The sequence below is a fragment of the Sorex araneus genome, chromosome 5, assembly GCF_027595985.1.
Source record: "Sorex araneus isolate mSorAra2 chromosome 5, mSorAra2.pri, whole genome shotgun sequence".
NCBI classification, from domain to species: domain Eukaryota; kingdom Metazoa; phylum Chordata; class Mammalia; order Eulipotyphla; family Soricidae; genus Sorex; species Sorex araneus.
In genome coordinates, this window is record NC_073306.1 from 129,794,552 (window position 1) to 130,039,116 (window position 244,565).

At 62.8% G+C, this 244,565-nt stretch overlaps 3 protein-coding genes across 6 annotated transcripts; all 3 read right to left on the minus strand.

Moving 5' to 3' along the window:
• Positions 1-27,701: 27,701 nt before the first annotated feature.
• On the minus strand, positions 27,702-159,855 carry CDH22 (cadherin 22). The gene is made up of 12 exons (XM_055138800.1): positions 159,581-159,855; positions 104,165-104,703; positions 92,634-92,928; positions 77,836-77,955; positions 67,020-67,187; positions 61,293-61,486; positions 58,952-59,205; positions 52,081-52,217; positions 39,913-40,034; positions 39,710-39,827; positions 31,737-31,988; positions 27,702-29,008 (listed from the first exon to the last, which is right to left on the minus strand). Exons 2-12 carry the CDS (start codon positions 104,366-104,368, stop codon positions 28,488-28,490), a joined length of 2,385 nt encoding a protein of 794 aa, XP_054994775.1. The 5' UTR covers positions 104,369-104,703; positions 159,581-159,855; the 3' UTR covers positions 27,702-28,487.
• A 34,575-nt stretch (positions 159,856-194,430) lies between these two features.
• On the minus strand, positions 194,431-206,511 carry SLC35C2 (solute carrier family 35 member C2). 3 transcript variants are annotated; one of them, XM_055137694.1, is made up of 10 exons: positions 206,434-206,511; positions 201,206-201,479; positions 200,809-200,959; positions 200,455-200,518; positions 199,857-199,929; positions 198,445-198,613; positions 198,270-198,353; positions 196,182-196,357; positions 195,798-195,927; positions 194,431-194,656 (listed from the first exon to the last, which is right to left on the minus strand). In XM_055137694.1, exons 2-10 carry the CDS (start codon positions 201,323-201,325, stop codon positions 194,517-194,519), a joined length of 1,107 nt encoding a protein of 368 aa, XP_054993669.1. In that variant the 5' UTR covers positions 201,326-201,479; positions 206,434-206,511; the 3' UTR covers positions 194,431-194,516. The 3 variants fall into 3 exon arrangements, with proteins under 3 accessions (XP_054993669.1, XP_054993671.1, XP_054993670.1); XM_055137696.1 differs by lacking the exon at positions 206,434-206,511 and adding an exon at positions 205,749-206,004; XM_055137695.1 differs by lacking the exon at positions 206,434-206,511 and adding an exon at positions 204,384-205,122.
• A 921-nt stretch (positions 206,512-207,432) lies between these two features.
• On the minus strand, positions 207,433-240,036 carry ELMO2 (engulfment and cell motility 2). 2 transcript variants are annotated; one of them, XM_055137692.1, is made up of 22 exons: positions 239,885-240,036; positions 228,617-228,740; positions 228,382-228,422; positions 227,725-227,797; positions 227,254-227,304; positions 223,651-223,832; positions 222,159-222,258; positions 221,101-221,252; positions 220,170-220,248; positions 219,195-219,230; positions 217,382-217,432; positions 214,649-214,771; positions 214,156-214,290; positions 213,574-213,678; positions 213,374-213,482; positions 213,124-213,260; positions 212,647-212,810; positions 212,414-212,526; positions 212,214-212,321; positions 211,429-211,511; positions 209,741-209,818; positions 207,433-208,582 (listed from the first exon to the last, which is right to left on the minus strand). In XM_055137692.1, exons 2-22 carry the CDS (start codon positions 228,692-228,694, stop codon positions 208,382-208,384), a joined length of 2,199 nt encoding a protein of 732 aa, XP_054993667.1. In that variant the 5' UTR covers positions 228,695-228,740; positions 239,885-240,036; the 3' UTR covers positions 207,433-208,381. The 2 variants fall into 2 exon arrangements, with proteins under 2 accessions (XP_054993667.1, XP_054993668.1); XM_055137693.1 differs by lacking the exon at positions 219,195-219,230.
• Between the last annotated feature and the right edge of the window lie 4,529 nt (positions 240,037-244,565).

Here is a 244,565-nt window from a genome sequence, read left to right on the forward strand (position 1 = left end):
GGGGGGGGAGTCGGGACAGATGGTGGGAGCCGGGGAAACCCCCATGTCCTCCTCCATCTGCTGGGTTTAATTGACTTCCTGCAGAAATTAAAAAAGAGAAAAAAAAAACAGTTGCGGGGATGCGATTGCTAGTTAAAAGGCCCTCTGATTAGATAGACAAATATTTACCAATTATGCCTGACCCCGTCCCTCTTATGTCTGCAAACTCCCGTCACCATGACACCCAGCTGGTGGCTCTGCCACTGAGCGCTGTCCTGGACTCAGACCCCGCGAGGCGGCCGGGAGAGGAGCAAGCACAGCCGCTGGGCAGACGCTCACCTGAGCGGGCGGTTCAGGCTCAGCTCCGGAGCCGGGGCAGGGCTTCCCAGGGCGGGCTGTGGGGGGGCTGCGGGCTGACCAAGCTTCTCTCCCAGGACGGGGACGCGCCTGTCCTCTGGCCCCTGGGGGCGGGCGCACAGGGCGTGTCGGCTGGTGAGGCCCGTGGCCCGAGACTGGCGCCTGTAAGGGGGTGCCCCCCCCATCCACGCGGGTGGACTAGTGACCACTCTGTAGACATGAACAGGATTTTGTTCTGAGCTTTTGGACGCGGGGGGAGAGAAATAGATCTCTGACGAGAAAACAGTTCCTCGGAAACATTTACTGGGCACTCAGTGTTTGCCCAGCCCCCGAGCTAAGTGCCGGGGAGGGAGAGGCAAGGAACATCCATTTCCGCCCTCCAGGAGCCCGTCTGCTTGGGAGAGACGGACATGTGCTTCCCCCTCTCTCTTCCTCCCCCGCCCCCCCTCCGCCCCCCTCCTCTGCTCAGAGCTCTCCTGTGCGGCACCCGCCTGGGAGGGAAGAGCCAAGGCTGCATCCCCGTCCTGGCTGTGTGACCTCGAGCCAGTCACCTCACCCTCTCTGTGCCTGGGGTTTCCTTCTGTGAACCGGAGCAAGGGATGCACCTCAAAGGTATGATAATCAAGTGAGTTTATGCAGTGCCCTCAGGCCTGGCAGGAGTGTTTGTTTTTAACGTTTTTTTGGGGGTGATTCCAAGGAGTGGGACTGCTGGAGATTCTCTGTGCAGCTTTTGTTTTTATTTGGGGGCCACACCTGGTGATGCTCAGCAGGGCTGCTTCTTCTTCTTCTTCTTCTTCTTCTTCTTCTTCTTCTTCTTCTTCTTCTTCTTCTTCTTCTTCTTCTTCTTCTTCTTCTACTTCTCCTTCCTCCTTCTCTTCTCCTTCTCCTTCTCTCTTCTCCTTCTCCTTCTCCTTCTCCTTCCTCCTTCTCCTTCTCCTTCTCCTTCTCCTTCTCCTTCCTCCTTCTCCTTCTCCTTCTCCTTCTCCTTCTCCTTCTCTTCTCCTTTCTCCTTCTCCTTCCCCCTTCCCCTTCCCCCTTCCCCTTCCCCTTCCCCTTCCTTCCCTTCCCCTTCCCCTTCCCCTTCCCTTCCCCCTTCCCCTTCCCCTTCCCCTTCCCCTTCCCCCTTCCCCCCTTCCCCTTCCCCTTCCCCTTCCCCTTCCCCTTCCCCTTCCCCTTCCCCTTCCCCTTCCCCTTCCCCTTCCCCCTTCCCCTTCCCCTTCCCCCTTCCCCCTTCCCCTTCCCCTTCCCCTTCCCCTTCGCCTCCCCCTTCCCCTCCCCCTCCCCTCCCCCTTCGCCTCCCCCTTCCCCTCCCCCTCCCCTCCCCCTTCCCCTCCCCCTCCCCCCTCCCCCCTTCCCCTCCCCCTTCCCCTCCCCCTCCCCTCCCCCTCTCCCCTCCCCCTCCCCCTCCCCTCCCCCCCCTCCCCCTCCCCCTCCCCCTCCTCCTCCTCCTCCTCCTTCTTCTCTCCTTCTTCTTCTCTTCTTCTTCTTCTTCTTCTTCTTCTTCTTCTTCTTCTTCTTCTTCTTCTTCTTCTTCTTCTTCTTCTTCTTCTTCTTCTTCTTCTTCTTCTTCTTCTTCTTCTCCTTCTTCTTCTTCTTCTTCTTCTTCTTCTTCTTCTTCTTCTTCTTCTTCTTCTTCTCCTCCTCCTTCTTCTCCTCCTTTTCTCCTCCTCCTCCTCCTCCTTCTCCTTCTCCTTCTCCTTCTCCTTCTCCTTCTCCTTCTCCTTCTCCTTCTCCTTCTTCTCCTTCTCCTTCTTTTTTTTATTTCTTTTTGGGTCACCACCTGGCGATGTTCAGGGGTTCCTCCTGGCTCTGCACTCAGGAATTACTCCTGGCGGTGCTCGGGGGACTGGGAATCGAACTCAGGTTGGCCGTGTGCAAGGCAAACGCCCTCCCTGCTGTGCTCTCGCTCCAGCCCCTCAGCAGGGCTTCTTGAGTTCGGTGCTCAGGGATGACTCTTGGCAGTGCTCAGGAGCCCCTCTGCGTTGCCAGGGCTCCAACCCAGGGTGGCCACGTACCAGGCGAGCGCCTGACTTCCTGTTCTCTCCCCCCAGCCCCTGGCCTCAGTGTTCCGGGAAGTCTCCGTGCTGGCTCCACCCAGCCGGGGCCGACTCACAGTCCCCGCACCAGGGGACGGACGAGTCCAGTGAGTGAGTCTGGGCTGGGCTGGGCCTCATTTTAGCTCCATTTTACTTGACCAACAACTTCACTGAGAACCCCGGCTCCGCCCCTCCTGGGGCCCTGGCCGTGAGGTCTCAGGCTGGGGGTGAAGGGGGTAACCCCCCTCGGCGGGATGGGCCTGAGGAAGACAGGCTGGCCATCGCAGCACTGGGGGTCAGGACCACCGGGGACAGAGGAGGCACCCCCCTCCCCCCGCCTAGAGCCCCTGACAGGCCCCAACTCCAGCTTGGGGGGTGCTTGAGGAGGTCCGTCCCTTCCTGTGCGGGTGACTTGGGAACCCCCTTTGCAGGGGCCCACACCCCGGTCTACACTCCCAACCTGTAAGATGGGGAGAGGTTGGACCTTCTCTCACCCCAGCCTGCTCTTGGGCTTCCTGCTCATGCTGCATCTCATTTAAACCTTCCAGCAGGGCCCCAGGAGGCGATGCAAGAGGCCTGAGGCTGAGTGCATCCCCCGGCACCCCGCATGCCCGCGGTGTTCCCCGACAGCACCCTCCTGGGTGGTCTCCGAGTCACGCCAGAGCATACACGGGCCCACCATGCCTGGTTCCTGCCGCGCACCAACTGTGAAGGGAGAGAGGGATCTCGTGAGCACTGTGGCTGGCTGCCACGCCCCCCTTTGCAGATGAGGAAACTGAGGCTTTCGGGAGCCGAGTCAATCCTGTCGGTGGGCAAGAAGGGGCAGAGCTGGCGCTCGAAAGTCCAGCCCGGCCTGGCGGGCAGGGGAGCCCCAGCTACCCCGGGCAGGCACTGGGCTGGACGGTCCAGCAAGGGCCCAGCCTGTGGCCCTCCCAAGCACCCCCCTCCCCGCCGTACCCCCTCGCCCCCTCTGGGCTCATGCACGAAGGCCCCCGTGCGGGCTCTCCTCTCCAGGGGGATATATATTATCTAAATTTGATAAGACAACTTAATTTCACTCCGTGTCTGTTACCGGCGATAAAACCAGGAGACCTTTTATGACCCAGCGTCCCCGGCAAGCCTGTCAGGAACTTATTATACAAGGGTCTAACTGGATTTCTCTCTGCAGATGGCTGGGAGCCACAGACTGGAACGTAATTCGGCAACACATTTGGGGGAATAAATGCAAAAGCGTTTGTCCCCGCGACTCAGATAAGGCGGCAGGCCTCGGGCGCCCGCGTGGACAGATCCCTTTCCCCCGGCTGGATCCGCCTTTCCCCGGCCCCCGAAAGGCGCGTGGGGAGGAGAGATGAAGGGGCCCCTCGCCCTCGCTCTCTCCCTCATCCCTTGATCCTCTTTTGCCCCCCAGAGGGGCCTGAGCCAGGAATTCAGGCCAGAGGCAGGGGTGGGGGCAGGGGTGGCAGAGGCCGGGGGTACCGAGGCCTGTGTGTGTCGGAAGAGGGCCAGCAAAGGGTGGGGTGCCGTGTGGGTCTGCCCGGGAATCCAACCGGGTCTCATTAAAAAATAATTTTTTTTCCTGCCACAGAGGCGGGGGGCGGGGGAAGGGGCGGGGGTGGTGGGAGGGATGCTGGGAACGTTGGTGGTGGAGAATGGGCACCGGGGGAGGGATGGACACTCGATCATTGTATGACTGAAACATAATCATGAAAGCTTGTAAATCTGTAGCTGTATCTCACGGTGATTCATTGAAGTAAAATTTTAAAAAATATTAATTTTATTTTATTTTTGCTTTTTGGGTCACACCCGGCAATGCACAGGGGTTACTCCTGGCTCTGCACTCAGGAATTACCCCTGGCGGTGCTTAGGGGACCATATGGGATGCTGGGAATCGAACCCGGGTCGGCCGCGTGCAAGGCAAACGCCCTACCCACTGTGCTTTCGCTCTAGCCCCCCAAAAAAATAATAATTTTTTTTGGAGTCCCCACCGGACAGTGCTCAGGGGTTTCTCCAGGCTCTGCACTCAGGAATTACTCCTGGCAGTGTTTGGGGGACCTTATGGGATGCCAGGGATCGAACCCGGGTCAGCTGCAATCAAGACAAAAACGCCCTACTGGTTTAGCTGTATCTCCGGCTCCAAATAAGAATTTTTATTTTGTTTCGTGTTTGGGTCACACCGGGCCAGGCTCAGGGCTGACGCCTGACTCTGCACGCAGGGGTCACTCCTGGCGGGCTCCGGGGACCGTGTGGGGTGTCAGGATTCAGGCCGGGGTTGGTTGTGAGGGAGGCAAGTGCCCTCCCCACTGTATTATTATTCCAGCTCCAAAAAAAAAAAAAGAATTTTTTTCATAATAAGGAATACAAAATAAATTATTTCGGTTCTGCTTTGGGGGCAGGGTTTGGGGTTCGGGATGAAAATACGGGGGTGGGAAGGCGTCATGGGGTTGGGCTTGGTGTTCGAATATTAAATGTAATCAAATATTGTGAACAACTTTATAAAAATGAAATAGAAAAAAAAGAATTTTTTCTTTTATTTTTTGCTTTTTGGGTCACACCCGGTGATGCACAGGGGTTACTCCTGGCTCTGCACTCAGGAATCACTCCTGGCGGTGCTCAGGGGACCCTATGGGATGCTGGGAATCGAACCCAGGTCGGCCACGTGCAAGGCAAACGCCCTACCTGCTGTGCTATAGCTCCAGCCCCCCAAAAAGAATTTTTAGGGGGGCCCCCACACTGCACCCTCAACTGATGGGGGTGGGGGGCAGGCAGCTCAGTGCTTAGATCCAGCCCTGCGATGTTGGGGTCCACTGTGGTTACCCCCGATGGAGCTGGGGGCCCTGTGGGGACGGGCCCTGCACTCAGGCCCCCACGTTACTCCCCGAACCTGGCTGGCTGCGTCAGTGCTGGGATCACACACGGCAGCGCTGGGGGGGGGGGCTGTGTGTTCTGGGGGTTGAACTCGGCCCCCTCCCCTGCTCCAGGCCTGGCTCTGCCCTGGGCTCCCCTCCAGCGAGGGGCCTGGGCGCCTCAGAATGGCGCCCACGGACCCGGGCCCGAGTCTCTGGTTCACGGCCACCCCTGGGGGTTTCGGTTTTACCCTGTCTGGGCCCCTTAGCAGCACCCGGGGCTGTGCTCGAGAGGCTGCTCGGGCCGTGCCCGGGTGGGAACCAGGCTCAGGGCGCCTCCGCCTCTCCCGAGGGCCCCAGCCCAGGGGGCGTCCGGCCACGGGCAGCTCCAGATTCCGCCTCTAGGCCCGACCCCCACGCCTGGCCGGCATATGGATGCAGGCGTGTCCCCAGACTCGCTGGGTCTCCCGCTGGGACCTGAGGGTGGCCTGAGGATTGGGCGTCACGGTGGCCCACTGGCCCCACTGGGAACCTTCTGGTCTGGCCTGGTCCTTCCTTTGGGGCCTTTCCTGGGGCTTCCAGGAGGCCGGGCCTCTTCCCGCCTCTGTCCCCCCCCCTCCTGCAGGGGGGGCTCTGCCGGGCCGGTCCTCCCCTCCGGGGGCTGGAAGGAAGAGAGCGGCATGTGGAGGACCTCCCCAAAGAGCCCATTCTGTGGAGGGACAGGCAGGCACAGAGAGGCTGAGCCAACAGTCTGAGGGCACACAGCACAGGAGTGGGGAGCCTGTTTTCCTGCCGGATTCTGCCCTGGGTTTGTATGTGGGGGTGCCCCAGGCCTGGGTGGTGGATTTCGCTCCCACCCTTGCGGAGAGGGAATGGCTCCAGCAGACGGAAGTGGGGGTGTGCAGTGGGCTGGGGGGAGAGGGGCCAGACCAAGGGCACTGAAGGCCGGGCTGGTCGGGGGGCTGGCGGGCAGCAGGGCTGGCCTTGGCCAGGAGACAGTGATGGATGGCCCGGCCTCGGGCCTGGGGTGCCGCAGGGCAAGTGCAGATTCAGTTCCTGGTGTGTGTGCACGGTGTGTGTGTGTGTCTGTGTATGAGTCTATGTGTGTGTGTGCACGTGCGTGTGTCTGTATGTGTGTCTGTGTGTGCATGTATGTTTGTGTGTCTGTGTGTGTCTATGTGTGTCTATGAGTGTGTGCATGTGTGTGTCTGTGTGTGTATTTGTGTGTGTCTCTGTGTGTGTTTGTGTGTGTATCTATGTGTGTGCGTGTGTGTCTGAGTGTGTGTGCATGTATGTGCATGTGTGTCTGAGTGTGTGTGCATGTGTCTATGAGTGTGTGTGCGTGTGTGTGTCTATGAGTGTGTGTGTCTGTGTGTGCCTGTGTGTATGTCTGTGTGTGTCTATGTGTCTGTGTGTCTATGAGTGTGTGTGTCTGAGTGTGTGTCTATAAGTGTGTGTGCGTGTGTCTGTGTGTATATCTGTGTGTGTGTCTCTGTGTGTGTCTGTGTGTATATCTGTGTGCGTGTGTGTGTCTATGAGTGTGTGCATGTGTGTGTCTGTATGTGTATCTGTGTGTGTCTGTGTCTATGTGTGTGTGTGCGTGTGTGTCTGTGTGTGTGTATCTGTGTGTATCTCTGTGTGTGTCTGTGTGTGTCTGTGTGTATATCTGTGTGTGTGTCTGTGTCTGTGTGTGTCTGTGTCTATGTGGCTTCTCCTGGAAAAGCCAGCAGAGGGGTCTACTTGGGCAAAGGCTGGGAGTTCCGGGACCCTCTGGAATATCCCTGACCCCTGGCAGGCCCCTCCGGACGTGGACCCCCGCCCGCCTGCTTTCCAGTGAGTCCTGGGTGGGGCGGGAGCCGACTGCGGGCACAGGGGTGGAAAGGGGCACAGGTCCCAGCCGTGTCGCTGCTCTCCGAGTGGCCGGGGCTGAGACGCCGCCGGGGCGGGAGCTGGCGGTGCCCGGCCTGCCCAGCAGCGACCAGCCGCCTCCTGGGTGTGGCGCTGGAACCTGGGTCCCAGGGCTGGGAGGGATTTTACTCAGTTTTTTAAACAGAACCGAGTAAGATAATCCTCAAAGGAGTTTCCCTCTTGGCACTGGGAAAAAAAAACACCACAACGAATCTCTTCATTTCCACCCTCCCCCCCCAAGCTAATTTGTGGAAAATTAAAACGGGGAGCTCGCCGAGGCTGGCGTTTTAATTGGATCCTGTCTGGCGGCCTCTCCCGGACTCCTGATTAGCCGCCTCCATTAAGCCTCCGCGCTCTGCTCAGCCAGGCTCTGCGCGGGGCAGGGCCAGGGGTGGCCGGGGCGCCCCGAGCGCCTCGCACAGGGGTGGGGGCACCCGGGCAGGGGTGACCCCGGGGCGTGGGGGCGCTTGGCTCTGCCCCCTGCGGTGTTCGTGCCCAGCAGCCGGTGGCCCGCTGAGCCAGGCGTCCCCGGGAACGGACTGTGTCTGCTCCATCTCCCGGGCACTCACGACCCATCAATACTCGGCTTTCTTCCTCGATTCCCTCCCACTCTGGGGTGGGGGGGGCTTCTGTCTGTTTTCCCAGGGGAGAAGGAGGGGCGCCCTCTGCTGCCCCGGGGTCCCCCCTGGCCCCTAGAAAGAGCTTCCTCCTCGTTCTGCCCACCCCCAGTCTCGGGGGTCGTGGACCCAGGCCCCCGTGTTCTCCGCCTGAGTGCCCCTGGGAAGGGCGGCCCGCTGCACCCCAGCTCTGCTTCCCGACAGCCCTTTTCACGGATGGAGAAACTGAGGCTCAGAGACATACCGTGCCACGTAGCCGGCAGAATTAGAGTTCAGAGGGATTGAGCCCTGGGTCCCAGCACCCAGCACCCAGCACCCTGCCTCAGTTTGGGGTGCCAGGGTGCTTCTCACAGGCGCGGGGCTCAGACCGGAGAGCGGGCTGCCAGCCAGCAGCAGCCAAGGTAGGTGGGCAGAGCAGGGGGCCGGTGAGAGGCACCCACCAGCACCCCCAGGGCCCCACCGGCCCCCCCAGCCCTCGGGCCCTGCTCCAGGCTGGGCCGTGGGGGGGCGCCCGCCTCTGCCCTGCAGGGGGCCGCAATCAGCGCTAATCAGCCCCGGCTAATTACTCAGCCCGTGGGGAGGGAAGCGCCCTGCCTTGCCAGGAGGGTTCCAGCCCGCCCGCTCAGTGGGACGTTGGCACCGAGCGCTTCCTCTCGGGGTCCGGCTGCTCCGAGTGTGCTAAGACGTGGGTGAAGGCAACAAATCTCTAGCTGAGCACAAAGGGAAGGTGGGGTGCAGGCTCCCCGCCCAGCTGCCGGCTGGCACCTCTCACTCTCCCCATCCATAAACACCCTTTTCAACAGGTTGGGTGGGACGGGGCTTCAACTCGTACCCGAGCCAGTCCTGGCATCTGGCGAGCATCCCCCAGCAGCCTCTGTGTTTAGACTTTTTTTTTTTTTTTGCTTTTTGGGTCACACCCAGCGATGCTCAGGGGTTATTCCTGGCTCTGCACTCAGGAATCACTCCTGGCGGTGCTCGGGGGGACCCTATGGGATGCTGGGAATCGAACCCGGGTCGGCCGCGTGCAAGGCAAACGCCCTCCCTCTCCGCTGTGCCCTGGTTTAGGCTTTTGCTCTCTTTGTTGCTTTTAATCCTCAGAGCACTTGGCGAGGGAGGCGTGATCGCATAGGCCGACTGTAAGGCTTCCTTGAGGACACGGAGGCTCCTCGAGGCCTGGTGGCATGGGGTGGGCGTTTGCGTCTCCGGCCAGCCTTGCACTGTCTGGACACCCACCAGGCCAGCCCTCTGCTGAAACGCTGTCTGTCCTTTGGGGTGCATGGCCCAGCACTCAGAACCTCCCTCCCTCTGCCCCCGACTCTCCCAGGATAGGGGGGGTCCCTCTCCACTCCGCTGGTGCGAGTTGGGGCGGCAATCCGGGGAGAGACCCCAAGTCATGGCTATCCTGGGGGTCCGGATACCTAATGGCCCTCAGACTCCTGCTCATAAACATCGCATGTAAATTTCCTTCATAATCACACTGAAATCTATCAAACGATCTAACTTAATTTCTTTGCAAAAATAAATAGCGCTAAAGTGGCCCTAGGTGCGCGCATAAATACTTCAGGCGCAATGGCCCCGGGGCTTGCAGCCTGCGGCCACAGTGAGCACTTAATAAGCGCGTGGCCGGTGGGCCCGGCCCCTCCGAGGACCCCAGCTGCTGAGTCAGCCCGAGGAGCCCGAGTGACTGAGGCCGTGGTAGCGCGGGGAGGAGGCGGGGAGTGGAGGGAGAGATGCCGGGTAATTAATTACCCGTCTTTGTACATCCATAACTTTTTATTAAACAAATATGCAAATGCCACCGCACCGGCTGTGGTCGGCCGTGGGGAGGATGTTAATCGGCGCCTGTCCCCCCGGGAGGAGGCAAAGTGGGCTGGAGCGGGGCGGGCCCTCATCTCCCCCGCTTGCCGTGGCCCCCCTGGTCCACGGGAGCCGCGTCACACCGTGGGCCTGGCCTCAGCCGGTTGTTCTTCCTTCACCTCGAGTCTCCCCCCCGGGGGCCGGGGCTTAGCGGCCCGGCTGCTCCCGCTTGTTCTGTTCACAGCCGCGCCGAGGATAACATCATTGTCACGGAACCCGGATCAGAGAGTCAAGCCTCCTGCCGGGGTGGGACGCGCAGCTTCCCAGCACGGGGACCCCTTCCTCCCACATCCCAAGCACGTGCACGAGGTTGGCGGGCGTGTCCCCATTGTCCCCATCTGTGTGAATGTGTAAATAGGTCCAAGTGTGTACATGTGATCGTGGGCACATGTGTAAGTGCACATGCAAACGTGCAATACACGTATATTCACGTATGTGTACCTATGTGCAAATGCACGCTCCTGCACACATGTGCATATGTGTAGGTGCATATGCATGTAAGCATGCAAAGCTGTGTGCATGTATGTAAGTGTGTGTGTGCATGTGAATATGTATGTGCCTGTGTGAATGATTGTGTAGATATGCGAGTGCATGCACAGGAGCCCTTGTACACATGTGAGTGTATATATGTGCGTATGTGAGTGTGCATGCACATGTGCCTTGTGAGTGTGTATATGTGTATATGTGAGGGGGCGCATGTTTCCCTGTGTGCACGCGTGTGTGTGTGTGCATGCGTGTGTGTGTGCACATGTTGTTCCCGTGATGGAAGGATGTCTTCTCCAGGGCGGGTATTGCCTTGTACCTTGAGCTGCTTGGATGAGCTCCAGCCCCCTGTGGCACTGCCTGGACCGCAACAGGCCAGGACACAGAGGAGCAAATGCCTGGAGCATCATCTGGAGCAGCCCTGAGCACAGAGCCAGGAGTCCTTCCTGAGCACCATTGAGTGTGACCCCCCCAATTGAAACCAACAGAAGCATTCTGGGTGTTTGTCTCTAAACTGTGACTTAGTGATTCAGAGTGTCTAAACTGTGACCAGACAAGCGCTGCTGAAACAGGATGCTGCTTCTGACGCAGGAGACCCTGGTAAGTCTGGTTTTGTTCCACAGCTTCCCTCAGGTCCGTTTCCAAGAATCTCGGGCCAAAGTTCGGTTAGGAACGAGGGTGCTGCTGCAGCTCTCTTCCGGTCCTCCTTCCTCTCGGCCAGGATGTGTCTGCTGTTGGGGCCTCCTTCCAGATCAACTGACCACAGGACCTTTGCACCAGCTGTCTCTGCCTGTGTCTCCAGGGCCAATTCTTTTTCATCATCCTGATTTCAGCTCGGTGCTCCCTTCCCTGGCCCTTGGTCAATCACGTTGTCTTTCCATGACTCTGCTTCATTAGGAGGACAGAAGCTTCATACTTTGATGATCCTCCTGATTCTTTTGGACATTTGCTTTGGTCTCTGCTAGCAGGCATCTTCCAAGAGAGCAGCCTTTGTTCCTGTTGCCACATCCTCAGGGCTGGCATGACGCCTTGGTGGGTCCCGGGAATGGGACGGGAAGAGCCGCCTCTGTGCTCCTCGTCCTCTGCCACCCTCGGCCAGTCACCGTGTGTTTCTGCGCATCTTTTATTTATTTTTGGGTCAGTGCTTAGGGGTTGCTCCTGGCTCTGTGCTCAGAAATCACTTCTGGTGATGCTCATGGGACCCTATGGGATGCTCAGGGGACCCTATGGGATGCTCAGGGGACCCTATGGGATGCTCAGGGGATCCTATGGGATGCTCAGGGGACACTATGGGATGCTCAGGGGGCCCTTTGGGATGCTGGGGATCAAACCCAGGTGGGCTGCATGCAAGGCAAGTGCCTTACCCACTGCACTATCATTCTGGCCCTTTATGTACCTTGTTTTTTTTTGGGGGGGGTGGGGTGGGGTGAGACTCTCAGGGGATCCTCCTGACCCTGCACTCAAGAATTACTCCTGGCAGTGCTCAGGGACCATATGGGATGCCGAGTATCGAACGGGGCCCAGAGGCCCTTCCCACTCTCCTATCGCGCCACGATATCTCCATGTATGTTGTAAAAGATTCACTCTGTCCGTGGGCCATACTCTGCAGCGGAGAACTAGGCCAAGAATCTGGATGAAGGGGCCGGAGCAATAGCACAGCGGGGAGGGCGTTTGCCTTGCACGCGGCCGACCCGGGTTCAATTCCCAGCATCCCATATGGTCCCCTGAGCACTGCCAGGAGTGATTCCTGAGTGCAGAGCCAGGAGTGACCCCTGTGCATCGCCAGGTGTGACCCAAAAAGAAAAAAAAAAATCTGGATGAAGGGGCCGGAGCGATAGCTCAGTGGGTAGGGTGTTTGCCTTGCACCCGGCCGATCTGGGTTCAATCCCCAGCATCCCATAAGGTTCCCCGAGCACCGCCAGGAGTAATTCCTGAGTGCAGAGCCAGGAGTAACCCCTGAGCATCGCCGGGTGTGACCCAAAACGCAAAAAAAAAAAAAAAGAATCTGGATGAAGATCTGGATTCTGCATCCGGCCTACCTGGGCTCATGCTTCAGCAGCCCCGCCCGTGGCCAGGACGGACACCCACGGACCGACCCTCCCGGGGGTGGCCGCATCTGACGTTCCTGCTTTTGGACGGCACTGTCTCCTGAGGGGCGGCTGCAGCCAGTCCCTCGCTGCCAGCAAACACAGCCCTGCTAGCTGACGGGGTGTCACCGCAGAGCTCCGAGCTGGACCTGGAGCCTCGGCCCTTCAGTGGGCCCCTCCCGAGGGGCACGGGGCGGGGGGGGCTGTGGGCGCTGACCGGGCTGTCACCTTCCCTGGGAGCACCGGCGATCCTGGGTTTGGATTTTGGGTCACACCCAACAGCTGCTCAGGGGTCACGCCTGGCGGTGCTTGGGGACCCCAGGAGATACCAGGGGTCTCACCTGGGCCGGCCTCGTGCAAAGCCATCCCTCGGCTGTACTCTCTCTCCTGCCCTGGGCTTGGAGCCACGATCCGCAAAACGTGTGAGGTCACAACCGTTTGTTTCTAATTACATTTCTTCGTTGCGTCACAAGCATTCCAGCGTTTCTCCTGACTGAGTTTCAGGCGTGAGTGTCCCAACACGACCCCCCTCGCCAGGGCCCACCTCCTTCCACCGGTGTCTGAGTCTCCCGCCGTGCTCGCGGGCTCTGCGGTTTCCAAGGCGGCAGGATCGCGCAGTGTCTCCTCCCGTTTCAGCTCCCGGCCGGGCCCAGAGTGGGAGAGCGTTTCCTCTCTGGCCGGCTGCGTGGTTTGGGGTCCTTAGGTTTGGGGACCCCTTAGGTTTGACCCCAAACCGGCCCTAAGGTTTGGGGTCATTTGCTGCATAGCCGTAGATAAGGAACCCCGGTGAGGGCTGGGGGTCAGGGACAGTTGCCTGATCTTTCTGAGTCTGTGAAATGGGCTGAGACCTTGGGGTGGGGGCCAATCAGCGCCTAGAGCGGTGCTCACAGTGGGTGCTCACTGTGGGTGCTCGGCATGCAGTAAGCGCTGTGTAAGTGCAGCCATTATCGTATTCACAGCACTTTGCAGGTGCTTAGAGAGCGGCCGAACGTGGGGAGAATGACAGTTCCTGTTTATTGTGCTCTTGGCAGGAAGTTTAGGCTTCTCGAGATGGATCTCAATCACTTTATGGTCCTGCTGGCTCCTGCCAGCTTCCTGGCCGGGCTGCTGGCCACTGGGCTCAGCCACCCTCGTCTCAGTTTGTCCTCATGACATCCTCGGGCGGGCGGGGGGCGGGCGGGGGGCGGGCAGGGGCTGCTTCATCAACGTGGAGTCCTGGGCTCAGAGAGGGTCAGTGACTTCCCCAGCGTCACAGAGCCAGGGCAAGGTTAAAGGATCGGACATCCAGGAGCTTCCGGTTCCTGCTGGAGCTTCCCTGCGTGTCCTTGGTGGTCCCCACAGGCCTGGCGCCAAGTCAGGTGTGGGTCCCCTGTGTCACGGAACCCATATCGGCTGGCTGGATGAAAGTGGTTCCTTCCTCCCAAGAGCTTCCTCCCATTTCCGGGTGAGGAAGAAACAAAAATCTCTCGTTGGCCAAGAGACTCGAAGGACAGTGCTCCACCAGAGACCCGACTGGCCCGTGGGGGCACCGGGGATGCTTCAAGTGAGCCTGTTCTCACGGCGGCGGCGGCGGCGGGGAGCCAGCAGGGAGAGCTGCCCATTAGCCCTAATTAGCAGCCCGTCTGGAAAAGGGCTTGTGCTGAGATGAAGATGTTGTCAGTGGGTCCCAGCTGGGTCGTAGCCGAGTGGCAGCTGCACCGTTTCCAGCTCCGGAGCTGGCCGCACTCGGGAGCCAGCAGCCCGAGCCACGGGCATGCAGGGGCATCGCAGGGCCCCCGAGAAGCCCCCTCGCCACAGTCAGCAGCCCTGCCCCGGGCCGGGAGGCAGAACCGGGCCTGGAAGAGCCAGAGCCATCGTCCAGCGGGGAGGGCACTTGCCTTGCACACGGCTGACCCGGGTTGGATCCCCGGCACCCCCTGGGGTCCCCGGAGCAACGCCAGGAGTGATTCCTGAGTGCAGAGCCAGGAGGGAGCCCTGAGCCCCGCTGGAGGGGCCCCAAAGTCCCTTCCACAGAGAGAAAGGGAGAAAGAGAGAAAGAGAGAGAAAAATAAGGAGAAAAAGAGAGAAAGAAAGAAAAGAAAGAAAAAAAGAAAGAAAGAAAGAAAGAAAGAAAGAAAGAAAGAAAGAAAGAAAGAAAGAAAGAAAGAAAGAAGAAAGAGAAAGAAAGGAAGAAAGAGAAAGAAAGAAAGAAAGAAAGAAAGAAAGAAAGAAAGAAAGAAAGAAAGAAAGAAAGAAAGAAAGAAAGAAAGAAAGAAAGAAAGAGAGAAAGAAAGAAAGAGAGAGAGAGGGAGGGAGGAAGAGAGAGAGGGAGGAAGAGAGAGAGGGAGGAAGGAGGGAGGGAGAGGGTGTGGGAGGAAAGGAAAGAAAGAAGGAAGGAAAGAAAGATAGAAAGAAGGAAGGAAGAAAAAGAAAGGAGGAAGGAGAGAAAGAAGGAAAGAAGGACGGCTGGGCGGAGGCAGTGGAGGGAAGGAGACGCAGGCTTGCAGGCTGTTCCGGGCGCTGCAGTCGGGAGGGCTGACAGGGCTGGGTGGGGGAGGCCCAGGGGGGTCCTGTTTGGGACTTGGGCCAGAGGAGTCTGGGGGACAGGGGACGTCGCCGGGGGTCCAAGCCCCTTGTTGACCCCGGCCCCTTCTCCCAGCTCCGGCAGAGCAGGGGTCCTGGTGCCGACAGCTTTGGGCCAAGGGGCAGGTCACGCCAGGCCTCCGAAGTGGGCTGGGACGGAGGGGCGAGGGCTGGAGAGCAGGAAGGGAAGTGCTGAGAAGGACCAGGACCCCTCCTCCCCCACCCCTGCACCTCGCCTCGCCTCCCTCTCTGCTCCTCTGTGCCGAGTGAACCCAAATCACAGGGAACTAATGGGCCAGGCAGATGGACGGCTCCTGGCGGGGGCTGAGACAGCCTTGCACGCAGGTAGCCCGGGTTCAAGCCTTCCCTGGCCCTGCAGGGTCCCCCAGCACCCCGGGGAGCAGCCCCTCGGCACCAAGCTGGGAGGAAGCCCCCAAACAAAGGAAAAAACATGCAACTAAACAAACAAATCACCCCCTTCTCCACCTTAAGTGGCCTCCCAGAGACCGAGGGCCGTGACTGGGCAGCGGGAAGGGGACCCGGAGTGGAGGGACAAGGGCGCCCCCCTGAGCCGTCCCTGCTGTCCTTCAGGCTCCTGGCTGCAAGGGGGGGGAGTGCCTGGGGCTGGTCATCCTGCTGGAAGGTCGAGGAGCAAAGCCTTATTTCTTAGCACACGGGCAGCTGAGGGGTACGTGCCGGTGTGGGGGCGGTGTGTGCTCCCCCAGACGCGGGAGCACGTCCCCGCCTGCAGCCTGCTGGGCGCCACCCAGAGCAGCCCAGATGGGTCTGGGCACTGCCAGGGGGAAGAATCCTATTACTTACCCTGAAATCTGCCTTCTCTCTTTTTTCTATTTTCTTTTTGGGTCACACCCGGAGATGCACAGGGGTTACTCCTGGCTCTGCACTCAGGAATCACTCCTGGCGGTGCTTGGAGGACCCTATGGGATGCTGGGAATCGAACCCGGGTCGGCCGCATGCAAGGCAAACACCCTCCCCGCTATGCTATGGCTCCGGCCCCTGAAATCTGCCTTCTTAAAGCGAACATCAGAACACGCCCCACAGTTGCTCCGGTGGCTGGTCCTGCCTTGTGGGGGGCCGTGTGCGTGGGGGAAGGTCAGTGGCGGCCCCAGTGTCCAGCCAGCTCTGCGGGAGGCCGGATGTTCATCCCCGAAACACTTGGATATTTTTCTCCGCTTCGTCTTGGGAAGTGGGGTTCCATCCTGGGGGATGCCAGGGCCTCCCGGGAGACCAAGGCAGGCCCCTGGAGGTGTCTCCCGCCTGGAGCCTCCTCTAGGACAGGCCAGGGCCCGGGCTGACTCAGCTCTGGGGTGGGGGGAACCTGGTCATTGCGGTCCATCACCCTTCCAGGACACACCCGCCCTCTGGGTCCCGTGTATCTGCCCTGGCCCCGGGCCTGGAGGGTGTGTGACTCTCAGCGCTGCCCAAACAACTCTCTGGACCTTCCCTGGAAGAGTTGGCACAGTCTCATAAGCTCCCCGCTTGAGATCTCAGAATATCCACACCGAGAGGGTCTGCAGACTGCATGGTGTCCACGGAGGCTCAGAGAGGTGAGGGGAGTGGCCCAAGGACACACAGCAAGCACGAACTCGCCTCCGCGTGGGTCCAGGTGGATGCGGAGAGCGGGGCCCGCCAGCTCCGACTCAGCGCTGGCCTGGACGCCCCCCCCACACCTCACAGAACCCCCGCACAGGCTATGGTCAGCTCCCTGTCTGTCCCCCGCCACTCCCCGTCCTGCAGAACTCCAGGCTGACCCCAGCCTCGTCCCTCCAGACCCAGCCACCGGCCGTCGCGGTGCCCAGAAGCCCGTGGCGTTGGCGGCTCCTGGGAGCGGGGAGGCGGCCGCCCCCGGTTCCCTTGACTGGCCGCTGTGTTTTTTTCCCAGGGCCGCTCCGTCCGGGGTGACTGTTTTTCCACTTAAGGTATCGATGTAACATTCGCTTTCAAAATAAAATTAAGTACAAAAAGGCGGCGGCTGGGAGAAAATCATTTGGTAAATAAGAGTCTGGGAGGCACGGGGGCCGGCAGGAAGCTGGAAGATGCTTTTCGGATGGTGGCGCGGGGGTGGGGGGAGGGGCAGGCACGCATCGATCCCCACGCAGCCCGAGCTGAGGCTCCCAGGTGCTCCCTGCGACATCACTTCCCGGGGGGCATGAGGGGCTGCGGAGAGGGTGGTGCTGGCTGGCCGGAGCCCGAGCTGGCCGGCTCCCCCTGCTCTGCAGGGCCACACCTATTTTTTTTTTTTTTTGCATCACACCCAGCGATGCTCAGGGGTTACTCCTGGCTCTGCACTCAGGAATCATTCCTGGCGGTGCTCAGGGGACCCTATGGGATGCTGGGAATCGAACCCGGGTCAGCCGAGTGCAAGGCAAACGCCCTCCCCGCTGTGCTATCGCTCCAGCCCATGGCCACACTTTCTAAGTCACACGGGGCTGGCTCCCCATCACCATCCTCTCGAGAGGTCAGTCCACAGACGGGCCGGTCATCCTGGACACGGCCGGGTGATGGCGGGTGGCCAGACTGGTCATGGCCGGGTAGGTGTTCATCCTGGCCTGCCGGAGGCTAGCCTTACAGTGGTGCAGTGGTCACGGCTGACCCCAGTGCTGTGGTGATCTGGTTCTGGCCGCTGACCGTCCACGTCCTCGCAGGTGACTGTCACTCACCACTGTCACTCCCCAGCTCTCAGACTGGGCTCTGAAGTCCTGGGCCTGGCACGGGCTGGGTGAGGTGGGGCAGGAGGCACACGGAGGGTGGGATCGAGGGCAGGTGGACGCCTTCCTTGTCTCGGGACCTCTGGGAGTCCCTGGAGAGTCATCGTGGCGGGAAGTCATCTACCTGTCCATCGGCCATCCATCCATCCATCCATCCGTCTGTCCCTCTACCTGTCCATCAGCCATCCATCAATCCATCCATCCATCCATCTGTCCCTCTACCTGTCCATCAGCCATTCATCCATCCATCCATCCATCCATCCATCCGTCTGTCCATCTACCTGTCGATCATCCATCCATCCACACATCCATCCATCTATCAATCCATCTGTCCATCTACCTGTCCATCAGCCATCCATCCATACATTTGTCTGTCCATCTACCTGTCCATCGGCCATCCATCCATCCATCTGTCCATCTGTTCATCTACCTGTCCATCAGCCATTCATCCATCCATCCATTTATCCGTCTGTCCGTCTACCTGTCCATCAGCCATTCATCAACCCATCTGCCCATCCACACATCACCCATCTGTCCATCATGCATCCATCCACATATCCACCCACCCATCCATCCCTGTTTCCACTCATCTGTCCCTTCACCCATCCATCCACGTCACCACTCACCCCTCTGTCCACCGTCTATCCATCCATCATCGATCCCTCCCCTGTCCAGCCAACCATGCATCTATCCACCATCCGTCCGTCCGTCCGTCCGTCCATCCATCATCTCTCATCTAACCACCCACCCACGCATCCACTCATCCGTCCGACAGCTGTGCCGGGGGCGTTCTCCTGGGCCAGGCGCTGGGCCGTTCCCTGCGGACAGGGTGGTAGGGTGGCCAACAGCACCGAGACCGTCCTGCTCTCCCCAGAACACTCACTCACTCACCCACTCACTCACTCACTCACTCACCCACTCACCCACTCACTCACCCACTCACCCACTCACTCACTCACCCACTCACCCACTCACCCACTCACCCACTCACTCACCCACTCACTCACTCACTCACTCACTCACTCACTCACCCACTCACCCACTCACTCACTCACTCACTCACTCACTCACCCACTCACTCACTCACCCACTCACTCACCCACTCCCTCGATGAGTCAGGTGTCCACACTCTCCCGTCACGTGCCAGGCACCGTGGCAAGTGGGGACAGAGCGGCCATCAGCCAGGACACAGTCCCCGTGCCTGGGGCAGCAGGGAGGGCTTCGTGCTGGGCTTTGGGCTGGACACTGGATGGTTGGCCTGCTGGGGACTGGAAGGGGGGGGTCTGGATGGCGCCACCCCCGGGGAGCACTGTCCAAGCCCTCAAGGCCCCGGGGCTCGATACGTGTGTGCTCCCAGGACGCCGGTGATGACGTGGCTGGTGCTCCCGTGGCGTCAGCTTGGTGCCTTGCCGCGTGTCTGATGACATCAGAGACGGCGCAGGGAAGGCCCCGGCTTGCCTCAGCCAGAGACCTCGGCTCATCTCCGCCCTGCTTGCAGTTAATTAAAGCTCCCGTAGGCAGACAGGCTCCGGCTGACCCCGGGGGCTGCCGCCTGGTGTGCCGTGGCTGCGCCCCCGCCCCCGCCCTCCGGCAGGGCTGACTCCCAACTGGTGGCCCATTGATCCGGTGCCTGGGCTTCTCTCAGGGCTACAATTTCATCACACACACACACACACACACACACACACTCACACACGCACACACGCACACACGCACACGCACACACACTCCTCTTTCTGGCAATTACTTGCGAGGCGAGCGAGCGTGTGTGTGGGTATTGATCCCCACCCCGAGAAGCCGGGAACCGTTCAGAGTAGATTAACCCAACTCTCTTTTGCCTTTTGGGAAGTGGGACTCCACGCTACTTACGGAGATTAATCAGCTCATCAGAGAACCGCAGTCTCCCGGGCTCTGCGGCCGGCCGCTCCCCGGCTTCGCTGGGACCATCTTCCAGCCGCCCGCCCACCCCCTTACCCCTCCTCCCCCTGCCCCCCCGCCCTGCCCGAGTGTCCCCACCGCCCCCACTGCCCTCACAGGGACTCCTGCGGTGACTCTCGGGGCAGCCAGTGGGCACTTCTCTGGGGGCCGTCAGTTTACCCGGGGCGGGGCGGGGTGTGTGTGTGTGTGTGTTGGGGGGGGTCTTGTCGCAGCCTCCCGAGGGCCCCCCAAGGGCGGTCGCCCGCACCCAGACCCCGCCGTCTGCAGCTGCCAGGGGAAGGCGCCAGCGCCTCTCCGCGCGTCAGAGGCGTTTCTGCGAGGCTTGCACATCCGTCCTGCAGATGTCCGTCCTGCCCACCCGCCCCCCCGGGCGCCCAGGTGCAGCCCGGCCCCTCCCTGCAGGAAGCCGGCCCAGACGGCAGCGCCGCGCCGCCCGCACGCTGGTTCTGCTTAGGGAGGCAGAGCCGGACGAAGGGGCGGGAGGGCCGGGACCAGCCCCAGCGCGACCGACTCTACGGCGCCCCCTGCAGGTCACCTTGCGCAGGTTCAGACGGGGAGGCTGACGGGCTGGGCTGAGTCGCCTTGGAGAAGCGACTTTCCTTCTCTGAGCTTCGTCACCCAGAGGAGGTGACACCAGACTCTCACTTGTCTCATAGCCCCGTCTGATTGCAGCCATGGTCACTGTTCCACATGCTTCCACATGCTCCCACACGCTTCCACACGCGTCCACACGCTCCCCACTCAGAACCTGCTCATCCTCTGGGCAGGGCCTGGCCGGGCAGCAGCGGCTCCTTTGCAGAACCTCGCCGCCCCCCCGCCCCCGCCCCCGCCCCCCCCTAGAGTCTCTCCTGTTCCAGGAAAGAGGTCGGCGCGGAATGGGTCCCGAGGTGGAGTCTTTTCCAAATGTCAGCGCAGTCTGTGCTACATTACGGCTAAATGCGATCATCTGCTGCCGGGCGCTGAATGTCAGCGTCCCGGGCTGTGATGGAGTGACAAACTGACGAACGGCGGCGGGGCAGGTGGCACGGCGCCTCTCGGCTCCAGGAGGCCCCGCCCCGGCCCCACAGGTGGGGCCCGCGGGGGGCCTGGGCGTGCAGGTGTGAGCCCCGCCTCGTCGCCATTCAGCCCTGCACACACACAGGCAGTGGCCCCGGGTGCACGGCCCAGCACGCCCGGGCGTCACTGTGTTCAGCACCCACCCGTCTCCTCAGACCCTCTCTCCTGGCGCCACATTCGCAGCCTCCATGAGGCTGTTGGTAGCTCGGCACCTCTCCACCCCTTGGAATTGTTCTCGGCCACTCCTGGCGGGGCTCAGGGCTTACTCCTGGCTCTGTGCCCAGGGGCCACTCTGGGCAGGTTCAAGGGACCATATGGGGTGTCCAGGAATCGAACCCAGGTCAGTCCCATGCAAGACAAGTGCCCGACCTCTATTCTATTGCTCCAGCCCCTCCAGTGATGCCTCTGTGGTGAGCCCCGTCTTCCCGGGCCTGCATGTAGAGTGTGTGTGCGTGTGTGTGTGTGTATGTGTGTATGTGCGTGTGTGTGTATGTTTGTGTGTGTGTGTTTCCATGTCTGTGTGATGGTGTGTGTGCATGTACAGTCTTGGGCCCCCACTCTTGTATGCTTATCTGTTTGTGAGTATGTGTGTGCATGTGTGTGCGTGTGTGTGTGTGTGTGTGTGTGCGTGTGTGTGTGTGTGCGTGTGTGTGCGTGTGTGTGCATGTGTGTGCGTGTGTGCGTGTGTGTGCGTGTGTGTGCGTGTGTGTGCGTGTGTGCGTGTGTGTGCGTGTGTGTGCGTGTGTGTGCATGTGTGTGCATGTGTGTGCATGTGTGTGCGTGTGTGCGTGTGTGCAGAGCCAATCTGCACTCCAAGGTGGACAGGGAGCCGGGCGGGAGGGGCTCTGCAGGCCGCCCACGTGTGTGCGGGGAGGGGGAGGGTGCGTTTGGATCCCCTGCTCCGTGGAGCCCGTGATTGGCCGCCACTCCGCGGGGATGAAATTGCTTCTGATTACCGGGGAGGGAGCCGTGAGCCGTGAGGCCCGAGGGCCGGTGTCTGTGCCAGGATCTGCCAGTCACGGCGGGCTGCACGGCCTGCGGACTCGGCCAGCGCCCCCATCCCCCCATTCGTGTGTGGGTGTGTGCACGTGCGGGTGTGTGCGCGTGTGCGTGCTTCTCTGTGTGCATGTGTGTGTGCATGTGTGTGTGCGTGTGCATGCATACGTGTGTGGAGCTTATGGGTCCTGGAGAGGGACACGGGCTGTGGGTCACAGAGTCCTTGTGTGGTTGGCATGTCTGTGGGTGCTGGCACGCTCCTGTCCCGGGGCCTGGGGAGCGTGGAGTTGTCTGTACCCCCGTGTGCTCCTGCGTGTGCTCACAGGAGCACGCGGGACTGTGTGTGCCTTCGTGCGTGTGTTCGTGGGTGCCTGCATGCACACGGGGGTCTCTGCGTGTGCGTGTGTAGAGGTGTGTGTGCAGAGGGGAGCGAGAGGGCAGTGGCCCCCGTGCCCCGCCCCATCCTACCCTAGCTGGGGCTCCGGCTCCCTGGCCTCCTCCCTCAGACCGGGTGAACGTCTGTGGCAGGGCTGTGACCCGAGGGAGGGGGCCAGGCCTGGGAAGGGACCCTCAGGGGCTGAATTTCTACATACTGGGGCGCCAACAACCCACAGTACTTCAGAACTTTGGTCTTTGGAGGGGGCCTTGTCAAGGGGCCCTGCACTCCCCCGCCGCCGCCCCCAGTCCAGCCCGGCCGGGTCCTGGCAGGCTGGACTCTGGCCCAGAGATAAGAGGCTCCTTGCCCGTCGAAGACCCTGGAGTGGCCCTGGCAATCCCAGAAGGCACCGCGTCCGCCCGCCCGGCCTGGCGGGTCACGGACTCCCGCTGTCTGCACCCCGCGCCTGCCGACTCGGGGACGGGAGTTGCTCTGAGGATTTCCACCAGCCCCCCTGCTCCCCCGAGGCCCGTTTCTCGGGCCCTGGGCCGTGACAGGAGGCAGCCATCTCTTCTCTCCGCATCGATTCTCCCCCTGGCTCCCGGCTCTGCCCTCCCCTCAGGCCCCCTCCTCCGGGCTGCCCGCCCACCCCTGCCCGCCCCTGCCCGCCCCGGCCCAGCTCCACTTCCTCGCATCCCTCCGCAGCTCCGGCTCTGTCTCTCCACTTTGCCCTGCGCTGGCCCAGCTCCGGGCTCTGCACACCAGCGGGTGCCCACAGGCGGCCCCAGCAAGGGAGCCCAGCACCCCGCCCCTCCCTGCCCCCCCTTCCCGAGAGAGAGAGAGAGAGAGAGAGAGAGAGAGAGAGAGAGAGAGAGAGAGAGAGAGAGAGAGAGAGAGAGAGGGAAAGAGCGTGTCTGGCCCGTCCTGCGAGTGCGACCGAGCGCCTGGCCCTTCCGACAGCTGCTGCTGGTCACCCGGGGGTTGAGCCGGGCGCCGGTCTGGGTCACTTCGTCCTCCAAACAACCCTGTGAGGTAGGAACTATTTTTAGCCCCATTTTCCGAAGAGGAAACTGAATCACGGGGAGGAGGAATAAACGCCCGTAGATCATCGCACTTCAGAGTCGGTGAGCGTTAGCAGGAAGGGTGACCAGACTGGTGACCCTTCTCCCGCACCCGAGCGGTACTGACTCCCGCCACCCCCTCCCAGCCCCCACCCCGGGCTCCTCTCCTCCCTGGGCTGCAGGACGCCCTCAGCTGCCCAGCGGGTGGGGGTGCCGCTGTGGCCAACCTGAGCTCCCCCCACCCCCCCGCATCCCCACACTTTGGGCACCAGCCCTGCGGGCGCCCCCGAGTTCAACGCGTCCCAAGCCAAGCTGACTCCCCTTGATCCCACATCCAAGGCTCCTTCTTCCGGGTGCCCCCGGCTCGCCGGGCTCCTGTCACTCAAGACGGAAGCCTCTGACCTCCTCTCGCCGCCTTCCCCGCCGCCAGCCAGGGGCTGGCTCCTGCGGGCTGTGTTCTTAAGGATTTCTCACATCGACTGTTGCTGACCCAGTTTTAAGTCTCCGTGTTCAGCTGAGAGTCTGTCAACTCCTCAAATTACGTGAGGGCGAAGTCTGTGGCCCAGAGGCAGGCGGGGGCCTGCGTGCACGAGGTCCCGGGTTCAACCCACTGGCATCGCAAGGGGAGAAAAAAAAAATCTGCCTTTGGTGAGGAAGATGCTTCAAAGGACTGTGTCTCTGGGTGCCTGGGTTTGATCCCCGGCACTGTGGGGTACCCACCGCTGCCAGCACCGCTGCTGGGTGTGTCCCCCTCCCCGAGAGGACATCTCAAACCAGACTGACTCTTCGGGGGTAAAATAAAGTAATAACCAAACCCGAACTAAACGAAATGGAACAGTGATGAATCAGCTGAAAGTTTGTTGCTCCTGCAAAATAGTCCCAAGGTGGGCGGGTTGGACCGGTGTGGTAGCTCTGTGAGACCCAACAGAACCAAGTCTCCTTCTAGTTCCCGATTTGGCACTCTATAGGGTATGGCATCGGGCCTCATGGCCCACAATGGCTGCTTGGGCTCCTGCCATCTCAGCTGCACTCAGCCAGCTAAGTGGGGACTGGAAAGGAGCAAAAGGCCTAGGTCAACAGTTATTTCAGAAGGTGTCCCCGGAGTTGTCACATAGTAGCGCTGCTGAGATCGCATTGGCTAGGAGTTATTCATGCTGGGAGGGACTGAGGTGGAGGCGAGAGAACAGGATCCTTGGAATGGATGTGTCCGTTCTGTTCTGTCCCTTCACTGGCCTCCCTCTCTCTCCTCTCACCTCTGACGTGCGCTCCACAGAGTGGACGGAGCCCCTTTCTGAAGTGCCAATCTCTGCACAGAGGTGCCAGGTTCAGTAAGTAAAAATATAGACTCCCCCATCTGATGTAAATCTCAGACAAATAACAAATATGTGTCGTGCGTGCATGTATATGTGTGTATGTGTGTGTGTGTGTGTGTGTGTGTGTAGGGGTGGGGGTATGCCCAGCTGTACAGGGCTAGCTCCTGGCTCTGTGCTCAGGGATTACTCCTAGCAGGCCTCAGGGGTTCATGTGGGTTGCTGGGGAGCTGGGGATCAAACCTGCTCAGCCTTGTGCAAGGCAAACACCTCCCCACTGAACTATAGCTCCGGCCCCAACAATACCTGCCTTAGGCTACATGTGTACAGTGTGTGCTGTGTTTAGGCTCTCATGCCGCTGAAACAATTATTCATGATTTGGGGCTGGAGCGATAGCACAGCAAGGAGGACATTTGCCTTGCACGTGGCCGACCTGGGTTCGATTCCCAGCATCCCATAGGGTCCCCTGAGCACCGCCAGGAGTCATTCCTGAGTGCAGAGCCAGGAGTAACCCCTGTGCATCGCCAGGTGTGACCCAAAAAGCAAAAACAACAACAACAACAACAACAAAACCATTATCCGTGACTCATCTGGGCTCCAAACGGGTCAGGACTCCCCCGGCTTTTACCCGTCAGCTCCATCCTTCCTGCCCAGGGAACGGTCTACACTCTTTGGAAGGGTTCCGAGGCCCCTTCACACGCGTCCTCCGTCTGATCTGGGGGTCTGTGTTTCCCAGACAAGCCCCGGGCAGCTCCTGCGTTGTCCTGCGGGCCTGGCCCGACCCTCCATCTGAGACGGCCTGTGGACACCAGCGCCCGTGGCCTCTGACTTTGTGTGCCAGAGACGGGGAGGGCCGAGAGATCTCTGGAGGTGTGAGACAACAGACCAAGCTGCACAGAAGAGGCGGGACGAGGCGGGGTGGTCACTGGGGCTCCTGACTCCCTCCACAGTGCTCTCCGCTGGGCGGGCTCACGAGAGCTGAGCCTCCCTTCTCGGGCCGCCCTAGCACACAGGGGGTTAAGCCAGACTTGGAGCTGGGCGCCGGAGTCCACGGAGTCCTTCCTGACAATAAAGCTAATGAGTCCCTCCTTGCCGTTTTCTCCCGCACAATAACATTTAATCATCATTTGCACAGCAGATGAGAACGTTGCGGCAGATGCAATTCTGCGTGAGTGGCGATTTCTGCACGCGGGCCCCGTTCCGCCGTCCCCAGCACACCTGACCATCTGGGGCGGGGCAGGCGGCACCCGGGGGCTGGGGGGGGGTGTGTGCACTCACGGGGGTGGGCCCGCATGGCTGGAAGGCGGCTTCTGGGGGAGTGGAGCTCACAGGGTGAGGGACGGTTAGCACCCCCGTCACACACGTCACCTGAACTTGCGACGCCTGTCCCCGAGCTGACTGTGCCACCTCGCGCGTGCAGACGCAGGTGTCTGTGCGTCCACGTGCCCACATCTGTGGGGCGTCTCCGGGGGCACACGAGCCCCCGAGCAAGGGCTGGGCGCAGGCCTGAGCGGGAACGCAGGTTTCCGCAGGGAACAGTCTCCGTGGGGACACAGGGATGGTCCGGGCAGAAGGACGCCGGAGCAGCCCTCCACACACGCCCTCCACACAGTGTCACACACGCGCTCACGTGTGTGAGCCCGCCCCTGGCACGTGCCGGGCACGAGCCCGCGTGGCCACAGCGGCAGAGGCCGCGTGTGTCGTGCAAGTGGCCGGCGGGGGCAGCTCGTCCGAGGGGGCGAGGGCACAGGTGTGTGTGTGGGGGCGTGCTCAGGTGGCCCCGCGCGTGCGTGCACTGGAGCGTGAGCCCCGCGTCTCGGCGCGCGGGCTGACAGGCCTGCATTATTCCACAGGCTCGCGGCCGGTGACAGAGCTGGCCCGCGCGTGCCGGCTGGCAGGAGGTAAGTGCAGCCGCTGACTCGTGACCCGGGGGTGGGCAGCACTGACGGCCGGCTGACGGCCGCGGGCGCTCAGCTGCCCTTCCTGACAGCAGCCCGCCCTCGAGTGGCCCGAGTCACGGGTGGAGGGGTAGCTCTCGGCCCCCGAGCTCGCTGCTGGCTTCCCACCCCCCCCGGGTGCCCGTGCAGAGCCACAGTCACATGTGTGCACATGCACACACGTGCATGTGTTCGCACTCACACACACACTCACGCAAGCACACATGCATGTGCACACACACACACACGTACAGCCCAGAGGCTCACCGTTCACTCAGTCCCAAGCCACCATCCTCCTTGTGACCAGCCCCTTTCCTCCTCTCCCCGGAAGCCGCAATGGAAGCTGCCCAGAATCCGAGTTGTTCTGCTTTTGTGCAGACACTGGGTGTCTGGGCCCGCCCAGGGCCTTCCACACGGCTGTGAGCCATGAGCACTGTCTCCCGCTCCCATCCTCCAGGGTCCATGAACAGACGTGCTTGGAAGGAAGGTGGAGGGGACGTGGAGACGACACAAAGGACCGGAGCCCAGACTGGGCACGCACTGGCCCTGGGTTTGAGGCCCGCAACTTCATGGACCCTCGGCACTGCCCGGAGTGACCTGGGAGCACCATGGCAGGAGTAGCCCCAGAGCACTGCCGGGCAGGGCCCATGCATGCGTGTGTGCAGTGGACACTGTCACGGTCACACGGCCGTGAGTGTGCAGTGGACACTGCCAGGGCCACGCGGTGCCCCTCAAGGTGAGGGCGAAGGCAGACAGCAGGGCGAATGGCAGAGAAGTGGGCGTGGCCGGAGACCCTCGCCAAGAGGATGGGGCCGGGCTGGGGGGGTGGGAGGCGAGGGAGACACACTCCCCAGAAGACCCCAGTTCATGAGAGGGGACGAAGGTCACCGAGTGCTTGGTCTTCACGGGCCCGGCGAAGGGGCTGGGCTTGCTCTGTGGGTTCCACTCCCCGGTGGGTGCAGGGACCCCCGGGGAGAGCCAGTGTCTCTGCCACTGGGCCGGAGCAGGGGGCACTGTGGGCGCGTGACCTCGTCCTCCTCGAACTCCTGCACTTCTCGGATAGCAGGAGGGCTGCAGCGATAGAACAGCAGGGACGGCCTTTACTTTGCACGTAGCCGACCCGGGTTCAATCCCGGGCATCCCGTGTGGTTCCCCGAGCACCGTCAGGAGTGACTCCTGAGTGCAGAGCCAGGAGCGAGCCCTGAGCACCGCCGGGTGTGGCTCAAAACAAACAATCGAATGAAAATTCTAGGGGCTGGCCAGACAGTATACAGCAGGTCAGGCGCGTGCCTGGCACGTTACTGACGAGGGTTCGATCCCGGGCATCCTCTGTGGTCCCCTGAGCACCTCCGGGAGGGATTCATGAGTGCAGAGCCAGGGGTACGCCCTGGGCATCGCCAGGTCCAGAAACAACCAACCACCCAAGAGCAGGTAGCTGGCTGGGGGGAGGGGTGGGGCGGCTGCTGGCTGTGGTTGTGGGATGGGAGGAGGAAGTCGCACTCAGGGCGCAGGGCCAACATGGGGGGGCGGGGAGAGGGCCCTGGCGGGGGCTGATAATAACGACAAGGATCCAGGGCGTATCAAAGGCCGGCATTTATTGAACATCTACTCTGCGCCAGGCACTATCCTCCAGCACTCGCTCCCACGTGAACCCTTGAATCCTCACAATGCTTCGAGGTAGCTTCTGTTATTAACCTCATTTGACAGATGAGGAAACTGAGGCCCAGAGAAGCGGCGGGGGGGGGGTGGTGTGTGACGCGTCCCCAGGCCCAGCAGCTGTGCGGGTTGGGGCCTGTGACTCCAGGCGTCCCCGGCTGCTGAGTCCTTGGGGGCGGGTGGGGGGTGGGGTGTCCCCACCGCTTCTCTGGGGACGTCTCCGTGGCTACCCACAGGGCCCACCTCGCCGTCCCTGGGACGACCAAGACCGTGGGCACGGCGTCCCCGCGCACAGTAGGTGCTTAGTAAATGAACAGCCCGTCTCTCTCCTCTGCCCTCTGCCCGGGGGGAGCCCCGGCAGTGCCCCCCGCCCCAGCCAGGAGAGAGAAACCCGCCTCTCCTCCACGCTGACCCGGCCCAGGCCGGGCTCCCCCGGGGCGGGGGGGTGACCACACACCCTGCTCGGTCCTATTTGCAGATTGCACGAGACCCGGGTGGTCCCCGCTGCCCCCTTGGGCTCCCTCTGCCCTGCACGTGCCCAGCGCACCCGGGGCCAGGCTGGGCGAGTGCCCAGTCCGCCGCCCTGCACGTGCCCAGCGCGCCCGGGGCCAGGCCGGGCGAGTGCCCAGTCCGCTGGAGGGGAAGGGGCGCGGGGCAGGGCAGGGCAGGGCAGGGGCGCGGGGGGCGAGTCCGGCCGGGCTAGGAGGCCTGTGCCGCGTCGTCGGCGCCCGGCTGCGCGGCGTAGAGCGCGGCCAGCGGGCGGAAGCGCGGGCCCCAGGCGGCCAGGCAGGCCAGGTCCAGCTCGGAGGAGGAGGCGCTGTGCAGCGAGCTGAGCGAGGCGGCGGGCGAGCCCGCGCCCTCGAAGGCGTAGGTCTGGAAGGCGTCGTAGGGCGGCACGGCGGGGTCGGCGTCCGCCAGCGCCACCTTGCGGCCGATGAAGTCCCGGAAGGCCGCGAAGTCCGGCTCGGGGCTGCGCGGCGCCCGCGGCAGCGAGTGGCCCCCCGCGCTGCCCGCGCTGCCCGCGCTGCCCGCGCCGCCGCCCTGCGGCTCGCCGAAGTCGTACAGGCTGCGCAGCGCCGACATGTCGTAGGCCTCCGTGTCCTGCTCGCCGCCGCCCTCGTCGTTGTACTTGATCACGTTGTCGCGCATGTCCTCGTCCTCGTCCGAGCTCAGGTGGCTCTTGTGGTGGCGCCGCAGCGTGAGGATCAGCAGCACCAGCACTGCGGGGGAGGGGCGTCAGGCGGGCACCCCAGGGGGGGCGTCGGGCGGGCACCCCCAGTGGGTGTAAGGGCAGGGCACCCCTAGTGGGCGTCGGGCAGGGCGCCCCGGGGTGGGCGTCAGACAGGGCACCCCGTGGTGGGTGTCGGGCAGGGCACCCCCAGTGGGCGTCAGGCGGGCACCCCAGGGTGGGCATCAGGCAGGCACCCCAGGGTGGGTGCCGGGCAGTACATCCCCAAGGGGCGTCAGACAGGGCACCCCGTGGTGGGTGTCGGGCAGGGCACCCCCAGTGGGCGTCAGGCGGGCACCCCAGGGTGGGCATCAGGCAGGCACCCCAGGGTGGGTGCCGGGCAGTACATCCCCAAGGGGCATCAGACAGGGCACCCAGTGGTGGGCGTCAGGCAGGTACCCCAGGGTGGGCGTGGGGCAGGGCACCCCCAGTGCTGGGCATCAGGCAGGGCACCCCCAGTGCTGGGCATCAGGGCAGGGCACCCCCCTAATGCTGGGCGTCAGGGCACTGGCACCCCCTCTAGTGCTGGGCATCAAACACGGCTGTTTCCAAAAGGCCCTGGGGGTCCCAGGCAGGTTGGGGGGCTGCTGTCCACCACCCAGAGGCCCTGCTTAGTTAACCTGTGTGCCCACCACACCGCAAGGCACCCACTGAGCTACACGGAGCACCTGGGAAATGCTCCCTGTCTGGCCAGGCTTGGGGCAGCCCCTAAGGCAGTCGGGTGAATGAGTGAATGAAGAGCCAGGTGGAGACCTGCACCAAAGGGGTGACTGAGAATGTATGAATGGCGAGGAATGAATGAACGGTGAGGAGTGAATGAATTGTGAGAGAATGAAGGAATGGTGAGTGAATGGTTAGAATGAACAGTGGGTGAATGAATGGTAATCGAGTGAATGAATGGTGAGTGAATGAATGAATGGTGAGAAAATGAATGGCGAGTGAACGACTGGTGAATGAATGGTAAGACAATGAGTGGTGAGTGAATGAATGGTGAGAGCATGAATGAATGGTGAACGAATAATGGAGAGCAAATGAATGAATGAATGAATGAATGGCCCACTTGGCTTTTCTCACGTGACTTTCCTCCCTCCCACCTCACTGATGACTCCCCAAATCTCCTGAGTGGACGTTGCCTCCCATCACCAACTTCCTGTTTGAGGACTTGACCTCCTGCGGTGCTCAGGAGCCTGGGGACCCCGCTCGCAACACTCAGCCAAGGGATCTATTCCCAGTATTGGGAACGGGGGCCGCGGCGGCGGTGCTGGGGTCTCGGGGGCCACACCTTGGGCCCCCAAGGCTGCACCCGGTGATGCTCAGGGCACCCCCCGTCAGGTGCACGCCAGGCACGTGACCCCTGGACTCCAGCCTCTCCTGCTCACGAGATCCCCTGCTGGCAAGGGGCTCTCCAGCCTCAGGGCCCCAAACCAGGATCTGTCCCCCGCCCTCAGCCTCCTGACGCCCAGTGAGGGGCCCCGACTCCCCGGCAGCTCCAGGCTCTCACCCCGCACATCCGCTCACGACGCCCCCGCACCCAGGGCCCCTGCTGGACGGGTGAAAAGAAACGGATGGTCAAACGGGAGACCGCCCTGGCAGGGGGGCGTGGAGGACGGACGGATGAGCGCTGGGCACCAGGCCAGGTCCTGGGCCCGCCTGGCGGCTGCAGACAACTTCCCCGGGTCAGTGGCCAGAGCCTGCTGCGAGGGCCATCAGCCAGGCTGCTGCCGGTGACCTAACAAGGTGTTGGTGACAGGGAAGCGGGTGGGGGTAGAGGCGGCCCCGGGCGGGGCGGGGGGGTGTCAGCAGAGGTGGGAAGATGGATGGATGCTTTGGGAAGGAGCCGGAGGCCCGGAGCCGCCGAGGGGGTGCCCGTGAGAGCAGATGGCGGGGACAGATGTGCCGGGCCTGATCAGCGATTCCGCCCGTCACCTTTAGAGCACTGATGTGCACTTTCTTCATTTGTGGGCAATTAGGCAGAAATTTGTTTGCACTGCCTCGGAAAATGAAACCGCTGTAAAGTGCACCCTCCGGAAAAAGGGCTTCGGAGCCACGGGCTGGGGGGGAGAGGGGGGCTGGTCTCCTCGCTCTGGGGGAGCCCCAGCCCCTGCGTCCACTCCACAGTAGGGGGCTGCCCCGGCCTGAGGGGCTCCGTGGGGAACCAGCTCGCTGCTGCACCTCCGAGTGCCCCAGCCAGGACTGGTTGTTTTCTGTTTTTTGTTGGTTTTTTTTTGCCCCTTGAGTGTAGTTGGGTTCCCAGAAACGGGCCATTTTCCTGGGGGCCCTTGGGGGTCCGACCGGCAGCTGACAGAGAGGGGAGCAGAGAGGATGTCGCCCTCCCCCCACCCTGAGGGTTTTCAGCGTCTGCCCCAGCTTGCTCCGAGGCCCTGTCCACTGTGGAGTCCTAGCAGGGCGAGGGTGAAGCTCAGGAGCCCGGGGGACCCCTCACTCAAGACCCCCAACCTCACAGAGCCGTGGCACCCTCATCCGAAACGAGCGTCTGACAGCCCAGGCTGAGGGTGTGTGTGTGTGTGTGTGTGTGTGTGTGTGTGTGTGTGTGTGTGTGTGTGTGAAGTCGGCCAGAGGAGGGACCCCTCCCGGAGTTGGCGGGGGTGGGCTGCCCTGATGTGGGCGAGCCGTGTGCAGGGAGGGGGCCGGGTCCTGGCGGTGGCGGGGGGGGGGGGTTGTCTGGGGAAGGACCCCGGGCCCGTCGCCGGGGCACTCACCGACCAGGATGAGGACGCAGACCAGCAGGGCGATGAGGGCCCCGGGGCTCAGGGAGGCGGCCACGACGAAGGCGGTGGTGTTGCAGGACAGGATGGCCCCCGCGCTGTCGCAGCCGCACACGCGGATGGTGAGGGTGCCCGTGCTGCTCAGGGAGGGCGGCCCGCGGTCCATCACCAGGATGGGCAGCAGGAACACGTCCTGCTCCTGCCGGTTGAAGCCCGGGTGCTGCGTGCGCACGGCCGCCGTGTTGTCTGGGAGGGGAGAGGGGAGAGGGGTGTCCCTACCCAGCCCCCGCCCTGTGCCCCCCGGGCACTCGCCACCCTGGCTGGTCCAGCTGTCCAGCCCCCAAGGGCGGTGGACCCCCACACCGCCCGCTCCTGCCCCCCGAGCCACCCGACAGGCCCGTTCTGTCCCCAGCTGCCCCAGCGTCACTCCCGCCCCTCAGCACTCCCGTCAGCGGCTCCGAGACTGTCCCCAGCTGGCCAAGGCCCTGTCCCTGGCTGTCATCTTCTCCTCTGCCCGACTGTCCCTTTCTCTCTCGTTTTCTTTCTTTGTCCCGACAGCCTGCTTTGCATCCATGTCCCCTTCCAGCCCCCCCAACCCCCCGACCCTGGGGTCCCGGGGCCCGAGGCTGTGGCTCCCGCTGCGTCTGACAGGAGCTGGGTGACTCCGGCTGGCACCCGCTGAGCAAAACAAGCTTCTGGCCAGGGGTCGCTGGCTGAGAGCCTGACCCTGGAGGCGGGGGGCATGGCCCCTTGGACTTGTGTGCTCAGAGAGGGCGGGAACTCACACAGGTCATCACACTGTCTCTGTCCCTCATTTTCTAGAAAAGTGTTCAAACTCGGGGCTGGGAGCAAGGACAGCATCTGCCTGACCCGGGTTCGATTCCTGGCACCACAGGGCCTGAGTAGCCCCACGTCCTGGGGGCCTTGGGCTTTGGCCAGGGCTCTAGTGCCTGAAAATCGCCAGCGGGGTCCCCAGCACCTGCACATCCCTGGGGAGGCCTGGAACACCCACTCAGAGGGAGCAGCGTGACGCTCAGAGTGGAAATGGTCACTCGGAACAGGGACCGAGTGCTGGGAGCAGGCAAATGGGTACACTGATGACCTTCAGTGGCTAGTCTGCAAACCATAAGGCCCCAAAGGGGGGAGAGAAGGAGAGACAGAGAGAGACAGAGACAGAGAGGGAGAGAGAGAGAGAGGGAGAGAAGGAGAGAGAGAGAGGAAGAGAGAGAGGGGGAGAAAGAGGGAGAGAGAGACAGAGACAGAGAGAGGAAGAAAGAGAGAGAGGGAGAGAGAGCGAGAGAAAGAGAGGGAGAGAGAGCGAGAGAGAGAGACAGAGAGAAGCAGGGGAGAGGGAAGTGGAGGGCGAGCGGGAAACGGGGGCCGTCGGTGGTGGGAAAAGCACACTGGTGAAGGGACGGGTGTTGGAACGTGATATGACTGAAACCCAATCATGAACAACTTTGCAAATGTGTTTATCACTGTGATTAAAAAAAAATTGAAATCACGCTGAGTTGGGGTCGGAGAGAGAAAGAGCAGGAAAGAAGGGACTTGCCTCCCATCAGCCACTTGGGCCGTAACCTGGGTTTAATTCCGTCAACACACATGATCCTCCACATATGACCAACACACACGATCCTCCACATGACCAACACACACGATCCTCCACACATGACCAACACACACGATCCTCCACATGACCAACACACACGATGCTGCACATATGACCAACACACACGATCCTCCACACATGACCAACACACACGATGCTGTACACATGGCCAACACACACGATCCTGCACACATGACCAACACACAAGATCCTCCACACATGACCAACACACATGATCCTCCACATATGACCAACACACACGATGCTGCACATATGACCAACACACGTGATCCTCCACATACGACTGTACGGGTCATTCCTGAGCACAGAGCCTGGAATTGATCCCCGGGGAGAACCCCGGGGTGGGCCCCCGACTCCAGAACAAACCGGAAACTGTTCCGACTGGATCTCTGACCAGCCTGGGGGGCTCACCGGGTCGGCGCCTGTCTCCTCACCTGTGACAGCTGGACAGTCTCCGGGCCTGTGGGGGTTAAACGGCAGCTTCCTCGGGGCCCCGAGAACAGTCCCGGCACTCAGACCTCTCAGTGCCCCCCAGCCGGGGCGCGAGCCTGCCCCCTCCGGCTGCCCGGCCCGGACCCACGGTGGCAGCGGCACCCCCCTTTGCTGCCGGGGCCAGCCCCTCATCCGTCATGCTCCAGCTAAATGTCACCTCCTCTCCCGGCTTCCCGGGAAGGATTTATGGCTCCCGCCCCGCTCCCTCTCACACAGGCTCCGGGCGCCGCAAGGAGCCCGTCCTGCCGCCTGGAGCCAGCCTGTACCCACTCGAGCCCCCCGGAGAACAGGGCTGGCGCTCCCCACTATTTACTGGGGGGTAATGGGTGGTCCTGGGAGAACCCCTCAAACTCAGGCTTGAGCTCCAGACCCCTGTCAAAGGATGAGATTCCTGCTGCGGAAATGCCAGCTGTGGGCCGGAGAGAGTCCAGCAGATAAAGCATTTGTCTTGCATGCGGCCGACCCGGGTTTGATCTCCGACATCCCAGACGCTCCCCTGAGCACTGCCGGGAGTGAGTCCCGAGTGCAGGGTCAGGAGCAAGCCTTGAACATTGCTGCGTGTGGCCCCAATGCCCCCCCCCAGTTTGATTTTTTGCTTTTATTTTTTAGGTCACACCTAGCGATGCTCAGGGGTTCCTCCTGGCTCTGCACTCAGGAATTACTCCTGGTGGTGCTCAGGGGACCCTATGGGATGCTGGGATTCGAACCCGGGTCGGCCGTGTGCAAGGCAAGCGCCCTCCCCGCTGTGCTATCACTCCAGCCCTCCTCCTCCTAAAATTTTTAAAAAGAAATTCTTGCCTTCCCCTGGGAAGAAGGAGGCTCTAGGGAAAGGGCCACCCACTTGTTTCTCCATCCAGCCGTCCTCCACCATCCGTCCGTCTATCGTCCGTGCGTGCGTGCGCCCATTCACCAAGGTGCCCACCAGCATACCTGCCCGTTCATGCTTCTATCCACCAGCTGCCCTTCGCCACCCACCCATCTTTTCTCCCCCATCCAACCGTCACCCCTGTCCTGTACTTACCCACGCACTGATCTAACCGTGTGTTCACCAACCATCCTCCATCCACCCACCAACCCATCTTTTCTCCCCCCACCTAACTCATCAGTCTTTACTGAGCAACTACTAGGGCCAGGCATCATGCTAGTCACTGGGGGGTAATAGCAAAGTATTCGATCAGCCACAGGACAGAGAAGCCCAGACTCCAGTCTACAGTTAGGACCGTGGTGGGTGCTGTGAAGGGAGAGATAGGAAGAGGGCCCGACGGAGGGCAGGGCCCAGGCTGGGCCATCGGGGACACCTTCTTGGGAGAAGCGCCGTAATGACAGCCCTGAACAATGAGCTCATGGAGAGCAAAGGGTTTATGCAAAGGTCCTGAGGCTGGAGCTGGCACAGACCGAAAGTCCTCTGGGATGAGAGGGATGAGGCACAAGGCTACAGCGAGTGAGGATGAGGCCGGACAGGGCAGGGGTCCGTCATGGAAGTCTTCCAGCCTCAGCAAGCACTGGGAACTGAGCTCTCCTCTCCTCTCCCCTCCCTCTCCCCTCCTGTCCTCTCTTCTCCCCACCTCCTGTCCTTCTCTCCCTCCTTTCTTCCTCCCTCCCTCCCTCCCTTCCTCCCTCCCTCCCTTCCTTCCTTCCTTCCTTCCTTCCTTCCTTCCTTCCTTCCTTCCTTCCTTCCTTCCTTCCTTCCTTCCCCCTCCCTTCCTTTCTCCCTTCCTCTCTCCCTCCCTTCCCCCTCCCTCCCTCCCTTCCTTCCTTCCTTCCTTCCTTCCTTCCTTCCTTCCTTCCTTCCTTCCTTCCTTCCTTCCTTCCCCCTCCCTTCCTTTCTCCCTTCCTCTCTCCCTCCCTTCCCCCTCCCTCCCTCCCTCCCTCCCTCCCTTCCTTCCTTCCTTCCTTCCTTCCTTCCTTCCTTCCTTCCTTCCTTCCTTCCTTCCTTCCTTCCTTCCTCCCTCCCTCCCTCCCTCCCTTCCTTCCTTCCTTCCTCCCTCCCTTCCTTCCCCCCTCCCTTCCTTCCCTCCTCCCTCCCTTCTCCCTCCCTCCTTTCATCCCTCCCTCCCTCCCTCCCTCCCTTCTTCCTTCCTTCCTTCCTTCCTTCCTTCCTTCCTTCCTTCCTTCCTTCCTTCCTTCCTTCCTTCCTTCCTTCCCTCCCTCCCTTCCCCCTCCTTCCCTCCTTTTCTTCCTTCCTCCCTTCCTTTCTCCCTTCCTCTCTCCCTCCCTTCCCCCCTTCCTCCCTTCCTCCCTTCCTCCCTTCCTCCCTCCCTCCCTCCCTTCCTTCCTTCCTTCCTTCCTTCCTTCCTTCCTTCCTTCCTTCCTCCCTTCCTTCCTTCCTTCCTTCCTTCCTTCCTTCCTTCCTTCCTTCCTTCCTTCCTTCCTTCCTTCCTCTCTCCCTCCCTTTCCCCCTCCCTCCCTCTCTCCCTCCCTCCCTCCCTCCCTCCCTCCCTCCCTTCCATCCTTTCTGGTTTTTGGTCATAACCAGCAATGCTCAGGGCTTACTCCTGTCTCTGTGCTCAGGAGTCACTCCTGGTGGCGCCCGAGGAACCCTCTGTGATGCCGGGGATCACACCCCGGTCAGCAAGTGCCCGACCTGCTGCAGTATCTCTCTAACCCCATTTCCCCTTAACCATCTTTTTTCAGGGGAGTGTGGTGGGACGCACACTTGGCAGTGCTCAGGGCTTGCTCCTGGCTCCGCGCTCGGAGACCCTGTGAGATGCCCCGTCGTCCCGTCCACCCCCTGGCCAGTCCCTGCAGCTCCGGGACTATTCCAGCCCCGGAGGGTCGGGGCAAGAAGCGGGACAGACGAGCGGCCGGAGGGCGCTCGGCCCGGGCTGGCTGGGGTGTGGGTGCGGGGAGTGGGCGTGGGGTGGCCGGGGGAGCTCTGCTGTGTCTGGGCGTGAGAGGACAGCGGGAGGGGCGAGGAGCAGACAGATTTGAAAAATGAGCGGCTGCCTCGGGCTCAGCCCAGCTCCCTGCGCAGGCGGGGGGGGGGGGTGGGGGGGCGAGGCCTGCGTCTCGAGGGCGGCCGTCTTCGGCCACAGAGCCAGATGCTCCGGCAGAGCGGCGCCCAGCCACCCCGCCCCTTCCCCGGCAAGGGGAATCCCTGGGCAGCGCCCCTGCAGCCTCCCCCCCCCCATGGCTCTGCCGGCCCCCGCGACACCCCCCCCCAGCCCACCCCGTAGGTGGGAGCTGCGCCCGGCTCTGCATCCATCCATCTGGCCTGACATCCATCAGCGTCAGTCCCTGGCTGCAGAAGCAATATTTATAAATCACATTTCCAAACTGGCTACAAATTTGTACAAAGAAACAGATGGGCTGGGGTAGCCGCCGTCGCCAGGGTATTTATACGACGAGGCGCGGAGGGGGTGCAGCGAGGGGGCCACGGAGACCTCGCGGGGCTGTGCTGACCCGGGCGGGCTGCACGCCGCCCCCTCCCACCCTGCCCTGCACCCCCGGGAAGCTCCGGAGCCCTGGGCCCTGGCCTCGGGGCCTCGAGGGTGTGGGTTCGGGGAGGTCAGGCCCTCGGGGGGCCCAGACCAGCACAGGAATTCCGAGCAGGCCCGCGCCCCTAATTAAGATACCGAAGGTGCACGACAAGGTTTGAGGGGTGAGGTCTGCGTTCCCCAAGTCTGTCCCTGTTGCCTCGACCTTCGGCCCCTCCCCCAAGCTCGCCGGGCCGCGGAGGGCGAAGGCCCGGGAGGGTCCTGCCCAGGGCCTCGCCAGGCCCTGCTCCGTCCGCCGTTCTTCCTGGCGCCCGGAACAGTCCCGGTTTTAATTATGTTCCATCAGGCTCAGAAACACCCCTGGGGGCTGGCCTCGGGGCGCCCCGTTTGGAGGGTGGACAGGTAGAGGGCTTGGTGGAGGCCCCAGACTGCCCCCGGGCCGGACCCCCGCGTGACCTGGCCCCCGGGGCTCTGAGGACGGTCCTCGTGCCAACACGCGGCTCCTGCTCTTCTGCTCTTTCATTTCTTTCTTTTTTTTTTCCAGGGGGCGCGTGGCAGGGACATACCTGGCGGTGCTCGGGGCCTACTCTGGGTTCTGTGCTCAGGGAGCACTCCTGGCGGGGCCTGGGAGACCCTGTGTGGTGCTGGGGTGGACGATGGGCCTGCCACATGCCAGGTGAGTGCCCCAGTCACTGCGCCATAGCTCCGGCCCCTTGCTGTAGGGTCACACCCGCGGTGCGGTCCTGGCAGAACTCAGCCTGGCCATTCAGTACTGGGGCCTGTGGCTGGGTGCTCAGGGCCAGCCTGGGGGTGCTCGGGGAGGCCACACGGTGCTGGGGACGAATCTCACAGGCCAGAAGCCATCGCCCCGACCCCCCCCCCCCCCCGCGCTCCTGTTCTGAGGAGTCAGGGCCTTTGGGCTTGCAGCTGCTTCCCGTGCACCGTCCTTTCCCCAGCGACCCTCCTGGCTCACTCCCTCGGTGCCCTTAGAGGCCCTGTCCACTCACTCCTGGCTCTGTGCTTGGGATCTCTCCTGGCCAGGCTGGGGGGCGGTGATGGAGGCGGGCATACGTGGTACTGGGGACTGAACCTGGGTCAGTGGCACGCAAGGCAAGTACTTGGCTTCCTGAGGCGGCCACAACAGACCCATTTTACAGGTGATGAGACTTAGGCCTAAAGTGCTATGAGTGGAGCCCGGGACCAGTTCCCTACACCTGCTGCTGGTGCAGTGAAGCAGGCATGGGCGAAATGGGTAGGAAGAGAACAGGCCCAGGGTATCTCAAACACACCCCCCCTCTTTGTTTTTGGACCTCACACAGCAATGTTCAGGGGTTACTCCTGGCTCTGCACTCAGGAATTACTCCTGGCAGTGCTCAGGGGACCCTATGGGATGCCGGGGATCGAACCCGGGTCATCTGTGTGCAAGGCAAGCGCCCTCCCCGCTGTGCCATCGCTCCAGCCCAGTCCTGCTCTCCCTGACTTTGAGGAATACAGGGGAAGGGGCCCTCATGTCCCCAGACAGTCGAGGCTGAAAGCAGGGGACCAGGGACGAGACGACTACATTCAGAAGGACCTCGTCCGAGAGAAGGACGGGAAGGCAGGAAGTGGAGGATGGGTCTCCCTAAAGTAGGACGCCCAGAAAAGGGGGGGAAACATTTTCTACCTTAACTAGGGAGAAAAGGTGAGCACTTTACACTGGGTTTAAGACAAAGGGGTGGGGAAGAGAGAGCAGGACTGGGCTGGAGCGATGGCACAGCGGGGAGGGCGCTTGCCTTGCACACAGATGACCCGGGTTCGATCCCCGGCATCCCATAGGATCCCATAGGGTCCCCCAAGCACTGCCAGGAGTGATTCCTGAGTGCAGAGCCAGGAGTGATCCCTGAGCATCGCCGGGTGTGACCCAAAAAGCAAATAAATAAATAAATAAATAAATAAATAAATAAATAAATAAATAAGGCTCTTGGGGATCCCGTGTGGGCCAGTGGGGGGCCCGAGGGTGGAGGATGCCGGAGACCGTGAGGGGACGACGCTGTCTCCCCCTGCAGGCTGGGAATTGTCCTGCGGGGGATTTCACCTTTGCTCACACCAGAGGCGCTTTTCGCCCCGGGGTCTGTTTAACCCGCTTCTGCCCGCCGGCCCTTCTCTACCATCTCTGGCCACTCAGATCAGATGCCCCCCCCCGTGCGCCCCCCAAACTCCACCCGGGGGCCGCCCTCTGTCCCTGCAACCAGCCAGCCCGGCACGGTTGGGCCAGCTCGGCGGACCGGAGCTGGGCTTGCCACGTGGTCTCGGACCCAAGATGAAATCTGCTGGTGTCCCTCTTGCTCCGTCGACCGTGCAGCAAGGGGACCCCAGAACTGTCCCTCGTTCTCGGGGACCTGGAGCCCAGAGGTTCGGAGGTGACTCACCTTGGATGTCGAGGAGGGAGAAATGCGGGCTGCTGGGGGCCTCTGGCACGAGGCGGAAGTAGAAGCGGTGTCCGCCCTGGGGCTCGTCCCTGTCCACCACGCTGATCGTCTGGATGAGCTGGACGGGTGGGCGGGGGGAGGTCAGGGGGCGAGGGGCAGGCGGAGCCGCTGTCCCCACCCCCTCGGCGCCGGCCCCTCCCTACCTGGCCTGGCTTGGCGTCCTCACACACGGCCGCCTCGTAGGGGGTGGCCAGCTCCGGGGGATTGTCGTTCACGTCCAGGATGCGGATGCGGAGGGACGCGCGGGACAGCTGGGCGTGGTTGTCTGGAACAGAGCACGGGGGCGGGGGGTGCTGAGAGGCCTCGGAGGCCAGATCTCGGCAGGTTCCCTCCCGCTCCCTGGGGCCACCCGAGAGAGCTGGCACCAGGACCAAAACTGGACAATAGAATCGGAGAGTGTCACCATCACCGTCCACATGGCCATGGCGGTGGCCGAGCGGGAGCTCGTCACCGTGACTGGCGCTGTCACCGGGGCCACCATGCCCGTCATCACGGCTCCAGCAGCAACACCACACCTGCCGCTGTCCTCACCACTGCATTGTCATCACCGCCGGGACCCCCTCTGCCACAGCCACCCCCCATCACCATTCAACCGTGACCTCTTGTACCATGAGCATTCGCACCGCCACCTTAGCCGGCACAACTCTGACTGTCGCCATCCGCGTCACTGTCACCATCACCGAGACCTTCCCCGAGGCCCTCACCACCCCCTACTCTATTCCCACCACCATCAGACCATGAGATTATTGCCAAACTCCTACCACCACCACCAAATTCCCATTGCTACCACAATACACTAGAACCACACTTCCCTCCCTGCCCCAAGCAGAGGTCCCGGCGGCCAAAGACCACTGGAACCTAGCTACAGCCATGCCCGAGGCCCCTCTCCACATATTCGGACAGGCCTCACGCATGAAGGTACCAGCAGAGGAACCCAGGTGTGTGTGATCCCATCAACGGTCAACATCCAGAGACTTAAAAGCAAGCTCCCAGAAGCGTGCGACTGCAAAGCGGCCACACAATATCTATAACCTACCTTTCCCTCTGGGAGAGACTCACAAGCTACTGAGAGCTTCCTGCCCACATGGGACAGCCTCACCAGCTTCCCATGGTGTATCCATATGCCAAAGCCAGTGACCAGCTGAATCTCATTCCCCTGACCCTGAAAGAGCCTCCAATGCATCATTGTTGGGAAGGCCGAGAAGAGAGAGGCTTCTAAAATCTCAGGGACAGGACGAATGGAGAGGTTACTGAGACCGCTTGAGCAACTCGACGATCAACGGGATTTCGTGATTGTGATTTGTGACCACACTTGCCTCCAGCACCATCCTTACACATGCTAAGACTGTCACTGTGTCACTGTCGGCACCACCAGCACCACCAATATCACCATCACCATCACCAAGGCCACTGTTGCCACCACCTCCACCACAAGCCCCACCCGTGCTGTTATGGCCCCATAGTGCCGTCCCATCACCATCCCCCCCCCCCCGTCCCAGCCCCCAGCGACCTGCCCACCTCCCGTGGCCCTCCTCATCTTAACGCCATGGCGCAGGTTGCGGGGAGCATGGTGGCACACGCTATTTCAGACACACGTGCAGAAATCCTGGGGTCTGCCCCCTCTGCTCTCCCCCTAGTCCAGAAGAGAAGCTGAAGCAAGAGGACATTTAAAGCCTTTCAATTTAAAGCTGGGAGGTCAACACGGAAATCTCTGCGTTTGCAAGGCCCAGTCCTGGGACAGCAAGATAAGCCCCTCGGACGCAGGTTTTGGTTAGAGTCCTGGGCAATTTGGCAAAGTCCCCTTCCTGCAGTTGTGGTTATCTGAATACTGTCTTGTTTCCTCCTGCATCTCTGACTGGTGTGATAGATTCAAATACACTGGGATGTACCAGAGAGAGAAGATGTGATCACATTAGTTGAGTGCATGAACGCACGGACCACAGAAGGACTAAGAGGGAAAGGAGCTTGAATTCCAAGCTTGGATCTGTCCTTGGTGCATTATTTGACCTTGAATAGGACCTTTCCCTTGGTGATACCAATTTTCACACCTGGAAAGTAAGCATTGCATCGTGATTAGGAACAAAACAAAACAAAAAAACTGGAGCTAACTAATTCTGATCTCAGTTCCTGTGTGATACGTGGCAGACTGCTCGTTCTGTTATGCCTCAGTTTTCTCACCTGCAAAATGGAGCACCCAGTGACAGGCTGGCTACAAGGAAAGACTGGGTTACTATCCACAAAGCACGGAAGAAGTCTCTCTCTCTCCAGCACGCGCCGGACAAATCCAAGATTTATAAAGCGTTCATAAAACTTAAGAGTCACGACAACAAAATAAATGACCCTGCAGAAAAGGAGGAGAGGAACTGCACAGACACTTCCTCCGAGAAGTCCTACAGTTGGTCACTCAGTGTATGAAGACGGGCTCTTTTATCATCAATCATCAGGGAAATGCAAGTCAAAACCGCAGTGACCCATAAACCTGACACCGATGAGACGGGCACACGTCAGAGTGGAAACAACCAGTGTTGATGGAGGGGGGGGGATCCTCATTCACTGCTGGAGGGAAAGTCCCCCGGCACAGCCTCCATGGAAAGCACTGTGGACGTTGCTCAAAAAAAAAAAATCACTTGGGGCTGGAGCGATAGCACAGCGGGGAGGGCGTTTGCCTTGCACGCGGCCAACCCGGGTTCAAATCCCAGCATCCTATAGCGTCCCCTGAGCACCGCCAGGAGGAATTCCTGAGTGCAGAGCCAGGAGTGACCCCTGTGCATTGTCAGGTGTGACCCAAAAAGAAAAAGAAAGTCACGAATTGAGCTTCCTGCACTCTGATTTCTTGGCACCTACCCCAAAGAGCCCACGAACAACATTTTGAAAAGATACTTGTGCCCCTGCATGCACTGTGGCCCTGTTCACAGCAGCCGAGATCTGGAAACCACCCAGGGGCTGAGAGCAGGCGAGTGGATCAAGTCTGTCGCATACACACACACACAATGGAATACTATGCAGCCAGAAGAAAGGACGGAATCCCCAGGGAATCGGAATGCTGAGTAGCAGGAGGTACTCGCTTGGAAGGATCTCTTAGCGGTGTGGCCGGTTTAGCAGACCCAGAGCTGAGTGTGCTGAGCTGGGGCGTGGGGGGAGGGGTCCTAGAGGCAGCGGGGGAGGGGCCCTGACACTGGTGGGACCCTGTGTGCTTGAAGCATTAGTGTTAGCGTCTTGGAAGTCTTGGTGCCTGAAACTAACAAACACGGCTAAAAGCCCCCAGAGTGAGCCCCACGCACAGCCAGGGGCTGGGAGCATTTGGTAGCCGAGCAAACACTTCCTGGAGTGACAGGAAGGGGGTCCCGGCTGAGGGGGGGTCTCTTCCCAGCAGGCCCTTCATGCTGACCTGGCCCTTGCAATCCCCGACCTCTTTGTCTCTGTCTCTCTCTGTCTCTGTCTTTCTCTGTCTCTGTATCTGTCTGTCTCTGTCTCTGTATCTGTCTGTCTCTGTCTCTCTCTATCTCTTTCTGTCTCTCTGTCTCTGTATCTGTCTGTCTCTGTCTGTCTCTGTCTCTCTGTCTCTGTATCTGTCTATCTCCCTGTCTGTCTCTGTCTGTCTCTGTCTCTCTGTCTCTGTCTGTCTGTGTCTCTCTCTCTGTTTCTGTCTCTGTCTGTCTCTCTCTGTTTCTGTCTGTCTCTGTCTCTCTCTGTCTCTGTCTCTCTGTCTCTCTCTGTTTTGGACCACACCTGCAATGCTCAGGCATCACTCCTGGTGGTGCTCTTGGGGGGGCATATGGGATGTGGTGAATCAAACCCGGGTCAGCTGCGTGCCAGGCAATCTCCCTCCCCGCTGTCCCATCACTCCAGCCCTGCCCCCTCGTCTCTCTTAGCCCTGACTCAGAGCCCGGTGGTCCGGTCGCTGGAGACCCTCGGGCATCCCCAGGGAGGCTGACCTCCCTCTCTGACCGGGAGCTTGTTAGCACGAGCTATTTTGGGGGTCCCTGGAGATTTTTTGGGGGGCGACAGGCTGCCTCTTCGTCTCAGCGTCCACGACACATGGGGGCTGCTGCTGGGAGGGAGGGGGACCCTCAACTTCGGGTGCAGGACCCGGAGGGGGCCGAGTCCTTCATTAACTCCGCCCCCCTCACTGGGGCCCCGGGAGCCAGGGGCTCGGAGTCTCAGCCCGCCCAGACCTGCCGGCGCGGGCTCCAGGGCCTTCCTGGGGGCGCGGAGTCGTGACTGGCTGTGGCGGGAGCTGTTATTTTTAAGAGCGTGTCGCGGGAGGAATTCCACAGACAGATGGCGTGGGCCTCCGGGGGGGGCGGGGTGGGCGGCCAGGGCCCGGGCAGGGCTGCTGCTGCCGCCGGGACCCCCTTCCTGTGCTCCTCTGCGTCCCGCCGGGCTCGGCCGGGACCACGAACACAGAACCTCGTGTGGGTTTGGGGTCCCCACTCCCGTCTGGAGACTTGCCAGTGTTGCCAGTGTGCCGTAGCACTGAGCACCCTCGGGCGAGTACCAGGCCTTGCCCCTCGTGGGTCCCACTTTCTCCCCCTCCATCCTCTAGGAAGTGGGGCAGGCACCGGACTGACCTTACACAGTCGGCCCCGGGATGCTGCCGCTGGGGGCTGCCTTGAGCGCCCCCACCCCGAGCTCGAGGGCAGGCCCTGAATCCGCACCCGGGTCATGGCATGTGGACGTGGCTGCCCGCAGAACCCCCTGGGACCCTCTGGAATGTCTAAGTGCCGAGGCTGAGCCCACCCTGCTGTGTCCCCTCCCCACCAATGGCGGCCAGCGGAGCCAGGGGCCGCTCCAGGTGACCCTGGTCAGCCGGGCTGGCGCTGCTCGGCCATGTGGGGGACGGGGGGCTCGGGGGTCTCTGAGGGTTCGCTCAGCATTGCTCAGGGGTCCCCGGGGTGGCACCTGTGGATGCTGGGGGCCCACGGATTCTGGGGACAGGACCAGGGGTCCCCGCCTGTCCCGTCCCTCTGCCCCCGGGCCCTCACGTGTGCTAACAACCACCTCAGTCGCAGGCCAGCGCCAGGCGTGCAACTCCCGGGCCCTAGACTATGGACACACGCGGGCGCGCACCTGACCGGCCTCCGCTGACCCTCTCCCAGGCACCGCTCACATCACGGGCGTTAACTGACCACCAGAGTTCACGTCCACCACCTCGGAGGTCTCGGGCACCGATCTGTGAGTTACTCCGTGTCTCTGTGCTGGACTTTCCAATTCATAACAAACCTTAATTAATTAATTAATTAATTAATTTTTTTTCTTTTTGGGTCACACCTGGTGATGCTCAGGAGTCACTCCTGGCTCTGCTCTCAGGAATTCCTCCTGGTGGTGCTCGGGGGACCCCATGGGATGCTGGAGACCGAGCCCGGGTCGCCTGCGTGCCAGGCCAACGCTCTGCCCGCTGGTCTATGGCCCTGACCCCCACGTAACATCCTTATCTTTGACTTCATTGGTGCCACCACGTAGCCCACCAGGCGACAGCATTGAGCCCGTTTTGTAGATGAGGTAACTGAGGCCCAGTGAGGGTACAAAAGGCAGGGGAGGGTCGGGGCCGCCTGCTGGTCTCCCGACTCTGCCTGAGTCCGAGTATAAGGCCGGGCAGCCCTCCTGCGGCCAGGGTACGTGTCCACCGCGTAGCACACAGCGCTCGGACCCACGCCCGGAGGACCCCCCTCACCCCAGGCCTGGCCAGCAGGTACCCCGGCTGGGGGGGGCGGGCTCCCCCAGGCCCCACTCCGTGCCTCGGCGTCTCAGTTCAGCTGACTGACATGCAAATTAGTTTAATTATTTCTTCTTCTAAAATAAATTATATTTTGCAGTAGCTGCAATATGTTGTGTCAGGCAAAATTACATTCAATATTTTTAAACTAATTGATGCAGCCTTGAGGAAGGCTGATTGACAGCCCCGGGCTGAGCAGGCCTGCAGCCTGCAGCGCTTCGGAGAGGAGAGCCGGTGCCCCTCGGCCTGTGCCCCCGCCCCGCTTGGCTGGCCCTGCACCCCTGGGGGTCCCCGGGGGGCCGGGCAGCGCAGAGGGATGGGCGCTCAGACCCTCCGTGGGGCCTCTGGGTGGGGGGGAACCTCCGAGAGACAGAGCTCGGGCTGAAGCATGAGGAACGGGCACTTCCGGTCTTGACGGATGATCCGGCCCGATTGCCTCGTCCGTGCCAAGGACACAGCAGAGCCCGTGGCCCTGCCAGGGCCATCGGTCTAGTGCTGGGACGGGGATTAATGACTCCAGCCCGTGAGGCGATTTGAGGGAAGCAAGTGCAGGAGCTGGGAGCCGTCTCCCCTGGGGGAAGCCGCCTCTGATGGGGGCGGGGAGGGGGGAGGGACCCCGGGGTGGGGGCAGGAGCCGCCTGAGCAAAGCTTCTGGGGTGAGCGGGAGGAGGGGGGGAGGCCCCTGGTGATCTGTCCCTTGGCACGGGGTCCAAACGGGGCTCGAGCCAACTTTGGGGCTCAGGGCCAGGACGGGCCACTGCAGGCCGCCCTGGGAATGTCCCCTTCTCGAAGGGCAGCGACAAGGGCTCGTTGGCACCCGGCCCAGGTGTGTGGGGGTGTGTGTGGGGGGCAGTGCTGCCCAGTTGATCCCGTTTCCCGCGGGGAGACAGGGACAGCATGACGGAGCGTCACCCCCGCAGAGGAGGACAGGAGCACAGAGACGGCAGAGAGCGTGCCCAGGTCTCCGGGGGAACAGCTCGAGCCTGGGGCTGGCTCCCAAGGCGGCATTTCTAGCCCCCATCCTGCCTTTCAGACCCTCTTTAGTGGCCAGCGTCTTCCTTCATGGCACAGCCCCTCACAAATGCCCTCACCTCCTCTGGGAAGCGTTCCTGGATTGCCCTCACGAAGGACCATGAGATTTTCCCTCTCTGGCTTCGTCCCTCCCGCTCTGTCTCTTCCGCTCAGCTCCCAGCCTGCTCGGTTCCCTCCTTCCCACCTCTGCCCAAGCGTCCTCTAAGGGGACCTCTCCCGATGACCGTCTTTAACTGGGCCCAGGGCACCCTCACAGGAAGGCAGCAGGCTGCCCCTCCCTGCCCGCGAGGCAGCCTCCGACAGACAGGGGATGCTCAGACTCTGTGGCGTCCCCGAGCCTCGGGCCCGGGGGTCGCCCCCTGCAGGAGTCGGTGTCTGGGGGGGCTCGCCTTACTCGGGACCGAGGTTCGATCATCGCTGAAGCAAACAGAGCCGGACCCGGAAGTTCTCCTCGGCTGTGGCGGAGAGAGACCGAGCAGGGGGGACCGGGGGAGCAGTGGGGGTGCGGGAACACAGCCCCGCTGGGGTGGGGGGCGCAGAGCCGAGACCCCCTTCTCCACGCGCCCTCCCCACCCCCACTGCTGCTCCCCAGGGAGTGAGGCAGCGTCCACGCCGGGCTCTGATTAGCACTGCCGGCGGGGCAGGGTGATCCATCACCGCAATTACCAGGCGCGGAGACAGGCAGCAGGACCGTGGGGGGAGGGGTGCGCAGGTGGGGGTGCTCCCGGGAGGGGCGGGCGAGGGGGGTGGGGAGGGCGCGAGGTGGCGGGCACTGACCCCCTCGGGCCTCTCCTCCTGCCCGGGGTGGGGAGAAAGTTTCCCTCCTGGGACCCGGCTGGGTCACGCAGAGCCTCTGGGGACGTCGGCCTCTCGGTGACTTGCCAGGTGCTCGGCCGGCCCGGGTGTTGCAACTGGCCAGTCCCCCGGGAGCCTGAGCTGCTGGCGCGGGTGTGACGGGCCGCCCTGCGCGCCACCCCTCTGGTCCCTACACCGCCCCGGGGGCCCCCCCAGCAGGTGTGTCCGTCTGCCCCGCCCTCGGCCAGCCCTCCCCCCTGCGAGCACACGGCTGACCGTGGCCTGGTCTGCTCGGACCCTGCAGGCCACGCGCCCTCGGGACAGGGTGGACCTTCCGCTCAGGCCAGGGGCAGCGGCACGTCCCTCACCGGGCCCAGCCCAGCCCAGACTCACCCAGTCGCGGTGCCGCCTCAGGTCCCACCCGGCCCCGGCTCAGCGGGCGCCTGGTGGCGTGAACCGCGCCCTCTCCCCACCCCTCTCCCACCCTGCCCTGCCCCCTCTCCTCGGCCTCCTCGCCTCCCTCTGTCTTGCCCCCGTGCTGCGTCCACTCTGCTGCCCGCTGCTCTCGCCCGTCTGCGTCCTGCTGGGGTTGCACCTCGCAGACCAGGTGGCGGGTGGGGGGGTGACCAGACACCGCCAGGGCACAGCGGCGCCCCCACAAGCTGGACCCCTGCAGCCACCCCGGACAGGAGCACGTCCTCGAGCTCTGCCGTGGGACCCCTCCCTCCCATGCCACAGCGGAGGGTGGGAGCTCCGGACCCAGGTGGGAGTGAGTCTCTAATGTACGAGCACACATCCGGGAGTGGGACCTGAGGAGCACTGTGAGCTCACAGTGGGTGTGGGGAGCACTGTGAGCACATAGTGGGTGTGGGACCTGAGGAGCACTGTGAGCTCACAGTGGGTGTGTGACCCGGGAGCACTGTGAGCACACAGTAGGTATGGGAACCCCAGGAGCACTGTGAGCTCACAGTAGGTGTGGGACCTGGGAGCACTGTGAGGACATGGTAGGTATGGGGCCCCAGGAGCACTGTGAGTTCACATCTAGGCGTGAAGAGCACTGTGATCTCACAGCCGGGTGTGGGGAGCACTGTGAGCTCACAGTGGGTGTGGGAGCAGGGGAGCGAGTACTAGTGTCACGGCAATCTCCAGCAAACACCACAGGCCTAAGGTCTAGCCCCAGCCCTGAGGGGCGTGAGCACCAGCATGCAAGCCGGGAGCACTGTGTGAGCACTGTGACTCGGGTGCCGGCCCCGGCCTCCGGGCCACCAGGTGAGCAGGGCCACTAAGTGTGGGTGACCCAAGTCACTGCCCCCGCCCAGTCAGAGCGGAGGGGAGGGGGCAGGAGGAGAAAACACGGGCTGCGGGCAGACCCGCGGGGTCCGGGTGGCTCCCGCTGAGTGTCGGGGTCCCCCTTCCCCACCGCGCCTCCTGCCTGCTCCTCCCCCTGCCGCCTCTCCGTGCTCCCCAGGTCCCACACTGCTGGGCGCTCACAGTGCTCCCTGTGTGGGCAGGGGTCCGGGCAACTCGACAAGCCGCCTCCCTCCCCCCCTCCGTGTGGCGGGGCGGGAGGAGGGGGCGTGGGAGCCCCCCTCTCGGCCGCGCCCTCGCCCCAGATTCTCGCTCCGCCTGGCAGGAGCCTGCGGGGTCTCGTCCAAAGCAGGCGCGGGTCGGGCCGGGGCCCGGGGCCCGGAAGCAGCCACGGGGGCGGCACCATGGCGGTTCGTCCGCTCTGTGGCCACCCCGACCCCAGCCCAGGCCACAGCCACAGCCACAGCCACAGGGAGGGGTGCGGGGTCCGAGCACTCAAACTGGGGAGCCTGCAGCGGGCCTGGCCCCTCTGGGGAGACCCCTGAGTCAAGGTCACCAGGACACATGGGGGAATCACGGAGCCTGATTGGGGGGGAGCGGGGGGGGGTCCGCTGGGGGGGCTGAGCACCTCGGGTTAACTCTTCGCGCGCCAGTCAGCCCCATGAGAGGGGGCGCTCAGGGCCTGAAGACGCTGCAGGAGGGGCCGGCCCAGCCCCGGCCCCCCTCCCCAGCCCCCCTCCCCAGCCCCCCACGCCTCCCCTCGTCTTTCAAGACTGTCCCTTTACAACTGCCCTTTCCGCCGCTGGATTCAGTCACAAATTGTACTTTAGATTCAATATTGGTCATTAATATTTCATGATTACAAAACGTTAGAGATAATGTCAGTGGCGGGCGCGCGGGCACGGGCGGGATGGATGACTCAGAAGTTCGGGCGCGGGGCGCCGGCATACTAAGTGGCGGGGGAGCCTTTGAGGTAATCCGGGCTGACAGGCGGCTCCCGGCCGGGGGGCTCCGTGCTCCGAGGGTGCCAAGCGCTGCCACTGTGTATAAATATCCCCTCTGATTCTTGTCACCTCCCATTTGTCGCACCTGGGGTGGGCGGGGCCGCCGCGGGGACCCTGGTCTTTGCGGGAGCCCAGCGGGGGTGTGTGTGTGTGTGTGTGTGTGTGTGTGTGTGTGTGTGTGTGTGTGAGGCGGGTGGCAGAGCTCCGGGCCCGGGACCTCGCCCTGGGACCTCGGGCCACGGCGTTTTCTCCCCGAGCTTCTGTCCGCTCGCCCGCAGAGTGGGGGGTGGGGGCTGGAGGCGGGGAGGGGAGGGGGCGGGAGTCAGGCTGGGGGCTCTGGACCAGGCAGAGCGGGGCGATCATTTGTGACGCACTGCTCGGACCTTGGGGACAGGGCAGAACCGACACCTGTTGGGGGGTGAAGATGCTCAGTGGGCACTGTGCGGGCCGGCAGAGAAGGCGCTGAAGTCGGCTTCAGAGTCCAGACCCGCAGGTACTCACCGAGCACTTGAGCCCTCGAGGGTTCCCCACACTCTGCCTGGGTGGGCCCAGGCGTCTGTGGACCCCGACGGGTGTAGGTGGGATGGGGGGTCTCTAGCCCCTCACGCAGCCACCCAGACACGTGTCTCCTTCGCCAAGAGCAGGGGGCGGCGGTGTCTGGACCCTCCGCCCTCCCACGTCCCACTCCGAGGGGGCGGCTCTGCTCCCGTCACCCTGCGGGGGGGTCAGTCCATGTGGACGCGCGAGGGGGCTCCCGCACCTTCTCTCTCCCTCCTCAGGGACCCCGGCAGGGACGCGCCACGCCCAGCCGGAGAGGGGAGCCGGCGGTGTGGACGTGGCGGGCGGCAGGCGGGCACGGAGGCGGCTGGAGAGGAGGCCGGTCCCCAGGCTGCAGAGAGCAGGCTCGGGCAGGCGAGGAGGGGGAGCACTCTTCCCTCGAGTCCAGCGCCACTTCCTCTCCAGCCACCTTTGTTATCTGCCTTTCATGCGGCGGGCGGAGTGGACTCAAAGGCTGGGAGCAGCGGGCCCTGCGCTCTGCGCCAGCTTTGTTTTCCCTTTAAAGCCGAGTTGAAAGAGACGAAGGAACTTCAGCCTGGGGACTTCCTCAGCCAGAGCGGCGGAGGGCGGCCGGGTGGGAGGGCGCCAGCGGGGAGGGGCGAGGGCTGGCCGCAGGGCTGAGGGTGGAGGGGCTGCGGCCGAGTGTGCAGGGGTGGGGGAGTGCGGCTGCCCGGGGCACAGACACTGTGGGCTCCTGCTGCGCCTACCGCTTCCTCTGGTGGCCGAGAGCTGCCCCCTCCTGATCCCGGACTCTGAGCTTAGTGCTCACCATGGTGTGGCCTTACTCAACTCAAGGCGCCGCTTTCTCTCTGGCTCATGTTCACAAGTGACAAACCGCCTGTCTGCACACAAATGTGCACACACGAACGCACACACACCTGCACGCATGAGAACATAGGCACTTCACACCTGCACACATGTGGGCATACATGCACACACCACACCCATCCATGTACATATGAATTCATGTACACACATACATGTGCACAACATGAGCACATATGCATCAAAGAATCTGCACACATGTGCACACACAGACACGCACGTAGACAGCACAGATGTGAACACACACGCATGTACACACCACACACATGCATACCTGAACACACATCCATACACACTTGCTCATAAGCATGCACACAAGAATGCACACATATGAATGTACACACGTGCACCACACATGCCAGCAAACATTCATGCACATGCAACACACATGCACACACACCATACACACTACACTTGCCACATACAGTGCTTGCATATACACAGCTGCATGCACATGCACCACACACACACACATGCACACCACACATACACATCTGCAGGTACACAGTTGTATGCACACACGCACACACATCTGCAGGTACATAGTTGTACACGCACACACATACACAATTTTCCAGAAACGTGGGCCAAGTCCCCCGACGTGGTCCCTGACCCTCTCTGACCCCAGCCAGTCTGTGGCCTGCTGAGTCCCTCTCGGGGCGGCAGCCCAGGGCCCCTGCCAGGTGCCGCCCCTCCTGTGACCCTCCCGGCCAGCCACCTCATCACACGTTCACCCCCAGGGCCCCAGTCAGAGCGAGGGTCCCCTCTGCTGGCCCTGAGAGGCCTTCCCTACCCTCAGGCGCCCGCTCCCCTCCCTGCTTCTCAGAGCCCGGACCGCGCGGCCCCCACACCTCACAGGTCACCCCCCGCCGCGCACGGTCACCCGACTCATCACGCGCAGCCAGGGATGCGTCCCACATGCTGCCCGCATCTCTCGGCCGCCAGTGGCCTCGCCCTCGGCTGGGGTCAGGCTCCAGGGCGCGGCTTTGCTGTGTAACAGCTGCTCAGTAAACTCGGAGGGCCGTCCCAGCCCCCGGCCACCCGCCTCCCCTCCGAGGCCCGCCCCGCCTCACCTGCCTCCATGGCCAGCACCGTGATGTTGTGCCAGCCGGCCGTCTCGCGGTCCAGCCCCTTGCCCGTCACGATGGCGCCCGTGTCCGCGTCGATATCGAAGACCTGGTCCACGTCCGAGTCTCGGTCGATGGCGTACCTGTGGGCGGCAGGGCGGGGCTGAGTGACGGGGCCCCGGGGACCAGGTGGCACTGTGTGCCCCGCTCTGCCCCGAGCCCCCCCCCGGGGACACAGCGGCCCTCCCCCAGGGGCCAGCTCACCAGCAGGGGCTGTTCCCCAGGGGCTGCTGACCCCTGTTATCCCGAGGGTGGAGGAAGGCCCCGCGCCCGGCCGAGCGTGGGCGCCCGCGGATGCCTGCTGTCCCCTGAGCAACGAGCCTGGCTGCAGGCTTGAGAAGGGGACAGGGCTGTCACCAGGGCCGGGGACACGGATGCTGCAGGGTGGGGCCCACGGCCACTTCCCCCGAGGTGATGTTCGTGTCCGTGGCACCCACTGGCTCCAACTGGGAAGTGGGTGAGTTGGAATTCAGGGCGTTGGCGTGGACTGGGGAGCTGGGCTGCAGGAGGGCGTGACGGGGGCTCCTGGGCGCCGGGGCCCCAGGCCCTGCTGAGCTCAGGCCCGGAGGGGCGGCCGCCAGCCCCTCCCGGCCCGAGCGCCCGCCCCAGCTAATCTCCCGTTTTTCAGCTGCCTCGTGAAAAAGGCCTTTGTTCCGCCCGCTTCCCGGGCCTTTGTGCGGCCGCTCCAGCCCTGAAAGGCCCGTGTCCGACACATGTCTCGGGCGGCGGCGGCCCGGAGAGGCCCCGCCAGCTCCAGCCACGGCTTCCCCTCGCTGATAACGCGGGCGGGGGGCCCGGGTGGGCCGAGGGGCCCTCGGAGCCTGGGATGCCAGGCAAGGCTCATTGTGCAAGCCGAGACAAAGGAGCCGGGAGAAGGGGCCTGGCCCCAAACCCGGGCCCTCCCCGGAGCAGAGGAGGGGCCCCTCCCCCTGCTCCCAGCGGGGGAAACTGTGGCCAGGGCGCCAGGACACCAGCAGCATCCCCCGGAGGAGCCGGGGGCTTTCCTCAGGGCTGAGGCAGCCTCGCCAGCCTCCTCGGGGCCCTGCGTCATCCCCCGTGGCCCCTGGGCCCCCTGGATGACCGGACAGGTCAGGGGCTGCAGAGGCCCCCAGGGTGGGCTTCGAGGGGAGCTTCACCCTTGGCGCTGCAGAGTTCCAGCCGCCTGGGCGAGCACGGCTCGGTCTTCCGCACTGCGGGGGGCACCAAGGTGCCAGCCTGCAGAGGGTTGCACGCGGGGGCGGGACTCCTGCTGGCCTTCCCGGGGCCCCGCCCACCCCCTCTCCTGTCCCCAGGCTCCATGCACACCCTTCGAGCCGCCCCCTGGCAGGGGAAGGTATGAGGGAGGCCGCTGATGCCAGCTGGGCGGGCACCCCTCACGCCGGTGTCTGTCGGGCATCCGGCCGGCCGGGCGGGCTGGTAGAGCCCCCTCCCCCGCCCTCCTGCTAGGGAGGATCCCGAGGGTCAGAGCAGAGACTTGCTGAGCTCAGGGTGCCAAGCGAGGCTGGGCAGGTTGCAGACTGCACAAGGGGGCTGAAGGGGGCGGCCGTGGTGGTGGTGGTGGTGGTGGTGGTTGTGGGGGGCACCCATCCCTCACCCTCTTCTCCTCTGCACCCAAATGCGTCTCAGGACCCTCGCTGACCACCTGTCTGCCCAGCACTCTTCGAACTGTCCAAGCGCCCAGCACGGCCTTGCCTGGGAGCAGGGCCCTTCACTTCCGGGGGTCCTGTCAGATGTCCGCATGGAAAAGGAGGGAGCACCGGAAGCGGGGTGCTGGCCCCCATGGAAGGGCGGGGGCGGGGGCTCTCCTGCTCCGGCCGGCGGGAGGACGGAGTCCAGCAGGGCCTCGGGGGCCCAGGCTGGCTCAGGCGGGCGCGAGGCAGGGCTGGCTGTGGGTGCGTGCCAGCCCGCCGCCCTCGCCCCCTCCTCCCCTCCCGCCTCTCTCTTCCCTCCTCCCAGGCTTTTGCTTTTGTTCCCTTCAGGAGGGGAAGTGTGGGGGGGGGGTTCTGGGGTCTAAGTGGCTGCAGCTGTCCCCAAGGCCATGGCGGGAAGGCTCCACTAGCCGCCTCAGGGCCGGGCTGCGGGTCATGGAGGCTGGCTGAGTGCAGGTGGCGTGTCCCAGCGGGCCGGTGGGCCGGTGGGGCAGGCAGGCAGGAGGGCTACGGCCCGTGACGAGGACCGAGGCCTGGCGAACACGGGGCTCCCAGGGTGCCGCGCGTGTGTCGGAGCCTGAGTTGTGTGCCAGTCAGATCTGGGTGATGGGAGGGAAGCAGGGTCTGACTTGAACACGTGTGTGGAGCGGGCAGGGGGAGGAAGGGAGGGGGAGAGGGGCGGGTGTTTTGCATATGGAAAAGCAAAGGCAGGTCCCGTCCAGCTTCACGCTGACACCCCGCCCCCAGTTGCTCGTCCCTGAGTTTTAATTTGCGGCATAATGGAGTCCCGCGCTACCTTGCGAGCTGTTGGGGAGGATTAAACGTCTAGCTGGGGGATAAGGTGCTTAGCCGAATTCTAGGAAAATTAGTTCGGAAGGAAGGAGCCTCGCTCCTCTCATTATCGTTCAGGAATGTCTGGCGCACGGCAGGGCCCCCAGCCGGGGTGCGCCCCAGCGCCAGCGGAGAGGGGGGTCGCAGGGGTTCTGGAGCAAGCGGGCCTGCCGGGTAGGAGGCAGCGGCCGGGCTGTCAGTTTGGCGGCAGCTCAGCCCGTTTCTCAGCCCCCAGCGTTTGGGAGGGGAGTGGAGAGGAGGCGAGAATGTGGAGACGAGTCATCTGGGGTGTGTGTGTGTGTGTGTGTGTGTGTGTTTGTGTGAGTACGCACATGTGTGTGAGTATGCACGTGTATGTGAGTAGGCACATGTGTGATACGCACGTGTGTGAGTAGGCACGTGTGTGTGAGCAGGCATGTGTGTGAGTATGCACATATGTGTGAGTATGCACATGTGTGAGTAGGCACGTGTGTGAGTAAGCATGTGTCTGTGAGTATGCACGTGTGTGAGTATGCACATGTGTGTGAGCAGGCATGTGTGAGTATGCACATATGTGTGAGTATGCACATGTGTGAGTAGGCACGTGTGTGTGAGTATGCATGTGTGTGAGTAGGCACGTGAGTAGGCACATGTGTGTGAGTAGGCATGTGTGTATGTGAGTACGCACGTGTGTGAGTATGCACGTGCGTGAGTAGGCACGTGTGTGTGAGTATGCATGTGTGTGAGTAGGCACGTGTGTGAGTAGGCACGTGTGTGTGAGTACGCACGTGTGTGTGTGTGTGTGTGTGTGAGCCTGGGGACGGTGGCCAGTAGGGCAGGCCCGGTGCCCAGCCGCCCAGGTCTGACATCTTGCTGTGTGACCCCGGGCAAGGCGCTCCGTGTCTCTGCTCCCCAAGTCTGGAAAGGGGCAAAGCCCCAGGACAACCAGGACGCGACCTCCCAGGGCTCGTGGGCCTGGGGAACTGACCTACAGGGCAGCCCAGAACAGTGCTGGGCACCTGCTCCTGGTCCCCGGGTCTGGGGCAGGGGTGGGGTTTAGATCACGTCTGCCCGCGGTGCCAGGGGTCTCGGGGGTCTCGGCACGCTCCTCCGGCAGCCAAGCACACCCTTGGGCACCCCTGCCCCCGGAGCCCCGCGAAATGCCGCTGCTGTCGGGCTGGGGCGGGGAGGAGCTGGCGGGCGAGCGTGAGCCCCTCCCGTGAATCTGAGCGTGATGGCTCACACAGGCACCGTAAAGCCGGCAGGCGGCGGCTCCCTGGGCACGGCTCAGCGGCACACGCCGGCAGCTGAAGGATGGCCGCCCCCGCCAGGCTGCCCGCCGGGATTCCTCTCCGCCCGCCCACTTGTCAGATCTCCCCCCCCAAGTCCCTGGACGCAAAGGCCGCCCTGGGGGAGGGGAGGAGGGGGTGCGGAGAGCACCAACCGCAGAACGGCAGAAACGGGGTTTGAGACCCCGAGAAAAACGCCAGCGCCCAGTCCCTCAGGGTCCTCTCTGGGCCCGGTACCTGACCCGCCCCCGCCCCGGGAGCACGGAGCAGGGGGGCCGCCACAGCACTGCCTCCCCCTGCCCAGTCTGGGCCAAGACCACCCCGCGGCCCCCCACCCCGCACCTCCACGCCCCTCCCGGACCGCCCGGGCACACGCACACTCGGGTCCCCCACTGCAAAGGGGGTGCTGGCTGCGCAGGATTGGGAGCCCCCGAGCCCAGAGAGGACACAGCAGGGGAGCCGGGCCGCGAGCTATCTCGGGGTTCACCGTTACTCCTCCCCCCCAACACGCCACCCCTCAGCTTCTTCCCCTGGAGAGCGAGCTCAACCCCTGTTCAGGGCAAAGAGGGAGCAGGAAGGTCACCTCCACCCGCTGACCTGTCTTTCCTCGGGGCCTGCCTGCCACACGGGGCGGGCCTCCCTCCTCCGCTCTTCCTCTCAGGACCAGCGCCCACCCCAGGACCTTTGCACTTGCTGCCACTGCTCCCTGGAATGCTTTGGGCACTGTTGACTCTCTGTATTCGGGTCTCTGCTCATTTGTCAACCCCGGACGACATCATCAGAAGAAACCCTCTGCATATTTTTTGGTTTGTTTCTGTTGTTTATTTGGGGGGGGCACACACGGAGATGCTCAGGATTTACTCCTGGCTCTGTGCTCAGGGATCTGTCCTGTCAGGGGACCCTCTGGGGTGCCGGGGATTGAGACAGGGTCAGCCACCTGCAAAGCTAGGGCTGTAACCTCAGTGCTCTGTCTCTCTGCTCGTCTCCTTCCCATTTTCCTCACGGCTCTGACAACAGTGCTCGCCTCTATCCTGTGACTGATACCAGCATTACACAGAGAGGGTCAACAGGCTGACTCAGGGGGCACTGCCCTCCCCGCCCACCCAGGGACTCAGTGGTAGGGGACGGCGGCTGCGGTCCAAGCCCCCAGCAGCTGGGATGGCGCCAGGCTCCGGGCAGTGGGGGGAGGGTTGCTGGCGGGGGAGGGGGAGGACTAGGACGCTCCTTATCTGCCTCCCACCGCCCCTGTGGGTGCCACCCAGCTGGCCGCCTTCTCCCGCTGCCCCGAGCCTGGCTTTGGGAGGCTGGGGGGGGCGGGGGGGGCATGTCTGTGCCGGCGACTTGGACCCAGCTCCAACCCAGAGCGAGGAGAGATGAAAGGAGGGGAGAAGCGGGTTTCAAAGTTGGCAGATAAAAGGCGCGGAGAGACCACGGGGGAGGGGGCTGGCGGGCGGGAGACAGGGGGTGCGGGCGGACGCGGGCACCAGACGAGAACTCCTCCAGCCCGGGGCCAGGGAGCCGCCTTCTGGCTGGGCCTCAGTTTCCTGCCCAGGCTGGGTGGGGGGCGGGGGGCAGTGAACTGAAAGAGGAGGGGCAGCCTGGCCCCAGGCCTGTCCGCTCCCCCACCTCTGTCTGCTCCTTTCAGGGCTGTGTCCCCCCTCTCCCAGAAGCCCTCTGGCTCCCCGGGGCCGCCCTGCCTGGGGCAGTCACACAGGACTGGCCCCCGGGGCCCCCACCCCAACCCACTGGGCTGGGCTCGGGAGGAGGTGACCCTGCCGGGCGGCTCAAGTCACTCCTGCTCTAGCCTCTGCTCCTTCCCCTCCAGCCGGGAGGCTCCTCGGGGACACCAACGTGGCCCCCGCCTGCGCCCGCGCTCCCCCCCCTTCGCCTCTGTCGTGCTCTCTCTGGCCCCCTCTCGCTGGGCTTTGTCTCCGCCCCTGGGCCGGGGTCTTCCCTCAGCCCCGCCCATGACTGGCCCCAAGCACGTTGGTCGGGAGGACACGGGCGAGCCCTCAGCCCCGAACCCTGTCCCCAGGGCCCCCTGGCTGGGAGGGAGTCACACAGGAAGGAGACAGAGGGTGGCAGGACAGGGCAAGGCGGGTGGGTGGAGGGAGCGAAGGGGCATCCTGGGGGGACACAGAGGTCACTCTCAGGAGGGGACACAGACACAGAGGTCACTCTCAGGAGGGGACACAGACACAGAGGTCACTCTCAGGAGGGGGCACAGGGGTCACACGGGGGCTGGGCCTTGATCTGGAGCCTGCAGGAGCCTCCGGAGGGCCTGGCCATGAGGCCATGCTCTGATTTACCCCAGATGGTGAGTGTGACTTGATTATAGATTAATTATGGATTATTGATCAATTATAGACTATAAATCATGGTCAATTATAGCCTATAGATTGATTTTATAGCCTATTGATTGATGATAAACTACCAACTGATTATTGACTATAGAATGATTATAGACTGTAGATTGATTACGGACTATAGTTATAGCCTATTGATTGATTATAGATTATCAACTGATCATTAACTATAGAATGATTATAGACTGTAGATTGATTATAGATTGATTATAGGCTATAGACTGTAGATCATAGGTTGATTATAGCCTAAAGATTGATTATAGACTATAGATGAGGTTGATTATAGCCTATCGATTGATCATGGACTATGGATTATAGATTTCAGCTGGAGGCCAGAGCAGGACACATAGCCAGGTGACGTCTGTGCCCCTCCCCCTCAGAAGAAGTGGCGGCCTGGCCAGGGTGGGGTGCAGTGAGGTGGGAGACCCCCTATTCCTGGTCTACAGCCCAGGCCACAGGCTGGCTGCCCAGTGGAGGGCTGAGGTGGGCGGGCCCCTCCCCGTCTGTCCCCTGTCCCCAGACCGGCCCAGCCCTGTCCCGAGTCTCTCATGTGAGGCCCCTCTGGCTCCGGCCTTTCTCCCCACTGAGCCCAGCCCCCTTCCCTGTGCCCCCCGCCCTCCCGCCCCCCTGCCCAGTCTGTGCGCGCGCGAGAAGGGGCAGTGGGGGGCAGCGGGCAGCAGGCGTGGCCCCGAGGGGGTCTCACCGGACGGGCCGGTTGGCGGCGTCGGGGTCCCGCGCCGTCACCACGCCGACCAGGGAGCCCACCTGCGCGTCCTCCTGCACCTCCAGGAGGCCGGAGGGCGGCCGGAACTCGGGGGGCTCGTCCACGTCGGTCACGGCCACGCGCACGATGGCCTGGTCGCGGAAGGTGCCCAGGTCGGCGAAGCGCGGCTCCACGAACTTGTTGAGCGCCTCCAGGACGACAGTGTGCACCGGCTGGGACTCGAAATCCAGGCGCTGCGGGCGGGACACACACGGCACACTGAGGCAGGCAGAGGCCCTCGGGGAAACTGAGTCCCGGGAGCCCCGCCCAGAGGCACCTCCAGCACCCCCGTCACTTTCCCGGTCACCTGCTCACTTCAGTTTATCTTTCGGCTTTGGGGCCACACTGGTTGATAGAGGCACACGCCTGGCTCTGCCCTCGGGGCTCGCGGGACCCCAGGGGGTGCCGGGGACCCTACCCCGGTGGCTCACCGACAAGCGCTGGCTTGCTGGCCCGGCTCTCTGGCCCTCACCTGGCTCTCGAGCACCCTAAGAGACTGTAGGGCCACCTCACCCCTGCCCTGGGGCCACTCAGCGGGGCCAGGGCGCAGCCTAGAGAGGAAAGAGTCGGGCCGGGCCGGCCGTGTGTCCGTGGGCGCCGCTGCGCCTCTCTGGATCTGAGAAGTTCCCTGGCCCTGAGGAGCCGGGTGGCGTGAGCCCCCTCGGAGATGAGGCTCAGCCCACCGAAGGCTGGGTGCGCCCCCCGCGCCCCCGGGTGGGCTGCTGAGTGCTAAGATTGGCCTGTGCATTGGGAGCGCCCCTTCTCCTTCTCCTAAGGACACCCCCCGGCCCGAGCCCCCTTCCCTAGTATCAGAGGCTGCAGAGCACTGGCCTGGGGCCGCAGGTGAGCTCTGGAGATGCCGATATTGGGCGGGGGCCCCCTGAACCCGGGCAGCCTCCACAGAGACCCCCGGGCACCACTGCAGAGGCGTGAGGGGCAGAGGGGCAGTGCTGGGAGCCTGAGCAGGCGGAGGGCCGGGGGCGGCGAGGAGCCCCCAACACGGCTGCTCCTCTCTCTGCAGGGTCCCCGAGCCCCGTCTGGGCAGGGAGTGGGGGGACAGATGTCCAGGGAGCCCCGAAAGCCACACTCGGCTGTAGCCGTTCGGAGGCCGGATACCCGGGCACAGGGCTTGAGTTTCTCCCGTGAAATGGGCACGCAGGCCCCGGGCACCTCGTGGGGCTGCCGAGTGATGGGGGGCTCGCACGTGGGAGCATCAGATGGGCCGTGTCCCGGGGACACGCTATGTTCTAGATGCTGGAATCTTCTGCAGGGGCTGGGAATGGGTGTGGGGGGAACCAGGATTCTTCTGTGTCCTCAGCCCCGGCGGTGCCAGGTGGAGACAGTCCTTCGGTGCCCACTGAAAGCATGGCAGCCAGCAGGAGGAGGCGTTTCTGTGGCCACAGAGGCAAAGACCCAGCAGACAGGAGAAAATGTAGGGAGACCAGTACTGACCGAGTGGGAGGAGGAAGGGATGGACAGTGCGGGCCGGGCAAAGGCAACAGACCTTGGCAGCCAGCACGGGGCACAAGAGACCCAGGGCGGACGACATGGCCGGGGGCAGCCCGAGAGCGCCAGGCTGTCAGGGTGCCCAGTGTGTGCCCAAGTCCCGGAAGAGGGAGTTCCCTCCCCGACCTGATCTCCCGGCCACTGCCCCTTAGCGCTGAGCTTCCCGGGTTGGGGTGGGGGCTGGGGGACACTCTGGTTCCAGGGAGGGTAACTTTCTTTTTTTCTTTTTCTTTTCTTTTTGGGCCACACCTGGCGATGCTCAGGGGTCACTCCTGGCTCTGCACTCAGGAATCACTCCAGGCGGTGCTCTGGTATGGGATGCTGGGGATCGAACCCGGGTCGGCTTCGTGCAAGGCAAACGCCCTCCCCTCTGTGCTATCGCTCCAGCCCCTCCAGAGAAGGTTGACAGATCTGAATTTTGGTCCCAACTTTCATGAGTCCTCACGGGACCTCGGTAAGGACAAGCTCGGTCCCCCTCCCTGCCTCTGTTCTCTCACTGCTGAAAATGGCCACGACACTGGATAGTTCATACTACAGGACTAAAGGGACCGTGAGCTGTCGGACCTGGAGGTGGCAGGAAGTGGTGGGATGGGCTCAGCAGGAATCCAGCCTCCGGCCACAAGCTCTGCAGCCTGGGGCAGGTGGTGCCCCCTCTCTGTGCCTCAATGGAAACATTTTGCAAAAGGAAACATTCTGCAAAAGGAAACAGTGGCGGGAGCCTTTCCCAGCCGGTCCGCCCCTCCCGCCCTCCCCAGAGCCCTGCGGCCGGCACCACCTTCTGGACTATGAGGACTGCCTCCTGCGTGTCGCTGTCCGTGGTGACCTTGAACACGTGCCCGCCGCTGCCGCTCTCCTCCTTGAGGTGGTAAGTCATGTCTGTGTTCTCGCCCACGTCGGAGTCCTCGGCCTTCACGCGGCCCACGGCCGTGCCGATGGGGGCCGACTCCTGGATGGTGAACTGGTACAGCTCTGCGGGGGACACGGGGGGCAGGGCTGGGGGAAGACGCAGCTGCCCGGCTTCCTGCCCTCGCTCCCTCCTGCAGTGGGGAGGAGGGAGTGGGCCTTGCACGCAGCTGACCTGGGTTCGATCCCCGGCCCCCCCTAGGGTCCCTTGGGCCCCCGCCACAGGTGGCTGCTGAGTGCAGAGCCAGAGTCAGCCCCGGGCACCAAAGCAAGCTCCGGGTGTAGCTCTGATCAGGAAGAAGCCGCAGTCCCTGCCCCTCTGCCCAGCCTCCGGCGGGGGGGTCCTCTCCCTGGGGGCCGCCTGCTCTCAGGACGGGACAGGGACGCCAGCCCCAGTCTCAGGACGTTGGCTTGGAAGAGCAGAGTGCGGGCAGCCTGGGTGTGACCCCACACGCCTCATGTCCCCTGGGCACCAGCAGGCGCGGCCACGGAATGGAACAGAATGCCGAGACAGGGGCTGTGCCGGGCAAATGGTCAGATCGATGGGCAGAACAATCGCGCGGGAGCCGCGAGGCTCTGGGCCGTCCCTCTGAAGCTGCCGGCACTCGGTATCGATTTCTCTGCCTGCCCGTCTTGACTGGGCACCTGCGCGGTCCCGGAGGGGGCGGTGAGCACCGGGCTGAGAGCAAAGAACAAAGTGCCCACCCCCCTGCCGCACAGTGCTTTCCTCCGGGTGGAGAGAGAGAGACACTGAAGCACCACATCAGCCAAACGTGCAGCTTGTCAGAAGGTGCTGGGTGCTGGGTGCTCCGGAGGAGACGTAAGCAGCAGGGGAGGGGAGAGACGCTGAGGAGGGCCTGAGCAGAGTTTGAAGCAGGGCAGTTGGGAAGGTCTCGCTGAGAGCAGGGGAGCTCTGCATGTCTGTGGGAAGGCAAGGGAGTGAGCCCAGCAGAGACCTGGGACGAGCAACGCAGACAGCGGGAGTGGCAGGTGCAAAGGCCCTGGGGTGGGTCTGTGCCTGGCATGTCTCAAGACAGGCAAGATGGTCAGTGTGGCTGGAGGGGGTGGCGGAGGCGAAAGAGGACAGAATGAGGGCAGATGGCGCACAAGCAAGGTCCTGGACTTCTTCCGAAGCCAAAGTCGTGGTGAAGGTCGTTTGCTAAATGAAGAAGCAGGGGCTGGGGAAGGTGTGTGTGTGTGTATGTATATATGTGTGTGTATGTGTGTATGCGTGTGTGTATGTGTACATGTGTGCATGTGTGTCTGTGTGCATGTATGTATGTGTGTATGTGTCTATGTGTATGCATGTGTGTATGTGCGTGCATGTGTATATGTATGTGCATGTGTGTATGCTTATATGCATGTATGTATATATGTGTGCATGTGTGTATGTGTGTGAATGTGTGGATTGTCTATATGTGTGTCTGTGTGTATGTGTGTGCATATGTATGTGAGTGTATGTGTGTGAGTGTGTATATGTATGTGTGTGCATGTGTGTGCGTGTGTATATGCATGTGCATGTGTGAGTGTATGTATGTGTATGTGTGTGAGTGTATGTGTGTATGTGTGTATATGTATGTGTGCGTGTGTATGTATGTATATGTATGTGTGTGCATGTGTGTGTGTGTGTGTGTGCGCGTGTGTGTTGTGGGGTCCCCAGTGTGTAGCAGGCCCCTGGGCTTCATCCTCACGTAGCAGCCAGCCAACCTCGGCTCTCCCCGCTTCTCTCCCTGCCGCGTCTTCTGCTGCCTCTGGGTCTGCCTTGGGACCCCCGACCCTGCAGCCTCTCCACCCCCTTCCCTCAGCCCAGCTTCGAGCTCTTGATTCCTGAAGGGGGCGCTCTGCCCCCCAAAGCATCCCCTGGTTCCTCTCCTCATTCTTTCCTGCCGCCTGCGCTCCCCGAATGCCTCCTGCTGAAGGGACCGTCCCAGGCTCCAGCTCTGCCCCCAGGTGCCGGACCCCAGGACCCCAGGGCCCCCACTTGTGAGGGTCCCACATCCTGCTGCCTGCCCCTTCGAAGCAGGGGCTGCACCTCACCGCTCATCTCCCCAGGGCCAGGCAGAGCCCGTCCCCCACGAGCAGAGTGTGAAGGGGCGGGCGGGGGGACGGGAGGCTGCCGGGGGACGTGGCGGGTCTGGCTGCCAGGTGCGGGCGCGGGGGCGGTGCCACCGTACCAGCGTCTCTTCACGGGGGACGAGTGGGGGCAGCGTTTGGGTTTTATTTAGTGAGGCTGGGGTGAGAATAGCAAGGCCCCAAATAGCACGGTGGGTTCATCATGACACTGAGCAGGAAGCACCCGGGGCCCCGGGGCCGCGAGCCGGGGCTGTTGGGGACAGGCTTGGTGACGTTACTTGGCTCACGTTCCCGAGCCCGCCCACTCCTGCTCGGAAGGCTTGGCAGAACCCAGGACCTGCCCACGCCCTGGAGCGAGGCTCCCTGGGCCTCGTGGGACCTGCCCGCCAGGGAGAGCACGCGCGGGGCAAGTACGGCCAGCCTCGGGGAGGGGCAGGCTCCCACCCGCCCACCGCAAACCGGACAGACCCTGGCCACGGGAGGGGAGCGTGAGTCGGAGCCTCGAGCAGGCCCAAGGGTCCCACAGTCGTGCGAAGAAGAGAGTCGAGGAAAGACACAAAGATGCAGCGGTTTGTGCTACAAGGTGGGAACAGGAGAGAGCAAAGGACGGGCTCGGCCGTGCACGGAGCTGAGCTGTGGACAGCCGTGGACGGCCAGGGGCTCAGACGCGGAAGAGCTTGTCTCTGGGCCCGGGGTGGAGGGGACGCTCAGGAAAGGGCCCCTGGCGGCTCCTGGAGGGCCACCGCGCTCAGTGACTTGTTGAGGGGGCTGGAGCCAGGGTAGAGAGGGGAAGGTGCTTGCCTTGCACACCGCTGACCTGGGTTCCGGTCCCGGCATCCCAGATGGTCCTCTGAGCCCCGCCAGGAGGGATTCCTGAGCACAGAGCCAGGAGTAACCCCCGAGCCCCGCTGGGTGTGGCCCCCCAGCGAAAACAAACCGACAAACCAACACCCACTTAATGACTTGTTGAGCTGGATGCTTCTGGTTGATGCCCGTGTGTGTGTGTGTGTGTGTGTGTGTGTGTGCGCGTGCGCGTGTGCATGCTACAAACATTTCCCTAAAACCATTCACACGACAGAGGAGTGCAGCGTGCAAGGGTGGACACGATGGCCATCAATAGGGCCCTTCTCTCAGCTCCGCCCTGCCCCTCCCAGCCCTGAGCTGGCACAGAGCCTGGCATCGCCGGGCAGCCGACTGGCTGGGCCCCGCCCCTCTGCCGGGGCTTCAAGGCCTCCCCGTCTGTGGTCTGTGGGCGGGGTGGGCCAGGCGGGCTTCTGTGCCGGGCTCCATGGCGACAACGTGGCACGGGGCTGGCGGGAAGGAGGGAGGGGGGAGGGAGGCACTGGCCACCCACCCGGCGCTGCAGCTGGGCCGAGCGTGTGGCCGGAACGCAGCTCCCTTATCTCGCGGGGTCAGTCCCTGGGGTGGCGCCTAATGTGGGAGCCAGTAATGACTCTCCCGATAGGGATCAGATCCCGCTCCCGCTGCATTAGTCTCTGCCAGCCCCGCCGGCTTCCTCTGGGCCCGAGCCGGGGATCAAGGGCTGGCCGAGCTGAGGGGGGCGGGGGAGGCCGGGCGGGCTTCGGGACCCCCATCCATCCTGGGGGCTGGGTCAGGAGAGGCCGAGCAAGGCAGGTGCAGACTCCCGCCGAGGGTTTGGGACCTCGCGTGCCCCCGGCCTGGCTTCCCTGGCAGGTGCCGCCAGCTCAGGGGGGTGTGCGGAACCCGCGAGGGGCAGAGGGTGCTGGCAGCACAGGGGGTATGCGGAACCCGCGAGGGGCAGAGGGTGCTGGCAGCTCAGGGGGTATGCGGAACCCGCGAGGGGCAGAGGGTGCTGGCAGCTCAGGGGGTATGCGGAACCCGCGAGGGGCAGAGGGTGCTGGCAGCTCAGGGGGTATGCGGAACCCGCGAGGGGCAGAGGGTGCTGGCAGCCGGGGGGGCAAGCAATGGGGGCAGGGGGTACCATCGTGACGGGGACTCTGAGAGATCAGGCAGCTCTGGGCTGCCCTGGGCAGGAAGCCTGGTGTGGGGGGGAGTGGGGGTCCTGGGGGAGGCAGAGGGGCTCCTTCTTTGGGTGGGAAGCCACAAGGGAAGCCTAGGAATCACGACCAGCTCAAGAGTGTGTGCACAGCACAAGAAACTCTGGTTAAAATAAAAAGAAACCCTACTGAACAATATCTGAAAATAATCTGCACGCCGTAGAACCGACAAAGAGGCCGCATCCGACATACACAGAGCACTCACGGGCCCCGGCAAGAGAAGACCAAGAGCCACACCAAGAAACGGGGAGGGGGCCCCCCGACACTTCTCCCAGGAGAACATATGGACGGCCAGTAGGCATGTGAGAAAGTGTTTCCCATCACCGATCAACAGGGAAACGCAAATCCGAGCGACGATAAGAGCATCTCACCCCAGGGAGAAAGGCGGCTCCTTTAGAAAAGACAGAAACAGGCGAGGAGAGCGAGGACAGGGGGGAGGGCACTCGCCTTGCACACGGTCGACTCAGCGCCCCCCCCCCCCGCCCACGGTCCTCCGGGACCCACCAGGAGTGAGTCCAGAGCCAGGAGTAAGCCCTGAGCACTGCTGGGAGTGTCCTGCAAAACAACAGCGACAACAACAAAACTGGAAACAGCTGGTGGTGGTGGGGACCTGGTGAGGAAAGGACCCCCCAGCCACCGCTGCTGTTGCGGGGGGTGTTGTCTGTCCCCGCCCCCACGGAGACAAGCTGGAAATGGCTCACCGGAATGAGACGAGAACTCCCACCGCACCCAACTCTCCCACCTCTTGGCGTCTGTCCCCAAACACAACCACCGCGACTCGAACTCGGAGCTCTTAGCCCCACAGCCAGGGGATGGATGGAAACAGCCTGAGGGTCCGGCAACAGAGAGGACAGGGTCATGGGACAGAGTCACAGGGCACCGCTGGGCTCTCAGCGAAGGTGGGTCACGGGACTGGCTGCACCACGGAGGAGCTGGAGGTGCCACGGCAGGGAAAGCACAGGAGGGGGCAGGGCAGACACCGGGTGACGTCCCCCCGGGAGGTGCATCGAGACAGGAGAAGGGAAATGACAGCGGTGGCCAGTGGCAGGCCCTGTGGGTCTGCGATGCTGATGACCCGCCCTGCGGGGAGAGGCGGGAGGAAGAACCACTCGACCCGGAGGGCGTCGGGCACGTGTGGCGGGGTGCATCATTCTGCACTAACGCAACCATCGAAACTAATGATGATTCTTTGAAAAGGCGGGACCTTGGGGGCTGGGGCAATAGCACAGTGGGGAGGGCGTTTGCCTTGCACGCGGCTGACCCAGGTTCGATTCCCAGCATCCCATAGGGTCCCCCGAGCACCGCCAGGAGTAATTCCTGAGTGCAGAGCCAGGAGTGACCCCTGTGCATCGCCAGGTGTGACCCAAAAAGCAAAAACAAAAAGGGGGGACCTTGGCTATAGGGGGTTTGCAGGATGATGAGGCCCCCCGTGACCCGCCCCGGGAAGGCCATGAGAGCGATGTGGGGGCCAGGGCGGGCTCACTCACTCTGCGGGAAGCGGGGCGGGTTGTCGTTCACGTCGGTGACCACGATGGTGACGGTCGTGGAGCCCGAGAGCCCGCCCAGCTGGCCGGCCATGTCTGTGGCCTGGATCACCACCTCGTAGCGCTCCTGGCTCTCCCGGTCAAGGTCGGGCACGGCTGTCCGGATCACACCTGGGGGGCGAGGGGGAGGTCAGGGCGCCCTGGCAGCCGCCAGCCGCTGGCCCTGCCCAGAATCAGGAGAGAGAAGAAAGAGCAGAAGGGACAGTGGCGGCCACACGTGTTCTTACGAACAGGCTCACATACACACACACATGTGAATATGCCCCAGCCCACTCATGCACACCTCATCATGCAGATATGTCCCCACTCAGCACCACACACATGCACACATGTCAGGATGCAGGTGCGCCCACACTCATGCACACTCGGTACCACACACATGCACACATGTCAGGATGCAGGTATGTCCACACTCATGCACACTTGGTACCACACACATGCACACATGTCATCATGCTGATATGTCCCCACTTGTTACCACACACATGCACACATGTCAGGATGCAGGTATGTCCACACTCATGCACACTCGGTACCACACACATGCACACATGTCAGGATGCAGGTGCGCCCACACTCAGCCCACTCAATGCTCTACTCCCACACTCACACACACGCTCAAGTGTGTCCATGTTCACGCATCTTCATTCCTGCACTCACATTCTCACACTCACATACATGCTTGTGCTAAAGTGCTCACTCACACCTACCGAGTGCTTCGACTGACTCGTATCTACACACACACACACACACACACACACACACACACACACACACACACACCGCGGGGAGAGCCCACGGGGCTGAGGCACATGCCCGGCAGGAGGCCCTGGGCTGAATCTTAGGCACCACAAGGCCTCCCGGGCACTGCCGGGAGGAGCTCTGAAAGTTTCCCCACCCCGATATCAACGTCTGTGTGTGAGTGTGTGCGTGGGGAGGTGGCGCGAGAAAACCTCCCAGACACACCATCACAGACACACACACACACACACAAAACTGTCACATGTCAAAGATGGCTCTTTAGGGGCTGGGGCCAGGTGTATGCTTCGCACGGGTGGGACCTTGGTGGGACCCCTGGCCCCACGGGGCCCTCCACGCATCACCAGGTGTGGCCCGTGTGGCCCCAGAACCTCAGGGCGAAAGTCCCCTCCCTGAGCCCTAGGGCGGGTGGCCCAAACTGGTGGCCGAATACTGAGCCCAGGCCCCTGAGCACTGCCAGGCACCCTGCACTCCTTTGGGACATTCTCCACACAGGTCCATGCTCACACCCCCCTTCCAAACACACACACACACACACTTTAGACACACAACAGCACACGCAGCACAGTGGGACACACCGACGCCGGCGGGAGAGACGGTCACCGCGTGGGCCCCCTGTGGGGGCGTCCATCTCCCGGCACGGGTGCGAGTGGGGGCCTGGCCTGCGCGGGCTCCTCTGCGGGTGGTGCTCAGTCCCGGGATGGGCACGGAGCCGGCAACCCGGGTGTTGGGAGGGTAACCCCGTCCGCTGGCTCCCGCTCACCCTCTGGCTCACGTGGAGTCTCGAACCCCGGCACACGCCCCGAGCTCACGCACAGCCCCGCCCCCTCAATCCACACTCGGCTCCGACTCCCTCATTCCTGCCACCCGCCTCCCAGCCGGCCGGGGGTCCGGGCACCTAATTGGCTCATCGCAGAGCGGACGACCCTTCAGGGGGGCCGGGCGCCAGGCGGCGGGAGTGTGACGGAGTCTGCGCCAGGGAACGCGGACGTCCTTGTCTCCCTGGCAGCAGGAGGCCGGGCTGGGGGGCCGGGGGAGCTCGTGAGGCGTGGAGAGCCCCCCCCCGACTCCAACCTGCCACGTACCAGGTGGTGGCAGGTGGTGCCCGCGGCCCGAGTGGCAGGTGGAGTCACGCACCAGCAGCGCAGGCTGCGCCCCATAAAACCCAGCCTCCACTCCCGAGGTCCCCAAATAGCCCCCAGACTGCACCAAGGGCAATGAGGCATGAAACGGGGAGCGAGGCGGTAAGGGGGGGCACCTGGGAGGCGCGGTGGCTTTGTTTTATTTTTTTGTTTTTGTTTCGGGGTCACACCCGACAGCACACAGGGCTTACTCCTGGCTCTGGACTCCAGAGTGACACCGGGCAGGCGTGGGGGGACCGTGTGGGGTGCCGGGAATCGAACCCAGGTCAACCGCGTGCAAGGCCAGCCCCCCATGCCACTCTGTACTTTTGTAGTTTGAACCTTGTACTGTCTCTCTGGCCCCTGAAAAACCTTATCACAAAATACAGAAAAAGACAGTGAGAATGAACTTTTGGAACAGCCACATGCATGGATGCGGTTACATCTGGGTTAACCAATATGTTGCACTCCAGTCCCAAGGTGCAGTGACTCTCCTGGCATCGCAGGGGGATATGGACTGTGTCTCTAACCACTGCCCTTAGTGACAGCCCCCCGGGCCCCAGCAGGTCCCTGCTTCTGGCCCCCGCTGCCGTGGAGGGTCTGCCTTCCCAACCCCGAGGTCTCCAGGGGGCAGGTGACCTTGGGGGTGAATCCCAGATCGGCCCTGCGGGGGTCCTGCGGCCTGAGCCAACTGCCCGCTCTGCACTTCTGCTTCCTAACCTGTGACAGGGAACGGGGCACGCACCCCAAAGAACAGCACCTCCTGCTGGCAGTTTGGACGGGCTGGCGCCTCTCGGGGTCACTGCTCCCTGCCACGCCCGGTGCCAGGAAGATCATCAGGGGCTGTCGAGTGGCCCTGGGAGGTGACATCCGTCGAGAACCTCTGGTCCAGACACGGTCTTGAGAACTGCCCTTGGAAAGGACCGTGCCAGCACCGGCCCTGCAAACTGCCTGTTCTCAGTCTCTCAAGCCCCCCTGAAGAGGCGCAGCAATGGCCCCATTTTACGGAGGAGCAGATGGAGGCGCAGAGAGCCCAGGTACCCTGAGTGAGGCTGCTCCCTGGCCAGGACAGAGACACGGGTCAGCGGGCACCTGGGCCAGAGGCCCAGCTCCGAGCGGCCGGGTGGGACTGTCACAGGCAGGAGGGTGACAGAAGGACATGACAGACATGGCCGTCCGCTCCTGGCACGGCCGAATCAGACCAGCCACGCGGCCGCCCCCGCCCGGGCCCCCTCCCGGCAACTGGACATTAATGCTGGGCGAGAGACAGAGACAGATGGAGACACAGAGACTCAAGGCAAGAAAGAGACAAGGGGAGAGACGGAGAAGCAAAGAAAGGGAGGGACACGGGGGAGAGAGGGAGAGAGGTCTAAGGGGGCAGGAAGAGAGAGAGCGAGCGAACGAGAGAGGGGGACGGGAGAGAGACAGAGACAGAGACAGACAAAGAACGAGTGAGAGAGAGACAGAGAGAGAAAGCGAGCGAGCAAGAGAGAGACAGAGAAAGAGAGAGAGAGAGGGAGAGAGGAGAGAGAGGAGAGAAAGAGGAGAGAGAGAGAAAGAGAGAGGGAGAGAGAGAGGGAGAGAGAGAGGAGGGAAGGAACAGCCAAAGCATTTCCGAGCATGGAGAACAAACATCCCCCCAGGGGGCGGCACTAGGACCCAGCCAGGACAGGACAGATTGACAGATTGTGGGGTAGGGTCACTGCTGATGGGCCTGGGGGCCCCTGCGCCTCTGAGCTCGGACCCCCGCTCTGAGCAGGGCCGGGCTGAGGCCAGTGGCCGGGAGGAGCCCGCCAACAGAGCTGGCCTTGCCGTCCCTGCCGCTCGCAGCTCTGCGGTCGGGCTCCGGGCTCTCCTCACAGGGCACAGGGCGGTGCCAAGCGAGCACGTGGAGGTGGGGCCCCCGAGGTCCGGCTGCCTTGCAGCTCAGCTCGTCCCGCCACCTCCCTCCCCCGCTGGGCACAGGCGCTGCTGACAGGCGGGAGGTCACGGGGCCGGCCGCAGCAAGGGAGGCCTTGATGAGCCCGGGTGAGCTGGGGCCGGCCTTGGGGGTCCCTGAGGCCACGGTGCTGCAGAGACGTCTGGGAGAGTGACCCGGCCCACGCAGCTGCCACGTGGGGACCCAGAGAGGGAAAGGCCCGTCCAACCCCCAGAGCCGCGCCAAGCTGGAGTCTGGGCCACAGAGAGCAGAGGGGGCAACAGCGTTCCCTGGCCCCTGCTCTGCTGGGGTCCCTCCCGCCAGGCCCAACCCCAGCCCCACGCACAGGGGCCCACCCGCTATTGATTCCGGTGCCCTCTGAGGCCTGGCGTTCCTAGGGGTGGGCAGGGGCTGGGGGGAAATTCCCCAGTCAGCTCCGGAAGCCGTGAAACCTTTCCACTCCGCAAGTCCCGACACTCGCTCCTTGAACAAACCCTTCCTGAGGGCCTCCTGCACGCTGGGGGCCACCACGCTGAATTAAAGCTGTGCAAAAGGAAGGGGCTCTCGAGAGGGGCTCCAGACTTCCTTTCTCCCACTCTCACATGCTGGTTTGGGGTGTGTGTGTGTGTGTGTGTGTGTGTGTGTGTGTGTGTGTGTGTGTGTGTGTGTGTGTGTGTGTTTTGCTTTTGGGTCACACCTGGCAATGCTCAGGGGTTACTCCTGGCTCATGCACTCAGGAATTACTCCTGGCAGTGTTCAGGGCACCATATGGGATGCTGGGAATCGAACCCGGGCTGGCCGTGTGCAAGGCAAACACCTACCCAGCTGTGCTATCGCTCCAGCCTTCCCCCACCAACATGCTGTCTGACCGTGGGCAAGTGCCGGAGTCTGCCGGAGACGCCCTGAGCACCCTCCCTCTGGAAAATGGGGGTCCCTAGGGGGGGAGAGCTGTGTGAGGACGGCCAGGCTCACTTTGGGGTGGGGCTTCACTGATGGCTCTTCTCATTATGGGGAGCACCCCAGGAGTGAGCTCTGTGGGGGAGCTCTTCGCCGGCCCTTTGCATCGAGTTATCTTGGGGTGCGGCCCAGAGAGGTCATTCAGGAAACACTCAGAGTGGCCCACTCCGACTTCCTGTCGGGGTGGGGGGGTCCGCTCCTGGCTTCTCAGCTAGAGCAAAAAGCCCCAGGGGGTAGACACGGGATCGAGCCTCATCTTGACGGGGATCAAACACTTAGAAAGGCCCATTTTGTTTCTATGTTTGTTTTGGGCTCACACCTGGGGGTGCTCAGGGCTGACTCCTGGCTCTGCTGAGGGATCCCTCCTGGGAGGGTTCAGGGGGCTCGAACCCTGGTCCGCCCATGCAGGGCACAGACCCTGCCCACTGTCCCATTGCTCCTGCGCCCTGTTTAGTTTGATTTCTTCCCTTCCAGGAGGAAGGACACGTTTGGCCCCGCCGAGCCTCGCAGCAGGTCACCCTGAACTCTGGGCGCTGCTCCCTGGAGACAGCCCAGCTCCCTGCCGCATGCCGGTGCTGACCCTTGCCTCCCCCTGCTGTCCCCATCCCGCCCCGAGATGCCGGGAACCCCCCGCCCCCAGGCCCGAGTGACGCCTCATTAGTCTGCAAATGCCATCTCTGCCGCCCCTGTGCGGGGCTCGCTGGCAGGCCTGGCCTTTAAAACACACAAGTTAATTCCTCCGCTGGCACGGGCCTCGCGGGGCCGCCCCCTCCCGCACACCTTCCTCCAGCCCCTTCCGGCTCTGCGCCCTGCTATCTGCGCAGCCAGAACAGACTGTACCTCGCAGCGGCTGCTAAATATAGACCCGCAGCAGCGGAATATTCCTGGCTGGGGAAATGGAGCCGGGGCTGGGGATGGCACCAGGGCGGCTCTGGCACAGGGGCTGGAGCGGTGCGGGGGGGACGCGGGTCCTTCCTGGGAAGTCAGTGGGGGGGGGCTTTCAGACCCCGGGAGCTGAGAAGCCCAAAAACGAGGACCCCACTGGCACCTGCCAAGTCAGAGGGCCACTTTCTGGCTTCTTAGGGCCTGTCCCTGCCCTCCCAGGCTTCATGCCTGCAATCCCCCAACACACGCACGCGCACACATACACACACATACAGACACCACACACACACACACATACACACACATACACACACATACACACACCACACACACACATACACACACATACACACACATACACACACACACACACGCACGCACACACTGGCCACTCTCCCCTGTGCCTCTGCAGGTAGGGGGCGAGGATGGGTTGTTGCTCTCAGGTCCCGGGCACCCTCCTCAGCCCGGGCCTCTCTCTGTTGCTTTATGTGGGATGGCCATGGTGGTGAGCAGTACCAAAGGGTGCTGGGTGCTAAATGCAGTGCTGGGTGCTGGGTGCTGGGATGCAGTTCTGGGTGCTGGGTACAGTGCTGGGTGCTGGGATGCAGTGCTGGGTGCTGGGTGCTGGGATGCAGTACTGGGTGCTGGGAAGCGGTGCTGGGTGCTAGGATGCAATACTAGGTGCTGGGTACAGTGCTGGGTTCTGGATGCTGGGTTGCAGTGCTGGGTGCTAGGTGCTGGGATGCAGTGCTGGGTGCTGGGATGCTGTGCCACACAGCTGACCTCTACCTGCTTCCTAGTGTTCCCCTGGGCCCCACCAGAGGTGCTGGACGGGCATGGGGTGTGTGTTGCTAAGGACAGAACAAGGTCCCACCATGCGGAGAGAGCAGGCACCTCGGCCATGCTGCTGCGCCACCCCGCCCCCGCCCTGCCCCTGCGCCTGCCCCTGTCTCTGCCTCTGTCTCTGTCTCTGTCTCTGTCTCTCTCCCCCCTCACTGCAAAGATGGGCAGCTTGTGGGGCTGGAGAGATAACACGGCCGGAGGCACTTGCCTCGCATGTGGCTGACTCTGGTTCATTCCCCAGCACCCTACGTGGTTCCCCGAGCACTGCCAGGGGTCACTCTTGAGCACAGAGTCAGGAGTAGCCCCTCGACATTGCAGGGGCGCCTGCCCCCCAGAGACGGCCAACTCTAAACGGCACCATCCCTTCGGCGGAATGACGAGGGCACTCATCACTGTCACCACAACACCGTCGCCACTGTCCCCTCGGAGCCTCCCTAGGGACCGAGTCTCACAGCTGCCTGGTCCTGCACACTCGCGTCTCGTCCCTGATTCTCAACCACAGGCACAAAAGGGCTGAAAATCCCAGCGGAGACCCCGAAAGCCCGACCCTCACGGCACTGGGGTCTCGGCCAAGGCCGCCTCCTGGAAAGGCTCCTCCCGGCTACTTCCTCCCAGTCTAACCCCTTCCTTTTTATTTTTTCATTTGTGTTTGGGCCCAACCTGACAGTGCTCATCTGACGCCTGGCTGGTGCTCAGGGAGCACTGCTGGGAGGGGCTCAGGGATCACGCCTACGGGATGCCCGGGGACTGATCCTGAGTAGGCTACCGCTGTGCTACCACTCTGCCTCTGTGCCCTGCCTGACTCCCCCTGCCAGCGTGCCGTGAGTCCCCACACGTGTATTCTGTCTTCCCGGCGAGAATCCAAGCTCCGTGTGGGCAGGGCCTGTGGGCCTGGCCTGGAGCCACATCCCTAGAGCCTCCAGCAGGACACACAGCGGGGACCCTAAGAGGAGCAGACGGGGTGGATTCTCTCCTTTCCCCCCACGACCGCCACCAGAGGTGGGGTGTCACCCTCACTCTCCCGCGCCCGGGGAAACCACAGCCCCAGGTGCCCCTGCAGCAACAGGCCCACGTGTCAGACGGTGAGAGGTTCTAGAAGTCTCTTCCCCTCCCCCCGAACCCAACTGGGCCAGGTGCTGGAGCCCGAGGCACATTCACCAGGCCTCCGCCCCTGGAACGCTTCTTCTTAACTTCTTTTTTTTTTTTCCTTTTTGGGTCACACCCGGCGATGCACAGGGGTTACTCCTGGTTCTACACTCAGGAATCACTCCTGGCAGTGCTCAGGGGACCATATGGGATGCTGGGATTTGAACCCAGGTTGGCCGCGTGCAAGGCAAACGCCCTACCTGCTGGGCTATCGCTCCAGCCCCCTCTTCTTAGCTTCTTAACCCACCTTCTTCCTTTGCATAGCCGGAGGTGGCACCCCCCTCTTTCATGGCAGCCCCCAGAGTTAGGACTTCCCCCAAGACTCTCCCTACGGTCAAGTCCTATGCACTCGCCTCAGACCTAATTTGCCTCTGCACCATCAAACCTCATTCTCCCTTCTCAGCACCTCACCTTGTTTCCTCCCGGGCCCCCCTAGCCAGATGGAGCAGGTTAGGGGGGGTCCGGGTGGGTGCAAAGAAGGGAGCCGGGCTTTGATTTTTGTCGTCCAGGGTTCCCCAATGGCCACCCTGGGTTCCTGTGTCTCCCTGAATTCAGTGCCTGCCTCCGAGCCAAGTACACAGAAGCAGCCCGAGGGAGCTTGTTAAAATGAAAACCTGAGCGTGTCACTTCCCTGCTTAAAAGTCATCAATGAACCCACATGTTGGTGAGGAGGAGGGGGAGCGGGCTGGCGCCGAGGCGTTCCCGGGAGTGTAATCAGCTGCATTTCGGCATTATCTATCCACATTCCGAATGCAAGTTCTCTTTGACCCAGAGTTTCCACTTCCTGAAAATTATCCTGCAGATCCCCTCACACAAGCACACGATGATATATGCATGAGGTTATTCACTGTAGCATTGTTCACTGTAGCCAAAGATTGGAAGCAGCATAAGTGCCCATCAAGAGGGGACTGGCGAAATAAATTTTAGTGTATCCATAACAGCTGTTAAATAAAAGAATGAGGAAGCTCTTTATGTACTGATACGGAATAATCTCCAAGATGTATTGTTAAGTGAAAAAGGCAAACAGTGTGTCTAGTGAGTGCTTATAGCTACCATTTTTGTGGGGGAAAAATAAAACAAATGCATGTACCTATTTCCTTGTACATGCATAGAATCGCTCTGGAAAGATACACAAGAAAATTACATTGGTTGCCTTGGGGACGCAGGCTGGTGGCTCTGGGACTGGAAGGGGTGAAGAATTCACACTACATATCCATTTGGACTTTCTGAATTTTGAACCTTGAAATGGATAATCTATTTTTTTTTAAACTTAATATTTTTCCAAGTCAATGAGTTCCAAGCTCTCCCCGGATATGTGCGCTGAGAGCCTCTCTCTTTGCGGCTGCAATTAGGGGGGGGGGGAGTTTAAGGGAAGCAGCTCCTCTCTTTCATGTTTCTTTAATGTCTGAATGTTTTCTAACATGCATCACATTTGCAAGGAGAAAAACAAGGAAGATGCTATGTTCAGAGAATACAATTATAACTGTGAGCATGGACGGAAATCCCCCAGCTCCCCCGCAAACAGAAAAACGAGCCAAAGCCCCCACCTCAAATCTACTGCCTGCTCCTCTCAGAACGGAGCCAAGAATGTCCAGCCTTGGCCTGGCCTCTGCCAGGCTCCCTGCAGCCCTGCACCACGCACGGGCATTTCTCGTCCCGGGTTACTTACGATTCCCCTCATGCTTCCCACTGCCTCTGCCCTCCCGTTTTTGCATGCACTGTGCCCTCTGCCTGCAATGCCCTTCCCTGGCCAGCACCTTATCCTCTGCGGATCTGAGGCTTCCGCCCTGAGCATTTTGCACCGGAAAATTCAATGTCCCCGCCCTCCCTCCTCTGTCCTCCTGCCCCCACGGGAACATGAACCCCGCGATGGCATTTGATGCACATTCTGGCTCTCTCCCTTTCCTTCCTACTCTGGGGGCACCGAGAGCAGAGCCCTAGGGACGGGCTGCCACTCCCCTTTCTGCAGCTCGGAGTGAATCGCTCACCTCCGAGCCTCAGTCTCCTTCTTTCTGCCCCCCTCCCCACCTGTGTCCCCTCCTAAGAGGCCCCTTCGTGCCCTAATCCCGTGCAGAGCTCAGAGTGAGTGAGACGGGGCTGGCGGACAGCAAGAAGCAAAGCCAGTCTTCCCCGAAGGTCTCGGTCTCTCTCTTTCCAAAAGATCTTCAGTAACTTCCCTGGGAACAAAGCGCTCACGGCTGCTGGGAAAGTGCCCTCCGCCAGCGAAGGACACGTACACACAGCGCCGGGAGGGCTGCGGACACGCCTGCCTCGCCTCAGTTTATCGCCGGGGGGATGCTTAGCTCCGAGCGCCCAAGCACTTTCAGGGTCCTTAGGCGGCCGCCTTCCGCCGGGCCCTGCAGGTGTCTTCCCACCCCGTTCTGCTCTTGGGCCTCTTCCCGCTCCCGGCCGGCCCGGCCCGTGGCCATCCTGGAAACAAGAGACTGGGCAACTACCACCTACTTTCAGGGCTGTTAGCTGGAGAGGGGCTGAGCTGAGAGGAGCAGGTGACCCGCCACCACCCCAGGCCCCGCCCCGCCCCGCCCATCCCTGCGCAGTCCCGGCCCCGCCCAGTCCAGGCCCCGCCCATTCTAGGCCTGGGCCTGCTCCATCCCGGCCCAGGTCCCGCCCCTTCCCGCCCCATCCTGGCCTGGTCCAGGCCCCGCCCTGCCCAGGCCCCGCCCTGCCCAGGCCCCGCCCTGCCCAGGCCCCGCCCACTCCAGGCCTGGCCCCGCCCTATCCTGGCCCAGGTCCCGCCCCTTCCCACCTCATCCTAGTTCAGTCCAGGCCCCGCCCTGCCCAAGTCATGCCCATTCCAGGCCTGGCCCCGCCCTATCCCGACCCAGGTCCCGCCCCTTCCCACCCCATTCTAGTCCAGTCCAGGCCCCGCCCTGCCCAGGCACCGCCCACTTCAGGTCTGGCCACGCCCCATCCTGGTCCAGTCCAGGCTCTGCCCAAGCCCCGCCCACCCGTGTCTAGGCCTCACTCCCCGTCCTCCCCACCCCCACCCCCGCAGGTGCAGCCCCACCCCACTCTGACTAGGCACAGCCACGCTCATGTCACTCATAGCCACGCCCCCATCCCAGGCCACACCCCCGTCCCACCCCTCGACCCTGGCTCCGCCCCTCACCTGTCTTGGGGTCCACGGTGAAGTGATGCTCTCCGTCCAGCACGCTGTACACCAGCCGTGCGCTGCTGCCGTATGTGGGGTCATCTGCATCTGAGGCCATCACCTGCATCACCGATGTGCCTGGGCCCGGGGGACCAAGCGACACGAGGTTATCTGGGGCCACTGCAATTGTCCTCCCCACTGGCCCTTACCCGTCTCCCCACCCCCCACTCCTGCTCTGGGAAACGCTGAGAGTGAAGCAAGCACCAGGCTGGCTGGAGGTAACTGAGGTCAGTCCACTCACCCCCACCACCACCCCCAGCCCCTGGCCCCAAACAGTCCCACCCGCTTTCCCAGGGGGGACAAGCCTGCCTCTGGATTCCACCTTCCCGTGGGCGGTCCCAGCTGCAGGACAGCACAGGGAGGTCGCCTCTGAATGTTTCCCCTTCAGCAAACAGGCGGGGAATCTCGGGCCTTAGAGGATCTCTGCGCTGAGGCAGTGACGCTCTCCACAACGGGTACAGACCCGGCCCTGCCTGGGCAGCCCGGGAAGGCCATCCTGGAGTCCGAGAAAGGAGGCCGGGCAGCGGACCCCCCAAGGCAGGGCCTCTGTGCCCACTTCAGGCTATCCTGGTTTCTCTAGAGACTTCTGCCCTTCTTGCCCATCCCGCTCCGCCCTGGTGGGCCCGGGGGTAGCCCAGAAGGCCGGGCGAGGGCACTGGTGGCCCAGAGGCCGGCTCACCTGTCCCCAGCGACCCGCTGGCCTTGCCCAGCCTCCCTGTGGGAAGAGACTGCAGCGGGCCCCGTCCCCCCACCCCGTCCCACCCCCAGACCCCTCCCCGCCTCTCCACATGCTCCGCACGTAGGCTTCTGGGGAGAGTATAAATTGGATAAAAGTCCATCAAACAGCGGCAATTAAGTTATTGATTTTCGACGCTGCCTCATTAAGCCGGGCGCCTCTCTCGGCCTGTCCCAGAGATGGTTCTAATTTGACATCATGTTCAATTTGACGAAAGCGGGGCTTGGGACGTGAGGACGGAGAGGCAGGCCCGAGCCCTTGTGTCCTTCTGAACCTTCGCAGCAAGGAGGAGGGGGGTGGCCAGATCCAGAGGCGGTCTTGGGGGTCCAGGATCTGACCTGATGGCGACGGGGCTTGCCTCTCGCTTCAGAGAGGGGATCTCTCCTGGGGGCGCCCCCGGGAGGGCGGGGGTCTGGGTGGGGGAGCCGGAGCCTGCAGGGCTGCCCGGCGGGAGGAGAGGCCAGTTCACTGCCTGGCTAATGACTGAGCTCTGAAGTGCTACTACAGCGCTTCCGCGCAGCCCAGCCTGCTGCCCGCCTCCAGCCCGGGGCCCTCCATCACTCCAGACAGACACGTGTATTTATTTTTCACTCTTTTGCATTTCTCATTTCCCTCTCAGAGCTCCTCCCCCCCGCCCCCCCCGCTCCCCGCCCGAGCTTCCTAATCCGGCCCCTGCAATGCGGCTCCTCGCAGCCCCACCTCTCTGTCAACCGTGCCCGCGTGGGGGCCAGGGGAAGGGCTGGGGCCAGTCCCACTGCCTGGAGCCCCCCAGTTCCTGCTCCCTGCCAAGGGTCTCCCTCTAAGGAACGCGGGTGGACGGGTGGAACCCCACAGAGAGATGGGAAGCCGTTCTACAGGGCAGCCAACCCAGGTGCGACTTCCCCAGCCACTCGACCCATATTCTCTACCTTCCCGAGGTCCCCGAGGGGCCAGGAGGCCCCTCGAGCACCAGGGCAGGGAACGGACAACAAGGCCCGGCTGAGAGCACAGAGCGAGGGGGTGGTGGTGGGCTCGAGCCCAGGACTCAGGGCAAAGCCTTTCCGGGGTCCGACTCAGCAGAGACCCTGCCACCCGAGGTCCCTGGGTCACGATCCCTGATGGCGTTTGGCCACCACTCAGCGCTCTGACCTTGGGCACGTCACCAGCCCCTCTGCGCCCGTGTTTGTTTTCACTTCTGACATGGCAGGGAGGTGAGGCTGGTACCCAGACTCCGGGCATCCTTTGAAGAATTCAAATCGGCTTCCACATTCAGCACAGGGCACAGTGCCTGGGCCGTGCCCAGCATCTACGAGAGGCAGGTTGTTGACGTCGGGGGAGGCGGGGGGGGGGCATGGCCAGATACAACGGTACAACCACACCTCCCTCCCAGGCAGAGACACGGCAACAGGAAAGGACGGGGGCACCGTGAAGGATGGGAGAGGGTCTCCTGGTGGGCCCCTCTGCGTGTCCCTCTCACCCGCCGCGTGAGGCACAACGCAAGATGAGTGACTCCCCAGGGACATGGCTGAATGGTAGAGCTCCTCTCTCTCCTCTCTTTCTCTCTCTCCCCTCTCTCTCTCCCTCTCTCTCGCTCTCTCCTCTCTCTCTCCCTCTTGCTCTTTCCTCTCTTTCTCTCTCTCTCCTCTCTCTCTCTCTTTCTCTCTCTCTCCTCTCTCTCTCCCCTCTCTCTCCCCTCTCTCTCCCTCTCTCTCTCTCCTCTCTCTCTCTCTGGCTGCATCCCAGGGACTCCCGAGGGGCTGATGGAATCATTTCCACAATCCTGGATTCTTTATTACAGCCATTACAGTTAATGCCGACACGTGGGGTTGGTGAAGGGTCAGTGATTCACCGCCTCCCCACATACTCCCCACGAGGGCCCTCTACATCCCCCCCAGCTCCACAAGTCAGCAGCTCCCCAGAATCAGCAGAAAAAGGGAACCCCGGGGTGACTACTATGGGACCACCTGGGGTCCAGCAGCTGCCCCTTACAGTGTACCAGCACGTTCGTCCCCTTCCTCGGTTCTCACACCAGTCTCCGAGGCAGGTGCCCGGGGTTGCCCGCTGTCCGGGCACGGAGGGGCGGGGAGGAACACCCTGTTTATGGGTTTTTCAGTTCCATGTTTCAATACTCCCTCCATGGCCGATTTCAGGTTACCAATGTGATACGAAGTGGCCCGGGACACTCCTGGAAATCAGCCTCTGGCCCTCGTGAGCTGACACCCGCCCACGTGAGCACATTCCCGCATCGCGCTGTTCCCATTTCCCAGATGAAGAAACAGACAGGCTCGCCGCAGGACGTCAGAGCAGGTTAATAATGACACTCATCAATATGTGATTATTTGTGATAACAGCAGATGCCAGGGAAGGCGCGGTGACAGATACCGCATAAGCCGGTTCTGTGTTGCCTTGTGGAATGCATACCACAAAGCTTCGAGAATAGCTTTGAAAGCTTTTCCCTTTACAGACGGGGAGGCGGAGGCCAAAGGAAGTCATGAACGTTTCTTTGCCTCGGTTTCTTCCCTTGAGAATTGGGAACAACAACACCACCAAGCCCCCCCAGGCCGTCATGCCAATCAAGTCCTGTGTTCAGGACCAAGGACAGGGCCTGGCTCCAGAGGCAGGATTCAAACCCAGAACTGTCTGAGGTCAAAACTCCACGTGTAGGGGCTGGAGCGATAGCACAGCGGGGAGGGCGTTTGCCTTGCACGCGGTCGACCCGGGTTCGATTCCCAGCATCCCATATGGTTCCCCAGCACTGCCAGGAGTAATTCCTGAGTGTAGAGCCAGGAGTAACCCCTGTGCATTGCCGGGTGTGACCCGAAAAGCAAAAAATGACAACAACAACAACAACAACAAAAACAAAAAAACTCCACATGTATCTTGCTATATAAAAGAGAAGGAGGGGGCGGAGAGAGAGAAGGAGGAGGAAGAGGAGGAGGAGGAGAAGGATGATGATGATGATGATGAGGAGGAGGAGGAGGAGGAGGAGGAGAATAGAAAGAGGAGGAGGAAATGAGAATGAGGAGGAGGAGGAGGAGGAGGAAAAAGGATAAGGAGGAGGAGGAGGAGGAAGAGGAGGAGGAGGACAAGGATGATGATGAGGAGGAGGACAAGGAGGAGGAGGAGGAGGAGGAGGACAAGGATGAGGAGGAGGAGGAGGAGGAGGAGGAGACAGGCAAGAGTGAGAGGCAGGAACCAGGGACCGGAGAGGGCGGCGAGTGGGAGAGCGGCCAGGAGCTGGCTTAGTGCTCTCTCTCCCTCCAGAGTGGTTCAGGCCCAGCCTTCCACTGGGATGAGTCACCTGCTGTCCTGGTGCTTCCTCCTGCTGGCGGCATTAGTCTCCCACCCAGGCTGGGAAGGGGAGGCTTGTCAGACGCTCCCGGGGCCCAGCGCTCCGTGTGGAACGTCGGCGGGGGGAGGCTGGTCCTCGGAGAGCCCAGCGCCAGTGGCTCCCCACCCGGCTGCCTCTCGGAGGAGCTTGCAAACCCAGCTGCCGCTCAGCCCCGGAGCAGCCCCGCTGCGGGAGTCTCTGGGGGCGCGGGGCCCACGAGGGCGTTTCTCCAAGCTCCCGCAGCAATCCGCAAGTGCGTCTCCAGCTAACGGGGAACGCTTCAGCCCCAACCCCTGCTTGAACTCGGGAGGGAACTGAGTCACAGAGCAGCACTGTGGGGACCCCAAGGCGGAGTCACGAGGAAGGGGAAGATGCAGAGGCGACATGCCACGCGGCCGGACCCCGTGCATGGACTGAGAATGACACCCCGGAGAGACCGGGCCACCGGGCCAGTCTGGCTTCTCCCGGGCAGAGCCACCAAGGAGCTGGATGCCCCCAGAGCAAGGCTGGTCTCAAGGTTGTCACCTCCTCGCTCTGTGCCGACGATCAAGCCTTTCCCCGTCCTGTCTCTTCCCTCCCCGGTAACCTTCAGTGATGTGGAGGGCCCTGCCCTGTCTCAGAGCCACGCTAGGGGGGACCAGAGACGATGGGGGTCTGCACTGGGGAAGCCAGGCACGCAGGGGGGGGGCCTCCGTATTGTTGGGAGGCCAGGTCCTTGGCCCTTAGTACCAGGCTCTCAGTACCAGTGTGTGTGTGTGTGTGTGTGTGTGTGTGTGTCTCGGGGCGGCAGGGGAAAATTGCACTGTCAACGTCTCTGTATTTTTTTTTTCTGACATGCCTGATTGATTTACTCGGGCAGTGCTGAGGTTGGAACCCAGGAGCAAACACAGGCGAGACACGTGCACTCTGGCCCAGCCCTACCCAGGGCCCCTGACACGGCACCTCAAGGGACCTGAAGTGGAAGTTCTGGAAGGCACGGCCCTCCTGTTCGAACCTGGAATGACTGGCCCGTGCCTCAGTTTCCCTCCTGGTGAGTGGAGACGGGCCCTTTCTCCTCCCTGCCTCCCCCCACCCACCCACCCCCGCCCCCGCCCTCCCCGTGAAGGAGAGGCCTTAATGAGAGGAAGGAGACTGTTGGAGAGTTCACCACCTAGGTGACCAAGTGTCATTATCATGAAGATGTTTGTAATTACCATCCTGCCTCTCCGCCTCCTCCCCTGGCTGCCCCGCTGGGCCTGGGAAAACCCTCAGCTCCCACTTGGCTTCTCAAACATTTATAAAAAAAAAAAATACCGAGTCCCACCCCCCGCTGCTGCCAGCCCTGCACAGAATGCATTCTATTAAAAATTAAAAACCACTTGTCGCGTCCCGCAAATCTTCAGATTACACCGGAAACATGTCCCTTCCCGAGCCCGCCCCGCGCCCTCCGAGACCAGCACTTAGGCCGCCGGGGGGCCTGGACCGGCCTGGACCTTGCTTCCGCCGGGCCAGCTAATGTTGATGGATGCGACACAGGAGGTGGGGGAATGTGGTTGCTCAGGGCTGGGCAGGGCCAGGGTGTGGGGGGGGGGGACAGGACAGAGGAGCAGAGCGGGGAGCGGGCAGGCCCCAAGGCAAGTGACAGAGAAGGTGGCCCCTGAGAGAGAGAGAGAGAGAGAGAGAGAGAGAGAGAGAGAGAGAGAGATGGGGCCAGGAAGTGGGTCAGAGAGACAGAGAGTCAGCAAGATAAAGTGGGGAAACAGATAGTCAGACACTCCGGGAGAAACGAGGCCAGAGATCCAGCCCAGAGGGGCCAAGAATCAAAGAGACAGGAAGTGGGGGACGGAGCGGGGGACAGGAAGAGGGACGCACAGAGAGGGCACGCCCGGAAGCTGAGTCAAACAGGCGCAGAGGGCCCGGAGAGACAGCACAGAGGGTAGGCGCTTGCCTTGGATGCAGCCCCCCGAGGGGTTCGATTCCCGGTCCCGGTGTCACATACAGTGCCCCTGGCTCGGAGTGATTCCTGAGTGCAGAGCCAGGAGTAACCAACCCCTGGGCATCTGTGGGGGGTAGTCCCCCAAAAAAATAAAAATCCAAATCAAACCCGGGAGCAGAGACCCACGGAGATACTTTGTTTTTTGTTTTGTTTTGTTTTTGCTTTTTGGGTCACACCGGGCTATGCACAGGGGTTACTCCTGGCTCTGCACTCAGGAATTACTCCTGGCGGTGCTCAGGGGACCATATGGGATGCTGGGAATCGAACCCGGGTTGGCTGCATGCAAGGCAAACGCCCTCCCCGCTGTGCTATTGCTCCAGCCCTGCTGCTGCTTCTTCTTCATCTACTTCGTCTTCCTCAACTCTTCTTCCTCCTCTTCCTCCTCCTCCTCCTCTTCTTCCAAGGCAAACGCCCTCCCTGCTGTGCTACTGCTCCAGCCCCACACGGAGATACTTTGAAAACGAGGAGAGGACGGATGGATGGACCCAGGGATGAGGGCGGAGGTGGCAGGCAGAAAGGACGCGTCTGGTCCCCTGGGCCGAGGGCCACCTTCTGTGGCAAACACGCCTGTGCAGGGTCTCCGCGGGCCCCAGAACCCCTGTCCCCCCACATCCCACGAGCCCTCGTGGGTCCGAGCTACAGACTCCCCTAGCGGGCGCCCCAATGTATGGGACCCCCTGCACACACCGACATGGGGGTCCCCGGGGACGCCTCGGGCCACCTGGTGTGTCTGGGACAGCGATACTTTTAGAATCTGCACGGCCAGCCCTCTGCCTGCCGCAGGAAGCAAAGGCAGGGATAGCGGGATGATTCAGCTCGGCCGGTCCCCAACATCTAAGGAGCACCCACCCTGCGCTACAGCCCAGGGGCGGGACGGGCCACTGTCCCCTTCGTGCCTCCCGTCAGGCGGCTGTCGGGCCCGGCTGCAGACGGTGCTCAGGTTCATTGAGTGACTTACTGACAGAGGCTGGCAGGGATGACACCTTCCGGGTCACATTCCCTGGGCCCCCGGGCCATCTCTGGGGCCAGGGGCCTCTGCCTCTCGGCCCCCCCTCCTCTTGGTGTCCTGCCCCCGCCCCCCAGTCCGGGGAGCTCCGGTGCTGGTTCCAGGCGAGGAGATATTGCACATATAGATCTTCCCGGACTTTAATTAAAAACATCTTTAGAAGTCGCCTCTGCAGAGGCCAGCAATTGATTCCTGGCCGGGTCTCGGAGGCTGCTGAGCTGCGCTCTCTCCGGCTGCAGAGGCCGGCCCCGCGCGCCCCGCGGCTCCTGCCCACCCCAAACGAGACCCTGGGGGCACGTGTGGCCTGCTTCCATCCTCCCTTCCGCTCTGTCCCCGCCAGGCCCGGACGGAGGAAGCGGACGAGCCCGTTCCCAGCTGGGGTGCCTGGCCCGGCACGAGCCTCCGTGTCCTCGGCGGTAAGACAGGGGTGAACTTAGCTCGAGCGAGTTCCGGGGGGACGAAATGACCTGAGGGGCGTGAAGTCCTGAGTGAGCTCAGGCCGGCGTGGTGACTGATCCGCACGTGCACTGAGGCAGGAGCTTGGCGCCCGGCTCCGGATTTGGGGTCTGGTGCCAGGTCCCCTCCACACTCTCTCCCTCTCTCTCTCCCTCTCTCTCTCCTTCCCTCTTTCTCTCCCTCTCTCTCCCCCTCTCTCCTTCCCTCTCTCTTTCCCTCTATCTCCTTCCCTCTCTCTCCTTCTCTCTTTCCTTCCCTCTTTCTCTCCTCTCTCTCCCTCTCTCTCTCCTTCCCTCTTTCTCTCCCTCTCTCCCTCTCTCTCTCCTTCCCTCTTTCTTTCCCTCTCTCTTCCTCTCTCTCCTTCCCTCTCTCTTTCCCTCTATCTCCTTCCCTCTCTCTCTCTCCTTCCCTCTCTCCCTCTCTCTCCTTCCCTCTCTCTCTCTCTCTCTCTCTCTCTCTCTCTCTCTCCCTCTCCCCCCCGCCCCCCCTCTCTCTCTTCCGTGGGAAAATAAGGACAGTAGTACCTGACCTGCTTGCTCTCCAGGACTGTGAGAATAAACAGCCCCGTGAGCACAGGCCAGCCCGAGAGCTATTACTTAGCGAGTCTCCCCAAAACTGCAGACTGCACGACAAAACAGCCTGGTCCATTGATCACAGATTCCTCCCACGCGGAGACGTGGCTCTGGCAGGGGTTCTGCCCACCCAGGGCTGTGGAGCCCCGATCAGCTGAGCAGTGCCAGCCCTCCCGGGCACACACACCTCCACCTTTGCTCACGGCAGACATCACTAGTCGATTGTGGAATTCTTTCCTGCTGAGGCTGAAGGAGCCCCCCCCACTCCTCAGCACGGGCCGCCAACAGTCCCTACCAGTCGGTCTGACCGCAGAGAGGAAACTGCTCCGTGTCAGGGCAGCTCTCCACACATCCGATTCGTACCCTCCTGCACATAGTAGGTGCTGGTATATGTTGCACCTTTTTTTCTTTTTTGCAAACCCAGTGGTATTCAAGACTTAGTTCTGCCTTTGCGTTCAGGGATCACTCCTGGCGGGGCTCAGGGGACCACACGGGATGGTCCCAGGGATCAAACCCAGGTCAGCTGTGTGGGCAGGCACTTTCCCCACTGCACTATCTTTCCAGCCCCCCAAATAGCTACTTGCTTTTCTAGCCCCTCGGAGGATATATATGTGTGTGTGTATATATATATACAAGCAAATATATATATACACACATATATAAAGTAGGTGCTAATATATGTTCGCTAAGCCGGTGACTCATCCCTGCAAGCCCTCCAGAGCCAAGTCCCCGGAGGCCTTGTCTATAATGGGTGCTAATAAACATTTGTGGATCTAATTCAATTACTTATCTTTACATCCCCCGTGGTGCCCAGAATAAGGCCGCGGCTAATAGATGAGCACCGGATTGAAGTTCTCATTTCTGTCCCTCGACAGTGCCAAGTCTAACGCCGTAGACACAGGCGGCATGAATAAGTAGCGGAGTTGCACCGGACGTGGGTCAGCATCTCGCCGGCTGCCGGTCAGTGTCTAGTGCCGCAGAGATGGGGACGGGCCCCCTCAGGGCACGCGGTGACGGCTTCCTTCCCTCTCCGAAGCCCAGCCCCTTGAGGGTCACCCGAGCAGAGGGGCCCCCCCAAGCTGCAGGGCGTCTCAGCCCTGACCTTCAGAGGCAGCCTGCCAGTGTGGCCTGGGCACTCCGAGGGCACCTTGGCAGATCTCTCTCCCTCCCTCCCTCCCTCTCTCTCATTCTCTCTCTCCCTTTCTTTCGCTCTCAATCATGTTCACTCACTTTTACTCTCTGTCTCTCTCTCACGGTCTCTCTCTTCCCCTCTCTCCTCCCTCTCCCTCGTTCTCACTCACTCTTACTCCTCCCACTCTCTCACTCTCAGTCTGTCTCTTTCTCTCTTACATGCGGGTTCAGGGGCCCCCGGGACAAGATTGGGCACTGGGTGTTGCAAACCGCCAGGGCCACGCCTGATGATGCCCACTGAGGGCTGTCGGGGGGTCCCTGTGGGGTCAGGCACACGCAAAGCAGGCCCGGCTCCCTGCTGCTCTGTCTCCCTGACCCCTGGACTCATTTCTTTTAGGTTTTATTTAATTAATTAATTTATTTATTTATTGCTTTTTTTGTGGGGGGTCATACCCAGGTGATGTTCAGGGGTTACTCCTGGCTCTGCACTCAGGAGTGACCCCTGGCAGTGCTCGGGACATGGGATGCCAGGGATCGAACCCGGGTCGGCCGCGTGCCAGGCCCACGCCCTCCCCGCTGTGCCATGGCTCCAGCCGCCTTCTTTAGGGCTTTAGAGCAGCTGCTCCAGCTCTGTCCAAGGGCTGGTGGGGAGGAGCCGAAACTCAGGGGGCCTCGCTGGAGCTCTCCCCGGTCTGGAATCTTACTCTTTTTTTTCGGGGGGGGGCACACGTGGCAGGGCTCTGGGGCTACCCCAGGCACAGTGGGGGGCCACCCCCAGGGTGCTCCAGACCCACTCCTGTGTGCAGGGCGCATGAGCGAACCCTCTGAGCTATGTCTCGGCCCTGACGCCCACTCTTAACACGGCCTCTGACGGGTTCTTGATTCCGTGCTGCAAACCAGCCCTTCCCGAGCATCCCGCACACCAGCAGCCGCAGCTCCGTTCACCCAGCTGCTCAGAAACATCAGCATCATCCCCGGCTTGCCTCCCTCACTCCACATCCAGACCCTCACCATTATTTTTTTTGTCCTATCTTTGACATCCGTCCCATTTCTTCTATCTTCCCACTGCCCCCACAAACCCAGGCGACTGTCCCCTCTTGCCTGCACTACAGAAAGTGCCTCCTGGGGCTGGAGAGATAGTACAGCCCCCACCAAACCCGTCCCCGGCCTTCCTCCTTGCTACTCCTCCAACACACCACACCCCAGGACCTTTGCACTGGCTGTACACCCTAGGCCAAGACCAGTCTTCCAGCTCCGTGGTTCTCAGAGGGAAGTCCTTAAGCAAGCAGCCTCAGCAGCAGCTGGAAATACGTTAGAAATGCAAATATTTCGAATAGCTGAGACCTCTGACTCAGAACCCCTGGGCAGGGACGGCCATCTGTGTTTTAACAAGCCCTCCAGGTAATTTGGAGCCGCAATTATACTTGCACACTGTGTTCCCTGGGCTGCCGGTTCTCTTCCCTCCCTGGAACCCGGCCAGCCCTGGCGGCTCGGGCCTCTCCGGGCCAGAGAGAGGCCTCCCCGCATGCCCCCTGTGGAACTCCCAACTCCCCGATTCTTCAGAGCGCGGGTCCGACAGGCAGACCGGCTCTCAGCTCTGCTTTCCGCCGGCTGCCGTCTGGGGGCTGCGTGCGCCCCTCCCTCCGTGCAGACCTCCTCGGAGCCCGGCTCACTCCCTTCCCTTTTAAGCTCCGAGTGGTTTAATTTGCCGGAGCTGCCGCCTTTCATGTTCCAAGGAGCGTCCTGCTCCCTCTGATCTCCCTAGCCGCCCAGACCCCGGCCCGCCCCCTGCCCCCAGCCCGGACCAGGAGGGGCCAGTCGCTGGGACTGATTTTCAAAGCTGCCCCGAGTCCTCCTCCAAGCCAGCGCACAGGCTCCGCTTCCCAGGGGAGTTCACTGGACACAGCGGATTCCGTTCCCGGTTCCCGTCGTTCCCGCTGCCTCCCGCCCCGGCCTGACCTCCCCGGCGTGGCCCGAGTCCTTCCCGAGTGGGATGTGGGAATGAGACTCTGGGAGGGGGAAGGAGGGGGGGCAGGGTTCCTGAAACAAGGGGGAGGGCCGCCTCTGGCCCCCACTCTCTGGGTGAGCCTGAACGAGTCCTTCCCTTCTCCTGACCTCAGGCTGCCCGGCTCTGCCGGGACGACCTCGCCACTCCAGCCTCACGGGGTGGCCGTGCCTCCTCTGCCCTCTGCCCACCAGTCCTGCAGCCCTTCAGAGAGGCAGCAGGAGGGAGGTGGCAATGGACAACCCTCCCTGGAGCCCCCCAGGCAGCCCGCCCACACTCCTCCCTGACACCAGACAACCAGAGAATGTTCTAGAATGCAAGGCACCAGGCTGTCAGACATACCCTGCTTTGTTATTTTTTTTTATTTTTGGGTCACACCTGGCATGCACAGGGGTTCCTCCTGGCTGGCTCTGCACTCAGGAATTACCCCCGGTGTTTCTCAGGGGACCCTATGGGATACCGGGGACCGAACGGGGTTGGCTGCAAGCAAGGCAAATGCCCTCCCCGCTGTGCTATCGCTCCAGCCCCGAGTCATGCCCTGTTCCTTCTCCAGCGCCACCTCTCACACTTTCCTGGCCTTTTCCTGGTGGGGACAGACAGGTTGTTTGGGGGAGGGTGGGGAACAGGCTCGAGTCAGAGATCTGGGGGCTTCTGGGCTGGGGAAGCAGGGCCCTGAGCCGCCCCGGCTTGCTCTGGGACCCTGCACTCATTCCCGCCCCTCTGCGTCCATTCCCCGTTTGCAGATCTGACTTCCGAGTGCTCCTGGGGCCTTGACGTTCAGGGGTTCCCGGCCTGTCGCTGCAGCCCCCGGGTTTCTGCGGAGCGCGGCACGGAGCTGCGGTTCCGGGGTGCCGGCGCATCTGTCTAATCGGCTCCAGCTCCGAGTCCCCTCTGGCCCCAGCCTGCTCTGCCGCCGCCGCCGGCTGCTTCCATCCCGGCAAATGGACATTCCATCTACTTAATTACCCGGGTCCACGCCGTGACGTCCTCCCCGAATCCCTCCCGCCACCCCACACCCGCCACATTAGCGGATGCTTTCAGCCTCTATTTTCAAAACATCCCCCAGAGGCGGCCTCTTTCCAGTCCCCCGCTGGTGCCACCTCATTCCAAGTTCCCGGCCTGCCCGGGGCAGAGCCAGAGACTCCCACCCGGCTTTCTGCTCCTCCCCTGCCTCCCCACCCGTCTAATTTGCACAGAACATGGCGCCCAACTACATCAAATCTGATCCCAAAATTCTTTTGATTGAATTTGATTGGGGGGGGCACTCCTGGCACTGCTCGGGGGAGCACTCCTGACAGTGCCCTGGGGAGCATTCCTGGCATCGCTCTGGGGAGCTCTCCTACAGTGTTTGGGGAGCACTCCTGGCAATGTTTGGGGAGCACTCCTGGGATTGCTCTGGGGAGCACTCCTGGAAGTGCTTGGGGAACACTCCTGGCAATGTTTGGGTAGCACTCCTGGGATTGCTCTGGGGAACACTCCTGGGATTGCTCTGGGGAGCACTCCTGGCAATGCTTGAGGAGCACTCCTGGCAGTGCTTGGGGAGCACTCCTGGCAGTGCTGGGGAGAGGGGGAAGCTCACAGCATCAGGAATTGAAGTGGGGCTCCGGTATGTGAAGCCTGTGTTCTGGGCTCTGAGTCACCGGCTCTGGCGTGCACATCTGCCCAGCACGGTCCCCCTCTCGGTTTCCCCTCTCAGCCTCCGCGCACGCACGGCCTCCCCAGGGGTCCTTCCGCCCTCAGTGTCAGGGGCTTCTCCTCTGAGAAGACCGCCCGGCACAGTCGCCTATTTATGGACCTGCTCATTTCCCCCTCAACCACGAGCCTTCCGTGAGGAGGGGCGGCCGGCCCGCCTCTCCCCGAGGTGGTCCCAGGGCGCGCACACAGCGGGGACTCACGCGTGTCTGGGAGTGAACGCAAGCGCCCGCGCGGACGGAGCGTGTTGTGTGAAGTGCCGGGCGCACGGCGAGGGTCACTGCAGGGCCGTCTCAGCCGCACCCGCTCCCCACACGCAGAGTCACCGGCTGGGAGGAAAGGCACAGTCTTGCCTTTCGCTCCCACGCGGGTGAAGCGGGAGGGGTCACGCGCAGAGAACACGCCGTAAGGAGAAAGACAAACGCGACTGACCCCACGCTGGGTGGGCGGGAGGGAGGGCTCAGCGCAGAGGGCTGGGCAGTGTCCGGAGTTAACAAGCCCTCGCACCCGGACCACAGAGCTGGGGGGGAGGAGGGAGTGGGCTGAGAGGGAGACTTCGGCGTTGGGGCCTGGGTGGGTGGCGTCTAGCGCGGCCCCCCTAAACCACAGCGACGCTCGCACCCCTGCAGACCGGGCGTCCCTCAAGAAGAGCTCAGGTCTCTAGCTTTTATTGCCTGGGTCCGAGGGCACGCCCGTCCTCGCTCACACCCTCCTGCACACGTGTGGGTGCGTGTGCCTGCCTGCTCGGTGCTTACACGCTTACCCACACTTACACACTTACACACTTGCACGCTCAGGGTTGCCATTCTGGAACCATTCCTCACCCCCCCTGTTTCTCTCTGGCCACCCCCTCCGCGCTCTTGACCCCCAACCCGCCCCACGGGGCTGGTCTGGGAAGGCTGAGCTTGACTGTGCCCCGTCCCCAGACCAGCCGAGGGGCCCTGGACCCCAGACTGCAGCTGAGAGGCCCCGAGAAGCAGCGCTGAGTCCTGGGCCAGTGTTGCAGCAGCAGGACCCTGTGTCCATCCAGCCTGGTCACAGGGGCCCGGGGCCAACACCACCGACACGGGAAGGAGGCAGCATGGATGGCCGAGGCCCTCACCCCTGGCTCCAGCTTCTACCAGCCCTGGCTACGTGGGCCCCGAGGCCTCGGGGGGGGGGTGAGAGCAGGCTCATCCCTCTGCTGGCTCCGGGGGTCCCCCGCTGCTGGGGAGGTGGTGGGCTCCGACAGCGCCGGGCCCTCCTGCAGGTATGGGTGGCAGTGGCAGACAGGTGCCCTCGCCCACGGACTCTGGGCTTTCCCCCGCAGCTTGATACAGCCGCACCTGCACCAGGGTCCACTGTCCCGGAGCTGTGTCCCAGGGGGCCGGGCCTGGGTGAACTGAGGCTTCCTCGAGGTGGGGACGAAAGTGGCCAGGACATCGCCCCCTCCCCCTGCACCATGCCTGCCTGCCTGCCTGCCCAGCCTGGCCATGTCCGTATCCTGCCGTATCCTGGCTTGCTCCTGCCGTATCCCCCCTCCCCCGGCTAGTTTGGTTGTGGCAGGGCCTGTGTCCACAGCATTGTGGGGGCCTTGTCCAGGGGCGGGGGCCGGTCAGGGGCTGCATCCGGCAGAGCCCATAGGTGGCCACGACGTCCGTGGGGAGGGGGGCGCAGCACATGGACGGAGTCAGCTGCCTGCCCACGTCGGCGGGGGGGGGGGGTGCAGCGAGCTGAGCCCGGGTCAGCATGAGACCCACGGGGACCCCTGAACTTCCACCCGGACCCCCCCCCCCCCGTGCCCAGCCTCAGCTCCTGTCGCCCCTCCCGCCGCCCCCTGCCCCGGTTCCTCCTGCCCGCAGCGCCCCCTCCCGAGGCCCCTCTCCCAGCCCACCTGTGGGGGACAGCTCGGCCACGCTGCCGATGTAGGGGCCGTGCAGGAAGCGGGGCTCGCTGTCGTTGATGTCCTGCACCTTGATGACGAACTCGGACTCGGGCTCCAGCAGGCGGTCGGTGGCGCGGTCCCGGGCCTGCGCCCGCAGCGTGTACAGCGGCTTCTGCTCCCGGTCCAGCCGCTCCATGGCGTGGATGTCGCCCGTCAGCTCATCGATGAGGAAGATGGTGCCGGCGCCCTCGCCCGAGATGGTGTATTTGATGGCCCCGTCCCCCTCGTCCGAGTCCGAGTGGATCTGGGAGGGCAGAGGGGCGGCAGGTGAGGGGCTGGGGCAGGGGGGCGGCGGGGCGAGGAGGGAGGGCGGCTGGGGCTGAGGGTGCAGGGTGAGGGGGCAGCGATAGGGCCAGGACTCCTAAGCACAGTGCTCTGATGGCCTATATTCTCCCGCAGAGACCAAGGCGGGGTCAGCCCCTCGCCCCAGCCCATGCCCGGGTCCGACCAGTCCTGTCCCTGGTCCCACCTCTCCGCCTCCCACCAGAGCTGCAGCCTCTCCCAGGCAGACGGCGACCACCTCCTACGCCCCCCAACTCTCCCCTCCCTCAGTCTGCTCAGGCAGCCAGACCCAGTCAAATGCCCACAGACCCCAAAGCTCTCCAGGACACACACACAGACACACACACACACACACACACACACACACACACACACACACACACACACACACACACACGCTCGTCCCCCCGAGATGTCAGCACAGGAAACCGTCCTTTGGCTGGGGACCTTCCACAGGCCCTTTGCACACGAGCAAGGACAGGCTTCACTGTGGACCTGGCGGGGCGGGTCCAAACCTAGCTCCAAGCTGCGGGCGGGCGGCTCTAAGAGCTCAGAGGCGGTGCTGGTCTCTCGCCTCCCGAGGGCCCAGCGCAGATGGGGGCAGAGCAAATGTATGCTGAAGACACTACCTGGTGCCAGGCACGCTGCTAAGCAACTCACAGACCCGCCTGGTTTCGGGCCTCGTGGAAAGACCTGAGGGGCCATTTGGGGATTGGGTGGGGAGGGCACTCGCTTTACACACAGCCCAGCTGGACTTGAACTCTGACACCACATATGGTTCCTGGAGCCCACAAGGAGTGACCACCAAGCTCAGGGCCGGGAGTAAGCTTCGAGCAGTGCTGGGGGAGAAAAAGAGAAAAAGAGAAAGAAAGAGGGAGAAAGAGAGAAAGGAAGAAAGGAAAGAAAGAAAGGAAGAAATGAAAGAAAGAAAGAAAGAAAGAAAGAAAGAAAGAAAGAAAGAAAGAAAGAAAGAAAGAAAGAAAGAAGGAAGGAAGGAAGGAGAGAGACAAGGAAAAGAGGGAGGAAGAGAGGAGGGAAGAGAAGAACAAAGGAAGAAAGGAAGGAAGGAAGGAAGGAAGGAAGGAAGGAAGGAAGGAAGGAAGGAAGGAAGGAAGGAAGGAAGGAAAGGAAGGAAGGAAGGATGAGAGAAGAGAGAAAAAGAAGGAAAAAAGAGAGAAGGAAGAAAGAAACGAAGGAAAGAGGGCTGGAGAGATACACAGTGGGTAGGGCACTGGCCTTGCATGTGTACCTGGGTTCGATCCCCAGCATCCCATATGGTTCTGCTAGCACTGCAAGGAGTGATTCCTGAGTGCAGATCCAGGAACAAGCCTTGGGCACCACCAGGTGTGGCAAGATAAAAGAGAGAAAGAGAGAGGGAGAGAGAGAGGGAGCAAGGAAGGAAGGAAGGAAGGAGGGAGGGAGGGAGGGAGGGAGGGAGGGAAGGATAGAAGGAAGAAAGGAAGGAAGGAAGGAAGGAAGGAAGGAAGGAAGGAAGGAAGGAAGGAAGGAAAAAAGGAAGGAAAGTAGGAAGGAAGGAAGGAAGGAAGGAAGGAAGGAAGGAAGGAAGGAAGGAAGGAAGGAAGGAAGGGAGGGAAGGAGGAAGGAAGGATGGAAGGAAGGAAGGAAGGAAAAGAGGAAGGAAGGAAGAAGGGAGGGAAGGAGGAAGGAAGGAAGGAAGGAAGGAAGGAAGGAAGGAAGGAAGGAAGGAAGGAAGGAAGGAAAAAAGGAAGAAAGGAAGAAAGGAAAAAGGAAGGAAAGTAGGAAGGAAGGAAGGAAGGAAGGAAGGAAGGAAGGAAGGAAGGAAGGAAGGGAAAAGGAAGGAAAGTAGGAAGGAAGGAAGGAAGGAAGGAAGGAAGGAAGGAAGGAAGGAAGGAAGGAAGGGAAAAGGAAGGAAAGTAGGAAGGAAGGAAGGAAGGAAGGAAGGAAGGAAGGAAGGAAGGAAGGAAGGAAGGAAGGAAGGAAAAGAGGAAGGAAGGAAGAAGGAAGAAGGAAGGAAGGAAGGAAGGAAGGAAGGAAGGAAGGAAGGAAGGAAGGAAGGAAGGAAGGAAGGAAGGAGGGAGGAAGGAAGGACGGAAGGCCCTAGAATCCTCTCTACACATCTTCCCGTTTTCTCTCTTCCATTGTCTGCTGTGGGGGGGGGCGGGTCTCCGTCAGTGCTCAGAGAAGTGCGGGGATCCCGCCCAGCAAACTCGGGTCCAGCAGTACCCGGGGCCATCCGCATGCTGCAGTGTCCTGCTCGCCCTGGAGTCTCTGTCCCCCCACCCCCCTTCCCACTGAAGATCCGACTGATGCAGTGGTTAGTTCCTGCTTGGCCGGTGCCGTTGTCCACCGGGGCCCAGCACCGCCTCCCTGGTGGTCTCTGCCGAGCCCTGGACCCTCCCCGGAGCAGCAGCCGGCTGGGAGCAGGGGGGCGTGGGGGAGGGAGCTGAACCTCACATATGGCTGCCCGGGGCCACGTGACAAGGGATGGAACCGCCAGCATCCGGGTGCACCCAGGGAGCGGTACCCGGGCTGCTGGGTGGAGGGTGTTCTGGCGAGGAGAGGAGAGGGTGCTCCCCCAGGAAGGGAGCTGCTTCTCCTTGATAGCAGGTAGCACCCCGGCGTGTGGAAAATCAGCGGGGCCGGAGAGCCATGAGCGTCTGATAAAGGTGCCCGTCCTGCCATCCTGCCAGCCCTCGAACTGCGCCCTAGCTGGGTGTGGGCGGGGCCAAAGCCAGGCTTGGGAGGCGCCGGGTCCCCCGTTCTCTGCCCTGCACCCAGGGCTCTGGGCAGGAGCCCAGCCAATGGCCGTTCCCGCAGACAGAAACCCCGAGTGTTGCTGTCCCGGCAAAGAGGGGCGTCTGGGCGGAGGATGGGGCTTGGGAAGGAGCCTGGGACCTTGGCCGGGTCCCCGGTCCTTCCTAAATGGCCGTCGCAGAGACAGACGATGGAGGAGACAGTCACGAGGGCTCCTTAGGGTTGGGGGCCCCCAAGCACCCCACCCCGCCGGGGGACCCTACGAAGCGTCACGTCGGGGGACACAAGCCCACCCGAGGCCCCGCAGGAGCAGCCCGGGTATAAATTCTGCGGGTGGAACTCGGTGTCTGAAAGGTGGATTATAGAAGTGCCATTCGGAAGATTGAATGGCCCATAAACATTTTCATATTTCATTAGCCGATTAATGGGCATCTCTCTCTTTTTGGCGAGTCTGCTGATTCTCAGCAGAAATCGCGGGGAGTAAATGGAGGCGTCTGCTGGAACCTTTCTGGGTCCCCGTCCTGTTATAGATTGCCCCAATTAATGCCCGTCCGGGCTCCACCGAGAAGCCTCCTTCCTGTCCAGTTACTGTTAATAGATTTCTCATAAGTGGCTGGATTGTAAAAACCTCATAACTCAGTTTAATGCCCCCAATAAAATTATCTCAAGACGTCGGCCCTGAATCACAGGCAGTGCGGGACGAGGCGACGGGTCTCCAGGTCGCTGTCAGAGCCTCGCCTCCACCTCTGCCCAGTGGGCAGGGGAGAGGAGAGGAGAGGAGAGAGCCAGCGGGCTTCTCTCGGGGTCCCTCTGCCGGCTCGTCCCCGGAGTCCTGGACCTTCATGGGCAAGTGCTTCTGAACCACGGGGACAGCACAGACACCATTCCCAGCTGGACGCTGGTGGCCGCCAGCACTGCTTCATGAAACACCTGCAATTCCCATTTCCCAGACAAGAACATCGAGGCACTCACCAGTGTGCAAGTGTGGTGGAGGAGCTTGTTCAGCTCTCTCTGTGTCTCTCTCTGTTTCTGTCTGTCTCTTTCTCTCTCTGTGTCTCTGTCTCTCTCTTTGTCTCTGTTTTTGTCTCTGTCTCTCTGTTTCTCTGTCTCTGTCTCTCTGTCTCTCTCTGTCTCTCTCTCTTTCTCTCGTTTTGGGGCCCCACTCACCAGTGCTCAGGGCTTACCCCTAGCTCTGCACTCAGAGATCGCTCCTAGCAGTGTGCAGGGGACCCAACAGGATGCTGTGATCGAACCCCAGCTGGCTGCGTGCAAGGCAAACGCCCTCCCCACTGTCCTATCGCGCCAGCCCCACCCTGCACCTGGCCTCTGTGAATCTGTTTTCCCACCTAAGGCATCAGGCCGAGTCCCCCAACCCACCCCGGCTCCCAGGGCCCAGACATGCCCGGCTCAGCAGCTTAGACCCACTGCAGGGAGGCTTAGCTCAGACCCGGGCAGGGATGGTTGACGAGGGAGGCGCCCGCAGGAGGGAGCAGAGCCCGGCAGTGACGTCACCGCTGTCCCTTCGAGTGCACAGGTGGGGGGTCCTGGGGGATGCAGCCGAGGGGAGGCGGGAACTGGAGGTTTATTGCAGGCGGGGGGGGGGGGGGGAGCGGAGTGCGACATACCTGGGGCTCCACCCAGAAGAGGTTTCTCTAGACTCTGCTAGGAAGGAGGCCGGAGGGAGGGGCTGTCCCGGAGGCCTCCTCGGGCCCACCTGGGCGGTGCCCCTTTCTCAGGCAGACAGATGAGCCGGGGGAGGGGCCCACAGCGCCAGGGGGTCCCTCGCAGCCTCTGGGACTCAGGGGCTCGTGCGGAGGGGAGACGGGGGTGGGGGTGGGGGGGGGGCCCTGGCCAGCTGCGGTCCTGGCTTCCAGCCATGAGCCAGGGCCTCGGGCGGGCGCAGGGCCCTCGGGTGCGGCTGCAGCTCTGCGGGGACCGTGGCTCAGCCCTGCCCTCCCCGGCCTCAGTGCTCGTGTCCACAACTGCGCTGAGGATGCTGAAGGTTCTCAGTCACCGGCCAAGAGGGGCTGGCTGCTGCCTGGACTCAGGAGGAGGGGGACCAGGCCTCCTTGCCCAGCCCCCCCTTCTCCAGGGAAACAGACAGGCTCAGATCCTGACCCTCTGGAGCGACTGGGGTCTCCGCCATCTCTCAAGCGCCCATGCTTCCTCCTCCAGGCAGTCCTCTCGGATGCCCTCCCATTGGAATGAAGAGTCCTCCCCCTGTTCTGTGTCCCTGCCCCAGGAGCCCACCTCTCTGCACCACACACACCGCTCAGAGTCCCCCCCCCGGTCTCCCCAGCTGTCGTGGGCCTGGGGGCAGGGCCGGACAAAGACTCTTCTGTCTGATCTCCCCAGGCCTGGCACGTTCTCGGTCCCCTGAAAATGCCTGCATGGAAAAGACAGAGGAAATGAGATGCATGTGAGCGTGTGCAAGCGCATGTCTGTGCCCATGTGCATGCATGTATATGCACGTGTATAATCGTGTGTGTGTGTGAAGTGCATGCGTGTATGTGCACACATATGTGTGCATACACGTGTGCGCACATGTGCGTGTGTAAAGTGTGTGTGCACGCATGTGTGCAAATGTGTGCGTACACGTGTGTGAAGTACATGTGTGCATGCGTGTGTACATGTATGTATGTGCACTCACATGTGTGCATGTGTGCGTGCATGTGTATGCATGCACGGTTGAGCATGTGGGTGCATATAAGTGTGTGTGCGTGTGTCCGTGGGCACGTTGTGCGCACACATATGACTGGGAGATTATGCGCTCCTTGAGGACCAAGCATATGGCTGTCGGCTCTCATCTCCCCAGCCGGCAGCACAGGGCACAGCACCAAACATCTTGCATAAATGAATAATAAAAAATACAATAGTCATTAGGATTCCTGGGCTGTCCATGGGGATTTCTGACAGATCCGGCCGCTCTGTGAAGCCTCAGGTACAGCGACATCGCAAGGGGAGACAGACACGGGGCCCCTCTAGGACGGACACCTTCTACTCCACTCTCCAACCCGAGATCATCCTCTCCCCAGTGTGCAGACTGGCACACTGAGGCTCAGGGTGGGACCCCCCACCCCCGCCTAACGTCACATGGTCACACGAAGCTCTCCGGGGATTCAGAACCGCATCCATCGAGGTGGTCGGAACACCGGCCCCTCCCTGCGCTCAGCCTTTGATTCTAAACAACACGGAAAACACAAGAATGATGGATCCCCATCCCAGGGGGCTGAAAAACGGGATTTACGAGGCCATTAATTACTTCCTCCTAATTAAATCAAAATTAAATGCGAGCAGAGGTACGTTTTCCTTATTAAAGACAATTAAACGGACAGTGGTACTACACAAATAAAACGAGTCCAGGATTTAAACAGAAAGCAAATCAAACCAAGAACCTCCCCGAAATGGGGGCGGGGGGGTGTCGGCTCACGCCCGTGCTCCTCATAAACTGGGAGTTCATCAATTTTCTTTAAATATTAGCAACTTAATTAAATCTGCTCTCCTCCCTGCTTTAAGCCTGCCGTATATCTAAAATAGATCTCACCGCCCACAGGAGCTGGCCATAGTGCTGACCCCATAATTCTATCTTTTAAGAAAAAATTAAAAATCCTACAAAATCCACAGCAGCTGACAGCAGCCTCGGGGGAAATTACAGTTTGGAAAAGGGATTAGCCCAAGTACCCAGATTGTATGGAAATGCCGGAGCCGGGCAGGGGGAGCCGGGCAGGGCAGGGCGGTGAGGAGGGGCCGGCCGCCTGCCGGGGGGAGGCCGGGCTGCCCAGGGAGTAGTGCCCACCACGGAGGGACACGGCGGGTCTCCGAGTACCAACTGGAGGCCGGTGGTGAGCGATAAAGGAGGTGGTGGTGAAGGAAGTGACCGCTGGGCGCCGGGTTCACCCGGCGACGGTGCCGTTGCTAAGCTACCTTTGGAATTCGACAAGGACGGATGCTCCCAGTGGCTCCCTGGGGCAGGGGACCGGGAAGCGACGGCTTAGCTGAAACCGTGAAGTCTTCCCTAACGTCCAGAGAGAGTGTGGTGTGGGGGTGTGTCTGCACACGTGGGTTGTGCGTCTGCATGCCGGGGATGTGCACGCACCCCTTGTACACACAGGGGAGCAGACGGGTGGGTTTGCACAAGCCCGAACTTGGTTTGGAGAGCCAGCACAGGGCCTGTATCCTCCCCCCGGCTCGGGTTCAAACCCCCGAGTCACAGGTGCCACCCCCACAAAACGAAAAAGCCCAAACTCTTAAGCCCCGGCTTTGGCTGGAGAAATGAGGTCGCCGGTTTGCCCAGCAGAGTTGTGCGGGGAGACAGGGGTGCGTAGGTGTGAGGGCGGTGAGAGCATCAGGCAGCGCCAAGCAGGAGCCAGGAGCCAGACGTCTTCCGGCTTCCTCGCATCTGCTAACAGGGAGAGTGCCCGTTCCCGCCTGGCTCCACGGGCCGAGAAACTGAGGCACGGAGCACCTGAGGTCAGAAGGAGAGCCTGCTGCTCGCGGCATCGAAGCACAGGCCGTTTCTCCCCCTGCCACCCCTCCCTCCCTCCCCCCAAACACAGGCTCCGGGTCCTTCCGCAAGAAAGGATGCGTCAGGGAAATGTTTGCAGAGATGCGAAGTTCTTCCCTCCTGCATGGAGGCTCTGGCGGTGGGCCCCGAGAGAGAGAAAAAGAGAGAGTGAGTGAGAGACAGAGAGACAGAGACAGACAGAGACAGAGAGAGCGAGAGAGCCAGGGACCCGGGGACGGTGGGGACAGGCCAGGGTGCTCAGAGGTCGCTGTGAAGACAAGACAAGCCCCTGGGCTGGTACCAGGCCGGGAGCCCAGTGGGGCCGCACTGCAAGGATCCTGCCACCCCACAGGGCCAGCACTGCCCCTCGGGCTGCGACTGTCCCCCCTCTGCTGGGAGCCCTGCCTCAGTTTCCTTATGCATGCAGGGACATACTAGGGCCCTCCTGCTGCCGACAGTGGCCCAGGGACTTGGGGCAGAGTTGGGCTCCGGCTGGGGAGATGCTCAGGGCTGGGCAGGCACACGTGGGCCCTGGGGTGGTCCCAGCGGCAGAGCCCCCCGGCCCAGACATCGATTCTGCCCTCCCGTGCTGGTGCTCAGGGCTTTCCGGGAACCCAGCCCTTCTCTCAGACCCAGAAGCCCAGAGACGTCCGGGGAACCAGGCTAGGGCTGGCAGCCGGCACACCCGGGTTCGAATCCTGACCGAGCCCCCTTGCCCGCGCCCGCCTGCTGCAGCTGAGGGTCTCAGGGGGGGCCTCTGGTGGAACCGAGGCAGAAGCAGCCATCACCCCTCGCCGGCCCCCAGCGCACACTTACTCTGCCCACACCTGCTCCCCAACACTCCACAGCCGCACGGAGCAGCACCCTGACCCCGTTTCCAGAAAGCCAGGGCCACTCGCTGCCGTGCTGGGGGTGCCACAGCATCGCTCCCGGGGGGCAGCCAAGGCCCTGCGGTGTGGGGGGGACCACGTGGTGCTGGGAGAGGGGGCCTGCGACACCGGGGCCACTCGGGGCCGCTCACAGGCGAGGGCCGTGCAGCCCCATGCCAGCTTCCGGGTCCTGCTCTGTGCCCCCCCAACCCATGCCAGCCCCCAGCCCCGCCCGGCCTCGCTCCCCAGCGTGGGGACTCTGAGGCCTCAGAAGGGGAAGCCGCTGTTTGGGGGTCAGCTGGTGACTGGGGCGGGGGAACCAGGCCTCGAACCTCCCATCCCGTGCACCTGGCCCCCAAGCTGTGTTCTCAGTGTCTCTGCCCTTCGCGACGGCCCAGCCCAGCTGCACTGGTCATCCCCGCCCCCACCCCCTCCCCTCCATCCACGCCCTCCCGGCGCCATGGGAGTGTGAAGCCTTTGGCTCTGCCGCCAGCCTGCTGGGTGACCTTGAGCACGAACGGGAACCTCTCTGAGCTCCGGTGAGCCCATGCTCCAACCAGCTCCAGGGACAGTTGTGTGGCCAGGAACTCAGGAGGCGTCTATCGGGCCCAGGGAAATGCTGGCGAACCCAAAAGAGATTTTTTTGGGGGGGGGGTAAGGGAGCTGGGATTGAGATCTGTATCCTCAGCAGTGCTCAGGATACAGTGCTCAGGATACTGCTCTACTCTGTGCTCAGGAGTCACACCTTGGCAGGGCTGGGGTAACCATACGGGGTGTCGGGATCAAGACCAGAGGGCTGCACGGAAGCCTTGGCCCTGGCTCTCGCCCACGCCCGGAGCAGCGGTCGGCCCTGCTCTCCCCCACTCCTTCAGCCATCCTTGTTCTGACCCTCCCCGGGGTAGTTTGCTCTGACTTCCCGAAGCGCCCAGGGGTGCAGAGTCTGTCTCCCCGTCCCTGTTCTCCAACACCTCCTGGGAAGTCAGGGGGCTTCCGGAGAAGCCAGAGCGCTGGCCCTGGGCTCGGCCCTGCACCCCCGCTGCCTCCTTTCGTCTCTGAGCTCACCAGCCTCCTCCGGCCTGAGGCCCTCTTCTCACCAGCCCCGGTGACTCCTACAGATACGTCAAAACCCAGCTCAGAAGTTCCTTCTCCTAGGGAGCCAGCAGGGCCTGGCGCTGACATGGGAAGCATTTCAGCTCTGGGTCCCACCACTCTGGGGAGCCCCGGGAGGACAAAGACCAAAGACTCTCCCTCTCCCTCTTCCTCTCCCTCTTCCTCTCCCTCTCCCTCTCCCTTTACCTCTCCCTCTCTCCCTCTCCCTTCCCTCTCCCTCTCCCTCTCCCTCTCCCTTTCCCTTTTTCTCTCTTCCTCTCCCTCTCTTTCTCTCTCTCCCTCTCTCTTTCTTTTCTTTTTTTTTTTTTGGTTTTTGGTTTTTGGGTCACACCCGGCAATGCACAGGGGTTACTCCTGGCTCTGCACTCAGGAATTACCCTTGGCGGTGCTCAGGGGACCATATGGGATGCTGGGATTTGAACCCGGGTCGGCCGAGTGCAAGGCAAACGCCCTACCCGCTGTGCTATCTCTCCAGCCCCTCTCCCTCTCTCTTTCTCTCTCTCCTCTCTCTTTCTCTTTCTCTCCTCTCTTTCTCTCACCTCATCTCTTTCTCCTCTCTCTCTCCTCTCTCTCCTCTCTCTTTCCTCTCTTTCTTTCCTCTCTCTCTTTCTCTCTCCCCCATCTCTCTCCCCCTCTCTCTTCTCTCTCTCCTCTTTTTCTCTTTCCTCTCTTTCTCTCTCTCCCTCTCTCTCTCTTCTCTCTCTGTTCTCTCTCTCTTCTCTCTCTTTCCTCTCTCTTCTCTCTCTTTCCTCTCTCCTCTCTCTCCTCTCTCTTTCCTCTCTCTTTCTCTCTTTCTCTCTCCTCTCTCTCCACTCTCTCCTCTCTTTCCTCTCTCTCTTCTCTCTTTCTCTCTTTCCTCTCTCTCTTTCTCCTCTCTTTCTCTTTCCTCTCTCTCCTCTCTCTTTCTCTCTTTCCTCTCTCTCTCCCTCTCGCTCTCTCTCTCTCTCTCTCTCTCTCTCTCTCTCTCTCTCTCTCTCTCTCTCTCTCTCTCTCTCTCTCTCTCTCTTCCCCCGCCCCAGTCTGGAGCTACCTGGGCCCCACATGGAGCTCAGGGCTTGCCCAGGTGAATAAACACCCCCGTCCCTAACACCCTCGGGCACAGACTGTGGTGAGACAGTCCACGCCCTTCCTCGGAGTCTGAGCCAGCGGCTCCGTTCATTCCTCCATCCACCCGGTGACTCATTAATGACCGGACAGTTTGTGAGCCATGTCTGTGCCCGCCCGGCTCCACGGCAAGCCGCACAGACACGGTCTACCAGGAAAGACCCGGACGGACGGCATACGGAACACTCGGGATCAGGCGTGGGCGGGGGAGCCGGTCGGGGTCAGGGGACTCGGGGAGACCGTCGAGGGGCATGTCCCGGTGTGTGGCCGGCTCGGCTTCCCCCAGCAAGGGGCCCTTTGAGACCCGAGTGTGAGTCTAACGGACTCGGTAGGAGGACGGGGAAGAAAACGTGCTGGGGCTCGGGGACGAGGCCAGCCAAGGGGCCAGGGACGCCGCGGGGAGCGTGTGGCCGAGACGAGGCTGACGGGAGGCCAGCTCGGGGCGGGGAACGGGATGGAACTTGGCCTGGACCCTCAAGGGCCCGGGGAGCCGCTGAGGAGCGGGCGGCTGGGTGGGGCCAGCAGGGCTGCACCCTGGGCGCGTCTGGCATGAAGATGGACGAGGGGGGCTGGAACGATAGCACAGCGGGGAGGGCGTTTGCCTTGCACGCAGCTGAACCGAGTTCGATTCCCAGCATCCCACAGGGTCCCCCGAGCACCACCAGGAGTAATTCCTGAGTGCAGAGCCAGAAGTCAACCCTGTGCATCGCCGGGTGCGACCCAAAAACAAACAAACAAAAAAGATGAATGAGGCTGGTCCCCAGTCGCTCCTCTCTGGCGGGGTGGGGACGCGAGAGAGGGCCCCGCAGGGCTGGTGCTTAGGCGAGGGGGGAGGCACAGGGACGGGAGTCGGGGGGCCCGGGGGGCCACGTTACCTTGCCCACGTACAGCGGCTCCGTGCCCGTGTACTCCTCCACCACGAAGAACTGGTTCCACACCCAGCCCCGCTTCACGCGCCCGGGGCCGAGCGCGCCGCCGTCCTCCGGCCGCGCCCCAGGCCCCGCCGGCGCGGGCGTGGCCGCCGTCCACAGCGGGCCCAGCAGCAGCAGCAGCGCGGCCCGGAGCCCGGGGGGCCTCATGGTGGGCCTGCGCGGGGCCGGGGCCCACCAGGAGCGCGGACCGGGGGCGCCCGGGGGCGGCGGCTCACATGGTGGCCTCAGCGCGGCCGCCGGGGCGCGGCCCCCGACGGGGCACCCGGACAGGCCCGCGGCCCCGCGCGCGCGGGGGCGCCCGGCTGGACGGGGAGGGGGCGCGGCCGCACCCGGGGCATGGACGGCCCCCCGGGGTCCCCGCCCGCGCCCCCCGCGCGCCGCCGCTCCTCGGTCACCAGGCAGCGCCTCTGCAGCCCCCAAGCCTCGGGTGCGGCGGGGGTCGGGCCGGTCCTCGGGGCGCGCGGGCAGTCCAGAGCAGGGACCTGCGGGAGAAACAAGGGCCGTCAGCGCATCAGAGGGGGGCCTGGGGCCCGCGCGCCCACCGAGTGCCCGCCCTCCCCTAGGTATTCACACCCCCTCCTGCCGCACCAGCTGCTGGGCTGAGGCCAGCGCCCACCCCCCATGGTCCTGCCTGCCCAGACCCCAATTTCCGGTTGCCCCTGGCCCCCAGGCTGACCGCTGCCTCCTCCTCCTTCTCCTCCTCGCCATCCTCTCCCTTGGGTCCTTCTCTCCCAACGGGGCTGGGCCCTTCTCAGCAGCTGTCCCCGCTAATCCTGGCTCACAAGCACCCCAGCAAGGGGCAGGGCTTTCTAGAAGGGTCTCCAAGCAGCACCCAGCCTGGCCAGCCCAGGCCTTTGTACGGGCCCCAGGAGTCCCTCTGAGGGACGGACGGGACACTCAGAGCGCTTGGCTAGGGGCTGTCCCCTGTGCTTCCCTTTGCTGTCCCTCCGTCCCCCCCACACACAGTCCCCGCACCCCGAGACCTTCCCTTCCAGGAGCCCGGGAGCTGCTCCTCCCCCCACTGCCCCCACCAGCCCCGCCCAGACCGATCCATCTCCTCTTCCTCCCTGCTTTCAGCAAGCAGGACTCGGAGGGCCTAACTCCTACTCAAGCCATAATGATGAATAATGGTTTGATGTGGGTGTTTACAGGGGACAGCAATGCCGCCTCAGCGGGGGAGTTCCGGGAGCTGGCGAGAGAAGGGAGCTGGGGGGGGGCGACACGGCCCTGCCCCCGGGGCAGCCCCCTGCCCCCCCAGCCGGCCGTGCTGAGCCCTCCTCCCCGACAGGGCCAGGTGTGTGGTGGCCATGAGGGCAGAGACCCGGGTGCCGCTGTCCAGCAGGGCACTGCAGAGCCACCAAGGAGGGAGCCGTGGCCGTGACCAAGGGGGGCTACCAAGGGGGGACGCATTAGCCCTGCAGGGCGCCCAGAGGCCTAGCGGGGGGGAACCAGGCTGCTCCCTGGAGGAGGGGGCCTCCGGGCGGCCGTGCGGGCTGAAGAGGACGTAGGCCGGCAGGCGGGGGTGACCCGGCCACTGTGGGGAGCTGGGCCAGGCACAGGGTACCCGGGGGTCTGCCCTGGCCCCGGCCACTCCTCCTGAGACCGTGCAGAAGAAGAAGAAGACCTGTGCGGGCAACTCGCAGGGAAACGCTCAGCACTTTTTGGGGGGCTCCCAAGGGGGTGTGCAGGAGGCCTGGGAGCCACTGGGGATTCCCGGCCAGCGGGCAGCGGCCTGAGGTGAGGCCCTGAGGGCCCGCTGCTGTGTGGGTCCCTGTCGGGGATTAGTCAGACCCCCCAGTGATGTTGGGGGTCCCCAGGGCTGTGCCTGCAATGCCAGGCGTTGGCGGGAGTCAAACCCGGGATGGCGCCGGGCCACCCCCTGCCACCCCCTGCCATCCCCACACAGCCGGGCCGCGGCTGGGCCGCAGGCAGTCACTGTGGCTCGGGTTCTCCTGCCGGCTGGTCTCTGACTCCCGGGGCTCCTCCCCATTCTTTTTGCTCATTCCTTTGGCTCTGGGTCCCCCCCCCGCCCCTCCCCGGCCATGCTGAGGGCTCACTCCCGGCGGTGCTCAGGGGCCTTTATGGGATGCCGGGGTTCAAACCCGGCTCAGCTGCGCGTTAGGCAAGCGTTCTCCCCTGCTGACCCATCGCTCCGGCCCCAGCTCTCGCTCGCCCGGCTCTAGCCCCAGGATCTCTTAACGTCAGAGGTTTCCGGGGAGGAAGTGACGGGGCGGAGGGCGGGGGGCGGGTGGGACAGTGAGTGGGTTGAAACTGCGTTTTGGGGGAGCAGGAAGGAGCGGCTACCCCCATCCCCAGGTCAGACCAGGGGGCGGCACCCCGTTATCCCAAAGTGGTCACCCGGGCATCTGCCCCCCTTGGGAGCCAGGGTGTGCGGGCAGACGCCCCCGCCACTCTCGGCACCCCCCTCCACCACCCCCCCGGGCCCCGTGGCCCCGCGCTGTCATCTGCCGTGCTGACGCCTCTGGGGCCCGGCTCTGATTCCCTGCATCACGGCCCGGCTGGCCGTAATGAGGCTGGAGTTACGGCGAGGACGAGGCGTCGCGCCCAAGCCTTCATTTCCTGGAGCTTATGAGATCCCCGCAGCCGCGGCGGGGACCAACAGACCCCCCGGCAGTCCCAGGCGCCCCCCCATCCCCCACCCCACCCCACCCCTGCACAGCCTGGCAGGGATGCAGCGTGGAGGGGCAGGACGGGGGAGGCCCCGGGGGTTCCCGGGATCTCCTGTGAGAGGCACCGGGACCCGGGCCCTGCCCTCTCTCCTCCCTCCCTCCCTCTCCGACCTCCTTCTTCCCCTCTGTCGCTCTTCTCGCGCTCGCTCGCCCGCCCGCCCCTCGGACGGACGAGGGGGTGTGGGGAGGCGATCACCCGCTCGGCAAACACGAGCCTTTACTACACGGAGGCCGACCGACGCCCCTTCATTCATTCCGTCAACACGCAGCCTGACAAGCCTGTCTAAGGCAGCGAGACGGAACCAGCCGCGCAGGCCCACCTCGGGAGGACCGAGATCCTTCTGGTTATTTACTCTCCCTGCCAGTGTTGACCGGCGCCTCCCCGGTGCCAGCCCCGTGCGCCGAGCACTGGGGACGAAGCAATAAACAAAATAAAGTCGGGGGCCTGGCGGAGCTGACCTTCTGGTAACAAAGGAATGAAACCGACGATGTAATTTCAGGGAGAGAGACCGGAAGGAGGAAGGCGACGTCGGGAAGGAGCGAGGAGAGAGAGGGGGCGAAGGTGGCGGCGCCGTGCCTGCGAGGGCCTCAGGGAGGGCCTCCCAGAGGAGGTGACATTTGGCAGATTGGGAGGGAGGAGGGGCGCCGGGGGGTGTGGGGGGGAGGCACCAAGGCAGGAAGCCGCCCGTGCAAAGGTCCAGAGGCTGGACCCTCGGAGCGACTGCCAAGAGCCACTGCGGATGCCACGGAGCCGGTGGGTGGTGGAGCAAGATGAAGTGGAGTCGGGGAGGGCGCGGCGGCGGGAGCCATTTCCGCTGGATTCTGCGTGTGCAGAAGAGGCGGAGGAGGCTTGAACGGGAGCCCCGGGAGACGGCTCTGCAGCAATCCGCCTCACGCGCCCTTCAGAGGGGCGGGCCGGGGCCCGGAAGGGGTGCCTGAGATTTGAGCGCAGGAGAGGCCGCCGCCGCCGGCAGGAATTCGGGGGTGCTGGGAAGAGACCGAGCCCTCCGCGGCAGCAAAGGCCTGAGGGCCGAAGCCCGCCGGAGCCGGGGTCACGCGCTGGCCTGGCTCGGGCTCCAGCCCCGCACAGGGTCCCCCAAGCACCCCGGGAACCGCACCGCCAGCCGCGGCCCAGCCACCCCCAAACCGTCTTTAGACAGACGTGGGCCCAAATAGGTCTAAGGCCGCGTGACATACCCGGGGTCCGGAGAAGTGGCAAAGCCAGGACTGGATCCCTCCCCCTGGCCGGCGGACACCCCCCCCCCCGGTGAGCAGAGGGACACGCTAGCAGGGTGGGGTGGCTGTGACCTGGGTCCCTGCCTGCGTCCTGGGCCCGGTGTGCACTCCCAGCCCAGTGCTCACAGCCCCTCCCCCTCTTGCCCTGCAGAGCCTTCAGGCCTCAGCCCACTGGGTTCCCCCACCCCCCCGGGATGTTGGCCCCGTGCCCGGGCTGCCCGCCAACGCTCCGCCGCTCTGCACAGCCCGGCCAGGGCCGCTGCGTGGACGACGGCCTCCTTCCTCCTCTCCCTCCTCCCTGAGCTGTTCCAGACGCTTCCCCTGGGCGGGAGCCATCGAGGGGTGTCCAGGCCGCGTCCGAGCCCTCCAGACGGGCAGCCGTGGCCCTCGGCTCCGCGGGGACCCGCCACGGCACGTGCCTGGCTGGTCGTGCCAACCTGCCACACACACTTGACTCATCTCGGTAAGAAGCCGGGCCTCCGCCGTGCGCGTCTGCTCCCGGTTTTACCTCCTGCAAGCCTCGCACCCCAACACACACACACACACACACACACACACACAGCACAGGCACCGTGGGCGTGGCCCCCGAGCGCAGGACGGTGTCTGGACCGTGCACATGGGCCTGTGTGCGTGCACGCATGTCCCCACGGGTCTCAGTGTGTCTCCCCTCCGTGCGGGCGCGGGTGCGAGGAGGAGACGGCCTTCGCCCTGGGAAGCCCGGGGGGGCACAGAGTGCACCAACCCCAGTGTTCAAAGGGCTGATGCACGCTTCGTAGGCAGGAGGCCTGGGTTCGATCCCTGGCATGGCAGGGCCTACCGAGCACTGCCGGGAGGGACCCCTGAGCAGAGCACGGGAGTCATCCCTAAGCGCTGCTGGGGCACTAGCAAAGCCCCAAATCGAGCATAAAAAGAGCAAGTCCAGACAGTGCAATGAAGGAAATCAAAGCCAGGGAAGGGACTCGGGAAGCACCCAGGCTATGGGGGGGGGGGCGGGGGGGCTGGCAGGGGGGAGGGAACGAGCTCCTTCTTTCTATTGTTAATAACATTTGCACAAGCTGGCCAGGGGGCCCTCCAGGTTGCAGTTTGGACAGGGATATGAAACCAGGAAAGGAGAGAGGAAGGGGTGAACACATAGTAGGAGAGACAGTATGTGCAAAGGCCCTGTGGTCAGCTCATCTCGTGTGCAGGAGAATGCTTGGCGTGGAGTCCTGCTGCAGGGGTGTGTGAGCAGGAGGCAGGGGGCAGTGTCCCCTTTGGGTCTGTGACTGTGTGAGATGCAGCCCTGAGAAGGCACGCAGAAGGAGCAGGAGCTGACTTCGGATTTAGAAGATGGCCCTGGCTGGCCCTTCTGTTCGAGTCCGAGGAGGGAGGCGGGGGCGGAGGAGGGAGGGTCCGTTTCAATAACTCAGCAAACTGCGAAGGTGGCTCGGGCCCAGTGGGCTCCGTGGAGGCGCCGGGAGGAGAGGCAGAGCGGCCGCTTCTGCTGACCGGTCAGAAGCGGGGTGCCAGGAGGGCGGAGCTCGGAGGAAACCCGCCCGAGGCCGCACCCTCGGAACCAGGGGCAGCGTCCGGAGGAGACGTGGCGGGGCCACCAAGCCCAGCTGTGCGCCTCCAAGCCGCACCTGCAGGGTGACGAGGGGGTGGGGTGGGGGGGAAGCAGGGGCGAGGCACGCAGGGGCGGGGGGGCACAGAGCGGGGTCTGATGGGGAGTCAAAGCCCCCCATGGACGGAGCAGGGCGCAGGGGCAGACAGTGAACGGGGGCAGAGCAGGAAGCAGCCAGAAGGGCCGAGGCAGGCGGGCACAGGAAGCAGAGGTGAGGCGGGAGGGCGCGTGGAGCGGGCTGGTCCTGCGGCCCTGCTGACTCGTCCCGCCCCTTCCCTCCAGGTCAGCCGGCGAACAATGCTGCCAGCCCACAGATACGCCCGCCACACGCGTCTGAACTGACAGGTGGATTTAGCCACGCGGAGCCTGTTAGCAGCGTGATGAGAGTCCTCGCCGTGGAGTGGGGGGCGTGTGGGGGCCGGCCTGGGGTGGGGGGGGCGCCCGCGGGCCGGCCTGGGGTGGCTTCCGGAGAGAGAGGGAGGCGCGTGTGTGGAGTCACGGGCCGGGAGTGACGGCACCTCCCGGGGACCCTTGATGGTTTGTTTTTCCCACCTTCCCAGCCCGCCGCCCCCGCACTCTGGCTGGGCCCGTGGCCCACGGGGGTGGCGCACACAAAAGGCTGGCAGGAGGCTCGCCACCCCTACCCTTCCTGCTTCTTCCATTTAATTTTGCTTCAATATTCACTTGCCCTCTGCCAGGTCACGTGCTCAGTCCTGCCCTGGCGAACAGTGATTAGTCTGCACCGGTAATGGGTCATTCTCTCTCCTCCAATGATTGGCCTAAGAAGTGTCCCGTGAGACAGGTCTGGGCAGTGGACTGGAAAGGGTATACCTGCTCGGAAGCTTTGGGGAAAACACGTTTGCTTTTCCTAAAGAGCCCCTAGGAGAAACTTAAAAAAAAAAAAAAAAACATGTTTGAGGATGTCCTGGCTGGAGCAACAGCAGCCATTTTGGAGCAAGGAGGAGAGACAGGCCAAGAAACCGAGGCACCTGCGGAGAAAGCTGCGTCTGTCAGCAGCCTCGGTGGGCCTTGGGGATCAAGCCCCGCTTCTTCCAGCCTCTCTCCTTTCCCTTCGGACTCCTGGGTCTGGGTCTTCCTGTTAGAGCGTGGTGTCGGCTGTGACGTCCCGTCACAGTGCAGGCGGGCAGAGGCTGGGCCAGTTCCTTCTCCCGTCCCTCCCCTGCGTCCCAGAGAGCCGAGCAGGGGTGCGGGCGGGGAGAGGGTGCCTCTGATTCGGGAGCTTACAGGGGTGACCTGTTTTCCCTCCTCGCCCGGGGGCTGCCAGCCTTGCTGGGGGGGGGGGCGGTGGCACTGGGCCTCCCTGCCAATGCCCACCTTGTGTCCTTGCGGAATCTGGGCATCTGCCTGCCGGGTTCTCCGTGCCCCAGGCCCGGGGCTGCCAAGGCGGTTGTCTGCCAGGCGCCCGCTCCAGGCTCTCTGTCACTCCTTGGCATCTCCCCGGGGCAGAGAAAGGGCTTCTTTCCTTCCTGTCCCCGTCGGTGCCCCGCTGGACGCAGGGAGCCCCCAGGAGGGACTGCCCAGAGGACAGTGCCTGGGGGGAGCTCCTCACCTGAGCTCCCGAGACCCCTTCTGGTGCTCAGCTGGGCCGGGGTTTCGCGTCCCGGGAAGCCCTAGGAACACGGAGCTCCGCGTGGGAGCTGGCCTTGAGTCTTCCTTTGTTTTACTGCTTGTCTGAGCGGGATGAGTTGCTGCCTTCTCTGACCCTCGGTTTTCTCATCGGAAAAAAATAGGGCTGGCTGCGCGTCCTTCCCAAGGCGGGGGCTAAACGAGGACGGAATAAATGTGTGTGAGGGGTCTTGGCAGAGGCCCGTGAGGGGGATGCCAGTGACCGGTGGGACTGCTACTGGCTCTGGTCACCTGGAAAGTACTCAGGGACACTTACAGGTACAGAGCAACTTGGGGCTGGAGAGATGGTTCCGGGGTGAGGGGCTTGCCTTGCACCCAGCCGACTCTGGTTTGATCCCTGGAGCTGCCTGTGGTCCCCCATGGACCGCCAGGAGGGACCCTGAGCACAAAATCAGGAGTGAGCCCTGAGCACTTCTCTTTTTTGGGGGGGAGTCACACCCGGTGATGCACAGGGGTTACTCCTGGCTCTGCACTCAGGAATTACTCCTGGCGGTGCTCGAGGGACCCTATGGGATGCTGGGAATCAAACCTGGGTCGGCCGTGTGCAAGGCAAACACCCTACCCGCTGTGCTATCACTCCATCCCCCCTGAGCACTTCTGAGTGTGTCCCCCAAATCAGCCAACCAGCCAAACAGAAGCAAGACCCCTCGGCCAGGTCAGAGGGGCTCACAGATATTGTCCATCGGTCACGTGTGCATTCACGTGTCCATGCACAGGCTGCCGTGCCCTTTCCCAGAGGCGGGAAGACGGGCAGAGAGCAGCTGTGGCTGCCCAGCGCCCGCGCCAGGCTGGTGCCTGTGTCTAGGGTGACCGCGGGAAGAAACTCCCTCTCGCTCGTCTGTTCATTCACTCCTGAATTCATTCATTCACTCCTCTAGGCCTGCACGCGCACTTGGCAGATGGGCGTCCTCACGGCCCGCCCAGCTGGCTCCGGGGCCACCCGCGGGAGCTGTGTCTGGCGGCGTGGCTCCATCTGCCCAGCCAGGTCCCCGGGGCACCGGGCCTGCTGGATCGGGAGCCCAGAGTGCTCGGTGTTGGGCTGACACAGAGCCGGAGGGCGTCCCCCTGGGGCCCAGCAGGGCGGCCTGATCTGCTCATCTCTCCCGAACGCTGAGGGGGCGGGGGCGGGGGGGGGACAGGTAGAGTCCTAAAGCAGACGGCAGCGACTGGGCTGCGGGCCCCCCCACCCGACACGCGGGAGCCTGCAGCCTGCAGCCTGAGCAGCCACACACATTTGTGTCACCGGTGCCACCACACACACACACACACACACACACACACACACACACACACACACACAGTGGCCCACACCCCACGCCCAGATCAGCCCCTGCACGTGGGCCTGCCCTGCTCCTGGACCCCGGGGTGTCACTGTGATGTCTCGGGGTTGGGGGCGGCAGAAGCCCAAGCTTCTGGGTTTGGAGCTGGGCCGTCCCCTGTGGAGGCGAAGGCGGCGGGGGGGAGGGGGGGTTAGGGGAGACGGACAAGCAGAACTAGAGCGACACATTCCACAGACATGACAGTCCCCTCCGGCCTGGCCCCTGGCTGCCCGCCCGGCCAGACTGGCCGCGGTTACCCAGAGGGGCCTTCATGCAGCTCCTTCCGGAAGCTTCTCCCTCAGCTCCCTCTCACCCCGGGGAAATCCCAGCTCGGGCCCACGCACTGCGTCTAAGGAAGCGCTTTCTCATCCCGGGACCCACAGGCCTCGAGGGGGCGGCCAGCTGCTGCCCCCACCCACGTGTGAGGAGGCCGGGTCCAAAGGGGTCACGAGCGCCGCTCAAGATCCGTCAGCGGGAAAAACGGGGGGTGAAGAGTTGCACTCTGGGCTGGTCCCCCCGACCTATGGTCTGTCCCATCCAGCAGCGCCCACCCACCTGGCCGTCACCTGAGGGTCTCTCGTCGTCCTGGGGCGGGCAGAGGGGCCTCCTTCCTTTCTGCCTTTGCACCTTGGCTGCTGGGGCCCTTCTCGGGGCAGGCCCGTGTCCCCCAGTGGGGGCACCTCTGTGGCTTCTCTCTGGTCCTTGGGGTCCCCCCTCAGCGCCCGGAGGGAGCACCTGGGTGGAGCACGGCAGATCCGGGGGTGCTGCCACCCGGCCCCCCGCACTGCTCTACGCCAGCCTCCACTCCCCGCACGGCCTGATCCCCCCATCCTGCACGTCTGCGCACGCGTGTGTACCTGTGTCAGGGCCATGATCCGTCCACGTGCCCAGGAATCTCACGAGACCCCCCCAAGGGCACGCACGGGGTCCCCTACTGAACACAGGCTGCGGCCCCGTGGGCGGGGACCCTGCGTGTCTGGGCTGAGGAGGGGGCCTCTGAGCTGAAACGGAAGCAAGTGAGAACATGCAGAGCCACGTGACGGGGCGGGTGGGTGACGGTTCTAGGTCCTGGGGTTGGGGCTGACCTACGGGGAACCACCCCCCCCCCGGGAGCTTGGCTCTGGCCTCCAGTGCAGAGGGAAGGCCTCGGAGAGCTTAGTGGGGAGCTGAAGTGGCACCCGGAGCAGGGCCTGGGGAGGGGAGGGCAGGGGGAGGGAGAGGGGGGAGAAGGGGGGAGAGGGAGGGCAAGGTGAAGGGGGAGGGCAGGGCAAGGGGGAGGGGGATGACAGGGGAGGGGGAGGGCAAGGTGAAGGGGGAGGGCAGGGCGAGGGGGAGGGGGAGAGCAAGGTGAAGGGGGAGGGCAGGGGAAGGGGGAGGGGGAGGGCAGTGCAAGGGGGAGGGGGAGGGCAAGGTGAAGGGGGAGGGCAAGGTGAAGGGGAGGGCAGGGCGAAGGGGAGGGGGAGGGCAAGGTGAAGGGGGAGGGCAGGGCGGGGAGGAGGTGGGCAGGGCGAGGGTCTGGCTTGGCGTGAGAAGAGCTGGCAGGATGCAAGCGGCTGGCTGGGCAGACTCCGGAAGCCCAACGGGTCAGCCCCGGTGAGGGCGAGACGCAGGAACCGGGGGAGGGTGCCCTGGGTTGACCCCGCGTGCAGGGGACACGCTCCCCAGCGTCCCCCCAAGAGCCAGGCCCTTCTGGCACCTTCTGCCCCTGGCCTTGCTGCTGCGGCTGTGGCTGCCTCGAGCCACTCCCTTCCCACCGGGAAACGCAGGGTCCGAGGACTCAGGCCCAGACTCGGGCCTGGCCTGCAGCTCCCATCCCCGGAGGAGAGCACCGGCGGGCGGAAGGGCGGGAGCCGGGTGGGGGGGGGCCGGGCCTGGGCGGGCCACTCTGAGTCACCGAGGTTAATGACGGAAAAGCGTTCCAGGGCCTTCTCCCGTGTGCCAGGTGGGTGCCACGCAATTAGCTAATCACAAGAGGCCCCAGTGTTTCCGCTGCGGACGGAAAGGGAGTCCTGAAGGAAACGCTCCTTCGCCTTTCTAGGACAGAGGAAAGGGCCGCGCGCAGAGAGGTTGAGGCACCTATCCAAGGTCACACAGCTGGCTCAGGTGGGTCCGTAGGCTGTGGTGGGCGGGGGAAGAGGTGCTTGGGAGCGGCTGGGTGGGACCCGACTACATTTGGCTCCAGACCTGAGCTGCGTCCCCCCAACCCCCCCTCACCACCACCCCCACCTGACGCCCCGGGCTCAAGGCCTTTGGGCTGAGCTCGTAACACACCGGACACGCGCGCGCGCGCGCGTGCACCCACCGAGGCCGTCTCCGCTTACCTGCCGGGGTGGCCCGCCCCAGGTGCCCCCCAGCCCGCACCTGGCTCCCGGCCCGCCCCCGCCCGCAGTGCCGCCGGCAGAGCTCGCTGTACATCATGTTGACAGTAGAAATTACATCTCGAGCTGCTGTTTTACACCGCGCCCTGTCAGAACTCACCGCAGCCCAGTGATCAGGACAAATTGAATACCATCCTGGCCGTGTCAATATTTATTCCATTTTACAAACGCGGCCGGGTGGGGGGCAGGGCCCCGCCGTGGTGCCAGCCAAGCAGAGCCCCCGGAGGCCGCGCCACCTCGCACGTCCGAGCCGCTCCCCCCTGCCCACCCACCCCCCACTCCCCTCCCCGCCTCCTTCTCCTCCTCCTGTTTTTCTCAACTTTCCGGGTAATCCGTTCAAATGGAGACACTTAACATGCACACCGCCGAGCGTCCGAGCCGCCAGCGCAGAGTTGGACGAATAATTGGAAAACGATGCCCCGGGTTCAGTGCAGGATCCCAGAGTCACCCTCCCTCGGGCATTCCTCTGGCCTGGAGCCCTCTGCTTCCCGGGGTCCGGACCGCAGAGTAACCCACTCCCGTGCCCGTCTTCACTCACATTGGTTCCTGGACTCGGCATGAGGCGGATAGAATCAGACTGTATGCCCCTTCCACCTCCCACTTGGAGCTGGGTTTTGTTCATTGCTGTGTAGTACTCCACCACTGGAAATGGTCTGAAAATCCGTTCTTCTTATTCTCCCCGTCCTTCTTTCACCTCCTTTCTCTTGCTCTTCCTCCCAGCCAGTCCTTCCCTCCCCTCACATCTCCTTCTCCCCCTGTTTGGCCTCACTGTCTGTCTGTCTGTCTGTCTGTCTGTCTCCCATTGCTCTGTCTGCCACCTCGATTCCCATCACACACACCTGACCCAGCTCCTCCTCCTCATGTGGCCCCCTCACCTGTCCCACCCCCCCAAATTCCGGGTGGAGGGTTCCCCCAGGTGCCAACCTGCTAACGCTTAGTGGTGGGCAGGGTCCTGGCAGGGGAGGAAACAGGGGTCGCAGCAGGTTTTTCCCGCATGCGTGCCGAGGGGAAGAGACGGTGACACGCCACCCTCCCATGTGGGGAGAACAGAGGCAGCCCCGTGGGGCCATCTGGGGGGTGACAAGGGCGGGGCCGGGAAAGGGAAGTGCCCGTGTCCCTTCTGTGCCGAGCAACAGGGACCGTGGCAGAGCAGAACCCGGGCGGAGGGTCCCACTCTGGCGGGGCCCTGCACGGAGTCCGCGAGAGCCGCTTGTCCGTGGCCGCAGCGTCCCTGGTCCCTCCCGTCACGCAGGGACTGTCTTGATGATGCCCATATTCAGGGCAGTTAATTTTTACTGCAGCCTGAGCAGCTGACATTAAGGGTCCGTCCCTCTGTGGCACGGGAAGACGCTCTCCGGGCCCCTGCGAGGTCACCTTGGGCCCCGCGCTGCCCGCTCTCCTGTGCCCAGTGCAAAGTCAAATTGCTGTTGCCAGGCCTGGCAGAGGTCCAGGGTCACACGCTGGCAATACAGCAAGAGCGGGGGTGGGGGCGGGGCATAGCTGGAAGGCGCTTGCCTTGCCCACAGCTGACTGGGGTTTGACACTCAGCACCCCGATCTCCTCCACGCTGCCAGGGGGGAGCCCTGAGCACAGAGCCAGGAGTCAGCCCTGAGCACAGAGCCAGGAGGGAGCCTTGAGCACAGAGCCAGGAGTGAGCCCTGAGCACAGACCCAGGGTCAGGAGTGAGCCCTGAGCACAGAGCCAGGAGTCAGCCCTGAGCACAGAGCTAGGAGGGAGCCCTGAGCACAGAGCCAGGAGTCAGCCCTGCGCACAGAGCCAGGAGGGAGCCCTGAGCAAAGAGCCAGGAGGGAGCCCTGAGCACAGAGCCAGGAGTCAGCCCTGAGCACAGAGCCAGGGTCAGGAGTGAGCCCTGAGCACAGAGCCAGGAGTGAGCCCTGAATACAGAGCCAGGAGTCAGTCCTGAGAACTGCTGGGTGTGACCCACCCCCCACTCCAAACCCAGCAGGGGGCTTGTTCTAAACACAGTCCCGAACCCGAGAGACAGTCCCCATGGTTAAAGCGTTTGCCTTGCGCGAGGCTGACCCCCACTAATACAGCGCCCCCGAGCACTGTCAGAGTGATCTCTGAGCTCAGAGCCAGGAGTCAGCTCCGAGAAGTGCTGCGTGTGGGCCCCAAACCTAGAGACCCAAAAATTAAAAAATGGAATATGACAAGCCTCCCGCGCAGGAAAGGCCCGAGGCTCAGATCCCGGGAAACCCGTGGAAGGAGCCTTGCCAGCAGGAGGATAATTGAGGAGAAGGGAAGGGACCCCCGTGGCAGGGCCTGCCGAGGAAGAAGATGGATTTGGCTGTAATCTCAGCAGAGCCCTGCGGGCTCCCCATGAAGTGCTCGCAGTGGGGTGGCCGGAAGGCTGTGGCTCACGGGGCAAGGGCCGTGAGTCTCGGTCTCAGCCGGGCCTCCAGGGGACACGCTCTGGGGTGGACAGAGCGGGCGGGGCCAGGGCACGCCCCCAGGGGGATTCTCTGGTGCCGCCTGGGCCTGCCCTGGTGGCCGCGCATCACTCCATCTAATCTCCTGAAGAAACCCAGGGCGCGACCTTCTCTCCGCGGCTGTCGGCCGCCGAGACACAGCCCGAGAGCCGGGGGCTCGGCCCGCCCGGCCCCAGCCCTGCTCCCGCGAGTGCCCCGGGGCCGCGCCGCCCGTGGCCGTCACGCCGGGCCCGCGCCACCCGCCTTGCGGTTCATCTCCCGCGGCTCCCCGAGGTCCCGCGATTATGCCGCTGAAAATCCCGCTTTCATCTTGTCAACCTCGCAGTAAATTACAGGCCCGGGGAGGCGTGGGCCTCCTCCTTAAACAAGATTCAATTCCACTTAGCTGCCCCTCCGCCCCCATCGCGGGTCCCCTCCTCCCGCCACCCGGCTCCGGATTTATGGCCTCTCCGCTGCGGCAGCTGGTAACCATGGCGAGCTCCAGGGGGGGAGGGGAGCACGGGCGGGGGCCCAGCGCGGGACGCGGGTGCAGTTTCCTCCCGGGGGGCGAGGGGAGAGAGGCCACAGCAGGGGCTTCCCAGCCCGGGCACCAGGGCTCCGGCGACCAGGGCTATCTCCGTGCCGGCCCTTTCTGCGCCCCCTCCCTGGGGTCGCTACACTAGCATCACCCCCGTTTCTAGGGGCCTCCCGGGTGCTGAGGAGCCTGAGGGCAGCGGCCAAGGTCACCGTCCCTCAGGGGCAGGTGCCTCTCGGGCTGGACCCTTGAGCTCTCTGGGCCCGGCCCGCTGCCCCAAACACTGCCTTTTGGGGGGCTCAGGCCCACGCCCTGCTATCCGGAGAACTCAGTGACGCCCAGGGGAGACTTCCTGGACACGGACTGGACACGGACTGGACACGGACTCTGGCTAGAAGGCCAGTCTTGGCGCCCACAGTGCTGTGAGCCCGTCCTCACTCCCCTCTGCTCCATGGTGCTCTGTGAGCCCGTCCTCACTCCCCTCTGCTCCATGGTGCTCTGTGAGCCCGTCCTCACTCCCCTCTGCTCCATGGTGCTATGTGAGCCTGTTCTCACTCCCCTCTGCCCCCCGGTGCTCTGTGAGCCTGTCCTCACTCCCCTCTGCCCCCCGGTGCTCTGTGAGCCCGTCCTCACTCCCCTCTGCTCCCTGGTGCTCTGTGAGCCCGTCCTCACTCCCCTCTGCCCCCCGGTGCTCTGTGAGTCTGTCCTCACTCCCCTCTGCCCCCCGGTGCTCTGTGAGCCCGTCCTCACTCCCCTCTGCCCCCCGGTGCTCTGTGAGTCTGTCCTCACTCCCCTCTGCCCCCCGGTGCTCTGTGAGCCCGTCCTCACTCCCCTCTGCCCCCCGGTGCTCTGTGAGCCCGTCCTCACTCCCCTCTGCCCCCCGGTGCTCTGTGAGTCTGTCCTCACTCCCCTCTGCCCCCCGGTGCTCTGTGAGCCCGTCCTCACTCCCCTCTGCTCCCCCCCCCGGTGCTCTGTGAGTCTGTCCTCACTCCCCTCTGCCCCCCGGTGCTCTGTGAGTCTGTCCTCACTCCCCTCTGCTTCCCCCCCCATGCTCTGTGAGCCCGTCCTCACTCCCCTCTGCACCACAGTGCTCCATGAGCCCGTCCTTACTCCCCTCTGCTTGCTTCCTTCCTGCACTCACCAGCCCTGCCACAGCCTGGTGCCTCCTCTGCCCCATGCCCAGCTCTCTGCTGGCTCGTTCCTCAGATGCCCCCCAGGCCCTCCTGTACCCGCCTCCTCCCTATTCCTCCACCCCCGGGGGGGCTGGGCCCCTCCTCTCAGCATCTCACGGCCTGATGCACCCCACAAAGCAGGTCTACCTGCACTGTGCGGAGGAGAGGCCCAGAGAGGCCCGGCGCCCTGTCCAAGGTCACACAGGCCCTCGCCCTGTCCATCTGCTCCTCGCCATTCTGCCCTGCTGGCTCGTGGACGGCCGAGCAGCTGGAGGAAGGCAAGAGGGCAGCACCCCGAGTGTACGGCGCTCCTGGGATGGGGGGGGGGGCTGTTGCGTGTCCTGCGACAAGCAGCAGAGCTCAGCATGTGCCGCCCCCTCCCACCACCCCACTCTGGCGGGTGCCTCCCCTCTTCCTTTTTTTTTTTGCTTTTTGGGTCACACCTGGCGATGCACAGGGGTCACTCCTAGCTCTGCACTCAGGAATTACTCCTGGCAGTGCTCAGGGGACCCTGTGGGATGCTGGGAATCGAACCTGGGTCGGCCGCGTGCAAGGCAAACGCCCTCCCCGCTGTGCTCTCGCTCCAGCCCTTCCCCTCTCCCATATCACCGACCCCCGTCTGCATCTGGGGCCTGCTGGAGGCAGGGCGAGCCCCGGGTCCACTGGAGGCCAGCGTGGAGCCGGCCCCCGAGACGGGGGAGCGGGGTTGGGGGGTCTCCTACGGGCTGAGCCTCTCGGAGGTAAAGGGGCTCATCGTCCAGAGTCAAGGGGCAGGTGCTGGCAGGCACGGGGACCTGCGGGCAGCTCAGAGGAGGAAGGAAGGTGTGAGCGTGGGCACAGCAGGGGGCCGGGAGGGGCCGGGCTGAGCCCCACATCTGAGGGGGGGCGCGGGGGGGTGGCTCAGAGAAGGCAGCCACTCGCACTGCCTCCGTCTTTCTCGCGGGGCCTTGTCCTCTGGGCTGGAGCCACGAGCCGGGCCCGGGGGCCACAGGCCCTGCCCAGACAGGAGCCGGGTAGCAGCCGCCCGCCGGGCACCAAGGCTGCAGGAGGGGGTTTGCTTTCTCGCCCGCACAGCAAGCGATGGACGGAGCAGGATGACGGGGCCCGTCTCCCGCTGTCCCGGCTCAGGCCGGACCGAGAAAGCCAGCTGGGCCTGGGGCCTGGTGCCACGCCGAATCCGTTCCCTCCTGCGCTTAAGGCCCCGGGAGCGGGCCTCGGGGGTCCCTTCCCTACCCGGGGAGAGGAGAAAACAGGCGTGAGGAGGTGCAATGCTGTCGGGGCCGGAGCGAGGGGCTTCTGCTCTAAGGAAGAGGCAGGAGCTGGGGTGGGGTTGGTGAGAGCTGCTGCTGTGTGACCTCGGGCCAGGCACCTCCCCTCTCTGGGCCTCCGCGTCTCCTCTGCAGAACAGGGAAAACAACCACCCCCGCCCCAGGCTGGGGGTGAGGCGGGAAGAGACACTCTCATCAGACCTGGAACCCTCCGGAAGAAAAGTCAAGTGCTGTAACCAGGTGAGGTTTGATGATTACTACCCACAAGTGAGAGCGGAAGGAGAGGTAATGGCAGCCGTGTGGGCGGCTTCCTGCCGGCCATTAGCACCCCGCGCAGCGTCCATTACGGCAGCCATGGCCCGGCGCCCACCCACCCTGGAGCCCGGCCCTGTCATTATCCACATTTCAGAGATGGGGGGACACACTGAGCCCAGCCCCTGGTCCCACCTGGGCAGCAGAGAAAACGTCTCCCTACCCCCCACCCCTCCCCGCCCGAGGAGGGCGCCCAGGGCAGGCCCAGGTGAGACACAGCCCACGGGGCTGCCCCCCTCCCGCCTCCCAAGGAGACACACGCCCCCACAGCCCCCAGGCCCGGCCCTGAGTGCGAAACTCCCGCCCAGCTGGCAGTACTCTGGGAAGAGGGAGCCAGCAGCCGGCCCAGTCCCGGGTTCGGCTGCCCCGTCCTACAGGCTTGGCTTCCTGCGGGTTCCTGGGCTCCTTCTGGTGAAAGCAGGAGTGAGCAACTGTCCCGTGTGAAATTCTGGCCCAGAGCTTACGTTCACCAGGAGGCTGAGATAATGGGAAATACCTCTGTACGGCGACCACAATGACCACAGTGCCTGAAAGGAGTGAGAAGAGAGGGAGGGAGGGGGGGAGGGAGGGAGGGAGGGAGGGGGACAGGGAGAGAGAGGGCGGATGGAAGGGAGGGAGGGAGGGAAGGAGAAAAAGGGGAGGGAGAGAGGGAGGGAGAGAGGGAGGGAGGGAGAGAGGGAGGGAGGGAGAGAGGGAGGGAGGGAAAGAGAGGGGAGGGAGAGAGGGAGGGAAGAAGGGAGGGAGGAAAGAAGGGAGGGAGGGAGAGAGGGAGAGGGAGGGAGGGGGACAGGCAGACAGAGAGGGAGGGTGGAAGGAAGGGAGAGAAAGGGGGGGGACAGGGGAGGGAGAGGGAGGGAGAGGGGGAGAGAGAGAGAAAGGAAAAGCATCCTCCATAGAGGCAGGACGCGGGGGGCGGGTGACAGGCGGGAAACCGGGGACACTGGTGCAGGAAAATGTGCACTGGCGGAGGGACAGGTGCTGGAACACTGTCTGACTGAAACCTAATCATGAACAGCTTTATAAGGGTCTATCTCACAGTGATTCAATTAAAAAAAATTTTTTTAAATAATAATAATGGGAAAGACCTACGGCAAATGGCCAGACCAGCACCTGTTAGACCCTGGCATCCCCTAACACCTGCCAGGGCCCAGTTTCCATTTAAAAGGATCTACAAGAAAACCCTTATCTTTAACTCTCCCACATTCTCTGTAACACAAAGACCCATTTCCTGGTCACCCCAACCCCAAAAAGAGCCCTAGTTAACTTAGTAGTTAACTTAGTCCTACACCAGTTCCTCCCCACCTAGGGCACGTCTTTTCCTTTCTCTTCTACTTTCCCATAAGCTTTCCTCCCTTCCAACTCTTGAGTCTGGGCATCTGTATTACTCGATATTTTCATTCTTTTCTTGTTTGTTTGTTTGTTTTTTCTTTGCTTTTTGGGTCACACCTGGCGGCGATGCTCAAGGGTTACTCCTAGCTCTGCACTCAGGAATCACTCCTGGTGGTGCTCGGGAGACCATATAGGATGCTGGGAATCGAACCTGGGTCGGCCGCGCACAAGGCAAACGCCCTCCCCGCTGTGCTATCGCTCCAGGCCTGATATCTTCATTCTTGAAGGTACTGAGGAAGCCGGGAGCCGTGGCTGAACAGAGAGCGGCCGTCAGGGCGCCTGTGTCTCTCTCCCGCTCCCCCGGCCCCCAGCCCTCTGGCTTCCTGCCCCAATGCTGGGGTGGGTGCCCTCCACTCTCCATTTGCCCCCCGCCCAGCTGGACCCATCACACCAGACACTGGGCTCCCAGGACGTCCGTGCCTCCTGTCCAGCTGTGTCCACTGGAAACTCCTCCCCCTCTTCCTGGACCAGCTCAGACTCACCTACAACGACAGCTCCAATAAACGGTCAACGCTTCACTGACCGCGCCCTCCCCTGACTTTGTCTCAATCCCGCTCAGACACCGCTGAGACACCCCAAACCGCATGTCCAAGGACAGGCTCCTCTCCCTCGCTCTGGCCAGCTCCCACCTCGTGCAAGAGATGGTATCTGTGTCCATCAGTGGCCTGGCCAGCAGGCCAAGGAGGAAGTTGCTTTAGACGGTCATCCCATGGACAAGCAACAAGCAAGTCTTTACTTCCTACGAAACCTGCAGGTGGGAGGGGCAGTCCAGCGGACAGGGCGCTTCCTCTGCCCACTGCCGACCTGGGTTTGATCCCCGCCATCCCATATGGTCCCCCGAGCACTGCCAGGGAGTGATCTTAAGGACAGAACTGAGTTAGCCCTGAGCGACTCTGAATGTGACCCCCAAAACCAAATTAAATAAACAATTTATTATTATTATTATTATTTTGCTTTTTGGGTCACACCTGGCGAGGCACAGGGGTTACTCCTGGCTCTGCACTCAGGAATTACCCCTGGCAGTGCTCAGGGGACCATATGGGATGCTGGGAATCGAACCCGGGTTGGCTGCATGCAAGGCAAACACCCTCCCCGCCGTGCTATTGCTCCAGCCCCAACAAAAAAAATTTTTTTAAAGAAACTCCATACACCACTTTTCATCATCCCCAGGAGCATTCTGATTTGATCCAGGGGTTCAAGATGAGCCTTTGATCTGGGGGTTCACCTAAGACTATGTGACACGTACCATATGGAGAACTCCGGGGAGAGAAGATTGGGGAAGGTACAAGAGATCTTTGTTTCGGGAGGTGGGGAGATGAACTGGGTCACACCGACAGCAGTGCTGGGACTGAGTCCTGGCTCTCGGTGCTCGGGGATCACTCCTGGCTGTGCTAAGAGGACCAGAGGGGATGCTCAGGATTTGCTGTGTGCAAGGCAAGTGATTTAACCCCGGTACCACTGCTCTGGCCCCAGAGTTCTTCCTGAAGAATGTGACACTCGGGGCCGAGTGATAGCACGGCGGGGAGGGCGTTTGCCTTGCACGCGGCGGCCGATCTGGGTTCGATCCCCGGCATCCCATAGGGTCCCCCAAGCACTGCCAGGAGTAATTCCTGAGTGCAGAGCCAGGAGTAACCCCTGAGCATCGATGCGTGTGACCCAAAAAACAAACAAACAAACAAACAAAAAACACAAGAACGTGACATTCGAGCCATGCATGGAACCCACAGAAGGAAAGGAGTGAGTGACAGGCAACTGAAGGAACGGTCTAGAAGACCCCATCAGAGAAGAAGCAGAAGAGAAGGGGGCGGAAGGAACCGGAGGGGCTGGCAGCGAGGCTGGAGGCCGGCCACGAGGCTGTGGCCACTGTGGAAACCAAGAGGTCAGCACGCTGAAAACTGCTGAGAATCCAAGGAAACTGAGGCCAGCCCGGGACTCCCGCGGAGGGCAAGGAGGACGCCCGCGTCCTGGGTGAGAATGCTGACGCCTGGCTTCCCCGCCAGGGAGGCCGCTCGAGGGCCCCCGCTGTCCTCTGGCACGTCCCTCATTAGCATTGTGTCCTGGCCCGGCTGGTTATCTCTGACTGCCGGCTATTGTGCTCAGAATGCCAAGCCCCAAATAAAGGTATTTTCTCGCAAGAGGAGATCGGCGTTTGGCTCGGGCCTTCTCCCGGGCAGGCGCTGGCTGCTCTAGGCAGGTGCAGGAGGACGTTCCAGACACACAGCAGACGGGCGACTGTCCTCCGCCAAGACAGGGAGTCCCGTGGCTCACCCCTTCCCCCCCACCCCAGAGTGAAGCATCCGGGGTCCCTCCTCTTCCAGCCAGGGTCTCCCACTTAATGGCCCCTTTCTTGCAGACCACAGGCTTTGATTTCCAAACCCCGGGACTCTGGGAGAACATAAAAAAAAAAAAAAAAAAAAATTCAAAAATTTCTAAGATCAGCGAGGACCCTCGGGACAAAAGCAGATCCGACGCGCTCTCCCTTCTCCGGCTTCTGTTTTCCCTTCAGTTTTGACCTAATAATTCCTGGTAATTCCTTACAAAGAGCTTACTTGTCAGCTCTTTGATGCTTTAATAAGATGCCTTTTCCATTTTATCTAGCCTGCTTAGCTCTTTTCAGCCAAAGGGTTGGTCTGAAAAACCGAACTTCCTGTTTCTTAGCGCAGAGTACGCTCACCCCGAGGGCTCTGCACAGGGCCCGGCTCGCTGAAACGGCTCCGGGAAGATCTGTCGGGGGCGGCGGGGGGGGGGGGGGGGAAGAAGTGAAATGATGCCAGCCTCTGCCATCCCAAGTTTGTTCCCCAATCCCGGCACTGAGAGAGCACTGTGCTTCGAGTCCAGTGAGCTGTGCGACAGGGTGAGAAGATCTCTGCGGGACGGAGAGGGGAGGCTGGGATGGGACGAGGTGCAGACCCGAGAGGGAGTCTGGTGGCCGACAGACGAGTCGTGTCGGAGAAGAGGGCACTCAGGAAGTGGCAGTGGATGTTTGGGTCTGGCAGAGGCCCAGACAGGAGGCAGACACAGGAGCAAAGGGAGGGCGGAGACTCAAGGGTGGGGGGGTGGGCGCGGGGTCCCACAGCAGCCCCGCAGCCACCCAGAGCGGGGAGGAGAAGTCGCCTGCGTGGAACCACACACAGTAATTGCTAAGAAGACCATTTCCCCTCGCCTCAAAAGCTTTTTCCTCTGCATTTTCCTTGGACCCAATTTCAAAGGAGTTTTAATTGCAATGAAAATTTTGTGCTCTCCCCGCGGGGGAGAGGGTTCCGAACTTCCAACTGGTCATGCCTGATGCGGACTCATGAAAATCTGGGGATTTTCATGCTTTGGCTGCGTGGAAGCCGGCTGGGGATTGGGCAGGGTGTGGGGGGAGGGGAGGGGAGGTGGGGCGGGGGCGGGGGGGGGCAAGTGCAGCTCTTGGAGCTGGAAAAGCCGTTTGCAGCCGGGCCTGGGGCCTCGGTGAGGTTCTTTGGTGGCGGACCTCAACTAACTCCCTTCTCCTGGGGTCCAGGGAGGTTATTTAATTGATTATGTTAATTAAACAACTGGCGTCTCCCTTTCCATCGTGGCTTCACTGGAGCCTTATTCGACACACAGCAGCCCATTTGGAAAACAATTTAGAAGTTTCCTTTGACCAAAAAAAAAAAAAAATAGAAGTTTCCTTTGAAAGTTAAAATGGGAACGAGAAAGGTGCTGGAGAGAAAGCACCAGAGTTAAGGCACGTGGCCGACCCTAGGTCAGTCCCTGGAACTGCACCTGGTCCTCTGAGCACTGCGAGGAGTGACCCCTAAGCACGGAGTCAGGTGTGTGCCGCACCCCACCCCGACAAATAAAAGCTAAACGGGGTCTGGAGGGATAGCACAGGAGGTAAGGCTCGTGCCTTGCATGTGGTCATTTCAGCTGCAAACCTGGTTCAATCCCTGACACCCCATAGGGTCCCTCCAACACTGCCAGGAGTGATCCCCGAGCACAGAGCCAGGAGGAGGCCTTGAGCTCACCCCACAAAAAAAAAAGAAGTGGAGCAAGGACTGGAGAAATAGACACTTGCCTTGCGTGTGGCAGCCTCAGCCACAGCCCTGAGCCCAGTTACAACCAATTTCTATGCCCAGCACCGGCAGAGGGTACCCAGCATCACTTAGGAGGGCCCTGAGCACTGGAACCAGGAGTAAGACCTGAGCACCAGCGGGTATGGTCTCACACCCAAAGCAAGCAAAAATGCTAAACTCGGGGCTAGAGAAATCGTTCGATAGGCTGAACCCTCTGCATGCAGGAGTCTCAACATCTGGTCCCCAGAGCATTGCCGGGAGTGACCCCCAAGCACCAAGCCCAGCGCAGTCCCAAGCACTGTTTGGTACGAGCCCTAAGCAAAACAAAGCAAACATTAAACCTGTAGATACCACATGATCCAGTCATTCCACTTGCAGGCATCTACCGAGTGAAATGAAAATACAAGGTCCAGGGAAAGACGCATAAGCAAATGTTCCCAGCAGCTTGACTCAAGGCTGGCCCGGAGTGGAAGCCAGCGGGGAAGTGGAGAAACCGATCATGATACGTCCATCCACCCCAGGAATACGACTCAGCCACGAAGAGGAGCTGGTGTCAACAATGGACAATCCTCCCCCCCGCTGGGCCACAGGCAAGAAGCCTGATGCAGCAAAGCCAATGTGGTGAGGCGGAAAGTCTAGGAGCGGCTGATCTAGGGGTGCCGAGAGGAGATAGTGCTTGCCCGGGGCTGCTGTGGGAACAGGTTTCACTGCAAACACTGGCTTGAGGGCACCTTCTGCAGTGGAGGAAAAAAAATGTTCTCAACCTGGGTAATGAGGGCGACTCCTTGGCTCTTCCCTGACCAAGAATCATTGTGCTTGGAGCTGGAGCGATAGCACAGTGGGTAGGGCATTTGCCTTGCATGCAGCCGACCCGGGTGTGATTCCCAGCATCCCGTATGATCCCCTGAGCACCTCCAGGAGTAATTCCTGAGTACAGAGCCAGGAGTAATGCCTGTGCATTGCCAGGTGTGACCCAAAATGGGAAAAAAAAAAAAAGGATCACTGCGTTTTATTGGAGGTAAAGGGTCCCCCCATAAAGCCCGGGCCCTACCCTTACCACCTTCCCTCCGGCCCTCCTCTGCTGACCTCTGGCCTTCTGGCACCCCTTCTCAAAGTTTTTCCCACAGCCACTCCCTCCGCTGGGAACAGCCTGCCCCCAGATATCCGAAGGGCTCCCTCCTGCCCCATTTTTAGTAACTCTGCTCAAATGTAATCCTTTTCGGCTTCGAATGGCCCAAGTACGCCCTCAGAAACCACGGCCCCCTCCCCGAACCCCCCCCCCCCGCCGACCCCTTCCTCTCTCGCCTCCTTAGTTTTCACAGAGCTTATCACCTTCCAACACACAATTTGCTTATTTATGATGTTCATTGTCTGTCTCTCCTCTCCCAGGCGCGCTGCCTCTCGGGGGTAGGAATTTGTGTAGGAATTTGTGTTGCTGTGATTTACAGATGCACCCCCCTGCCCCCCGGGGCAGAGAACAGGACCTGGCGGAGAAAGGTGCCCCGCGAAGCTCTTTGCTGAATGGACGAAGGAGCAGGAGCAGCTCCCGGGCGCCCCCGGACCTTCTCTGGGCGGGAGCTGAGCGCACAGCGTGACCCGGGCAAGTCCCTCAGCCCGAGACACCACTGATGAGAGACCATCAGCACAGGGAGACAATGAGACCAAAAATGGGGGCTCCCCTCAACCCCCTCCCCCAAATAACCACCAGTGTGAGCCACCTTACAAAAGGCTTTTTCCATAGAAGGGGGGGAGGGGGCGGGAGGGAAACCCGGACACTGGTGGTGGGAAATGTGCACTGCTAAAGGGATGGGTAATGCAACATTGTATCAGAAAACCAATCCTGATCAACTTTGCAACTGTGTATCTCACGGTGATTCAATTGTAAAAGATTGAACAAATTAAAAACAACAACAGGGGCTGGAGAGATAGCACAGCGGGTAGGGCGTTTGCCTTGCACGCGGCCGACCCAGGTTCGAATCCCAGCATCCCATATGGTCCCCCTGAGCACCGCCAGGGGTAATTCCTGAGTGCATGAGCCAGGAATGACCCCTGTGCATTGCCGGGTGTGACCCAAAAAGCAAAAAAAAAAAAAAAACAACAACAACAACAACAACAACAACAAATCAAGAGGGGCTAGAGCCATAGCACAGCAGGGAGGGCATTTGCCTTGCACACAGCCAACCCAGGTTCGATTCCCCGCATCCCATAGGGTCCCCTGAGCACCGCCCGGAGTAATTCCTGAGTGCAGAGCCAGGAGTAACCTCTGTGCATTACCGGAAGTGACCCAAAAAGCCCAAACAAAACAAAACAAAAAACATTTGTAGCAGGGCAGGAAGGGTTTTCTCAGAGAAGTGAAACAACGGAGTTGAGCAGGGCAGGGGTCCAGGGCCCCGAGCAGCAGAGGCGAAGGCTCTGAGGTCCACCTGGGGACAGGAACGGCGTTTGTTCCAGGGGAAACGTGATATAGAAGGGAGATGGGGCAGGCAAGGTGGGCTGGGGTCAAAATATGCCATCAAGGAGAGCCGGGACCATAGCACGGGGGGGCAGGGCCTCTGGGTGTGCACTCAACCCTGCTCAGCCCTCGGGACCCCATGGCTTCTCAAGAACGGCTGGGTGTGGGGGCAGAGAGGAAGTACAGTGGGCAGAGCACCTGCCTTGCACATGGCCAATGAGGGTGTCATCCCCAGTACCCTATATGGTCCCCTGAGCCCGCCAGCATCTGATTCCTGAGCACTGAGTCAGGAGTAAGCCTTAAACGCACCAGCTGTGACTTTCTCCCCAAAATATGTTGCCAAGTATGCCCCCACGGGGCCCCCAAGCATCATGGAATGTGGCCCTGCTGGCTCCGGAACACGGGGCACAAGCAGCATCCCCAGGCCCAGCTGGTCAAGGCTCCCTGGAAGAGGTTCCCCTCCCCCTAGGGCACCCCCCAAAAAGCATCAGTGGCCATGAGCACCGGGTGCTTCTGGGACTTGGTCTTAGGTGGGGAGCCCTTCGGGGTTCAAGTAGTTCCAGCTGCCACGGGCCGAACGGGGCCTGGAGAGACAGGCCGGAGGCTTCGAGATGACGGGTTGGGAGAATGTACACACCGTGGGGGCTGGGAAGCAGGGGCGAGTGGAGGCGGTGTGAGGCCTGGGGAGGGTCCCCGGGTGGTACTGGGGCTTCACACACACACCCAGCCCCCCCCCCTCACGAGGAGTCTGAGGGCTGGGGGCTGCATGGCACCAGCGTGCCGCCAGGACCCAGGATCCAGGGCCCAGGCCTGGCTACCGGGGCCGACTCCAGCTGCCCCCGGCCAGTGGCAGTGGCAGTGGAGGCGAGGGGTGGTCCCGAATATCAGTTACACGGACGTGCTTAGCTGGAGTTGCTTGTGTTCAGGAGTTTCGTGATGCTGTTGCTTGTGTGACTTGTTCGTCGGTGAGTGAGAAGTGTCTGAGCCTGGGGCTGGAGAGATAGCACAGCGGGGAGGGCGTTTGCCTTGCATGCGGCCGACCTGGGTTCGATCCCCGGCATCCCATATGGTCCCCCAAGCACCGCCAGGAGTAATTCCTGAGTGCAAAGCCAGGAGTAACCCCTGAGCATCGCTGGGTGTGACCCAAAAAGCAAAAAAAAAAAAAAAAAAAAGAGTGTTTGAGCCTATGCGACTCTTCTCGCCTCTACCATGCTCGTGACACCCCCATCCGTGGGCAGAAACAGCCACTAAGGCACGTGGCTGGAAACCGGGGAAGAAATGAAACTTGGCCATGAGGACTGGGGCCGTGGTCCCCACCCAGGGACAGAGGCAGTGCCTGCAGACTGGAGATGAGAGGCCGGAGCTGCAGGGTTTTTTTTTTTGGGGGGGGGGTGCCCGGTACCATTGACAGTGCCAGTTGCCCTCCCCCGGCCAAAAAAAATGACCACAACAGGAACACCAAGGTCAGATTTCACCAGGAGGTGACGGGAGTTCTGAACAACGTGTGAGCAAGATTGCTTAGTGGTAAATAAAAAGTCAGGTGCACTGTTCCCCAGGGGCAGATGGGGTGGGAATTGGTGGGTTCGGGAGAACTGGGGGTGTGGAGGGTGGGGTCCAGCAGGGGAGTGGGGGGAGGGGGCAGGCGGGCGGGGAGACGCTCTCTGTGCTTTATGTGTTCTGCCGCATGGCACGCACGCACGCACACACACACACCCACACCCACATCTCATTTTTCATTTTTATCTCAACAGGAGGATCAATAGTGAGATGTCAGGTCATTTCGGTTTGCTTTCCTCACTATACGTCTTCCGTGGGTTTTTGTTTTTAATGTAGTAATATGTGACTTTTGACACACTAAAGGGCAGGTGGGGGAGGTGATGGGCAGGGGTGTGGGGAAGGAAGGATTAGAGAAGAAGCCGGACTCCAGAGAGAGAGAGCGGAGGCCAGAGAAGGGGCCTGGGTCCCCCTCAGGGGTCGAGGACCGTGGGAGAGTGGGCGGGAGTGCAACGCGCGGTGAGTGCCCCCTGGGGTGGAGCGGGGGGGCGGGGCCTGGCCAGGGACCATGGGGGTGCCAGAGCCAGTAAGGAATAAGTCAGCACCTGGAGCTAAGGGAAGAGGCTCCCCTGGAGAAGGGGAGGAGGACGGGTGAGCAGAGCGGGACCCTCCCCCTCCCCCGCACGCCCCCCTTTGGTGGCCCTCAGGACAGCGCCCGGCACAGCTGCCCCTCCTGGCCACAAAGCCCGACTCTGGCCCTCACGTCGGCGGCTGGAAAGGGAGGCGGCCCCCTACCCCCTGCATCCCCGCCACATGCCCGGGGGCCAGTGCCCAACCCACCCCAGGCCTCAGTTTCCCCTCAAGGCTGGCTCAGCCCAGGCTTCTCGGTCCCCACCTCCCTAGGCCCTGATGTCAGCAGAAAGGGAACCCCCCTCCCGGGGACCTCCGGGCCCTGCCACCAGGACCTCTTGGCTCAGGACACAGACAGGCGCGTGCCCAGTTCCTTCCCCCCCATTCTTGGCCACAGCTCTCAGGAGCAGGGGAAGATGTGCGGGTGTGGGGTCTTCAGGGTTGGGAAAAAAACAGGTCCTGAGCCAGGATGCCCCAGCCTGGCTCCTTGAGGTCAGGGAACCCCACGGGATGTGGCATCGGCCTTCGTGTTCTCATCTGAACCGCAAGTGTGATCGGCGTGCCCCCTTGATTTTCCTGCAAGGGTTAAATGACAGAACGCACGAAGCCGCCAGCGAAACACCATCACTGTGAAGAAGCTCTGGCTCTCCAAAGGCCGGAAGACCCCCGGCTCGTGACCCCCCAGGCCCGCTAGCGAAAGCTCAGGACCTGTTCCCGGAAGTGTCACACCATCACGCAGGACTGCCGGGAGAAGGGGGGACGTGCCCCAGCACCACTGGTCAGGCAGTGGACGCGTGCAACGGGGAAGAGGCTCATGACGAAATCCAGCCACTTAAGCAGAATGAACCAGAGCTATATATATCGTGGATAGCTTTCAAAAGCATTAATGGAGAGGGCGAGAAAAGCAACTCGGAGAGAGATGCGACATTTAGCAGGGATCCGTTTCCACTTAAAAAAAAAAAAAAAGCAAAAAACGGCCCGAGTGGTAGGACAGCAGGGAGGGCACTCTCCTTGCACATGACCGACGCGAGTTTGATCCCCGGTATCCCATAGGGTCCCCCAGGCACCACCAGAAGCGGCCCCTGAGTACAGAGCCAGGAGTAAGCCCTGAGCACCGCTGTGTGTGGCCCCCAAACCAAATGCTAATAATATTAATAAGACTAGGATGCTCCTTCTTTTCTGCGGGAACTCATCACGCAGGCTCAGAATCAACAACGAATGTGGCGACGCCGACCCACGGCTCAGCCCGACCCCGGGGTGGGGGGAAGGGGGCTTGAGCTTTCTCAACAGCGCCCCCGATTGCTAAGAGGACAGATTCTTGTAACGGACGTGGACGTTTGAGAAGAAATTAACTTGAAATTTAGAAAGCTCTGCTTTGCTTATTCCACTAAATCGTCTGGAGGATCCAATTCTACGTGCGTGGAGAATGTATAATTCATTTTCTAGTTGACAGAGCACTGTTTCCCACGTGACCCGACGCCACCATCTCAATGAGACTTTGAAAGATGGGTCCCGGTCTCTGCTCTACGGCAGGGGAGCTGGGTGCGGAGAGGGGGCAGGCGCCAGCCCGGGCTCACACCGGGCCGTCTGCTTCCCGAGCCCCGGACGTTCTTTCTCTAGCATCAGGCTCCACACCATGGACGCTGCCCCAGCCTCTGCTCATCAGAGCACAACGGTGGGTGCTCTTCGTCCCGGGGGTCTTGGGGCCTCTAGTCAGGAGACCCTGTCCCCACCGGAGTTGGCCACAAAGACCTCAGTTCTGTGGTCTGCTCTCCCTTTCTCTCTCTCTTTAATTTCGGGGTGCACTTAGCTGTGCTCAGGGGTTACTCCTGACTCTGCACTCAGGGATCACACCTGGCAGGGCTTGGGGGACCCTGTGGGGTGCTGGGGATCAAACTGAGGTCATCTGCATGCAAGGTCAGTGCCCTGCCCGCCGTGTTATCCCTCCAGCCCCACCCACTTTCTTAAGACCCTCACCCACCTGCAGTGGAGGCCCCCAGCCCTGTCCCTTAGCACATGGCGACCTCGAGCCACTTGCCCTGCTAAGGACCTCCTTTCCGGCAAACTGCGGGGGCCCAAATGCGGCTCAGAAGGATCCACAAAGGCTGGGCCCTGGCCGACCCTCAGCGTTCCCGGCTAACCAAGCGCCTGACTCAGCCCAGGATCCCACAGGAAGGAGAGGCCCAGGGAGGCTGAGGCTGAGGCCTGGCTCCCCAGGGGGTCCAATGACAAGAGGGCCCCCGTTCCCCGCTGATTGTCCGGGCTGATGGCTGGGCAGGAGGGTGGCACTGGAGGCTTCATGCCCAATGCAGAGTTCGATGGAGCTCAGAAAGAACCACCACCTGGGGCTGGAGCAATAGCACAGCTGCTACCCCGGGTTGGATACCCAGCACTCCATATGGTCCCCCCAGCCCACCAAGAGTGATCCCAAAGCACAGAGCCAGGGGTAAGCCCAGAGCACTGCCAAATGTGGCCTCAAAAAATAAAATAAGAAGAAAGAAAGAAAGAAAGAAAGAAAGAAAGAAAGAAAGAAAGAAAGAAAGAAAGAAAGAAAGAAAGAAAGAAAGAAAGAAAGAAAGAAGCAAGGAAGGAAGGAAGGAAGGAAGGGAGGGAGGGAGGGAGGGAGGGAGGGAAAGAGGAAAGGAGAGAGGTAAGGAAAGGACAGGAAGGAAGGAAGGAAGGAAGGAAGGAAGGAAGGAAGGAAGGAAGGAAGGAAGGAAAGAAGGAAGGAGAAGGAAGGAAGGAAGGAAGGAAGGAAAGAAGGAAGGAGAAGGAAGGAAGGAAGGAAGGAAGGAAGGAAGGAAGGAAGGAAGGAAGGAAGGAAGGAAGGAAGGAAGGAAGGAAGGAAGGAAGGAAGGAAGGAAGGAAAAATCTGAAGCAAAGGGGCCATGTTAAGACTGTGGCCACCTCTCCACACACTTGGACGAGCCTCACTCATGAAGGAACCAGCAGAGGAACCCAGGTGTGTGGGACCCGTGGCTGAGATCTCCAAGCCTGCTCCTCCACCCAGGTCCCCAGTTTTCCAGTAGCTTGGCAGTCACACCCACAAACTGCGCCCCCCCACATGTAATCTCATCAATGGCCAAGATCCAGAGACTATAAAATAAAGCTCCTGGAAGAGAGGATGCAGTATTTCCTCGACGTGAAAGCTCGACCTTTTATACTCTAGCCCACTGATGTACCTGAAGTAGCACATGTATGTTTGGTTTTAATATACTTGCTTTTATTCTTGTATATATGGGCTTAAATGGCCCCAGAATGAAATATAACAACCTTCACACACTTCCCTCTTCTTGTGGTGGGAAGACGCTCGCTGGTGGGGTGGGTGTTTGAATATTATCTATAATGAGCTATTTGTGAACTACTTTATGAAAATAAAATGTATAAAAATCATAAAAACTAAAATACTAAAAAAAAAAGACTGTGGCCACCAGTTCAAGGGACAGGTGTGTCCCAAGGTCCCTCTCTCCTGTGAGAACCTCAGGAGCAGACTCAGAATGGGGTGGCTAGACTGGATGCTTGGAAGATGCCGGAATTTTATGAGACTAAGATCAAATGCATGAAGTCTCTTGGGTATGTCCTACATGTGTGTGTGTATGTGCGACCTCGTGCGCGCGCGCACACACACACAAACACACACACACACACACACACACACACACACGCTCCTTGTCACTGTCCTGTCGCGGCCCTCCCGGGCTTACAGTCCTTGCCTGTCCCTTTGTATTCCGAGAACATCCGCGCTGGTCTCAGTAAATTCCCAGCTCACCTGAATCGCTTGGCAGAAACAAGTTTTTATGTCAACTCACAGAGCGACCCGTGTAAGCCTGGCGACAAACACTGCGCATTATTGCCGGAGCAGGTGGCCCGCCAAGGCGACGGCCAGCCTGCCTTTGTCTCGTCTGTCGCAGACGCCGCTGTTGACCTGTCACATCTGGCCTTCGGGATCACACCCCACTGCCCCCAAACTGCAGGTTCGAGGCCCAGGGCAGGGGGGGCGGGGGGCGGGGTGGGTGCGAGGGAGCCCGGTGCTGCTGGCTGGCGTGAGGGGAACCATGGAGAATCTCGGGGCTGGTCTGACATGGGCCCCGGGGAGAGGAGGGGACAGCCACCAAGGGGACGGAGTCACACAGCTGGTAAGTGGCAGAGCGGGGACTTGGCGTTTGTCCTAGCTGGAGACCCTCGGTGACCGTTTCTCCTCCTCACCAGACTCGGTGAACACCAATCCCTGCGGGCCCCTTTGTCCCCCAAAAGGGAATAGTGCGGCTTCGTTGATTGATTCGGAAAATAATTATTGGATGTCGACTCTGCACTGGGCCAGGAGGAAGGAGAGGAAGGAGGGGGCGGGGAAGGAGCAGGAAGAGGTCAGGAAGTGTGTGTGTGTGTGTGTGTATGTGTATGTGTGAGAGACAGAAAGAGAGAGAGAGAGAGAGAGAGAGGAGGGGGGAGGGAGGGAGAGCGAGAACAAACACCGGGCCCCTGGACTGCCTGGTGGAACCGTAGCGGCTTAGCCTGCTGGTGGGCACAGGTCTGGGGAGAAGGGGGGCCCCAAACAGTGGGGAGAGGAGGGGGAGGGGCAGGGGAGCAGGAGGGGGGGGCCGAGACGGCATTTGGCTTCCTTAGTTATTACCTCTGGGCTCTCGAATGCGTGACGACCAGGCAGAAGTGACAAACTCAAACGGGAAAGGAAAAAATGCCAGCTACAGCCAGAATAAAATCAGGGCAAATAGAATAAAACCTGACAGCAAAGTATAAATAAATATTCGTAAAAGAGTTAAAGGACAGATTAAAATAAAAACACCAAATGCAATTCTTACCCCTTGACAAATGCAGTGCGAATTGGGTTCTTTTAATCAAATGTTTGGCAGGTGTATGAATTATTTATAATTCAATATCGGGTGGTTAAATGGAAAATGGAAGATGTTCCCGGCGTCTTCTCGGAGAGTTTATCCGCCTCCCCGCGAGTGAGGTGGGGGCGCCCCTCCCCCGCCCCAGGTGGCTGCTGGGCCCGGGGTGCCGCCCTGCGTCAGCCGACTCCCCGTCACCAGCCTTCCTGGGGCCCCGTCTGGCTGGGAGGGCAGCCCCGCGGCTGGCCGGGATCAGGCCGCCCGCCTGGCGCAGGGGCGGGCGTGGGGGTGCTCATCCCAGACTCCCAGCATGCTCTGGGCCGGCATTTGTCTCCGTCCCTACGTGCTGCCTTTACTCCCAGCCCTGGGCGTTCAGTGCTCGCACCCCCTGGAACGCACCTTCTACGTGCCTGCGGCAGGAAGCAAGACCACAGTCCCCACTGTACGGGGAAGGGGGCCGAGGCCGGGAGACCCGCCCAGGAGCGTCTGGGGTCCCACCCAGCCTCCACGTCCACCCAGAGTCCAGGCTCCGAGTCCAGCTCTGAGGTCTTGTGGCCCATGCCCTGGGCCGGTGACCTGGCTTCTCGGGGTCTGCCTCTCACGCTGGGTCCGCACTCCCCCGCCCGGGGGAACTCTGAGGCTCAGTCGAGGGCGGGTCAACCCTGGGCTCAGTGAAAGCTGGACAAGCTTCCCTCGAGCAGCAAGACATTGGTCCCATTTGACGGATGAAAAGACTGAGACCCAGAGACGTGGAGAAGGCCCTAAACATATGTCAGTGGTCTGGACTCCAGTGAGGCCAGTGTTCGTGGCCTTGACCCACGCCCCCACCCCCAGGTACCCACCAACTGCTAATTCTGGGCACCTCATATCCCTGGGATATTCTGCTCTGGCCTCCCTACACTCTGCCCCCTGCCCCTGTCTGTCTGTTTGTCTGTCTGTCTCTCTTTCTCTCACTCACACACACACAGACACACAGACACAAACACACACGCACACACACACACACGCACACCCCGGGCAGGAGGGCAGGACTGGCAGGTCCCGCAGCCCGGTGTCAGCCTTCCCCGAGCTGCAGATGAATGAATGAGCCTCCCGCTAACAAACGGCTGTCGGGAAGGTGGGAGAATGAAGGTAATTAGTCCCCTTAATGCCGATTTCAGGCTAATCTTTCACACTTAAGGAAATTGTTCCAATGATTTTCTTATTTTCAGGGGAGCTCGTTAAGTAAGAATTAGAAAAATAGATATGGTAGGAGATAAGGAAATGAATTCCTTAATGACAAGCCGTCTAAACACACGGAGAGGGCCAGGCGGGGCGGGATGGAGCAGGGACCCAGAGGGCGGGGCAGCTGGGGCCCCCCGGGGCCGGAGTTCTGAGGCCCTGACCCAGCTCGGGGGGGGGGGGGGGGCTCTGCGAGGTCTGCGTCCCCTCACTCAGCAGAGGAGTCTGCAAGCTTGCAGGCCTGGGCAGGAAAGGCCAGTGTCAGCACCAGCCCTGAGGGTGCCCCCCAGCTCCTGGCCCACTCCCCAGGGAGGAGCCGGGAGTCCTCCTTTATGGAGGCCAACAGTGGTCCGAGCACTGTCTTGGGAGCACCTGTCCCGAGGAGCCCTGCCCTCACTGCTCCAGCTGTTAGACCACTGGAATAGCTGAAACTCTGCAAGGCCACAGGGCTGCGGGCTCCAGCAGGTGGGCCCCACGGTGGTCCACAGTCCCCACCACCACGGCCATGGTCTGTCCAGGGGTCTCTGAGGGCCAGAGGCTCAGAGGAGCCTCTTGAGGCCAGCTGGGGTCTGTCCTCCTGGGGGGGCCTGGCCTGTCCCCTCCGCCCATCCTGCTTCCTTCCGCCCATCCTTCCTTGGGTCTCTCCAAATCCTCCAGAGCCCCCCCAGAGGCCAGACACCCCGTCTCCTATCCTCCCCTCCTGGCCCTAGCAGGGGCTGTGCGGCCCCCCACCCCGGGAGCAGCATCTCCTGCACGCACAGCGGCCCTGGGGCGTGGCTGTGGGCGTGGGCATGGGTGTGGCTGTGGGCGTGGTCCTGAGTAAAGGTGTGTTGGTGGGAGGGTGGGCGAGCTCGCACATGTCCGTGTGATGGGTGGGGGTGGGATGCGTGTATGGGAGGGGGGTGCTGTGTGAGGGTGGGTTGCTGTGTGCATGTACGTGTGTGTGCTGTGCACATGCATGTTTGTACATGTATGTGAGTGGTATGGGAAGGTGCGTGTGCTGTGTGCATGTATGTGTTTGTGCTGTGTGCATGCGTGTATATGCATGTATGTGTGTGGTGTGGGCGGGTGTGTGTGCTGTGGGTAGGTGGGTTGCTGTGTCCATCTGTATGTGTGTGCTGTGTCTATGCATTTGTGTGTGCTGTGTGCAGGTATGTGTGTACTGTAGGAGGGCGGGTTGCTATATGCATGTGTATACTGTGGTACTGTGTACATGCATGTGTGTACATGTATGTGTGTGGTATGCACTGTGCATGTATGTATGTTGTGGGTGAGTGGGTTGCTGTATGCAAGTGTGTATACGGTGGTACTGTGTACATGCGCGTATGTGTATGCACGTATGGGTGTGATATGGGTGTGATGTGTGCATGTGTGTGCATGGCTGTACGTGTGTGTCTGTACTGTGTGTGAAGAGGGCTGGCTGGGGGTCTCTGGCCAGGAGGCCTTGCTCATTAGCCGACCGAGTGTGGGAGAGTGACTCTGCGAACGTCACTGTGCCGTCCCCTGGGCACAGGCCTGGCCTCCTGCCTCCCTGCAGTGAACTCTATTCAGTGCAGCCTGTGACCCTCATTTGTTTTTTGGGGGTTAGGGTGGGGGCCACACCTGGCTGCACGCAGGGCTTCCTCCTGGCTCCGTGCTGGGGGAACGCCCCTGGTGGTGCTCGGGGCCCATCCGTGGCCCCAGGATGGAGGCAGAGGTGGCCGCGTGCAAGGCAGTGCCCAGCCCCGGGCTGTCCCCGTCCTCAGGGGCCTCACTGGGGGCCCCTCGGCAGCGGCTCCCCTCATGGACCGGGCTTGCTCCGGGACCGAGGATGCTGCCGCAGCAGATAAGGTACCCGAGCCATCGGGGTGCCCGGGGAGGGGCCCTCAGACAGTCATCGGATCCCGTAACTCATTGAAGCCCTGCGGTGGGGACAGGCAGTTGCTGTGTCACCTGGGATCGGTCACTGGAAGGACACTGGGCCTGCAAGTCACCCACCCGGGACGTGGGACTTCCGCTCTCACCCCGCCAAGCCATACTGAGTCTCCACCAAGCACCGCCCGGGAAGGTGCTGGGTGACGGGCAGACAGACGAGGACCTGCTCTGTCTCTTGATTCAGGGCACGGATGCTTCTGAGCGACATGTCCCCTGGGGCCAGGCCTCCTTTCCTTTCCGAGCCTCAATGTTTTCACCTCTCAAATGGGCCCGATCCGATTTCATCCTCCACACTTTCAAATGCCACATAGATCCTGGTTCGGCTCTGCCGGGGGAGGAGGGGGGCCCAGGTCTCCACAGAGGGGGCAGGTGACAGGGACCATTTGTACTTTTTTTCTTTTTTTGGTGCATGTGGGGGTCACACCCAGTGATGCTCAGGGGTCACTCCTGGCTCTGTACTCAAAATTTAACCCTGGAGGTGCTCAAGGGACCACAGGGGATGCTGGGGTCTGAGGCTGGGTTGGCCGTGTGCAAGACAAATGCCGTCCCTGGGCCAACACTACCCCTCCAGCCCGCTCCTTTTTTTCTTTCCTAATCAAAAACCGTCCCTGGGGCCGGAGCGATAGTACAATGGATAAGGTTCTTGTCTTGCACACGGCAGTCCTGGGTTTGATCCCCGGCATCCCATGTCCCCCCCACCCCCACCCCAAGCACTGCCAGGAGTAATTTCTCAGTGTGCAGCCAGAGAATTAAGCCCTGAGCAGGAGGAATGTGGTCCCAAAACCAAAAGAAAAAAAGGGAAAAAAGAAAAAGGAGAGAAAACAGATGATGCTGTCGAGACGGATCCCGCTGCCCACCTGTGTACAGGTGAGCGTCCTCCGGCTCCAAGCGCAGACGAGGAAACTGAGGCAGGGAGGGGGAGAGGCCAGCCCTAGCCACCAGGATTTGAACTCAGTCCTCAACTCCATCCTTGGTGCCATCTCTGGGCCTTTTAGATGGTGCCAGGCAGGGGTTCGAGGGCTGGGCCTGACTGACCAGGCCAGGCCTTCGGGCCTAATTCCCAACGCACCCCCCCGCCCAGGTCTCCGTCTCACCCCATTAGCGGTGCTTTAAGAAGTGCGGACCGACCGGGGCGCGTTATTGCCCACATAAATCAGGCGGCTGGAGTACGGGACACCTTTAAACAAACAGCTGATGGGAGTGAGGCGCGGGGATCATTATTAATAGCTTTTCATTTCGGCGGCCGCTGTGCTGTGACATGCCTTCCCAGCAGAAGCCCCGCACAACCGGCCCCGATCGGCCGGTCCCCCGAGCCCGCCAGTCAGGATGAATGACTGTGCCTTTGTGTTAATTGTGGCGCCCAAGCCACACCAGGAATGCTAATCCGGCCAAGTGGGAGGGGCAGGTGCCAGTCTTGCCTGGCGGCTGGGCAGGGCGGGAGCCACCTCTGGCCCTCCTCCTCCGCAGCCCTCAGCACTGTCGCTCCACCGGGGCGAGTCTGAGCTCCGCCCGCCTCTGCTCAAGAGAGCGGCCCCCTCCCCATCCGGGTTCCCGTGGCTCACAGCCAGCCCCAGGCTCAGCTGCTGCCAGTCCCGGGCCTTTGTGTCTCCTGCTGTCGAGCGCTCCAGCCTTCTTGCTGGCATTCCCACACCCCCAACCCTGCACTGCTCAAACTCCACCCCTCCACCCCCTCCATCCCCCTCTCCATCCATCCATTCATCCACCCCTTCATCCATCCATCCATCCACCCATCCATCCATCCACCCCTCCACCCATCCATCCATCCGTCCATCCATCCATCCACCCATCCATCCATTCATCCATCCATCCACCCACCCACCCATACAGCCATCCTTCATCCATTCTTCATCCATTCATCCTCCATCCACACACTCATCCATTCCTCCACTCATCCATCTGTCCATTTTCTATCCACCCACCCATCTATCCATCCATCCACCCACCATCCATCCAACCACCCACTATCCATTCATCCATCCACCCACCCACCCATTCATCCATCCATCCATCCATCCATCCATCCATCCATCCACCAATTCACCCATTTATCCAACAATTCATCCATCCATCCACCCGTCCATCAATCCATCTCTATCCATCTATTCATCCACCCACCCATCATTCTATCCACCCACCCACCATCCATCCTTCCACCCACCCATCCATCTATCTATCCATCTATCCTTGCACCCACCCGCCCACCCATCCATCCACCCACCCATCCACCCACCCATCCATCCACCCATCCATCCACCCAGCCACCTATCCATCCACCAACAACCCATCAATCTATCCATCCATCCTTCCACCCACCCACTCATCCTTCCACCCACCCTTTACTGTGCCCTGTGAAGGATGCAGGGCACAGATTTGTGGACATGGCAGCCATGCTCCTGCATCTCACAGAGTTTCCCAGCCAGAAGAGAAGACGAGCCCGTGTGAGCTCTGAATCCAAGCAGCCTGGGCCACCCCAACAGCGCCAGGGATGGCACCGACCCTCTCCACTGGAAGCTCTCCCCCTCCCCCCCAACCCCGAGCCGCCTCCCCAGGTCCCGACATGGTTCCTCACGAACCCTGCGGCCTCACACCCAACACTCCGCCTGTAGGCCTCAGTGTCCTCCGAAGAACGGAAATCGCCCTCAGAGCTCCCCCGTGCCCTCCAGAGAGGCAGGAGGGAATGAAAGACTGACCGGCCTGCTAAGGCACAGCACGCCTGCCCCCACGGGGCCGCGGCTCCCGACTGGGGCACAGGAAACTCCCTGCCTCTAGTGGCACCTCTCCTTTCCGCAGGGAAACGCTGAGTGGCTGCAGGAATCAGGGGCGGGGGAGGGGGCGGGGGGGGGAACCCGGGGGCTTCGCAAGGGCCCTGGGAAACCCCGACAGCTTCCCAGCGGGGGTTCTGGGGTGCAGGAGGTGAGAGGGGTCTAGAGAGGCAGGCAGGGTCACATCCGGAGAGCCTGGGATGGCACGTCCCCCCCGAGGGGGTTGGACGCTGTGGACACGCTCCGGCAGCCAGGGCTCGGCCTTAGTGCTCACACGCCTCTGGGCCACGGGGCGGGGAGCAGCTGCTGGGGGGGAGGGGGGCGGAGAAAGAAGCAGGGAGTGGGGAGAAGAGGTGAGAGTCCAGGTGAGTGACGGTGGTGGCCCGGGGCGGGGCTGGGGGGAGGCAGAACTCTGTCCTCGGACCAAAAGAGGAGGAGGCACCCTCCAACCCAGGAGGGGTGCGGTGGGGAGGGCCAGGGGAGGGACCGGTGCGGGGGGGGGCCTCTGAATGTGGCCTCGTTGGTAATGTGGAAACAGGAGGTGTCGCTGGGGGCCGGAGACCCCTTAAGCTCCACTTACAGGCTCCGCTGACCCCGGGCCTCTGAGCCTTTGCAGAGGCCATTCCTGCTCTCTGGAATACCCTTCCGCGCTGGCCCGGAGCTCCCACATGCAGAGCCGGCGTGTGCTCCAGCCCTCCGAGCACCTCCCCACGCTGCAGGGGTGTTTGTGGTTGGTTGGCTTGAACTGTACGTAGTTCTGGAGCCGCACGGAGGGTGCTCAGGACTCTGTGCTCGGGGATCTTTCCTGACTGGGCTCAGTCCTCCCTCTCCCCCCGCCCAGGTTGCAGGGGCTCGACAGCAGCGCCGGGCAGTGCTTAGGCGGGTGTTTCTCGATGGATCTGGAATTAGGCTTCGGGGCTGTCTGCCCATCCGCTGACTCCGCGGACAGTGGAGACCAGGCTGGGTGCGAGGCTGGCCCCCTGCTGCCCGCACCGGCAGCCACGGGCAGGGAGTTCACGGAATGTTTGACCCACCAGCGAGCCAACGAGGAGGTTTCCCAGGGGCTCCCGGGGGTGAGGCAGGGGAGGGCACCGTGACCCCCTAGAGCCTCTCCTGCCTGCCCGCCTCCCCCGCCCCCCAACTGGGCGGACCCGGGGTGGGAAGGGGGCTGCGAGCAGCTCCAGAAGTCCACAGGGCTGGGGAGCGGGGTTTAGGAGCGGGTGCCGGAAAGATCTGGAAGGGTGAGGGCCCCGGGGCTGAGATCTGGAATTCCCTTCGAGGGGAGGACGCCGAGGCCGGGCAGCCATGTCAGGGTTTGGGGGAGAGGGTCTGAGTCACCAGGGGCCAGGAAGAAGCCAGTGTTTGAGCTGGATGTTAGGATTAAGGTGCTCGTCTTGCATGTGGCTGGGCCCCAAGGGACCACATGGGGTGCAGGGGACGGAACTCGGGTCAGTCGCGTATGTGGCCAGCGGCCTCCCCGCCGACCTGTCCCTCAGCTCAGGGCCCAAGGCGCCTGCTGTGTGTCGCCTGTCCTCTGCCCTCTCTCCGCGCCATTCTCCACGGCAGCTTCTCTGCACCCACCTGCAGCTTCCATCAAGGGGAGGAGGGGAAGGCGGGCACCAGGTGATGGGGACCCCCCTGCTCTGGGCTTTCTGCACTGCCCCTTCCCCCCGCTGTTCCCGCCCCCCACCCCTTCACAGCCCTTGGGCCTCTCCTCCTCTCCGCCCCTCCCCACACCCCTGCGGCCACATGCTGTGTCCCCGCCAGAGACTGTCTGGTGGCCGCAGGTGAGTGGTCAGCCCTGAGGCTCGGCCTGCAGCTCCAGGTGGCCTCCTCATACACACCCAACACACCGCAGGGGGGCAGAGAGAGGGTCTCTCTGTGTTGGGGGGCGGGGGGGCGAAGGAGGGGAGAGGCACTTGCCTTGCACCCAGCTGAGCCTGGGTCCGTTGGCAGCCCCAAAGACTGTCCGGAGCACCAACGGGAGTGAGCTGCCCTCTCACCCCCGAATCCTGAGCTCAATCCCCCTTCGGAGTCACCAGGCCCCAGGCGAGCTCTCAGGTCTCTCCCGGCAAGGCCGTCACAGGGAATAATAAAACAAACGGGGCCAGGGCAGTAGCACCACGGCGGGGAGGGCGTTTGCCTCGCCCGTGGCCGACCCGGGTTCGATCCCGGCATCCCATCGGGTCCCCAGAGCACCGCCAGGAGTCATTCCTGAGTGCAGAGCCAGGAGTAACCCCTGGGCATTGCCAGGTGTGACACAAACAATGCCAAAAAAAAAAAATCCGAAGCAAACTAGGGTGGGGCACAGCCCAGACCCCCAACCTGCTGTGTCCTCCCGGAGCCCTGAGCTGCCCGTCCAGCCTCTAGCTCGTCTGGGCCGCGGCAGCATCACGGCCGCCAGCCCCTACCTTGCCGCTAACGGCGCATTTCCCAGGACAACGTTCAAGCGTCACGCAGGGGATACGGCGGGGCTGGGGGGAAAGCGAATGCATTGGGGTGCAGGTTTGGAACATCGTACGCGTGAACCCTGACCCCGGACAGCACAGTCAACCACATGGAAATAAACACGAAGCAAAACCAAACGCCCTCCACACCAGAGCCTAAGAACGCGCCTCTCGAAATCCCGCCGGCTTCTGTCTGGCTCCGGGTGACACTGCTGGTAAGCCTGCTCGGGCCTGCTCAGGCCTCCGATACTTCCTGCTTTTTCTCCTCCCTTCTCTTCCCTCCCCGGCCATGGCCACACCAGCAGCTTCTGGCTATTCTCACCCCCTGGCCTTTGCATGTGCTGCCTGTGACCCTTCTGCAGCAGCTCTCGTCCTCACAGGGAGGAGACCTTGGAGCTTTCCGTGACTGGCGTTGCCCCCCCAGATAAAGCACCTCCTCTCTGTTCACCTACTTCCCTGGTCCGCCGCTGACCACTCTCTGAGCTCCTGGACATTGCTTATTATCGTTCCAGGTAAGCTCTAGGGCTGGACGGGCCGTGGTGAGGGTGCCCAGTGCTCTTGGGTCAGCCTGACAGCAGAGCCGGGCAGTGCTTAGGTGGGTGTTTCTCGATGGATCTGGAATTAGGCTTCGGGGCTGTCTGCCCATCCACTGACTCCGCGGACAGTGGAGACCAGGCTGGGTGCGAGGCTGTCCCCCTGCTGCCCGCACCGGCGGCCACGGGCAGGGAGCTCACGGAATGTCTGACTCCCCAGCGAGCCAACGAGGAGGTTTCCCAGGGGCTCCCGGGGGTGAGGCAGGGGAGGGCACTGTGACCCCCTAGAGCCTCTCCTGCCTGCCTGCCTCCCCCCCCCCCCACCGACTGGGCGGACCCAGGGTGGGAAGGGGGCTGCAAGCAGCTCCAGAAGTCCGCAGGGCTGGGGAGCGGGGTTTAGGAGCGGGTGCCGGAAAGATCTGGAAGGGTGAGGGCCCCGGGGCTGAAATCCGGAATTCCCTTCGAAGGGAGGACGCTGAGGCCATGTCAGGGTTTGGGGAGAGGGTCCGTGTGTACGTGTGGGGAGTGGGTATGTGGGGTCATCAGGGGCCAGGAAGAAACCGGTGTTTGAGCTGGACGTTAGGATTAAGGTGGGGGGAGGGGCTAAGGTGCTCATCTTGCATGTGGCTGGGCTGGGCACAATCCCTAGACCACTTGGCCCCCAAACACTGCCAGGAGCAACCCCCACGCGCAGAGCCGGGAGTGGTCCGGGCTGACTGGCTCGAGCGCTCCCAGCACGACTCAGGGAGTCACCTCCTGCCAGGGCCCAGAGAACTCCTGTTCATCCATCGACACTGCGCCCAGCTATCTGTTCCACTTGTCTGCTGTGCTTCGTCCAGGGGAGATAGACATGACTTCTCTGCGTTATCTTAGTGACTTCTGCCTGCTGGGACTCTGCGTGTGTGTGTGCGTGTGTGTGTGTGTGTGTGTATGTGTGTGTGTGGTATGGAGGCAGTGTTGGATGTAGGTATGTGTGTGGAGTGTGGGGTGTGTGAAGTCTCGGTCTGTTTATGGTGTTTGGTGTAAAGTGTGGAGATGTGTTACAGGGTGTATGGGGGAGTGTCATGCACGTGGATGTGTGTGTTGTGTGTGTGGTGTGGGGTTATGCAATGTGCAGGGTGATGTGTGCATGTATGATGTGTGTGGCTGTGTATATGCAGGGTGTGTAAGGTATGGGGAGGTGTGGGGTGTGGTGTGCATGGTATGGGTTATACGTGTGTATGTATGGTGTAAGGCATGTGTATGTGTGTGATTTGTGTACTGTGTGGTGTGTACGTGTGGGGAGTGGGTATGTGGGGTATATAATGGATAGTGTGTGGGGTCAGTTGTGTGGTATGTGTGTAGTGTGGTGTACATGTGTGCTCATGCATGGGCATGTGTACATGCATGCACACATGTGTATACATGTACATGCATACACATGCATGCTGCATATATTTGTGTATGCATGTGTGTACATGTGTGTGCATGTGTGTGTATGCATGCGCGTGGGGGGTGCCGGTGGGGGGTGTCTTCCTTCCCAGGCTGAAGTGCCCCTTGCAGACAGCGGCTGGCCCTGGCTCAGACCAGGTGCCCAATAAACGTTGATGAATTGGAAAGAATGAGGGAAGAGGTCGGCGTCTGCCCAGACCCCGCGTGGTCTCAGAGTCCGGAACCAGGGCAGGGAGCCAGCTTCTCCCGTCCCCGCTGCTGCTCTGAGGACTGCCGCCCCCAGCCCAGCTTGAGCCCCCGCCCCCAGCCCCCACCGAGTCTGCGGCCCCAGGAGGACCTTGGCGGGCGACCAGACACTTGGATCCTCTGAGTCTTTCTCCCAGGAAGCATCAGACACAGCCCAGGAGACTCAGCCAAGAGGGGCCCCGCGCTGCCGTGTCTACACCGAGTGAGGCCTGGGAGCCGTGTCTACACTGCTCACATCCGCTTCTGCGGACGTGCCGACCCAGGCCAGGGGCGAGGGGAGGGCCGTCGTGATTTGCTGTTCCGGCCCTGTCTCTCTGCTCTCTCCCAGATTCTCTCCTCCTCTTCCTCTGCCCCCAGGCCCTTCTCCGCTCAGCCCGGGGGTCCCCTGCCGGCTGACCGGCCGAATCCCCTCTGGCAGGTGAAGAAGGGTGCGGTCTCTGCTCTCGGGCCTCCATCTCTTCCAAGGGGCTTTTCTGAGAAGTGATACAAATACTTGAATTGTGGGGCTGGAGCGAAAGCACAGCAGGCAAAGACCCGGGTTCCATCCCTGGCACCCCAGAGGGTTCCCTGGCACCGCCAGGAGTGATTCCTGAGTGCGGAGCCAAGAGAAGCCCCTGAGCACTACCGGGGGGTGGCCTGAAGACAAAAATCAAACCAACAAACTAAAGTGCCTGAATCGAGGCTGAACTTCCAGGGGCTTCAATTCCCCCCCTGTAAAACGGGGGCAGGCAGGAGGAGCAGGGGTCTCCCTGAGATGGAGACGGCCACGTCACACCCCGCGTGCACAGACAGGCCCCACACCCCCATGCCAGTGTCCTCCCCGGGGGTCGGGACGCCCTGCCTCAGCCCCCAGGTGGCCAGAGCCCTGGGGGGTCTCCAGCCCATCCATCCCCTGGGGGCTGAGTCTCTCGGATTCCCTCTGCAAGGGCGGGCGGGCGTCTGGGAGGGGAGGTGGGGAGCAGCCCCCTCCCCAGCTTTCGGGGCGGGTAGGGGGGTGCAGGGAGAGGAGGATCTGTCCCAGCCCAGAGTGAGAGACGAGTTAACAGCTCAATTGTTATTTCAATTACACGGATTATTTGAAAACAATGTTATGAGTTTCATCACTGACAACCCCGGGAAATGGCTGCTATGGCAACCAGGGAAAAGAATGGTCCTGCGCAGCCAATCAGAAGTTCCAGCCATGCCCCCAGTTTGTACAAACTCTCTCCTCCCCAGTGGGGAGGGGTTGGGGGAGGAGGGCGGGCAGACCGGGCAGGTACCCGGGAAGGCGCCACGTCCAATCCTGGGACCGGCTGTTTTGCCCACGTTCCTCATGGATAAGGACCATGTCCGGTGCTCTGGGCCACGCTGCACCCAGCCCGGGCCGGGCCGGATGGACGGCGGATGGACGGCGGGTAGGGGGAGGGTCGGGGGGCGGGCAGGGCCACAGGGTGGCAATGAGAAGCAGCTCTAGGACACCCCACTTCCGGCTCAGCTGGACTGTGGAATTCTCTGAACTGCCGGGTCCCCTCCGCCCAGCAGACGTGACAACTCTGCCTCACATCTTTATTTTAGCCTGGGGGCCCACACCCGACAGTGCTCAGGGATCATTCCTGGCTGGGCTTAAGGGACCAGGTGCGGTGCCGGGGATCCAACACAGGAGGGCTGCAGGTAGGCCAGTGCCCGCTGCCGTGTTTCTCTGACCGCAGCCTCACGTCTCGAGCTGGGAGAGAGCTGCCCTCAGGGGTCTGCACGGGGCCCGAGGACGGGCAGACGAGACTCACGGGGCACAGGGGTCTCCACGCTTGTGCCCAGCCTGCTCCATAAAGGGCACCCAATAGTGCCCGGGCACGGCCTCTCCTGCTCCCCTACGCAGGGCGCGCCAACCCGCCCGGGGGCCGGCCTCGGCTCTGCCCGAGCTGATCCCGATTCTACCTGCTGGAGCTGACGGCCATGGCTCTGCCCCCCACCAGCGCCCCCGTGAAGGGCTCTCTGGGCGCTGGGCATTGTCCTAAGCACCTTCCAAATATACACCGGGGCTTCCGGACAGTGCTCGGGAGTCTCTCAGCAACCCTCGCCAAGCTGGGGGGCGAAGCACTGCCCAACCTGTGGGGCTGGAGACACCCAGGGCCACCCCCAGCAGCGCTGGCACGGGGGTGCGTGCCATGCCAGGGGTTAAACTCAGGTGCCCCCCACAAGGCAGCCCCCCAGTCCTGCTCTGACAGGGACTCTGAATCTGCAGCACAGCCTGCAGAGTTTCCGGGGCGGGCGGGGGGCCTTTATGGGCGGGGGAAGCCGGGAACGGAGGGAAGTGGGTGGGGGGGTGAGAGGAGGAAGCAGAGGACCCTGATCCTAGGCTGGATGCCCCCCGGGCCCCCGCTCCTGGCTGCTCCTGGGCCCCCCAATGGAACAATCCGGAGCTGTGTCCCACCGGACGTTCCCAGCCCCATAAACTTCGACCCATACAGCCACATCTTTACCTCGGGCGGACGCTGGGGCCCAGAGCTCAGGAATTCCGCGCTTGTTTCTCAGGGGTAGAAGCGGGGACAAGCCCGGGGGGCTGCCAGGGGGGCACATACTATCACTAAACGTTGCTCCGGCGGTGGCTGCAGTGGGGAGGGGGCGCGTCCGTCCTAGATTGGGGTGCAGTGATCCCAAGCTCGGTGCCCCATTGTACAGATGGGTACACTGAGGCTCCAAAGGGCAGGCTGCCTGGCCGTGATGCACTAGGTGAGCACTGGGGCCTGACGTCTGCCAAGAGGCGAGAGGGGACTCGCGTCCCTTGAGGGAGCCAGGGGAGGCGGCAGTGGCTTGTGGGGGGTGCTCAGACCAAACAGGGTGGAGTGGGGTGGGGGGAATGAAGGTCTGAAGGTCAGGAAGAGACGGGGTGCGACTCGCAGGCACGGGGTGGGAGACAGGAGCTGGGAGCACTGGCTCTGTGGGCCCGTTGGGGTGGGGTCGGCTGGCTGGGTGGGCGGGTGGCCGTGTCCCAGCTGGGGGGGCGCAGGGCCCCGGATGCCGAGCAGATGGTCTGGGAGGCTGGGCGAGGCCGCGGGGAGCCCGGCAGTGCCGGAGCCGCCCCCTCCCCGAGGCGGCCTCCCGCGCTCGCGCCAAGCAATTTCCCTGAGCATTTTCTCTAATTTGTGATTGTTTCCCTAACCCAGAAGCCGCTGCGAGAGGCTCCAGCTTCTCCCGGCCCACGAGCGGGCGGGCGGGAAGCGAGAAGCTGCCAAATCTGCCCGTCTCCGCCCCCAGCTCTACCCACGGGGGGGGGGGGGGGGGGCTAACTTACGAGTCCCTCTGTCCCCCAGAGTCCCCGGGGACAGGCCAGCTCGGGGGAGGGTCCTGTGGGCTGGGTGCAGGGAGGGGGGGAGGGAGCGAGAGGGCGGGGCAGGAGAGGGGCGGGGCAGGAAGTGTGTGCCCAGGTGGCCGGAGTTAAGCGAGGTGACAAGGGGCCCGGAGGGCTGCTGCAGGGAGCACAGCACCGTCTGTGGGGGAGCACCCTGCTGGGGACCCTGGGCAACGGGTGGGGGGTGCCTGCCGGCAGAGAGGGAGGGAGAAGGGGGCCCGAGGAGAGGGGGGAGATCGGGGTCACCGTCGGGTTTGGGGGTCCCAATGGCTCGAAAGGGTGATGCAAAACTGGAGTGAGGGCTCCAGGGGTAAACCGGGGGTGGGCAGAGGCTCAGGGGAATGTCGGGGCCCCTCGGAGAGAGACGCCGGCTCGAAGGGCGCTGGGGGCGCAGGGGGAGGCAGCTGCTGTCAGGCTGTTGGGAGGCTGAAAGGCAGCGACTCGACTCACTTCCTTCCCGCCTGGCTCCGGCACCTGTTTTGGCCTGGCTCACCCGACCCAAGGCCACACACACACACACACACACACACACACACACACACACACACACACACACACACACTCACTCGAGCGCTCGGAAGGTCACCTCACCCCAACTCTGCTCCGACTCGAGAGCAAGCCCTGAGTCCTCCACTGTCCCACTTCTCCACTGTCCCCTCCCTCTAGGTCACCCCTCGAGATTAAGCTCCCCCGCCCCCCCAGAGTCCAGACAGTCCAGACAGAGCAGCAGGGAGCTGCCTCCGGCTCCTGGCAGGCCACCACGGCAGCTCTCCACCACGCTGACCGCGCTCCGTCCAGCTGCCGACGTGCCAATCCCTCCCTCCCGTCCTGGGAATCGGAGCATGGCGGATCCGGAGGGCACCCCGCACAGCGCCGGAGACACAACGTGCCCATGCTCCTCTCTCCCTTCTAGATCATTCCAGCCCCTTCCCTCAGTCTTTCTCATCACTATCTTGAGTCTCCGGCACCCCCAAATGCTCATGGCAAGATTTTACCAGAGCCCAGCACGGTGCTGGCTCGCAAGCAATGTGTTTGGGATGAATGCACAGGTTGGTGGATTCCTGAGAGTGAACAGATGCATGCTGAGAGGAGGAGAAGAAATACACATGTGGGTGGGGGAGGGGCAGGTGGAGAGAGGAGTGGAGGAGCATGAGAGAGGGGAGGACTCGGGATGTTTAAGTGAAGACAGGCCGAGGATGACGCATTGGAGGCATGGATGAGTGGACGCGTGGATGGAGGGGTGGATGAGTAAGTCGGTGAATGGATGGATAAATGGATGGATAACTGGATGGATGGGTGGGTGGGTGGATGGGTGGGTGGATGGATGTATATATGGGTGGGTGGTGGATGGGATGGAAGGATGGTTGAATGGATGGGTAGATGAGTTAGTGGATAGATGGGATGGGAGAATGGGCGGGTGGGTGGATGGATGGATGGATGGATGGATGGATGGATGGATGGATGGATGGATGGATGGGTGGGTGGATGGGTGGATGGATGAGTGGGTAGATGGATGGATGGGTGAGATGGAAGGACAGATGGATGGGTGGATGGATGGGTGGATGGTAGATGGGTGGGTGGGTAAATGAATAGGTAAGTGGATGGATGGATGGATGGATGGATGGATGGATGGATGGATGGATGGATGAGTGGGTAGATGGATGGATGGGTGAGATGGAAGGACAGATGGGTGGGTGGATGGATGGGTGGATGGTGGATGGGTGGATGGGTAAATGAATGGGTAAGTGGGTGGATGGATGGATGGATGGATGGGAGGATGGGAGGATGGAAGGATGGCTGAGTAAGCGGATGCCTTAGACCGCATGCTGGATGGGTGGGCGATCTCACACGGCCTCCCAACTCTCCCCCATATTCCCCAAGCACAGGCTCCTCTACTGTGGCTAACGGCACCTGGTTTTCACAGACACCCACACCCACACCTGCGACCTCGTCACGTTCACTCCCCCCTCCCCCACAGCATCTCTGAATCCTGTGGATCAGTCGTCCTGGTCTTTCCCCTCACCGATGCCCCTCCCCCGCCCCGCCCCCTCTCCTGGAAGCCTCCGGCCTTTTCTCCGCTCAGGGTCAATCTGACAGTGAAGGCGTCAGCACGAATGTCCCGAGGCTCCCGTGGACTCAGGGGCCTCAGCCAAAGGGCCCTGCTGCCCAGCTCAGCCCAGACGCCCCTCTCAGGACCTCACCCTGCTGCCTCACCCCTGCCTGGACCCTGCCCTCTGGTCAGGCCAGACGCCCAGCTGGCACCCAGTCTCCTTCTCTTTGCTCATGCTGTCCCTGCCACCTGCGGTGCCCTCCCTGTCCCCTGCCCCTAGGGCAAGGCCATCTGGACACACAGCCCAGCCGCCGCCTGCTTCCCCAGTGAGACCGTCCCCGGCTCCTTCAACCAGATCGAAACAAATGAGCCCCTGCCTCAAGGCGCGTTCACTGAGCATTAAGTAAATGCTTAACTTCCACCTTAAGACACATTCACTGAGCACCATCCATGGAGCACCCTGCACCTTGAGGCATGTGCACTGAGCCCCGTCCACATGCCCAGCTGGCTGAAGGGCCCTGATTGGGGGTGTGGGAGCAGGGAGAAAGCGGGACAAGGAGAACAGGTCTGGGCCTCCGAGGGCTCTGCTGGTGTGGACACAAGTGAGCATGTGTGTTAACAAACACAGAATGCGCAAAGGCCCTGGGGCACAGCCCGTCCAAGCAGGGGCGACCACTGACAGGACAATCGCTTAGGGCCAGCAGTGCTTCAAGTGTCTGCTTTCCACTTTTATGTATTTTTGGCCAGATGGGTGCCAGGGTAGAGGCCACACCCGGTGCTACTCAGGGTTACTCCTCACTCAGTGCTCAGTGAGGAGGGATCAGACCAGGAGCACACAAGGCAAGGGGCTTGGCTGCCTCTCCAGCCCCTGACTGCCTTACTGATATCGACTCACTGAGTGCAAGAACCAGATCTACGAGGTAGGAGCAGATGGGGAAATGGGGAAACCGAGGCACGAGGCTGGGCATCTACCTAAGGTCACTCAGCCTGCCAGGCTAGACCGCCGCGGGCTGCACTCACGAGGCAGTCACACCTCTGGGAACAAGGGTCCGAGTAACACACGACAGACCCACTCTCAGCCCCTCACCCCGAATCGCCTCTCTGCGGCCTCTGCTTCCCTCCAAGCCTGGGACCAGGGAAATGAACGTGTCCTCGGCTCGGGGTTTAGTGCTCCCCCCATGACAGAGACCCCAGGTCCCCGGCCCATCAGGAGTCGGGCACCAGGCTCCTCCTGGAGGCCCGTTCCCCTCCCGAGCGCCCTCCGACACGGGCGGATGGGGGAGAAGATCCAGCCTGGGGGCCTGACGCCCCTCTCAGGAACGCCCCATTCCAGAAGGTTCCAGAAGATTCCATCCCAGCCTGCAGTGCCCTGGGATGCCCCCGGGAGGCCTCCGCCCTGCGTGTGCCCACCTGAATTTGTCCCCCTCGTCACTGCCCATCATCTTGTCTACCCAGTGACCCGGATCCACCTGTCGGGGCGCCCTATCCATCAGCCTGACTGCTGGGCCCACCCGCCCTGTGTCCCCGGCTGCTTGGTGCCTGTCACTCTGCCGTCACACACACACACACACACACACACACTCCTCCCACGCCAGAGACAACAGACACGGTGGAGCCAGCCTTTGGCTCCCAGGGAAACCGGGCTTGCTAGGAGCCCAAATGGTTCTGGGCCGCCGGCACGCTCTCCCCCCGCCCCGGGGACCCCCGCGTGCCCCCCCCCCGCTGCACCCCCCGGGGGCACTGCCGCTTGAGGCGTCTGGTCAGGTCAGGGCCAGACATGTCCTGCCAAAAACGTTCAGGCGGTCCCCTAGGAAATCACCGGACAAGAGCGCGGGGACGCGTGCACGAGGGTGTTCACCGCGGAATTGTTTGTAATCGCGAAGGGCTGGAAACGGCCCAGACGTCCGAGAGTGGGGCTGGCGCGATGACTGATGGCCCCGTCGCACAATGGAGAGGCACGCGGCTCTCCAAGAATGATGATGCCGACGTGTATTTATCGAAATGGCAAGACAGTCGCCATATATTAGAGGCGGGGGCGGGGGAGCAGGTTACCGAGGCATATGTAGAAAGCACGCTGCCATTTTTATTTTTAAAAAAACCTATATATGTCGGGAAGGATGTTGCACTGAAGAGGTAGCCAAGTGGCGGTGGGATTCTGGCTCGTGAAAAACACGGATCGATATAAAAAGCCTTACGCTCAGATGCGGAGACGCACGCACACACACCCAGATCTCGCGTGCGGAGCCCAAGGGGGGGATGGGGAGGAAGGGGGGAGGCGTGGAGGGCGGGGGGGGGGGCGGGGGCAGCGCTGAGCTCAGTCCTTCTCTGGAGGCCTCAGTCTCTGCCCCACCCCACCCCCATGCTGAAGGAGGCTCCCGACTTTACAGGTGAGGAAACTGAGGCTCAGGCCGCCTGCGCACGGCAGCTCCGGGGTCCCAACCTGGCTCCCTCTGCGACCAAAGCTCGGGATCTTCACCTTGGCAGCTGGTCGAGGTTCCCATTTCGCGTGTCTGTGACTTGCCTGTTTGGGACAATCACAGGGGGCACCTGGGCCAGAGGAAGTGCCTGAAACCAACGAGACATGTGATGGCCCCGATGCGGGTTCTCCAGGGCTCCATGCTTACTAGGTTCACTGGTGACTGTGGCGGGGGGGGGGGGTCTCATCCCCGGGGTCCCCCGGGGTCCCCCGAGCCCCACCAGCAGTTTCCCTGAGTGCAGAGCCAGGAACAAGCAGCCCTGAGCATCGCCGGGTGTGGCCCCCAAACAAAAACAAGCAAAGCAAAGACTGTGGGGTCCAAAGATTGAGGCCGCCTTGCCGGAGCTCCTCTCCCAAGCCCACCTGGAATCAGCCGAGGCAGGAGGCGTCAGACCCCAGAAGGCTGCCTCGGGGACTTCTCGGCCCACAGTGCTCAGAGAGCCTTTGTTGCACACCGAGGGGTGCCCAGCAGCTTCTCCCTGGCCTCTCCCTCAGCTGCCTCCAGCAGCCGCTCACCAGCTGTGATGACCAGCTATGTGGCCAGGCATGGCCAAATGTCCCCAAATGTCCCCTGGGGACAAATGTCCCCTGGGGTGACAGCCTTGGAGCTAACAGATGTACCTGTGGGCAGTGAAGACCGAGATCCCGACAGGAGACAGCACAGACATGACTGGGGGGTCCCGGGACCCCAGGCTGCAGCTTCCTCTGAAATCCCAGTGCCCCCTCACCCAGGCTCTGGTCCTGGGTGACCGCCCCTCACACAGCCCAGGTCCCCTCCTGGCTGAGACGCCATCCCCAGCCACACGCCTCCCATGGTCCACACTGCCCCCCCAGTCACCTTCCATCCCCCACAGAACCAACCGGCCTGTCCACTGCACTCCAGCCCCCGACGTCCCCTCCGCATGCCTGGCCACCCTCAGCTCGGAGTCCAGCTTCCCGGCCCAGTGCGCCCCGCGATTCTCCGCTCTGCTCTCTAATGAGTGCTCCAGAACCCCCCGCACCCGCAGAACCCCCAGAGCCAGGCCAGTATCGCTTCCCCGTCTCCAGTAACTGACTCCGGGGTGCAAACGCGACGGGACCCCCTTTTGCCAAACAGTCTCGTGGCTGCTGCAAAATTCTCCTTCCTCCGGGCCTGGCGCCCCTCACCCTTGTCTCAAAGCCCGATTTCTCTGCTCTCCCCCCGCCTCACCCCTGCCCTCTGTCATTTCACCCCCAGGGCCGTGTTTCTTCATCTTCCCCCCACTGGGGCCTCCTTCTGTCCTGGTTCCTTCCTGTGGCTCTTTTCCAGGGCTCAGCCGGTCCCCAGGCTTATGCCGTGGTCCCCAACTTACACAAAGCTCACCAGGAGCCCCCTCGGAGCACTCAGGGGCCCTGTTGAGAAACGCTTCCCTAGATAACCGCCTCCTCCTGGAAGCCCACACGGCCCCGCATGGGCTTTGGGGGGATCGTGGGCATAGCTGGTGGTGCTCCTGGCTTACTCCCATTTCTGTGCTCAGGGATGACTCTTGACGGTGCTCAAGGAATCATATCAGATGCCAGAGATTGAGCCCAAGCAAAGCACAGGCTCGAACCCCTGGACTTTCTCTCCAGCCCCCCCGCCCCCGCACTGGCTCTTGAGAGCACCGTCTGGTGACTGACCCCCTTCCTGGGATGACCAGCCCCTGACCCCAGGTCCTACCCACTGCCCGTCGCTAGCAGCCAGCACCGAGGCCGGACAGGAAGGCCCAGCTGTGTCCAGTCCACCCTGGAACTACACATCTGGGGCTCGATAAGGAGCAGACGGGTGGTGAGACGGACAGACGGACAGACGGGTGTGTGCAGGCCGGGAGCAGGGACCGTCTGGGCAGGGCCCCGAACGCTCTGGAGGTTTGGGAAGGGCAGGGGCGGCCCTCGGCAGGGCCGGGGAGGCTGGGCCAGAGATAAGGGAGGACACAGGCGGGTCGCAAGGACCTTGCCTGTCGCCGTGCAGAATCCGGGCTTAATTCAGTAGGCAACGGGGAGCCAGGGGAGGGTTTTAATCACGCTCCTGACACCATCCCACCTGCATTCCAGAAAGATCCTCCCGGCTGCAGCAGGGACTGCAGTGGGGGGGGGGGGGGAGGGGGCAGATCCACGGCCGTGAGGCCGGGAGGGAAGCTGCCACCACGGGCCAGCGAGGTCAGGGCACCAAGGACGGCCCGGGATGACCAGGCTCCGCGGGAGTCCTGAGCCGGTGTCCCCGGTCCTGGCCCAGGAGACCCTGGGTTCAGAGACAGGGGCCGCTGGTGCTAAATCAGCCCCCCCCCCGCCCCTGCCAAACCCCCCCGCACAGGTGCACGAGACCTCAGAAAGACACATCCAAAGGCCGGCAGAGAGTCAGCCGCGCCCTGCAAGGACCTCACACGGTCTCGGCCGCAGGGACGCTGCCGTGGGCACCAGACTGGCTGCCGGACTCACTCCCACAGTGCTCCGGCAGGGCGCATGCCCTCTCCCCCGCCACCTCCCCCGGCCAGCGGCCGAGTCTCAGCGAGGCCAAGTTCCCTGGCCCCAAGTCACGCGGCCAGCAAGATGCAGCTTCAGGTGGGCCCCACTCCAGGGCTCAGGCCAGCCGAGGGGACGGGGAGGGACATGGCGAGCAGGGAGGGGCACCCTTGCAGGCCGGTGGACCCCTGGCCACGGGAAAGGTGTGTCCCCACCGGAGCTGGAGAGAGGCAGGTGCATCTCCTTAGTCCCCGAGGCGCCACCTGGTGGGCAGAAGGAGAGATTTCCCCTCCCGGGGCCGCCCGCCCGCTGGCCCAGGCCTGGGGCCTAGTCACCCAGATCCACCCCGACAGACTCTGCCCCGTGGCCGCCTGCCCGGCGGGGGGTGCGGGGAGGACAAGGGGAGCTAGGAGAGGGCCCAGCTCTCTGCCCCCAAGGTCCTGTTTGCTGGGCCTCCTCCTCCGGGCAGCCCCGCCAGGCTGGGAACTCCGGCCTGGGCCCACTGCCCTGACGGAGAGGCTGGGCTCGCCCTGCTCCGAGAACGGGGACCGGGCCCGTGTGCCCGCCAGACACACCGAGAGCTCCGAACGGGGGCACCTGGAGGAGCCGGGGGCCAGGGCGCTCTCCCGGGCCCGGCCCAAGGCCCGGCTCTCCCCGCAGCCTGAGAGGAGTGACACCCCGACTTGTACCCCCACCACCGAGAGCCCTCCTTCCTCCATGGCTGAGACCCCCCCCAACCCCCTGGGGGGGAGGCTCCTTCTCCCTGGGAACCACCTGACTCCATCCTGGGCTCCCACCTTCTCCCCGCCCAGCCAGGCTGGCTGCTGCCGAGTTATATAAACAGAAATCGTTCTCCCTCTCTCTCTCCCTCTCTCTCTAGCTGAATACCTGAGGCTGCATTTCCGAATGCAGCTTCCTGATGGAAGGAAAAGGAAAAACTAAGAGAGAGAGAGAGAGAGAGAAGAGAGGAAATGTAACTGGCCGAGTCCCGGAGCCCATGTGGTAAATAAACGGACCCCTCCAAACTTCGCTAACTCGGCAGAGACAGGCCCAGGGGTCTCTACCCAAGACCCCGGCAGAGGGCAGCCGCCCCACTTGCAAAAGGTTTGGAAAAAGTCACGGCTATAGAAGGGGTGTTGGGGTGGGGGGACAGGAAGTCCTGTCTCAAGGCCCCTCATTCTGGACCCGGAGTCTGCAGAGGCATTGAGGGGTTCAGGCTCACTTGGCCCCCCAGGGGTCCGGCTGTGCCCTCCGGTGCTCTCAGGACACTCTCCCAGAGGGTCTCTCGAGCCAGAGTACCTGGGGCCGAATGTCACCCCTCCGATGGTGGCATCTCAGCTTCTTCTTGCTCTGCGTCCCCCCCAGCCCCACCTGACAGAATTAGTGAGAAGTGGGGGTGCCTGGGTCCCCAGGATGCCCCCGGAGAGCGTGTCATGGCGCGTGAGCCTGACCTCTGCGGTCAGTGCTTTCCTGGGGCCAGGGGGGCTCATGCCCCAGAACTGGGGAGGGGCCCCTTGTCCAGTGTGGACAGCCCCCCCCCCACTCCGTGGAGCGGGCCTAGCATGGCCAGCGGGGGCCCCCAGAGGGCCACTGAGGCCTTCCGGAAGGAAGTCAGGAAAGGAAATCGAGTCTGTGCCGGGGGGAAGATGGAACAGAGGCGGCTGCAGAAGGAAACTGAGGCAGGCAGGTAGAGGTATGCTATCAGCCTGCCACTGGGCGCAGAAGCCAAACAAGGCCGCCAAGAAGCCTTCCCAAAGGGCAGCGGGAGGCAGCTTGGGGGGGCTTGGTGGTTAGGGAGGAGCCCGGGGGTGCCACGGGGGCTGGTACCTGGGAGGGCGCTGCCCAGTGGGGAAGGAGAGGGCTGGAGCCTGAACCCCGGGTGAGTACTGGCCAGAGGGGCCCCCTCACTGCCCGCAGCCTTACTGGGGACACTTGGCGGCCCCAGCCTCTGGCCGGGGGATCAGGAAAAAAACCAGGAGAAGGCGCGGGGTACCCCCCAGCCCTGGGTGGGAGACAAGAGGGGCCATAGGCACGTTGCACACACAGCGGCCTCTCTGCCCGCCACTAGGGGGTGCCCCTCGGGATAGGCCACCTCAGGGTACACGGGCTTAGCTGCTGGGGTCGCCCGGAGCCAGTGGAACCATGGTGTGACCGTGCCGGACAGGAGGGAGGGGGAGAACGGCGCGGAGGACAGGCCGCCCGGCACCCCGGCACCCCGGCGCGCCCACACCTTCCACGCGTACCCCCGGGGGGCCGTCCCCAGCGGCGCCCCCTCGGACATGAGCACGTCGGGTCCTGCCCTCACTCCGGGAGGGGAACCGAGTCCCGGGAACCGGCAGGGGTCGGGGGAGCGCACAGCCCCCCCCCCCCCCGCCTGTCCGCCAGCGCTCCCGACGGCGCGTGGGCAGCGGGGTCGCGCCGGGGCGGCCGACGGGGGACCCCGCGGGTCAGCTCCCCGCACCCCCCCCCACCCCGTGGTGGCCGCAGCCGCGCGTGTCACCGCGGCGGGACTCAGCCTCCGGGTGCCCCCCGGACGCGGCACGACCCGGCACACACGCGCGCGCACACGCACACACACAGGCACACACAGGCGCGCACACACACACACACACGCACGCACGCACACACACGCACGCACGCACACACACACACGCACACACCCGCGCGCACACCCGCGCGCACACGCTCGAGCCGTGCGGAATCTCCCGGGCCCGGACCCCGCCTCTGGGAGGGCCGGGGGCGCAGAGCCCCGGGAGAAGGGGCTTGGCGGGGGGGGGGGAGGCGGGAACGCCGGGGTCCCAGGGACCCCCCCTGCCCCCCGCCGAGGCCGTGCGACGCGTCCCCAGCCTCCCCGGGCACCCGGGCTCGGCCCCCCGCGCCGCCGCCAGCCCTCGGGGAGCCGGGGGGGCCCCGGGACGCGCGGAGGGCCGGGTGGGGGGCGGCCGGGAGGCGGCTCGGCCCGACGCCGGGGAAAGTTTGGACGTGGGAAAGTCCCTCCCGCCCCGCCCCGCCGCGCCCCGCGCTCTTACCTCGGGGAGCGGCCCGGGGCTGCCCCCGGTCCTGCCGCCTCGGGACGCGGCGAGCGGCGCGGCCGTGCGGGCGAGTCCGGCGCGGGGGCGCGCGGGGCTGCGAGCGGCAGCCGGGGAGGTGCGTGTCTGACCGGGGGGAAGTGGACCCGGGGCCGGTCCCCGCCCGCCCGCCCGCCTCCCGCAGCCTCTGCTGGAGACTCGGAGAATGCAGCGGCCCCGGGCAGGAGCGCAGCGACGCGCCCAGCCGCAGGCGGCCGCCGGCCGGACCCCGCAGCCCCGCGCGCCCCGCCCCGGAGCGCGCGCCTCCCCCTCCCGCCCCCCGCGCCGGGCGGGGCGGGCCTCGCCCACCCGGGGGCCCAGTCCCAGGAAACCCCCGGGGCCGGGGGAACCGTGCCCCCCCCCTTCGCCTTCCGAGCCCAGATCCGCTGGAACCGAGCGCCCCCACGAGGGGGACCCGCTCGCTCCCCGACCCGCGCCTCCTTCTCCACTACCTGATTTCACCGCAGCGAGGGGGCCCTCGCCTCCCCGGGATCCCGGCGGCTTCGGAGGAGAGGGGTCCAGGCGCGGGGGGCTGCGGGGTCCTGCAGACCCTCAGAGGGGCTCCTGCGCGGACATCCCACTTCCGGGCCCCCGGGAGGCCCAGGAAGGTGCCGGGTCAGGGACCCCAGGAAGAGCGGCTCCAGGCTTGCGCTGGGCTGGTCAAGCGGCCAGCATGGCCCAGCCAGCAAGGAACTTCCTGCCCGCCCCCCCAGACCCCGCCCGGCCGAACTGTCCTGCTCAAGTCCAGCCTGCCCGCTGCCCCCTCCCTTGCTCCTAGCTTGGGAGGTGGGGGCGGGGTGGGGGGGTTTCTTGTCCGGGACCTGATGGGGAGACCCTGACCCCTCACTTTTCACTTCCCAGCGCCTCAGTGCATGCTGGGGTGGGGGAGGTCCTTACTCTAATTTCTCTTCGCTCCCTCAGCATTGGGATAGCGGAACACTCTCAGGACCCCCCAGGACAGCGGGGGGTGGGGGGTGGGGGTGGGACAGTTCTGCGGTCCTGCCTCTTGTGGTCAGAGCGAACAGGTCCTGCTTGACCCCCAGACCTGAGAGTCTCCAGGGGCCATGCGTGCTTGTGCGCGTGCACACACACATACACACACACACACACACGCACGCACACACGCACGCGCGCCTCTCCCTGTTCCCAGCCCACAGCCAGGTCCTGCCTCACTCTCCCGGTGCCTCCAATGGCCTCTCGGCAGGCTGCCCCTCCTCCTCCTCCTCAACTCCATCACTGTTTTATTTATTTTGAGATTTATTCTCCCTCGCGCCAGGCTGTTCCCTCCCCTAAGTCCTTCTCCCAGTTTATTCCCCTTCATTGATCTCTCCCAGCCCAGCCTTTGTAGCCCCCTGCTCCCCCCTCCCCTCCCCTCTCCTCTCTATTCTTAGCCTCCACTCTTTCATGCTCGCAGAGCCCGGCTCTCCTCTCCCTCTCTCTCTCTCCCAGGGACTCTGCCCCTCCCTCTGGCCTCGCTCTCCCGGGGGGCCCTGCTGCCCGCTGGGCCTGCCTGGCCCCACTTGATGGCCTCCGCAGGTGGTTCTGACCCTGGACCCCTGTTGGTCGGCTGCCCTCTGCGTGTGCTCCGGGCGTTTGCAGAGGGAGCAGGACCCAGCCCTCTCCCGTTTGATCTCTGCGCCTCTCCCCAGGACTCTGAGAGACCCCTGCTGCGCTTGCCTGTGTCCTCTCCTCGCCCATTAGCTCCGGTTTGGCCGACCCCCCCACCGCCACAGCCACCAACAGAGCGGAGCGGGCCTGTCCTCTTGCCATGCCGGACGCTGGGCTGGACTCTGTCCACTCTCCAGTCTCCGCCAGCGCCCCCACAGTGCCTGCTGGGAGCCTTGGTTTGACGGCTACGGCTTCATCATGATCCACCCCTGCCAGGAACCGCCCCCCCCCCCCCCCCGCCATCACTCCCGGGGAAACTGAGGCCCGGGCTGGGAAGCTGAGAATAAACATCCAGGCCTGACCGCACACACTCGCCTCCGTCCTGGCGTGGTGGTTGGTGGATGGAGACTTCGGGGCGAGCATCGGTGGCCGGGGACTGCTCCTGTCCCTCCCAGCTGTGTGCCCAGGGGGAGGCCACAAACCGCCTTCTGACGGCCGGGCCTGGACAGTGAGACGGGAGGCGTGCGTCAGTCGGGGCCTGCCTTGTGTTTCTTCATCTGGCAGCCAGCCACGAGTCAGTGTCAACGTGGGGAAACTGAGGCACGCTGCAATGGGAGAACGTGTCCCCGATCACGGGGATAACCGGGCCAGAGCCTGCGTGCTGCTCTGGGGTCGCTGTGGAGGACGCTGCCCGCCTCCCCAGTGCTGGAGGGCTGCAGCTGGGCTCACCCCCTTCCGGAGGCGAGGCCACTCGCTGTCCTGCCCGAGCTGTCACAGGGGCTCAGGGCTTTCCTCCCGGGCAGCCCAGGAAGGTGCCGCCCGGGCACTGCCAACCCTGCCGCCACCTGCTCTGCGAGGGGCCGTCCACGTGCTGGACGCCCTTGGCAGCTCCCGGCTTCTGCCCGCCAGGTCCAAGAGCTCGCATCCCCGCCCGCGCCCCCCCTGTGACCACCCAGCGCTGTGTCCAGACTCTGTCAAGTGTCCCTGGGAGGCCAAATCACACTCTGCCAAGAGCCAGAGTAGGACCCCGGGCTGCCTGTCGGGGCCTGGAGCCAGAACAGGGGGCGGTGAGGGTGGGGCGCCCGCCTTCCCCTCCTGCCCCCCGACCCCCATAGACGCTCTCCCTGTCTGTCTGTCTGTCTGTCTCCTCGCCACCCGCTCAGCCTGTTTCCACTCTCGCTGCTCTTCCCCTGTCCTGCCCCCTGGCCTGTCTCCCTCCATCACTTCCATCTTTCCCTTCTGTCTGTTCCTCTGCCCCCCCCCCACCTGTTTCTTGCCCCTCAGTCTGCCCCGTGCTGTCTGTCGCCAGCCTCTCCTCCCTGCCTGCCCCCCTCCTGCCCCCTTGCCCCATCCCACTTCCTGCCTCTTCCCTCCCGTTCCCGCCTCCTCTCAGGCCCCTGCCCTGTCCTACTTCCTCCTCCCTCCCTCCCTTCCTTCCTTCCTCCCTCCCTTCCTTCCTTCCTTCCTTCCTTCCTTCCTCCTCCTTCCTCCTTCATTCTTGCCATCCACCCATCCATCCTTCCTCTTTTCCTTTCTTCCTTCCTCTTTTCCTTCCTTCCTTCTTCCTCCTTCCTTCATTCTTGCCATCCATCCTTCCATCCTTCCCCTTCCTTCCTTCCTTCCTTCCTTCCTTCCTTCCTTCCTTCCTTCCTTCCTTCCTTCCTTCCTTCCTTCCTTCCTCTCCCCTTCCCTCCTTTCCCCTTCCTTCTCTCCTTCCTTCCCCTCTTCCTCCCCCTGTCACCCCCTACTCTCCCTCTCCTCTCCCTGTCCCCCCTCCTTCCTTCCCCTCCTCCCGCCTGTCTGTGGGAGCTGGAAGTTAAAAGCTTTTCCGAACTTGCTCTCCAGCCGCTGTTCCCTGCGCCTTTCATCTCCCAGCACATTTGTAAAACTGCGCAGACTGAAGGGCCGTGACATGAACAACCAAAGAAATGTCAGCGCGGGGACTGGGGCCGGCGGCCCGCTGGGAGCAGGCGGGGCGGGGCCGAGGGGCGCACCCCGCCCCTCCCAGGAAGGAGCCGGGGCGGGCAGGGGTGGCTGTGTGGGGTCTCTGGGCCGCTGCAGTGGCAGGGAGGCGGAGAGCGAGCGTGGGGAGGACAGGCGAGGTGGGGGTGGGGCAGATCCCCGCGGGAGGCCCCACCCCCCGCCCCCCACCCCCGCATCCCGGAGGGAGGAGCCTGGCGGGGGGCTGGGCGAGCCTCCCGATTACCCACAGGAGACGCGGGCCCCAGTCCCCGCACCAGAGGCGTCATCCTGGGCCGGAGGTCCCCACCCTCGCCCGTGGGCCCAAAGGTGGTAACGGGTCACGGGCCTTTGCCAGGGGGCTGCCCCGGGGCTGACCCCGAGAACCCACCAAGAGAGAGCTTGGTGTCTCGGGGACAAGGGGACCCCCACAAAGACGGGCCAGACAGGCCTGGGCCTGCCGTCCCCACCCCATGCTGAGGGGAGTGAGTGAGTGGACGCGGTGAGTGGACGCCACAGGATGACCCCGCCTGCGGATTCAGCGTCCCGCGGCTGCTGGAGAAGGAGGAAGAACCAGTGAGCGGGTGAGGGCGGCTGTAAGGGGTGACGGGCAGAGGCAGAAGGAGGAGCCCATGGCAGGTCTGGGCGAGGGAGTTCAGTCAGTTCAGCCACCCAGAACCCCCCCGTGGCAGCACCTCGGACAGCGGTCAAGGCCTGGGGTGGGGGCATCTTTGCCTATCCCCAATGCATGGAACCTCAAATTTGAATTAGGTCCCTGCCTTCCACCTCTGCTCCAGGACCCCCTGTACGCCCCACCACCCTGCACGCACACACATGCACAAGCACACACATGCATGCGAGCATACACATGCACGTGAGCACACACATGCACAGGAGCACACATGTGCACGCGAGCACACACATGCACAGAGCACTCGTGCACACACACACGTGCACACGCACACACATGTGCACACGCACACACACACCCTGTCTCTCCTCTCTCTGGGCCCGGGTCCCCGCCCACCGGGAAAGGCCGGCCTGGTCCTTCCTCTCCCACTCCTGACCCAGACAGCACTGAGACCACCAGCCCACGCGCTGCTGGGGACGCCTGAGCCCCCCACCCAGAAAGGCCCCGCGACACAGCGAGAGCAGAGCGGGATGAACACCTGGCCCAGCGCCCCCACAAAGCGCCTTCCTGGGCGGAAGGGTGAGACGGCCCCCCCGCCCCCCGGCTTCAGACGCTCCCCCTGAATTATTCACCTGCGTCTCCCCAGGGCCGCTGCGAGCGCCCAGCCCAGGTGCTGAGGAGGAAAAAAGCAGGAGGGCCCATTAAATTTAAACACCGCTGAGGATTGTCAGATGTGAGGTTCTATTCCTGTCCCGGAGAAGCGGAGGCAGCAGGAGGGGAAGGGGGACCCCCCCTGGGAAGGGCCCTGGCACCAGGCAGCCCCTCCTTCCCGAGGAGGTGGGCTTGCCAGGACCACCTTGGTCACCCCCATTCTCAAGAACATGGGAGAGCATCTTCAAAGAGGGGGGCACCAGCCTCCCTGCGCGGCACCTGCCCTGGGGACCACTCCTGCGTGCGGCCTCCTTCCTTCCTTCCTGCATCCGAACACTAGTCTCACCCCAGGGCCGCTTTCCTTCTGTGGCTTGCTGGAAAAACTCCTATTTATCTTCAAAACCAGCTTAGCTTTCAGCCCACTCTCCGGTGTCAGCTCTGCGTTCCAGTAGGTCGAAAGCCCGTGTCCCCAGGGTCTGTCCCTTCCTGCCCCGAGTGGCTAATGGCATCCTGGTCCTGATGAGACTGTCCCGGATCCGGCTTCTTGAAGGAGCCACGGAAGGAAAGCCCTGACCCTGTGTACCCCTCCGGGGCCTGGGCTCGCCCTCCACTCTGGGTGGGTTAGCGGCAGGGGCCGGGGACCAGTCAAGTCACTCTTCTAGCTTTGCTTGTCTGTATTTTTTATTAAAAGGGGTGGCAGGGGGACAGAGCAATAGTATAGGAGGTAAGGCATTGACCTTGCACGTGGCCAGCCTGGGTTCGATCCCTGGCATCCCATGGGGTCCCCTGAGCACCGCCAGGGGTAATTCCTGAGTGCAGAGCCAGGAGTAACCCCTGAGCATTGCCAGGTGTGACCCAAAAAGCAAAAAAAAAAAAAAGTGGGCTGGAGTGATAGCAGAGCGGGTAGGGCGTTTGCCTTGCACGCGGCTGACCCGGGTTCAAATCCCAGCATCCCATACGGTCCCCTGAGCACCTCCAGGGGTGATTCCTGAGTGCAGAGCCAGGAGTGACCCCTGTGCATCACCGGGTGTAACCCAAAAAGCAAAAAAAAAAAAAAGTGTGGCATGCGTTACTTCCCCGTGGCCTCCCAGTGGTCCGAGTTCAGGATGCTGGGCGCCCCGACGCTGGTCCAGTCCTGTCTGAGCAGAGATGCCATCTCTGCTGCCTCCGCGCCCCTGCCTGCCCCTTGCCTCCACCTCCACCCCGTGCAGGAACCAGCTGGCTCCGTGGCCTCCCAGACATTTGTTGCTTTTATTGTCACGCATGTGGCAAACTCAGTCCTGAAAGCCCTTGAAGCGGGCCCTGTTGAGGGCATTTCCACCATGAGAATTGGCCCGCGCTCTCAGTGAGAGTCTCTGCCCGCTCCCGCTGCCAGCTGCTCCCTGCCCGCCCCCCTTCCCCCACTCAAGAGCCCTGCCCGTCTCCCACCCAGGGGGTGGGCCCCACGCCTGCTTCCGGTTCCAGACTCTTCAGCTCGCCTCGCTCGAGGCTTATTTTAGCCACAGCCCAGTTCAGCCAGGGAAGAGCGCACGCTTTGGGGCCAGCCGCTGTGCTCGGAGATCCCGCCCTCCGCCGTGACCGGAGACGTGAGACAGTGCGGGCAAGGCCTGCCCGCGCGAGCGTCCACGTCAGCCGCGACCCTGGCTCGATCCCCCGGGAAGCCCATATGGTCCCCTGAGCACTGCCAGGGGGTCACCCCTGAGCACAGAGCCAGGAACGGTCCCTGAGCACTTGCGGGATGTGCCCCACCCCACCCCAAACAAAACCAACACCCCCCAAACGGTCTTCTTCTCACCCGTGGGATTTCCGCTCAGGCTCCTGGGACCCGACTCCTGTGACCGTCCAGCAGCGTTGCGCCTCTGCCCAGGCCTCCACCGTCTGGCTCTGTTGTCACTGCACCTCACTTCCCAGCAAGCCCGTGTGTCACCGTGTCCTTCTCTCCCCCTCTGGGCTGTGGGTTCCGTGCAGAGTGGCTTTGCCACGGTCCCCTGCGTCTCTCCACCCGCCGCCAGCGCCTGACACAGGGTCGTGTCCCCTTGGGTAAGTCGCAGGAAGTGGGGGGCGTGTGGGGTCTGTCTGCCCTGCACTGCCAGAGAGGATACCCCAGGGCCGAGATGCTGGCCCCCGGGGTCACCCCGGCATCCCGCCCCCGTCTCGGGGGTCAGCTGAGATGACAGCTGCGGGGAGAGATTTTGTCGATCTTGGGGTCCCTCTGCTACTCCCTTCTAGTCCAGTGATGAGTTGTTGATGCATCCACGGGGCCAACAAACGTTCCCGGAGCATCTACTAAGTGCCGGCACCGGAGACCCAACGGGAGCACCGTGTCTGCTCCCGGACTCCGATTCCAGTTGGGGAACACGATGAACAGGATCATCGAGAGAGAGATCCAAACGATGGCATGGGGGTAAGGCACTGGCCCCGCACCCCGGAGACCCGGGTTCAATCCCCGCCACCACATCTCGGTCCCCGAGCACCACCAGGAGTTGCCGGCCCTGAGCTCAGCACCAAGAGTAAGCCCCAAACCCCGTCCGGTGTGAGCCAGTCTGGGCCCCCTTGAAAGAACGAACAAGAAAAATTAGTTGAAAAGGTAGTAAATCAGATGATGAGAGTGCGCAGGAGACACTGAAACAGGGGCCAGAAAGAGAGCTCAATGGGCAGAGCACTGGCTTATTTATGGGGGGAGGAGGGGGCGCAAGCAGGGCACACCCAGCCAGTGTTCAGGGGTTACTCCTGGCTCTACACTGAGGAATTACTCCTGGCAGTGCTCGGGGGACCAGATGGGATGCTGGAGATTGAACCTGGGTTGTTCAACCTTGCAAGGAAGGCAAGGGAGCTGGAGCGATAGCACAGCGGGGAGGGCGTTTGCCTTGCATGCGGCCGACCCGGGTTCGATTCCCAGCATCCCATAGGGTCCCCCGAGCACCGCCAGGAGTAATTCCTGAGTGCATGAGCTCAGGAGGAACCCCTGTGCATCGCTGGGTGTGACCCAAAAAGAAAAAACAAAAAACAAAAACAACCTTGCAAGGCGCTCCCCTCTGTACTCGCTCTCCGGCCCCAAGCACAGGTTTTACATGCAGGAGGCCCGGTTCCCATCCCAGCCCTGGGTGCGAACGCTGCCAGGTTCTATCCCCAAGAACTAGTTAGCACCCCTGCATATTGGCAAACACACTTCTCCCCCCCGCCGCCCCCCCCCGAATTAAAACAAAACAAGAAAGGGGCCAACCAAGCTGGGGGCGGGGTGGGAAACGGAGCCCCCTCTGCCTCGCCCCTTCTCCTTGGTCGAGGGGAAAGTGGTCCCAAAGCCTGTGTCTTGCGGGGTCTCAAGAGGAAGCAGGGCTGGGGTGGGGGGGTCCCCAGGCTCTGCCTGCCCCCTGCCTCCCCGGCTTCTCCCGCGAGCGGGCTGCGGCCGGCCGTGTGAACCCGCGGCCCGCCGGGTCATTCATCTCCCGTGCCGCGCCGCCTGCGCCCGGCCCTTCCTCCCCACTCAGCGCGGCTCCCCTGAGTGGCAGAGACAGGTGTGAGGAATTAGCTGGAGGACTAATGCCGTGACAGGAACTAGCACAAAAGAAGGGGACAGAGTGTAATGTTTATTACGTTTGAAGCAAAGCAAACACGCGGCCTATTTATGTATCTATAGAGAATTAATTGGCGAGCGGCAGCGAGAAGCAGATTATAAATTAGAATCATTTTCGCCAACTGAAACCCATTCATCTTGCTTCAGAATGGGCCTGTCACCGCCTCCTGACTAATTCCTTTTAAATTCCTTGCTTTCCCTCGCTGGCCTCCCGCAGCTCCTACCTTGAGACCTGAACCCCCCAGGGGACCCTCGGGCAGGGGGGGGGGAGGGCCCCATGTGAGCTCGGGCCGTTGCTTGGGGCTGGTCCCCCCCACACCCACCCACCACTGCCACCACCTGGCCACCGGCCCAGGCTGAGTCCTGCCCGGTTCCCCTCCGGGGACACAGCCTCCCGCAGGCTCCCCTCCTCTGGCCCAGGCGGTCCCCAAGAACCTGGCAGCTGGGCAACCTTGGCAGAGACCCTGGGCCCGGCAGCAGCCTGAGGGGACAGGGGCCGCTGGCCGCTGCCGCCTGCTTTGAAGCCGGGCTCAGAGCGGGCACCTCGGCGGGAATCAAAGCCCAGCTCGCGGCAGGGCCCCTGCAGGCCTGGCTCTGGCCGCCCTCACCTGGAGCCTGCGGGTGTGAGAGTCAAAGCGTGCCAGCCACTGCCAACCCGGGCCAGAGAGAGAGAGCGGTCACAGCAGCCCTGGGCGCTGGCCCGTGAGCTGGTCCCGCTCTCAGCCCCTTCCCGATGCTGCGGCCAGAGCTGGAGGCCTGCGGCCATCTCTGGGCCTCTGGGTAGAGGGAAATGGAGAGGAAAGAAGAAAAGAAGGGAGGGAGGAAGGGAGGGATGAAAGGAGGGAGGGAGGGAGAGAGGGAGAGAAGGAAGGAAGGAAGGAAGGAAGGAAGGAAGGAAGGAAGGAAGGAAGGAAGGAAGGAAGGAAGGAAGGAGAAGAAAAGGAGGGTTGGGAAGGAAGGAAGGGAGGGAGGGAAAGAAAGAAGGATGGAAGGAAGGAAAAGAGAAGAAGAAGAAAGAAAGAAAGAAAGAAAGAAAGAAAGAAAGAAAGAAAGAAAGAAAGAAAGAAAGAAAGAAAGAAAGAAAGGAAGGAAGGAAGGAAGGAAGGAAGGAAGGAAAGAAAGAGAGAGGGGAAAAGGAAGAAGGAAGGAAAAGAAAAAGAAGGAAGAGAAAGAAAGAAAAGACAGACTGACATCGAGAGAAAGGGAGAGAAAGAAAGAGAAAAAGGAAGGGAGGACGGAAGGAAGGAAGGAAGGAAGGAAGGAAGGAAGGAAGGAAGGAAGGAAGGAAGGAAGGAAGGAAGGAAGGAAGGAAGGAGAAGAAAAGGAGGGTTGGGAAGGAAGGAAGGGAGGGAGGGAAAGAAAGAAGGATGGAAGGAAGGAAAAGAGAAGAAGAAGAAAGAAAGAAAGAAAGAAAGAAAGAAAGAAAGAAAGAAAGAAAGAAAGAAAGAAAGAAAGAAAGAAAGAAAGGAAGGAAGGAAGGAAGGAAGGAAGGAAGGAAAGAAAGAGAGAGGGGAAAAGGAAGAAGGAAGGAAAAGAAAAAGAAGGAAGAGAAAGAAAGAAAAGACAGACTGACATCGAGAGAAAGGGAGAGAAAGAAAGAGAAAAAGGAAGGGAGGACGGAAGAAGGAAGGAAGGAAGGAAGGAAGGAAGGAAGGAAGGAAGGAAGGAAGGAAGGAAGGAAGGAAGGAAGGAAGGAAGGAAGGGAGGGAGGGAGGGAGGGAGGGAGGGAGGGAGGAAGGAAGGAAGGAAGGAAGGAAGGGAAGGAAGGAAGGAAGGAAATGCTAGTTCCAGAATATCAAAAGGAAACCACAAAACTGAAATTAATGAGCAGTTAATTAAATGTCGGCAAGCCCTAATATCTCGCCCATGAGTCAACCGTAATCCCGCTCACCTGCCCGGCCTCGGGCCGCCCGCACCAAGGACTCCTGCGGGCATCTCAGCCCCGGGGGCTCAGCTCCTGCTGCGGGGGGGGGGGGGCCTCTCCCTCGCTCTGGGGGTTTGTGAACCACCTAAGCCTGTTTCAGGATGGCACGGGTGGCCCTGGCCACTCTCCAGCTCTGCGTCCTTCCCAGGTCAGGGAGAACAGGAGCTGGCAATAGCCAGGCACTCGGGGGCAGGGTAGCACCTCCCTCCCTCCCTCTCCCTCCCTCCCTCCCTCTCCTCCCTGTCCCTCCCTCCTTCTCCCTCCCTCTCTCCCTCTCTCTCCTCCCTCTCCCTCCCACCCTCCCACCCTCTCTCTCCTCCCTCCCTCCCACCCTCCCTCCCTCCCTCTCCCTCTCTTCCTCTCTCTCCCTCCCTCCCTTCCTCTGTCTCTGTCTGTCTCTGTCTCTGTGGTTTTCAGGGCTTACCCTCGGCTCTGCACTCAAGGATCGTTTCTGGTGGTACTCTGGGGACCATATGGGGTACCAGAGATTGAACCCGGGTCAGCCTCATGCAAGGCAAGCGCCCTGCCCGCCGGGCCAGCTCTCTGGCCCCCCAGCGTACCCCGTTCCTTACCACCTCCTGGGGCTGTTCTGGGCAGAGCAGTGCGTGGGGGAGGGTCTGACTCAGCTTTGACCCCTGCCTGGGAGCGTGTAAGCTGCTGTGCGGCTACAGCCCACCTCTGCCGGGACGCCCAGGACCGGAAGGTCACTGTCGCTGCCGTCTGACGATGCATCTGGGCGAGAGCCCGAACCCCGGGACACCCACCCGGAGCCCGACACTCACTCAGGAAAGCTTCCCAGAGAGCAAGGTTCCCTCATTCCGCAGCCCCAGGGCTGGACCAGGCTCCAAGGCGCTTTGGGGCCACCGAGGACAGAACTTTTTTTTTTTTTTTGCTTTTTGGGTCACACCCAGCGATGCACAGGGGTTCCCCCTGGCTCTGCACTCAGGAATTACTCCTAACGGTGCTCGGGGAACCCTATGGGATGCCGGGAATCGAACCTGGCTCGGCCGCGTGCAAGGCACACACCCTCCCCGCTGTGCTGTCACTCCACCCTGAGGAGAGAATGATTTATTCTGCCTGGGGGGACCCCAGAAAGCTGCACCCCAAAGGTGTGTGTCTAGAGTCTTCAGCTCCGCGTAAGGGGCTCAGGGCCCCCCCCGGAGTTCCCTGGAGGAGACTGAGAGGGCCTCCCTGGGAGGGGACGGTGGGGTTAGGGGAGCACGGGGACAGTCCTCCGCACCCTCAGGCTTGGTGTCGCTTTGGTCTCGTTCAGCACGAACGTTAGGCGGCTCCTCCCGCCTCCCCAGCTCTCGGTTCACGGTCCCCTCCCCACTCCGTCCCCTGGGCCCCTTGCCTGCCCTCTCTTACCTCTGGGTTTCGCCCGATGGGCCCGATCTGTTAGAATTTCCTTCTGTCTCTGACTTCCCTAGCTAACTCCCATGCCCCCCCCAACACCCCCTCCAAAGCTCTCTCAGGTCCCACCTCCTCCTGGCAGTCCTCCCTGATTTCTTGGTGCTCCTGCAAGATCCCCCCGCCCCGTCCCCCATTCTAAGATGGCCCTTTGGGAACCCGAGTGACCTGTTTGCTTCTCTGTTTGAGGCTCTAGGGTTAGAGCAGAGGGACTTTAGGCTTCCTGAATCCATGCCCCGTCGTACATGACATCACGTGCTCCTCCTGGGCCTCGGGGCTCTCGGCTGTAAACCCGCCTGAAAGGAGTTTATCAAAACAAACCCCAGACTCAGGGGCCTCGGTGTGGGGTGGCCCCGTGTGTTTATCTTTGTCTGTTTGCTTGGCTGACATTTTCCAACCATTCTGGAAGCTCTGGCTTCCGGCCGGCGCTGGAGTAGCCCGAGGACATATTCCTACTCGTGCTGGCGGGTCAACCACGGGGCCCCCGATGAAAAACCGTTCCCGATCGAGTGGGGGCCCTTGGGAGCTTCTGGAATGTGCCGGTTCCTAGCCCCGGGGCCGGCTCCTGTTCCAGCCCTCCCCAGGGTCCGCCTGGCTGGTGGTCACACCGAGGTCGCCTGCCGAGAATCCGCTTGAGTCCCTTCTCAGCCTCGGACTCTGGCAGAGCTCAGGTCACCACGTGGGGGCATCAGGGACCACCGTCAGGGGTCCTGCCTGCCTGCCACACGGTCACTCCGGCCCGAGTCGCTGCCTCCGAGGCGGGCCTTGGAACTCGGGCTCCCTGGCCTGGCCCCTGCCCCTTGCCTGCAGCTGCCTCTTCTGAGCGGCTCAAAGGACATCTGTCCACGCGGGCACCGTCCAGGGAGCAGGGCCGGCGGACCCGCAGAGCCTCCCCTGCCCCCCCGGACCCCAGCCCCGCCGCCCCACCTGGGTGGTCCTTGGCCTCAGCAACAAAGAAGTTTTTCTTGGCAGCGATAGTAATTAGCAGCGAAAGACGATTAGTGTCATTAACAGGCTCGGAGCACTTGTAGGATGGGCTCCTGGCTGGCAGCTGCGGGGAGCCCCGGACAGTGGGGGGTTGGGGGGGGTCTGGGGGCGTCTCGGGGAGCGGGCGGGGGGGGGCGGAGGGGGAGAGAGAGAGAGGGAGCTGGCGGGAGAGGCAGCGGGGGAGGGAGGGACGGAGCAAGGCGTTGGCAGGAAGAAACGGAATTCAAAGTGGATGAATTATTTACTGCAGCACCAGTCCCGGACTCACTCACTCTCACCCGGAGCATCCCGAGCCCTAATCCCCGGCATTTTTCAATCTCCCCGGCGTGCTGAGTGATTTTCTTTATGACTGAGTTCCAGAGGCCAGGGTAATCTTGTCAGAGATTGGCTTAGCATTGACCACAAGCGGCCGGCCGCGCCCGGGGCCTCTCCCCAGCTGGGGCCAGAGCCTGGGGTCAGCTCAGAGACGGGGGAGGGTTCTGGGGGGGCACCGGGGACCACCGGGAGGGCCCCTTTACTCATGAAGAAGCTGGTGCCCCTGCCTGAGGCCCTGGGCCAGGCTCTCTCTCTCCCCCCAGCCCCCCGGGGATGGGCCCCTGCTGGCCCCCAGTGGCAGCCGCACTGGGGCCACGAACCCCCCTTTTCACCTGACAGTCGCTGTGACTCGAGGCCGACCTGTCCCTGGGTCCCAGGTGCTGGACTCACACCTTCCCTGGGTCCCTTTCCTCGCAGCAGCCCTTTCTGGGAACGCCCAGAGAGGGTGATTGATTTGTCTGCGGTCACCCAGCACAGATGGGCTCACGGCCAGTAGGGGGCGCTCGTGCCCTCGGTTGGGAGCTGGAGGAGCTGTTGGGATGAAGACCATACAGCGAGTTCTGTGTGATCCTCTCCGAGACCTCGAGAAACGGGGAGACAAGCGCCACCCCAGAGGCCAGCTGGCCTCGGAGTTTGCCGTTCAGGGAGATAGAGGACCCGGGAGGTGTGGTCAGGGATGGGAGCTGGTGCCTGTCTGCAGAGGTGGGGCGGGGGGAACGGGAGATGCCACAGCTTCCCTCCCACCCATTTCACGGAGAGGAAAGCTGAGGCCCAGGGGCTGGAAGGATGGTACAGCGGGTTAAGCGCTTGCCTGGCATGCGGCTGACCCAGGTTCAATCTCCAGCACCCCGTAGGGTCCCCCAAGCCTGCCTGGAGTCACTCTGAGCACAAAACCAGGAGTCAGCCCTGAGCACTGCCAGGTGTGGCCCAAACTCCTTTCACCACGAAAGAAAGAAAGTTGAGGTTCAGAACTGGGGCCAACGCTGGGGCCCAAGCCAAGGCGCCCGTCTGCCCAGCCGGGCTTCTCCGGGGTGTGGCCCTCACAGCAGCAGGTACCGGGGTCCCCGGGGCCTCTTGGGTTGGGGCAGAGGGATCACAGGCACGTGGTGGGGGAGGCAGGGGGCACTGGCGGGGGCACTGCGGGCATGGCTCTGGCCTCAGTGCTCTTTCTCCTGCCCTTGGCACTGTAGATAAGGTGGCCCGGAGGGATCACGGCTCTTAAAGGGTTTAACACGCAGTCACACGCAGCGACACGGCACAGGAGTGTCCAGCCAACAGTCATCTGCCCAGTGACAGCAGGTGCCACCCCAGCAATCCCAGAAGTCTGGTACCTACTCTGGAGACTGGTCCCCTATATTTTTGTATGCCCCCCCATCCCTCACATCCTTATTTTTTTTATTAGTTGGTAGAAACTCTTTATATATTACGGCTCTTTACTCGCACTGTCCAGATGATGCCCCTAAGTCTGCTCATTTTATTTATTTTTCCCCTTAGGTTGTCCAGTAATTTAAGACCAAGTAATTTTTGGCTGGAGTGATAGCACAGTGGGTAGGGCGCTTGCCTTGCACACAGCCGACCCGGGTTCGATTCCTCCGCCCCTCTTGGAGAGCCCGGCAAGCTACTGAGAGTATCCCGCCCACATGGCAGAGCCTGGCAAGCTCCCCGTAGCGTATTCAATATGCCAAAAACAGTCACAACAGGTCTCACCATGGAGACGTTACTGGTGCCCGCTCGAGCACATCGATGAGCAGCGGGACGACAGTGACCGTGACAGTGATGCAGCGACAGGTTGTCCAGAAACCTTTTTCTCCAGTTATTCTATTGTGATTGCTGATCAAACGCTAAGGTGTTTTCTGTGTGTTTCTTTTGCTCTAGGGCCACACTTGGGGGTGCTCAGGGCTTGCTCCTGGCTGTCTGCTCAGGAGTCACCCCTGGAGGGACATGGGGGGCCTCATACGAGATGCTGAGGGATGATGCCAGGCCCGCTGTGTGCAAGGCAAGCATCTTACCTGCTGCACTCTCTCTCCGGCCCCAGAGCTTGGGTTCTGAGAATCCCCTGGGAGCCCGGTGAGTTCCAGGGCCGTCTGGGGGCGGCAGGGTCAGACCCAGGGGCAGGCAGGGGGTAAGGGACACTCAGCAACAGTCACGGGTGAGAGCCGGGCTCTGGGGTGCAGCCATAGCACAGTGGGCAGGGCGCTTGCCTGGTACATGGCCAACGGGGGCTCGATCCCCAGCGTTCCATAAAACAAAATACGAACAAAAAACGCTGCCCCCTGGGGGCGGGGGTGCTCGTACGGACCCGGGTTCGATCTCCAGAGTCCCATACGGTCCTCTGAGCACCGAACACCGGGAGGGATTCCTGCGTGCAGAGCCAGGCGGGAGCCCTGAGCATCCCCAGGTGCGGTCCCCAAACAAGCCCCAGAGACGGCCCTGGGGAAAGCCGGGCGGGTGCAGTTCTAGCCCCTCTCCTGGAGGGGGCGCCATGCTGCTGCTGCTGCTGCGGCTGAACCGGGAGGCCCCTGGGGTGTGAGGGAGGGTCTCGGGGTCACCACGGCTCTGCGAGAGCTGGGATCAGAGGGCAGGAACGTCACCGCTCAGTAACGCAGGATTCGTGTCCACCGGTGGCGGCCACAGAAGATTTGTCAGGGCCCAGCGGCATTAACGTCTGGACAGGGGGCACGGCCGGGGCGGTGCTGGACAGGCAGAGTGGCCGCAATTCGGAAGGGGCTGGGAGGAGACGCCCGCCCTGGCAGGCCGCAGGGTCCCCACCGGAAGCAGATAATGCTTAGCCCACTCGGAGGGGGGCCCCCCTGACCTCGGTCCTGCTGCCCAGCTCGGAACTGACCCACCGCAGTCCACCCTCGTTTGATTGTGCTCTGCTCTCGGCACTTTGCAAATAGTGATTTGGGGGGGCGGAGGGAGTGTGCAGGGGCCCCTCCCACCTGGGCTCAGCGGATTGGGGCCACACCCACACACGTAGCTGACCACGCCGATGGCTCAGTGCTCTGGGCACAGGATATGGTGCTGCTCAGCTCTGCGGTGCTCAGGGTCCTCTGGCCGCCCTCTCATGCCTCCCACCAAAACAAGGCCTGGGAATGGGGCTGGAGCCATAGCACAGCGGGGAGGGCATTTGCCTTGCACGCGGCCGACCCGGGTTCGATTCCCAGCATCCCATAGGGTCCCCTGAGCACTGCCAGGAGTGATTCCTGAGTGCAGAGACAGAAGTCACCCCTGTGCATCACCGGGTGTGACCCAAAAAGAAAAAAAAGAAAAACACAAACAAGGCCTGGGAAGCAGCCAGGAGGTGCCGGGGACACCCCCCCCCCCGGGTGGGTGAGTGCCAGCTTGGACCTGTCCCACCCCGACAGCCTCCCTCTTTCTGGGGGAGCGCAAGGTGCAGGAAGGGAGGCCCTGTCTCGGCGTGTGCTGGGGCGGGTTCGAATGCTTGAATAAACCATGAATAAAGGGGGCTGGAGCGATAGCACAGCGGGGAGGGCGTTTGCCTTGTGCGCGGCCGACCCGGGTTCGATTCCCAACATCCCATAGGGTCCCCTGAGCACCGCCAGGAGTAATTCCTGAGTGCAGAGCCAGGAGTGACCCCTGTGCATCGCCAGGTGTGACCCAACAAGGGGGGGGGGGGAGAAAAAAGCGCTTCGGTGACGGAGGTGTGGCAGCGGCAGCTGTCCTTTTAGACCCGATGGCCACCGACGGCAGCTTGATCGCGCGTGCCTGTGCTGAGCCCCGCCCCCACGCCACCCCCACCCCTGCCCTCGCCTGCTCGAGCTCCAGCACCACGCCGGGAGTCGAACCCCAGTTCCCACGTGCTCTGAGCCGGCTGTTCAGAGCTCGGCTCCCTCGGGCCGAGAGGGCTGCAGGGGGCAGGCGCGGCCCCCCAGGCCCCCATCCCGGGCACCACCCGAGCCCCTCTGTCCCCCAGCCCCGCTGCAGAGGGGGCGGCTGCAGAGGTGGAGCCGGGCACAGCCCGCACAGAGGAGAGCTCGGAGGAGCCCTGGCTGGCCCCGCGCACAGGGCAGGGTCTCGGCCCGCCCCCCAGCGAGCTGGCACGAGGCAGGGGCGAGGTGGTGCGTGAAGGGCTGGTTCAGGGGCCCCGGGACAGGTGTGGGCTCGGGAGCAAGGCCCTTCCTGCAGCCCAGCGTGGGGCTTGGGGGCTCTCGGACCCCCCCTGGCTGGCCAGGAGGATGGTGGAGCTGGAGCCTGGCCTCAGGCAGGGGCAGAGGGCACGGGAGGGCTGGCCAGTGGGGGCCCCCACCCACCGCAGACACGTGCACCCCGGGAAAGGCCACCTACAGCCTGGGCTGAGGAACAAAGGGAGCTTCTCAGGGGAGACGCTGGCCTAACCCCCAAAGCAGCTGTGGGTGGGGGCTCAGTCTTCCCATCTGGGAAATGGGCTCAAGGAGCAGCCCGCTTCCCCCATCCCCCCACCACCACTCCTGCATGTTGAAAGACTTGGTGTAGGTTCTCCAGACCTTGGGCAGGTTACTGAGTGCTTTGTGCCTCAGCTTACCCAGTGGAGCCTCGCAGGACTTACTGCACAGGTGCTGCTGGGATCAGAGCAGCACCTTCCCTGGGCCGACCCAGGGCCCCCGGCACTTGCTGGTGTCGCTTCTCTTGGAGCCAGAGGCCCGGTCTCCCCCGCCTGTCCCAGCCAGGCCCCCCTCCCCCCCTCAGGAGCGAGAGGAGCCACAAACCCAATTAGCCCCTGCACACGCGGAGCCCGAGGAGCTGCAGAGATAAGTGAGAAATTAGGATTCTGCAGGGGTCCGAGACCCAACCGCGGCCGCAGCCCTCCCCAGACCTGGGGATTCAGAACCAGCTCGGGTGCCCCGGGGCCCTGGGCTGCCCCGACGCCCCCCTGCCTCCCCCCAGTCTGAGCTCAGTTTGGGGGAGTCGCCATCCCCTGCCCCCCCAGCCCGGGCCCCCCCCTTGCGTCTGGCAGGGCAGGGGGCAGGGCGGGGCCGGAACCAGGCAGGCTCGTCGCGGCGCCCGGACACAACTTCTGGGTCTGCCCAGAAAGTTCTGCCCCAGGGGTCTCCAGAGCATGCGCCACACGGGGCACCCGCACCCCCTCCTGCGTCACACCACCTCCAGCTGCAGCCAGCTCCCCCGCCTCCTGCCCTGCGCAGGCCTCAGTTTCCCCTCCCGACACCGGAGGAGAGAGGTGACATCTAGTGGAGACCAGAGAAGGGGGCCCGGGGCAGCCGAGGGCCCCACGGCCCCGCCCCCGCGTCCCGCCCCCTCCCTCCGGGCCGCGTCTGCTGCCGGGAGAGTTAATCCATTACAGTTTAAAGGCTCCTTCCTCCCCGGCAGTAAATTACCTGCTTTGCATTTTGCAGCAACAACTTAACGGTATTAATTTATTGTGCTCTGTCTTTAACAAACATCATTATCATATTGCCAGCCAGGATTATGCAAATGGGAGGGACACGGGAGAAAGAGGCCGATTCTCGTCCCCAAAGTCACCTTGATTTATTAACTTTGGGGACTTGCGACTGGCCAGGCCCAGGCAGTGCAGGTGGGCAGGAGCTCCTGCGAGAGGCCAGGGAGGCCCCCTGTGAGTGAGCAGCTGGCAGGCGCCTTGGGAGCCCATCTTTTCCTGTCCTATCCTGTTTTTCTTCTCTTAACCTCAGTTTCTCCACCTGTGAAATGGGCGTTCGATTGGAAAAAACTGCTAGAGTTGACTACACATGAACTTGAGTTTACATATTCTGAATAATCCAAAAGGTGTGTGTGTAGATATGCATTCCTATGTGCTCGGGCATAGGTGTGAGTGTATGTGTATACATATGTGCTCCCATGTGTGTACGTGTGCACACATACAAGCCCACATGTGCATGGCATGCCTGTTTGAACACTTATGCACCTGTGCGTAAGTATGTGTGTGCCTGTGTGCACCTGTGCATGTGATCACATATGTGTTCGTATGCACCTGTGTGCGTGTGTACGCACCTGTAAGTGCACATATGCACCATGCATTTTTCGTCTATGTACATATTTGCATGTAATTATGTACATGCCTGTGTGTATGTGTGTGCCTATGTGTATGCACCTTTGCATGTGAGGGAGGGTACATAAGTGTGCATGTTCCTGTGTGTATGTACCTGTATGTGTATGAGTGCCCAGATATAACCATAAACTTGTATCTATGTACATGTGTTCATGTATGCACCTGTGTATACATGTGTGTACACATGCATCATGTGTGTTTGCATGTGTATACACACATCCATCCACGTGTGCATGCACGTATGTGTGTATAAAGATGAGCCCATGTACACATGTGTGCACATATATACCCATATATACATATATGTGCGCATGTGTGTGCGCACTCAGGAGTTTGTGCCAGAGTGGGGAGGCTCCCGCGTGAGGGAAGGTCTGGGCCACGCGGTCTGACTCCTGATGCCCCCAGCCTGGGTGGGCCCCAGATGGCGGCGGGGAGCGGGGAGGGGATGGAGGCCCGGCGGGTCCCTCCCTCCTGACCGTCCCTCGTGGCCCGCCCAGGTCAGCCCGACTGCACAGCTGGCCGCCCCCGCCCGCTCCTGCCACCTGCAGCCGGGCGCTGCCAGGAACTCACGGGCCCACTTCCAAGCCCGCCCACCCGCGGTGGGCTCCTGCCCAGGTTCTGCCCTACAGAGGTGCCAGGGTGGGGGCCTGGAGTGGCCGGGCAGCGGGGGCGGGGGGCTGCCAGCCCGGCCTGGGGCTTCTCGGCTCCTGGCGCCCGGAATGTGGGTCTGTCTCTCCCCCTGCTCTCCTCAGCTCTCTCCGGGGCGGGCGCAGAGGGAGCAGGAGGAGGGGGAGGCAGGGGGAGGCAGGGGGAGGCAGGGGGAGAGGGGGAGGCAGGAGGAAGGTAGGGAGAGGCAGGGGGAGGCAGGGGGGGGGAGGCATGGGGGGGGAGGCGGAGGGAGGCAGGGGCGGGAGCTAATCCAATTTCCAGCCTGCCGGGCCTTGCAGGTGTGCGGTGATAAGAAAGCCATTTCCTGAGGGGCCTCACCCAGCCTCCTCCTCTGCCTTCCCGCCCCCTCCCGCTCTCCAGGGCCAGAGGCCCCAGGGACACCTGGTTCCTGTCACAGAGGCTGCCAGGCCCAGCTTCCTCCACCAGTGAGTCCAGCTGAGGGCAGTCAGGGGGGTCGGAGGGGGGGGGGTGCAGGCCTCTGGGAAGGAGGAAGGGAATGGCCTCCCCGCCCGCCCTCCTCAGCCCCCCTCACAGCTGGCCTGGAAGGTGCCCATTCTGCAGATGGGAAGACTGAGCCTCCACGTGGCTTAAAGATCTCCTGGGAAGCACAGCGCCAAGTCGTGTAGTTGGTGGAGGACTGGTGCCCTGGGTGCGAGGGAGGAGCGGGAGGTGGGCAGGAATGGGATCTGGCCCCGACACTTGGGGTCCCTTTCACCCCCTGGACCAGCCCGGCCTGCTGGCGAGGGAGGTGGGCCAGCACCGGGCACTGCTGGGCAGTAGCTGGGGACTGACCTGAGGGACATCCCGGGGACTCGGGGTCGCCTGGGGCCTGTCCCAGCAGCGGCCCTGGTGGCAGGTGATGACGGGGTGGAGAAACAGGGGACGAGAAGGAGCAGATGCGGGAACTCGGGGTTTGGGAGGAGCAGCGGCAGCCAGGGGCCCTGGGGCCGCCCCGTGCCTGCGTCCTCACACCCTGCGCCCAGGTCTGAGGGACCCCGCAGGCCCCAAGGGCTGCCTGGAGGAGGAGGAGGCCAGGGCACCTGGAGAGTTGGGGGCGGGGGCAGGGCAGGAGAGGGAGTGGCCAGGGCTGGCCCCGCCCCCAGGGGGGGACTCGGCTGGACTTGGCCCGGGTGGGGGGCTCCGAAGCTCGTGGCACTCGGGCTGGCCGGGTCAGGGCGTGGGCGGGTCCCTTGCTCTCCCTGCCATGGGGCCCCTGGTCCCCTCCTGCAGCGGGGCGGGGTGGGGGGCGTCCGGCCGGGGCGGCCCTGCACAGCTGCCTGCTGGGCTGTGGGTGGCGGCGGCCAGCGGGACCCGCTTCAGCACGGAGCTAATCTCATTTGGTTGCCGCAGCCCCAGCGACCAGGGCTGCATGCTAAGTGGCCCGAGGCCGCCGCAGGGCCCAGGACGCGCCTGCGAAGGGGTGTCACCCGCCAGCGCCCCCCCTGCCCTGAGCGCCCACAGCCAGGCTCCGTCCGGGCCCTGGGGGAGGGTCCCGGGGCCAGTGCCCGCTCCAGGGAGGGGGGACCCCGGGCCTCCGTCCTCTCCCCCTCCCATGGGGACCGGGCGGGAGACAGATGGAGAGTCGGGGCCGCGGGCAGTGGCGCCAGGGAGAGGAGCAGCTGGTGGGAGCCGCAGAGGGAAAGTGCTGGAAGCAGGGAGGGGCCAGCTGGGCGCCCCTGCTGGGACCCCGCCGCGGGGCCCTGTCTGCGGGAGGCCCTAGTGACCTCAGGATGCGTCCCCGCGCTGAAGGGTGGGCCAAGGCCCGTGGGAGGGCTGGGGTGGAAGGTCGGGTAAGGACACAGTCCGGGCTGGCGCCAGACGCAGAACCCGTGTGGTCCCGCCTGTATCTCCCAACGCGCGGGCCCCCAGGCCTTGGCACAGCCCACGTGACTACTCGGCCGCCCTTCTCGCTCCCCGTCTGGACTCAGAGCGTCAGGCTCAGATGGGGAGGGGCTTCTGACCTGGGGTGCAGGGGGCGCACAGCCCACGTGGGGGGGGAGATGAAGGGCTGCATTTGAGATCTGACACTCGTAGCCCGGGAGGCACGGAGGGACCATTCACGCAATACTGTGGGACTCAGTTTCCCCAGGCGCCCTCCTCCGTGGGGGCTGAGGAAATGAGAAGAGGAGGATATTCATCGCCCATCCCTGGGCCTCTGGGGCCACATTTGAGCTTTACACCCAGCACCATGCTGGGCACCCAAGGGCACCCCCGGCATGCCACAGTGTCCACTCCTGCAGCTGGCCGGCCTTTAGGAAACTGCCTTTGCTGTGCAGCAGCCGGAAAGTGTCTTTATTTCTCTGAACTTCAGCTTTGCCATGGGCCGTGCAAGAAGAGGATGCTGGGGCCGGAGCAATAGCACAGCGGGGAGGGCGTTTGCCTGGCACACGGCTGACTCGGGTTCGATTCCCAGCATCCCATATGGTCCCCCAAGCACTGCCAGGAGTAATTCCTGAGTGCAGAGCCAGGAGTGACCCCTGTGCATCGCCGGGTGTGACCCAAAAAGCAAAAGCCAAAAAAAATAGAAGAAAAAGAGGAAGAGGAGGAAGAGGAGAAGGAGGAGGAGGAGGAAGAGGAAGAAGAGGAGGAGGAAGAGGAAGAAGATGAAGCAGCAGCAGCAGCTGGTGTTCAAGGAGTGAGTGCTGCCCAGTTTCTTTAACAAAACATATAAACTAATGGGCAAGAGAGAGTCCAGTGGGTGGAGTGTTTTCCTTTGCACGCAGCTGACCTGGGTTTGATCCCTGGCATCCTTGCGCGGTCCCCTGAGCAATCCCTAATCACAAGGGCCGGAGGAATCCCTGAGCACTGCTGGGTGGCCCCCGGACCAGCACATGCGTGTGAACAAAGATGTGCGCCAGCAATGCAGAGAGCGTCCGGTTCACAATAGATGCACAAGAAAGGCCGTTCTCCGGGGGCCAGAGAGATAGCACAGCAGGTAAGGCATCAATCCCCGGCACCCCAGGTGGTCTCCCAAGCCCCACCAGGCGTGACCACAGAGCCTTGAGCACAGAGCCCGGAGTCAACCCTGAGCACTGCCGGGTGTGGGTGCTCCCGCCTCCCCCCACTTCAAACACAATAAAAAAAGTTTGTTCCCCAGGAAGCTGCTCTGTCCGGGACACTCAGAAGCAGCTGAGCTCCGGGCTGGAGCCGAGAGGGTTTGGTGACCAGGACAGGAGGAGGCTGGAGGCCCACGTGGGTCCCAACCGGGCGCTGAGTACTCGAGACTCAGCCGAGGGGTTCCGGAACCTTCTTTCAGAATCTACCAGGGGTGGTTAGGGTGGGGAGTGGGTCGCAGCGCTGGCTCAGTGACCCGTGGGTGTGCTGTCCAGGGTCCTGGCCACTCAGGCGGCCAGCCTGTGCCGCCCGTCCTCACCCGCCGAGGTCAGAGGTGCCTGACCCGGCTGACCTGGGGGAGAAGTGACCCCTTCTGAAGCCAGATGGAGTCCGAACCTTGGACGCCGGCGCTGTTGGCACTAAAAGTCCCCCCTGGTTGTCTAATTTAATCACAGCTGTGTGCACGGCGACTCCATAAATAATTTTTAGTGCGACATAACCATTATTTCACTAATTGCCTCACTCGCACCCCTGGCCTGTGAGATAAATTAACGTTTGCTGAGTCAGCACCTTCGGCCGCCGCCGCTCTGAGGCTCGGAGGTGTAGCCCCGAGACCCACTATTCCAGTGCCAGGCTCAGCCGGGCGCCCTGAGGTGGGCAGGCGGCTCGCCGGCAGGGAGGAGGCGGCAGGCGGGAAGAGCAAGGAGGAGGGAGGGCACGTTGAAGTCGCCACGGGCGGTTATACCTGTTGTAGCCCGGCAAAGACAGCTGAGCGGGGAGGCTCTGGGGCGGCCAGGCCAGGCAGGAGGGAGCTGACAGAGGCGCCGTCCTGACCAGCTGGTGGACCTGCTGGGACCACCTAGACCTGCTCTAGCACCGCCCAGGCCCGCCAGAGTCTCCATGGCCCTGAAGCCCGTCCACTGACCGTTTGTCCCAGCTCGGCACTCAGGTCTCTTGGACCCCAGACTCGCTCTTTCTCTCCCTCTCAAACTTGTGGGAAGGGGAGAAAGTGGATCCCTCAGAACCCCAGCGTCCCCCGTGCCCCTGGACCTGGTTTCTGACCCGACGGTCCAGTCATCAGGGTGTGGGCAGGGACTGGGCACTGTGTTATGAGCATCTCTCTTCAACCCTGGCTCATCCATGTGGCATTTCACCCACGTGGCATCTCACCCATGTGGCATATCACTCACGTGGCATTCTCACCCACGTGGCATCTCATCCATATGGCGTATCACTCACATGGCATGCTCACCCATGTGGCATCTCATCCACGTGGCATCTCATCCATGTGGTATCTCACTCACGTGGCATCTCACCTATGTGGCATATCACTCACGTGGCATCTCACCCATGTGGCATTCTCGCCCCCCATATTGGTGATGACGGGTCTGGAGTGCATGACCTGTCTGTCCTCATCCAATGGAGATGCATATGGCCATGCTGAAGCTCCACCAGGTGGGTCTGGTTCTAGAAGCTTCCCTGAGTTCCCAGCCTCAGTCCCGGGGGATGTGCCTGCCCGCCCCATTATTGGCTCGAGGTCTGGTCCACCAGGTCCCTGTGTGACGGCCACCATCATGCCACCCCCTCAGGAACGTCAGAGGCCTTTGGGTCTCTCCCAAGCCCCAGCACGCCCCATCCTAGTTGCCTGACTGGGCATTGCTGGGGCGACTGAGGCATAATGATGACACCTGGGGCCTGACTGGGCATCTGGGACGGGCAGGGACGGGGGGAGCAGGCAGGGAAGGAGGCTGGGCTTTGCCTGAGGACGGAGCGGAGTTGTTCAGGCCTGAGCTTCCTCTGAGAACTGCCCCAGGAGGCAGGTTCTCCTGCCTCTTTATCCCAGCTGTCAGCCTGGAGGCCACGGGGGCAGGTGACCAGGAAGGCCACTGGCCAATCCTCGCTGGCTGCTCTCCTGAGAGGGGCACACAGAAGGACGGTCACAGCCTCTCCAGCCTCCCGGAGCGACCCTGGCCCATTCCCTGGCCTGAACAAAGATATGGAGGACCGAGGGTGGCCACGAACATGTGTTGGGTGCAATCCCGGAGCTCTGCTGTCTGAGATGACAGACACCCCGAGCAGTTTCGGGGTGCACTGCGTCCAGCAGTGGATGATCATCCCTGCGGAGGGCGTGCAACGCCCCCGGGGCGGGGGGGTGGGGGACCAGATCTGGAAATCGCACCAGCATCCTCCTCATCAGGGAAGTGCGCCCCTGGTGTTTGGGCCCTGCAGTGCCCCGGGGAAGCACCACGCCCTGAAGGCATCTGAGCACACCCCAGGGAAAGGGTAGGAGCCACAGCAAGACTCGCACCAGAACTGTGGCTGCAGGAGCCAGAGCCCGGCGAGCACCACCCCCTCCTGAGTGTGACTCTCAGGACGTGTGAGCCCAGAGCGCGGCCTGCTTGAGTCTGGTCACCCCCTCGAGGGCGGGGTGGAGGGATGCCCCGTCTATACCAGTGGCACATCAGGCAAACAAAGAGAATTTTTTTTTTTTGCTTTTTGGGTCACACCCGGTGATGCACAGGGGTCATTCCTGGCTCTACACTCAGGAATTACCCCCGGTGGTGCTCAGGGGACCATATGGGATGCTGGGAATCGAACCCGGGTTGGCCGCGTGCAAGGCAAGTGCCCTACCCGATGTGCTATTGCTCCAGCCCCAAGAGAATTTTTAAAATATCACCCAAAGCAGACTTCCGTGAAGAACCTAGAGCCAGAACACAGGGGAAGGGGCGCCCGAGTGATAGTCCAGCGGGGAGGGTGTTTACCTTGCACGCGGCCGGCTCAGGTTCGATCGCTGGCGTCCCATAGAGTCCCCCAGCAGCGCCAGGAGTAATTTCTGAGCACAGAGCCAGGAGTAATCCCTGAGCATCGCCAGGTGTGACCCAAAAAACCCAAACCAAGCAAACAGGAGCCCAGAGAGAGGAGGCGGGAAGGCGGGGCTTCAATGCGCCCACTTCGAACCAGAACCGTTTCCCTGCCTCGGGGTTCGTTGAGAACACACCAGTCATCTCGGCGAAGCCCCGAGCCTTTGTCACCTGCAGAAGTCAGATCTCTCCTGTCGCGTTACAGCCGTTGCTTTCAAAACATCGCTGACACTCCCCATAGCCGCGGCACCAGGACGAGCATCCCTGCTGCCGGGTCTTGTTTCTGTGGGTGCTGGGAGAGAGGCTCAGGCGCCACTGAGGCACACGTTTGTTTGGTAAATATTTTGAAAACTGTGTTTCAAAACTGGAGTGGTAGCACAGCGGGTAGGGCGTTTGCCTTGCACGTGGCTGACCTGGGTTCAATTCCTCCGTCCCTCTTGGAGAACCCAGCAAGCTACCAAGAGAGAGTATCCCGCCCACACGGCAGAGCCTGGCAAGCTCCCCGTGGCGTATTCTATATGCCAAAAACAGTCACAACAAGTCTTACCATGGAGACGTTACTGGTGCCCGCTCGAGCAAATAGATGAGCAACGGGATGACAGCGATGAGAGTGATACAGTGATACAGTGATACAGTGTTTCAATATGTAACCAGCGTCCTTGGGAACTCTCCGCATTTGGAGAAGAGAAAGCATGAGTCGGTCTCACCAGACACCCAGGCTGTAGGGCCTGAAGGGGTTAAGTGCTCGCGGGGAGCTGGCGGGGGCGTGCGGAGGTTCAGGTAGAGGCATGTGGGGTGTCCCTGGGGAAGTGATATTTGAGCAACAACCTGCAGGCGCTGGAGCCACCAGGAAGGTGGGGAGTGAAATTCATCTGGGGCCCAGGGAGCAGCCAGGCTGGGGCTCGGGGGCTGCCGGGAGCAGGAGACGCCCCCGGCCAGGAGCCGGTGACGGCGGGAGGAGGGCGGGCCAGCAGGGGCTCTGCAGGGCTGCACTTGACCGCCTGGGACCCTGAGCAATCATCAGAAGAAAGGGTCTCCTCCCCAGGAAAGCAGACCCTGTGGATCCACGCCAGTTGCCAGCAGTCTGACAGGTGCGGCTGACCTGGGTTTGGCTTCCAGCACTAAGTGGGGGTCCCCAGTCCCCGACTTCCGGGAGTGACCCTGAGCATAGAGCTAAGAGTCGCCCCCGAGCATTGCCAGGTGGGATTCGCCGTCCTCCACCCAATTCCTCTGGGCACAGCCCCAAGCCAGATGTTTATTAGAGGCCTCATCTGGTTAACGTGGGCCCTCAGACGTAGCATGACGAGTGTCATCTTTCTCTCAGGACTCCTGCTTCCAGAATATACTCCTCCAAGAAGAACGAGAAATAAGAGCACAAGACTCTCACTTCCCATCCGCCACCCCTTCGTCCACCAACCCATCACCCTTGCAGTGATAGGAACACCCACCCAGTCATCTGTTCACCGACCAACTCAACTTTCCATCCACCACCCACCAAGCTTTCATCTATCCATCCATCCATCCATCCATCCATCCATCCATCCATTTACCATCCACCATTTTTTTTTTTTGGTTTTTGGGTCACACCCAGCAATGCTCAGGAGTTACTCCTGGCTCTGCACTCAGGAATCACCCCTGGCAGTGCTCAGGGGACCATATGGAATGCTGGGAATCGAACCCGGGTCGGCCACATGCAAGGCAAATGCCCTACCCGCTGTGCTATTGCTCCAGCCCCAATCCACCAATTTTCTATCCATCTATCCATTCATGCATTCACCTATCACCCACCATCCATCCACTGCACACCAATCTCCCATCCATCCATCCATCCATCCACCAATTTTCTATTCATCTATCCATTCATGCCTCCACCCATCATCCACCATCCATCCACTGCCCTCCAACCTTCCATCTATCCATCCATCCACTGCCCACCAATCTTCTATCATCCATCCATCCATCATTCATCCATTATCCACCCCACCCCACCATCCATCCATCCATCCATCCATCCATTATCCACCCACCCATCCATCCACCCACCCCTCCACCCCTCCACCCATCCATCCATCCATCCATCCATCCATCCTTCGTTCCACCCCTCCTTTTGTCTTCACATCCATTTACCCAATAAGCTTTTGTCAAACATCTACTAAATCTTGGGCCCTATGCTCGACAAAGCCGCTAGAGATATGAATAATATATAATATTTGATCTCCACTTGCTGTTGTGGGAATGGATGTCTCTGGAAGGGTAGCTGCGAAGTCAGAAACCATGGCTTGTCCTCACAGAGGGAGGCTGGGGACCCGTAGTTACGGGGTGTGCGTTCCTTTAGAACCCTTTGAATTTTGTCGCGTCTGTTTGGATTCACTATCTAAACAGTTTAAATTAAAAATATATGTACATCTCCTCCGGATTCCCAGCGTTTGCCTTCCTCCTGATTTGAGGCAGCGTTGCCGGAGTGCAGAGATGAAGGAAGGCCGCCCTGCTGTCGGGAAGCGGATGGTCTCCTGGGGAAGAAACAGGCGTAAACAATCCCAGTTCCTTGTCACCTGAGGGGCAGACGGAAGCGGATGGTCCCACCCGCTTGCACCGCCGAGCCTTGAATGCGCTTGAAAACGGAGGTGCCTGGGTGGGGGACGGGAATGGCTGAGACCCCCCCAGCTGGCTCAGGCTCTTCTCTGCACCCCTGCACGCGCCCCCTTTCGTCCCCAGCCCTGGAGCTAGGGAGGCTGGACAAGCAGCTGGGATGGAGGATTTGGACCCTCCCCTGGTCCCCGGGGGCCCTGTTTTGGCGGGTGGTGGGGGCTGACAGAGGCAGGAGCCCCCCCCCCCCGAGGGTCGGGGGAGACAGTCCAGCTCCTGCAGAAACGGGGTGGCCTTTTCAGAGGCGCCCTTTGAAATGGAGCAAGAATAACTTTAAACAATAAGACGCTGCCCAGCTCCCCCTGGCTGTTTCCCAGGCAACGCCCGGCTGCCCAACAACTGTTTGGTTCTTTAAGAAACCACGCGGCCCTCCCCGAGGTCAGCCCCCGCCAGGGAGATGAAGGGGCGGCGTGGGCGCCCCTCGCCCGCCCGTCCTGCGTGCGGGAAGCCAGGTCAGCGCCGGCAGCAGTGACATTTAAATCTGATGCGCCACGTTCTCGATGAACCCGGAGCCGCTGCTGGCTGCCCCGGGGCGCCCTGCTGGCACACTGCCATCTCCTGCCCCGCCTCCTGGTCCCTCTCCGGGTGCCCTCTGCTGGCGGGGTCACGGCTCGGAGCTCGCCCTCCACTTGCTAGCCCCCTGGTGGCTGCTGCGAGCCCAGGGTGGAGCCCCAGTGCCGAGCTCTGGACATCACCGGACTCACCCCAGGGGCTCCCTTACAAGCCCTGCCTCGGAGGGGAAAGTCCAGCTCAGTTATGGTGGGGGGGGTTGTCCATTTCTGGGAGGGGTCAGTTACTGGGAGGGACCCATTACCTGGAGCAACCCATTACCCAGTAATGACCCAAGGGTCCATTACTAGCAGGGGGAGCCGTGACCCAAGGGGTCTGTGACCAAGAGGAGGGTTTTATTACCTGGACAGTCCGTTGCCCAGAGGACCCCATTACCCAGAGGGGCCTGTTACCTGGACGGGTCTATTGCCCAGAGGACCCCGATATCCAGAGGGGCCCGTTATCTGGACGGTCCATTGCCCAGAGGACCCCGTTACCCAGAGGGGCCCGTTACCATTGCCCAGGCTCCAGAGGCTGCAGTCACCGGGCAGGGGACACTCCCACCGGCCGATGCTTCCCTGCCCCATTTGCCAGAAGGAAACAAGGAACCACCCGCCCCCTCCAAGCGCGAGCGGCAGCAGCCACTTTGGGGGCCCCCCCGTTTGCCTCCCCGGCAGGAAAGCCATGAGCTGCGAGCAGGGGAGTCCTGGCTCTCTGCGTGCCCCAGGGGAACCCCAGGAGCACTTCGGGCCTCCCGGAGCTCGCAGGGAAGCGGAAGCAGCGTTGGGTGGCGGATCCTGCCGCACCATGGCGGGGGGGGGGGGGGGGGCGGCTGGAGGAACTTTAACTGAATCCTGGCGGGGAACTCGCCCCTGGGGGCTCCGGAAGCCGCCGGAGAGGCCCGGGGAGTCGAGGCCGCTGGTGAGTCCCCCCGAGGCTGACTTGAGGAGGCCCCCATGAGCTCGGGTCAGGTCCTGGCCCACGGAACATTCCAGCAAGTGTCGGCTCTCTTCCTGGAGAGGAACGGGGGTGCTGGGGTGGGGGTATGGGGGTTCTGTCTCCTGGGAGACACAACACGGGAGAAAGTTAAATTTAGAAGAGCCCAACCGGGTCAGAACCGGCCCCTCTCTCGGGCACAGCCAGCTCCACCTCGGGTGAGGCTGGGAAATTGTCTTCGGCCCCGACAGAACCCAGAGGCCGAGTGTCCTCGTGTGCAATGAGAAGGCCTGAGCTGGCCAGGAGGTGGGGAGCCCCCTGGCTGTCTGCACCGCTGGCCTTGGAGAGGGGGGTCCCGCCCCGGAGCTGGGCAGAGGGAACTCAGCCCTGCACCCCCACCCCCCTCCCTGACACGCCCCCTCCTGCTTCTCGCTTCTTCCTGTGTACGCCCCCCACACCCAGCCCCACCTGGCGCCCGGCTCCCCTAACTCTGCTAAATAGCAAGCCCCGAGGGGCGGCGGCGGGGGGGTAATGGACCCCCATTGGCTCCCGGCTCCCGATCACCACCGTAATTTACGAGGCCTGAGTGAGTCTCATTTCCCCAGTGCGCGCGGAGTAATTAACTATTAATAAAAGCATTACTGAGTTAACCACAGGGGCATGTTTAATTCATGGGGCAGCCCGGGAGGGAGCCGGGTGGGCGGCCCGGGCAGGGAGGGGCTGGGGGACGCTCTTCCCCGCGCTTACATCTCAGCTCTTTCCGAGGGTGCTGTCCTGTCAGCCTGCAGGGGTGGGGGGCTCGTCCTAGAGGGGGTCCCGGTCACCAGCCCTCCCCCCCATGAAGTGGGAAGAGGGGTGGCACGGGGGAGGGGTGGCCAGGCACCCCAAGACGGGGCCCACGGGGCAGGGGGGCTTCCTCCAGCTAGGAGCTGGGGAGGTGATTGGCCCTAGGCAAGGCACTGGGGGAAGGTGTGGGACTAACGGCCCCCCGTCCCCAGGTGGGCTGCAGGAGTCAATCTGGGAAACGGTGTTTGCGGGGAGGGAGGGATACACCTGCCTTTTGGTCAGAACCTGCAAGGATCGCTAACAGGGGCCCCCTAGCCCAGGCCCCTCTCGAACCCATGTGGTCATCCAGTGACCTGATGCTTGCAGGGCGCCTGCCTGGTCTCACCGGGTCGGCCCTCTGTGCCCACTTGCCGCCCGGCCTGGTGAGCTCAGGTCTCTCGGCCACACCTGGCTTCCGTCTGTCCTTCCCATTGTCCATCACACAGTCACTCACCTCCCTACCCACGTGCCCACCCGTCCACCTGTCCATCCGTCCACCCATTCATCCGTCATCCCTCCATCCAGCTCTCCATCTATTTATCCGTTTATCATCAGCCGGCCAGCCGGCCCGCATCCATCCCTCTCTCCATCTGTGTATTTACCCATCCGTCCACTTGCCTATCCATTGCTCACCCATGCGCTTCTCTATTTACCCACTCATCCATCTGTCCCTCGATCCATCATCCATCCATCCATCCCTCTTCATCTGTGTTTCCCTCTTCACCCACTCATCTGTCCATCATCCATCCACCGTCTCCATTTACCCACTCATCCATGTTACCTCCCTCCCTCTGTCCCCCTCCTTCCACCCACCCAGCCATCGTCCATCTATCCATCCATCCATCCACCTCTCCATCGATTTGTCCGTCTGTCCATCCACCTGCCATCCATCCACCCATCTCCCCTCTGCCCTCAGCAGCCCTTCACTCACCCGCCATCCACCACATTTCCCCCGGTGTTTACTGAGCACCTACTGCGTCCATCTCTGCCCTTGTCTTGTCTGATTTGCTCTAGACCAGTGGTTTGGGGGCGGGTCACCCTCTGCCGGGAAAATGCGCCATGCACGTACCATGCCAAGGGCTGCTCCTTTCCCCTGCTGAAGCCAGGCCGTGGAACCTGGGCCTGGGGGCTCAAGCGTGGGGTTGTTCAGACCTCTCCGTGGATAAGACCCCCGCCTCCTGCCCCCTCTCCTGCCAGGCTTGTTTGGAGACCTGACCGGAAGGGAAGACGGTGTCCAGAGCCACACCACCTCTGGGCAGGATGTGCCCAGGCAAAGGTCTGACCTTCTTACCCCCTTGTGGCAGAACCCTAAAGGGTCTTCCTGCTCTGGGGGCTTCTGGCGGGGCTGGCTGGAGCCGTCTCCAGGGCTGTTCGAAGCCCCTTTCTGTCCCTGGCCCAGGCCTGCAGCCTCCTCCTCCCACCCCGGTGCTCTTCCTGCAGGCCTCAGTCCCGCCCCCTCATGCTCCATCCTCACCAGAACCTGCCTCCCCGGGAGCCGTTTCCGAGGAGAAGGACATCCCACATCCCGTAGAAGCGCCCCGAGGACAGACAGTATCTCTGCACCCTCTGCACCCTCCCCGGGCCGGGCGCCTGTTCCCTGTCCCGAACTGTCTCCCGGGGGGTCCGTCCTGCCCCTCACTCCCCAGCAGGTGAATTTGAATCCCCCCAGGAGAAGGGCTGGAGCCTGCAGTGGGAAGCCGTGGGACTGGGCGAGGTCAGGCTACTGGGTTAGTGCGGAGCAGGGCCGGGGCTGGGGGGGCCTCAGGGCTGCGTGAGGAGGTGCCGGGAACAGAGACAGACCGTTCGGGCGGGGTGTGGACAGCCCCTTCCTCCCGCAGGGCCCTCGGAGCCGGCCTGGCCTCCTGCAGCCGTAAAATCCCCTTTCTTCTCCGGGTTGGAAATTCCTTCCCAGAACAAACAGCCTTCAGGGGTGTCGTGGCGGGAGGGGCGCCGGGAAGGCCAGCACCCGCTCCGCCAGGAGTGCCCAGCACCCAGCTCTGGGCCAGGCCCCCGCAGGCACCCGCAGGAGAGCGACCCCATCACCGATGCGCGATGGACGAGACCCGTGGGTGGGTGGGGGGCCCAGGTCACACGCAGGCACGGGGCCGGCTCTGGGAACGTCTGTTGTGGAGCCCGAGTCCCCTCATGCAGCTGAGCTTGGTGGCCGGTGCCTACCACAGTGCTTGTGGTGCTGGGGGTCCGTGAGCCACATCATGGGCCACCAGGACGCTGAGGGATGCCATGTCCCACCCCACCCCTGCCCAGCTGAGTACCGGTGGCCCCATGCACCGAGTCCCCAAGGACAATGTCTGGCCCCCAAGACCGGTGCTCGATTCTGCCCGTGCCCCCCAACGCTGCTGAGCCTAATGGGTGGTCTGGGCTTGCGCCCGGGGGGTGCTGTTCTCAGAAGCTTCTAGACCCAGCTCCCGGCCCCACCACGAATCGGCTTCTCCCAGGGCCACGGAGCTCACTCTCCGGCACGGGGGTCTTTGGGGAGTTTCTCTGGGGGTGATCCCCAGGGCCCCGTGGCAGGGCGGGGAAGGGAAGGAGCCCTGGAGGCTGCTCTGCCAGCTGGGACCCCCCCACCCCACACCCCACCCATGGGCATCCTGCGACAGGGTGGGGGGCAGTGACCTTCCGGGGCAGTGGCCACTGCTCTCGCACCTGCAGTCTCCGGCCCCCCGCCCCCCGCCGGAGGCTGCTTGGGGACAGACACCTCAGCCTTGGAGAGACAGTCACATCCTCGGCTTCCCTCGCCGGGTTGCCATGGCGACGGTGCAGCCCGCGCGCTGCAGTGGCTGCAGACAGCATGGGTGCTCCGGGCTCCGTCCGCAGAGGGCGGGCGCCATCCGGTCTGGAGGCCAGGCCAGGGGGCGGGCCGGGTGGGCGAGGGGAGGGGGGGGCGCCTTCTCGGGGCTGGTAATTGAGGGGATGTCACTGACCCGACACGCAGGGCCCCTCTCTGTACCCTGCAATCAGGGCACCAGGCAGAGGAGCTCCAGCCTCGGGCCCCTCCCCGCCCTCCCCTGCCCGCGCGCCCTGCAGGCCAGGGGCGACAGACAGCAGGGGAGCCGGGCGGGGGCGGGGAGGGGGGGGAACGACACCCCTGCCCTCCCTCCTCCCGGGACGAGCCAGGGCCTCTGCTCCCTCCTGGGCCTGCCTCAGCCCGAGACTGGACTTGGGGAGATTCTGGGGGCACATTCCCCGCCCCCCCGCCCGGGTCCTGCTAGGCCCTGGCCTGTCTGCGGGCAGCGAGGGCCCTGAGCAGCCCAGAGACCCCCCTGAGCTGAGTGAAGGGGCCAGGCCCGTGGCGGGAAGTTTGTGGGTCCATGTCTAAGGGATGGGCCTTCTGTCCCTGGCAGGGTCGCCTTCTCGGCTCTGATGGGGCCGGGGCAGTCACAGGAGCCGCTGCTCCCATCCCCGCCGCCCTGCAGATATCCACCTGCTCCTCCACCCACTTCCAGGGTGGGGGTGGGGCTGGGGCCGGCCATGGCCCAGGGGCACCTGGAGCCTGATGCAATGGCGCCACCTGCTGCCCAGGGCTGAAAGCGCCTCGGTCCAGGGTCCAGGCCTGGGGGGGGGCGGGGAGCAGTCCCGCCCCTCAAGCCCTTTTCCTGTTTTCAACAAGGAAAGCCTGGCCGGATAGCACAGCGAGTAGGGCGCTTGTGGATCCCGGCTCGATTCCTGGCACCCCAGAGGGCCCCCTGAGCCCCCACCAGGAGTCAGCCCTGAGCGTGGCCGGGCGGGGGTCGGGAGATTGGGCCCAGAGCCAGTGTCCTCCCTGCTTTAATCAGGAGTGACCCCCCGGAGGTGCTGGGATCAGACCGGGGCTGGCGGGATGCAAGGCCAGCGCCTCACCCGGCCCAGCCCCTGAGAAGGGGGCCCCACGCCCCCCCCTGCTGAGAACACACGCATGACCCCGAGCCCCTGGCTGCCCCCTGAGGGGGGCTCTCAGACTAAATAAACAAGACGTCCGTCACCCCTCACCTGGCCCCATGGCACGGCACCAGGGCGAGGTGACTGGTTTGGGGTCACACGGTGCCACAGTCCAGGCCGGGCCGGGACGAAGCAACACGCTGTCCCGCCCGCAGAAATGGGGTCTCCCTCGGTGGGCGTCCCTGGGATGAGGTGGGGGGAATGGAGGGAAGAAGGCGCAGGCCGGAGCCCACCCCCAGGCGGCACCGGGCCGTGGACCAGAAAGCCTTTATTTGCAAAGGATAAATAGACCCGCTCTCCCAGAGAACACGCCCGGCACAGGCCCAGCCCCCGGCCGTCACGGCGGGCCCTGCGCCACGAAGTACTCCTTCTCCTCGTCCGCGCAGTGCTCCTCCTCCTCCTGCGCGTGGCTCCGCAGCAGCAGCTCCAGGTCGGGGCTGGAGCCGAGCACCCTCAGGGCCTTCGGGGGCCTCTCGCCTGTGGGGGGACGGGGGGGGGAGGGGGGAGCTGGAGGGGCTGCCGCAGCCGTGAGGGCTGGAACAGGGTACGGGAGAGCCTGCCACAGCGGGTGGATGCCCGCGAGAGTGCGTGTGTGTGTGTGCGAGTTTGTCTGTCTGTAGAGTGTATGTGTGTGTGTGTGTGTGTGTGTGTGTGTGTGTAAGAGAGAGAGAGAGAGAGAGACACGGCAGGACTGTGTGTGTCTGAGTGTGTCCAAGAGTGTGTGTGTGCCGAGAGAGCAAGAAGGCCAGTGCCTGCGTAGGGGAGGCCGGAGCGGGGTGGGCGGGGGTGGGGGGGACAGGGGACACTGGTGGTGGGAGATGTGCACCGGCGGGGGGGCGGGTGCTGGACCATGTATGACTGGAACCCAATTATGAACAGCTTTGTAGTGGTCTATCTCCCAGATATGCAATTAAAATTTTTTTTAAAAAAAGGAATGTGGAGTTCATGCCCGCTGCAGTCCGCTTAATCAGTGGGTGAATACATAGCAATACCCCAACATTTAAAAAAAAGTGTGTATCTGAGTGTGAGTGTATCTATGAGAGAGTGTCTCTGTGTGAGTGTATCTATGAGGGTGTTTCTGTGTGTGTGTGTATCTGTATGCCTCTGTGTGTGTATCTATGAGAGTGTGTGTGTATCTGAGACTGTATCTATGAGTGTGTGTGAGTGTAGCTATGAGACTGTGTGTCTGTGTGGGTGTATCTGTGAGAGACTGTGTATCTATGAAACTGTGTGAGTGTTATCTATGAGACTGTGTGTGAGTGTACCCATGAATGTGTGTCTGTGTTAGTGTATCTATGATACTGTGTGTGTGACTATGAGACTGTGTGAGTGTATCTATGATACTGTGTGTGAGTGTATCTATGAGTGTGTGTCTGTGTGAGTGTATCTATGATACTGTGTGTGTGACTATGAGACTGTGTGAGTGTATCTATGAGACTGTGAGTGTGTCTATGAGACTGTGTGTGAGTGTATCTATGAGTGTGTGTGCCTGTGTGTGAGTGTATCTGTGAGAGACTGCGTGTGTGTCTATCAGAGACTGTGTGAGGGTATCTATGAGACTGTGTGAGTGTGTGTGTGTGTCTGCGAGTGTCCGTTGGGGCCGTGGTGCCGGCGTTACCTCTGGAGTGCATGGCCTTGAGGGCCACGTGCAGGGAGATGCCGGAGAGGCAGAGGGCGAAGCCGAGCCAGTTGAGCAGGCTGATCTGGTCGCCCAGCAGGTGGGCCGCCAGCAGCAGGGTGCAGACCTCCTGCGGGCAGAGGGGGCAGAGGGGCGTGAGCTGCCGGCGCCGGGCGGGCAGAGGGGCCCAGCGGCGCTCAGGGCCCCAGTGGCTCCCGCAGGGCAGAGCGGGTGGGGGGGAGGGAGGTGGCTCCACAGGGGCTTCTGCTCTTCCCGTCGGGGGCAGGGAGGGGGGTCCCTCGGGTGGCGTGGGGGAGGGCGGGCCTGCCCAGAACACGCGACTCCCCCCTGCCCGGCCCCCATCACGGGGGTCCTGAGCCGCACCTTGAAAATGCCGGCGATGGAGAGGGTGAGGCTGGAGGTCCTGGAGACCAGCAGGAACTCGGAGAAGCCCAGGCCGAAAGCCAGGAGGCCGCCCAGGAAGAGGCTGCCCAGCACCCACAGCAGCAGCGCCAGGTCCTGCGAGCGGAAGATCTTCTCCGACGTGGACAGGTGCAGGCCTGCGAGCAAGGGGCACGCTGCCAGCTGCCGCCCGCAGGGGCGCCGGCCCAGGGCAGGGGGGCCTCCAGGGAGCCAGGGGCAGTCCAGCCCAAGGGAGGGGACCGGTGGGGCGTGTGCATGCGTGTGCGTGTGCATGTGTGTGTGCGTGTGCGTGTGCATGTGCGTGTCTGTCTGTGCAGCTGCACTAACTGCGGCCCAACAGGGGCACCTGTCCAGGAGAAGGCCCCGGGCGCCCCTCCCCCTCCACGTGTCAGTGGCCGGAGCCGCCCCTTGGGACCAGCTGCTGCTGTTCCTGCCTGTGGCCCTCGGCCGGACCGGTCAAGCCTAGCCCGACACACTATCTCGAGACTGAATGACACTGCTGGGACAAGGGCGGTTTCAAAACACACACGCACGGACACAGACACGCACACAAATACCCACTCATAGACACACAGACACGCACACATACACTCACAGACACACACTCACAGACACACACCCACTCACAGACAAACAGACACACACACAGACACACACCCACTCACAGACACACAGACATGCACACATATACTCACAGACACACAGACGCGCACATACACACTCACAGACAGACACACATACACTCACTCACAGACACAGACACGCACACTCACAGACATGCACATATACACCACAGACACATAGACACGCACACACACACTCACATAGATATATACACACTCATAGGCACACAGATACACATACACTCACTCACAGACATACGCATATACACCACACACAGAAACACTGACACACAGACACAGACATGCACACACACTCACAGATACACAGACACAGGCACATACACTGACTCACAGACACACACTCACAGACATGCACACACCGACTCAGACACACAAGAGACACACACACACTTGCTCACACACATACAGACACACACACACACACTTGCTCACACAGACACAGACACATAAACATGCACTCACGGACACACAGGCACAGACACACACACATACACCATAGACACACAGGCACAGACACACCACTCGCACACACTGGCACACAGGAGCACTGGCCGTGTACCAGACAAACGCACCGCCCACCCAGCACTGGTGCCAGTATTCTCTTCCCTCTCCACTCTCCCCTCCCCCGGCCCTTTGGAGAAGGCCTGTGGGCAGCTCCCCGCAGGCGAGGCCCGGGGTGCGAGGGGGGGCAGAGCCACCTGTGGGAGCAGCGGGTGGGCGGCCGTCCTGGCCCTGCGCCTGGTCCGCGTGGGGCTCGGCTGCTCGGGAGCCGGGAAATTGCGGGGATGCGGGGAAGAGCAACGTAAGTAATGAAGGCGCTCGGGGGATTAATTTAGCAGGGAAGATTAAAGGAGGTAAATCCATGCGGCTCTGCTAAGTGCCCGCGACCAGGGGCTCTGGGCGCGCGGCGGGAACGCAGGGCAGGGGCAGGCGGGGGAGCGCGAGTCTGGCGGGGGCGGGAGGGAAGGGGGGGAGGTGCTGCAAAGGAGTGAAGGGGGCTGTGGAGTGATTCTCCCTGCTGGCCGGGCAGGGAGGGGGGACGGGCTGGGGGACCCTGCCTCCCGCACCCCCTCCAGGCCAGGAGGGCACTCCCAGCCCACCGCGGAGGCCACCCCCTGACTCCTGGGGCCCCCCCGGGGCTCTGGACAAGGCTCCCTGCCCTGAGGCTTCAGGCCTCAGTTTCTCCACGTGCAGACGGGGTTCCCCAGTGCTGACGCCAGGGGGCGTGGAGGACGGGTGACACCTGTGGTGGCTCTGAAGGTGGATGGCTGGTCCGAGAGAGGGTGGTGACCTCGCACGGGGAACAAAGCTGCCCACCACGGAGGGGGCGGGGCTGCACATAGGGGGCGGGGCTGCACAGAGGCAGACACGGGGCGGAGTCCCGGGCGCCCCGCGACAGACGCACCTTCGAACACGGCGAAGAGCGGGAAGAGCCCCAGGAACATGAGCGGCTGCAGGTGGAACATGGTGTCGATGGGGTTGTGCAGGCCTGCGGCGGGGTGGAGGGGGGCGGGTCAGGCCGGGTGGGGGGGGGTGCCCGCGGCTGCCCCCGCCCCCGCCCCGCTCCGGGCGCCCCGCACCGAGCTCGGCCTTCTGCAGCAGCATCTGCGTGAGCGTCCAGCGGATGCCGCCGATGAAGGAGGCGCCCAGCACCAGCGCGAAGCCCTCGAGGTTGAACTGCGTGGACTTGTAGGTGAACATGAAGAGGCCGCCCGCGATGAGCAGCACCACCAGCACCAGCGCCGCGCGCTGCGGGGCACGGGGTCAGCACCGGCCCAACTCGGCCCGCACCCCTTCTCCTCGGGCCCCTCCCGCACCCCTTCTCCTCGGGCCCCCTCTCGCACCCCTTCTCCTCGGGCCCCTTCTCGCACCCCTTCTCCTCGGGCCCCCTCTCGCACCCCTTCTCCTCGGGCCCCTCCCGCACCCCTTCTCCTCGGGCTCTCCTCTCACACCCCTTCTCCTCGGGCCCCTCCCGCACCCCTTCTCCTCGGGCCCCTCCCGCACCCCTTCTCCTCGGGCCCCCTCTCACACCCCTTCTCCTCGGGCCCTCCTCTCACACCCCTTCTCCTCGGGCCCCTCCCGCACCCCTTCTCCTCGGGCCCCTCCCGCACCCCTTCTCCTCGGGCCCTCCTCTCACACCCCTTCTCCTCGGGCCCCTCCCGCACCCCTTCTCCTCGGGCCCCTCCCGCACCCCTTCTCCTCGGGCCCTCCTCTCACACCCCTTCTCCTCGGGCCCTCCTCTCACACCCCTTCTCCTCGGGCCCCTCCCGCACCCCTTCTCCTCGGGCCCCCTCTCACACCCCTTCTCCTCGGGCCCTCCTCTCACACCCCTTCTCCTCGGGCCCTCCTCTCACACCCCTTCTCCTCGGGCCCTCCTCTCACACCCCTTCTCCTCGGCCCCTCCCGCACCCCTTCTCCTCGGGCCCCTCCCGCACCCCTTCTCCTCGGGCCCCCTCCCGCACCCCTTCTCCTCGGGCCCCTCCCGCACCCCTTCTCCTCGGGCCCCCTCCCGCACCCCTGATCCTCGGGCCCCCCTTCCGCACCCTTTCTCCTCGGGCCCTCCTCTCACACCCCTTCTCCTCGGGCCCCTCCTCCCGCACCCCTTCTCCTTGGGCCCTCCTCCTGCACCTTCTCCTTGGGCCCCTCCTCCCACACCCCTTCTCCTGGGTCCCTCCTCTTGCACCTTCTCCTGGGCCCCTCCTCCCGCAACCCTTCTCCCAGGGCCCTCCTCCCGTACCCCTTCTCCTTGGGCCTCTCCTCCCGCACCCCTTCTCCTCAGGCCCTTCCTCCTGTACCCCTTCTTGGTCCCTCCCCCCCGCACCCCTTCTCCTGGGGTTCCTCTTCCTGCACCCCTTCTCCTACGGTCCCTCCCTCCTGGCACTTCTCCTCAGGTCCCCCTCCTGCCCCGCCCCCGAGTCCCGGGCTGCCCTCCGAGTGGACAGGCTGCCCTCCGAGTGGACAGGCCTTCTCACTCCTGGTGTCCGGGCCTCACCAGCTCCTCCAGCTTGAAGATCAGAGAGAAAATCAAGATGAAGAGGACGGCCGAGGACTTGGTCATCGTGTACCTGAGAGGGAAGGTGGCCGAGATGTGGCGGGAGTGACCGCACCCCGTGTGGGACACGCAGGCCCCTGGCTCCCCGGGACAGAAGCCCAGGACAGAAGCCTTCGTGGGCACACACTCCGGGCGAGGTGGGCACTGGCGCCCGTCCTGACACTCGGGGCTGGGCCAGGCTGGTGGATGGGGTGGGGGCATGTGCTATGGCCCGACGCCTGACAAGGGCCACTCCGGGCCCTTCTATTGGGAGGCCCGGTCAGGGCCATGGGAGCTTCCTGGGGAGGGAGGCTACGGGGCATGTGGTGGCAGGAGGGGTGCGGGGTGGGGCGTGGGGTACCGGGGGTTGGGCTACTAGGTAAAGTGTGGCATGCAGGGTGGGATGTGGGGTGCGGGGAGGGGTGTGGGGTGCAGGGAGGGGTGTGGGGTGCCGGGCGGGCTGTGGGGTATGGGGTGCCGGGCGGGCTGTTGGGGTGTGGGAAAGGGTGCGGGGAGACGTGTGGGGTACGGGGTGCGGGGCGGGACACTGCACACTCACAGTGAGACGGTGATGTAGAGGAAGCTCCAGTTGGACAGTCCCACATCAAGGGCAGTGGCCAGAGCTGTGGGGGACAGGCCGCCCGGTCACCACAGATGGGGCCACTGCAACAGGCGTGGCCACCAACAGTCCCGGGACCGGGGGGGCGCCCCCTTTACTCTGGGCAGCGGCTCTTTCTTGGGGTCCAGGATGTCCTTTCTGCCCAGGAACCGAGGGGCTGCCTCCTGACCGCCCCCCAGCCCAGGAGATGGAGGGTCTGCTCCTGCATCAGTGCTCGGCCCGTCTGCATGGTGGGGGCTCCCCTCCCCCTTTCTGCCCACGGCTGAGCCCCGAGCCTCGCTTGTCCCAGGCTACCTGTGGGGGCCACCTTCCGGAGGTAGTCGGCCCAGCTGAGCACCACACGGGCACGGTGGCTGGAGCACTGCACCACTGCCCGGGACAGCGCCGAGAAGAGGAAGATGACGGCCAGGTGCAGCATGGTCATGAAGAGCGGGAAGTGGAAGCTCTGGGCGGGGGAGGCGGGGCTCAGGCGCGCGCCGCGGGGCGACAGGCCTGACCCCCGGCTCCTGGCACCCCCCAGGCCCTCCGGGGGCCCGCCCGGGGTGGGCGATCATGGGCCCTGCGCCCCCACGGGCGGCTGTCCTCACGGGTGCCCTTGGGAACTCCCCCGGCCCCCCTCGCCCCGCCCCATCCCCCCTCGCCCCAGCCCCCCCCCCCCCCGCCCCGGCCCCCCTCGCCCCTGCGCCCGCACCTTGGTGAGCCATTTGTTGTAGAAGGTGATGCCGATGGAGAAGCAGTAGTAGAGCAGCACGAGCCCCAGCGTCAGCCCTGCCCTCCACACCAGCGCCAGGTCCAGGGCCCCGCGCCCCATCCAGGGAGGCGCGCCCCGGCGGGCTCAGCAGGCCAGGCTCCGGCCGGCCCCAGGGCACACCACGGCTGCCGCGGTCCAGCGCCTCAGAGCTGCGGGGCCCCCGCCGGTCCTGTCCATGGCTCCGGACACGAGCTCGCGTCTCCCGGGCGTGAGGCTGGGGGGGGGGAGAAGGCAGCTGGGGAGGCCGGGCTGGGGGCAGGCGGGCGCGTGGACGCCGTCTCCCTGCAAGGCCGGCGGGGTGGCACCGGGGCAGCGGGAAGAGGCTCCGGTGGGCAGTGACCACCCTCCCGCTCTGGCCTCCGTGAGCCATCGCCACGGCGACGCCGCCGGGAGGTCAGTGCTGGCCGGGGACGGAGCTCCGCGGGGAAGGCTCACTTCCTTGCGTGGGTGAGGCCCCGAGGAACACCTCTGGCGTTGCACATGCATGCACACACACAGACACACACACATAGACAAACACAGACACACACACACACACACATACAGCCCCTAGTCAGACCCACAGCCCAGGCCAGGGCAGCAGACTTGTGTCCTCGCCGTGCCGTGGGGTGATGACTGTTACTCGGGCCACATCCACCCACGTCCCCTGGTCGCACCCGCCACCGTGCAGCCTCTCCCCGGGGGACCGGCACCTCCCGACAGCCCAGCCCGCCCTCCCGGCCTCTGCCTCGGGGGCTGCCGTCTGATGGGCCCCTGCGATGCCAGCGGGTGCGTGTGGGTGGTGTCTGCGTGCCCAGTGGGGCTGTGGGTGCCGTAAAGGCGGGGTCGCCGTGTCCGCGCCGGCCTCACTCCCAGCCGCCCTGTCCACAGGCCCTTCATGCTGGGCACGGGTGCGAGAGTGCCGGGGCTGAGGCGGGCCGTGCAGGAGCCCGGCAGAGAGTAGGGAACGGCCACTGCCATGAGACCTGGGGATTTCCCTTCCCCGGGCCGTGGGAACAGCAGCCTGGGCCACCCGGTGTGTCTGTCTTCCCTGGTGCAGGGCGTGTCACCCCACTGAGAGGCCGCCTCCTCCCGGAAGCCCTCCTAGCCCTGGTTCCCCCGTGTCAGTGCCAGAGGTGACAGAAGTTTGTACCCTGGAACCTGGTTATCACAATTCCCCTCCCCCTCGGCCGCGGGGAAGCTGGCTGGAGGCTGCCCAGAGGGCACCCAAGGTCACAGACTCTGGCCGGAGAGACAGCGTGGGGCGAGGGCAGCTGCCTGGCTCATCACCTCGAATAATCCTGAACACAGAGCCGGAAACAAGCCACCGGGGAGTGGACAAACTCTGCCAGGCCCCACCGGAACCGTGTCCCCCCCCCCCGAAGTCCCACAGAGAAGCCGCCGCGTGCCGACACGGAGCCGAACTCCCAAGCTTCCAGGGCCCGAGGCGCTGAGCGGTGCTCGTTCATGGCTCACGGGGGCTCTGACTGAATAAGACAGTGATCGCTGCGAGTTCAACCTCCCGACACATCCCCAGCTCTTTGTGGGTGGTTTTTTGCAGGCCACACCCGGAAGTGCTCAGGGATCAGGCCTGGCAGGCTCTGGGACCACTCGGGGGTGCTGGGGATTGAATCCCGATCAATTGCACGCACGCACACACAGATACACACATAGGCAAGCGCCCTGCCCGCCGACCGGCTGCTGCGGCCCCAGTTTGGAAGAGCCGCACTCAAGAGTTTGGGGCTGATTTGGGGGCTGGGGGCGGGTCGCCATGGGCGCCAACCTAGGGGTCCAGCACGCTGGGCCCCCGGGGTGTTGGAGCTGCCAGTGACATGGCGACAGAAGCCTTCACCTTGCTCGTGCCACTCGCTGAAGCTCTCCCGGGAAGTGACAGTGCAGCTTGCTGTACGCGGGACCTTCCGTGCTGACACTGTCTTATTTATCTGCCCGCCACCTGCTGCCTGCTACGGGCCCCAGATGTGTCTCCAGCTCAGAACATGGGCCTGGCATGCCTGGGGCCCTGGGGCCAAAGTTCAGCCCCGTGTGGCCATCTGTTGGGGCCCTTTCTCTTCACTTCTCTTTCACAGGACGAGCAGAGCCGCTGGGTTCAACAACTCAGCAGAGGGCCCGGGAGAGATCAGGGGGCCGCAGTGCACACCCCAGTCCCAGGTTCCGCCCCTGACATCCGCCTGGTTCCCCAAGCACTGAGCCAGGAGTCAGGCGCTAAGCACTGTCCAGCGATTCCACAGAGGCAGGCTCTGCTAACCTTCTTTCTCACAAGAGGCTCGTCAAAACTGTCGCAGGCTGGGCAGGAACCCGGAGCCACGGTGCCCCTTGAAATGCCTCTTGCACGCCGGCCTCGCCGGACGCAGCCCTCGGACCCCGGGTACATTCTTCGTAGGGTGACTGACGCCCTGCACCCCCTGCCCGGCCGCCCCCCTCCTGCTTCCGTGGCGGTGCTCAGAAGGACCCCTCCGGCCTCATCGCATCACACACACGGTTGGCTCCATCTTCAAGAAACGTTCCTGGTTTTCTGTCTGCTTTGGGGCCACACCCGGCCATGCGCCAGCGTCACCTCTGACTCTGCACTTAGGAATCACTCCTGGCGGTGCTCGGGAGACCCGATGGGATGCCGGGGATCAGTCCCTGCTCTGCCATGGGCCAGGCAAGGCCCAAACATTGCTGGTTTATGCCCACACAGAGACCCCTTGCGCCCACCCCCAACTCACATAAAAAAAAAAAAAAAGAATTCCAAAGGCCCTCACAGGCTTTGATTCACCGTCACGTCCAAACCACCTCCCTCCGTGATAGGATGCCTCAGTTTCCCATACTGTCGTTCCCTGCACGCAGGGTCCCGCCTACCCAGCTAGAGCAAGGGGCATCCCTGCACTTGGTGACGGCTCCCACTCTTTCCTCTTCACCCGGCTGCCTCTGGGGTGAAGGGGCTCTTCGGGGCACCCGGGGCCTCTGCCGAGAGGCACCCCCAGAACGAAAACGCCCCGAGCCACCTGAGGGGGCCGGGCTGCTCCCGCCAGACAGGACCAGGGCACACGGCCCTGACCGCGCGCTCAACTCTCGCTCACCCTGGAGCCCCCGCGCCCTGCAGGCCCGCCCGTCTGTCTCCCCGCCTGGGGCCCACCTCCTGGCATCGCGGCTGCCGGTCCCTGCTGGGCCACTGCAGAGGCCTCCCGCAAGAAGCAGACGGGACCCCCGGGGCCCCGCGGTGGGCGCCGCTCACGGGGCTGACTCTCCGCAGGCCACTCAGAAGGAAGCCCGAGGTGTGCAGAGAGACAGGCAGGAAGCAGAGAGGGCCGCGGGCTGTCCGTGAGATAAAGGACACCGCAGCCAAGGGCCTGCCAAGAGAGCGGGTTCACCCGCCTCGGGGCAGCGGGGCGCGGGGGCGGGGAGGTGCCGGGCTCTGCCTACTGCGGCGTGGGGCTCAAAGTGCGGGCTTGGGCGGCCTGAGAGAGAGGAGAGTGGACAGTGGGGAAGGCATTTGCCTCGCATGTGGCCGACGTGGGTTCGATCCCCGGTGGCCCTCCCCTGAGCACCCCGCCAAGAGTGATTCCTGAGGCCAGAGCCGAGGGTAAGCCGTGAGCATGGCCCCCAAACCGAAACAAGATGTGTGGGCCCGGAGGGGCTGCGGAGATCGCCTGGCACACAGCCCACCTGGGTTCGAATCCTGGAATCACATATGGTTCGCCGAGCACAGCCAGGAGTGAGTCCCGGGCCCGGAGGCCGGTGTAAGGCCCGAGCACCGTGGAGTGTGGCCCAACGAAACAGAGCAACGAGCGTACCCCAGGAGTGCAAGAGACCTCAAGGCACATCCGGGGTCCTCGGTTTCCCTCCCACTGGCCTTCGGACCTCAGTTTCCCCAGACACAAAGAGGACGAAACCATCTGTCTCCTGAGGGCAGGCCCTGGAAGGCCGGTCCCCTCCTGCCTCTGCAGAATTTCTGTCCCCAGAGCCCCCTGGCACTGCCAGGTCTGGGCCAGGGCACCCTTCCACCACACACACACACACACACACACACACACACACACACACACACACACACACACACACACACAGGCCCCGCGGGGCAGGCTCTGATCTTACATAACCGATCACTTCCTCCTTGGGATAACATCTGGCCACCCCGCCTCCCCCGTCCACTGGCTCCAATCCTGTTTCTCTGAGACGCTTCACACTTGGTCCGACACCATCTGGGAGCCTCAGGGACTGAGGGGCTGCGGGGGCCTCCTTCCCTTCCCAGCAGGGGCCGGCAGCGGGGTGTGCACCCACTCGCACACAGCTCGCCTGTTCGGCCAGTGGGACCCCCCCACCCAGACGGCCCTGCCAGCCTGGCCATGCTTGGGGGCCACACCCAGCAGGGCCAGGGATGGAAGCTGGGGGTCTCAGATACACCAGGCTGGACCCCCCTTGAGCCTCCCCAGCCCGGCTCCTCTCTCTTGCGCACAAACTCCCCACCCAGGGCGTCCTCAGCCCCTCCTATGAGCTGTACCTGCACTTCCCAACGCCTACTGGGTGTCACCACTAGCCGCGCTCAGGCGCCCCGAACAGAATTCCCGACTCTTGCTCCAATCTGCTCCAGCCACCAGCAAGGATGTTAGGAGCAGAGCGACCCTGGGTACTCGCCCCAGCCCCCCGAAACCACGGATGAGAATGTTCTCGCTGGCCCCTCCTTCTTTTCCTGCTGGTCAGGGGGCACCTCCCGTGTGCTTCGAGACCCCTGAACCTCTCGGTGGGACTCACTGCCCTGCCTCAGGCGAGCTGGGCTGTCCCGGGGCTGGGGTCCCCGCTTCCGGTTCCCGACCCCTCCCTCCAACGGCGGGGGTCCGCACAGCTGCGGGGAGGACGGGGGTGACGCCTCACACACAGGAGAGTGGGGTCTGCAGGACCCAGGCAACCCCCTGGGCAGGCCGCTGGGGAGGGGCTCCGTGCGGCCGGAGCAGCAGCCGCGGGGCGCCCCTGCACCTGCTCTCGGCTCTGCACACCTGCCCCCTGCACCTGCTGCGCGCTGGACCCCGAACGCGCCTGCCCAGGCCCGGGCATCCCAGCGCAGGCCCCGGGCCCCTCCGCGGCGTCCGGCTGCGGGGCCCGGCCGGCCGCGAGCAGGGCACCCCCCCACCCCCCACCCCGACCCCGCTCCGGCCAGCGCCGCCCGCCCACCCGCGCGCGCCCCTCACCTGGCCGCGGGCGCCGGCCGGACGCGCTGTCGGAAGTGGCGGCGCGGGGCGGGACTTCCGCCGGAAGTGCCGGGGTGGGCGGGGCGCGGGGCTTCGGGGGCGGGGGGCGCGGCCGCGCTGGGCACTGGCCGGCCGGGCCAGCGGGGCTGGAAAGTCGGTCTCTTCCGTGACCTGCGGCGCGCCCGGGGTGGACCCAGTCGTGGCCGATGCACCTGCAGCTCTTGCTGCGCCTGCTGCAGGGACGCCGACCCCTCCCCGGGGAACGAGGCTGGAGGGGGAGGCTCGCACCGCTCCCCGGCGCCCCCCAGACTCTGGCCAGGGCAGGTGGAGGCCCCAGGAACGCTGCCCGCGACCGGGATCTTCCTCATCCTACAGGAGTCCCGGGCGCTGGTGGGGAGGTCCGGCCTGGGCGCTTTGCAGCCGCCTCTTGATGCCGCGGCCGGTGCCCGTGCCCCTAAGGCCGCACCGTCCTCGGCCCGGCAGAAGGCGCGAGGCCAGCCTGCAAGCAGGGCATTGTCCCTGCCGTGGCCCACTGGCATCATTCACTGGGCACCGCCGCCAGTGGGCTCCCACCGCCCGCGCCTGCCCCCAGCCCCGCGTTTTACACTCCCACTTCTTTGCAGAGCGCCTGGCCGAGGGGGCAGGGCCTGTGTCTCTCCACCGCCCCTGGGCTGGGGGTGGGGATGGGGCAGTGCACCCCACAGCTGGCAGCTGGGCACCACTCCCGCGGGCACAGTGCATGCGCCGTCCCTTGGCCCCATGTCCAGCAGGGGAAGGCAGGGGCTCGCTCACGGGGACTCCAAGCGGAGGTGCTGTCCCAAGTAGGCTACATAGAACAGGGCCCAGCGGTGTGCGCCCTGGAAGGGGTCATGGTTGTGGGCGCCCCAATCAGGGGTGAGGGGAGCTGAGGGTGCAGAGCAGGAAGGGGGTATGTGTAGGGGGTTGGTGCCAGCATGAGCAGGTGTGGCACCTGGGGCTGGGCATGAAGGGTGCCCACACTCAGTGCGTAAGTGAAAGAGTCTTTATTGAAAACAGGTTACTGGCACGCCCAGAAGGGCCCCTTTGCTATGTACCAATACAACTGGCCTCCAATGCTGCCTTCCTCACACGCCCATCCTGGGGTGGGCAGGTCTCGTATAAATATATATACATGTCTGTAGACGTATGGCCGAGAGTAAAGAGAACAGTCTTCTTCCCAGGCAGTACTGGCCGGTGGCCGCCGGTGCCAGGTGCCCGGCAGCGGCTGTGCGGGCGGGGGCGGGGGGAGGTGACATGCCGTTGACACAGCTGTGGCCTTGGCAGCCCCTGAAGCCATGGGCACAGAACCACAGTGCCAGGGCGGGCGCGGGAAGGCCAACACCCTGAGGACAGCAGACCAGGGGGGGCGGCGTCTTCAGGTTTGGGGCCCCTCCTGCCCCAGGAAGGAAAAGCGACAAATGCAGGGCGGGGGGTGGGGGTGGGGGGTGGGGGGTGGGGGCGGGGCAGGGAGACCTCTGTGCCAGCCCTGCTGTCTAGCCGGAGGTGAGCGGGAGGGCCTGCATGTCTGGTTCGGCTGGGGGGAGGGACGGAGAGCCATGAGGGCAGGGAAGAGCCAGGGCGGCGGCTACGAGCTGGCACGGGAGCCCGGGTGTGAGATGGGCACAGAAGCTGCCCCCCCGCCCCGGCCGCTGGCAGAGGCTCCTGGGGTCCCCGTCTGGGTCCAGCCTGGACCTGCAGTGGGCTGACAAGATGGGCTGGGGGCTGTGGTGACACCCAGCGGCAGCCCAGGGCGCCGGGTTCCTGGGTCCCCTTCAGGCGGTGCTGGGGAAGGGGGAGTTGAGTGGAGAGGAAGCCCCGGGTGGGCCGACCAGCTGCCCAGTGGTCACTGCAGGTTCTGTACAAACGGAAGACAAGGCACCAGACCGAGGGTCGCTCCTGGGCCCAGCCGGGCCGGCGGCCGCGCCGCAGCTCAGCTGTAGTGGTAGACGAAGTCATAGCTGCTGGGCTCTTTCGGCACCGGGGGCGGCGCCTCGGGGATCTGCACGTTCTCCAGGTCCAGCAGCCGCAGCTTCATCTCCATGCTCAGCAGCGTGTCCAGGTCGCTCTTGGTCAGCTCGCTGGACATGTCCTTCCCCAGCAGGGCGCTGATGCCATCGATCCAGATGCAGTACTGCAGGGGCGGGGTGCAAAGGGTCACTGCCCAGGCCCCCCCCCCCCCCCCGCACTGTTCCACGTCAACCAGAGTGATCTGGGGGCTCGAGCCCCAGCAGCCCCTCCCCTCCCCCACCCAACAGCCACCGGGCACTGCCAGAGCCCCCACAACAGTAAAACTGCTAATGCAAGGAGATCCCGCTTTCCAAATAAAAAGCATTTGGGAGAAGAGCAGGGACCAATCGGGATGGTGTCATTCATTTTTGCAAAAGATCAACTTTTTTTTTTTTTTTTTGCTTGTGAGGGCATACCTGGCTGAGCTCGGCGCTTACTCTCGGCCCTGTATGCAGGGTTTGCTCCTGGGGGTGCCAGCCCAGGCCGGCCGCATGCACGAGCCTTGCCCACTGTACTCTCTCTAGCCCAGTATTTTTGTTTTGTTTTGGGGCCACACCTGATGGTGCTCAGGGGATCATGTGTGGTGCTGGGAATCAAATTAGGGTCGCCCCAAAGGAGCCGCGCACCAGGCAAGTACCTCCTGTGCTACTTCTCAGGTCCGTCCTTCTAGTGTTCATAAGGGATGTACACTTTTTTTTGTTTTTTGGTTTTTTTTGGGGTGGAGGTCACAACTGGCGATGCACAGGGTTACTCCTGGCTTTGCACTCAGGAATTACTCCTGGCAGTGCTCAGGGGACCATATGGGATGCTGGGACTCGAACCCGGGTCGGTTGTGTGCAAGGCAAATGCCCTACCCACTGTGCTATCACTCCAGCCCCAGGGATGTACATTTTAAGGTGGTTAAGATAGTATGAACTGTAATTTAAGAATTGCAATTACAGGGCTGGAGAGCTCAGTGGGCTGGATCTCTGGCACTGTGACTGACGGTGCCCAGAGCACTGCTAGGAGTGACCCCTGAGCACCAAGCCAGGAGCCCCAGGCATCACTAGGGGTGTCCCCAAAGCCAAAAACCAAAAGAAGGAAACATATCATTAACGGGCTCATAAAGGCCGGAGAAAGGCGCGTGCGGAGGCGAGGGGCAGGAAAGAACCCGGCAGGTCTCCATGGCTTGCAGGCCCCTAGCTCCGGGAGCTCGCCACATGCCGGCGGTGCGGGAAGGAGAGGTGCGGGAACCTCAGCCGGGAAGCGCCTGCCCCGGCGCCCGGGGGCCCCTGCCGCTCACCTCGTACTTATTAGGCGCTATGAAGTTCAAGGTCTCGTCGGGGTCGTAGAGGATGGAGAATGCCAGCTCCAGCACCTCCTGAGGAGAGCAGAGGGGGCTGTGAGGGCCCAGCCCGACCGCCCTGGCGCCGCACACCAAGGTCTGGGCCACTGGACTGGCTGTCTGGATGGGGACGGCGCCACTGTGGCCGGAGGCGGGGCTCAGTGGCGATCGGCGTAACCACCTGCCTGAGGAGTGTGACGCCTGTGAGGGTGGAGAGAGAGAGCAGCTTCTCGGCAGGGAGGGTCTGACCGCCGCTGCCCGTGAGGGCCCGTGGCCTGAGAGAGACGGCCTGGTCATGACGGAGAACCTGAGCAGGGCCAGTGTCTACGGCCACGCCACCCTGAACATGCCCCATCTCGTCTGAAGAGGACTGGAACGATAGTGCAATGGGAAGGGTGCTGGCCTTACATGTGGCCGACCCGGGTTAAATCCCCAACATCCCGTATGGTCCCCCAAAGGACCACCAGGAGTAATTCCGGAGTGCAGAGTCGGGGTAAGCCCTGAGCTTCGCTGGGTGTGGCCCCCAAATAAAAACAGACCAAGAGTCTAAAGAGCCACTGCAACAAAAGCAAGTTTTGGCCAAAGAGAGGATGACCCGACCGCCGGCCAGCAGCCTGTGGTGGAAGAGTAGGGTTCGCTTAAACCCCGGCATCCAGGACAGTGCGGCAGTAGGGACACCACGCCACTCAGCCCGGGTCCCGGCGGGGGCCCTCTCGGGGGCGGCTGGCTCTTTTAACAGAGGGTCCAGCTGGCCCACGCAGAGGAGAGGCGGCTCAGGACTGTCCCTCAGAGGCCACATGCCACCCCACCCAGGCAGTCACACAGAGACAGGGGTCCCGCCTGGCCGGGCTCAGCGACTGGATCTCTCAACCAGCTGCAGTGCTGGGACTGAGCAAACTACAGCAGACCCAGGGGAAGGGCACTGGCAAGAATCCCGACCCCGGGAAACGACGCTGGGAGTTGGCTTCTTCGACACCCAAGTGCACGGAGACAGAGGGAAGGCAGGAGAGCTAGAGGGAGGGCCGGGAGTTCCCAGAATAGTCACTGTGTGTGTATGTGTGTGTGTGTGTGTGTGTGTGTGTGTGTGTGTGTGTGTGTGTGTGTGTGTGTGTGTGTGTGTGTGTGTGTGTCTTGAATCGGTATTGTGAATGAGAGAGAAAGAGAGAGAGAGGGAGATAGAGAACACTTATGCGCACTCACATGCACACACACACACACACACACACACACACACACACATACATACACAGAGTACGAGTCTATACGCAGCAAAAAAGCAAGTCAGGACATTTCTAGGACAACCCGTAGAAATCCAAACACTGACAGAATGTCTGGAGCCAGACGGGTGTTTAGGCACGGCCTCCGTGCTTTCAGCGGGGTGAGAGCCTGACGCTCGGGCCCAACGCTCCGAACAGCCCTGGCACGCAGGGCTTCCTCGGTGCACTGAGGGAAGGGGCAGGATGGTGCTTGTCACTGAACCCACTCAGTGAGAACGTTCCCGTCTGGGAGCGCTGAGGATTCCGAGCCGAGCGTCCTGCGGTGGGTGCGAGTGCGTGCGTGGGGGCATCGAATGTCCCAGAGGGTGCTGGTGTGTGGACTCGGGGTTCCTGCCCCTCTGGCCCGGCCCTGTCCCGGGGCCCCCTCACCTTGTTCTGCTTCAGCGCACTCTTCTCTTTCATGTGGGGACAGTCCTTCCCGGTGACGATGGCTTTGATGTCTGCGACGGGAACTGAGGGACGGGACGAGGCGGCGTTAGCTTCTGGGGGCTTCTGCGCTGCCAGTGGGTGCTGGAGGCCGGGCCAGGGGGAGGAGCTGCCCGGACCCCCAGCCTGCCTCGGCTCTGCCGGGGAGGGCTCGTGACGTCCCCTCGTCTTGTTTCTTACTGAGCACGGCCCTGGCCTGCAAGCTGGGGCCCACCCAGGGGCCTTGTGACCTGCCGCGCCCCCAGCAGGCAGAGAGAGCTAGTGGGATCTGCAGAGTGCCCCAGCCCTCCCTTCTAACGAGGGGCAGGCGACAGCAACTCTACTTCCCAGAAGGATCCCAGAGGCAGGCACGAGGGGCGGGGCCGGGGAGCCCCCAGCAGTCCTGCCCATTGCTCCCGGGGACGGAGGGTCTGTCCCCACCCTCTCATCTCCAGGCTCCAGGGCCTTCCCCAGCCTGTGCTGGGGGCCAGGCCACAGAGCCGAGCCCCAACTACCAGCTCCCAGGAGGTGATCAGGCCCCGGCCAGGCACGGCTGGAGACAGCCTGACGCCGGGCCCAGCCCCGTAGTGCCAAGGACGGAACCAGCGCGAGAGGACAGCGGGCCGGGCTCTGGCCTTGCACAGGACTGACCCGGGTCCGATCCCCGACACCCTCCGGAGTGCCTGAGCACAGAGCCAGGCGTGATCCTGAGCACCGCCCGGTGTGGTGGGAGACGGCAGGGCCCTTACTTTTCTCCTGCAGTGACTCGAATGTCACCTCCCCCTGCGGGTGGTCGTCCAGGTCCCCGTAGTGCAGGACCTTGTGGTTCAGCGCCAGGCGACAGTACCAGAACCGTTCTGGAACAAACGGGCCGGACCAGCAGGTGAGAGAGGAGGCGGCCGCTGGGAGGGGCGGGCTCGGGCTCGGGGTGGGGGGTCCCGGGCCTCACCCTGCCGCCGGCGATTCCCGATCTTGCGGAAGCTGCTGCCCTCACACAGCCGGTTCAGGCGCTGCTGCTTGATGAGCTCCAGGATCTCGGGCTGGATCTTCTCCCGCAGCTCCCTGCGGTGGGCATGGGGCACGGGAGGGCGCGGGTCACGGGGGCTGCCGGCCTCCCGGGGGAGCGCCCGCGGAGGGGTGGGTGGGGTGGTAGTGGGGAGTGGGCCCCACCCGGGCACTCACACGATGGGCGGCGACTGGAAGTCGTCCTGGCTCATCCGCTCCGACTGGCGCAGCCGCAGGATCTCCGAGTAGCTCAGACTCCGGAGTTTGCTCTTGAACTGGTCCAGGGAGTTGGGTTTGGAGGGCAGAGCCCGGGTGATCTGCTCGCGGACCACCTGCATGACCTGCAGGGCGGGGAAGAGGCCCCGGTGAGCAGCAGGAGGGCTGGGGGCGTGGCCAGGGATGGGGTGTGGCTGAGCAGGGGGCGTGGCCAGGGCGTGGTGTGGCTGAGGGGCTGGGGCAGAGGATGGGCCAGGCCAAAGGGGCGTGGCCGGGACAAGGCTGGGGGCGGGGCTGGAGTGGGGCGTGGCCAAGTCCAAGGGGCGTGGACGGGGCGGAGCGAGCTGGGGGGCGGGGCAGAGGCTAGTAGCAGGGCTGACGCTGCCGAGGTTGGGGGCGGGATGGGGCGGGGCCGAGGCGCAGGTCACGCCCACCAACCTTGTTGAAGTCCTCGGCCGTGGCCCGCATCTCCTTCCAGGTCTTGTTCAGCAGCTGAATGCAGATGCCAAAGAGCTCCTCGAAGGCCCGGTCGTGCGTGAAGAACATGGGGTGGTAGTCGTTGCGCCCTTCGTTCGCTGCGGGGGGAAGGGGGCGCGCTGGGGTGCGGTGGCAGGACCACGTGGGTGGGGAGCAGGGGCGCCAAGGTCCAGCGGCGGGGGGCGGGAGGGGGGGGGGGACGGCGACTTACGGAGCTCCCCGACCTGCAGGATCTCGCAGAGCATCTTGGTGAGCTCGATGGCGCTGCGGCCGAAGGGGCACTCGTGCTTGTCTTCGCGGCTGCTGTTCTCCAGGACGATCTGCAGGGGCGGGGAGGGGGCGGTGAGAGGGGCCGGGAGCCAGGTGGGCGCCGGGGCACTGGGCAGGGGGAGGGCTGGGCCCAGCCTTTACCCGGATGTAGGTGTCCTGGTGGACCTTGGCCAAGTACAGCATGTTGTCCAGAGCCAGCATCCCGGGGGGCGTCTGGGTGAAGTCCATGGCGGGGTTGATGTGGTTCTGGGGGAAAGATGGACCCGACTGAGACCAGGTAGGTAGCGGGTGTCAGGGCACGTCGTGGGGGGGGGGCTCCATTCTCCCCTTGAGCACAGCACACAGGGCTCCGCTCACATGGGTGCTGCCTCCACCCCCCGCCACGCCTGTCCCACCATCAAAGAGCCACTCCAGCTTCCCCTCAGGGGACTCTGGGTCCCAGTGCTCCAAGGGTTCAAGGGACCATGTGGGGTGCTGGCAGTTGAATTGGGGTCAGCCCCACACCAGGCAAGCACCTTATCCGCTGTCCTGGGGCGGCCCAGGGACCCTCCTGTCCTACTGACAGATCCTGCCACGGGGCCAAATGTGGCGCCTAACTCTGAACAACCGCCGGGTCCCCTCCTGTTTCTCCGTTGGTCAGCTGTGGGCTGCCCTGTGGAGGTGGGGGTGGGGTGGGGTCTCCGATCTGTCAGGGTGGGCCCACGGCCTGCGCGGGGGACTCACGGTGAACCCCAGCATCTTGTAGTCCTTGGTATACATGGCTTTGCGTTTCTCAGTGCCACTGCCGGGGCCGCTGCTGGGGTCAGCCTCGGCGTCAAACGCGATCCGCCTCAGCTCAAAGATGATGTCCCGCTGCGCCTGGGAAGGGGAGACCGGCATGGGGCCAGGGGACAGCGGGCGGGACAACCCCCCTTTCATGCGGCCGACGAGGGTCCATCTCCAGCACCCCAGGGACCACCAGGAGTGGCCCAAAGACCTCTCACCCACTGAGAAAGGGGGAGACAGAGCCAGTGGGCAAGGCAGTGAGGGAGCGAGGGTGCAGTCCCACGAGGCCTGTTGAGCCCAGCAGCCCCGAGCAGGTGTCACTCACGGTCAGGAAGGCCGAGGGCTCGGGGAACAGCCGGCAGGAAGTTGGCTCAGCGAGATACGCTGGACACAGGGACCGAGGGGGGGGACCCACGAGAACCCACGAAACCCAGCAGGGCCCGGCACCTGCCTGGTCATTGGGGTCCATCTTGGTCATCATCCTTTCCTCCAGCAGGTTAAAGGTCAGGACCTGGAGCACGTACAGCTGGTGGGCCATCTCGGTTTTGATGGGGCGGTTCCCGCGGATGACGTGCTGCGAGGAGCAAATGCGGCGTCACTCGCTGGGCCCCGGGGAAGGGGCTGCAGCGTGCACAGGCCGCTTGGCTGCAGGCTCGGGGGCTCCCCCGGACCCCGCACTGCTCTGGGCTGCACGGGGCCGAGCGGTGGAAGGAAAGGCGGAAGCTGCCAGTGAGCTGGGATGGAACCGAGGACCACAGACAGACACGGCCGTGGTGGAGGCTGCCTCCCTCCCGGCCTCGTCTCGTCGCTCTCAGCCCCCCTCAGACGCGGCAGGTGCTGCCCCCACAGCGCGGCTTCAGGAAAGGCCGTTTCCTCTCATGCTACCGAGACCCTCGCTCAGAAGGCGCCTGGGGGGTGGGGGCATCCATCCAAGGTCCTCACACGCCCCCTGCCGCCCCCGTCACGGCTGTGTTCCTTCCCTTCTCCACGTGCCCCCCCCAGTGCAGCCCCTCCTCCTGGGGTCCCTCCAATGCCCGCCAGCGCCCGGCCCTCCCCATGCCTTCTGGCCCCACACGCGGCCCGCCGTGTCCTGCCTGTTCTCCGACTCGGACTCAAGCGAGGCCGTTTACATCAGTGGAACGAGGCACGTCCTTGGGTGCTCTGGCCACGGGTGAGGGCCAGTGGCCACACGTGGCTGGCGGCTGCCACCTGGCCACAGCGCAGGGAGGGGGTGTTCCCCATCCTCTCCGCATGCTCTCCTCAGGGCTCTGAGTGGCACTCAGCACCTTTACTGCTTGCGGTGTCTGCTCCGGATGGGCTCTCGACACCCGACAGCTGAGGCCTCGGGTGTTACCTCAGCCTCCTGGCTGGGGGGGGGGGAGTGTGTGTGTGTGTGTGTGTGTGTGTGTGTGTGTGTGTGTGTGTGTGTGTGTGGTGTGTCCGTCAGTCCTGGGGTGTGTGTGTGTTAGCCAGAAGGCCAGCAGCCTCCTGGGTGTGTGTGTGTGTGTGTGTGTGTGTGTGTGTGTGTATGTGTGTGTGTGTGTGTGTGTGTGTGTGTTAGCCAGGAGGAGGCCAGCAACATCCTGGGTGTGTGTGTGTGTTAGCCAGCAGCCTCCTGGGGGTGTGTGTGTGTGTGTGTTAGCCAGGAGGAGGCCAGCAGCCTTCTCTCTGTGTGTGTGTGTGTGTGTGTGTGTGTGTGTGTGTGTGTGTTAGCCAGGAGGAGGCCAGCGCGAAGGGGCTGTGTCTGCAGTCTGGCACTGGCGGTTCTGTCTGCCTCGAGCCACAGTGGCTGGCTCCATGCACAGACTCGGGGTCCTGTGCGCTGGGCACCCGGGCACTGCACTGGCTTCCCGGTCCTTCTCAGCCCGGTGGCCCGTCCGTCCTCTGCCCACCCTTCGGTCCAGAGAAGCAGATGGGGGAGGCCCGGAGCTAATGGAGTGGCCTGAGATCGGAGTCGGGGCCCAGAGACTCAGAAGTCCATGCTCAGACACGTCAGGCCGGACGTGTCATGTCCCCACTCCTCGTGCCGCCCTCACGGCCCCATCCCCCAGCCTCACCTCATTTCTGACGACTGTCCCCTTCCTGTCCCCGGCCTTCCCTCTCCCCCCATCCCAAGCTGCGGCAGAGACCGGAAGCCCCACCCCACGCTTCCCTCCCTCCCTGACACACACACACACACACACACACACACACACACACACACACACACACACACACACACACAGAGGCAGGACCTCCCAGGTGCCCATTGAGGAAATCCCCTCAACGGTGCGACACAGACGGTGGGACCACAGGGACAGGGTCGGGCCTCAGGGCAGCTCTCCTGTCTCCCCCCCACCCTGAACCCACCCCAGCTCCCCACATCCTGTCCCTGCAGGTCTGTGTGGTGTCCGCTGGGGGCCTTCCTCACAGGGCGCCCGGCCCCCGCCAGCCTGGCCGGCTCCTGCGTGGTGCCCTCCCAACTGCGCCCCTCGACCACCTGCCCGTGTGGGCTTCTGACACCCACCCATCCTTCCCACTGGCCCGAAGCCTCGGGCAGACGAGGCACTGCTCAGAGCCCCCCGCCCCCACCCCCTGCGGCTCACCTGGGCTGGCGGTCTCTTGTGGGCCCACAGTTAAATGCACCCCCCGGATAAAGCCGCGTGTGGAGGGACACGGCAGCCTGCGCCTTTCCTGGCTGGTGCGAGTGGGACGGACGTGAGAGGCCACACTCGGCTGACCAAGGCGGAGAAGTCTCCAGGGCCCGGGCTCAGCGGGACTGCAGGGGCCCCGGGGAGGGGGTGAGTGCTGGTCCCCGGCATGATTGAAAACAAAACCAAGCACCTTTCCCAGCCCGAGGGGTGTCCTGGAGTGGTCGTTAAGTCCCCTCGGAGTGACCACCCACTTGACACAAATCCCATTTATTTTTGTTTGGTGCGGGGAGGCACACCTGGCGGTGCTCAGGGCTTCCTCCTGGCTCCGCACTCAGGAATCGCGCCTGGCAGTGCTCAGGGGACCCTCCTGGGTGCCGGGGCTCGAACCCAGGTCATCAGCCACGTTTAAGGCCAGCACATGGCCGGCGGTACTGCTGCTCCGGCCCCTCGAATATACGTTTCCATCATGACAGCAGGACTGGAGCAACAGCGGTCACCCACAGCCCAGGGACGGGACACGGGGAGCAAGGCCCAGGCGGGCGTGGACTTACGTTCAGGATTATGGAGCGCAGGTGCTTCTGTGCGAAGGCGTTGGCCATGTCCTGGGGGGTAGAAGCCAGCGTGAGGCCCGAGCCAGGCCGCCCTCGTTCCCCTGGGCATCAACGGGCCGGACAACTCCCCCCGCCACCCGGGGGGCTTGGGACGCGGGATTTCTCAGTGTGTGTGTGTGTGTGTGTGTGTGTGTCCACGGGACCAAACGAGGCAGCCCCGCCCCGGGCAGGGCAAGACGCTGTGGAGCACGAGACAGGCGAGGCACATGGACGCCGCGGATGGACAGAGCGTGCGCGGCTGCGGCAGACACGGGCCCTGTGGAGGGCGGCAGGGACCCCCACACCCTGTGAGCAACCCCCCCTACACCCCAGCACTGCAGCTGCACAGAGCCGCGCGGACCCCCCGGCCGGGAGAGAACGGGGTGACTGGCCAGGCTCTGGGTGCTCTTTGCAGGGCGGGAGGTCCTCACCCTGGCGGGGGCACCCCAGGCCCCCAGAACTCGGGGGAAATATGAGCCTTCGCCCCAGGGGCCTCCTGGCGAGGGGATGCAAAGCCCAAAGGGCGACCCCCTCCCCCCTCGATCGTCCCCTTCGACTGTTTTTCGGTTCTTCAAGAACACATCTGCTCTACACCCTGTCTGTGCGCAAAGCAACGGCAACGTGATAGTTTAATCACCGCCGAGGATCTGGCGCCCCCCCAGGGGACGTCAGGGAGGTGACGCCAGAACACCCCGAGGAGCTGCCAGAGATGAGGCTGCTCCCCCACAAACAGAGCGCAGGGGGCTGCTCCTGCCCTCCGGGCGCTGACGCCCCCTCACGGGTCCCCATCTCCTCGCCCCACGTCAGCCACCGCCTCCCCCCCAATAACCTGAACTAGTGTGTCTTCACTTTCAGAACTGCCATCATAATTCGATTTTTCTTTTTAGGTCACACCTGGCGATGCACAGGGGTTACTCCTGGCTCTGCACTCAGGAATCACTCCTGGCAGTGCTCGAGGGACCCTATGGGATGCCGGGGATCGAACCGGGGTTGGTTGCATGCAAGGCAAACACCCTCCCCGCTGTGCTATCGCTCCAGCCCTGTAATTTGACTGTATTTCCCAATCCATGGGCCTGCGGGGGCTGTTATGCAGGCGTCTCCTGTGGGGACACCGGGCACCGCCCACGTCTCTGGGCCCCGGGGGCCTGGCGCTCTCACTTCTACATTTCCAGCCGCATTTCAGCACTGACAGCGCTGGGAACAGGAAGTCTTGTTTTGCACCGGCTGGTGGAGGAGGAAGGTAGCGAGAAGCTTCTCTGGCCCCTCGAGGCAGTAGTGGACAGCGTCCACTTGGGCACGCTGAGGCCTCAGCCCAGAAGCTTCACTGGGGGGATTCGCTAATCCTGTGTGACTGCCTCATAAGGCTGATCTCTCTGACCTCTCTGGGCTCCCTCTAACCAAGAACTCAGCATCCGAACCCCGCCAGGGTCCATGGCTGGAGCCTTTTCAAACTTCCCCGGGTCTGGGAAGCAGCCCAGGCTGGGGCCAACGGGACGGAAGGCCGCCGGTGCCCGGGGGCCTGCCCACATGAAAGTCATGGGCCACTTCCAAATCTGATCGTCCCTGGCAGAACCACCGTCCGTGGCCAGGAAGTGACAAGCGAGAGACTGGCCTCACTCCCAGGCCGTGGGGCAGGCACCCCTGCACCCCTCGCGCGCCCTGATGCCTCCCCCACAGGGAGATTTTTTAGGGCTGGCAGCCTGCCCCGCGTCTGGGCGTCGCGGGCTGCGCCCTGCCTGGCCGCCCCCCTCGGGCACTCGGGGATGCTACTTACAGTCACAGGCAGGTCTAGAGGGTTAAGGTGCTTGTCCTGCCGGCAGGAAGCAAAAAAGCACAGAGAGAAGCAGATGGAAGAATGAGCTTTCGGCTGACACGCAGAGCAGGGCCAGGAGGGAGGAGGCTCAGAGAGCGAAGCACCCGAGAGAGACGGGACACATGGAACCACACACAGACATCCCAGGCCCGCCCACAGGGCCCGACCAAGAGCTCAGGAACGTGCCCGGGCCCTCGTGAACCGCGGCAGGTGGAGAGCAGGCAGGCTCTCTCTCCCTCTCTCCCCCTCCACTCCCCACCCACCCCCCCCCCCCCCGGCTTCCAAGCAGAGAGATCCAGGGTGCTGGCGTGCCGCCTGGCCCTCGCCCTCGGGGGAGAGGGAAACTGAGTCTCAGAAAGGCACCAGCCCCACCAGCGGCCAGAAATTGCCGCCTCGGGGCCCTGGCCGAGGTCAGCTGTCGCCCAGGGCCTGGCAACCCTGTTTCCTTGCTAGTCGGCCTTCACTGTCCTCAGGACGTGCCCAGGACTACAGGTGTGTAGCAGAGGGACCCAGGTGCGAGCCGCAGGTGAGGGAAATGGTTCGGAGGAGTGGAGCGAAGGGCGCCGAGGACGGGGAGGAAAGGCACCGGGAGCCCGGGCTGAGCTGTCCACCGAGGGCCATGCTCGGGGCTCTGCTCCTACTTCTGTCCCCGGGGCTCACGCGCGGCAGGCCCCGGCGGGCCCAACAGAGTGGCCCTGAGGCCTGTTTGCGTGGCCGGCAGAGGGGCAGCCCCAGCGGCTGTGGCCAGGCTGACCAGCTGCCCATGACCCGGAAGACAGCATCTGGCCCCTCCCCCCAGTTCTCTCTGGGTCCCTCCCACTCCGCCCCCGAGGGGCTGGGGAAAAGGCCCGGATCACTGTGCGCAGGGACACGGTGGCTGGGGTGGCTCCCTCGGGAACACGCCGGCTGACACGGCACGGGAAGGAGGCCACGGACCTGCCGCTTGTCCTCCGGGGCCTTCAGGAAGAGCGCGTTGATCAGGGCGATGGCGTAGGTCTGGATCTCCTGGTTGGAGCTGCGGCCACGGAGAGAGAAGCAGAGGGGTTAGGGGCCGGGCAGCGAAGTGACAGACGCAGCCGGTGTCACTGCCCCCTCCGGGGCAAGGCTCCAAAGCCCCGAGGGGCAGTTCCAGCCCGGGCACTTCTCCTGAGCAGGACGCAGAGCTGGGCCTGCGCTGACCGCCCGCTGTGCCCCCGAGACCGGGTGAGGAAAGTACCAGGGTCAGGGAGGTGAGAGGGCAGGTCGGCGTCTGCCTTGCACACGGCTGACCCGGCTCAGGCCCCGGCACCCGGCTGGGTCTCCCCCGAGCACTGTCAGGAGCGAGCTCCAGGTGTAGAGCCAGGAATAAGCCCCGGGCACCATCAGGTGGGAACCCTCAGGACCCCCCAAAGAAAAAGCGACGGCGACTAATGCAAATGGCCACATTCTTCCCAGGCTGAAATCCGGGTGCCCGGTCACTAAAAACCCTGTTTTCCGGCAAAGCCTCTTGACTCGGGGAGGGCCCAGAGTGCGTGTGAACCCTCAGGTGCTTCAGAAATGAGTTTATGCAGGGGCTGGAGCGATAGCACAGCGGGTAGGACGTTTGCCTTGCGCGTGACCGACCCGGGTTCGATTCCCAGCATCCCATAGGGTCCCCTGAGCACCGCCGGGAGTAATTCCTGAGTGCAGAGCCAGGAGGAACCCCTGTGCATCGCCGGGTGTGACCCAAAATGTCCCAAACCAAAAGCACAGGGGAGTTTAAGCAGGAGCATGACGAGATCAGGTCTGCACGGTGGCAGGACGGCGGCCAGAGAGTGGGAGAGAAGGGGAAGGAAGGGGCGCGCGGTGAGGCACCAGCCCCCGGGGGGCGGCCCGGGGCCTTACTCACACCTGGAGGTGGGAGATGAGCTGTCCCACTGTGATCTCCTCGGCGACCTTCTGGTACAGGCTCTGGCTGTTCAGGACCATGCTCTCCAGGATGGCCAGCGACCTCTGGAGGATGGACACGTCCACCATGGGCTGGCTCACGTAGCCCGCGATCTACAGCCAGGAAGGGCGGACACCAGTCAGGGCGCCCCGCTGACGGCTGCCCCGGCCCACGTGCCAGGAACTGTCTCGGCTGGACGCCCCTACCACTGTGTCCCCTCGAAGTTAAAGGGCGGGACCCTTGTTTCCACCAGGAGGGCTGGAGCTGGGGGTGGGGGGGAGCTGAGTGAATGTCCTCTCCGCGGCCTCCCCTCCTGACCGCCACCCGTCCACAGCGCGGGCCTCAGAGACGGGAAAGGCCTGACGTCTTCAGGTCCAACCCCCCAATCCAACGTGGGCTCGGCCGACTCTTGCCCACACCCCTCCGACATCGGGAAGTTCAATGTTTGAAGTCAGGGGGCACTGGAGCCCTAGCAGCCCACAGCGCTGCTCGCAGGGGTGAGGCCTGGGGGTGGGGTAGGGGTGTGGTTTTTTTGGGGGGTGTTGGTTTGGTTTTTTTGGCCATACCCAGTGACGCTCAGGGCTCAGGGCTGACTCCTGGCTCTGTGCTCAGGAATCCTCCTGGCAGGGCTCGGGGGACCCTCAGGGGATGCCGGAGATTGAACCTGAGGTGGCCACGTGCCTGGCAAGTGCCCTCCCCTCTGGACTATCACCCCAGCCCCCGGGCTCAGCTTTCTATATTGGCACTGGGGGAGGAAAAAGAAGAGGCAAAGCTAGCAGTGCCCCCTCTCACGGCTGACCCCCTCTCAGCGCCGCCCGGCAACCCGGTGGGTGGATCCCGTGTGCAGAAGGCAGGTCTGCATATGAAAGCTGAGAAGTGGGGGCGGGGACGGCCCGGGGAGGGGCCAGTGGCCTGGCTGGCGTGACCCCAAGTCTCGCTGGTGGCCAGTCCCACCCTGGGCGGGACTCCCACGCGGGGCCCCCTGCGGAGGAGAGAGAGGCGGGAGGCGGGAGCCCCACCTGCTTGATGAAGGTGATGGAGACCATGTCCCAGGAGACGATGCCGTGGTCCATGAGCTCCAGGAAGGCGGTCAGGGTGAATGCCAGCATCTCGCTATAGCTGAGACACCGCGACACGCACGGGATAAGCCAAGACTCAGAGACGGGCTCTCGGCGGGGTGGGGTGGGGGGGCCAGGCCTGGCCACGAGGGCGGGGTGGACGACAGCATGAGCACCCCTGGGACACAGGGGCAGGCGCCGCCCCCCGACCCCGTTCCCCTGGCCCCCACGCGGAGGAGTCCTGTCCAGGGGGGGAAAGGACGGCTTCCTCCCCACTTCGCCTCACTACGGGGCTGCTGTCCCGCTGCGGCTGCCACACCCCGACACGCAAGGGGCGGGGCTCCCTCCGGAAGCTCTGTGCCACCATCCCCCTCAGGCCAAGGGGTGACAGTGCGTGGGACAAAGAACCAAGCTGGCCCCAAGTCAGCTCCTGCTGCAGCGACTGATTCACGTGCAAATTTCCTCTCTCGAACTGGAGATCCATCAGGTGTAAAACCCGTGAGACCGGGTGGGGCCCCAGGCAGGGTGACAGAGGGAGCAGGGGGTGGGGGGGAAGGGTGGGAAGGGTGTCTCCTCTGTCCTGTGCCTTACACACCAGTCCCTGCGACACTGGCACAGTGCTCTCATGAGCCAGCCCCTTCAGCGGGGGCTGAGCCACACTCCTCGGAGGCGCGAGCCTGGCCTGTTCTCCAACGCAGCCCGGCCCCGACCTCGCGGGAGTCGGCAGGGGGCAGGGACTCTGGGCCAGGCTCCTGGCAGCCCGAGGTGTGGGGGTTTCAGTTCGGCTGGAAACCCAAGGCTTCCGATGACGGAGACCCAGGACTCATGGCCCGGCTGGGCTGAATCCCACAGGGGCGGGGCCACGGGCTAAACGGCCCCAACTCCCAGTGCGGGAGCATCGCCGCCCCCGAGGGAGAGGCCTGCTTCTCCCCTGCGGAGGGCAACGGGGCTGCGCCCCGCCAACGCGTCTTAACCCTGGCGTCTCCCGAAGGTGCTGCGGGCGTGTGGCTGAGTTCTGGTCTGCTCCGCCCTCGGATGAGGGGTGGAGAGGAAGGCGGTGGGGTGGGGGGGGTGCTGGGGGCGGGGGGGGGGGTGTGGACACACACACAGAGGCAGCCTGTGTGTGCGTGCCGTGGGGGGCAGGCTGGGGCGAGGGGGCCGAGGAGTGGTTCCGGGCACACGCCTGTGCGCAAACGGTCAGGGGCCCCAGGCCCCGGGGGTCCGAGTGAGTGAGTCCCAGTCGCCAGCAGAGCCTGAGGCTCCCGTCCCGGCTTCCCGGGCCCCGGTTTCCTCACGCTCACCCGGCACAGAGCCGCCAGGTGCCGCCTCTTGGCATGAGAGAACCCAAGGCGGGGGCCCAGCGGTACAGGCAACCCCCGGGCCCCCCCCCCCGCCCCGACCCAGGGCGCTGACCCGAGGGCACGGCCAGGGGGCGCGGCGCCGGCACACTCACTGGGACAGGAGCTTGGTCCCGCTCTCCACCAGCCGCGTCAGCACCACGATGCCGTCCATGTTGATGAACTCGGTGGCGAAGGTCACGTCGGCAGAGAGCTTGGCCAGCTCCTTCATGGCGTCCAGCCGGGTGTCCATGCTGGAGGACTGGGTCCGCTCCATCAGCTGCCGCGCGGCCCGGGACTGCGGGAGACCAAGAGCCAAAGGTCCGCCACCTGCTCAGGGAAGCGCTCACGGCGGGCAGCTGCGTCCTCACGAGTGGCCACAGGAAACGCCTCTCAGGGTGGACGGCAGAACTGGGAGGGAAAATCCCGCCGGCGGGCTCTGAACCCCTTCTGCACCACTGACCACTCTGCCCTTCAGAGGACGCGCTGCCCACCAGGGGCCGGAGCCACAGCACAGCGGCCTGGTTTGACCCCAGCACCCCATCCGGTCCCCCCAGTCCTGTTTTTTATTATTTTTGCTTTTTGGGTCACACCTGGCGATGCACAGGGGTTACTCCTGACTCTGCTCTCAGGAATCACCCCTGGCGGTGCTCAGGGGACCATATGGGATGCTGGGAATCGAACCCAGGTCGGCCGCATGCAAGGCAAACGCCCTACCCGCTGTGCTATTGCTCCAGCCCCCGGTCCCCCCAGTCCTACCAGGAGTGACCCCCCGAGTGCAGAGCCAGGAGTGACCCCTGAGCACCACTGGGTGTGATAAAAAACAAAAAAACCAAAGTTCCCCCCCCCCCGAGAGAAAAGGGGCCGGCCCACTCCCTGAGGATGTCTCAGAGCGACAGGGACGGGGCGGGCAGGACGCCCTCTCTGGGGCTCAGCCGCCGACAGTGGGAGCAGCGGTCTCACCGTGGCTGTTCGGAGGGTAACACGGGTGAGTGCTTCCCCTCTGCCACAGAGACTCAGGTTTACCGGGCGACACCCCGCACAGGGCTCCTGCAGCACCTCCACTCCTCTGTTTGTTGGAATGTAGCTCTGGACATTTTAGGGCAACACTGGTAGGTCCTGTTCCCCTTGCCACAGGGAGCTCAGGTTTATCACAGTGCTCCCGAGGCCCTGCCATTCCACTGCGTTTGTCTGTAAACTCCTCTCCGTGCTCTCTTTCTTCCCCAACCGGTCTGCCACCTTTCCCCCCTAATCAGACTCTGTTAGCTTGCAAGGTCAGATTCCTCAGAAATCTATGATTTTATATTTTTGAATGAAATACTGCTTTTCTCCTTCTCTTATGTCCTTTTGCAAAGTTTACTTTAAAGCAATGTCCTTTTTGTATAGACACAGGAAGACAGTTAATAATATGCCTTTGTAACTTGGGAGTTAGTTGAGTCCGAATAATATTCCCTCCAACTGACTTAAGCCTCAGTTGCCCTTAGTTTCTAGCACCCCAAAAGCAGGGTCCTGATGAGGGACTGAATGGACCCAGGGCAAGATGTGAACTACTCTGGCATTGAAATGGGCCAGGTCAAAGAGCCACAATACTCAACTATAAGTTTAGAGCATGGTCATGGACAAATGCTGTCATGATCCAAAAAGTAACGGCGAGATTAGGACCCTGCTAGGGATAGGAAAGACTAATCTGGCCTGAGCACTGTAGTCTGAGATCAAGATGGCCCCAGGAGAGCAATTCTATAAGTTTAATGTATCTCTCACTGTGCCCATACAAAATGACTAATATTATGAATATATGTTTGTTAGACTAAGGAAAGGAGAAACACACCCATAACTGGAATTTCCATCTTGGGAGAGTGTCTTTCTGGATGAGAATCCGTCCTAGAAGCAGCTTCCCCTGAGGGAAGGACTTTACCCTACTGACCGTGTGACCACACCTGTGTGCAGGCCCTCATGTTTGGGGATTTAACTAGACTGTAAGAGGGGGCTGGGGGGGGGGCGAGAAGAAGAATGAAGGGGGATCCAGAAGGAGGATGAAGTAGAAGGGGGAGGCAGAGGCACGAAGGAGAGGGGTGAGGAGCAGGTCCGAGAGGGGGAGGAGGGGGAGGGAGAAGCAGGAGGGGAATCAGAGGAGAATGGAGACGGGAAGGGAATAAACTGCAACTGACACCAACCAGCCTGGCCCTTGTTCCTGCCTTTGTCTCTCTCATCAGCCTCTCGGGGGTGGGGGAAGCGGCCCGAGACCACCGAGCATGGGCGGCGAGAGAGAGCGTGCTGCAGCCCACTAGTAAATACACATCTGGCATCCCTGGGTGGGCGTGATTTATTTTCAGTAAATACAGAGTTGTCTGGAGTGATAACACAGCAGGTAGGGTGTTTGCTTTGCATGTGGCCGACCCGGGTTCGATTCCTCCGTCCCTCTTGGAGAGCCCGGCAAGCTACCGAGAGTATCCCGCCCGCATGGCAGAACCTGGCAAGCTCCCCGTGGCATATTCAATATGCCAAAAACAGTAACAGCAAGTCTCACAATGGAGACGTTACTGGTGCCTGCTCGAGCAAATCGATGAGCAATGGGACGACGGTGCTGCAGTGCTACACAGTTGTTCTGCTTTTTGGCTTGGGGGCCACACCCGCAATGCTCAGGGGTGACTCCTGGTGGTACCTGAGGAACCGTATGGGCTGCTGGATCAAACTCTGTTTTGCCTTGAGCAAGGCAAGTCCCCGACCCATTTACTCGCCGCCCCCACCCCCTCCACCCCGGCGCTGGAGGCTATCCTTAAGAGACACTGAGCCTCCTCACTGGAGGCAACCAAGAAGAATCTGTCAAAGCGGCTAAAAAAGGAGTGGAGAACTGGACCTGGGAACCACCAGACGACAGTATTTTCCTAACTTTCTTTGAAAGTCCTGACGGCAGTTCCAACCGGGGACAGCCCGGGGGACACTGGGAGCCTAGCCAGGGCCCAGGGGCGCTGATTTCTAGAGAGCCTCAGACAAAGCTGCTCTGCCCTGGGGGAAGGACCGGCTCCGACAAAGCTCCTTCCTGCCAGCCCGTCTCAGTGCTCCCGGGCGGGAGAGCTCAGCCATCAGGCCGTCTCCGTGCTCCCGGGGGCAGGGGGGAGAGCTCAGCCATTGGGCCGTCTCCGTGCTCCCGGGGCGGGAGAGCTCAGCCATCGGGCCGTCTCCGTGCTCCCGGGCGGGAGAGCTCAGCCATCAGGCCGTCTCCGTGCTCCCGGGGGCGGGGGGGAGAGCTCAGCCATCGGGCCGTCTCCGTGCTCCCGGGGCGGGAGAGCTCAGCCATCGGGCCGTCTCCGTGCTCCCGGGCGGGAGAGCTCAGCCATCAGGCCGTCTCCGTGCTCCCGGGGCAGGAGAGCTCAGCCGTCGAGCCGGCTTCCTTTGGACAATAGGTTTCAGGACCATCCCTGTGGTGCTCAGGGCTGCTGCTGGCTCTCTGCTTGGCACTCACCCCTGGGAGTGCTCAGGAGACCCTCGCAGTGCCTGGGCTTCGAACCAGGCCCACGGCTGCCAGGCAGGGCCCCCGGAGCACCTCTCACACGGAGGGCAAGTTCCCCCCTCCGTGAGTAGCTCCCTCAGCAACTCGCCGTCTGTCCCCAAGGGGCCTGGGGGCCCATTTCCTCTGTGAGCAGGGCTGGGCTTTCCCGACGCCAGCGTGGGTTTCTGGGACGGCGGGGGGGGGGGGGGGGGCGAGCCTCAGCACTCACCGGGGAGATGGCCAGCTGGAGGATGGTGCCATTCTTGATGTCGCTGCGAGTCTGGGGCGCAGAGAGGGGACAAGAGGCGAAATTAAGAAAAGCAAGCAAGCAAGCTGGGAGGGTGTCTGCTTGCATGCCGCTGACGGGGCCCGGGTTCGACCCCCGGCACCCCCTCCGGCCCCCCAAGCCCCACCAAGACAATTCCCTGAGCAAAGAGTCAGGCATTGAGTCCTGAGCATGGCCAGGTGTGGTCCCGCCCCCCAATAAAAACCAAAGCAAGCAGAAATGTGACAGCGGGTCGGCCGGACACGAGCCACGACCGCCTTCCAGCAGAGGAACTGGGCTCCTCGCCCGTTTCCTTGACAAAAGCATCGCAGGGAGACAGCCGGGAGCAGCTCGGGCAGGACTGGACCTGAGGGAGGAGGGCGGCCGGGCGCAGGAGGGGCACTGCCGCGGGGCGAGGGACTCCCCCCCACGCACCTGCTCGGTGATGTAGAACTGGGGGCCGTCGGCGTAGCGGAGGGTGTAATACTCCGGGTTGGGCAGCGACCACCTGGGTAGGAGAAGGGCTGGAGCCTGCCGGCCGGAGGCTACAGATAACTTTCACCTGGGCTGCTCGAGGGCTCGGGGATTGGGGGCCGAGGGTGAAGGGGCAGGAGGCTTTCAGGCCCAGGAGATGGCTCAAGGGGCTGAAGCACAGGCTTCGAGTGCAGGCGGCCAGTACCCACCCCCTGCCTCCCCGCGTGGTCACTCCCAGCCCAGATGGGGGACAGTCCAGGAGCAGCGCTGGGCTGGGGCCAGAGAAGGGCAGGACCAAGCGTTCCCGAGCGTCCGGCGCACCTGCGACCTGGCTGGGCCCCAGGTACTGCTGGAGGGACGGGCGCCCAGACGCGAGAGCAGCCCCTGACCGAGAACTGGCCGGGGCGGCCCGAAGCTCCCGCAGGAAAGAAATCTGCCTTCTGCAGGGGAGTGGGGACAGGCTGGGGCCCCCGGGCTCAGGCAGGCGTCTCCAGCCCGGGACGAGCAGAGACTGACCGGAGGCCCTAGGCCAGCTCCCAGCCGGGCCCCACGGAAAAGCCCCAGAGGCCTGGGCAGCCGCGGGACCAGCCGGGGCTCCGGCAGGGCAGCTCCACTTACCCATCACAAACCTCCTTGATGATGGACGCCAGGGGCCGTTTCTGCGAGGGAGACAGAGGCGCTGCAGCAGCACCGAGCCCGGGCACGCAGCAGGAAGCCCCCCGCCCGCTGCCAGCCAAGCTCCCAGCTGGCTGGCCTCAGAGGCATCATGAGCCCTGACCCCCGGTCCCCTCCCCGCCCCCAGCCCTGACCCCAGGTCCCCTCCCGACCCCAGCTTCTCGGCTCCTGGGCTTACCTGGTCGATCTCCAGCAGCTGTGCGTTGGCGCCGGGCCACTCAATGGCCACCTTGACGATGTCTGACGGGGGCGGCATGGCTCCCGACGGCCCGACTGCGCCAGGACACACAGCAGGATGCCGCCTGGGGACAGAGTCGGCGGGAGGAAGGGGTCGGCCCGGCCCTGCGCCTGCCCTCTGCCAGAGCCAGCAGCCGGGCGGTGCCGGGGCACCACCTGGAACTACGAGGCTGGAGTGTTTTCCCAGATGGCACCACCACCTCCCCGGGTGCTGCCTGTCCCTCGAGATCAACTCGCGAGCAGGAGAGGGACAGGTTATCGATCAAGAGCACAGCAGCCAGGAGCGCCGTCGGCACGGGTGAGGCCTCAATTTCAGGGTCAAGAGGCTCCGCGATGCAGGAGCGTATTTATCACCGGTCCCGGCCGGGCGCCTCGAGTGGAGACGCAGCAGAGGGGCCGCCGACGGACGCAGCCACATGCCGCAGAGCACGGGGAGCCCCCTGTGCTGAGACCCCGGGTGTGTTTGCGTGTGTGTGTGTGTGTGTGTTCGTGTGTGGTGGGGGGAGGGCTCCCTCACTCCTGCTGCCCCTCCTGAGACCCCGGGTGTGTGTGTGTGTGTGTGTGGTGGGGGGAGGGCTCCCTCACTCCTGCTGCCCCTTCTGAGACCCCGGGTGTGTGTGTGTGTGTGTGCGTGTGTGTGTGTGCACGTGTGTATGTGCGTGTGCACGTGTGTGTTTGTGTGTGTGCGTGCGTGTGTGTGTGGTGGGGGGAGGGCTCCCTCACTCCTGCTGCCCCTCCCCACCCCCTCACCAGGGCGCGGCAGGGCCCCTCCTTTGTGTGGGATGCCCGAGTTCAGAAAGGGAAGGGCCAGGAAATGCCACCTCCGTGTCCCTCCAGTCCAAGGACAGGGCCCCAGGGAGGGGGAGGGAGAGACCTTCCCCAAGACCCTCCCCCACACCCCTGTGAAAGGAAGAGAAGCGAGTGCGGAAGATGGGCCCATGTGACCCGTATCCTAGGCAACCCCACTGGCTCCGAGGTCCCCGGCAGCCGCTCCAGCTTCCCAGGCCCATTCGTGGGCCTTGCTGAGGGGCCAGCGGAAGACCCTCCTCTGGCGTGACCGCAGGACAACCCTCGCCCCACCTCACCCCGTTCTCCAGTCCCGACCCAGGGCTCGGGTCTCGCGGCCCTGGAAGGCCGAGCCCCATGAGTGAAGGGTCAGCGTCTCAGGAAGGGGGTGTGCTTCCCACGCACCTGCTATGGGGGGGGCCCTGCCTCACAAGTCGGCAGACCCCAAACTCTGCAGCCTTCCCAGCAGGCGAGCCTGTGGCGGGGGCTTCCAGGGGCTGGAGCCGTAGCACAGAGGGGAAGGCACTTGCTTTGCATGCAGCCCTGCCGGGGTTCGATCCCCAGCATCCCATAGGGTCCCTGGGGCTCTGCCATGGCTGACCCCTGAGAGCAGAGCCCAGAGTGACCCCTGAACCTCCCTGGGTGGGGCCACCCCCACCAAAAAAAAACAACGAAGGAAGGAAGAAGGAAGGAAGGAAGGAAGGAAGGAAGGAAGGAAGGAAGGAAGGAAGGAAGGAAGGAAGGAAGGAAGGAAGGAAGAGAGGGAGGGAGGGAGGAAGGGAAAGAGGGAGGGAGGGAGGGAGGGAGGAAGGAAGGAAGAAGGAAGGAAGGGAGGGAGGGAGGGAGGGACAAAGGAAGGGAGGAAGGGAGGAAAGAAGGAAGGAAGGAAAGAAGGAAGGAAGGAAGGAAAGGAGGGAGGAAGCAAGGAAGGAAGAAAGGAACGGAGGGAGGGAAGGAGAGAGGGAGGGAGGGAGGGAGGGACAAAGGAAGGGAGGAAGGAAGGGAGGAAAGAAGGAAGGAAGGAAAGAAGGAAGGAAGGAAACGAGGGAGGGAGGAAGCAAGGAAGGAAGGAAAGAAGGAAGGAAGGAAAGGAGGGAGGAAGCAAGGAAGGAAGGAAAGAAGGAAGGAAGGAAGGAAGGAAGGAAGAAAGGAAGGAAGGAAGGAAGGAAGGAAGGAAGGAAGGAAGGAGGGAGGGAAGGAGGGAAGGAGAAAGGGAAGGAGGAAGGACGGTAGGAAGGAGGAGGCTTCCGAGGGCCCCGGGCTTGCGGGTGGTCGGGCAGCTGGCGCAGGGGCGGGCAGGGCTGGTCTCCAGGGGCGGGGGCAGAGCGGAAGCTCCGGGCTCATCACGCTGCCACCCCCATCCCGCCCGCACGCAGTGAAGGAGCCAGAACTCGGGCTGACTCTGCCCACGCTGCCCGGCCGGGCTGGCCACCGGGCCCGCCCCACGTGCTGGAAGGGTGCCGGCCGGAAGGACACCTCGTGACTGGGTCGCGTGAGCCTGGACCCGCTCTCCGAAGCGGGTCCCACTTACGTGGCTCCTGCCTGCAGTGCTCGCTCTGGTGACGGCGGCACCAGGAACGCCTCGTCCACCCCAGCAAGGGACGCCCTCAGCACGCAGCGCCCCGCTGACAGGGCTCCCGAACGCCCCACCTGCTTGGTCTTTGGGTTTTGTTTTAGGACCACACCGAGCGGTGCTCGGGGCTTAGTCCTGGCTGCATATTCGGGGTCACTCCTGGCGGGGTTGGGGGGGGCTCAAGGGACCATACGGGGTGACGGGGATTGAAGGCAAGTCCGCCAGCACCTCCCCCCAGGTTCTAAGGCTGGGGCCCACCCCAGGCCTAGTCACGCAGGGCCGGGTACAGCGCCCACGGGAGGGGGTGTGTCCACACACTGGAAACCAGCCGGACAGAAACATCTTCCTGGCCCCACCCCCCAGAGAGGCACACCCGCGCCCCTCCCTCGGAATCTCCCTCATGCCTCAGCCCCCAAGAAACGGCTTCTTCTTTTTCTGGAGTTTGGGGCCACACCCAGCGGTAATCAGGGCGTACTCCTGGCTCGGTGCTCAGATCCCTCCTGGTGGGGTTCTAGGGGAGGGGGGAGGAGGGTGCGGGGGAATCAACCCCAGGCCTGCCCGCTGCCTCTCTCCCTTCCCCCAGCCCCAGGAAACAGCTTCCTTTTGGGCCACCATCCCCACCCCTGCGCAGCTGGGCCCCTCGGTGGAACCAACTATTTCGGCCTTTGGTTACTCGGCTCAGCGCCCCCTTCCAGAATGTGGGCGCAGGGGGGCGCCCAAGAGACACGCTCGGCTGGGGGCGTCTTCCCAGATGAAGCATCTCTGGGGGGGGTGGTCCCTGAAGAGGCGTGCAGCTGACTCCGGGCCCTCCACCTCCGCCCTCCACCTCCTTGTCAGGGCTGTGCCCCCGCCCCTCCACCCAGGTTCCTCCGGCCCTGCTCTGCTGGACATGTGAGCACTGGGCCCAAGAGCCGGCCTGGCGCCTTCCCGGCGTGACCACCCTCCTGGCGGGAGGAGCCAAGTCCCTCATCCAAAGGCGCCGCGTCCCAGTTCCAGCGCTGCTGCTAAGAAACAAGCGTCCCCGCCCCCCATCTCTCCTAACTCCGGCCCAGAGACTATCTTTGGAGACACACCAGCGAACTCGCGTTAGTCTCAGTAACCCCCGTTTCGACCCTGGGAGGCTCGGCTCTTCCCTCATTTAGGTTGAGTCATTCTGGGCTGCTCCGAAAATTCACATCCATTCTGGAGCCTGCAAATGCGCCCGCTGAGGCCCCTGTTCCCGGCAGCCAGGGCCGCTTCTCGGCACGGCGGGGACACTCCCGGCCGGCCGCCAGGTCGAGAGGGGCAGGACGGTCACGGCCACCTTCCCCCGCAGGTTCAGGCCCAGCCAAAGCCACAGAGAAGTCGAGAGCCAGCGCGGCAGGGAGGGAGCACTGCTGCAGGAGGAATCCAGATGGGGCCCGGGGAGAGTGGGGTCAGGCCGAAGCCCAGGTGACTCGTCTCCCGCCTGGTGGGCCCAAAAGCCCCCAGTCCGTCCTGCCGAATCTCTCCATGGATGCCCCAGGCTTCTGTTCATTCCCATCCAAATGACCCCAGTTTAAGACTGACCCCTCCCAACACACACACACACACACACACACACACACACACACAGAGAGACTTCTGGAGGAATCTGGTGGACACACACACACACAGACTTTTGAAGGAATCTCTGGTGGACACACACACACACACAGACTTCTGGAGGAATCTCTGGTGGACACACACACACACACACAGACTTCTGGAGGAATCTGGTGGACACACACACACACAGACTTTTGAAGGACACACACACACACACACACACACACACACACACACAGACTTCTGGAGGAATCTCCGGCGGACGTCCGGGGAGACAGCAGCCTAACAGGCCGTCCCGGCACCGGCTCCCTTTGAAGCGGAGGGTCTGTGGGGGGCTCGGGAGCAGCCTCCAGGGCTGTCAGAGCGACACTCCGGAGAATTCTCGGCCACAGGCTCAGCCCCGCCCTGGGCCCATGGCGCAGCTCAGAGGCCCGGAAAGCTCCGTGCGTGCGCGGCCCCCATGCCGGCCCTTCCCCTCCCCCCGAGGGGAGCCCCCTCGGTGCCGGGACTCGTGGCTCTAAACCAGATCAACCTTTCGGGGATGCCGGCACCAGCGGGTCATGCAGCCATACCCCGAGGGTGCCACACCTGGCCCCGTGCAGGGATGACTGCCCTCACCTGCCCAGCAGGGAGGCGGGCTCGGGGGCCGGAGAGCACGGCGGGCAAGGCTCCATCCCCATCACTGCACAAGGTCCGTCACCAAGGCCTAACAGGAGCACGGAGCCAGGAACTGCCCCGAGCACCACCAGGTGTGCACCACACACACACACACACACACGTGCTGAGTCACACAGCCAGCTGTCCTTTGAAAGGCACCTGGGAGCAGGACTCAGGACACCTGGCCCACTGCACGGCTCGGTGGTTAGTTTAGCCACCATGGCCTCCACAGCTGGAGCACCGGAAAGCGAGACTCAGAGCACTGCCACAGACGATGGCCTGTCCCCACGTCAATGACGGGCTCAGGATTCCGGAGGTGTCTGGTCTTCCTGGTTGGCTGGCCAGCCCTCCCCCCCCACCCTGCCCCCAGACTGCCTGTGATTTTCAGGAGGCGGCTACACGGTTCCTTTCATTTCTTCTCCACCTTTGCACAAAGTCCACCGTCTGCCCGAAGAGCTCCTATGCAAGCGGCAAAGCCCCACACAGAGGGCCCTTCCTCTCTCTGCCCCACACCCCCATTCCCTCACAAATGATGCAGATAAGGGCCCCCGTGTCCCCACTCTGGGCCCAAGGCTTGTGTCCGACTCTCTTACAGCCATGACCTCCCCATCCCTCTTCCCACGAGCTCCTCCTCTGGGCAGGAGCCGTGCTCTACACTCAGACCGAGGCACAGCGGCTGGCAGGCTACCTGAAGGCCCTGCCTCCCTCCTCCCCGCAAGCCAGGCTCCATCTAAGCAGGGCCCTGGTACCTGCTGTGAGCCCGGCTGACATCCGACCACGGTCTGGCAACCTTACAGCGATACATTGTTTCATTACTGGGAAAAAAAGTCTTGTTTTGCCTTTAGTGTGGGGGCCAAGGCTCAGGGCTTGTGCCGGGCTCTGCGGTCACTTACGGCAGACTGAAGGGACCCTGTGGTGCGCCAGGGATGGAATCTGAGTTGGCCACATGCGGACAAGTGTCCTCCCGGCTAGACTATCACTCCGGCCCCTGCTACTGAAAAGTTCTGTTTGTTTTTGTGGGACGCCCACACCTGGTGCCATTCCAGGGCGACCCCTGGCTGAGGAAGTGGGGGCACGAGGTGTCGCTCCCCCTGGCAGTGCTCCGGGGACCACACAGTGCCAGAATTTTTCTTTTCCCATCATTAGAACGTGTCCCGTTGGAAAACCAGATCGCGCACCTCCAACTCTAATGAAAAGGACAGGAGGGAGGAGGGAGGAGGACGGCTCCGACACAGCAGGAGGCGAGAGAGGAGAGTAAGAGCCCCCCAGAGAAGAGTCCCAGGATACAGAGGCCTTCCTCCTGCAGCCCCTCCCAGGACTGGCCGGCTCCCGCCTTCCGTCCTCCTTCCAGAAAGGAAGTGGAAATCAGATCGGGGCAATTTTGTAGCATTTCCAAACTCTCAGGGTTCTAAGAGGCACTTGCTCCACCTCCCAACAGCGGGACCAAACTTCCCAGCGAGGCCCGGGAGGCGGGCAAGTAACATTCCCTCTCAGGAAGGGGCCTTCTCCAGCCTGGCTTCTGGAAGCTGAACCCAGGCTGGTGAGCTGGATGGATGCGGTGCATGCCGGCGGGAGGCCCGGGTTCGAGCCCTGGCATGGCATGGCCGCCCCGAACACTGCAGTGGCCGGCGTGCCCCACCCCTCGCCCCCCTATATGAAAGGATGAAACTGGTCCCTTACCAGAGGCCCCTCGGAGCTTCACCCTGAGAAGGAGGTGGGCGCTCCCTGCCCCCAAGAGGGGCAGGGGAAGACGCTCCCATCTGTCAGCGAGCTCAGAAGGCGGGCACGGGGTCCCGGCCCCCCCTAGCCTGCGCCCTTGCACCCCTTCGCAGATGCAGACGGACACGTGCTTGACGGCACTTTTGCTTTTGATTCGGGGTGAAGGCACTGCAGGGGGGTGGGGGGAGGTCTGGTCTGTGCTTCCTGCCACAGCCCACGCCACCCCCGGAGGTGACACGCGGCTCTGCACCCTGCTGCTTGTGGACGCAGGTCCCTCCGACACGCCCCATCTCAGAGGCGACCCTGCAGACCACAGAGCGGGGCGAGGCTAGAGGGCCAGAGGCAGGGGGCGGGGTAGGCAAAGACACCGGGAAGGGACCTGCTGCCGTAGGCGCTGAGAGGGGCCAGGACCCCAGTGGGGGCTGGTGGCTCCCGATGGGAATCAAGGTGGGACACGCGGACGCAGGGTTAACCATGGCCGACTCACGAGGGAGTGGGGTGAGGAAGTGGGTGGGGAGCAGGGCTGGGCGCCTCCCCGGAGCACTGCCCGGGGCCCTGCTCTTCCTACTCAGCCTTTTGGAGCCAGCGCCTGGTCCCAGACCCACAGACCACGAAACAGAGCCCCCCCACGCCCCCCAGGGGGCTCCTCCCCCGTAACCCAGAATGGCCTGTGCAGAGTGGAGGCCGCCTCCCCTCCCCAAACTCTGCACTCTCCGGGGAGGCCCCGTGGCTCCTTACTCCGGCCCTCCCGGCCAGGTCCGTGGCCTGTTACTCTGATCTCTCCCTGGTCGGTTCCGTGGCCCGTTACTCTCAGCTCTCCCTGGTTCGGTGGCTTGTGTGGAACCCTGACTGCAGCTCAGAGGGCGGTTCGCCGCAGGTAACAGCCAGAAGGCGCTCTCACCTCTGCGAGGGTGTCACCCACGCCCGCCCGGCGCTCTGGGAAGCACCCCCCGTGGCCAGGGACTCAGCACCCATCAGCGCCGAGAGCAGGACGTCACCCAGCTGCCTTCCTGCCCACTCTTCCTTGAAGCCTGCAGGGCAGAGCCCGGCCTGGAGGGACCCATGAAATTCTACCCCCCAGAGCCTCTCCAGAGCACCCGAGCCCCAGTGAACGGGAAACGGTGCTCACCGAGGCCTGAACCCGGGACCCCCCCACGCCCCAGACACGGACACTAGCATCCACGCCCCTCTGTCATCAGAGCCAGGAGGCACGAGGGGGTCCAGCCCGGACCAACTCTGAGCCACCGCACTGTCCCTTCCCGCCGCACTGTCCCTTCCCGCCGCACTGCTGGGGCCGTGGGGAGCTGAGAAGCGCCCCGGGCGAGGGCGGAAATCCCGGGGTACGGGGCCGGCTCAGGACGGAGCCCAACAACGGGGCATTGTGCTCGCCGGAAAGGGAGCCAGGCCCGTCGCTTTACACAGCAGGGAGCTGCTGTCCAGAGAGCCGGTGGGGACGCCCTGCCCCGCAGGGACAAGGGGCCGAGGCCCCTTTCCAGGCCGCACGGGACACTGGCCCGGACAAGTCTGCCCGTGGCCCTGCTCTGGCGCTCTCGGGTCTTGTCCCAGCTTGACCGAGAGAGGAGGGGCGGGTGACGCTTCCCAGGAGTCCTCGGGGCGAGCAGGATCGGGGATCCCAGCTCAAACTTCTCCCTGAAACGGGGACAGGCGGCTCGAACCCCACGGTGAAACTTACATGTCCATCTGTGGGAGCACTTCCGCACTGTGCCCAAGGGGCAGAGACGGGGACCTGGGCACGCCCCCTGCCCCCCCACGGGCCTCCCCACACCCCACCCCGACAGAAGGAGAGCGGGCAGAGGCAAAGGCAAGCAAGGAGGGACACAGAGCTAGGCAGGGACCACCAGTGCCGGCAGCATTTGGCCCCGGGGAAGGGCCTTAGGGCGTGGAGCACCCTGGAGCACAGCCGAGTTGAAACTCAAACCTGACTCCAATCAAACGCATCCGTTGTCTGGGCCAGGCAGTCACTGCAGCCTCCGGCTCCACCTCACGTCACCCCTCTGGGATCCACTCTGGCCTTTCCACCCGCACCGTGGACGCCCCACGGCCGGGACTGATTCGACCCAGCGCCCCGAGTGCCTGAACAGGGCTGGGCCTCACCCAGGAGCCACGGATGAACTGAACCGCCAGAGAGTCAACTCAAGCCAGCCTCTGGGGGTGCTGCCTCGGGAGGGGTGGGGGCACGCAGACATCCCCCCTTGCCCCCCCAGTTCCCGGGACCACCCAAGCAGGTGCAGGCGGGGTCAGGAGTGGGGATCGGGTGAGACAGGGCAGGACTCACTTTGCAGGGTCGCCCCTTCGGAAGCGTGGGAACGAGGCAGCTCCCCACATCGACTATGAATCCCCATCCCCAATACTCCCAAACATCCCCCAGCGCCTTCTGAAGTATCATAAAGTGTAACGAGACCAGGCTTCAGATGAACAGATGGGGGGGGCAGGTTTAAATACCGCCCGCGCTAAGATGATCAGTGACCGACAGCAGAACTCTTAGGAGCTTCGGTATTTTCACTAGTAAAATGCAGCTAATAAAAATAACCTCCAAAGACTATAAAGGGAGGGTTAAACAGGCCAGGTTACGACATGCTCGGCCCCACCACAGAGCACTGTGGCTTCAGTGATGGGCTTGAAGCATCACACACACACACACACACACACACACACACACACACACACACCCCAGATGGCAAAGACAGAGCACACACATGCTTTCACACGCGCGCAAAGTGAGGAAAAATCTCATAAACAATGTTGTTATATCGATTACATGCCCAAATAACATTATTTTGGAAACTACCGGGCGAAGTAAAATGCATTATGAAGATTGATTCCACCAGTTTCTTTTTCACTTTGCAAATGCAGTTACTAAAAAGCTGTAAATTACCTGGATGGCACCCTACTTCTGCTGGGCCCCTGCGCTCCAGCAGAGAGAGAGAGAGAGAGAGAGAGAGAGCCCTCACTGGGTTCTGAATGCCAGCTTCCCTCCCACCCCCACCCCCTCACCCCCCCAACCCCCCACCTCCCAGCCAGATCCCAGCCCTCCATTCAGCTCTTCCAAGACATCCCCAGTGCCCGGCCCGAGGAAAGAGGCAGGAGCTACCAGAAGCAGAACCAGACCCTCGCAGTCTATTACCTTCTTATTGTAATAGAATCTTATTATTATAAGGTTGGGAGGAGAAAAACAAGTGCCGTCCAGAAAGAGAGGGACAGACATAGAAAGACTGCACTCATCTGTGGAATATAAAACAATAGAGTAGGAGACTAATACCCAAGAATAGTAGTATATAATACCAGGAGGTTGGCTCCATGGCTTGGAAGCTGGCCTCACATGCTGGGGGAAAGTCATCCCAGATAGAGAAGGGAACACCAAGTAATATGTGATTGGAGATCCTGCACGGGGAGGGAGATGCGTGCTGAAAGTAGACTAGAGACTGAACATGATGGCCACTCAATACCCCTATTGCAAACCACAACACCCAAAAGGAAAGAGAGATATCAAATTGGAATGCCCCGCCACAGAGGCATGGTGGGGTGGGGGAGATGGGACTGAGGGGGTGGGAGGGATACTGGGTTCATTGGTGGTGGAGAATGGACACTGGTGGAGGGATGAGCTCTCAAACATTGCATGAGGGAAAAACAAGCACGAAAATGTGTGAATCTGTAACTGTATCCTCACTGTGACTCACTAATTAAAAAATAAATGAATTTAAATAATAAAGAAAAAAGAAAAACAAGTGCTGTCTTCACACTTGTTTTCAAGGATCAGGGATCACGCAGGGCTCAGGGACCATCTGGGATGCTGGGGGTGGATCCTGGGTGGACCACACGGCAAGGGGAGCGCCCTGCCCACTGTACTCTCCTGCCCGCCAAGGTAAGTAGCAAGTCAGGTGCTCATTCGTCAGAGAGCTGGGGACCAAGGAAAGCGATACTTCGTCCCGTCTGAAGGGCCAAGGGTTTACTGGAACAAGACTGACCCCAGGAGCTGCCGGGGTGCGGGTGGGGAGGGTAGTTGGGGCCCAGAGACCTAGCGTGCGTGCGGTACGAAGAAGGAAGCGCGCAAGGTCACTGCAGGAGCGGATTGAGCAAGAGGGGTCAGTGGCCGGAGCCTGGATGGAGAGAGGTCGGCGGGCCAGGTCTCCAGGGAGCGGGCGAGGCCTGAGGGGGGAGGCCCCGCGGCGCGGACAGCTGGCCAGCTCCGCCCTCGGAGCCTCGCGGGGGCGGGTCTGATTTGCATTTTGCAAAGATCTGGGGCTCGGGGTGCAGCCGGCTGGAGGGCAGGGGCCCGGGGAGACGGGGCCAGCAGCCTTCAACGGCCCGGGCTGAACTTGGAGAGGAGCAGTGGGGGAGAACTGGGGTCTCTCGAGCCCCATCGACTGATTGATTGATGGATCGCTCCGTGGACCGGCGGGACAGGACGGCGGCGATCATGATGGGCAGCGATGCACGAACGAACCGGGGTGGGGGGCTCCGGACTGGGGTGGCTGCTGGTCCCCAACTCTCCCCCAGCCCTGCCCCCTCCGCTGGCCGCGCCCCCGAGCTTCGACTCCCACCTCCCCCCACCCCACGCCCCTGCCCGGTGCCACCCCCCGTCCCTCCGGGCCTGGCCCGCCCTCTCCTGCACCCGACACCCCGTCCCGGCCGGCCTAGAGACGCCCCCTCTGCCCCGCCCGGTCCCCCGCACCCCCACCGACTGGGCCGCGACCCCTCGGGGACCCGAGGAAGCGCCGCGGTGCAGCCCAGGCCCGCCCGGTCCAGCCCCTCGGTCCTCGGGACAGGAGCAGGCCGCAGCCTCCGCCCCCCTTCACCTTCCCGCTCGGCCTCTCCTCCCTGCATCCCTCGGGCCTGGCCGCTCACGCGGTCCGCACGACCCCGGCCCCCGTGACGCCCCCAACTCACCAGGGTCCCGACCTAGGCCCAGCTCGCGCGCCCGGGTCTCCCCCGCCGCGGCTCCCGCAGCCTCCGCCCGGCCCCGCCTTCCTGGGGCTCCGCCCCGCGCACGCCAACCCGGACTCCTATTGCTCCGTTGCGCCGTCACGCTGACTTCTCTTTCTCCGATTGGGCTTCGTGCCCGTCAGTCACGACGGGGGCGGGCGCAGGTGCCCGGGAAACGCCGGCAGCGCCCGCCCCCTTCAGTGGAGGCCTCTTAAAGAAACAGGCGCGTTTCCCGCCGCGGGGGGCAGGTCCCGGGGAAGGGACACTTCCAGGCAAGGGGAAAGGCCGCGGGTCCCGCCCCCAGCCGCCACCATCCCCAGCCTCCGCCCACCAGGCTTTTCTCCGGCTACCGGAGAGAAGAAGAAGGCTTCGGCCCTCGGCGATGCTGGGGCCCCGCGCCCAGCTGGCTCCCCAGGGGGGACACCTGGGCTCGGAGCTGGTGGGAGGTGACAGCCGTGTCAGAGGCTGCGAGCAGCCGCGCCGGAGCTAATTATACCGGCACCCAGGGCTGGCCGTGGGCGCCGAGCTGAGCAGAGGGCTCCGCGCGGCTGTGCCGTCGGTGGGCACCCGTGGGAGGCGGCGCTGCCCGCGCACCTGCCGAGCGGACCGGGCCGGGCGCCGCGCCAGCGCCTCTGCTGCAGACTCAGCGCCCCTGGCTGCAAGCGAGGCGCGCCCCCCCATGCACGGGCCGGGCCAGCAGCGAGCGCTGGACCCCAGACCTGGGCACCAGCAGAGATGCCAGCACTTTTGCCTGCAGAGCACTGTGTGTGTGTGTGTGTGTGTGTGTGTGTGTGTGTGTGTGTGTGTGTGTGTGTGTAGATATTTTGTTGTGCATTTTACAGATACTCAGCAAAGAGTCTAATAAGGATAACCTTTCTTTGGCACTTTGCTTTTTGGTTTGGGGTTTGGGGCCACATCCTGCTCAGGTCTCAGTTCTTGCTCAGCACTCAGGGATCACTCCTGGCAGTGCTGGAAGACCATGTGGGGTGATCAAATTAGGGTCCTCCAAGAGAGGGGGCCGCAGAGAGGCGGGGAAGAGAGAGAGAGAGAGAGAGAGAGAGAGAGAGAGAGAGAGAAGGGGAAGAAGAGAGAGGGAGAGAGGAGAGAGGAGGGAGGGAAGGAGAGAGAAGAGAGAGGAGAGGTGGGGGAGAGATAGAGACAGAGACAGAGAGGAGGGAGAGAGAGAGACAGGAGAGAGGGGAGGGAGAGAGAGGAGAGAGGGGGCGAGAGAGGGAGAGAGAAAGAGCAGGAAGGAAACTGCTTGCCATTAAGGGTGATGGCAGTGGACCTGGGGACACTGGTGCTGGATAATGTCCACCAGTGGAGGGAGGGACGAGTGTTCGGACACCGTACGACTGAAACCTAATCACGAGCAGCTTCGTAAGGGTCTATCTCACAGTGATTTAATAAAAAACAAAGGGCACTTGGCGCACCCCTGGTCTCCCCCGCCCCTTCCTGGCACCTCTCAGCAGCCGGCAAAGACCCTTGATGTGTGTTGATTCATGGGGGGTCCCTACTTTGCTAGTGGCTGAAATGATGCCTGGGGGGTCCTGCAGGTAGCTGGAGGGTGTGCCCCCCTGAGGCTCCATCCCAGGCACCCTTTGGCCCTCGGGTACCAAAAACAACCTGGGCAGCCGGGCCGTGCCCTGACTCCAAGCAGCAACAGCATCTCTCTGATCTAGCGGCCGGCCCTCCTCTCCGGTGAGCCGAGTATTACCGGGAGGGGCCCTGAGGCTCCGGAGCACTGCTTGGGAGACGGGACAGCCCCTCCCCCGCAGCTCAGGGGCGCCTACAGGACACTAAGTCACCTCGAGCATCTCAGCTGGAGTTGGGGTCAGTCACTGCTCGTGGCCAACCCTGTGCAAGCCGCGGCCATCTGCTGGGTCCCTGTGACCCTGTGCCAGTGAACCCAAAAACCCAAAGGCCTGGGACCCTGTGCCAGTGAAACTCTCTATTTCTTTTTTTTTTTTAATTTATTTTTATTTATTTATTTATTTTTTGCTTTTTGGGTCACACCCGGCGACGCACAGGGGTCACTCCTGGCTCTGCACTCAGGAATTATCCCTGGCGGTGCTCAGGGGACCATATGGGATACTGGAAATCGAACCCGGGTCAGTAGCATGCAAGGCAAATGCCCTACCCGCTGTGCTATCGCTCCAGCCCCCGAAACTCTCTGTTTCTTAATTGCTTCTATGTTTATTTGTTTTTGGCATACCCAGCGTGCTCAGGGCTGAAGGACTCCTGACTCTGCATTCCAGGAATTACTCCTGGTGATGCCGGGGAGGCCAGATGGGATGCTGGGGGTCAAACCCAGGTCAGCAAGTGGTACCCACTGGACTCTCCCTCAAGCCCCGGCAAAACTCTACTGACAGAAGCTCCAGTGTGCCCTGCCCTGGGCCACAGCTCACAGCTTTTATAGAGGTTTGCTCAGGGCAGGACTGGGGGCTATGGCCCGCCATCGTATCTTTGAGCTGTTGGCATCCTCGCCCTTTGACGAGCGGGGAATTATAGCCTGGTGGGGATGCCCCTGTGCCTCCCACTCGCCCCCCAGGATCCACGATTGTCCACAAGGCTCCAGCACGTCTTGTCCCATCAACACCAGAGCACACAGCGGGTCCCCTCTTCGGAAGCTGTCTCTCACGGGTCCCAGCTCAGTCATTTACCCCACCCCCGGATAGCGTCTCTCTGAGCCCTGGCGCTGACACCCTCTATTTGATCTTCCAGTAGGATCTGCAGTGGGCTGGGGCGGGGGGGGGGGGTGCTGGTAGGAATGAGTGGGGGAGGGAAATGGTTAACCCAGGCAGGGCTGCGGCCAGGCTGCCAGCCGGCCCCCTGAATCCTCCCTGCTGCCTCCTACACTCACAGCGCCTGGCTAAGCTTCCGGGCCCAGCCTGGCTGCTGTCACCACCTGAATCGCGGCTGGGGAAGTGATGCGTGAGACGCAGGTGAGCGGGCCCGGCCTCGGCCTGGCTCTTTCCTGGTCTCCCTGGCCGGAGGAACCGTGACCTTCTGACTGATGAAGTGCCACCACATAGATGGGTGTTGGTGGGGGGGGGGAACGGATGTTGGGGAGGGGGGGTCCTTCCATGATCACACAATGGAGCAGAGCCATGTCGGGGACCTGGAATCTTCCCTTGCTTCTCGGAGACACATTTTCCCTTTTTTTTTTTTTTTTTTTTTGCTTTTTGGGTCACACGTGGCGATGCACAGGGGTTACTTCTGGCTCATGCACTCAGGAATTACTCCTGGCGGTGCTCAGGGGACCATATGGGATGCTGGGATTTGAACCCAGGTCGGCCGCATGCAAGGCAAACGCCCTACCCGCTATGCTATCACTCCAGCCCCACATTTTCCCATTTTTGTGGGGGGTGGAGGGGCATGTACTGAAGCCGGCTCTTCCCTGCTCCCGGGGCAAGCACCCCGCCCCCAAATCATTTGCCAAGTCCTCCCTGTCCCACCCTCCTGCTGCCCCTCTCGCATCTAGCTGTGGGACGCTTGGTCTCCCCCCTGCCCTGCCAGCGCCGGTCCCCCCCAATCTGCCGAGCTTTCGCACAAAAGGGGTTTATTGGCAGGCGCAGCTCATTCCCGACGCCAAGAGGCTGGAGAACCAGAAAAGCACAGACCCCGGGCGGGCTTTGGGGCTGTAGAGACTCGAAAGCAGCAGGACCAACCGCTGACTCCTGCGGGGACCCAGGCCCTCCTCCTCCTCCTCCTCACCTCCTCGTCCTCTTTCTCCTCCTCCTCCTCTTCTTTCTCCCCGCTCCTCTTTACCTCCTCCTCTGCCTCCTCCTCCTCCTCCTTTTTAATTTTTTTTCTCTTTTTCTTCCTTCTTTTTTTTCCTCTAGGCCACACTTGGTGCTCAGGGTTTACTCTTGGCAGTGCTCGGGGGACCATATGGGATGCTGGGGATCAAGCCCAGGTTCACCGCCAGCAAAGCCAGCACCTAACCCCCTGTGCTAGCTCCAGCCTCTTTCCTTCCCTTTCCTTTTTTCTTTTCTTCTTTTTTCTTTTCTTTTCTTTTCTTTTCTTTTCTTTTCTTTTCCCCTGTGAAGATTGTTACCTTTCTTTCTTTCTTTCTTTCTTTCTTTCTTTCTTTCTTTCTTTCTTTCTTTCTTTCTTTCTTTCTTTCTTTCTTTCTTTCTTTCTTTCTTTCTTTCTTTCTTTCTTTCTTCTTTCTTTCTTTCTTCTTTCTTTCTTGCTTTTTGGGTCACACCCGGCAATGCTCAGGGGTTACTCCTGGCTTTGCACTCAGGAATTACTCCTGGCGGTGCTCAGGGGACCCTATGGGATGCTGGGAATCGAACCCAGGTCGGCCACATGCAAGGCAAACGCCCTACCCGCTGTGCTACCACTCCAGCCCCCAAAGATTGTTATATTTCATCCTGGAGCCATTGAGCCCTTGTATAAGAGATTACTCACATGTCTGTCAAACCCCAGCAAGTGTTGCATGCTACTCTTGGTATGTCAGTGGTGTAGGGTATGAGAGATCATGCGACTGCCTTTGCTCCAGGAATTCTAAAATTTAGGACTGGAGCGATAGCGCAGCAGGAGGGCAGTTGCCTTGCACGTGGCTGACCCGGGTTCAATTCCTTCGTCCTTCTCGGAAAACCGGCAAGCTACCGAGAGTATCCCGCCCACACGGCAG

Excerpts from the sequence above, each read along its gene's own strand:
- CDH22 (XM_055138800.1), bottom strand. The coding sequence starts at position 104,368 with ATGAGGCCCCCCGGGCTCCGGGCCGCGCTGCTGCTGCTGCTGGGCCCG. Across the intron at positions 77,956-92,633 it reads GGCCGAGCTGTCCCCCACAG|GCACATCGGTGATGCAGGTG; the intron begins GTGGGCTGGGAG and ends CCCCGGGCCCAG. Across the intron at positions 39,828-39,912 it reads AGGACGCCAAGCCAGGCCAG|CTCATCCAGACGATCAGCGT; the intron begins GTAGGGAGGGGC and ends CCACCCGTCCAG.
- SLC35C2 (XM_055137694.1), bottom strand. The coding sequence starts at position 201,325 with ATGGGGCGCGGGGCCCTGGACCTGGCGCTGGTGTGGAGGGCAGGGCTG. Across the intron at positions 200,519-200,808 it reads CCGGAAGGTGGCCCCCACAG|CTCTGGCCACTGCCCTTGAT; the intron begins GTAGCCTGGGAC and ends TGTCCCCCACAG. Across the intron at positions 199,930-200,454 it reads CTCTACATCACCGTCTCACT|GTACACGATGACCAAGTCCT; the intron begins GTGAGTGTGCAG and ends CTTCCCTCTCAG.
- ELMO2 (XM_055137692.1), bottom strand. The coding sequence starts at position 228,694 with ATGCCGCCCCCGTCAGACATCGTCAAGGTGGCCATTGAGTGGCCCGGC. Across the intron at positions 212,322-212,413 it reads CGGGAATCGCCGGCGGCAGG|AACGGTTCTGGTACTGTCGC; the intron begins GTGAGGCCCGGG and ends CGTTTGTTCCAG. Across the intron at positions 209,819-211,428 it reads GTGCGCTGAAGCAGAACAAG|GAGGTGCTGGAGCTGGCATT; the intron begins GTGAGGGGGCCC and ends TGCTCTCCTCAG.